The sequence below is a fragment of the Macaca fascicularis genome, chromosome 19 (genome assembly GCF_037993035.2).
Source record: "Macaca fascicularis isolate 582-1 chromosome 19, T2T-MFA8v1.1".
NCBI classification, from domain to species: Eukaryota; Metazoa; Chordata; class Mammalia; order Primates; family Cercopithecidae; genus Macaca; species Macaca fascicularis.
The window spans coordinates 727,477-1,005,000 of NC_088393.1; the positions used below are offsets into that span (position 1 = coordinate 727,477).

The window sequence follows — 277,524 nt, forward strand, 5'->3', positions numbered from 1 at the left end:
TCATTGCAATTGTGCTTTCTACCCCAAGTTAATACAACCAGGTGCTATCATCGAGACTGAATAACCAATATTAGAACAGAAGGTCAGGCCAGCGATGGTGGCTCAGACCTGTAATCCCAGCACTTTGGGAAGCTGAGGTGGGTGGATCACTTGAGGTCAGGAGTTGCAGACCAGCTTGGCCAACATGGCAAAACCCCATCTCTACTAAAAATAATTTATCCAGACATGGTGGCACACACCCTGTAACCCCAGCTACTAGGGAGGCTGAGGCATAAGAATCGCTTGAACCTGTGACGTAGAGGTTGCAGTGAATGGAGATTGTACTCCTGGGCTCCACCCTTCCAGCCTGGGTGACAGAGCAAGATTCTAATAAAACAATAAAAGGTCAAGATGAGAACTGATTGCCAAGGTCCACAGTCCATATACTTAAAACATAAAATTCATTAGCTAGTACTTGATCAAGTTGCTGCTTTCTTCATTACAATCTTGTATATCCTTCTAACACGGCTCAAAATGTTTACATTTGAACACACCTCGAGTATAACAAAAAATAAAGTGCCTGTATTTCACAAACGAGCAATTTCCAGTAAGGCTGCATCCTGCTCTAGTTAATCCTTTGACAATGTAAAACTGAGCCTTCCTGACACAGCACTGACACGTGGTGCAAGAAGAATGACCTCCAATTAAATCGCTAGATTTAGAGAACACGTAAATATAGTTTATCACTAATTCACTAGCCATTAGCAAGATTTTAAAGGAAGAAAAATTATCAGGACTGTAACTAGGAATAAAGGCAAAAATAAACATGAAGAAATTAGTCACGTTTAAATCAATACCCTTTCTGTGAGGCCGTAACAAAGTATACACAGCAGGGGCACAAACTGTCATGCTGAACTGTCACCAAGCTCTCTATGAAGGTGGTAAGAGCGTCCCAAGTCGCAGAGCCTCGTCTTCCTATTTAAACCCTAAACAGCCAACACCACTCAGCATGCAGTGAGAGCTCTGAAAGCTCAGAGGAATGCATGATGGGATGAAGGGCCCTAGCCCTGCCATCACCCTGCTGCTTATTAAAAATATAAAACAAACCCCTGCCTTCAAGGTGCCCAGATCTAACTAGTACAAGGTTTTGCTTTTGACAAGTTAACTACGAATGATGAAGACTCTCAACAGCTGTGTGAAATGTGAGGCAACCTCATAAGAGGAACTTGGCTGAGACTAAACCCAGAGATGGTTTTTTAACTACAGAAGAGGAAAGAACTGAAGAACCTTACAGAAAGTTGACAGCAATTTCTATTTCTCTATGGTAGAACCTGGAATTTACCTTTGAGACAGACTGCCCTTCTGTTCTGAAAAATCAGATTATTCTTGCAATCCTCCATCAGGACTGAAATTTCCAAAGGCATGGAAAACCAAGTACTAATTTTAACCCCCCCCCCCAAAAAAAAACTACCTATGATCTTAGATGTGAGATTTAGTATTCTCAAATTCCAAATTTGGAAATATTTTGCACAAAGTCCTTATTTTCCCTGTTTACTTGAAAGCTCTCTATTCTTTTGTCCTAAACATCTTCCTTCTCATCCTTCCAAACAATATCTGAAGATGAACTTACATATCGTTTTCAATGTTACCAAGAAGATACTACATTTGTCATGAACTGTTTATATTCACAACTCTAGGAGGGATTTTGCTACATCGTGAGGAATAACACGAGGCAGTTAATACGCCACGAATAAAGAACAGTAGAAAGTGGACACATTTCCTGATGAGTGCCGATTTCTCATTGAGCTGCTGACAAAGTTATAATACAGAAAGCTAGACAGCTGCTCTGTTAGTTCTACCTCACTTAAGTGACCGAGTCATTGTTGTTTCGGTTCCCTCTCTCGTCTGGGGATGAGACACACCTCACAGAGCTGTTTATGATTTCAGGAACACACACATCAATGAAGTGACTGTTCCTAAATCGTTGCAAAGGGTAGAGTAACCTGCCAAATTTCAACTAGGTTGTAACAAACAACTGTTTTCATCCTACACGCTCCGGTGCCAGCAAGATGGTGCGTTCTCGGATCCCTGCGGGAGCCCTATTCCTGGTGCCATAGAGCGCACACACACATTTACATCCACATAATGTACGTATATGGCACACTGTAACACGTGTACCTGCATAGAGCGTACACACATCCGAATACGTGGAATGTACATAAGTGCACTACGTGCGTACAGAGTGCACACACATCCAGATCCATGTAGGGTACATGCATAGAGTGTACACACATCCAAATATATATAGTGTACAAACAAGTTCACTACGTGTGTACAAGCATAGATCATACACACATCCATATAGCAAATGTACATAGGTATGCTAACATGTATGTACATGCAGAGCATGTACACACGTCTATATGCATACAGTGTACACAGGTATACTATAACCTGTATGTACATGCATATGGCATACACATGCCCATCCGTATGTACACAGGTATGCTATTTGCTATATGTATACACATGCGTATAACATACATTCTTATCCAATGTACGTAGGTGCACTACAGCATGCATACACATGTGCAGTGTACACATATGCGCATGTATACAATGTACATCAATCAGTACACTAACGTATAAAACGTATACACATATGCAATAGTGTACGTACATATGCAGCATGTATACGTATTATTGTGTACATATCCAGAAGTTTATTCAGTGTGCATAGTGTACATGCATGCTTGTGTGCACATATGTATATATACATCTGCAGAAATAATGTGCACATACCCACATGGTGCACGTACACAGGTATGTATATGGCATTAAATACATGCATGTATGTGCACATGTAGAACAGATAGGTGTCCAACTAGTGTGCATATAATCATCCCCATACACACATATACACATGTACATGCATGCCTACAGCATGCACGTGTGTAGGACACAAATGTAGTGTACATACCTATACACTGTAAATACATGCAGTGGAAATACACGTAGTATGTGTACACCACATACACACATGTACACTTATACAGTACACATACACCGAGACCCAGAACGGGTCATGAGTATTAACACGGCGCAAACGCTTCCAGTTCTACCTAAGTGAATTTTTTTCAAACTATAATAGAACTCATATAAAAAGGGTTTTAAGGAAATCAATACAGCTAGTGACAAAAACAGTGGGAAGGGCACAACCACTTTCCCTCAGAGTTCTGGGCCTGACCGTGGAAGTTCAGACGTTTCCTAATGCAGTACACATCAGAACTGACTCACAATGAAGCACTCCTTAAAAATTAAAAATGTGTCCTCCTCATGTTTTGGCCTTTGAGACAAAGCCTCTTAGTTAATCGATTTCTGACTGAATTTGACTCACAGTACTCTGGCAGATTCTTCATTTTCTGGTGAGACAGACGAATGTCCCAGGGTGAGGGCAATGTCAGCCGTTTCAGGGTCAGCTTTTCGAGGAGCGATGTCTGGCAGAACACAATCCAACACCATAGTAGGATCCCCCACCCAGCCACTTAGACGCTTTCTGGTACTTACTCTGTCTGCTTGTTTCCCTTTCTTGAATTCAGCTGGGGGGAGAAAAAAAACCAAAAAAATCAAAACCAAAAACAAACAGCCCATGTGTTTGTGTGTCTGAAAAGTGAATACATCCACATCCAACTTTCTAAATGATACACGGCAGGTGTTGATGGTCACCAACCAGTGGCCACTGTTGACAAAATACAAAGTCATCTGCAAACATGAACGAGTTTCTAGGAATACAAAAGTCAAGGGAATTTACTTCACATATTAAAGCTCTCAAGGGTGCTCATCAAAAATATATTTAGAGGTTTTCCTTTCAAGTTATTTTTGAAGATTTTTAAGTTGCAATACTTAAAAGCCTCTGGGAAAAGAAAGGATACAGGTATCTGGAAGATTTATACTAAATGATTTTCATGTCTTTTTGATAAAGTTAAATAAGGTCAGCCTTGAAGTAATGGCTTCCACTACTCTGAGGCTGTGGATGGAATCCACACCACCACCAGACAATTGAATAAACAGCAAGGCTGCACACACAGGACACAGGCAGTGAGCCAGCCTGACTAGTTGTCAGCTTCTGGGTCAGTTCTACCCAGTTCTGGCCAGGCCCCACTGGAGATGAAAACCTGCCCTTTAGAAGCCTTCAAACCCCACCTTTCAAAATCTAATCCTCTTCAACTGAGGCCCAAGTCCAAAAATCTACTGACATCTTAGCCCGCGTTAGGCCAGCTGTCCCCCAGCCTTTTTGGCACCAGGGATGGGTTTCATGGAAGACAATTTTTCTGGGGGGTGGTTTTAAATTGCAACTGTTCCACCTCAGGTCAGGCAGCGGATCCTCATAAGGAGCACCTCCGAGATCTCTCACAAGCAGTTTACGATAGGGTCCCAGCGCCTAGCAGAACACACAGCTAATGATAGGGTCACAACACCTAGGAGAACATGCGGCTTATGATAGGGCTCCAGCACCTAGGAGAACAGGCGGCTTAGGAGACGGTCCCAGCACCTAGGAGAACAGGTATTAAATGAGTTGGCAAAGCCAAAATCCACCGGATCTACCCCTCCAAAGCAAACATACACCACTGCCCAATATTGATGTGAGCCAAAAACAGGGAAGTCCTGAGGGCCCACACTGACCACAGCCAGACACCACTTCTGCAAGAAGCAAGCACGCACCTAGAGATCACCAGTGATGACCCAGGAGAGCAGCTTTGAGCAGAGACAAAGGTGAAGGAGAGGCACATGGGCCAGGGTGCTGGGTGTGCCCGTCTTTGTGACCTCACTGAGATTGCTGACCTCTGGCCCTTGGTGTCCTTCCTGTGGAGGTAGCAGCCCCCAAATCCCTGCCTCCCTTCAGCACTGACTGAGGCGGCCCTGAAGTCTCCCCAGGGCTGAGACTGTTTCTAAATCCTGTTAACTGCACACCCACATGAAAAACAAAAAACAAAATATCAAGTATGCAGACAGGAAAAGAAAAATACGTGAATCCTCCCTTATTCAACAGGCATTTAAAAAGTAACAGGAAAATTGTGATAGTCTTTAAACAACCACCAGCTATCACGTCCTCTTGAAATGTTTTAGCTAATCAGGAACATCTTTACCAAGCACTTGTGTGTTCAGGAAATCAGTTGACAGGTCCCAAATAACCTCGGAGCCTGCGACCTGACCCCCACTCATGCACATCACCTCTCCAGAGGAACGTGTCCTGGACACCTTTCAAATGGTGAGGAACAGGAACAAGGGTAGCTTTCCCTCAACACCACAAAACAAGCTCGACCCCGAGGAGCCCGGAGAACAGCGACGTTTGTTTAGATGCTTTCCCACTGTCCTTGTCAGAGCAAACATTCCCATCCCACACCGCCCAGTGTTTAACTCTCCCTGGGATACCAGCAGCCGTCAACCCTCAACAAGCTGGAAACAGAGGCCAAGCTGATAGGAGGCCTCTCTCCATTCCTTACTGAATTCACTCAGGACACGGATGTTCCCAAACACATATGGCCCCGAGTATTCCACACCTGGGGAACATTCAAACAGCAGACTCTGCAAAGACGTTCCCCTAAAGAGAAACTCAGTTTCTAACTTCCCTTAGGGAAAAACAGGAGACCCAGAACTTTCCAGAAAATCAAGTGTGAGAGGAAGCCACTCACCTCTGGCACTTCCTAAACCTGCCTTCCCGCGGGTGCTCAGGGATGTCCCGGCGACAGCCCCGTCCACCCAGGACGGCAGCAGGGCTCAGGCAGCCAGCACCTGGGCAGCTGGCGAAGCAACCCCAGGGTGAAAACGCCATCCCAGGCACCACTTCCCGGAGCCCCTCAGCAAGAAAAACAGAGGTGGGACAGAACCGAGGGCTGACTCGAGGCTGGGGAGCCACAGACCCGCACAGCTCAATCATCGGACATGCTCTTCTGTGGACAGAGCCCAGGGAGAGGCCAGCACAGAGACCCTCGTGCCGGCTCCACAGGCCAGCGTCCTCCAGGGCTGCAAGTTTGTGATCACAGCTTCAGAATTTGGTTCCAGAATCTTCCGGAATCAAAGACGCACCAAACTGTAAAGCTGCCAGGACAGCAGGGCCCAGGAGCAGGCTCAGGGGAGGACCACTTAGAAACCCCCCACACAGCATACACGTGTGCATGCTTACTCCACACATGCCACCGCTTCACCCAATAGTATACACGCAAATGCATGTATGTACTCCATACACACCCTCAAATACACTCACCAAATATGATGCGTGTACACACTCCACACACACCCTCAAATACATACGACACACATGAACATGCTCACTCCACCCACACCTGCTAAATACACTCAACCACACATGCACAAACGTGACACACGTGCACACTCATTCCGGACGTCACACCCCTCACCAAGTACACAGGTGCACACACCTCCAAGTTCAGAACCTGTAGACTCCACAAGCTTTGGTTTCCCCCACTGTTTCTCTCATCACATGAGATCCACACACAGGTGTCATTTACTGACATCTAACACCCGGGGAGGCCCTTAGACAGAACTGCAGTCACAAGTCGGCTTCATTCAGGCATTCATCACCAGCCTCCTGAAGCCACCTCCTGTCCCCAGGGGGAGCGGGGGCCGAGACCGGAGACGTCACTGGGCTTACAGATCCCCAGGCTGGCAACCCAGCGAAATGAGGAGGGCTGGGCCACGGCCCTGGAGGGAGACGGGTACTGGCTCAAGTATGAGGAACATGAGTCCTCATTTCCAGACAGTGTCACCTACGACAGCGTCAGGTGAAAGCCAGTGGTTTGGCATTCCTGGGATAGACAGTTCTGGAAATACAAGGAAAGCTTTTTACTCCTCCCCTCTGAACACATGAGGTCCATGGTCCCCTCACATCTAACACTGGGAATCCGAATCGGTGACTCCTTGTCCACCTGAGGACCACCCAAGAGGATCCACACACCTGCTACAACAGCAGCACCGCACCTGGTCTGCAGGGGAGCAAAGCAAATCCCACCTTTATGACTAAAACTGGATTACCCTGACACTGGCAGCCTGCAGTGTGTGTATCGTCAAGCCCCCACGTCTGTGCCACCTGCAAGAGGAACACAAGCCCTTAGTCCCAGGTTCTCAGGACGGCCTGTGAGGTGGATGCTGGCACCTTCCCATCTCCCAGGGGAGAGGAGAGAAGGCCACGGTCAGGGCTTGCATATCAGGAGGGTCGGGGTTCAAACCCCATCTGCCTCACAAAGCAGCCCTTACCATTCAAGTGACTTCTATCATCAGCCTTAAAATGTACCACAGTTACCAGCAATTCTGAGTGCTGTTCCTTGGGACGTCATAAGCAAACATTTTGTTAGAAAGGTTTTGCCAAATCTGCTCTCAAAATCCTATGGTATGAAATGACTAATGAAAATTTGAGCTATGAAATAAAGCACATAGTTAAATGAATCCCAAAATGACTATCGCGAAGGAAGTTTTAACTTGAAGTGAAAAATATCCTCCAAATGACATCAGCCAGAATTATCTTCAATCATTACTGATCCCATACGCTTCAGGAATTATACAGCATCATCTCAGATATGAGCTTAAAACCATTAGCTGAATGCACATTTCAGCACAATCAAAGTTCTGCTATAATAAGCAGCACAGGCGTCTCTGGAGAGGATTTTAATTGGGACTACAAACGATGTGCACGATCGTGGTAAGAGGTTTCATGCTGGCTGTTCTCCAAGGTGCGACACAGAGAAACACCACTAACCTCAAAGACACCTGCTGCTTTGTAATGAGATGAGAGACGATGTGGACGGACTACTGTAAATATTCGAAAAGGAGAAACAATGCAAGGAAAGAATCATATCAGTTACCCTTTACATTCTTAGAAAAAAACGATTTTTCTTTTGGGATGATTTTAAAAGAAAATGACATTTCTGGATTTTTTTTAACTTTTCTTTCTGAGACAGGGTCTTGGCTCTGTCGCCAAGATTAGAGTACAGTGGAGCAATAGCAGCTCACTGTAGCCTTAAGTGATCTTCCCACCTCAGCCTCCAGAGTACCAGGGACCACAGGCACGCACCATCACACTCAGCTAACTTCTGTTATACAGATGGGGTCTTGCTATGATGTCCAGGCTGGTCTTCAACCCCTTGGCCTCAAGTGATCCTCCTGTCTTGACCTCACAAAGATTTAGCCTAAGCAACCATGTCTTATCGGAAAACAGACATTAGAGCAAATGCATTTCTGTAAGATTTTCTACCTCTTTTCACTGGGGAAAAAGGTAACTTGCCTCCAAGGGTCGGAGACAAAGACGTTACTGCAGACAAGAGCGCTGTGCATCCCGGGAACCACTACACCACGAGGCACGGCCGTGCACACTGGACGCAGGAGTAACAAACGAGGCTAGCACAGGCCGATGCTGGCCCTCTCCAGAAGCAGGCCTATCCTTCCTCCTCTCCTCAGCCCCCTCTCCCTTCAGGCCTCAGTGGCTGCTGACAGCGGAGAGGCCACAACTAGAGGAGGCTCTCAACTCCACCAGGGACAGGAGTCCCGGACGCTGGGGACTCAACTGCTGTCCTCCGAATCCACCTCCTTCTGGTCCAGCCTTCTCACGAGCCAGGCGTGGCCACTTTGACCCTCTTTTCCCTTCTGTGGCTCCTACAAAAAACCAGTTCAGAGATCCCAGGCTGCCTTGCACTCCAGGGATACCTGGCACAGGCCCCCTCCATGTCCTTATCCAAGCTCCTGGGGCCAGAAGGGTCTTGCAATATTTCACTTTCCAGTTGACCATCCCCAGCCTGAAATCCAAAGTGCTCTAAAGAGCATTTCCTTCGAGTGTCATGAGGAAGCTCGGAATGTTTCAGGTTTTGGAGCATTTTGGAGTAGGGACTCTCAGCCTTAATTTGAACCTCTTCAAGGAAGCCACACACTGAAGCCCCCGATGTCCACCCTACACAATCCCAGCACACCATCTGAAGTCCTCAACAACAGATTTTCTTTCTTCAAAAATAACCACAAGTCACAAATTCACACGCAATCACAGAAGGGGGTTGTGGACACCCACACAGATGATGAAATTTAACTGTCACATTTTTACCTAGGTAATTTAAAGTCATTCCTCAAAACACACCTGTTTTACTGATTGCATTTTAAGGTGAACACACACAAATCATTTCAGGGAAACAAACGTCACTTTGGGCTGCGTGTGGTTTCTTGACTCCCGTGAATAACTCAGCGTTCACCCTCACTTCTGGATAAGGGAGATGATGCAAAGAAAACTGTTAAAACAAAGACATGAAAACAAGTTTAAGAAGGGTTTGAAAGGTTCCTCCTGTCCTCCTGGAGGGGAGACGAGGATGCCTGGAAAGCTCACGGGGGACAGGAGCACAGCCTCCTCGGTGTGTCATGGACGCTGCCTCACCAAGGGGAGAGGATGATGCCTGGAAGGCTCACAGGGGTGGGAGCACAGCCTCCTCAGTGCTTTCTACACTCAGCAGCTTCAGAAATTCCTGCAGAAGCAGAACACATCATGAGAACTGAGACTGGAACACCCCAAAGAAAGGGATGAGGGGTCAAAAAAAGCATTCGATCATTACCAAGGAGCGCGGGCATGAAGCCGCTTCAAAGACCGTGTGAGAAGTCACTCATAGGCGTTTCAGAAAATAAGGGTAGTGCGAGATTGCTCGATCAGCTCAAACAGGCTGCCGTCCCTCAGGCCATGAAGTCCCTGAGATGAGCCTGTCACTGAGCAGAAGTCACTCGCATCTCTGCCAGAGAAAGTACTACAAGCTGACACATAACCTCATGAAACCTAGGCTTCAGCCGGTCAACAGTGAGTCTGACATGGTACATCCCTCCAGATAGTTAAAGACCCCAGGGGTTCATCAGACAACCTCGAAGGGCTGTGTCTGTCCAGCTCCTTTTCCAAGTTCTGGATGATTTTTCCTAATGCACTATAAGCAGCATGTTCCAATAGAGATGTAATTAACTGGATGGGTGTCCTCTTAATTTTGAAATTAGAAACACACTTGGCCAGGCACGGTGGCTCATGCCTGTGATCTCAGTACTTTGGGTGGCTGAGACAGCTGGACTGCTTAAGTCCAGGAGTTCAAGTCCAGCCTGGGCAACATTGCAAAACTCCATCTCTACAAAAAATACAAAACTAAGTCAGGCATGGGGACACATGGAACATGTGCCTGTGGGTCCTGGCTACTCAGGAGACTGAGGCAGGAAGATCACTTGAGCCTGGGAGGTTGAGGCTGTAGTAAGCTGTGCTCACACCACTGCCTGGGCAACAAAAAGGTTTTTTTGCCTGTCTCAAAAAAACCAAAGAGAAAAAGAATTATATACCTGACTAGGCCAAAATAAAAGAGGCCTTCGCTGCCTACATAAAGGGCTTTCAGAATTCACTTCCATCCTTAGGAAAGGGGGCCAACACCAGGCTGTGTCCCTTAAGATGCCCTGTCTCATATGGGAAAAAAAATCAAGAGAAATCAAATAAAGGCCATAAAATACATCAGTTTCAACACTGAAATTTGATAGTATGCTTTAAATTGAAGATGAGTTAAGTCACATTTCCAAACCTCTGAAAGCACGGTTACTGGGAGGGAATGGTTTGCAACACACAAACGCAGCTCTGTAAAAGTGCCCAGGCTGGATGAAGGCTCAAACGTCAGTGCGAGGAGAAAGTCTGAACAAACTCTCTCCTGCCCTGCTGCTGTCCTCTTCCAAAACACACTGTTTATCTGTCAGTTTAGAACAAGGCCTAGGGAGGTGGGAGGCAGGCCTGGGAGGGTCACCTAGCATCCAAGCTCCTCACCCACACAACTGCACGAGGCGGAGCTGAGCAGTACACACAAACACAACTAATTCTCCCCAAAAAGAAGACGGAAGGCAGCACACTGCCGTGCCAGGCACCCTGCAGATGAGAAGATTGAGGGGAGCCAGAGGTACCTTTAATCTTGCTTGCATGGTGGAGGGAGAGGAATAATGCCACTCACTTGAGTGTTGCACAATTCTTTCTAGCACTGAGTGGCAGAAAACAAAAATTATAGATGCTTCCTCAGATAAATGTTTCTGAAGAACTGAACATAAATTACGTTCAGGAAATAGCATTATGAATGCCTCAAGTGCTTCTGTTTTCAATAATCCCAGAGTAATTCTATAAACCCGGGAATCAGTCTCACCCAACTCCAGGATCACAGCCCAGGTGACGTGGGCACACATATCCTGAAGCTCCAATACTCAACTAAAGTGGGGCGAGTGAAAATGATCCTGGGTATAATTTACACGGACACAGGAAGGTGGCTGAGCCCCAAACCCCTAAACCAGGAAGACCAGTGTCCTTCAGGGGCCTCACCTCTGTCCTTTCGCAGCCTCTGGGAACCACCACTCTGCTCTCTACTGACACAAATGCCCCTCCCAAGGTACAACACCAGGAAGATCATCATTCAAAACTGAGGAACGTGGCAGAACAAAGCTGTCAGGAGATTTTAATCACCAACACCACTTGTTACATGACCCAAAGATGATTAAAATCCCAGGCCCTTCAAGACTGAATGCTATCTATACTTAAATGCATTTAATCGCCATATTGGGGGGTTATTCCTTTGTTTTGCTGCAAATATATCCAACTGCTGTAAAAGGAAAAGGCAATTTGTTAACGAAGCTTCTTGGAGTGTCTCAACAGGCCTCGAGGTAGGATAAAAGGCAGGACTTCCTGGCAGAAACGCTCAGCTCTGAGGTCAGGTGGAGTTCTTGAGCACCAACCAAGGCAAAATAAGGTCGAAGACCACACCACACTTTCCTCAATCACATCTTCATTCCACCTTTCCTTCTATTTCTCACGACTTCACTGGGAGAAATTGTGCTAAAAGAAAATGGAAACACAGACATACATAGGAGACCCTACAGATGCTGAGAATGGGTGCAGCCATCACAGTCCGAATGTCCTTTCAGGGCCATCTGACCTGGCTGGGATCCAAGTATCCGAGGGCAGGATTGTATGTCAGACCCGTGAAGCCAAGATTACAGCCACTGAACGGCAGTTTTCCATCCCACGGAAACCGGCCTTGCTAGGGGCTTCCTCGGGGACCACCGACCTCAAGCCACCACCCGTCAACTACTTCAACTAACCTACATCATGGCAGAGGCCTCCCTAGGCAGACCAGCCCTGCCCAAGTCCTGCTTCATGGCAAACCCTCCAGACAAACGTCCTTGGCCTCCTCCGGGAGGCTGTGCTCGGAAGGTGCACTCATTTACTTCTGCGGCTCTGAGACATTTAACTAGAGCCCAACACATTTCTTCTTGTTCACATAGTATTGAGTTAAAAGATTTTTATGAGTAAACTTTCACCGGGAAAAATACCATTTCAGGAGCCCCAGTGACCATAATGAAAATGTTTTTACCTTCCCTTACGTGACATCGGCAACGCCAGGTCCAGGAAACGTTCTGGATCTCAGATAATGGCAAATCCACTCATAGTAAGTCTTGGTCTTGTTTCACAAGCTATCAAATGCTGCCCAGAAGCAGGAAAAACCCCACAACGTGGCAGGGAGGGGCGACCAGCGTGAGTTCTAAGGCCAGACCACCCGGGTCTGCCGACAGCGTGGTGAGGGGCAAACAGTGCAGGGTCTAAGGCCAGACCGCCCGAGTCCCGCTGACAGTGTGGCTTCAGGAGTTTCCTAAACCCTCTGCTCTCCAAGTTTCATGTCAGAAAAATGCAGTGATAACCGTGTCCACCTCGTTTAAATATGTATATATATACACACACACATATATATACTCCAAACCTACAGCCCTATAAAGGTCATTAATCCTAGTTATCCTCAATGCATTGAGCGATCAATAATGAGCCATCCCCCTGGCTGCTGACCTGCCACAGCCCCACCCTCCGGAAACCCCGCATCCACACCAGCCACACAGGATGAGGCCAGGGAAGGAGCAGGACTGTGTCTTGGGAACTTAAACTCTGGAAGCTGAGTTAAATCAGTGCCGCTCAAATCTTGTCACCAACTATCTTGTTAAATTGGGAGATTCCATCTCTGGGGATCTTGAAGGAACCTGAGGTTCTACATTGAGTGAGATGAGCACTCGTGCTGCAATGAGACGGCAGGGAAAGCAACCGAATCTGGGGTCGCAGCTGCCTGAGGCTTGGGTCCCACCGGGAAAGTGGCACCAGGGCCCTCAGGACAGTGGCGGAGGTCCCAGGAGGCAAGTCCCGGTGCAGAGACTCATGGACCCAAAGATTGCTCCAGGGCCAGGAGGGGCTGCTGCGCTGACAGCCACGAGGCAGGCAGCCTTCGAGCTCCTCCAGCTGCCATCCTGCAGGCAGGGAGGACAGTGCCCAGACCACCCTGGGGCTCCCCCCAGCCTGCCAGGCTGGTACTGTTACTCCAGCCACTGACAAGAGTCCCCATGTTGCAAGCTAGGTTGAAACAGTGCCTCAGGCCTCGGGGCACATGCACCCCCCTGCAGGGCTGGGATGGCTATTCCCACACATCCCCAACTCACAGCAAAACTTAAAAATGAAAGTTGGAAGATACAGCCAGGAAACCAATGCTCAAGAAGCAACTCCAGGGTGACTCTTCCTAGAGCTATTGCTATTGAACATCTTTAAAAACATTTCCAGGGTGACTTCCTAGAGCAATTGCTGTTGAAAATCTTTAAAATTCTTCATTTCAAAATTAGCTTTTATTACACTGTCTTCCCTATTCTACCAAGACTCTAGAAAACAAAACCATTACAATTTCCAATTCTATCTTATAGCAAGTTAGAAATACACGTTTCCTCAAAGGATTCTACATGTTTCCTTGGCAATATCCTTTCCACACCCCGTACTACTGCCCACAACAGAGAAGGCTTTTCCAACTCAACCCAACACAACCCAACCCAACCCAACCCAACCCAACCCAACCCAACCCAAGGGCCCTGAGACAGGCCCCTAACGAATCGTCTACAAACTATTGAGACAGGCTTGCCCTGACAAATCATCTGCAAACTCCATCTTCCATTAAAAACAGTACCGAAAATGAGCATATTACCACTTTTTAAAAATTACTGTAAAGTGGACAGTGTTCAGTTCTGTGAATTTCGGCAAAAATATTCCCATAATCATCATCACACAAACAGAACAGTCCAACAGCCCCAAACCCACTCACGGGGCCTCATAAGCATACCCTCCCATTCTCAGCAACCACCCTCTCCGTGTCCTCCCATGACTCGGGTCTATCTTTTGCGAGCGTTGTGGCAAAACACTCGCAAAATCACAATTTCCTGGGCATCGTGCTTGGAGGTGCACCCAGGGTGTCCTGTGATCATCAGCCAGGCCTCGGGGCTGCTGGGTATTTATTATTCCACATATGGCTGTGGCACATTGTAACCTGTTTTGGACAACTATAGACAGCGCTATTAACATCTGGGCACAGTTTTTCTTAAACATCAGATTCTGTTTCTCTAGGGTAAATACCCAGGATTGGGGTCACTGGGACCCATGTTTGTGTGAGTTCAGTTTTGTAAGAAACCGCCAAGCTGTCTGCACCGTGCTGAACCCCAGCATCGCACAGGAGTCCCGACTGCCGGTCCTCACCAGCACCTGGGGCTGTCGGAAGACCTTAGTCAGGCGCTCCAGCAGGGGTGTGAACAAATTCACTGCGGCCTCGGTGCACATCTCGGTGCAACCAGTCATGCTGAAGGTCATTTCAGATGCTTTCGGGCCATCCTCCCATCCTTCTCAGCGAAGCATCTGTTCAGGTCTCTTCCGCTTTTAAGTCAGGTGGTTTGTTCTCTGTCATGAGCCGTGGGAGTCCTGTGCATTCTGGATACGAGTCCTTTGCCGGCTGCATGGTTCGTAGACATCTTCTCCCCATCTATCGAAAATGTGTCTCTTCAATTCCCTAGGGGTGTCTTTTATATTAGAAGTTTAATTTTGATGAGTCTTACCTACTTTTTTCTTCCTTGATTATGGATCATGGTATGGCTAAGAGCTCTCACCCTAGGTCTCCACAATTTCCCTTTCTTCTGCAGGTTTTGTAGTTTGGTATTTTACATTCAGGGCTATGATCCACCTTAATTTTCATACAGAAATTTCTCCCTGTTTTCACTCTTTTGCATACGGCTGTCCCATAATTCCAGCACCATTTGTTGAAAAGACTCAAATTCCACTGAACTGCTTTTGCATCTTTGGATCTGTTCTGGACTCCACTCTGTCAGCTGACCCATGTGTGTGCATCCTGAGCATAATTTATGACTTTAGTGGCTGTCTCTGTGAAAAAAAGTAACTCTGTCTGGAAGCAAAAACTATATTAGAAGTGCTCTAAATAAGATTCTTCCTGTTGTCAGGAGAGCAAAGCCACTGCCCTAAGCAGAGGTGAGGCCTCAACAGCTCCCAGGCACAACCTTAACACACAATGGGGAAGGGAATTCATTTCAAGGGCCACAACATGAGACCAGCATAGCCATGAAAACTGCAATAATTTCACAACAGAATGAAATTCATAAAGAACTGCTGAGAAGCGTGTGATAAGTTACATAAATCACTGTTCCTTAAATTCTGATGGTTGACTAGAACAGATATAGCTTCACGGTACAGTTCAAACAGGAGAAAGGTAGGTAGGGGTGGTTTCCACACCACACAGGGCCTGCAGGAAAGGGACACTCTTCCTCTAAACGGGAGATCCCGGGAGTGATGTGATAAGCCATGGTGAGAGGCACAGAACTGTGCAAGCCGGAGTCGCGGCCTTTGCCCCACCACGGAACCTGTGTCCATGAACGACGAGGCTCAAATGTCAGGCCGGGGCAACCGAGGCAGTTATCAGGGGACAAGAAAACGAGCGCACGGTGGAGGCAAAGGTCTGAAATCGCGCGGCAACTTCGAGTCAAGTGGGACAAACTGACTCAAAATACAGGTTCCAAAAACCACCACAGAGAGCTGCTCCTCGGCTCTGGAAAGGCTAAGTGACTAATGCCCACACTGAGCATCTGCTCCCAGAGACGACTCTGGTGACCTAAGGCCCAGCTGCTCCGAACCCGCGCCGAACCTCAGTGAGGAACTTTGTTGGTATCTTACAGCACATTGACATGTTCCCTTAAAATCTGGTATTTCATCAACAATGCAGGCGCCAGCTTGGACTCATACACATTTCGATTAAACAAGATAATGTACACCCTGACCATACCAGGTAAGAGGTTTACTACAATCTTTAAACAGAGCCAGAGGCTACAGTCTGCTCCTACACAACACCATGTCTCTACAAGTTCGATGGGTTTTTACTTTCCATGTCTTCACTTGCCTAGTGCTAGAAAGCAGATTAAAAACAGAAGGAACCCAGAAACACTATTGAATGAGACTCAAATATCTTGCAGTCATCATCGTGATGAGATGCTTATTAAACAGAAATGTTCTCCCCTGTAGAAAGCAGCACACATCAACACGCACTGATAACTGTCGCCAGCATTCCAGATCATCTTCCCTTCCATGGCCACAGTGCAGGGCAATGGACCACGCACACCTGCAGACCCACGGAAAGCGGGGTGACACGGCCGATTCTTGTAGCGAGCAGGCCAGGGTGCACTCAAAGAGCATCTCTTTCCAGAGGTCTGCCATGGAAAGTTACACATTTATTCCACGAGTTAATGGCACTGCACCGAACATTTCTGTAAGATTCTCTAAGCAAGTATTTCCTTCTGCCTACAATGGCCCGACACAAACTGAAAAAGCTCTTGGAGCTGCCAAAGACTTCAATATCCCCTTAACTATTGTCATGCACATCCATGTGAAGAGACCACCAAACAGGGTTTGTGAGCGCAACATGGCTGTTTATTTCACCTGGGTGCAGGCGGGCTGAGTCCAAAGAGTCAGCGAAGGGAGCTAAGTGTGGGGCCGTTTTATAGGATTTGGTTAGGTAAAGGAATATTACAGTCAAATGGGGGTTGTTCTCTGGCGGGCAGGAGTGGGGGTCACAAGGTGCTCAGTGGGGGAGCTTTTTGAGCCAGGATGAGCCTGGAAAAGGAATTTCACACACACACAAAAAATCATCGCTTAAGGCAAGGACTGGCCATTTTCACTTATTTCTGGTAGAATGTTATCAGTTAAGTCCAGGCAGGGCATTTGCACTTTTGTGATTCTTCAGTTACTTCAGGCCATCTGGGCGTATATACGTGCAAGTCACAGGGGACGCGATGGCTTGGCTTGGGCTCAGACGCCTGACAACTACAGTCTTTACTTTTAAGGTGTGGGGTAAGATCATATAATCCCCTACTAAGCTCCTGATGCTGTGTGTGGCATCTAGCAAAAGCACGTTCCATTCCTGGATTACATTTGACTCAAGAGTCCACAGTGAGAACGATTTCTGGTGAATGAAACACCAGGCAGGAGGGTGATTCCGCTGGGCCGCTCTTCACACACAGCCCAGGAGCTGAGGGGAGAGGAAGAGGCCCACGCGCGTCCACCGTGCTCACGCTCCCTTGGAATGCGCCCCACTCCTAGAGACCCGGACCCAAGGGAAATCTGACCTGAAAATGGGCAAACCCTCACTTTGCAGAGGGACAGGGACTCGGGGCCACAACTTGACCTCAGAGCAACACAAGTGCAGACATAGCACCCCAGGACGCCCTCTCCACCCAAATTCAAGGAGGAAAACCAACGCCCCGCACCCTTGCGGAAACCCCCGGCTGCTGGAGCAGACGCCTGCCGGCGTGTGCAGCCTCTCCCGTCCCACGTTCCGGGCTCAACACCTGTGCCTCAGCCCTGGCACTGCTCGCCACACCCACAGGTGTACCAGGAGGGGCAGGTCCTAAGGTCTCCACTGCACCAAAGCCTGCAAGGCAAAGGGGCAGCTCCCTCCAGCAGGAGTCCAGAAGCACACACTGCACCAGCGTCAAGGCGTGAGAATTCTCCCCTCGGTCTCCGAGTCTCCAGTCTGTTGCCCGCCACGGTCTTCTGCCAACGGCGAGGCCCAAGCTGGGCGGCACATTTGGTTCTCACCATTTCCCTTGTCAAATCAATACTGCAAACATATCCAATTCATCCTGTCACTAAAAATGAAATAATCCGCCATCTCCATCACAGATGATGCAATCAGGTTTTCATTACCGGGTTTTTGTTTTGTTTAGTTTTTTGGTTTTTTTCTATTTTGAGATGGAGTTTCTGCTCTGTCGCCCAGGGTGGAGTGCAGTGGTGCGATCTTGGCTCCCTGCAACCTCTGCCTCCCGGGTACAAGTGATTCTCCTGCCTCAGCCTCCCAAGTAGCTGGGATTACAGGTGCCTGCCACCATGCCCGGCTAATTTTCATCTTTTCAGTACAGACGGGGTTTCACCATGTTGACCAGGCTGCTCTCGAACTCCTAACCTCAGGGGATCCACCTGCCTCCTTCTCTCAAAGTGCTGGAATTACAGGCATAAGCCACCACTCCCGACCATTACTGGTGTAATTTCTAAGCCACTCTCTCACACCCACTCCCTTTTTTTTTTTTTTTAAGAACCAGCTTTATGCCTATATTTTTTCCAAGAGAACCAGTTACCCCATTTCAAGTACAAATAAGACACGGTGTTTAAAAACCAAAAATGCCCATTTGCACAGAAGTCTCCAAATACCCAGTCGATTTAAGCCTTGAGAATAAGATCAAGCTGTTGGCTGAATACAACTTCCCTTTCCATCTGTCTGCCTGTGAGTTAGACACAAGGATGAAGCCACGAGCTAGGGACATAAAGGCAGGAACCAAGGTAGCGGAGACTCCAAATAAAAGCTGGAAGACCAACACAAATGCACCACACCCTGCACACCCTCCTCTCCTTCCTTTTCAGAATTTCCAGAGGATGAAACAGGGACCTTCTCAGACGTCCCACGATGCAGGCGGCCAGAGGGGAAGGCGGCGGCAGCCTGAATGAGGCGACCGGGAAATCACATTCCACAAACAGAAATTCTCCATGTGCTTTACATCCTCTGTCTCTGAAGAACTATGCCAGGCTAACAGTCGCTAGAAAACCGCATTCAAGTGTCATTTCCCATTTCAAGCAAAGAAAACAGTGGTGGGGCATGAGGGAAAAACATAGCCATGTGTTCTGGGCTATTAAATAAGGTTTTTTCTGTTATAAACGTATAATTTTACATTCTCAGATTTCTGTATAATTGATATGCTTCCTAATTAGCAGACATAGTAATAAAAAGTGAATTCCAAGTGTAAGATCGGAGGAACCGTTCACATGGCTTCAGGTTCTGCTACTGTGTTTCAACTTAAGAAAATGGTTCTGTGTGTTGGTAACAAGGCCTGAGAGTCTGTGTGAGAGTCAGTGTGGCTGCAATCAGGGTTCGTGTTGGTTCCCTAACAGAGGATGTTACACTGTTACATTATCTTCTACAAAAAATCCTGAAAAAAATGAAGGCTGAATAGACATACACACCCTCCCAAAATAATCCAAATGTCCACCGATATGAAAAACAGATGAATTACGGCTTCCATCGTGGAATATTCTTCAGCAGTGAAAACAAACTATAGCCACAGGTGCCAACTAGGATAAAGACAACCTTTTAAACACGCTTAAAGTGAACTGACTAGGCCGAATTCCTTGATTACAGGCATCTGCTCCAAAAGGGTACTGTTATTAATCCTGTGATGTACAATGATATTTAGCAACCCTGTTTCGGGGCACACCTAGAAAAAAGCAAAATAATGACTACACAATTTTAAATTCTTTGTAAATTATAACTATTACTATGAAAATTCTAAAAATGTGAAAATCTTCCCAACTGTTATTGGACACGCTTCAAAATAAATACCCTGGCATTGCTTGCCACACCCACAGTTGTGCCAAAATAAATGAAAATATAGCCCAAGGTAGTAGAACTGAAACCTGAAGATGTACGAGCCGTCCCTGCCTCGCTATCTATACATCGGGTAGAAATTTAAGAGCAGGTAGTGACACTGCAATGCAAGGCTCAAACCAACTGGGTATTTGGAAACTTCTATGCAAAGTGGCATTTTCGGTTTTTAAACACGGTGTTATTTGTACTTCAAACAGGTAACTGTTTGGTTCCCTTGGAAAAAATATAGCCATAAACTTGGTTTTTTAAAAAAAAAAATACGGGTGTGGGTATGAGAGAGAGTAGCTTAGAAATTTTAAAAGTATCAGCAGGGAGCAGTGGCTCATGCCTGTCATCCCAGCACTTTGAGAGGCAGGCCCAAGGGGCCTTTGAGGACACCGGTCTCCTCTGCTGCCTGCCTGCTGGACTGACCCCAGGACATTCACTGGGTTTCCACCCCGTCTCATTCAACATCCCAAGGGTGGTCTTCATCCTCGTCTGGGGCTCAGCTCTGCCCCAATTTCCTAAATCTCTGCCTTCAGAGCCTGAAAACACCCACGCCCAGGGTCACCCTAAGTCCACGTTTACCCCAGAGAGTCCCCATTTTATGTTTTCCAGGCATCGCCTTAGTGATAATTTATCCTGTAAATTCCAACTGCCTTCACACCTCACCCCTGCTGTCTCCCAGCAGAACCCACTCAGATGCACATGCCCCAGACCCACACCCAGGTCTGTACATGCTGCCCTGCTCTACCCATGTGGGGACCACCTCTCTTTCCTGAGGAATCAGCTGGCGATCATCTCCTTGTGGAGGGCTGCCCTGACTTCCAACTCTCTCCAGCAAAGGCAGAAGCCGTCCTCGGTACTTCCTCAAAACTCAGGCCAAGTATGAAGATGGCGCAGATGCTAGCTGTGCCTGGGATGCCATGGGCACGGTCCCCAGATGCTCTGCACATGGCCCGGGGCACCGCCTGAACATAGCAAGTGCTGAAGAAATAAAACTGACGTGCGCTGACCTCTGATAGGGCCTCCTTCACCATCCACATCTGTCTCCCCACTGGACAGTAAAATCCACAAGACACAGAGGGCTTGTCTCACTCATCTTCAAACTCCCAGGGTCACCCTGGTAGGTAAAGGGGACCCAAATGTCTTCTGAAGGAAGCGACTGGTTAGCTGCCAAGTTAAAGGGCCTCTGAAATTCAGAGCTCTGCATAGGAGTCCAGCACACTTTATTATGAATGACTCCAACCACGGCAGAAGTGGCCGTGGAACCAGTGCTAACCAATTCAGGGTTTGTTCACTGTTTCTCAGTTCATTATCACAACGCATTCTCACAGAGCAGCTGCGCACAGATCCTCAGACGTCTACACAGAGTGGGACCATGGCGCCAAGTCACGTGAACCTCCTGTTGCAGACTGGGAGACACCGGTCAGACACGGACCCAGGCAGAGCACAGACCTCGCGTTAAATCGGCTCCGTGTAAACAGCACTCCCTGCCAGGCCCTTTCCTATCTGCACAGCTTCTACAAATTCAACTCTCGCACCTGACACCTAAGAATACTGCACACCCCCATGTGAATCCCCTACTCACCTCCCAAAATGACCCGGCATGGCCGAGTACAAAACCTTTCAACATAAGGGAACTGGAGGGCATGTGGGGTTTTCTCGACTCCCTGCTGCCTCCTGATGGGAAGACCCAATGCTTCACACCCCTAGTGAAGGGTAGGTCTCTTCGGCCCCCAGGCTTTGACCTGGAGCTTAAATCAGCATTAACTAATTTCACTTTCCAGGACCAACTTCAAAGGCCTGCAAAGCCAGAGAAGGGAGAGGAGATGGAACACGCCCTCACCTCAGATCTGCCGCAAGCACACACTTCTCAGATGCGTCCCAAGGTGCACAGCGTGTCCGATGCCTGTTTCACATCCACCGACCTGCAGGTCTTCTATGTGGCATCAGCCTCCTGGGCACTGGAAACAAGAGGTATAATGGCAAGTCCCCTATGCAGCAAAGGTGAGGCAAAGGGACCCAATGCAATGGAACTGACCTTTTTCTGACAGTCTCAAAACAGAAGGAAAATACTGTACAGCCAACTTCCCCTCACGCAGGTTTATTTACCTGTGACTCAGAGGCCATGACAGACAACTTCAGGTTCTTACCGATTCCTATTTTCCCCATCCAGAAAGCCTTTGTTTTTAATATCGTACGAAGTTGCCATTTTGTAGGCCAAAAACAGCAAATATTGGCAGTTTCCTACAGTTCAACTGAATAAAATATGATCATGGCCTTTTGTGAAACCATGAAGAAAAGGTGGATATCTCAATATGTGTTTCCAGACTGGCTTTGTTCCTGAAGCGGTAACTCTGTTCACTCAGGATTTTAGACACTGAAGAATAAACATCAATATCCCACCAAGAAAACCAAAGGAATGAAATAATTTTGCATCCACCTTGGAGCCTTTTTAGGACAAGGCAGGACACAAACTTCTAAAAAGTTGCAGTTGTCCCTCTGTATACACAGGGTCATGGATTCCAGAACACGCCCCGAGTTTACCCAAATCTACGTATCCACAGGACTCCACAGCCACCCTATGTAACCACATGTAGGAAACGTCGGCCCTCCACAAAGCCAGGTTTTTTCAGTAAGGGTTTGGTTGGAAAAAAAATTAACATAAGTGATCCTTCGAAGCTCAAAATCCATGTTGTTCAGGGTCACCTGCATTTACTACTTGTGTCATATCTGAGGCCTGAAAGCCATCATTCTCGATACCTTAATGTGATGGTTAACAAACTAACTGTTCTGATTAGAAAGAGGAAAAAGCTTATTTTTAAGCTGACAATGAGAGTGGACGCGGCTACGGTGAACGGAGAACAGACCTAAGCAAGCACCAAGGCTGGGGTGACTGCGTGTGCTCAGACCCACCAGGGCCTGTTCCTCCATCTCCCTCTGCTGAAAGGGATAACCCCCTTCTCCCCCACGACTAAAGGGCCTTTTTTAAATACTCACACGAGAAGTGCTATGAAAAGCTGAAAGGTCACAGATAACATTTTTAAAAATAAACATTAACGTAAGCATTGAACAAGCCCATTATGATTTAAAGGGAAAAAAAAAAACGGTATTAGGTTCCTGGGTTCAGGGGCTCATGGCCATAATCCCAGCACTTTGGGTGGCCAAGGTGGGTGCATCACCTGAGATCAAGAGTTTAAGACCAGCCTGGCCAACATGGTGAAACCCTGTCTCTAATGAAAATACGAAAATTAGCCAGGCATGGTGGCAGACGCCTGTAACCCCAGTTACTTGGGAGGCTGAGGGAGGACAATCACTTGAACCCGGGAGGGAGAGTTTGCAATGAGCCGAGATCATGCTATTTCACTTCAGCCTGGGCGTTGAGTGTGAAACTCCATCCCAAAAAGAAAAAAAAAGTATAAAGTTTTCCTTCCAATGAACCTATCATTCAGCCATCGAGGTATCCTATAGCTACTTATTCAGCCATGAGATACACCACAGGAGACATAGGTGAACAGGACACAGTTCTTCCCTGAAAGAAGGCTGCACCCTCAACAGAAGGGAGGCACACACTCCAAATGGAATCGGCATAGGGAACAGATGCTGCTGCAGGTGGAAGTGGCTGCACAGAGCACCCGCTCAAGTGTCTGAGAATTAAGGAGCGGTTGGTGGCATCACCTTCCGTACCTGAGCTGGGGCGGTGGGGAGCCTGTCATCACCACCACTACCCGGGACAAAGACCCCCAGAACCACACAACGAACTTACAAACTCACTGAGGCGATGACCAAGCAATGTGCGTGGAGTGATGCGAACACGCAGACGTCAGGGCCATGCGCGGCATTGGTTTTGTGCATCGACTTGAGCATGCCCGGGATGCCCAGATGGCTGGTTCTGCATTATTTCTGTGTGAGAGGCATGTTTGCCTCTGGACTGAGTGGAGACCCATCCTCGCTGGTGTGGGGGGCACCACCCTATCCACCCAGGGCCCGAGTAAAACAGCAAGGCGGGGGAAACTGGGTTCACTCCACCTGTCTGGCTGATGGGCCAGTGACATCCGTCTTCTGCAGCCCGTGCTCCTGGGTCTCAGCTCCTCAGACCTGGGTGGGATCTGCACCCTCCGCTTCTCAAGTCTTCAAGCCACACCCTCCCAGGACTCTAGCTTGCAGACTGTGGGTCCTGTGGCTTCCTGGACTCTGTAGCCCCTGCAGCAAGCCTCGCCCTGGAGACACACGCACACCCGGCTGGCTGTCTCTCTGGAGAGCCCTGACTAAAAGCCGCCCCTGAAAGTGGTCTTCAGAATTTCTTTCTAGCCCTAAGATCCCAGCGCCCCTCCTACAATTCTAGGTGGAAAGGTGAACGGAGACCAATGGACAGAGTTGTGTGCGAGGACACGCCAGGCAGCGGCACTGGGCAGGAGGGCACTAACGCTCACTAAGCAAAGAATGTTGCTTGCCACAAAAATGAGGACAGTAAAGATTTCTTCAAACAGAAATGAGTTTGTTTCATGATTTGCTCTTAATACATAAGAAAGCATAAAAGTAGGCCTATTAACAATTACATAAGTCTTTAGAGGCCCTTGAACTACTTCTGTCCCTTTGTGTTTTTATACAAAATAAGCCTAAGGTTAAAGAGAGTAACGCCACTGGCCACAGCTGGGGCCACATGAGGACACAGCTTATACCCCTGAGGTCCCTGGGTGCCCCAAGTCCTTCCCTCGCTATTTATGGAAATATGGGAGAAACCAGGAGGTCTGAGGGTGGACCTGGCCGTGCTCCCGGGGGCCGAGGAAAGCACCTATCTGTCCAGTCTTCCCTCCACCCCGCGGTTCCCTCCTACCCAGACTCTTGGGCTGACGCGGCTCATGCACTCAGCAGCGCCATCATTAAACGTTTAGCTTCGCATCACGAGGGCCTCCTCTGGGCTCCTCTGACCACTCCTGAACCTGCAGTCAGCACTAGTCTGCAGGACACGCGTGGACAAAGTTGATGGATCACGGCTTCCAATGAGGAAGGTGCAGGCAAGGAGTCGGAGAGCCGGGGATGGAGCAGCCCTCCCCCAGGGAGGCGAAGGCCAGCAGCGGCCACCACCGAGGACCTCCCTTCCCACCCTGAGGGCAGCTCACCCAGGGAGGCGAAGGCCGACACCGGCCACCACTGAGGGCCTCGAGGGCTCTCCCCACCCTGAAGGCAGCTGCGATCACATTTTCCCATCGCACCAAGAGACCCCTGTATTGAGCACAAACCTTTCCAACCTTCGAATCAATAAGGAATCACAACACAGACATTCCCTCAATCCAAATGGCCAGCCCACAAAACAGACACGCAATCATACACATTTCCTGTGGGAAAATCAGTCAGTCCCTGGGGCCTCGCGCCAGGGGTGGGGGAGCATCATGGGGAGATGCCCCAGCCCCAGCCTGGCTCTTCTCTCTACAGCTCCTTTTCCCTCCTCTTCCCCCCGCCCCTTCCCACCCCCTCCTAGCCTCAGAGGCTCCTTCCTCAAATTCTTTCCCCTTGATGAAGTCATTCATGCCCAAAATACAAGGCAAAGTCATGGGGGCTCAAGAGAAAATCCATACCGTGGCTCGCGTTTTAGATTCTCATAAGTTTGAGAATAACCAAGCAAGAATCTTTGGCATGTGAATGTGGTCTGAAGGCATCTGAGCACAATGCCCGGCACTGGCCCGGAGTGCATCATGGGTGTCTCGGACATCTTCGCAACTCTACACCAGTTATTTTGAAACACACCAGCAGAATAGAACCATGTGAATAGCTGCTTCTCAGTTAAAAGTAGGAAAAGACTCCAAAAGCTGCCCTCAAGGAACATCCTTCCCACCAGGAGTTTTCTGCATCGGGCCCTTCAGGCACAGGCAAGGCCCCTGGGCCCAACTCCCTCATCCCTGCGTCATAAAGCAGCAAAGACGGTGGGGAATAAAGCAAGTGAAGGAGTCTGTCCCGCACAAAACGGGCTCCAGAAGCCACAGCCACTCTCCCAGTGTGGGAGCCAAGTTCAGAGACCTGGAAACACCAGCGTTCCCAGGGAGGAGGGCAGAACAATGCCATTTCCCCCTAGTTTAGGGAGACACCACCCCACGTCCTCTGGCCTTAAAAGAAGAGAGACTTCACATAAATGATTTCAATGACTCCACCACACACAGAAAGTGGGCTGAGGGCTAACACACCCATATAAATGCCTGGCAAAAACACATTAAATGAACACACAGATAAGCAAGGTTCTCCTGTTATCCACCAAATATTCAGAAACAAACCCAGTAAGCAATCTCTTTCCAATCAAAAGACCAATTCAGAGGTGCAGATTAAAAATAAACATACAACTGAACCCTTAATACACCAAGAACCAAATTCCACGGAAGTGTTATCACATCACCACCTCCCAGCTGAAGGAAGCAGCACTGGCCACTGACCAGCTGTTCACTCGTGGGTCAGTGAACGAAAGGCAGTGCTGTCCAGGACAATGATGAGATGTTAACCTGAAAGGGGCAAAACTGCAGAGGCTGGAGGGACCTTCCAGGTAACCCGGCCCCCTCAGTGGACAGAGGACCCCTGTGGGGCCACAGAGCCCAGAGCTCCAGTGTGTTTTGGCAAGGAATCAACTGCAACCCTGATGATGTCCGAACGCCTTCTGCCCTTCTGTGTCTCTGCCCCACTAACGGGGAATCCGTGAATGCTAAGGAAATGTAACGCATTTTACAATACATGTAGATTTTTAGCAAATTAAAGATAAACAGTGACAAACTTTGAGAATTAACCAAAATATAGTTCAGTGAATGCCCAAACTCAAAGCTAGTCTCCAAGAGGTGATAAGCTGTGTGTGGTGGTTAACGCCTGTAAATCCCAGCAGTTGGGGAGGCTGAGGCAAGAGAATCACTTGAGCCTTGGGGTTGCAGTGAGCTGTCATTGTACTACTGCACCCAGCCTGAGAAACAGAGTGAGACTGTCAAAAACAAACAAACAAAAACAAATTAAAGGAGTTCAAATGAACTCGCCCATACCCTTTAAATTTTCAGTTGGGTACATGGGGTGATCTAGTTCTTTTTTCCCTTGCAATACATGAATAATCTAATAATTAAATATAATCTAACAATTACATGGGAAAATTTAATTATTTTCCCATTTCATTATTCCCTGTCTCAGGGAAAAAGTTAAAAGTATTCCCTATTTCAGGGAAAAAGCTAAAAATCATTTTAAACCTTCCTTCCACAAAACAGTATACTCAGTCATCTCTATCTGCTTGATCATGTGGAATTCAGCTTCACATGTCTACAATACGGTTTTTGTTAAACAGCGTTTATGTAGACAGGCAAGAGAAAGAAATACTTGGTCTATGTAGAAGCAGCAGAAGACACGTTTTAACAGAAAAGGGAGAAGATACCACCGTGTGAATCTGGAAATTCTGTTCTCATCTTGTGCACACACACAGAAAACACCCAAGCACGTGCCTAGTGTCCAACAGGAGCATAGAAAGGACAGGGGTCCCTCCAGTTGTTTAATGACCAGCCCCACTTGTCACCGCCACATAACAAAATCCGCACGGCAACTTCAGCACGTTTCCTTCACGATTCCACGGAAATCAGGCTGAAGAACATACAGATGTTTTGCCCACATTTAAAAATCCAAGTGTGGGACTCATAGAAATAAAACACATTATGGGTTCACTTAACTTTTCCAAATTTTTACTTGGAGGAACCTATAAAGTTCTTGTCAGTTACATCCTTAAGTTTTTCAATAATTTTTAAATGCGAAGGTCAGGCAACACTTGTAAAGAGGTACACACATACGGCCCGGCGTGGTGGCTCACACCTATAATCCCAGCACTTTGGGAGGCCGAGGTGGGCAGATCACGAGGTCAGGAAACCGAGACCATCTGGCTAACACGGTGAAACCCCATCTCTACTAAAAATACAAACAATTAGCCAGGCGTGGTGGCGGGTGCCTGTAGTCCCAGCTACTTGGGAGGCTGAGGCTGGAGAATTGCATGAACCCGGGAGGCAGAGCTTGCAGTGACCTGAGATCGCACCACCGCACTCCAGCCTGGGTGACAGAGGGAAACTGTCTCAAAAAAAAAAAACAAAGGAGGTACACACATACGTGCCATGTTCTTCTCTCAAAGAGACTGGCTCTTTTTTAAAATTCCAGAAGTAAATGTGGTTATCACCCTGCTTTTGAGAGGATGGGCTGTGTTTTAAGCATGAACAGACTTTCCTCCATGCACCAAGGATGCACCATGGGGGCAGTGCTGCCGCCGCCTCCCCAGTCTCTGCTCAGGGTGCGGCAAGGGGAGCTCCGTTGTCTCCCGTATACACCGTCAACAGGCCAGGTGCTCAGAAGGAGGCTTCCAGGACTCGCTGTAGGCATTCGTCAGCAGGGCAGGCAGTGCCTCGTGCTGGTGGGCATCCAGCAGTAAGGGGGTCTTGCACTTCACTCCCTGGGCCCAGCCGCAGACAGAGGGGAAAGAGACACCTGTATCGTAACTCATGTGTATTTATAGACACACAGAGACTCTGCAGTGCAAGGTGCAGAACTAGAAGGAATCATGTAAATAAGAGGGAAGACATTTGGTTACGACTGGCAGAGTCACCTCAAGCCTCAGCACTTCCTGCCGGAGCCCTCACTGACCAGACTCCTCCAGGGTCACTGCCACTGCCTTGCCCAGCTCATGACAGGGCAGACAGTGACAGAGCCTCAGAACAACCTCCCACTCCTTCCTCACCAGCCCAGGGGATGAGCTGTTCATGAGTGTCCCAAAGCCTGAATGCGGGAACACAGAGGTGACTGAACAGAAAGGGGGACAGCCACAATGGCCGCGCGTGTGCAGATATTGCGGGGCACCCCAGCAGCCCTTTCCGTCTTAAAGAGGAAGGCCACGGGTGTGCTGATGCTCCCGCGTGACCCAGCCGTCCTTTCCACCTTATAGGGGAATGGCCACGGGTGTGCGGATATTCCCGGGTGCCCCAGAGCCCTTTTCACCTTAAGGAGATTTTCACAGTCTCATATCAGTCTCCAAACTATTCAGTGAGGTTGGAGGAGTATCACTGTGGACCAACACTGATTGGCACCAAGTAAGGGCAATTTTATAACCATGTCTCAACCATGAAACAATCAGGTCTTTGGCCATCTGGTCTAAGCTTTTTCTGTAACAAAGTTGGATAATTTAGTTGAACTTTGGTTTTCCAAAGCTTGTTACAGAAACCACATCTTCCTAGGTGTGGCTCTGTGGTGTCACGTGCACACATCAGTAGCCAGGCTTGCCAAGACTCACGGCACGTTACACGTTCACCTGAGAAGGCTGCTCAATCACTGAGGGCTCTGGCGTGCTCTGAAATGAATTTGCCACTTCAGCCTACACTCTACTCCCTTGTTTGGTTAAAGAAACCCAAAAAGCAGAATTTGTTTTGGCCAATCGCCTGCTGACCCAACTGCAGAGGTTTTAATTAGAGTACTTTCATTGCATCATAGAAAGCAAAGTCATATAGATCAACCCATTATTACCACTCCAAAGGTTTAGTAAATCTTCAGATAATCAGGCAAACATTTTAAGAAGCTACGTTAAGGCTTACAATACTCAAAATTTAAAACTACATCCATGCTTCAAAAAACCACCATTCCCATTTTAGATGGCCAAATGCATATGAGAAAGAAAGAAACGTGCTGAGCGCATTTTTTGGGTAATCTTATGGAGAAACTGCCACTTTAAAAGTGGCTCTAGTTCCTGGCTCCAGATGGGTGTCGTGGGTTGCCTCACTCAATTTCAACTCCACCTAAGCTGGGACACTAGAAATCCATTCCCACACTCCAGGGCACTAGAATTCCCACTTCTGGAAACAGCCAGGAATGCAGACCTGTAGCAGAGAATTCTTTCCTGCCCACCCTAACTGTCCTCTGTGGAAGGCGACAGTCAAAGACAAGTCCATCCCCCTAGGCGCAACTGCACCACGAAGAACCATTTCAAGGTGGGAAGTGATTGATCAGTGGGAACAGGCAGTTTAGCTAATCACTCATAAGGCAGAGAAGGGGGGTTTGAAGGCCTGTATCTGGTCTTGTCCTCGGTAAATGGTCATCCCGCCAGTCAGCCTAAGCCACATGGGAAGGGGCTTCTTGCAGTAAAAGTGGGGGCGCAGTTGTGGGGAGGGGGAATGTCTTAACCACCACTGTTTTACAGGATCACAGGGCTCAGGCAATGTTCAGTATTATCACACACCAAGGTTTTTACAGTCTGAAGAAAACTACAGTCCTAAGGTGTCAGTTCTCAAAGTCCTTAAGTTCCTCCTGCTAAGATTCCTAGAGGGTCTCCACTTCTTGCACCAAACCCCAACTTGCACAGGCACCTGCGTCTTTCTCCTGCAGCAAATGCAGATAAGAAGCTGTGGCTCTGCTGCAGTAATGACGCCATGCAGCCCTAACACCACAGCAGAGCAATGGCTCTGGCCTGAATGTCCCCAAAACCTCATGCTGAAACCATCTCTGACGGGATACATTAAGAGGTGGGGCCTTTGGGAAGTCCTGCTCTCAGGACTAGGGTTGGTGTCCTTGTTGGGAGGCCTGGAGGAGCCCTCCTGCTCCTCCACCATGTGAGTTCTGACGAGACGACCGCTGCCACGCAAGACCCGGCGAGATGCTGCCGTCTGTGAGCCACAGGTCCTGGGGCACCAGATCTGCAGGTGCCTTGACCTTGGACTGCCTTGACCTTGGACTTTCCAGCTTCCAGAGCTGTGAGCAATAAATGTCTCTTTACAAATCACCCAATCGACAGCAGCCGGACAGAGGCAGTAATGTCACAACATGAGTCACTTTCTCAGTGGGCCAGAGGACTCCCCATGAGCCACCACTGTAAAGCAAGAACTCCCTGGAGGATGGAAAGGGGTTCACAAGGAATTCTACCCAGCACCAGGGTGTCTGTCCTTTCTTGCAGGAAGACAGCTGAGCCATGGCAGGAAACTACAGGGTGGGTGGGGCTGGACAGTAATGTGTCACCTGCTCATCTAAGCCTCAGTCTCCTGCCTCTCATCACGACAGTGGGGGTAACACCCCCCTCACCTGAGCTGTTGGGGGAGGTAAGAGTGCTGGGTGATAACAATTGTTAGCTCCACAGAAGTTAGGCAAAGAATCTGCCCCATGTCTTATAAAACCAAACCAGCCCAGGAATTCCACATCACTACTAATTTGCATGGGAAAATGCTGGATTCTCAAAAGTTTTGGCATGTCATTTGTATTAATAAAGTTTGCAGAGTTTTCACATACTAAGTAAATAAAACAGGAAAATAAATCATGCAATTTGGAGGCTGAAGCAGGAGAATCACTTGAGCACAGGCGGCGGAGGTTGCAGTGAGCCGAGGCCTCGCCACTGTACTCCAGTCTGGGAGACAGAACGAGACTCCATCTCAAAAAAAAAAAAATTTGCTGCTTCATACTAGTAAAGTGGGCAGATTCTACATGCCAACTCTTATTCAAAGGTCGCCTAACACTGACTCAGGAACTCTGGCCCTGATGTGCTTGGAGTTTTAATCCTAACGGTGTTAAAGGCCACTCCCCATGGAGCTCTGAACAAGTACTCCAGGTATACGCTGAACAAGACCACACACTCTGACCGAAATCTAACTTCCCAGACCCAAACTACAGAACCACAGAAGACACTGCTTCTGTCCAACTTTTTGGTCTGCCATCGTTTGTGTCCATTATTTCCTACAAACCTTATCTCATTAGAATTTAGGGCACACAAAAGGCCAATACAACAGGGTTACTTTCCAAAGGTTTGGAGGTGAAGAACAGATACAATGCATTAGCTTCCTATTGCTGCTGCAACAAATTACCACATTTGCAAACCTCCTCTCAGCCCTGGAAGTCAGGAGTCCCAGGGCTGAAGCCAAGGGGTCAGTAGCTTGTATTCCTGCCTGGAGTCTCCCAATTCATAGAGGCCACCATGCAGCTTGACTCACAGTCCCACACCCCTCCTACCACTGCCCCGGCCTCAGCCCTGCACCCCTCCGGACCCTGCCCCTGCCCCACACTCGCCCTCAGCCCCACAGCCCTCTGGCCTCTATCTCGTCCTCAGGTCTCCTCCTCTGAGGCAGACCCTCATACTCCCTCTCATCAAGGCACATGTGAAAACACTGCGCCCACCTGGACAACCCAGGGTCCTCTCCCATCTCACTGTCCGTTACACTCACATCTGCAAAGCCTCTTTTGCCATGGAAACTTCATTAGACTAACAATCATTTAACAAGTCCATTATAATGATGTGAAACTTGGCATTGTTTTCCTCCTAATGAACAGATCAGTCACCCATGTAACCTATAAATATTTGACTATTAAATATACAATACTGTAGGAGACAGAGATGAGGAAGACGGTTCCTCCCTGAAAGACGACTGGACCCTAGACGGAGGGATAAACATTCTGAACAGAATCAACATAACTCAACATTTGAGTCGGAGAGGTCAAGCAATGAGACTTTCAAAAAAGCAACCAGAAAGTATGTACTGTGCCCGTAGTTCACATCTGCGCCTGGCGTCATGAGCACGAGCATGCGGACACGCACACAGGGCCCAAGTGTAAGATCAAATATAAGGAGCTTTCCACTGTAGTGTTTAACTAGATCTTATTACAAAATAGCCTCCTGATTTTTATCCAAAAAGTTCTCTGTAATTAAGGAAATTAATTTTCCCCTAAAAGACATTTCTCTATCTCTCATCCCATATAAGCTAAATGGGCATATTAAAGAAAAAAGACAAATGTTTGACTTCGGGGGTTTGCCTACGACTTGGATAAGCATGATTTTCTTCTGGCCAAGCAGGGAGCAGCTGGACCAGACTGGAGGGAAGGAAGAACAAATTTCCACTCTGACCTCAGTTGGGCACCAGAGTCTTCCCTGTCAGAATGTGGGTGTGGTGCTTCCCACACACCAGCCTCTGACGAAACTCAGCCCAAGGGTGTGGGAAAAGGCTGTCTACTTCTGAAAAATCTATAAAGTGCAGACACATCAAAAGCTTCAGAAGACTGTAAAGGGCCAAGGAGACCACTACACCCTTGGAATTTACAGAAAATGGTCAGCATCACACGTGCCTGAGGTCCAGGGTCAGCTCCCAGCTGCCGTGACGCCGTGAGTGCAGCCCTGGCTTCCCCTCTGATGCAGAGAGCTGGTCACTCTGCCGGCAGCACTCAGAGCTCAGAACATTCCAGATGAAAGCAACGTGTTCCTTTTAAAATGTGGAACCAGAGCAGCACAACTGAAGCTCTATGACTGTCTCAACTACTGGGTTTCGGGGTAGCATTAGGAAATCGTGAGAATCCAAATCTCAGTTTCATACAGATTCCAGATTCACTGCAGCTTCCAGAATTTCCTGAAACATTCTTCCAATTTATCACTCATGATTCCCTTGCCAAAGCTAATAAAGTCTACATTCCTTATGGAAAACCCACCATAAGCACCACCACAAATAAGATCAACTGACGCCCGCCCTTCGCACCAAACATAGAAACTGTTACTCACACAAGACTGTGCTGGAGGCAGCTCTCAGCTGAAGCCGAATCCGTGAGAATTCATTATCCCCATTTTGGATTGAGTGTGAAGACTGTCAGCAAACCAGGGCCCCAGTGTGAAGCAGAGAACAGATCCTCTGATGCCTGCCTGAACATTTCCTACCCACCTCTGTCTTGCATATTGAACACCCTCAGAGCTACTGAGTCACCCACATTTGCAGGTCATTTATCCAGCCACCAGGATAACACAATTATGCGATAAAAAAGGTTCTCAGGGCTTTGTCATACTCAACAAGGCAGCTCAGAAGGCTAGGTAAGCGCAAGAAAGGGGGAAGCGTCCTCCAAACAGACAAAAACCAAGGAAAACCGTGCAGAGACTCGAGAGAGAGAGCAGAAACACAGCCCGCTGTAGCCTTTCAGGTCCTGCTAGCCACAGCCCTGCGTTAAGTGGCACCATTTCCACGGATGCATCCTGCTGGGCCCATTTGAAAGGTCCCACTTGCGAGACATTCACCCCCACTTCCAGCTCCTGCAAGACCCGCTGCAGCCCCACTCCATCCTGGGGGCCAACTGTGCAAGTCTTCCCAGCGAGACCCCTCAGAGCCTGCTCAGTGTCTGAGACTGGGAAGCACCAACGATCCAGAAAGGCACAATCCCGTTCTCCTCGTGCTGCTTTCTGGGTTCCAAGTTGTCTAACGAGTCCTGCATAAACCCCGGGCTGTGGAGCCAGCCAGGGCCCAGCAGCACCCAGCTCATGCGCTCCACTCACCCCACAGAGGACCACGGAGGCCCCAGCACGCTCTGTCCGCGGGGCAAGACACCAGAAACAGCCACAGTTCAGGGTTCTGCCACCCGCCCCTCTGCCGTCATTACCTGCTGGGATCTGAATTCTCACTGGTTGGAAAGGTGATCCCACAGCTCCGCTGCCTTAATTACCTGCTGGGATCTGAAATTGCATTGGTTGGAAAGGGGATCTCACTGCTCAAGCACTCCCTGCTGCCTCCTTGCAAACAACATAAAAAAGCCAAACCCCTCGTAAAGAACGTTTACTATAACCTCAAAACAAGACCCATCCCGAGACCAAGGAAGATACACACGCACATCTGACACCTGGTGGACGTCAGTGACCGACGCCACGGCTTCCGTGTGGCGTGTGAAGCAGGAGGCCTGTCACGGTGACTCAGGCTGGGGTCTGAATAGGGGTCTTCCAAGCAACTAGGCAACCAGGACGCACACCCCAAAACCCAAGTCCCCGCACTGATGTACCTGGCAGAAATGCTCCGTGGCCATCGACACCAGTTGTGAACCAAGACCGATCTGTGTCCTGTGGCCCTCACAACGTCCGTACATGCCTGGACCCAGCACAGGCCCGCACGGCACCCTGCTCGCCTCCAGTGGGGCTCTCTCCTGCCAAGGGGGATGGCCCTGAAGTCTGTTGAGATTTCCAAAGCTCTACAAACTCGCCCTTCCTCCTGCTTGTTCAGAAGGCCTAAAGCCCTGAAGACACCAGTGAGTATTGACCTAGCCTCTTAAGGAAGCTCAAAAACACCTAAACACAGGAACGCTGGACCTCTCTGCCCTCGAGAGCAGCCGATAACACACTGGGCTAAGCAGAAGGCACAGATGTCACATCCAGAAGCCAGTGGAGCTCAGGATTGCATTCCAGGAGCCGCCCATGTGAGTCCCTCCAAGGCTTCCAAGTCCCACTTGATTTTTTCATCGTATCTCTGTAACATCAGAGACATTATATCTCACGGTATCTATGAGATCGTCTCTACTTTTATGAGCACATATGCTCCCCGACTTACCACGGGATGAAACTGTTCCAATAAACCCAGCGTAAGCTGAAAATATCCTAAATAGAAAGTACATTTGACATCATAGTTTCAACTTACAACGGGTTCATCCAGAGGCAGCGCATCTTGGGCCAAACAATGCACTGAGTGTGACTAGTTCACACCATCACAAGGTTGAAAAAAAAATTACAAACGTAACCATTGGGAGCCAGGGACCATCTGTATTGGGGCTCCCATCTTCAGAGACAACAGAAACCTCTTCTTAGACAAGAATCACAATTTATAATCCTCAAAATGTTAAACTTAGTTTAACAATCTAGAGGTTCAAACAAAGCCAAAGTAGGCCCCACAAGGCCTTTTGTGCCATTCACTAAGACACACGACTCTGTAATAACCCTCACCACAGCCCCTCAGGGTGGGTCCCAGAGGCGGCTGAGGCTTCTGGCTACGGACACTAATGAAACCAAAATCAGAGTACGCAGGTGCAGTCAAGTCATATGACTTCTCCACTAGCATATGCACAAATGTTCATCAGCAAATCTCATCTTCGCTTTACCTCCCTCCCATGACCTAAAAAGGAGTCCACCACACACACCCACACCACTTCAAAAACATAATTAGTACTTGCATTCAATTCTGGGCATTTGGAATAGACCTAATGGGTGATTAAATCTCTCCTCCAACCCATTGCTTAGTCTTTTTAGAGGATGAAGGATTTTGCATAACACAAGTCAACATATAAAAGATCTGCTATAGAAACAGACTTTCAAGTGGTCCTCATTACAGTGATTCAACTAATATACAAAGGACCCAACACACAGCACAGTGTATATTAGAAGAATGATTAATTTGTTCCCCTAAAAATCCTAATATCTACACAGAAAAAATACCCAATACACATTTTATCATTCTTTACCAGTATAGTCATACAAAGGAGTATCACAAAAGCAAAAGAACACATTTGGTTTGACTCACAGTTCTAAGTTTAATATAAAATTGCTAAAACCACCAAGACAAACATGACTATGAAATATTTAACGATCTTCACCTAAATTCAAGTCACCATTCAACCACCAATACCTCTGCTCTACTTACGGGAACTTTCCAAAAGTAAATTCTGGAATTAACAGGACAAAATTTTCTGGTGATAGAAATTAGGAAGAAATTGGTTGAAGGCCGTTCCTTGGCTGTCAAACTTTTTCTCAATAATATTTTGTAAAATAAAAGCGTCAAACAGATCTTTACATTAACTTACAATCTATCAAGCAATACAGGAGCAAGCTTTAAATATTAGCCACATTCTGTCAGGGCTGACTAACATTAAATCAGTATCAGTCTCATGTCTTGCAGCATCCACAGCTCATCTTCTTAAAACCACTTAAGATTTCATAATTAACTCAATTAAACAATGTAAGTCATCTCCTTGATCTTTGACATGAAGGGGTCATTTTCCCCCAAAATAGTACCTCTTTCCTTGACTTGATTTAATCTGTGGTTAGAGTATTTAACAGGATTTCTTTCCTTCTTAGAAAATAAAATATACACCTTTCCAATATGAAAAACTCTAACTGATAATGCCATAGCTTAACCAGGTCAAAAGCATTTTTTTTTTAAGTTAAATAAAGAACCTAACTGCATCTTTGGACCTTATGTGAGGTAGTGTCCAGGGTCACTGGGACCCCTGCTTGGCCAGTGTAGCTGGGTACCAATTAAAGACAGAAACCCAAGCATTCACTCAAAGCCCCTTCCCAGCTGTTCATCCTAGTGGAAGAAGCCATGGGTACAAACGAATGCGGCATTCTACGGAGGGCTTTGGGGATAGGCTGCTTGAGAACATCAAAGTGGCTCATGTCCCCCGAGTATAAAGCCAGTGACTACTCTCAGCTTCCATCCACAGTAGCCAAGGTCTGGAATCACCTGAGTGCCCGTCAACAGGGGATGAAGGGAACGTGGCCCGAACACACACAGGAGCAATACTCCACCACACAGCGGAGAGCCCTGTCATCCGCGGCAGCATGGATGGAGTTGGAGGACATTACGTTAAGCAAACGAGTCAAGCAAGGAAATGGCGCATGTTCTCACTCATAAGCAGGAGCTGAGAGCAGATCTCATGGAGGCCAAAAGTAGGTGGTCAACAGGGCCCAGCAGAGCCCACTCATAAGCAGGATGGGCAGAGGCTGGTCATGTGCACAAACACACAGCCTAATGGGAACACGAGACCTACCATTGATAAATCAGCAGGGGGATGGCAGTGGGTCATCTACTGTGTATTTCAAAACAGCTAGGAGAGAATAACTTAACATAACCAGCACAAGGAAAAGAAACTATTTAAAGTGAAAGACACCCCAAGTACACAGATTTCATCAATATAGGGGTGAATCAAGGTATCACATGCACTCTGAAAATATGTACATATATTATGTATCAACAGAAACAAAAACCAATGACAGAACCATTTGCGAAACACGTGCAGGAGAAGAATGGGAAGCCTGACATGGTGTGGCTGTGTGTCCCCACCCAAATCTCATGCTGAACTCTAACCCTATGTTGGAGGTGAGCCCTGGTGGGAGGTGATTGACTCATGGGGGTGGTTTCTAATGGTTTAGCAGAATCCCCCGAGTGCTGTCCTCATGACAGTTCTCCTGAGATCTGGTTGTTTGGAGGTGCATGGCACCTTCCCCTTCACTCTCTCTCCCCTTCCAGCCATGTGAAGACATGCCGGCCTCCCCTTCACCTTCCACTCTGATTGTAAGTTTCCCCAGAGGTAGAAGCCTGTACAACCCACAGAACTGTATGCCGATTAAATATTTTTTCCCTTATTACCCAGCCTCAGATAGTTCTTTATAGCAGTGGAACAACAGTACAGTCCTCAGGACCAGCAATGTTTCCCTTCTACCCAGCGGCCAACAAGGTCCTACACCGTAGCTGGTTTTCCAAAGCTTTGCCAGAATGCTGAAGCTGTTTTGGGGATACTAACTTTCCCCATCTCTGGCAAACCAGATGGGGTATCCTATTTGCCTCTTACCACTTTTCTCAGAGAAACCCCACCTCTGAAACAGCCTCCACCAGGGGCCTCCTTCAGCAGCAGAAAAGCTGAGTGTTCCTTGCACTTCCCTTCTTTCTGAACAAGTAAACATCTTAAGCTTGTTTTTCCATCTTCCCAGCTCATTGAAAAAAATATCTTATGCTTTCTATTTTCCTAACACACACACATGGAAGAGAATTGCCGTGAGGGCAGGGGCTCTTGTTTTCCCGGATCTGAGCCTGGCCCTCAAACACTAGCCGAATACTAACACGATATCCAGAGGCAGAAATGCAAATATCCATATGACTTCAAATACCCTAAGGACCTAACAGGCCGAGTGGCCCACGTAACTATGGTGTGCTGGGCCATTCAACTGGTGTCCAAATCCCTCTCCAAGTGAGCTCTTTAATTTCGAGACTTTTGAGATAGCTGTTTTGTTGTTGTTCTGTTTTGTTTTTATTAAAGGGATATGTTACAGTTATAATCAAGAATATCCCAGGCCGAGTGTGGTGGCTCGAGCCTGTAATCCCAGCACTTTGGGAGGCCAAGGTGAGCGAATCACCCGAGGTCAGGAGTTCAAGACCAGCCTGGCCAACATGTTGAAACCCCGTCTCTACTAATACAAAAATGAACCAGCCATGGTGGCAGGCACTTATAATCCCAGCTACTCAGGAGGCTGAGGCAGGAGAATGGCGTGAACCAAGAGGTGAGGCTGCAGTGAGCCAAGATCGTGCCACTGCATTCCAGCCTGGGCAACACAGCAAGACTGTCTCAAAAAAATAAAAATAAACCAATACTCCCAGTTAGTTCTTCACCAATGTCAGATACATCAGTTTAAAGAAAAATATGAAAGCATGTTTTTATATTTCAGTGTTGAATTTAACCATATCTTTTAAGAAGATATGAAGATAGAACTTCCTCAAGGATTGGGGGAGAAAAAAGCAGTTAAGAAAATCTTAAAACCTCAGGAGAAAAACAAGTATGGGTTAAGACCTCAAGGCAAAACTTTTTCTTTGCACTTTGATTTCAAAAGAACAGAGATGCCCAAATTATGAACTCTCTCATCTGCATTTTATATTCGTCTGTGTCCTTTGAAAGGCTGGAGATGGGATCCCAGGTTCCAAAGTGCCTGGCCATGGCTCACATCAGGCAGCATCTTTCACAGCCGTTTACTCCCCTGACTGTGCCTAGAGAGCTCTGTGGTCCAATTTACAAAAAAAAAAAAGGTCCTAATTTACTCACGTTCATCACTTTGAGCAGCGTCTCAAGAAATGAGACAAATATTGAGACTCCACAGAAGGACTCTCTTCCAAAAAGTCAAGTGCCAGGTTCCCATGAGCCAGGCAGCTTGCTTACAGAAAGCACTGGCTGACTTGTTGGTTTAATGTTAAATGCATTTAAAATGTTAAGTGACCAAACCCCCCTCCCAGTGGGTGTGCGAGTTGAGCTGGCTGCAGTAGTGATGCAGACCACGTTCTTTCCTTTGGTTTTGCTTCAAGCAGAGCACCCCACACCCAGGAAGAGGCCGAAGGACAGCATCGAGGTCTAGGACAGATCTAAGGAGAGCTGCAGGCTGACTGCCTCATCTGCAAATAGTCGCTCATTTCAGAGAAAATCACTGAACAGAGTTCATAACACGTGAATTTTTAAAATTCGTATTTCTAATTTCATCCCATTAGAACTTTTGAACCTCCACCTCCCACCTAGAGAACGTCGGCTCAAGCCGATCACAGCGCAGTGCGATTTTCTATAAATAATGTGCACGCCTGCATCTGAGCTGAGATGTGAATGTCTGGAATGTGCCTGCCAGGCCCAGGAGGAACTGCAGCAAGTGTGGGGACACAAACCGCTAAGGAATCTGATTTGGAGGGAACTGGAGGCAACTAAAACTAGGTCCACTGGTTTTTCTTGGTAAGGTTTGACCAGGCAAACTGTTATCACTGTTGCTAATTTATGGTAATTGGGATGGGGACTTAACAGTAAGTAATTAGAGCAATTACAGAATTTGCTACTCAATTACAATGGCACAGATTACTGAGAATGGAAGAACTGTTGCCCAGGAATAGAGTTCAAGAGGTCCTCCCCATGCTCCGAGGAACATGGCATTTCCACGCACCCCTGCTTTGGTCCCTGGCCACCACCATCCTGATCTCGGCCATCTGATGGCATCAGTCCCCAAAGCTGGAAACACCTGACACCTCTTGTCACCCTCCCATCTGCCCTGCCTTCCTCCAGTCCGGGATATTCAGGGATGCCCACATACAGGACCAGGAAACCAGGGTTATCCCCAACCAGTGCCTGCATTCAAAGTCCTCCACGGCAGCACAATCACCAATGGCCAATACTCCCAGAACCTTCCACCTCAAAACGGGAGCACATCTGGATTCAAGCTGACAATGCTGCATTCTCTTTGCCATGTACACATGGAGGCATGTCAGGTTCCACCTAAAGGTATCAGGTTCCACGCTGGTCAGGAGCCCAAACCTAGTCACTCTGCATGATCTCAATTCACCATCCACAGAGAAGCCTGCAGTTTTCCTCTGGTGCACGGTGTGGATGGTGGATGGTGGATGCATTTCCCCTGAAGACTCGGAAACAGAAGCCTGGCCAAGGAGACCAGTCGCCCCATCCCCTGCAAGGCCCGGACTTGACCCTCTGCTGTCTGCACACAGTACCCAAGTCTAGCAGTGCTGGCTCTGTGGTGGGATCCATCTGGGCCTGCAGAGGACCCGGGGCACAGGAACCGTGCAGCCTGGCTGCAGCCGGAGGCCTAAGGGATCCCCACGAGGCTCTCCAGCCAAGGTGCCCTCACCACAGGCAGAGCCATGCAAGACAGTTGCCTGCTGAACTGGAAACGCCCCAATCTGCTCAGCCAACACAGAAAGACAACAGCCACCTACAGCTGCTGAGCCCCGAAACGTGGCCACTGGGCCTGAAGGGTTGAATCGGGAATTTAATCTGTGAAGTTCTTTTCAAATGTGTTTAGCTATGTAATCAAATCTTTATTCTAATTCAATTTAAAGGAGCCTCTGGCTATGGGCTCCCTTGTCGGGCATCACAGCTCCAGGGAGTAAGAATGGGAGAGAGAGGCCCAGAGCCTCTCTGCATTCTCCACGTTAATTCAACAAGTCATCATAAGGAAAGGCACTCCAGCAGGAGAGGTGTACACGGGAAGAACTGGGTTGGCCCTGACAAGCATGACCCCCATGGCATCACAGTTGCCTCAGGCAACAGGCAAAAGACAATGATGCCCACCTGGACAGGCCACCGGATGTGATGATGCACCCCCAAGCCCTAGTCCCACAGCAGCCAGAGACCACCCGCTGCTCATCCCGGCTGAAACAGGCAGAGCTACCCGAGCTATCAAAAGCAGGAAGAATTAAGGAAGCGATTCCCACGACACACGTGACACTCCTTGGAGACAGACACAGGCTTTGCTGTGAAAGTGCAGAGGACAGTGGAGTCCCTAGGCAGGCTGCTTCTTCCAACGATCGGGAAGAAACCAGATCCATTTCCTTGTAGGAGAATCATTTGTACCGTGATTAGACAGAAGACAGTAGGTGGCTGATGTTACCAAATCATCAAGCACCTCACGGCTGCTTCTCCAAGGAAGGCCTGGAAACTTGCAGCCACCCGCGTAGGGGCCGCAGTGTTTACAATGGAGATACGGGTGACCGAGGTCTGGCTTCCTCAGGGAAGCTACATTTGAACTTTCACCACTGAGGAATCGGTCATTTACAGTCACTCACCCTCAATGCAGAAGAGGGCTCAAGACACTGCACCAGACTTCAACACTCAGGGTTGGGGTTAAGGTCAGGGTCAAATTCACAAGTTTTACAAGATGTATTTCCTTGGGATGCCAGAAGAGATGCAGCTTCACACCCCCGACCTCTATGGTTTGCTTAGCCCCTTCACCAGTGGATCTCACCAACAGATGACACATCCACGCCTCATCCATGGCAGCACAGAAAACCACTTGGAAGACAGCCACTCCCACCAAGCTTCCTGACTTTGGTGTTTAAAATCTGCATCATTTAAAATCTGCATCTCATACGTGAGATTACACTCCTCCGAACAACGACATTGCCACTGTCATTTCACCCAAAAGGGCTTTAGGAAATGACACGCGGTCCAGACGCCAGAGGTCGCCGGCCGCCTTACTCTAGCCTAATTCCTTTGTGCCTGTATGGAGGCTTCACAGATACAGCCCATTAATGACTGTATGAGAAGCTCAGGGCATAGACGAACTCAGTGCTGAATTTCTTCCATTTATCACCCTTTGTTTTGTCCAGAAGACAGCTGAGAAAGGCGGGGGCAGATCATCTCCTCGAGTGTAATGACTCTAGCCACTTCTCTTCACCCCAGGTCACCACTCAGTCAACACCCTTTTGAGAAACCAAAGCAATTCTGTTCCCTTCACTCTGGGTTCCAAGCACTAAATTCCTCCGTTTTATCAATTAGATTATCAAGCAGCCGTTTGTAATCTGGACTGCAATCTGATACGAAATTTAAAGCTAATTTAAGTTGCGGTAATAGCTCCTATTTACATTATAGATAAGGCATGAATGAAAACTTTAATCTGTTCATAGGACCAACTTTGTAAACAAACCAATTATTCAAGCAATGATTGTCTTCAGTTAGGTGCAAATTACTTTGCTCATAAAAGATTTTCCAGTAGGAATTTTTAAATCCATGGTCTGTCTTTTCTGAGCCTGTCTCTGCACCTTCCCCTGAGTGCACAGCAGGACTTCTCAGGGCATCCCATCAGCAGACCCACTGAAGAGAATAAGCCCGCAGCCCCCAGCCCCCAGCTCAGGAATCAAGTCCGAGCCCCAGCAGCCCCTCGTCCAGCCGGGGCTTCCTCACCAGCACAGCACCCAGAGGTCTTCCAGGTTTGATGCCACGTGTGCATGGAAAGTAGAGTGCTGGAAGGAACACAATAGACATTCAACAATGCAAATTCCCCCCTGGAACAGCCCAGCAACCCTCTGTACCTTCCCCAAAGTACCCATGCCAGGCAGGCGTAGAGTCCAATGGGGGTGCCTAGGAATCAGCATTTAACACTATTCTGATGAATAAAAGTTTGAGAGGTCGGTCAGCGAGAGGCTGTCGTGGCCTCCACTCATTTGCAGGCTCTGAAGAGACACAGATTCAGGTAACAGGCCAGACAGGACAGGACAAGGATGAGGAGGTGGAGGGCAAATTCCATGGACCACCAACCACCCTGCCATCCCCACTGAGATGCCGTGATTTAAAGAGGGGCAAAGCCAGGGAGAAAAGATGCCCGCACCACACGAGCGACTGAGATTTCACCTAAAGCACGCAGCACGTGGCTGAGGGCCAAGGTTGGGCAAGCCAGGAGCACAGAACGGGGTTCACAGGCCCAGAGGTGTCTCCCACACCCACACCCCGTGCAGACCTCCCAAGCACTGCCCGTGTCTCCTGCGTGGTTTATTTCCTCCCCCCCTTCTACTGTGTTGGTTTCTCAGCCGCCACCCACCACCACACAACCCTCTCTACAAGCTGGGTGGACTGAAAAGAGCGGGGGCGGGTAAGATCTGGGCTCTGGGGCCAACGTCCTGCCGGAGACATTAGTTCCAACCCACCTAGCTGTGATGTGAGCCCCCGAGATTTCTCAAATGTGAGATGGGAAGGTAACTGAACCCACTCACCAGGACGGCTGTGCAGACTGAGATTACATATAGCCACACCTCGGCATCCACCACACGTGGGACCCCAGTCGTGTTGCCCCTGATGGGAATCCCTCTATCTATGCCCCTTCTGCTACCAGAGCCAACTCCCAGCAGCAGCTGTGGAGGGTGCATCCTCTATTCCCACTCCACTCCCCTCCCATCGCTCCACGCAGTGACCTGCCACGCAGCGGCCACCAGCAAATCCGGCCCCACTGGATAACCGACCACCAGCCCCCCCTCACTTTGGGGCGTCTTCCACTTGCAGTTCCAAAGGAGGCCCAGAAACCGCCCTCAAGGGCAGTCACCTGTTCCTTAGTGCATGTAATGACCTGCCACGCAGGACCACCAGCAAACCCAGCTCCACCATCCAGGCTCCTGTGGATAACCGAACCCCCACCCCCCACCTTGGAGCGTCTTCCACTTGCGGTTCTGAAGGGGGCCGAGAAACCGCTCTCAAGGGCACTCACCTGTTTCTTATTGCACGTAATGACCTGCCAAGCAGGGCCACCAGCAAACCCAGCTTCACCGTCCAGGTTCTGGTGGGTAACTGCCCCCGTCCCCCGCTTCCTCCTGGGGTGTCTGGGAGGCTCAGAAACTGCCCTCCAAGGGCACTCATCTGTTCCTTATTGCACGAATACCTCATTTACAGAAATCCACTTTGACTTTCCAGCACTGCAGTTGTGACAATTTAGCAATCCTGCTTGCAAGCTACAAGAGCTTGAGGTCACGTCCACCTCACCAGTATCCCAGAGACCCAGCACTATCCCACTGTGTTTAAAATTCCAAAATACTCCTTCAAAATGCTACTGGCATTTGCTTTGCACATAAAATGCTAACAACCTTCAAGTGAAACAAATATCTTCAACAGTTTGATACAACGACATGTGAGTTACACATCTGCCAAGTTGTAAAGCCTCATGCATTTATAACATTTTATGTACGGTGAAATGGTTCATTAATATAAATTATGAGAATCTCTAAGAAACAGGTTTTTTCTGGCATTAGATGACCAAAGGAAAACTGGGTTCTGGCTGGCTTGCGGGCCTGTAGAGACAGACATATCTGCTGACACAACCAAGCTCCTTCCCACTGATGTGGCCTCATCCCAGGCCCCTCACCCGGATGCCTGCAGGCCCCTGGAGGAGCAAGCTGACCTGTCCACATTTCTCAAATGCACAGCTGTTGCTCACACTGCAGATAGAGTTCAAGGCACGAGCAGGCCACCACGCTAAAAATACCACGCAGCGTCCACGCCAGGTGACGGTGGTTTTCACTCCATCCCAAAGCCCCAGGTATGAGTTTACAGCCATGATTACCACATGGATTTTTAGACCCTCAAGACATACTTTGTTTCCTTTTATGCAACAAAGTTAAAAGACTATCACTCAGGCCGGGCGCGGTGGCTCAAGCCTGTAATCCCAGCACTTTGGGAGGCCGAGACGGGCGGATCACGAGGTCAGGAGATCGAGACCATCCTGGCTAACACAGTGAAACCCCGTCTCTACTAAAAATACAAAAACTTAGCCGGGCGAGGTGGTAGGCGCCTGTAGTCCCAGCTACTCGGGAGGCTGAGGCAGGAGAATGGCGTGAACCCGGGAGGCGGAGCTTGCAGTGAGCTGAGATCCGGCCACTGCACTCCAGCCTGGGTGACACAGCGAGACTCCGTCTCAAAAAAAAAAAAAAAAAAAAAAAAGACTATCACTCAGATATAGGCTCTGAAACTGCGGAATAATTATTTGGGAACAGAGCCTCTGCCAGATCAGGATTAGCACTTGGGACAACACCCCGTGACCTCGGTCCACACAAACCCATCCAGACCAGAAGCCTCCCGCACTGTAATTTCTGTGGATTTCTGTAAACGAGGTATTACTGCAATAAGGAATAGATGAGTGCCCTTGGAGGGCAGTTTCTGAGCCTCCCAACCACACGGCCACGTTCAGGTTGAAGCCGCACCACCTCCAGAAACACCGTCCCTCGCCGAGGTGTGCCTGGCTTCTCCCTTTTTCCAAAACTTAACAAAACCTGAAAAGGACAGGTCTGTGTAGAAAAACACAAACTACTTGCGATTCCTCTTCCCAGTTCAGGCTGTAGGAAGCTCGTCTCGGCCCTCACCGTGTTCTGACTGTGGCTTGGTTCCCATAAGAAATAAAGTCAGAATTCTAGTCCCTGTCTCCTGGGCAGTGTGGCAGGCATACATACCTTCAGTTATATGAGGAAAGGCGTGGCGAGCCCCCTTCCTTCAGTAAAACTGCAGTTCCCAGAACCCTGATGCCATCCCCCTCACACCACTGTGAACACCTGGACAGAGCACATTTCAATGCGTGCACCTTTGTGGGCTAGTTTTCTATTTCTCCACTAAATCACCCCAAATTTAGCGCCCTAAACACTGACTTATTTTCTCATATTTCTGGAAGCTGGAGTCCAAAACAGGTCCCCACCAGCTAACGTCAAAGTGTCGGCAGGGCTGGCTCTGGGGAAGCGACCGTCTCCTTGCCTCCCACAGCCTCTAGAGGCTTCTGCATCCCCTGGTCCATATGGCACCCACTGTCTTCAGGACCCACAGCGGCTCTGACGGCCCCGCAACTGGAAGACGCAGAAATGTCAGGAGACCGGGATCTAGTGCTAGGGCCAAGCCTCCCCACCCTCCCAGCTCCTCACACACTCCCGTGTGAGCTAATATAGATTCCACTTTAACTAGTGTCACCTGTGTAAGGGGTAAGTGCCCAGCTGTGAACTGGTTAACCTCGCCTACACAAACCCCTAGAATAAACTCACAGGCCATGGACCACTCCACAAGCAATAAGTGACCACCTGCTCAGGGACCTCCATGCCCCAGCAGAACCCTCCGGTACCTCCTTGTGAGCTCAGACTGGCGGCAAGGGTCTGCAGCGCCAGAGGGCCCTGGATAAAAAAGACAGCTCCCATGTCGGGAGGCACCCGCCCGCGGTTGGGTTCCCAGTACTTTAATAGCCCAGGTGGACAAGCCGCGCCGCATGCAATCCCATCACCAGAATAACGGCTGCACGTGGAGAGTGCACGGGTGGCCACCACTCAGCCCAGCTGGCCGCGCTAAGCACATCACCACCGTGACGCCCAATCAGACTCAACTGCTGGAACAGTCCCAGCATCGGCCCCCAACAACATTCTGGATCACAATTCAGAGTAGTGATTGCGATCAGGGCCACATGTGGCTGAATGTTTTTACAGGAGGACACCACAGCTGGACTGACGCCACAGCTGGATCTGGCTGGACTGAGAGCATTTCCCACTGTACATTCTTACAACACCATTTTATTTGCGCTTTATTAAACTTCTATGGCTTTTTTCTGCTTATCTACTTTATGGGAGTGTTTCTTGTTCTTATGACTGCGGTGATACTTCAAGCTACAACTATCAATGTGTAAAATTAGTTTGGAAGTCGCCTTATCATTAAACATTTCACAAGCAAGCAGTCAGAGGCACCTAACCCGGAGGCCTCTTTTCTTTTCTGAGCCAAAGCTACCTTGGACTCAAAGAAAACGGCACATGGAGAGGGGCTGGATCTCCAGCACCCATTCCTAGGGAGCCTCCTGGGGAGAAGATATGGAGGGAGAAGCCCTGGGTTATGGCACTGTCGTACTAAAGAAAAGTCTATTTGGGTAATGTAAGCACCAGACTTAAGAGATTAAGCAAACCATGAAAAGAAACCACTAACCACAGCTTCTCCAAAACAGAACTAAACTCCCTTTAGTTTGAATTGGAAAAGCAGAAGTGATGATCAGGATACCAAAAAAAAAAAAAAAAAAAAAAATGACACAGTATCTGAACACAGGAGAATAATCAAGGGCCACTGTCTCTTCCTGTGTCAGTGGGAGCCTCGCATCTAAGCTGGATTTAGAAGGTTGCTACTTTGGACTGAAAGGTATCCCCAACCCTAGTTTGTAAGCAAGTGGAGCAGAATGCTTCAATTATTTCAAGGTTTATCGGTAAAGCTCTGCAACTCTCACAACCATTTTAATTGGTGTGAATTTTAAAGTGACTCAATCTGTTGGCTGGAGTATCTAACGGCTTAACCACGGGGTCACGTTGGAAAATTTTTCCAATTGCTTTTGTTTTTCCTACTGAAGATGCATTTGAACGTTCTTGTAGTTTGCAGTTGGCTGGTTCTGATGTTTGGTCCTGAGGAGGCCCAAGTATCCGTAGAGGAAGAATCTGAAACGTCAAGCCACTCGAGTGCTGTCTGGGCAGATGGAGACCCCAACCCGAGGGCCACTGACGGACTCAGCATGGGCACAGGGCCACCCGACGCAATGGGCCACGTATTTGCCGGTTACAAAACAACATAAGCACACATCCCCAGGTGTGCACACACGCTCTGTACACGCTCACGTCTGTCCATGCCAACAACAGCACACACCCCGAGGTGTGCACACACGCTCTGTACACATCTGTCCCTGCCAATGCCAGCACACATCCCCAAGGTGTGCACACACATTCCATACGCGCTCACATCTGTCCCTGCCAACGCCAGCATACACCGCCAAGGTGTGCACACACGCTCTGTACACACTCACATCCCTCCCTGCCAATATGAGCACACATTCCCAGGGGTGCACACAGGCTCTGCGCATACTCATGTCTGTCCCTGCAGCCTGAGTCAAACAGTCACAGAGAGGCAGAGGAGGAGGAAGAAGGATGCGATGGGTACTAAGGTCCTGGGCCGGTTCCGCTCCCTACCTCGGGAGAGACCCCTCATGTGATCCTGCCATCACTCACCCTTCCGCCTCCATCCTCCATCCTCCCACAGGGATCAGGAGGATGCCCACTGCACAGAGCTGTGAAGAGCATGAACAGAAGATGGCAGGAGCTCACGCCAAGGTGCTGAGCACGGGGCCTACGGAGTGTTTCTTTCTGCTGTGACTGACATCATCAAAGAAGAGACTGACACAGCTTCTGCAGAGAATGTCACTTGCTGAGAAACTGAAACGTGTGACCTAGGAGCCTGTGAAGGTCTAAGAACAAACCAACAAACCAAACGGTTTTGTTTGTTTTTCAAACACCATAGCCTGTTTTTTCTTTTTTTTCATGCTCTACCTTGGGTATCATTTAGTTAAATTTCAAAGTAAGTCCAGTAAATACACAAAATCACAGGACTGAGCATGGAGCATTGTTTCACTTCATGTCCTCCAGCCTTTAGGACACATTAAGGAAAGACATGATTCCAGGATTCCCATTAGAAAGGCTGCCCTGAGGCACCTGCTGGGGCAGCCAAATTGCAGCTGTTGATGCTGCCCCCAAGCTGCTAGGATGAAGCAGAAGATTCCGGAGGTCTCCTCTCTTCTGCCCCTTGTCCAGGAGAGAAGGTGGGGGGAGAAAAGTTAGAGAAGATAGGAAGAAGGAGGGGGGAAGGAGGGAGAGAGGAGGGGGGAAGGAGGGAGAGAGGAGGGGGGAGGGAGGGATGGTGGAGGGAGGGAGGAGGGGCATGTTCCATCCACCAAGGCAGCTACACTGCAGAGAGAATGGAGGGTGTGTTGCCTCTCAGGACAGCAAGTTCAAGCTGTTTATAATTGTTAGCGTAAACAGTGACCAGCTGAGGACAGGGCTGTCATTGGAGTTGACATTTTATTTTCATAGTTGATATTGGGGACCTGGACCTAAAGCACCGTGCCTTGCCCTTTTGCCAGATGGGTCTATGCTTCTCTATACTTGAGTCTATTTGACTAAATACCCGATATTGACTAGGAATTATGACGTGTAGGATACCCCTTACCACAGTAACGTCAAACTCATGTTCTAAATGCAATTTGTTCAGGGACTGGCTTCTAACTCTGGGTGGGAACGTTAAGCTCAGTCCAGTTCAATTCAGTAAGCATTTATCAAGAAACTCCTAGACCAAGAGCTCTGTTAGACACTGGGTATGGGGTGATAGGTATACGAAGATGTGGAATTAGAACTCGAGAAGCTCAAATGCTTCCATTTAATTCCCTAATGCAATTACTAAGCTTCAACCTGATGGCTGTAATGTCTAAATTCACTTTTTCTTTATTCCAGTTCTACATAACAAAGCGTAAATAATCACAGAGGAATGATTCTGTGTTGGACTATTCAGTGGACAGAGAAGAGCATTCTGACCAGCGTGAGACACTGTCTTCCTTCCCAGGGAGCCCGTGAGGTGGCTGCACGGAGCACACCCGTGAAGATTCAGGAGCACGAGCGTCAGGTGGTGGGAGGGGCACGGAGACAGCACCAGAAAGATGCCTGCCCAGGGGCCGCTGCAGCCGGGCTGGCCGGGAAGGTCACGGGAGTGGGCACAGGCATCTCCCTCCAGCCACACTTGGTTTTCAAGAGGACACATGCAGGGAAGGGGATGACACCGAAATGCTGTGGCGCTGAGGGAAGGAGAGGAGGGACACAGGGCCAAGGGCTGGCCACCATCCCTTGCGTCCCTGCCCCTATGAACGCTGCCAAAATCAGCCCCAACGGGAAGAAGTGAGATGGGTGAAAGAGGTGGACAGACTTGGCTTCCATGGAATTCACAGATTCCAGTCATTAAAAATCCCTTCTGAGTTTTCATCTGGAAAACTTTGCAAATGTATTTAGCGACAAGAGGCAGAAGATGAAGCAAACACAGTTGGGCTCAAACCGCCGCCCTTCTCCTCTCTGCATCCAGGACTCGCCCTGAGCCCCTGAGTGCCAGGACCCGGAGCTGCCCAGCCCAAGGGAGCGGCCCCTGACCAGAAGAGGGAGACGCACAGCGGGGCCCCCAGCACGTGGATGGCAGGATCTGTGCTATGTCAGTCCCAGGGCCCCAAGCAGAGAAGGCCTGGGGCTCCCAGCTGAAGTTTTGCTGTCTCCTCTGTCACCAAAGTCGAGAAGGACTGAGTGAGACCAACGTCGGACCTGCTGGCTCCTCGGTGGCTGCCGATGTGGCCCTCAGGCTGCGGGTGAAACCCTCTAGGGAAGCCGAGACTGTGGCTAGAATCACAGCCACGAGTGTTCCAGGGGCCCTAAAACACAAGCGCAGCCTGAGGAAGGCAGCGCCTGCTCAGATCCCCGTCCAGGCTTGTGTGCCACACTCGAGAGGCACACGGCACCAGAACATGGCGCTTTAAGTGACTTTGTGGGGTGTAGGAACACAAAGTGGGGCCTCGAGTGGCTCAGAAGTCACTCCCACCAGCCCACGGGGACCCGGGCGGCCCCTCTGGATGTGGCTGGCGTCTCTCCAGGACGGGCTCCAAAGTCCTATGGAGGAGGTGAGTGTCGGTCTTGCTCTGAGGAAGGCCCCTGACAAGTATCCTGAACATGCAGGCACACAGCTGGCTGACTCATCTGAAGGAACCTGTTGAGCCACTAGCCAGGGAAGGCTGGAAAGAACTCGACTAACACACGATCCCTGCCCAGGCGCCCACCTGAGCCGCCCACGAGAAAACTAGGGAAGCTGTGAAGACGGAGGTGTGCACGGGGCTGGGAGAACCCTGGGAGAAGCCGCACTGGGGACAGGGAGGGACGGAGGGCTGGGCCCCACAAGCAAACGAGGGAGGCGCTCAGTGCCATGAAGACCCTGCTGCACCCACAGCTGCAGGCCTGGCTGGCAGCACGACCGTGGCTTCAGGCGCCGGCCCAGGAGCACGTGTGTTTGGCAGGAGCTGCCCTCCTGGAGCCGCACTACGGGTACCGTCATTTTAGAGGCAGGTACCTGATATCAAGGATGACAATCCACCATGCCACCCTGAATTACAGCCATGTCCTCAGCGGGTCACTATTTACGCTGACAATTACAAAGAGTTTGAACTCGCTGTCCCAAGAGGCAACAAGCCCTTCATTATCACGGCCGCAAGCCTCTGTGCGGCCCTCCTCCCCCTCCGCTTCCCGTCGGGGCAACCTGAAGTCCCATGACAGTGACTCAGAGCCAGCCCAGTAGCTTCAGTGCAGGAAAAATCACAAAAACTCAAACACATCCTAAACATGGGCAGTTGGTAGGAGCTGATTCCTAAATTAAACCTGTTCGGAGGCTTTCTGGGCTAGCACAGCTCTGATAACAAGCTTGCGCTTTTTGCTCCCCTTGAAGGGCGGCGAGGAGGCCGGACTCTGCCATTCTGCAGGCTCCGATACGTGGAGTCTGCCCTGTGGCATCGGTGGCCTGTGCCAGACAGTGTGACCGTCGCCCGCAGTGAACACTCGGCACAGCAGAGCAGGCTTGGGGAAGAACAGAAAGTGACCTCTAAGCCTGCAGAAGACACTAAGCCACACATGGCCTCACGCGCACTGCGTGTCAATCACAGCCGAAGCAGGAATGAGCTCTTAATAGTTCCACTAAATGCAAAGGTCGCCCTGGAAAACCGTGTGAACCTTTCTGACTACTCACAGGTAGGGAGCCACTGCCTGAGACATGAAAGTAAAGAATTCACCTGAAACTGCATATTATAAAACTTATCTTTAAATGATGGCGCTTAATTTGAAAGACTCCCAAAGAATACTGCATTAGAAAGTGACAGAGTGAAACCGTGAGGCTGACCACAGGAGTCTCTGGAAATTTCACCAAATGTTGTGTCAAAACTGGGAAACAGAAGAACCGCACCTGATGAAACATTCGATTAATCACTCGAGTCCTCCCCACATACGAAGCTATGTTAAAAAGTGTTCCAAAGGTGGAGAGGATGTTATTTCTTCCGATTTCGCAGGGGATGTACACCACCCCTGCAATATGGTTCCTAACATCTGGGGGCGAGAGGATGATATTAGTCTCAATATTGCAGGAGGTGTACACTCCCTAGTGACATTGTTCCTAATATCCAGGGAAGTAGAGGAAGATATCACTCCCAATAGAGCAGGGAGTGTACACCCCTTCTGTGACATTGCTCCTAACAGCCAGCGGGGGAGAGGAAGATATTACTCCCAGTATTGCAGGGGATGTACACCCCCTTGTGATATTGTTCCCTATATCCTGGGAGACGATGATACTCGTGGCAATATCGCAGGGGGTGTACATATCCACTGTGATATTGTTCTGAATATCCAGAGGGAGAGAAAATGACGTGACTCCCAATATCACAGGGTATGTACATCCTCCTGTGATATTGTTTCTTATATTCAGGGAGAGAGGATGATATTACTCCCAATATCGCAGTGGTTATACACAACTCCTGCGATATTGTTCCTAATATCCCGAAAGGGAGAGCAACATATTTCTCTCAATATGGCAGGGGGTGTACACCTCCTTTGTAATATTGTTATTAATATCCATGATGGGAGAGGATGATATGACTCCCAATATCGCAAGAAATGTACAGTAGCCTGTGATACAGTTCCTAACATCTAGGTGGGGAGAGGATGATATTACTGCTCATATCGCATGAGTTGTAAATCTCCTTTGATATTTTGCCTACAATCCTGAGGGGAGAGGGTGATATTGCTCCCAATATCGAAGAAGGCATACACCCCCCTGTGACACTACACCCAATATCCACGTTGGAAAACGAAGACATTATGCCCAATATCGCAGGGGATGTACACCCACCCTGGGATATTGTTCCTTATATTGAGAGGGGGAGAAGATGCTATTGCTCCCAATAACGCAGGGGCTGTGGCGGTACACCCCTCCTGTGATATTGTTCTTAATATCCTAGGGAAGCAAGGATGATACTACACCCAATATCACAGGGGGTGTACACCCACCCAGTGATATTGTTCTTAATGTACTCCACCTCCCACCACCAGGGATATCGGTCCTAATATCCAGGGGAAGAGAGGATAACGTTATGCCCTATATCAGAGGGGAGTGTACACACCCTCTGTGATGTTGTTCCTAGTATCCAAAGGTAGAGACGATGATATTACTGGCCATATCGCAGGGGGTGTACACCCTTCTGTGATACTGTTTTTGACATTCAGTAGGGGAGAGGACAACATTAATCCTAATATCACAGAAGGTGTACAGACCCCTGTGATGTAGACCCTAATGTACAGGGGAAAGACAAGACTATTGCTCTCAATATCGCAGGGGCTGTAACCACTCTGCCCCCGGTATATTGTTCCTAATATGCAGCGGGGAGGAGGCTCATAGTACTCCCAATACCCGAGAAGATGCACACACACCTGTGATAGAGTTCCTAATATCCAGCGGGAAAGAGGCTGATTTTACTTTCGATATTGCAGTAGGTGTACACAGCCCCCAACCCTAGGATATCGTTCCTAATATCCAGGCGGGAAGAAGATGACATGGCTGACAATATCGAAGTGGGTGGACACTTCTTCAGTGATATGGTTCCTCTTATTCAGGGGGTGAGTGGATGATACTACTGCCAATAAAGTAGGAATCATACAGCCACCTTGGGATTTTGTCCTTAATAACCACAGGGGAGAGGTGATATTACTACCAGTATTGCAAGGGGTGTACACCCCTCCTGTGATATTGTTTCTTATATCCAGGAAAGGAGAAGATGGTGTTAGTACCAATATTGAAGGGATGGACAGCTGCCATGGGATATTGTTCTAAAGATACAGATTGAAAGAAAATGAGATTCTATCCAATATAACAAGGGGTGTACACCCCGCCTGTGATATGAATCCTAAAACCTAAAAGAAGAGAGAATGACATTGCTTCCAAAAACACACAGGGTGTACACCCACCCTGTGATATTGTTCCTGTCATCTAAAGGAAGAGATGATGATACTACTCCCACTACCGCCAACCAACTACCACTTCTTTAAGCATCTTGACAACTTTTTGCAGGGAAAACAAGTACACAACCAGCAGGATGCAGAAAATGCTTTTCAAGAGTTCATCCAACCCTGAAAGCACAGAATAAACAAGTTTATTTCTCATTGGCAAAAATGTATTCATTGTAATGGTTTCTTTTCTTTTTCTTTGTTTTTTTTTTGTTTTTTTTGTTTTTTTTGTTTTTTTTTTTTTTTTTGACAGAGTCTCACTCTGTCATCCAGGCCAGAGTGCAAAGGTGCAATCTCGGCTCACCGCAACCTCTGCCTCCTGGGTCCAAGAGATTCTCCTGCCTCAGCCTCTTGAGCAGCTGAGATTACAGACACATGCCACCACTCCCGGCTACTTTTTGTCTTTTTAGTAGAGACGGGATTTCACCATGTTGGTCAGGCTAGTCTCAAACTCCTGACCTCCTGATCCGCCTGCCTCAGCCTCCCAAAGTGCTGGGATTACAGGCGTGAGCCACTGTGCCCAGCCCATTGTAATGGGTTCTATTTTGATTAATAAAGATGTGTTGCAACCTAGTTATACAAATTTAAAATTCATGGTCCAAAACCACAATTACTTTTGCACCAACCTAATACTTTAAGAATTAAAAGAAGCCTTTATATCAGAGAGCCCATGGATGATAAAATCATAAAGAATATTACAATCTCCATAACCCACAAACTTGGTAACTTAAGTTACCAATATGATTTTCTAAGTTACCAAGTTTAATTCAACTGGATGAATTAAAAGACACAATCTATTAATACTAAAACACAGGAGAAATAGGTAATCTATACATATTGATATCTATTAATAAAATGGAATCAATACCTAATAACCTTACAGAAAACTTATATATTCCACAAATATGACATTCTGTCATGTTATTCTAACTGGTGGGATTCAGGAATTTCCATTTTGATAAGAACATAGGTGAGTCTCACACACTTAATTTTAGTGCTCATTGGTCAGAAAAGCCATGTCCACTATAGGATACTGCAGAGCGATGCGTTATGGAGAATTTAGGCAAGATAATATGATTTTCAGAGTTAAAGGAAGACAACCTGATTTATGTACAGTAATTCCTCATAATATCATAGGGGATACCATATTTAAACTTTGGGGTATCCCCAGGTATAATTCTTATTTGAGCCACCTGTGAATTTCAGACACGGAGGCTTCCCAACTTTGGTGGCTTTCAATAAATGTGGAAGTTAACTCACAACCTATTTTGTGGAGGCATAAAATTCAATGAGCACTCATTTAACCTTTTATTTTAAATATTATTTTTGTAAACTTGCATTTCCAATTAGTTGAAATTTTAAACCTGTTTCAGTTCTTATCCACTTCCCCCCCCCCCCCGAGACGGAGTCTTGCCCTGTCACCTAGGCTGAAGTGCAGTGGCATTGTCTCAACTCACTGTAACCTCTGCCTCCCAGGTTCAAGCGATTCTCCTGCCTCAGCCTCCCGAGTAGCTGGGATTACAGGTGCCTGCCACCACGCCCAGCTAATTTTTGTATTTTTAGTAGAGATGGGGCTTCCCCATGTTAGTCAGGCTGGTCTTGAACCCCTGACCTTGTGATCTGCCCACCTCGGCCTCCCAAAGTGCTCGGATTACAGGCCTGAGCCACCGCACCCGGCCTCTCCACTCTTTTTAGGTAGAGAGGAGTAAGGGTTTCTTGGAATTAGGAGGAACTCCCATGTACCCAACCCATTTGGGTAAATTTCTTCCTTCAGAGTTTTTCAAATCAGCATCACCATTGTTAAAGGCCTCCCACATGGTAATAATTGTGCTACAGGGTTTTATAAACATGAAGTTTATGTTTGGCTGAATGAACCTCCTTGCTGTGGCACAAGGGGGCCATAGGTGTTTTCACCAATTATGAAGCGGGTTCACTGTGCAATGGCTACCAACTTTTCTGAGTACAATGAGGCCAAATACATTCATAGATAAATTCCATGAAGTGAATTTATTACTTACAAATAGCAAACAAAAGACAACAGAAGTTTAGGATTCAACATGAACCACTACCACAAGATCAGGAAGGCTACCCAGAGCAGATGGATGGAGTTTTGACTATAAATGCTTCACTCGCACTACAACTGAGGGACCCCAGAAAGCAGCCCACATTGGGTTTTCTCCCAGGATGTGATTGCTGGACACAAACATTAAAGGCCATTCTGTTTCGAGCAGGGACTATAACAGAGCCTGGGCTGTTCTGACCAATGTCACTTGATTATCAGGATATTGCCTTCCCAGCATATCATACAGTAATCTTGAGAACTACCAGTAAGAAAGGGAGGAAAATGGCCCTGCACCCTTAAAACTGAAGGATCAGGATATTTGCTGTGACAGAGGCACAGACAGTAGCGACAGAGTGTTCTTGTGAGCCATCTACTAGTTCTCTTAACTGGAGCGTGGCACCAGACCGCTTTTCTATTTCCTTTCAATGGAAACTATTTCAGAATATTTTGAATTTCTACATCTATAGAGTTGTGGCACATGATCACTGGCAGTGTACACTCTCTGCATGGTTAAAGGAAAGAGTTCAGAAGCCCATCAACCCACATTCGAGGAGACCACCTAATCCTCCAGAGAGTGTCACTCCATCTTCCTGGGGTTAGCTCCACATGCAGTAAGGCCACTATAACTAAGGCCGTCAGGACTTGCAGTCCGAAGATGAGACTTTTGACATGCTGATAAGCAGCAGTTATAAGAAAAGCCCACACACTGGTCAGGAATTTTTCAATGAAAGCAGCTGAGACGCTTCTTCATATGCTTCGGTAGGGGCTAATATCAAACTATTTCTTCCCATTTTCTTTACTCAGCAGTGCCTGAACCATGAGGCACCATAGATGTACACCTCATCAGGAGGGTGTATGGTACAGCAGCAAGGGGAACAGCAGCACAAGAAGCAAACAAGGCCACTACTTCTGCTTACATAATAACTATTGTCTTGGAGTGTAAAATAATTAATAATGTTCACATGGCTGCCCTAAGCACACAGAGATGGTGACCAGAGCAGATGCAGGGACTACAGAGATACAGCCTGATTCTTGCTAATTAGGACTTAAGTGTTGGCTTATGTGCTATGCTTTTGTGCATTCATAAGCCAGGGCCTCAAAACTGCCTGCTAAGCACAGGCCAAAGGTCATGCTGGGGTGCAGTTAAACACTGATGTCTAGGAGATGAGAGCATTTTAGTGTGGAAGAAGATGACAACACCTGAAGACCACAAAACACTGTGCAGACCAAAAGGAACGCCCATCGTCAGCTCACGGTTCTGACCCAGGTGACTGCTGATGTGCTACGGAACAGTCAGCCCACAGCAGGTAGGTCAAGTTGAGCTGGTGCCCTGCATGAGGGCTGATCCATTCCATTCGTGTTGCCAATTGTTTCAATAGCGTCTCATGCACCCCACTGGTGAGGAAGGAATTAGCACCCTATGTTTACTGGTACCGTTAAACACATAACATCTATTACTAAACAGATAAGCCAGACATCCGTTATTAATTACATACAGGAGGATGGTGTAAGCTCCCACAGGCCCAAACAGGGATTAACTTGAGCGCAGAGAGTGGTATAACATTAAAAAAGTGAGGTTATTCCTTTTTTTTTTTTTTTTTTTTGACACAGAATCTCGCTCTCTCACCCTTGCTGGAGTGCAGTGGTGTGATCTCAGCGCACTGCAAGCTCCGTCTCCCGGGTAAACTGTATGTACTTAGGAATTAATACCAACTCATTATTAGCAAAAAATAAATATCTTTACATCAAGAGTAGTTTTTCATTTAAGAAAAATAGGTGGGATATGTATAATGGACAAGGGATAATCAAAATTTGCCAAATGAGGCTAGTAAGACAATCCCAAGAATTCACAATCATTATTCACTGGTCCATTAATCACAGGACAACACATACAAATGAAACTTACCTGACCGGGTGCAGTGGCTCATGCCTGTAATCCCAGCACTTTGAGAGGCCGAGGCAGGCAAATCATGAGGTCAGGAGTTCAAGACCAGCCTAGCCAACATGGTGAAACCCTGTCTCTACTAAAAATACAAAGAATTAGCTGGATGTAGTGGCGTTTACCTGTAGTCCCAGCTACTCGGAAGGCTGAGGCAGGAGAATCGCTTAAACCCAGGGGGCGGAGGTTGCAGTGAGCCGAGATCGCACCACTGCACTCCAGCCTGGGCAACAGAGTGAGACTCCATCTCAAAAAGAAATAATAATGAAATAAAAAAATTAAACTTACCTACATATTAGAAAAACGTCCAAATTCAACCATGAATCCAGCACATTATCAAATGAATAGACAAAAATTCTACCAACAGACTTAAGAAAATATCATTATCTATGAAATTCAAGTACTACTGCTTAAAGAACATTTACAGAACTCTCACCTCAAGGTTTCCCTGCAAAACAAGGTGAAATGCATACTCAAGACTCTTTAAGAATGGGCCACTGATAAAAACAATATACTTGTAACTTGTGTAACATTTCAGAGATTTTTTTCAAGCACTGCGCGATAATTAATTTGCATCAGGCTTTCCAAATTAGAAAAGCTTCACTTATAGAACTTCTTTCCAGTGGGAGTTTTCACACGGCTTTTCAAGTAAATGTTAAAACTGAAACTATTCTTGAAGTTTCTAAACTGTTAGTTTTAATCCTGTGTATGTTCTTGTATTTACAAGGTCCAGCCAGCTACAGCGTGCATTTTCAGATGTCCTGGAGTGGGTATGAAAGAAATGAAACACTCAAACATTTTGGACATTCATAGGGTTTTTCTCAGGAATGAACTGATGTCTTCAAATGGAACTAATACAACCGAAGACCTTACCATAAATTTACATTCAAAAGCCTTTTCTACACTCTGAGCCCTCCCAAATCTTCAGGAAAATCTGAAGTCTTGACCACATTTCCTACATTCTTAAGGTTTCTCTGCAGTGTGAGCTCTTTCATGTTTATGAGGGAATGGGAAAGAGTAAATGTTTTACCACATTTCTTACATTCAAGGGGCTTTATTTATTTCTTTATTTTTGAGATGGAGTCTCACTCTGTCGCCAGGCTGGAGTGCAGTGGCACAATCTCGGCTCCCTGCAACCTCCGCCTCCTGGGTTCAAGTGATTCTCCTGCCTCAGCCTCCTGAGTAGCTGGGATTACAAGCATATGCTACCACACCCAGCTATTTTTGTATTTTTAGTAGAGACGAGGTTTCACCATGTTGGCCAGGATGGTCTCGATCTCCTGACCTCATGATCCGCATGCACAGGACTTCCCCCCAACCCCCCGTGGTCTTTTATGTCCTTGAAAAAGAACTAAGACAACTGAAATGTGCCACCATGCCCAGCTAATTATTTTCTGTTTTTGTTTTGAGACGGAGTCTGCCTCTGTCGCCCAAGCTGGAGCGCAGTGGTGCGATCTCGGCTCACTGCAAGCTCCGCCTCCCGGGTTCACGCCATTCTCCTGCCTCAGCCTCCCGAGTAGCTGGCGTAAGCCACCGAGCCCGACATTATTTTATTTTTTGTAGAGACGGTTTCACCACGATGCCCAGGTTGTTTCACATTGTTTTAATCCAGGCTGGTTATGAACTCCTGGGCTCAAGCAATACACACACCTTGGCCTCCCAAAGTGCTGGGATTATAGGCTGAGTCACTGCACCCAGCCTCTATATCATGACTTCTTTAGTGGCGCATAAGGTAACTGGAACGAGTGTGTAGGCTTTACCGCATCTCTTACATTCATAGGGTTTTTCTCCAGTATGAATTCTTTCGTGGAGGTGAAGGGAACTGAGGCGACTGAAGGCTTGGTCACATTGTTTACATTCATAGGGTTTCTCTCCAGTATATGAGTACTTCTATGGTTACAAAGGGAACTCAAATGACTAAAGGCTTTGCCACATTGTTTACATTCATAGGGTCTCTCTCCAGTATGAATGCTTCCATGGTCATGAAGGGAAGTGGAACAGCTGAAGGCTTTATCACATTTGGTACATCTCTCTCCAGTGTGAGTCCTTTCATGCATCTTAAAACAAGAAAATCTCTGTGTTTTCCCACATTCCTTACATTCGTAGGGTTTCTCTCCAGTGTGAGTTCGTCCATGTATTAGACAAGAACCGGAAACAGTGAACGCTTTACCACATTGTTTACATTTATAGGGTTTTTCTCCTGTGTGAGTTCTCTGATGTCTTTCAACTGAATTGAGAAAATGAAAAGCTTTCCCACATATCGTACATTTATAAGCTGGATTTCCACTGTGCATTATCCTGTGTCTTCTAACACCTGGAACAGAAACAGAGTTTCCCACACTGTTCACATTTATATTGCTTCTCTCCATATGGTTTGTATCCTGAGTGAGCTAGGATGTGCCTATTAAGGAGGAAATGATGTACAAAGACTTTTCCACAAATACTGCATTCACATTGTTTTAATCCAGTAGAAATGTTCTCATTCAGATCAAGATTTGGAATGTGGCTGACAACTTGTCCACACTGACTACCTTCTTTGCTTTCACGCAGTCTCTGTGCCATATGATTTATGTAAAAAAAAATGACAAGCACATTATTATTGGTTGGTGTAATAACTTTCTACTCATTCATAGGTCTTCGACTTACACTGCTACCAATACTAGGGAAAATGCATTTTTGTTTTGTTTTGTTTTTGTTTTTGTGCCATGACTGAATTATTTGAAAGTAAATGGGCTACTACTGAAAACACAGCTACCACCTGCATAGCTATGACCAAAATAGTAACATTCATATACACAATTTTGTAATACTATTTTCAAGTAAACTCTTTTCCAAACACTGACTGCTACACTGATGCACGTTACATTTTGGGTGAAATTTTTCTAAAAGGAAATGAATTTCAAGTGACTTTTATTTGCTTTGATTGCTTGTTTTTAAATTCATTACATGCTAAGATTCCATCAGAGGACTTTATTCCCTCTTCTCGGTGCAAATTATCTTGTATCTTTCCCAAGTTCTTTGAAGTGATCTTCAATATTCTGGTCTTTCCATTTTTTCCTAAAATGCAGATGCACAAAATTATCATGAATTATTTCAAACTATAGAAACATTACTAGATTTCATGTTCATTGTACACAGTGCCCGTGCCTGATTTATTCACCAAATCATTCCCTTGCCCCATTCCAAATCACAAATAGCACTGATGATAGGGAAATACTTCTGTAATTAAGTAAAATGTGTTGTCATTCTTACCTACAGAAGCCAGGTTCCTGTAGGTTTCCTGCATCACTTCTCTGTAGAGATTCTTCTGAGAAGAATCTAGCAAAGCCCATTCCTGCTGGGTAAAGTTCACAGCCACATCCTCAAAAGCCACAGAGTCCTAGAACATTCCACACATGTGGATAGAAGGATGAGTGAGACTGAGAGCACTGGGAATGTATACTCAATTCATAAGCTGTTTACATGATTCTAAAATTTCCAAGCATTTATTCTATGACTTGATTGTCACAACTCTTTCTCTGTTCACACATACTCCCTCCCACACAGCAGTACTAACGCTAGAATTGAACTATTCAAAAAGGCAACAGCAAAGTAGAAACACCCATCTCATTAGAGAATCCAGGGAATAAGATTACGATATGCTGCTAGGAGTTACCTTTTAACTTCACTTTGTACATTTCTAGTATCTGTCATACTAAAGTCCTACCTGATGTGCATAAGGTAGTTAATATAATCAGTCCTGAGACTACTTATTCTTAAAAATGCCTGCTCGCAAATTTCAATCTTTGTTTGTATTAGGAACTTACATTTTGAAAGGGATTCCACTAACCCAAGTAATAAGAATGACTCCCTGCATCTAAATGGCTTATGCAGTATATTTTCCAAAACTTCTTCTGCTGAAAGTCTATTATTTTGTGTCACTGCAGTGGTGCTTAGGGAACCAGACACAAAAACACAGTCTGAACACTAAGTGTTCAATGAATTTCCCTGGTAGACAATATTTTACATGTGCTGTCACTTGTTAACTGTGAAAGTGAACCCATTCCACGTGATTACACCAAGAGAGAATAGGCTTATTAAATTTAATTGAGTAGTAAATAAAACCAATAATTGATATTTAACAATACTAATACAACAATTTTTCAAATTTCTATTGCACAATATCAAGGCAGAAAGGAATAAGAGGAAATAGGACACATGCTTTTTAAAATGACATTAATGTCACCACTTCCAGATGCTATTCCTATGAAACCACATAAATTCCCAAATCAGGTGGTTTTTAGGCAAGAAAAGCTACTCTTTCATATGTAGTAAAAATGACCAATGTCTAATCATTTTTAGTCATCTAAAAAAAGAGTGATGGCTTGTCTAATATACTTCTAAGATTTTCAAACAAAAATATTCAGGACAGCACAGTGTTAGCAGAGAGATGAGCAAGCAGACCAAAGGAAAAAAAGTCTTAATGACCCAGCATCTATATGGAAAGTTGAGGAATGATAGAGTAGGCACTATAGAATAGAAAAAGAAATTACATGCACTTTAAAATATGAGGCAAACCAGGCTGGCATCTACTTGGGAAAATGCATTGCATTCTTCTCTATTCCATGAACAATAATCATCTTATTATATATTCAAATACAAAAGATAAAACCAGAATACTTTCAGAAGTCACAGGAAGATTTTTTTTTTTAACGAAGGATTAGGCAGAATTTTTTTTATGTAAGAAAAAAGAGATAAAGGAACAGACAAACTCAAACATATTAAAATTTAGGGAATAAAAAGAAAATAGAGTGGGCCAGGCGTCGTGGCTCACGCCTGTAATCCCAGCACCTTGGGAGGCTGAGGCAGGGGATCACCTGAGGTCAGGAGGTTGAGACCAGCCTGGCCAACATGGCAAAAATCCCGTCTTTTTGTTGTTTGTTTGTTTGTTTATTTGTTTTTGAGACGGAGTCTCGCATTGTCCCTTGGGCTGGGGTGCAGTGGCAAGATCTTGGCTCACTGCAACCTCCACCTCCCGGGTTCAAGCAATTCTCTTGCCTCAGCCTCCCGAGTAGCTGGGATTACAGGTGCCTGCCACCATGCTCAGCTAATTTTTTCGTATTTTTAGTAGAGACAGGGTTTCACCATGTTGGCCAGGCTGCTCTGGAACTCCTGACCTCATGATCCGACCACCTTGGCCTCCCAAAGGGCTGGGATTACAGGCATAAGCCACCGTGCCAGGCCTAAAACCCTGTGTTTACTAAAAATATGAAAATTAGCTGGGTGTGGTGGTGGGTGCCTATAATCCCAGTTACTCAAGAGGCTGACACAGGAGAATCACTTGAACTCGGGAGGCGGAGGTTGCAGTAAGCAGAGATGGCGCCACTGCACTCCAGCCGGGCTACAGAGCAAGACAGCATCTCCAAAAAACAAAAAACAACACTCAGACACCCAGATAAGAGGATACACATGTGGCCACTGTCATAAATTCTTCACCAAGCTACAAGAGGGGAACTGACATTTTGGTGAATCTTTATAAATCATCAATTTATCTATCACACTTTTATTTCACCAGTAGCATTTACAAAGCTAAGTCCTACAATTCCATTTGAAATTACCCTTAAAAAGAACAGAACTTTAAAACTTACTACACTCACTCTGGGGAAGAAATAAATATGAATTTTTAGCAAACGAAATACATCATTTTACCTAGCCTCTTTGGAAATAGTATTTTTATCTTTCAAGCTGTACTGACAAAATGTATCTTACAGTCAGTGAAAACCTGAAACTCAAATAAGCGGACAAGCCTTTTCAAGGTAACAAACTCAGGGAGAGGCAGTGCTGACTCCAACGCAGACCTTTCTAAGTGTCACGGCAGGCCATTCTATCCCTTAGGACACCCATCTTGTTCAGTAAAGTACTCAATGACCACCTAGGAGGCACTGGCACTGCTCTTTGTCCTCCTGTGTGCCTTAAGTGCATTTTAATATTCAGGTTCTTGCACATCCTCTCTGGGGTGGGTTTTCCTTGTCCTTTGGGACGGCTTTTCTCTCTTCACAAGTCTAAGACAAGCTAGAGAGCAGAAATCATTTCTGCCTTTTCCTCTCAATATCAGCATCCAATTGGCAAACCATCAATGTGTCTTCGAGGAATAAAAACTCAGGCTGGAGGAATAATTTTAATGACCTAACATTGTAGGTCATGACATTACATTGTATTGTCCATTAATTTTAACGTCCTAAAATTTTAATGACCCTAAGGGGTCACCATTTTAGATGAAACTATACCAGGAGATTCCTCTAAGGCCAAGAGCATCCAGCTGCTCCCCTGAGAGACTCTACCCCCTACCTCAGGCTGTCCCTGGGGATGAGATGACCCCGGGGCTGATACTCACTAGACCCTCCAATAGACATGGCCACTGTGGGTATCCTGGGTCATCCCCAGACAGTTCTAAAATGCCAGGACTAGGAAAAGACAGGAGAGTGGCTGAGGACACAACACCCTGTCAGGTTTTCACGGGGGGACCTCAACCTAAAGACATTTTGGTAATATGTACACTTAGGAAAGATGAAAAGAAGAGAGGCACAAAGATTTTTTTTACAGTAGAGTGTCAGATGATTTATTCTCCGCTTTCCTCTCATGTAAAATGTTTGGAAACAGAAAAATATTTTGGCCAAGGTGCCTCACGCCTCTAATCCCGGCGCTTTAGGAGGCCGAGGAGGGTGATCAATTAAGGTCAGGAGTTCGAAACCAACCTAGCCAACATGGCAAAACCCTGTCTCTACTAAACATACAAAAATTAGCTGGACCTGGTGGTGGCGCCTATAAGCCCAGCTACTTGGGAGGCTGAGGCAGGAGAATCGCTTGAACCCGGGAGTCAGAGGTTGCAGTGAGCTGAGACTGCACCATTGCACTCCAGCCTGGCGACAGGGTGAGACTCTGTCTCAAAAAAAAAGGAAAAAAAAAAAAAAATATATATATATATATATATGTGTGTATATATATATGTATGGTTTGCTTCCTCATTCACCTTATCAAAGCCTCTCATTTACGCCCCTCCCGTGGACCCCAAACCACAAACCATGACTGCGGTACCCGTTTATGAATCGCGTTTGCTCAAACACGCCGTTTAACGTTTTAACAAAGCCTCAGGTTAATTTTAGGGGGAGAAAGGTGGGACTGGAAGCTCCATGAACCACAGCTTCTCCCACGATGGAAACCCGCTCACCGAGTCGGGGCTCTCCCGGATCACCCTCCCGTGGTCACCGCACTACCTGGGTGGGGGAGGCGCGGGGTTCCGGAGAGGGCTCCGGCCGGCGGAAGTGGCGCCCGCAGGTACAGACAGGACGCGGGGGTCCCGCTGCCCGCGCGGCCCGGCCCTGCACCGAAGGGGACTGAGGCCCGGCTGCGCCCGGCGACTCGGTCCGCAGGTTCCGCAGCCGATGGCTGGCTCCAGCAGGTTTCAACCAGCCCTCTTCCCCACTTCCGGAAGCCAGGCGCAGTCCACTCACCGTTCCTCGGCTTCCCGGGTGTCCCGGCGTCAGCTAGGGATGTCCCAATACCCGCAGGTCACAGGGTGGCCGAGGCTGCTGCAGAGCCACTGGGCCTCCCAGAGCCAGGAAGTAGCAGCGGAGACTCACAGGAAGAGCCTACGGTGGCGAAGGCGAAACAAAGCGCCCGCCAGCCGGATCCCGGAAGCCGCCCTCTCCTTTCCGGCGGCGCGCCTGATTGACGGGTCCCCACCCCAGCTTCCCTGATTGTATGGGGCTTCAGGCCCCGCCTCCTCAGGCCCTGAGTGACAGGAGATTGCGATCTCACGTGAGGCTGGATGTGGCCAGAATGACCGTTTTGGCCTAGCGGTTTATAGGGGGTGCGTCCTTCCTGCGCTGGGATCTGACCACGCAAGGAGCACATTCGCATTTAACCTTGTATACAAGATTATAGCTATTTTGAATAATAAGATATAAAATTGCAAGCAATATAATGGCAATTCTGTAACTGCCCAGTGGGTTCACCTTGCCCGCTACCTCGACGGAGCCGGTTTCTCAAGACGGGGGGAATAGCAATAGAGAAGGAGTAATTCACGCAGAGTCGGCTGTGCGGGAGACCAGAGATTTGATTTTTAATTTATTTTATTTTATTTTATTTTATTTTATTTTATTTTATTTTATTTCTGAAACAGAGTCTTGCTCTGTCGCCCAGGCTGGAGTGCAGCCTCGGAGTTCTATGATTATTCAAATCAGTCTCCCTGAGCATTTGGGGATAAGAGTATTTAGAAAGTCTATTTTGCCAAGGTTGGGGATGCTTGTGCATGACACAGCCTCAGGATGTCCTGATGACAGTTGCCCAAGGTGGTCAGAGCACAGCTTGGTTTTGTTGGAGATAAATGCTCGGTGACGCAAAGTGAAACCAGCACTTAAGCAAAAGTTTTCTCAGCAACGCAATTTACCTCTGCGGAAGCGTGCTGCTCGCATCAATCACAATCGCAAGAGCACACGGAACAAAGGAAAGCAGGGGTTTTTATTCCTAATGCAATCCCTACCTCTGGCATGGGCTGGCGCCAGATCTCAAGATCTAAACTGACCCCGTTGGCTATTTGTGAATACTTTCCCAAATAAGGAAGGGGGAAGGGAGTCGTGAGTTACAACCGTGGGACGTGTGGTTTGGAAGGGAGAAATGGGTGCAGAGCAGGTAACCAAGGGAACAGATGTGAGTTATTGATTAGAACTGACGGGGGGAAGGTTGTTTACAGTAACTAAGGGCAAGGAGGCATGGAGAACAAGAAAGTTGAGTTCGAGAACAAAACACAAGAACGTTAACATGCCAAACCTTGGAAGAGAAACTGTATCTGACAGTTTTACACATTTTAGGGAGACAGGAGACATCAATCAACATATGTAAGATGAACACTGATTTGATCCGGTACAACCTGAAGCAAAAGTGGGTCAACTCGAAGCCAGGAGGGGGCTTCCAGGTCACAGGTAGGTGAGAGAGGAACGGTTGCATTCTTCTGAGTTTCTGATGACCCTTTCCAAAGGAGGCAATAAGATATGCATTCTTCTCAGCGAGCAGCGGATGACTTTGAATAGAATGGGAGGCAGGTTTGCCCTAAGCAGTTCCCAGATTGATTTTTCCCTTTATCTTAGTGATTTGCGGGGCCCAAAATATTTTCCTTTCCAATTTCCCCCTTTCGTTTTAAAAATATTTTGGAGAAAGCATTTTAGAAGAAAATCAGTCTCTGGTGGCAGGTTTTGTCTGACTTCTCATGGAGTAGCTGAGATTACAAGCGAGCGACACCACACCTAGCTAATTTTTTTTTTTTTTTTTTTTGGTAGAAACGGGGGTCTCCCTCGGTTGCCCAGGCTGTCTCTGGTGCCCAACGCAGGGCTCCCCGTAATCTCTACAAATAATCCAGTGAAGGAACACCAGAGCGTGGAAAGTTGAGGACGACCAACAAAGGACTCCCGAGTAGGTTTTCACTTCAAGCTCTAGGGTAAGGAGGGCGCTCGGGGAATTCCAGGGAAACCTCGGGAAAATGTGGGTCGAGCTGAGAGTAAGTTCGCTAATTACTTAGGCCTTGTGCAGCAGTTACTGCGCCGCGGAGGGGTAATTGTCAGTACCCAAAATCTCACATCTTTGTTCCGCCTGGTAGACAAGTATTCTCCTTGGTTCCCGGAATATGGAACCATGAATGTAGAAGATTGGGACAAGGTCGGATCAGACTTAAAACAAGCACAACAAGAGGGCCGCGATATTCCCGTCTCTGCTTGGCCTGTGTGGTCTGCAATTAAAACAGCCCTGGAGCCCTTCCACACTGAGGAGGAGAGGGAGGATTTTCAGGATGACATAGGAAAGTTGAATAATCAGGAGTCTAATTATCAGCTAAGTGAACCATGACAGTCTCGTTTAAAAAAGGGCGAGAAACGGGAAGGTATGTATGTTCATCTCCAGAGACTTATAAAAGAAACTGTGCCACCTACTGCGCCTTTAGGGGAAGGTCTGGAATGGCCACCCCCAGGCCAGCCTCATGAATATTTGGAAGGGGAGCCTGAGACCCGCGCCTTGCGGCTCCCATTGTTGCAGGCCCCGCCAGTAACTATGGCGAAGGGAAGCTTTAGGCTTGTCCAACAGCCAATTAGGATGAGGGAATGATCTAGGCTTGCCCACCTGTTAATTACGGTAGAGGAGTGCTGCGAGCGGGTCCAAATACAAATTATGGCACAGGGGCAATCCAGGCATCCATTCGCCAGGCACAAGAAATGGGGGATTTGAATGCTTGGCAGTTTCTGGTAATTATTTCACCAGCTGAGGAGGCTAGAGAACTTGTTCAAGCATGCTGGGAGCCATTTCCTTTTAAAATATTAAAAGACTTAAAGCAAGCAATTGGACAATATGGGCCAAATTCCCCTTATGTTCATTCCTTGTTACAATGTGTGGCTTATAACAGACGTTGAATACGTGTGGATTGGGAGGCATTAGCCCGATCCACCCAGTCCCCCTCTGAATTTCCCCAATTGAAAACCTGGTGGACGGATGAAGCAACAAATCAGGCAGAAATGCTCAAGCCCAACGTCCTGTTAATATCACACCTGATCAATTGCTTGGAATCGGACAGGCATGGGGTACTCTAAATCAACAGATGGTAATGGGTGATGAGGCTGTTGATCAGCTCAAAACTATATGCCTAAGAGCCTGGGAAAAACTTCACGACCCTGCTACTGCTTATCCTTCTTCTCACACATTTCAACAGGGTCCAAGGGAGCCTTATCCTGATTCTATCGCCCGTTTGCAGGATGTGGCTCAAAAGGCTATTTCCAATTCTCATGCCAAGAAAGTGATCGTTCAGCTGCTTGCTCATGAAAATGCTAATACAGAATATCAGGCAACAATTAGACCTATTAAGGGAATGGCAGATCTAAATGAGGAAAAAACTTTAAGTGAATACATTAAAGCCAGTGATGGCATTGGGGGGCACTTATATAAGGCCAGCCTCCTTATATAAGGCCAGGGGGAGAGAGGGGGATGCTATTATTCCCCATATCGTGGGGGGTTTCTCACCCCCTGCGATGTGGATTGTAACAGTGAGGGGGAGAGAGAGGATCGCTATTACTCCCCTTTACGATGTGGATCTTAATAATTATTCCCCCCTGAAATATGTGTTCATTATTAGCAGTCTCTTTTGTTCACGATATTAGGAACAATTTCACAGGTTATGTGTACACAGCCTGCAATGGGAGAAAGATTACCATCCTCTGCACCTCCCGATATTAGGAACCATATCACACAATAAGTGTACACTTTTTCGGAGATTTGGGGTAATGTCTTCCTATTTTTCCCTGAATATTCGGAGACATATCACAGGGTGGCTGTACACCCACTACTCTCTTGGCAGGAACATCATACTTTACCTACTGGAAATTAGGAGCAATAGCACAGACTGGGTGTGAAGCCACTGTCATACTGGAAGTAATATCATTCTCTTCCCCCAAGTTATGAGGAACAATATCACAGGGGGGTGTGTACCTTCTCCGGTAGGGGTAGTAGTATCATCATCTCTTCCTTTAGATGACAGGAACAATATCACAGGGTGGGTGTACACCCCGTGTGTTTTTGGAAGCAATGTCATTCTCACTTCTTTTAGGTTTTCGGATTCATATCACAGGCAGGGTGTACACCCCTTGTTGTATTGGAGGGAGTCTCATCCTCTTTCAACCTGCATCTTTAGAACAATATCCCATGGGGGCTGTCCATCCCTTCAATATTGGTACTAATACAATCTTCTCCTTTCCTGGATATAAGAAACAATATCACAGGAGGGGTGTACACCCCTTGCAATATTGGTAGTAATATCACCTCTCCCTTGTGGTTATTAAGGACAAAATCCTAGGGTGACTGAACGGTTCTTACTTTATTGGGAATAATATCCACTCACCTCCTGGATATCAGGAACCATATCACTGAAGAAGTGTCCACCCACTTCGATATTGTCAGCCATGTCATCTTCTTCCCGCCTGGATATTAGGAACGATACCCCAGGTTTGGGGGCGCTGTACACCCACTGCGATATCGAAAGTAAAATCAGCCTCTTTCTCGCTGGATATTAGGAACTCTATCACAGGTGTGTGTGCACCTTCTGGGATATTGGGAGTACTATGAGCCTCCACCCCGCTGCATATTAGGAACAATATACAGGGGGGCAGGGTGGTTACAGCCCCTGCGATATTGAGAGCAATATTCTTCTCTTTCCCCTGTACATTAGGGTCTACATCACAGGGGTCTGTATACCTGCGATATTGGGATTAATGTTGTCCTCTCCCCTATTGAATGTCAAAAACAGTATCATAGAAGGGTGTACACCCCCTGCGATATGGCCAGTAATATCATCGTCTCTACCTTTGGATACTAGGAACAACATCACAGAGGGTGTGTACACTCCCCTGCGATATTGGGCATAATGTTATCCTCTCTTCCCCTGGATATTAGGACTGATATCCCTGGTGGTGGGAGGTGGAGTACATTAAGAACAATATCACTGGGTGGGTGTACACCCTGAGATATTGGGTGTAGTATCCTCCTCTCTTCCCTAGGATATTAAGAACAATATCACTGGAGGGGTGTACCTCTGCAGCCCCTGTGTTATTGGGAGCAATAGCATCTTCTCCCCCTCTCAATATAAGGAACAATATCCCAGGGTGGGTGTACATCCCCTGCGATATTGGGCGTAATGTCTTCGTCTTCCAACGTGGATATTGGGCATAGTGTCACAGGGGGGTGTAAGCTTTCTTCGATATTGGGAGCAGTATCACCCTCTCCCCTCAGGATTGTAGGCAAAATATTGAAGTGGTTTTACAACTCGTGTGATATGGGCAGTAATATCCTCTCCCCACCTAGATGTTAGGAACTATATCACAGGCAGCTGTACACTTCTTTTTTTTTTTTTTTTTTTTTTTGAGATGGAGTCTAGCTCTGTCGCCGGGGCTGGAGTGCAGTGGCCGGATCTCAGCTCACTGCAATCTCCGCCTCCCGGGTTTACGCCATTCTCCTGCCTCATCCTCCCGAGTAGCTGGGACTACAGGCGCCCACCACCTCGCCCAGCTAGTTTTTTGTATTTTTAGTAGAGATGGGGTTTCACCGTGTTAGCCAGGATGGTCTCAATCTCCTGACCTCGTGATCCGCCCGTCTTGGCCTCCCAAAGTGCTAGGATGACAGGCATGAGCAACCGCGCCCAGCCTCGACTGTACACTTCTTGTGATATTGGGAGTCATATCATCCTCTCCCATCATGGATATTCAGAACAATATTACAAAGGAAGTGTACACCCCCTGCCATATTGAGAGTAATATTATGCTCTCCCCTTCGGGATACTAAGAACAATACCGCAGGAGGTGTGTACAACCCCCGTGATATTGAGAGTAATATCATCCTCTCCCCCTGAATATAAGAAACAATATCACAGGAGGATGTACACCTCCTGTGATATTGGGAGTCATATCATTTTCTCTTTCTCTGGATATTCGGAACAATATCACAGTGGGTGTGTACACCCCCTGCGATATTGCCAGTAGTATCATCATCTCCCTTCCAGGACATCTCCCTTGTGATATTGGGGGTAATATCTTCCTCTCCCCCGCTGGCTATTAGGAACAATGTCACAGAAGGGGTGTACACCCCCTGCTCTATTGGGAGTGATATAGTCCTTTCTGTCCCTGGATATTAAGAACAATATCACTAGGGAGTGTACACCTCCTGTAATATTGAAACTAATATCATCCTCTCGCCTCCTGGATATTAGGAACCATATCACAGGGGTGGTGTACACCCCCTGTGAAATCAGAAGAAATGTCATCCTTTCGACTTTTGGATGTTAGGGACAATATCACGGGGGAGGTCTACGCCCTCTGCGATATTTGGAGTCCTATCATCCTCTCCCACCCAGGATATAAGGAACGAGATGACCGAAGGGTTGTACACCCACTGCGATAGTTTCAATAATGTCATCCTCTACCACCTGGCTATTAGGAATAACATCATAGAGGGGTGTATACTTTCTTTGATATTGGGAGTAATATCCTCTCCCCGCCGGATATCAGGAACAAGTCTATTAATTATTAATATTAATAAATATAAGAAAAATTAAGAGTAATCATCGATGTTCATAATCACAATAAAGATAGTAAAAATTAATACTGGTTAAAAATGTTAATGATTAGTATTAATAATTAATAGTAATATCACTGTTAATAATAAAATAATGATATCAGCAATAATGTTAAATCAATACTAAGTGATGCTGGTAATAAAATAATAATTAATATTAAGAACTAATAATATTGTTAAACGTGATTAATGTTAATAATTAATTTTAAGTATGCATAATCATATATTTAAAATAATTATCCATAATTAATAAATGGATTCCTATTAATCAATAGTATCATTGATAATTATTAAAATCGATCATTGATGTTTAATAATTAATTATATTATTACTCCTAATACCACAGGGGGGGTACACCTACCTGTGATGCTGTTCCTAATATCCAGGGACGGAGAGCATGATTTTAGTTTTAATACCACAGTACGTGTACACTCACCGCGTGACACTGATCCTAATATAAACGGGGGTAGAGTATGACATGACTCCAAACATAGCAATGAATGGACAGCTACCCGGTAATATTGCTCCTAATATTCATGGAAAGTGTGTATTATATTACTCCCAATATCACAGGGAGGGTACAGCTCTTCTGCGATATTGTTCCTGGTATACGGAGGGGGAGAGGATGATAATAATTCGTAGGCTGTGTTCACCCGCCCAGTGATATTGTAATTAATATCCTGGGAGGGAGAGGATGATATTACTCCCCGTGGAGCAGGAGGTGTACACCCAGCCTGGGATATTGTTCCAAATATCCATGGAGGGGAGCGGTTGATATTACTCCAAATATGGCAGGGGATGTACATCCACCCTGTGACATTCTTCTCAATATCTCAAGGCCGAGAGGCTGATATTACTCCCAGTATCGCAGACACTGTACATCCCTGTGTGATAGTCTTCCTGATATCCTGAAGGGGAGAAGACGGTATTAATCCCCATATTGCAGGAGGTGAACACCCACTCTGTGATATCTTTCCGAATTTGCAGGGGTAGAGAGGATAATATTCCCAATATTGCAGAAGATGTACACGCCCCCTCCCCCTGTGATATTATCCTGAATATTCCAAGGCACAGAAGACGATGTTACTCCCAATATCGCAGAAAGTGTACACCCCCCAGGGATGTTGTTCCCATGATCCAAGAGGGGAGAGGATGATACGACTTTCAATATCGCAGGGGTGTACACGCCCCCAGTGATACTGTTCCTAATTTCCACCTGGGAGAGGATGATATTACTCCCAATATCGCAGGGGTCATAAACACTCCTTTGATATTGTTCCTAATATTCAGGCAGGGAGAGGATGATATTCCTCCCTATATTGCAGAGGGTGTACACCCGTCTTTGATACTGTTCGTAATGTCTAGACGGGGAGATGATATTACTCTCAGAATCGTAAACACACTGTGTGTCCACCGTGGATCCTAATATCCAGGGAGGGAAATTACTCCCCAAGACGTGGGTGGTGTCCACCCCGCCTGTCACATTGTTTCCTATACCCAGGGAGGAGAGGATGATATTGCTACCAATATCGAAGAAGTGTACACGCCCCCTGTGATATGGTCCCTAATATCGTCGTTGGGAGAGGATGATATTACTCTCAGTATCACAGGGGTTGTCCATCCCGCCTGAGATATTTTTCCTACTATCCAGAATAAGAGAGAATGATATTACTCCCAGTAGTGCAGGGGGTGTCCCCCCGCCATGTGATATTGTTCTCAAGAGCTAAAGGAAGAGAAGAGAATATTATTCTTTGTACTGCAGGGAGTGTACAACCAACTGCGATATTGTGAGGCACCCCTTGTGAAAACAAGAAAGACTGGAATTTGATGAGACTCCAGTACCACCTGGGCAGCTCTGCCTTCCCCCAGTCTCTCCAGCTCCCTTTTCTGTCCCGTGGGTGTAGGAGAACAGCTCTCCGCAGCAAGGTCCCACCCAGGGCTTCAGAGGACTTGATGGATTCACTATTTCCTTCTGTTAGCAACACCAGGCATGGCTCTCTGCTGCGGATACTAACAGAACATTTTCTCTGTTTAATTTCTGAAAGGAATTTCTCTGGGATTTCCTGAACCATCAGGAGGGTCCCCGCATAAGAGATCATTTAAGCCACGGGGAGATCAACTTACATGAATTTTCAAAAGAAACAACTAATCAGTTGCTTGCATTTTCTGTTGTACTCTTACTCAGATCTGTTGATGAAGGTCTACTATCAGTTTTTAAGGTAATTTACAGGGAAGAAAATCATTAATTAGATTAACTCATTCAGCTATGAAAGGATATAGTTTATTTTTCAAATGTAATTAACTATTAATCATCTTTTAGTATATCTGAGTTACAGTATCCTCCATCAGAAAAAAAGTGACTGGATTACACATAAGTTTATATTCTCTATCACAGATCAATCAATATTAATCTTAGCTAAAATAATTTAACTTTTTTCTTAAAAACACATTTGCTTTTGTATGTAACAGCAGCTAAGTATTAGAAATCAAAGAGCAAATTATAAAACAGGATTAACCAAATATTAGGAAATTTTTACAGATGTTTGCTGCATCGATGGGGTAGGATATTTGCATCATCAATAAACTAATTCTTTTATTATTTCAAAGTAAATAATTTAGGTTAGAATATTTGTTATTGACATTTTAATTTTTTCAAATTATACATTTGACAGTTATTTTTAAAATGTTTAAATGTTCAAAGAAAAATTACTAGAAATAGAAAAACTAATGTGAAAAGTAACAGCCCTCAAGAATTCCATCTCCCAGAAATAACTACCGTTAATAATTAGGTAGTGTTGCTACCACATTTTTGCTATGAGTGTACCAAAGTGAGTTCATTGGAAGGTACGTTGTGTTTTATAGCTAGCATTTTTCATTAACAGTGTGTTTTTGGCATCTTTGTTCTGCCTTATTCTTTTTGTCAGCTGTTTGATATTCCATTTTATCAATATGTTATTATTTACCTAAGCAGTCCTTCATTGATGGATGAGTTGTAATGTTCCTGATGTAGAAAATTCCTAATTATGCTGAAATGAACATCTTTGTTCATTTGGGCACTTATGTAAATACTCTTAAATAAAAGTAAAGTTCTAAGACAAAAGATATCAATAAGGTTTTTTAAATTCTTTTATTTATTTATTTATTTATTATGAGACAGGGTCTCGCTCTGTCGCCCAGGCTAGAGTACAGTGGTGCAGTCATGGCTTATGATAGCCTCGACCTCCTGGGCTCAAGCCATCCTCTTGCCTCAGCCTCCCGAGTAGCTGGGACCACAGGCGCAAGATTATCCAGCCAAGATTATGTTTTTATTTTCATTCTTTTTTTATGTTTACTAGATGTTTATAATTATTTCATTGCCTATTAATGTATTTTCTCCATTTATTTCAGTTTCATTTTTCCCACTGGTTCATTAGCCTTATTTGTGTACATATTGCTTTGTTATTTGTTCATAGGTTTTGATTTTTTTTCCTTTGGTTTCACGTTTGGAGTCATTCTGAAAAGAATCTTTGCTTTTCAAAATTAAAAATATAGGTATACATTTTCTCTGGTACTTCTATTTTTTCTTTTTCTTTTCTTTTTTTTTTTTTTTTTTTTTTTTTTTTTTTTTTTTTTTTTTTTGAGACAAAGTCTCACTCTGTCACCCAGGCTGGAGTGCAGTAGCACAATCTCAGCTCACTGCAACCTCTGCCTCCTGGGTTCGAGCAGTTCTCTGCCTCAGCCTCCCGAGTAGCTGGGATTACAGGTGTCTGCCACCACGCCCGGCTAGTTTTTTTGTATTTTTAATAGAGGCGGGGTATCATCATGTTGGTCAGACTGGTCTTGAACTCCTGACCTTATGTTCCACCCGCCTCAGCCTCCCAAAGTGTTGGGATTACAGGCATGAGCCAACGTGCCCTACCTATTTTTTCTTTATTTTCCATTTACGTCTTTGGATCCAACTGGAATTTATTTCATCTTGAGAGTAAGGTACAGAGTCTAGCTTTACTTTAAAAAAAATTAATAGTTATTATTCTGTGTAAACTTGGACAAACATAAAACCCCAAAAACAAATAAGAACACCTCATGGGTTGAGTTAGGGATAATTGACATTTTTCACAATATTGAAGCTTATTCAGGGACACAGTGTCTCCCTATCTTCATTCCTCAAGTCCTCCCATCTACGTGGCACCTCCAGCCTCCCAGGTGGCTGCTCAGGTTGGAAGCCTCAGATTCCTCTCCTCTCTTCATACTCCGTCCTTGGAACAGGTTTTAGAAATATGTTCCACAGTCCGGGCACGGTGGCTCATGCCTGTAATCCCAGCACTTTGAGAGGTCAAGGCAGGTGGATCACCTGAGGTCAGAAGTTCGAAACCAGCCTGGCCAACATGGTGAAACCATGTCTCTAATAAAAATACAAAAACTAGCTGGGCATGGTGGTGGGTGCCTGTAGTCCTGAGAATAGCTTGAACACGGAAGGCAGATGTTATAGTGAACCGAGATTGTGCCACTGCTTTCCAGCCTGAATGACAGAGCAAGACTCCATCTCAAAAAAAAGAAAAAGAAAAAAAAAAGAAATATGTTCCACATCTGCTTCTTCCTGTCCCTCCTGTGCCACCACCTGGCCATACCGCCTTGGTCCCTCCCTGGAATGTCGCTGGTACTGACTGGTCTGCCCACCGACTTCTGCGAGCCCTTCCCCTTGTCATAACACAGCAGCCAGACTGATCCTTCCCCAACATGTCTTCCTCTACTCAGAAGCCCACAGATGGGTTCATGTCTTGGAACAGAAACCAGGTGCTCTGCAGTGGCACACATACACTGCTCTGCAGTGGGATATATATGCTGCTCTGCAGTGGCACACATACACTGCTCTGCAGTGGGATATATACGTGGCTCTGCAGTGGCACACATACACTGCTCTGCAGTGGGATATATACGCTGCTCTGCAGTGACACATACACTGCTCTGCAGTGGGATATGTAGGCTGCTCTACAGTGGCACACATACGCCGCTCTGCAGTGGGATACATACGCTGCTCTGCAGTGGCACACATATGCTTCGTGTGGGTCTGCCCTGTGGGGACATCACCCGTGCAGGCACATGTGTGTGCCTCCCGTGTTCTGCCCAGCACACTCCCTAGTGCACTCCAGGCTCTCACACATCTGAGTGAAGGGAAGGCCAGCACATTTCTTCCATAGTTAACATCTAGCTACTTGAGTTGTTTGTTTTGTGCTTTTAAGAATTGTAAGTAGCGGGCCGGGTGCAGTGGCTAACACCTGTAATCCCAGCACTTTGGGAGGCCAAGGCAGGTGGTTCACCTGAGGTCAGGAGTTCAAGACCAGTGTGGCCAAACGTGGTGAAACCCCGTCTCTAATAAAAATACAAAAAAATTAGCCAGACGTGGTGGTGGGTGCCTGTAATCCCAGCTACTCAGGAGGCTGAAGCTGGAGAATCACTTGAACCTGGGAGGCAGAGGTTGCAGTGAGCTGAGATCACACCAGTGCACTCCAGCCTGGGCAAAAAGAGTAAGACTGTGTCTCAAAAACAAAAAGAAAAAAGAAAAGAAAAAAGAATTGTAGGTAGTTACAGATTTTTTAATTTGTCAACTATCAATTCACTGACTTTGTTTCTCATAGGTTTCAGTTGACTGACTTGGATTTTTAAGTTATGTGGTTATATCAGCTTCAAATGATGTAATTTTTATGCTTGTAAAAATATGTATGTGCTTAGCAATTAAATGATTATGTGATTTTTTTTTTTAGTTGTATTGTTTTTTAGTGTTTAAGTAACTATTTCCTAGTTAAATTTCCAATTGTTTGGAATCCTTTTTTTCTTATTCATCTCCAGTTTTGTGCACAGAGGGTGGGTGTGGCATTTGTGATCTATTATTGTTAATGGCCTCCATTTAAAATCATTTTATTGGCTGTGATTTCCTTGCCATGTGAAACTATTTTAGTGAAGCGTTTGCTTTTCTAGCTGCAAAAAATTGTTTGAAGAAAGATAATGAGAAATGGGGACTCTAATTGGCCTACAGTTCAATAGAAGAAAACTAAGTCTACCCAAACACGATAGTAGCCACTGTTTTCTCTAAACTAGGAAAAAGCAGCAGTAGAATTGTTGATTAGTCTTGAAGAAGGCTATAGTTCTCGCTGCCATCCGGTTTTTCAGCCTAAAAAACAGGTATGCCGAATGCAGGGTGCTGGGAGGGGTGTGTACGTCTCTGAAACCACCTGTCTTTTGCAGAGATGCTGGAAGGGTGCAGTCTGCCTGCTGAGTCAGACTTTGAGTTGGGCAGATCCAGCTTTCTAGCCAGCGTGGTGCTTGCTGTGGCCCTGGCCTGGTTGCTTAGTCTTCTGAGCCTCAAGTTCCGTGTCTCGCTTTTGAAAGTAATGCAGTGCTGATGGCACTGAGGTTTTTAGTGTTAAATGGATGAGCACTGGGAAGTGTTTTTGCTGAATCCCCTGCCAGGCTCTTATTGCTGTAGGCAGTAACGCAGAGCTGGGAGCAGTTTTTATTTGTCAGTGGTAAGTAATGTCAGTTTTTCTTCTCCTACACGGACTAGCTTTTGTTAACTTACTGAAACAAACAATTTTTTAAGCATTTCTGCCAGGAAGTTCCAATTTGGCAATCAGTGAAGGTGTTTTATTCTACATACGGGAGGATACAAGGGTAGTGCAAGGGGATGAAAAAGACAGTCCCCAAGAATATAAGCATCGTGACAGCTGTGCAGCTGAAAATTCATAAATGAGACTACCTCTAAAAGGAAGCTGTAAAATCAACATACAGCGGGTCAGGAGAGATTTGCAAAGGCGCTTTAAAGAAATGGTGCCTTGAGAAGTCGGAGGCCTCCTTGAGAATGCCTTAAGGAAAATACTGTTAGAAGGGGGTTGTCAGCAGTGAAGTTGGGAAAACAGCCTCCTGGAGGTGTGGCTTGGAGGCAGAACATTGGGCTGCACTGGTCGGATGCCATTCCCCGTTGGCACCGCAGACCAGCTTTACCAGTAGGGATTGCCATGCTTTCCAAGCGCAAGCCCTTAGGAAGGTAGAGGTGGGCAGGTAGGGAGGAGGGAAGATTTAGGAAGGAAGAGGAGCTTCAAGAAGGCAGCCTTTGTCTTCCAACCAGAGCTGCTGAGGCTCCAGACCATCCTCTCCTGCGCCCCACGGTGGCTATTTGGGTCCTTACCACTTCCTGTCCCCCTCCTGGCATCTCACAGGTATTCAGGCAGCTTTGCATCCTGGGCTTCGGTTATTCCTGCTGTTGAGACCACTCACGCTCCGTGGTGTCAGCAGCCACCGTTTGACTTGCTCATGTGCTAGTGGGTTAGAAATGGGGAGCATCTGCCGAGGGATCTGTCCTGTGGCCTGGCCTGGGTGTGGACGGCTGTGGTCCCCCAGGGCTTCGTGGATGTTGCGTCTGAGAAGACTGGAAGTTGGCCGGAGGCCTCATGGGGGTCCTGCAGGGACAGTCTCAAGGTGACAGCGGCTGCACCCCGAGCACGGCCTGAACTGGAGAGGCACCTGCGCCTCTGACATGGCTTTGCATAACACGCAGCATCTTCATACCTGCTGTGTTCTGCTGGTTCCAGGCCAGTCATCAGAGCTCGTGCAGATTTGGTGGGGTCCTCCCTCTCAATGGCAGGTGTCGAAAGAACCTCTGGACATGGTCATAGCCATCCCAGACGTTCACTCCCTACCAATCCCCTGGTGGTTTCCCCAGCCTTCCCCCACCTGTACTGAAGAACTGACACCCGCCCTCTGGTTTTAAAATGTTTAGAATTTGTAATAATTTTATAGATATGTATTTTCTAGAGAGTGATGTAACATCCATAACAATCTAAAAATAGATTTTCTAGGAAATTACCGTGAAATCTACAAAGTCAATAAAACATTTCATCCCAGGTGCTGAGCTGTGAGGAGAGTATCAGGGTTTGGGCTCTGCTGCCTTTCCCCGAAGAACTCACTTGGGAAGCAGTCAGGTACGTGGCATCCTGGGGCCTGGCTGACCTCAAGCTTGTCTGGTACTGTTAGTGTCAGCAGCATTTCTTCTTTAGCGAGGCTGTTGGAAGATAAAAGGGGAAGGAGGAATTTCTGGGCCTTGGTGGCTGTGAGGAGCTGCAAGTGATGCTGAACGCGATCTTCCAGCTGGCCTGGGGCCCTGGTGGAGACTGAACATGGAACGAGGGGCAGGTTTTGTGGGTAGACAATGGCGTCCATGAGAACTACTGAGTAGGCAGAAAGAAAGATGGGTCTGAAGCTCAGGAGAGAAGTGGGGATGGAGGCATGCATTCTGGAATCATAGACAACAGCAGACATACTTGTTCAGCAGGAGGAATACGCAGGTTGTTCATCGTCTCGTCATCAGTCATCATTGGACTTTGCTTTTCGCATGGGGCATCGTTTCTTTCTCCACTGTCCCATGATGGTGGCTTTTTACATTTTATATTTGGGGAAACTAAGATTCACAGTCAGGTTGCTGCTCAGTGAACCATTAACCATTATTGTGCATGGGCACTAATGTGGGCATTTTAATTGTCATGTATCTTTAAATATTTTCTATGTTTCAGATTAGAAGATAATTCTGAAACAAATGCCAGCCACTCTTTAATTACAAAAGTGACGGATGAGCTGTATCAACATGTGCCTGAGAATCATTGTGTTTTAAAGGAATTGGATCATCTTCCTACTGAGATGTAAGTTCCAGGACATCCTGACAACTGTTAAAACATTGATTCTGCAGATTAGCATAGCAAACTTAGACATTTTCTATGTTTTAGATTTTATAAAGTAGTCTTAGAATCTCACTGTTACTACTCCAAGAGGAATTATGAGATCAGTTTTGATAATCTCTGTGCAAGCGTGGCATATCTGATGAGGCTGTGAATATCAGATTCTGTTTGCCACAATTCAGTGTATTTAATTAACACTTGCCGCATGTCACAGTTGTCCCTGCAGACCCACCAGTGATACGCAGCTAGCCCTGGCTCCCAGAAAGCCGCAGCCTTGCAGGTACAGGAGAGTGAGGTACAGTTGAGGATCACAATGCCTGCTCCAAGTCTGGCTCTGTTTGCAGGTGGCCCCAGCTGCTCCGTGAGCTCTGCAGCACACCCTTTCCTACCCTCTTCTGCCCCAGGATTGTGCTGAAAGTGCTGGTTGTGCTCCAAAGCATCGGCAAGCAGTGTCACCACGTGTCTGGCCAGGTCACCATTGCCTCGGAGTTGAGACACAGGCAGTGGGTGGAGAGGATGCTGCGGTCTCGCCAGCGGCAGAACTACCTGCGTATATGGAGTAGGTGTGCCCTCACTTTCCTGTTTTGGAGGGGCACTGTGGGGCAGGAAGTTGTCACAGATGCAGTTCCAGTCCCCACTGAAGACACACACAGTAGGCCCCTCACTGAACCCATCGACAGGTGTTGATATACTTGGAGTTCACAACTGAGAGTATGAACCCAACGTATCTGAGACAGGTCTCAATCCTTTTAGAAAGTTTACTTTCCCAGGGTTAAGGACGTGCTGTGACAGCCTCAGGAGATCCTGACAGCATGTGCCCCAGGTACTTGGGGCGCAGCTTGCTTTTATACATTTTTATACATTTTAAGGAGACATAAGACATCAGTCAGTAGGTGTAAGGTGTACATTGGTTCCATCTGGAAAGGCAGGAAAACACAAAGGTGGGGGCCTTCCAGGTTATAGGTGGACAAGAGACAAAGGATTGCATTGTTTTGAGTCTTTCATAGGCCTTTCGGTGAATACACAATTGACTTGTGAGTGGGGGTAGAGGAATAGTGACTTACACCTTAGTGTGGCTCAGTGAAGCTGCATTTTACACAGGGTAGAGGAAGCAATCATATAGGTATTTGTCTCAGGTGAGCTGAGGGATGACGCCCTGTCCCACCCCTGGGAAGATCAGCTGGCAACTGCATTGCCAGGGTGAAATTCAGCAGAAGTCTTTCTGAGGGAGGTCTGTCTTTGTGAGGGAGGTCTGTATGTAGCTTTTTTCTCTTGTAGCCACATTATTTAGGAATAAAATGGGAGGCAGGTTTGCCTGAGGCAGTTCCCAGCTTGACTTTTCCCTTTGGCTTAGTGAGTTTGGGGTACTGAGATTTATTTTCCTTGCATGGTGGAAACAAAAGTTAAGTTCCCACAGCATGTTTCTGGTCATAAAAATATTGCCAAACTTCTTAAAAAAGACCCAAAACACTTACAGTGTTAAACACTGAGGCACATATGAGCTCTATGGACATTTAAGAAAGATGAATAAAAACAAGTGAGAACTACTCACTGTTTGGCGAGGCAGTGAATGACGGCAGTCCGGCAGTCCTGTGGTGGTTAAATGAGGCAGTAAATGTTTGCAGAGCGAGACCTCCCCAGGCCCGCCCCTTTCCCCCCACCCACAGCTCCAGCACCAACAGGAACAAATGTGTGGGTCACTGAGCACTTTTGTACCGACATGCACTGTCGAGCACTTGCATGATGATGGTAGACTTTACAAGTTCTTATAATTTGTATTCATTCATTCATTCATTCATTCATTTTCCAACCTGTTCATTCCAGTTCAGAGTTGTGGGTGGCTGGAGCCTATCCAAGCAGCTCTGGGTACAAGGCAGGACCCACCCCGGACAGGACGTGGTTCCTTCGCAGGGCCAGTCACACACCCACACTCACTCTGGGACCATGGAGATACGCCAGTTCACCTAATGTGCACGGCTCTGGGATGTGGGAGGTAACTGGGGGATGGGAGAAAACCCATGCAGAACATGCTTCTCCACACAGACCATGGCCCTCACGGTGTATCGATTTCTTTTCTCACTGATGTTGTGATGAAACGGTGTTGAATGAAATGATGTTATCTGAGGACTGTGAGGACTCCCCATGCTGATTTTCATAGAAAGTTATAGTACATACTATTTTAAATAGTGTTTGTAATTTGGCCTATGGAAATGTGGGTTCTATCTACCTAAATGAATATTTGGATTTAAAGTATAACAGCGGATTAACTGGATTTGGATTTAAAATATAACAACAGATTAACTTAATAGCAGATTAACAGCATTATGGTTCCTTCGCTTACAGTGTATATTTTAGAATGTGCTACATCCTTAAGAAATGACCATTTTGGATACATTTCTAGAACTTTTGGGTTGAGTGGTATCTGTGTTTTTAAAGCTTTAAATAGATATCACTGGATTCCCCTCCAGAAGGGTGCTACTCAATTTACACTCTTACCAGCAGTTTATAAGACAAGGTCATTCTGTTATTACCACTCTCCAAAACCAGAATATTTTTAAATGTCTCAACTAGTTTCACAGGAAAAATAAGATCTTACTTTAGTTGGGATTTCTTTAATCTGGTGGCATTGAGCCTGCTTTTGTATTGAGGCCATTTGTTTTCCTCTAGTGAGAGTCCCTCCCTAGATGTCAGAGGGCAGGGCGCAGGGGGGCTGCTGGGCGCAGACTGGGCCTGCCTGGTGCTCCGTGAGTGTGCAGAGCCCCTGGCAGCCCTGACATAGACCGTCAGATGTCTGAGAGTCTCAGATGATGACTGATGAGCAAGGAATGCGGATGTGCAGGATGGGCCAGGAGCAAGGGCTACACTGGGCACTCCCGCCAGCCACGGGCCTGGGGGCTGGAAGCAGGCATTGGGCTCTGAGGATTAGGAAAATTATTTTTTGAGAAGTTGGGACTTAAGGATGTTGATGAAGTGAAACATCTTTTTCCTGATGAAGGTGGAAAATACCAACATTCCTCACGTTTGAATTTACTTTCATCTGTTTTTAGTATCAGACTACTGTCCCCTGTGCTCAGCCTGATCTGGTTCCTCATTACGCTGGAGTTGGTCAATGGGAAGAATTCTGTTCATGGGAAGAATGCGCGTGAGTATCAGCAGTACCTAAAGTGAGTATGTTCCACTTCTCTGTAGTCGCATTGCATCGTGGGCCAGATTGGGGGTGAGCCTGTAGGAGTGAGACTGGGGCAGCATGAGGGCCACCATCTCCTTGGTGGCCCCACCGCCATCTCAGGCAAGGGTCTGACATCTGGCCTGCAAGAAGAACTCCCACATCCAAATGTCTCAAAACCACATTTTGTTTGTTTGTTTGTTTCTCGAAGACAGAGTTCCATCTGGAAAGGCAGGAAAACACAAAGGTGGGGGCCTTCCAGCATATAGGCGGACAAGAGACAAAAGATTGCATTGTTTTGAGTCTTTCATAAGCGTTTCAGTGAATACACAACTGACTTGTGAGTGGGGGTAGAGGAATAGTGACTTAGACCTTAGTGTGGCTCAGTGAAGCTGCATTTTACACAGGGCAGAGGAAGCAATCATATAGGTATATGTCTCAGGTGAGCTGAGGGACGAAGCCCTGTCCCACCCCTAACACTAACCATAACCCTAACCCTAACCCAAACCCTAACACAAACCCTAACCCTAACCCTAAAATCCTAACCCTAACCCTAAAACCCTAACTCTAACCCCTAACCCTAACCCCTAACCCAAACCCCAACCCCTAACCCCTGACCCTCACTCTCACCCTGACCCTGACCAAGACCCTAACGCCTAACCCCTAACCCAGACCCTAACCCTAACCCCTAACTTTAAACCCTAACCCTGACCCTAACCCCTAACTCTAACCCTAACCCAACCATAACTCTAACCCCTAACCCTAACCCTAAAACCCTTAACCCTTAAACCCAACCCTAACCCTTAACCCTAACCTTAACCCTGTAACCCTAACCACCCTAACCCTATAACCGTAACCCTAACCCTAAAACCTAACCCTAACCCTAAACCCTAACATTAACCCCTAACCCGAACTCGAACTCTAACCCGAACCCAAACTGTAACCCTAACCCTAAGACTTAACTCTAACCCTAACCCTAACCCTACCCCTACCCCAACCCCAACCCAAACCCAAACCCTAGCCCTAGCCCTAACCCCTAACCCTAAAACCCCTAACCCTAACCACTAACCCTAACCCCTAACCCTCACCCTCACCCCTAACCCTAACCCCTAACCCTAACCCAAACCCCTAAGCCCTAACCCTTAACCCTAACCCCAACCCCTAATCCCTAACCCTAACCCCAACCCTAAACCCTAACTCTAACCCTAAACCCTAACTCTAAACCTAACCCAACCCCTAACCCTAACCCCAACCCCTAACCCTACCCCTAAACCCTGACACCTAACCCCTAACCCTAACCCTAGCCCTAAAACCCTAACAATAACCCTAAGCCTAACCCTTAACCCTAACCCTAGCCCTAACCCTAACCCCCAGCCCTAACCCTAACACTAACCCGAACCCCTAACCGTAACCCTAACCCCCTAGCCCTAACCCTAACCCCTAACCCGAACCCTAACCCTAAAACCCTAACCCTAAAACTCTAGCCCTAGCCCTAAACCATAACCCCTATCTCCAACCCCTAACTCTAACCCTAACCCTAACCCTATTGCTACGTTCGCATTGACTATGTCAGTGTTATTATGATCGCTGTCTTAGCACTCCAGGGCAACGTGGGGAATGCAGATCTTGCATTAACTTTTCTATTGAGGCAGTGCATTAGCATTAGAGGTACTTGTTCCGTGAGCACTGGGGGTGTCGTCTTTGGGGTGTCATGTCTGCGTATGCTGCATTTGTGTTCCGGGCCACGGTGTGGACCTCGCACTGAGGCCGCCTAGCCCTGGGTGGGGAGAACCTCGGTGCGCAAGATTGAGAGCGGCTTTTGGTTTCCCGTTTTCCACACTGAACCATTCTAACTAGTCTCTGACCTTCATTACTCAAGGCTACAAACAGAAAGGAGTTTATTCGCCGTGGATACGGCTCCGCGTTGCCCCAAAGCGAGGCTGAGAACGCAGCCCCGCCCTCGCGGTGCACCCCACGTGCTGACCTGGGCTGAGAAGAACGCTGCTCCCCCTTCGCGGTACCCCCGAGGTCTGCGCAAAGGAGAACACAGTTCCGCCCTCGTGATGCTTTCTGGATCTGTGATGAGGACAATACAACTCCGCCCTCGCAGAGGCACAGCGCCGGCGCGGCGCAGGCGCAGAGTCGCGCGCCGGCGCAGCGCAGGCGCACAGTAGCAGGCTGCGGCGGAGAAGGCACAGAGTCGCAGGCCGGCGTGGCGCAGACCCAGAGTTGCAGGCCGGCGCGGCGCAGGCCAGCGCAGGCGCAGAGTCGTAGGCCTGCGCGGCGCAGGCCCAGAGACGCAGGCCAGCGCGGCGCGGGCGCAAAGTCGCAGGCCAGGGCGGGCGCAGAGTCGCGCCCCGGCCCAGAGTCGCAGGCCGGAGCGACGCAGGAGCAGAGTCGCGCGCCGGCGCGGCGCAGGCGAAGACTCGCAGGCGAATAGTCGCGCGCCGCCGTGGTGCACGCCAGCGCGGCGCAGGCCTAGAGTCGCGCGCAGGCGCGGCGCAGGCCGGCACAGACCGGCGCAGTCGCAGAGTCGCGGGCCGGCGCGGCGCATGACAGCACAGGTGCAGAGCCGCGGGCCGGCGCGGCGCAGGCCGGGGGCAGGCGCAGAGTCGCAGGAGAATAGTCGCGGGCCGGCGCAGGCGCAGTGTCGCAGGCGGGCGCGACGCCGGCGCAGAGTCTCGCGCTGGCGCGGCACAGACCCAGAGTCGCGGGCCGGCGCGGCGGAGGCACACAGTCGCGCTTCGGCCCGGTGCAGGCGCAGGCCGGCGCAGGCGCAGAGTTGCAAGCGCAGAGTGGCGCGCCGGCGCCGCGCAGGCCAAGAGTCGCAGGCGCAGAGACGCGCGCCGGCGCGGCGCAGGCCGGCCCAGGCGCAGAGTAGGACGCCCGCGAGTCGGGGCGGTGGGGCGGGGCGGCGCAGGCGCGGAGACGCACGCTGCGTGGGCCTGAGGGGGCGCGGTGCAGGCGCACAGACGCACGCCGCCGGGGGAGCGGCGCAGAGACGGGGGAACATCAGTAATCTGAAAAGCTGGGCTCGGGTGCCCCCTGCTTGCAGCCGCGCACTACAGGGCTGTCTTGCTCACGGTGCTGTGCCACTGCGCCGCCTGCTGGCGTCTAGAGCAACTGCAAGGCCCTCTTTCTTATAGTGGTGGTCAGCGCCCCCTGCTGGCGCTGGGGCACTGCCGGGCCCTCTTGCTCGCAGTATAGTGACGGCGCGCCGCCTGCTGGCAGTTGGGGACGTTGCAGGGCTCTCTTGCTCACAGTGTAGTAGCAGCACTCCCGATGCTGGCAGCTGGGGACACTGCCGGGCCCTCTTGCTTGCCTTGTAGTGGGGGCACGCCCCCTTCTGGCCGCTGGGGGCACTACGGGATCCTCTTGCTCAGTGTGGTGGCAGCACGCCCCCTGCTGCCGACCAGGACACTGCAGGGTCCTCTTGCTCATAGTGTGGTGCCCGTGCGCCACCTGCTGGCAGCTAAGGACACTGCAGGATCCTCTTGCTCACAGTATAGTCGTGGTACGCCCCCTGCTGGAAGCTGGGGACACTGCGGGCCCTCTTGCTGGCAGTGTCGTCGCAGCACAACACCTGCAGGCACATGGGGACTGTGCAGGGCCCTCTTGCTCCAGGTGTGACGGCTGGCGCCCCCTAAAGGCCGCCTCCTGCACCGCTTAAAGTCGGAGCGCCAGTTATTAAGCGCCATCGGTTCTGGAAATTAATGTCCCGGTTCTTGTCTAACTTGGAAGAAAGATTTTCACCAAGAGGCAATGCAAAGAGGGCAGGTAACTTCATTGAAAAAAATACAGTGTGAAGAGCTTACTGTAGAAAAATAGGAGTAGGCTGATCGTGCAGGAAAGCAGCCTGAGAGTCCTGTGCAGGGAATTTTATTTTGGATTTCTTCACATTCCTGCCTCTGTCTCAAGTCTCCGCCTGTTTTCTTTGTCTGCTTTTCCTGCTACTGCCTTAAGTCCCCGACTTGCCCCAGTTAGGCTTGTGGGACCTCCTCACTGCTGGATGAGGCACGTGTGTGGTGATCGATCTGAACTCACTCTGGCACCAGGCTCCTTCCCGCCATCCCAGGCAGGCTGACAGCGGTCACATTTGGACCTACTGCGTCTATCTCTTTTCAATGTGCTTCTCTGCCCTAATCTGTACTTATGGTGCCAGGTTTCTTTGAAGAATGTCCCCTTTGTCCTTATCAGCATGTAGCTAGCAATATTGTGACATTATTACTGCAGAGTGAATGATGACTGGGGCATCTTAAGAGGATTTCTAGGGTGTTTCTTTCTGCTTCTCCCTCCTACCCGCAATTCACAAGTGCCCATCCACTCCAGCATTACGGATGCCACTAAATGTGAATTTTTCGTGGTCCCTCCAGGTGAGCCTTCCCAGACTTTCCCTTTTTCAGGAGCTCCCCCTCCTGTTCATGTCTAGCTATCTATGTGCTCTAACAGAGCCCACTACCCTGTGTCTTTCCCAAAAATAGTGAGGGAACGATTATTGGAAACCATAGGAAATGATATGCGTATAGATGAAAAGTTTACAATGTACACAAATAATCACTCAAAATCATCCTTACACTAAAAATGCAAAACTATACAATTTCTAGAAGAAACTATGGAAGAAAAGCTATGTGCCTTTGGGTTTGGTCATGAATTTTAACAAATGACACACAAGGTTGATACATGCAGAAGAAATGACAATGTGGATTTCTTAATATTTACAGTTTATACTCTGGAAAAGACCTTGTTAAGGAAACAAAAAGACAAGCCACATATTGAAAAAAAATTGGCAAAATACAGATCTGAGAATCTGTATTCAAAATATAGACAAAATTCCTGAAACTAAACAATAAGTTAAACATCTCAATTAAAAATGCACACAGTTCTGAACAGACACCTCACCAAAGACGATCTACGGATGGCAAGTAAACATACAAAAAGATGCTCAACGTACTACAGAACTGAAAACCACAATGAGATAGCACGGCTGGTCTATATCTGTTAGAACTGCTAAACTCTAAAAAAATCACAAATTGCTGGAGGAAAAACAAGAACTCTTTTCATTGCTGGTGGAAGACAGTGTGTAACACCAGAATATGCCACCCCAAAATATGATGGTAAGAAACCAGAATATGCCACCCCAAAATATGTCCCTTTGGCATAAGAATTATTCTGAGCTGATTACTTTGAAAGAAATGCTAAAAAAGGAAGTTCTGCAAACAGAGTAGAAGTTACCCTTGTGTAAGGAAAATTTACATCTATAAAAGAAATCCCCATTTAAAAGATCTCTCTCTCTCTCTCTCTCTCGACACCAACCAAGAAGAGAAGGATGACTAAATCACTAAAGAGTCTTACCAACAGAGAACGCATGGAGTTAAGTCTGTATAAGAAAACTTACCCTTGTCTACTGTGCTTTTGCTTGTTACCTCCCCACTACTGAGCCTCAAATCTTCTTTCTTTAAGTTGAAGATAGCATTTACACTTCATTGAAAGCCACCTGCTGGGGATTTACTCATTTTTCCCTGAGTATCTCCCATGTATCCATAAGGTATACATGTTTTTAAACTTGTCTACTTTTTTCTCATTTTAATCTGTCATTTGTTACAGAGGGTCCCATCTAAGAATTCCATAAAGGTAGAGAGAAAATTATTTTTCCTCCCCTATTACAAGTTGGGCAGTTTTTCCCAAAGTTAAACAAGTCTCACCTTACAATCCAAAAATCACATTCATAAGTATTTTGACAGCTACTTTGATATTATTTCCAAACAAAAGCTACCATGCAATTATGTACAGAAGCCCTATTCATAATGACCAAAGGAAAAAAAGGAATCAGAAAGTCTTATAACAGTTGACTGTGTGGGAACCCACTCAGACATCAAGAGTTGTCATAGGGACCGGGCACGGTGGCTCATGCCTGTAATCCCAGCACTTTGGGAGGCTGAGGCAGGTGGATCACGAGGTCAGGAGATCGAGACCATACTGGCTAACGTGGTGAAACCTCGTCTCTACTAAAAAAAAAAAATACAAAAAAAATTAGCCGGGTGTGGTGGTGAGCACCTGTAGTCCCAGCTACTCAGGAGGCTGAGGCAGGAGAATGGCATAAACCTGGGAGGTGGAGCTTGCAGTGAGCCAAGATCATGCCACTGCACTCCAGCCTGGGCAACAGAGCAAGACTCTGTCTCAAAAAAAAAAAAAAAAAAGTTGTTATAAAGATTATTTAAATGAAAACATTTGAGATACCGAAGATAAAGAAAGAAATCTTACCAGAACTTACTTTGTCTAATTATAGCAGAGCTCCCAGAAAATACAGCTGCCATTAACCCCATCCAAGGAGTTTCTTTCAAATTCAGCTGCCAGGAAGACAGCCTACTCATTCCCATTAGCACTGATAAATGAAAATGAAATCGTCAGCTCCCAACTGACTGAACAGACCCACTCTTGGCTGAACTCAAAACTGAGTTCTCGGATTTACAGAGGATCCCATCTTAGAATTCCGTAAAGGTAGAGAGAAAATTATTTTTCCTCCCCTATTACAAGTTGGGCAGGATGGGATGACAGGGGTCAGATACACCTCGTTGTACCCCCTCCTTTGCTAACCATGGTGAGGCTTTCTTCCCTAAGGCTTTAACGGAAACAAGCCTTTCAAAAGACTCCACTACTGATTTCAACCAACTGCCTGAAGCTGCCTCTCCTCTCTTGCCTGATAAGAGACCACCCATGACGGAGAGGTTCTGGACAGCATACACAGGATGCGCAGAGCGAGTTTTCATATCCTCTGCTTCAACTTTTAATGTTAGAGGGCTGAAAACTCCACCCTGGCATCACACTAACACTGCCGTTTTTTTGTACATTGGACCCATGAAGGAGCAAGAAACTCAATTGCACATGCACGCATTTCTCCTTTCAGAAATATGCATCACTCCTCCTAGAGCTTATTAGATATGTGTATTTGGCCACGCCACTCAGTATAAATTACTATTTCCTTTATCTCTCCCTTGAAGTGTCTGTTTCTGACTTCTGGCTGGAGGCTATGCTTCCTAGCCTGTCAGGACTATCCTGCAGGCTGCAACCCTTTATAGGAAATAAATCTCTCACTGGGTGCAGTGGCTCATGCCTGTAATCAAAGCACTTTGGGAAGCAGGATCACCTGAGACCAAGAGATCGAGACCGTCCTGGCCAACATGGTGAAACCCCGTCTCTACTAAAAATACAAAAATTAGCTGGGCATGGTGGCGCATGCCTGTAGTCCCAGCTACTAGGGAGGATGAGGCGGGATAATCGCTTGAACCTGGGATGTGCAGCCTGCAGTGAGCCAAGATCACTCCACTGCACTCCAGCCTTGGCAACAAGAGTGAAACTCTGACTCAAAAAAAATAATAATAATGAAATCTCTCCTTTCCGAATTTATGAAGCTCATCATTCTTCATTTGACAGCATTAAAAAGTTCAAAAAACCTTCCATACTCTCCCACAGAAGCCCTAGAAATCTTCATTTTGTTAATCATTTTGGATGCCTGAGAACTTGTAATCCAATGAGTAGAAATGTCGGTACCCCATTTATTGCTGTCATCCTGCCAGTTCTCAGGAGTTTGTATAAGTCTAAATCTGCAAGGGTCTCATCCCATAAGGACCCTTGTCTCTTTCTCTGTTGCCTTTGCCCACTGGCTCTGGCAACAGGGGTCTTTCTTTCTCCTTGGCTATCTTTGGATATGGGGACTCCATCTTCTGTGCCACCTTAGGGAATGCCTTTTGCATGCATGGCTAAGTCATTAAAAAGCCTACAGTTTGAGTAACACTTTGAGTGAGTACTCTCTGAAGCTGGGTTGGAATCTCAGGCTTCTTTGTCTGAAAGATAACTCTTGGGCTAGAAGTTTCTTATCCTAGCTTTGGTTTTGAGGCCTCTCTGTTCTCCTCGGGTTGGAAGTTATTCCTGGCTTTTTGTTTCATGGTGTCTCTGTGATCTTGCTCTTGCTCCTTTCATGGGAACTTCTCAGTTGACTAAATTCTCCCTTCTCAAACCTCTGCTGACTGTGTGTTCCACCAATGTGGAACTAATTCTGGCCATCACGAGCATGTCACAGTGCTGCAGAGATTTTGTTTATGGCCAGTTTTGGGGCTAGTTTATGGCCAGATTTGGGGGCTTGTTCCCAACAATTTGGGAAAACAAAGAGTGTGAGAAACGGGTAAAATTTAGATTTTAAAAAATGTTCAGGGCCAGGCATGGTGGCTCATGCCTGTGATCCCAGCACATTGGGAGGCTGAGGCAGGAGGATCAGAAGGTCAGAAGTTCGAGAACAGCCTGGCCAACATGGTGAAACCCTGTCTCTACTAAAAATACAAAATTAGCAGGGTGCGGTGGCAGGTGCCTGTAGTCCCAGCTACTCGGGAGGCTGAGGCAGGAGAATCACTTGAAACCAGGAGGCGGAGGTTGCAGTGAGCCGACATCATATCACTACACTCCAGCCTGGGCAACAAGAGCAAAACTCCATCTAAATAAAAATTCTTCATTCACCATAATAGGAAGTCATTAGATAATATCTGAAAACTCATAAATTTAAAAATTGCATGGGGCAGGGCATGGTGACTCACACCTGTAATCCCAGCACTTTGGAAGGTTGAGGTAGGCAGGTTGCTTGAGTGCAGTAATTCGAGAGCAGCCTGGGCAACATGGTGAAACGCTGTCTCCATTAAAAGAAAAAAATACAAAAAAATTGGCCAGGTATGGTGGCGTGTGACTGTAGTCCCAGCTACTCAGGAGGCTGAGGAGGTAGAATCACCTGAGCCTGGGAGGTGGAGGCTGCAGTAAGCCAAGATTGTGTCACTGCACTTCAGTCTGGGAAACCCCAGTGTCTGGAGACCCTGTCTCAAAAATAAATACATTAAGTAAGTAAGTAAATATTGTATAGTAAGATGTCAATAGACGATGGACTAGAAAGCTACAGCCCCTTCTTTCCTCACAGAGACACCAAGTTAACAACAATATACTGACCAGAATACCTCTGTGAGAATCCTATAAACAAGCTGAGAAATTAGAGTACCTAGGCCATTGTAAAACCAAGAAGGGATTTCAGTGAAAAGGGAAGGACAATTCGTAGCATTTGGTGTGTCCATCAGTGCTGCTCCCCTATGCCGTACAGTACACAGCAATCAGGAGAAAATTCTTCACACTCAAGCTCTCCCCTTGGAACAGAAACAAAAGAGCTGATCTTTCACCAAACATTTGGACTCGTGTGGGGGCTGCCCAGGGGGCTGCTTTCTGTTTCACCTGACTCAAAGCACTGATGGTATTAGCGCCGGAATTTTGGAAGCCACTAAAAACAGAGGGAAGAAGCACACTAGAGCTGCAGTTCTGCAGCCAGATGCCAGGAAGAGCAAGAGATCAAAACAGGTTCAAGAAGTTTTAGAACTCCAGCCAGGCGATTGGTGAAGGTCTTCCTCTGCATAAAGCCAGTATGCAAACACTGTAAGAGGTATTCGTTTTTTAGATATTCAAATCTCGGTTAAAAAAAAAAGTTACAAGGCACACAAACAAACAGAGAAACAAGGCCCAATAAAAGAACAAGATAAAACTCCAAAACTTGACCTCAGCCGGGCGTGGTGGCTCACGCCTGTAATCCCAGCACTTTGGAAGGCCAAGGCGGGTAAATCTCTTGAGGCCAGGAGTTTGAGGCCAGCCAGGCCAACATGGTGAAAGCCCATCTCTACTAAAAATACAAAAGTTAGCTGGGGACTGCATAAAGAAAATGTGGCACATATACACCATGGAATACTATGGAGCGATAGAAAACAATGAGTTCATGTCCTTTGTAGGCAAATGGATGAGGCTGGAAACCATCATCCTCAGCAAACCAACACAGGAACAGAAAACCAAACACCACACGTTCTTACTTATAAGTGGAAGTTGAATAATGAGAACAAATGGACACAGGGAGGGGAACATCACACACCAGGGCCTGTTGTGGGGTTGGGGGCTAGGGGAAGGATAGCATTAGGAGAAATACCTAATTTAGATGATGGGCTGATGGGTGCAACAAACCACCATGGCACGTGTATACCTATGTAACAAACCTGCACATTCTGCACATGTATCCCAGAACTTGAAGTATTTTAAAACATACATATAAAAGTCACAGGATGTTTGTGACAGTATCTATTACACTGATGTTGCCATCACATAGTTGACTATGTGCAGACTCCAAGTGAAATTTCTTGCAGTTGTTAGAGACATGGAAAATCTGTATTTCCAGATAAAAACTCAAAAATTTTAGAAAAACATTCAGGATTTACAGTCTAGAGCTCTGACACTGGAATCTTTTCCAACTTTAAAGTTTAATGATTTACTTAAATCTAAAAATAGTAGGTTGCAGATATATTTAAGCAGTGTGCCTAGGTAGTATGTTTATATATTAAGATTAAAATGGTCTTCTAAAGTTTACTAATTCTAATATAACCTTTATTGTTTCATGTAGACATATCTTTCCGATTCCCAGGATAATTTAAACAATTCAAAGCAACTATTGACTTAGTTCTAGATTGGGATAGCTATTTATGCATTCAAAGCTTTAGATATGTATTTCAAATTAGAAATGTGTGCTGGTTGTGGAAAGTTGACTTAGAGCCTCAGGTAAGTTTTGTTTTTGTTTTTGTTTTATTGAGATGGAGTTTCACTCTTGTTGCCCAGGCTGGAGTGCAGTGGCACAATCTCGGCTCACTGCAATCTCCTCCTCTCAAGTTCAAGCAATTCTCCTGCCTCAGCCTCCTGAGTAGCTGGGATTACAGGTATGCACCACCACGCCCAGCTAATTTTGTATTTTTAGTAGAGATGGAGTTTCTCCATGTTGGTCAGGCTGGTCTCAAACTCCCGATCTCAGGTGATCCACCCGCCTCAGCCTCCCAAAGTGCTGGGATTACAGGCATGAGCCACTGTGCCCAGCCACCTCAGGTAAGTTTTTTTTTCCATGTGAACACGTTGCTTTCAATTGATGTTATGCCCAGAGCAGACAATTAATAAATACCCTTTGAATTAAATGAGTGATTAACTGTAAATATCACAATACATCTTGCTGGGCATAATTAGATATATCTAGTCCTTGCTGTGACCTAAGAAAGGAATTCTTTTCATTAAATATTTAATGTCTCACCCTGTTCATACGGCTGGAGTTACTGATTCAGTTTGATGTGAATTCAGTCTTATAAAAGACCCATCATTATAACCTGCTCTTATGCTTCCTGTAGTATTGGAACTTCCAACTTGTAGGCAAAATAGATATGCTTCATAGTCTTAAAAACCACAAGAGGCCGGGCTCAGTGGCTCACGCCTGTAATCCCAGCACTTTGGGAGGCCAGGGGGGGCGGATCATGATGTCAGGAGATCGAGACCATCTTGGCTAACATGGTGAAACCCATCTCTACTAAAAATACAAAAAAGCCGGGCATGGTGGCAGGCGCCTGTATTCCCAGCTGCTCGGGAGGCTGAGGCAGGAGAATGGCGTGAACCCGGGAGGTGGAGCTTGCCGTAAGCGAGATTGCGCCACTGCACTCCAGCCTGGGCAACAGAGCAAGACTCCGTCTCAAAAAAAAAAAAAAAAAAACCCACAAGAAATCTCCCTTTATTCATAATAAACATAGAATTAGGTATTCTATTAAACTGAACAACAGAACTAACTGGGAGTGACCGCATACGCTCTATCACAAATTGCCTGGATATCTGAAAAGGTCAGTGGGCCATTTCACTCCGTGCTGTGCCACAGGCCAACCACGAGGGCTGTCAGTGACTCACTGCGTGGGTCACCCAAGGCATGTGGTGTTGAGGCTGTCAAAGAGCAAGACGGGGCTGCATCTAAACTCAGGCCTCTGCTAAGTGTGCGAACTCGGGCAAGATGCTAAAGACTTTAGAGACGTTTCCTTTTCTACAGATGGGGTTATAACACTCACCCTGTCAGGTTCTCGTGTGTGTTGACAAGGCCGGCACGTGACACACCAGGGGCAGAGTTGGATGGGAACCATCTTCCTCAGACAACATGGTCCTCATAAGCATCAACAAAATAAGGAGAGCAGGAGAGCAGGGTGTCTCCAGCTGTGTCAGGACTGCAGCAGGGACTCAGCAACAGTCAGTCTCTTTCTCTTGTTTCATCCAAATCATACATTCAAAAAAAAAGGTGGGGTTATCATGGATGTTTATATGGATTCCTGGGATCAGGCAAATACACCTTTCCTTGTCATTCCTTCAAGAGTTATGTCGACACAGAAACTTGCACACAAATGTTCAGAGCTTTACTCGGGATTACCAGAAACTGGAGGCAACCAACATGTCCTTCAGTAGGTGAATGGATAAATAAATTCTGGTACCTACAGACAATGGAATATCATTCAGTGAGAAAATAAATGAGCTATCTAATCACGAAAAGGCACACAGGGACCCAAAATGCATACCACTAAGTGAAAGAAGCCAAAAAGGCTACATACTGTATGATTCCACTTACATGACATTTTGGAAAAGGGAAAATTACAAAGATAGTAAAACAATCAATGGTTGACAGGGGTTGGGGAGAGGAAAGGATGGATAGGCAGAGAGCCCTGGCTGCTTAGGGCAGTGAGACCACTGTGTGCGATTTCACCACAACGGTGGACCCATGACAGCGTGCAGATGCCCACACCCATTGAATTAAGACCACAAAAAGGTATTAATTACATCAACTATGAACTTTCATAATGAAATAAATCATGTTTTTTAAAAGTGGACAGTTTTGTTCAGTTACTGTCTACTTTCTGAAACGGAGACGGTGGAGTGCTTCCATGGTTGTGAGGATAAAAATAGCTTAGAGAATGTAATAACTAAAATAGGTGCGTAAACATTGTTAAACTATTTTATTCTCATTAAAAAGCGTTGCTTACGTATATTTATATTTAAAAATTGAGCAAGGAGTGCAAACACGTTAACATCATTCTCCTCTAGCTCCACTCAGAAGTCAGGACTGCACAGCTCCGCTTGCACCTGCGAAACACAACAACCTTTTTCAGCGTCATTAAAATATTTCAATGGGAGGATTGACTTTAGACTCAACCTGTGTTTTCTCCCCTGGAAAACAAAGGTTTTGTGAAACAAACAAAGCCTTTACCTTCCTCAACCGAAACACTCAGACATCTGTGATGTCTGCTGTAAGTGCCGCCACCAGGCTCTCCTCTGAAATCTCATAATGGGAAAATAGAGACTGTAGATTCTTTTAGAAAGGGGAGAATCAGAACTAATGTTGAAAGGCCACGTCCTCATTCATAAACACCTTCTTTTACAAATTCCACAGGTTTAGTTACTTTGAGATTAATATGGGCCTATTTTAAAGTGCATTTATTAATTTAGCATGAATTGTTCAAATTCATTCTGGATCCTGAGCCGATATCCAGCAATGCCGGGTGTGCGCCTGTGTAAGTCACCAGCCCTGATGAGCCTCAGGTTATTGTATTCATAAAATGAAGGTTAGGCTTGCTCCAATTTTTTTTTTTTTTTTTTTTTTTTTTTTTTTGAGACGGAGTCTTGCTCTGTCGCCCAGGCTGGGGTGCAGTGGCCGGATCTCAGCTCACTGCAAGCTCCGCCTCCCGGGTTCACGCCATTCTCCTGTCTCAGCCTCCCGAGTAGCTGGGACTACAGGCGCCCGCCACCTCGCCCGGCTAGTTTTTTTTTTTTTTTTTGTATTTTTTTTTTTAGTAGAGATGGGGTTTCACCGTGTTAGCCAGGATGGTCTCGATCTCCTGACCTCGTGATCCACCCGTCTCGGCCTCCCAAAGTGCTGGGATTACAGGCTTGAGCCACCGCGCCCGGCCCAATTTTTTTAAAAACATTTTTAATAGTAAAAACTTTTTTTGTTGTTATATAAAAATGTACAAGAAAAACTCCAACATTACCAATGATAATCATTTTATTAATACAAACATTTTTGTGAGCTCAATTTATGACTTAATTATAGAAGAAATAAGCAACATGAGGTGCCATTATAAAATATGGTAACCATACTTTCCTACTTTGTCTATATGTTATTGATAAATCTTGATGTATACATAAAAGGAGTTTCAAAGAATAATAATTTAAAATAATATCTTGACTTGTAATTTCAGGGACTTTAAAAAAATTCCTGCAACTGCTTTTTAAAGGTTCTAGAACAGTTTTCTATGTCTTCCAGCTAAATAACTACAAAGAGCTAACTCTTCTCACATTCTGTATTATAAATATAAGTCAAAAAAGGAACAAAATCATAAAAACACATGCATGAACAAATGGGCCTTGGCTCACATTTAATTGCATCTGCCAATGCACATAGGTTATAGCAGACTTTTTGTGTGTAATTTTACTAGTGGATTGCTGTCAAAATAAAAATTGTCTACTATCTCTATTCAGTGGTATATTTGCACAAATGGTAAACAAATTCATAGAGATAGTGGGAGAAATTAATTTCATGGCTTACAAGAAGACAGGTTAAGTTGGGACACTTAATTGTTTCATTAATGCTACATTTTATAAAGCGCTTATATGGGCAAGGTATTTAAATGTATTATAACAACTTTTAAATGCTCAATGTTACAGATGGAATTACTAGAGAAACTACTAACTGATATTTTCTTTGTGTGTGCTTTGAAGGCACAAGGAAATAATAAAGCAGCCCTTTTCCCTTTTCCCGTCTATTTCCTGAAGGCCAAGCTGTGCTTTTGCAGATTAGGCCTCTCTGTAACACACACACACACACACACACACACATGCATATGGCCTTTATGGTTTTAAAGGAGGAAAAGAAAATTTGCCTGGATAACTGTCACCTAGGTATTTTCAGGGGAGATCTAGAATCATCTAAGGGGTTAAGCTGGACTAGCCAATGGGAAAACAAAATGAAGATACCGGGGAGATATTTCCAGAAGAGAAGCATTCCTAATGGGCTAGGCCCTAGTCACATGCGGTTCCCCAGATGTGGTTGGTGTGGCCAAGGTTCCGGCTTGTGACGGCTGCCTTCCTGGCACTTCCCGTGCTGTGAGGAGCATCCCCTCCCCAGTGCCAGGGGCAGTGGTCCTCTCACCCCCTTCAGAGTAAAGGGCCAGCAGTCAGCAGTCTCAGGAAAAGTAGTGAGACAGGAAGGTGAGGAGCATGAAGTGCCACCATCCCAGCCTCCAGTGTCTGGCACAGAATATGACGAGAAACTTCCGTGAATTGGAATCTTCCATATCTTCACACATGTGAGTTTCTGCTAGGTATAATTTGACTTATAAAAAGAAAGAAATATTGTCTTCTTGTATGTAAATATTGTAGAAGAGTTAATGATTGTAACCTGGATGTTTTACATTCTGAGATGCTATTAAATCAATAATCATCACAAATGTATTGATAATTTTTTAGAATAACAGAAGAGATCTCATCATATTTAATGCAGTGTATCAATTGTAAGATGCATGCTAATTCCAGAAAAAGTAAAGCATAAAAAAAAATCTGTCTTAGAATGGAAAAATACAGTAAACTATTTTTAACTAGAATTTAAATGCAACATTTTAGGATATGAAGCCATCAACTCATTTTGAAAACTACTGGCTCAGATGACCTCCAGCGATAGGAAACCTCTAACAGATCATGAATCTAATAATGAGATAATTTTCTGTGTCTTTGCCTGAGAGTCTGTCTGAAAGTGGTGCAGTTTTTACACAAGAGGAATAACATGTCCCAGACTGAGAGCACTTCACGGGCCACCATTCTGGGCAGTGCTTCAGTGTGGAGTTTTAGCAGTGAGTATTCAGAAACAGTTGAATAATTTGCACTTTTTATAAAAAAGATTATCTTGTCTATTTTTCTTTAAATATGCAGCAGAAGCTTACTATTATACAACTAAATTATGTGGGTTCTCTAACTGCCCACTTATTCTACCTTGATTAACATGTGGTTTATTTCACCTTGATGCTTTTAAAGACACGCATGTGCTGTGTGAGGGTTAGAACATGAGCCATAAACAAGGAGGCTTGAGATGGCAGCGCCTCCCCAAAAATGTGGTACCCCAGGGCCTGCGCAGGGAACACTGCTTTGAACCTTAACACTTCTGAAATGGCTGGACATCTCTGCATGAGCTGTGCTTACCCAGTTGTTCCATTTATTCTTATATTTTACAAGTATTTAGTCAATTCTTGAGCTAGGCCATGTGGTCTACCAAAGGAATAAGATATCTGTTGTTATTATTTTATTTTATTTTATTTTATTTCAATAGTTTTGGGGAACAGGTGGTTTTGGTTAAATGCTAAAGTTCTTTATTGATGGTTTCTGAGATTTTGGTCCACCCATAGCCCAAGCAGAGTACAATGTACCCCATGTGTAGGGTTTTATCCCTCACCTCTCTCTCACCTTTCCCCCTAAGTCCCCAAAGCCCACTGATTATTCTTAGGACTTGGAATCATCATCATAGCTTATGTCCCACTTATAAGTAAGAACACACAGCGTGGAGTTTAGGTCAGCAGAGGGCTCCAGGGGACTGGTGGGGCAGGCCAGGACATGAAAGAGGGCCTAGAGCCAGGGTTACCTGGGAGAGAGTGGACCCATTTTGCCAAGCACCCTAACCCTAAAAGCTGTAATCCTTACCCTTAACCCCAACCCTAACCCTAAACCTTAGCCCTAACCTTTAACACCTTACCATAACCCCAACCCTAACCCCTAACCATAACCCTAAAATGCTAACACTAAAACCCTAACCCCTAACACTAAACCCTAATCATAAAACTAAACACAACCCCAACCCTAGCCACAATCCCAACCCCAGCCCCAAGCCTAACCTTAACCCTAACCCCTACCCCCAGCCTTTCTTACCTTTTACATCTGTCCAGATTCTCCAGTAGAAGCAGGGACCTTTGTTTCCCAGGTGTGCACCACTGCATCTGGCACAGGACTCCGTATCAGTCCCCAAACAAGCACGTGAATGCTCACAGTGCAGCCATGCAGTGGAAGCCCAGGGTGTATTCTCACCTCCAGAACCAGGACCCAGCGCCTGCGTCAGGCTGATCAGGGCTGAAGTGAGCTGTGGCACCCAAGGTCTTCGTAAGACCAAGGCCATGTTGTGCCTCCTATCACAGAGCGAGACATAGCAGCCTTCAAAGTCAGGGGCCCTTCCCAGATGACACTCCGAGCACAAAGTACTGGACTTTCACACAATGAGGCTGCACACATTATTCTGTTTAAATCCCCACCTAGGCCACTGGGAGAAATGGTGATAGAGGGATCCTCGTGTTGCCCTGTGGTATACATGCTCTGGTTCATACGACTGCAAGCCATTTACAAGAAACTCAAGCTGAAACGCTACTTGTTTCCAACTTCTTGTTTGCAGAGGATTTACAATTTACACTCCAAAACAGACAGCCACAGAGCACACTGTTTCCCCTCTGAAGTCGCTCTGAGGGCCTCCGCATCAGTCCTAGAACTGGAAGATTGGTGGACAAGAACTGGGAAGTTGATGGGGCACTGGATACTTGCTGGACACCAACCTCCTCTCACCTAACCTTACAGACGGCCCAGATCTCACCTGCCCAAATCAGACATTTTAACACACACAGCTCTCAACAGCAGGACTTACAGACACAAAACTCCAAGGTAAAGGATTGTCTCAACTCCTTGGTGTCTCAACGAACTAAAACACTGCCTAGCACAGATGCACCATCAACCTTATTCACTAAATAAACCTCTGTATATTTTATTCATCTTTGATTGTGGAAATGATATAATGAACAAAATGATGTTTTATAAATTGGACTGAAGACCTTTGAGGTCTCTTCACAGGATCCTATCTGGTGGACCCCCAAATCTGCCAACACAGAGAAGTCATTCGTAAACACGTGCAGGGCAGAGGCCAGACAAAACCATCTCTCTCAGCCTCAAAGTGGCCTGGCAGTCACAGGAACGGCCATGTGGGGTCCGGCCTGTACGAGGAAGTCAGGCCTTTGGTTTGAGGCGCCCCACTGCACCACAAAACCAAGTTCTGCCTAACAAAGAAAAAACAGCCCACTCACTCTCCCTAATATCCCAGCTGGTAATCTAAGAGCAATATCTGCTTGACACCCCTCCTGCTCCGCCCTCCACATCCAAGCTATCACCAAGGCCCCGGCAATCCTACCTCCTAAATGTCTCTCAAACCCACTTCTCTCCCTTCGGAGTCCAGGCCACCAGCATGACTTCTGCATGTGTGTAGCAGCCTCCTCGCAGGATCTAAAAATGCAAATCTAGTCATAGGCTCTGTGAAAAGAAAATCTTGGGGCCCCAAGATTACTAAGCTAAAGGGAAAAGTCAAGCTGGGAACGGCTCAAGGCAAACCTGCCTCTCATTCTATTCCAAATCTCCTATCTCCTCACTAAGATAGGTGCACATCCGATCGCCTCCTTTGGAGAGACTAACCAGAAACTCAAAACAACGCAACATTTGTCTCTCACTTACCTGTGACCTTGGAAGCCCCCTCCCTGCTTCCAGTTGTCCCCACCTTTCTGGATGGAAGCAAGGTACTTCTGACATGTAGTGACTGATGTCTCATGTCTCCCTTAAACCAAGCTGTGCCCTGACCACCTTGGGCACTTGTCGTCAGGATCTCCTGAGGCTGTCACGGGTGCACATCCTCAACCTCGGCAAAATGAACTTTCTAAATCACCTGAAACCATCTCAGATAGTCAGGGTTCATGGCTCCCTTTCCCGAACCCTCCCAGGAGCTCCTCGTGGGTGCCCAGGTCCTGCGTGCTGTTGTGGCCCAGGCTCACCTGGAGAAACTCGACTCTTCCTTACAGCCTCATGAACCTTTCAGTTCCTAAAGCTGCTTAGCCTGTGAAAGGAAAATGAATCTGAGGGCCCAAAAATCACTAATCTAAAGGGAAAAAAGCTGGGAACTGCTTAGGGCAAACCTGCCTCCCCTCCCCTTCTATTCAAAGTCACCCCTCTACTCACTGAGATAAGTGCATATCTGATATTCTTTCTACGCAGAAACCCAAAAGAATACAAGTTTGTCTCTCACCTACCTGTGACCTGGAAGCCCCCTCCCTGCTTTGACTTGTCCCGCCTTTCCCGACGAAACCAACGTTCATCTTACATATACTGATGTCTCCTGTCTCCCTAACATGTATAAAACCAAGCTGTGTCCCAACCACCTTGGGCACATGTCGTCAAGACCTCCTGAGGCTGTGTCATGGGCGTGCATCCTCAACCTTGGCAAAATAAACTTTCTAAATTGACTGAGACCATCTCAGATATTCCGGGTTCACAAGTCCATGTATGTGGACGTCCCCTGGGGTAGTGCCCCTCCTCCACTGAGCTCACTCGCGTCCTCCTAGTGCGTTTTCTTCAGAAGAAATTTCACAGCTACTTGGTCCACACCTGTCGGCCCTTCAGGAACTGCTGTTCTCCACAGGCACATGGGCGGTGTACCTGCTGGGGTGTGTGGAGAGAACCAGGCTCCTCTCCTAATTCCCGCTCAGTTAATAACAAAGGTCGACAAGTCAAGAAATTTGTTAACCCTAACCCTAACCCCAACCCCAACCCCAAACTTAACCCTAACCCAATCCTAACTCCAACCCCAACCCCAACCCTGACCCTAAACCCTAACCCCAACTCTAACCCTAAACCCTAACCCGAACCCAAACCCGAACCCGGACCCAGACCCGGACCCTGACCCCTGACCCTGACCCTTGACCCTTGACCATGACCCTGACCTTGACCCGGATCCTGACCCTGACCCAGACCCTGACCCGGACCCTGACCCGGACCCTAACCCTAACCCTGACCCCAACCCGAACCCTGACCCCAACCCCAACCCAAACTCAACCCCAACCCGAACCTGAACCCCAACCTCAACCCGAACCCGAACCCAAACCTCAACCCGAACCCGAACCCAAACCCTAACCCTTAACCCCAACCCTAACCTGAACCCTAACCTGAACCCAAACCCGAACCCGAACCCTAACCCAAACCCTAACCCGAATCCGAACCCCGACCCGAACCCTGACCCGGACCCTGACCCGGACCCTGACCCTGACCCTAGCCCTAACCAGGTTGACATAGCAAAACCCCGTCTCCTCTGAGAATACAAAAATTAGCCAAGCATGGTGGCACACACCTGTAGTCCCAGATACTAGGGAGGCTGAGGCCAGAGGACTGCTTGAGACCAGAATGTGGAGGCTGCAGTAAACTGAGATGGTACCACTGCACTCCAGCCTGGGTGACAGTGCATAACCTTTTCTCAAAAATTAAATAAAAATATAAATAAAATAAAATCCCTGATATGGTGGCTCACACCTGTAATCCCAGCACTTTGGGAGGCTGAGGCTGACAGACCACTTGAGGTCAGTAGTTCAAGACCACTCTGGCCAACATAGCAAAAGCTTGTCTGTACTAAGAATACAAAAATTAATGCTGGGCACAGAGGTTCATGCCTGTAATCCCAGCACTTTGGGAGGCCTAGGCAGGCAGATCACCCGAGGTCATAAGTTTGAGACCAGCTTGACCAACATGGAGAAACACTGTCTCTACTAAACATCCAAAATTAGCTGGGCGTGGTGGCTCATGCCTGTAATCACAGCTACTCGGGAGGCTGAGGCAGGAGAATCGATTGAACACATGAGGCTGAGGTTGCAGTGAGCTGAGATTGCACCATTACACTCTAGCTTTGGCAACAAGAGCAAAACTCTGTCACAATAAAAATTTAAAAATTAGCCACCATGGCAGGGCACACCCGTAATCTCAGCTACTCAAGGACGCTAAGGCAGGAGAATTGCTTGAACCCAGAAGGCAAAGGTTGCAGAGAGCCAGTATCAGGCCATTTCACTCCAGCCTGGGGGACAGAGCAAGACTCTGTCTCAAAAAAAAAGAAAAAGAAAATGCCTAGGAGGAGATGGTATGTTCTGAAATGAGGACTTTCCTGCTGGACTAGAGTTTCTGATGAAGGTGACAGTTTATCCTTCAGTCTCCACAGGTCAAGAATTTGCCATCCAGCAGGAGGCAACAGAGGGAGCCCCAAGTTCTGTATCACAGCTGTGACATAATTACATTCCCTCACTCATTTCAATACTTAAAAATTTATAATTCATCTTCTTAAATAGCTATACTTACTTTACCAATTTTCCATTGTATAGATGAAGAGGTTTGCAAATCTTATATAGGTTGCCACGATGTGGACGGGACTTTTGGACAGTTAACTATACCGACTGACTATATAAGTGTTGAAACCTAAAATACCTTGCAACTGCTAACACAGGGCTATAGAATATAGCAAGGTAATAGTCTGTCCAGTAAATGAATCCGAAATTGCTTTTGAAACAGAGTCTCATTCTGTCCCCCAGGCTGGAGTGCAGTGGTACTCAATGCAACCTCCACCTCCCGGGGTCAGGCAATTCTCCTGCCTCAGCCTCCCGAGTACCTGGGACTACAGACATGTGCCACCACACCCAGCTACTTTTTGTATTTTTAGTAGTGACAGGGTTTCACCATCTTGTCTAGGCGGGTCTCTAACTCCTGACCTCAGGTGATCCACCCACCTCGGCCTCCCAAAGTGCTGGGATTACAGGCGTGAGCCACTGCACCCGGCCTTCTTCTGAAATTTCAATAATCAACTGTGCCATTTGCCTTTCCTTCAGCACTAAGATTTTATTTTTCTTTCCTAATTATCTCAAACATGAACTTTGGTTTCAGGGAACTAGTATTTCCTGGATTTATAAACTGAGGGTGGCGCCCCTCACGGCAGTCCTGGGGAATCTCTGGAAATCGGCGTTCGGACGACTCCAGGCCGTGATTTTGGAAACGGCAGCTGACATCGAGGCCACCATCCTGTGCCTTGATGGGAACGGATGGAGATTTTAAAAACTAAAAAACATGGGCCGGGCATGGTGGCTCACGCCTGTAATCCCAGCACTTTGGGACGCCAAGGTGGGCAGATCACCTGAGGTCAGGAGTTTGAGACCAGCCTGACCAACATGGAGAAACCCCGTCTCTACTAAAAATACAAAATTAGCTGGGCGTGGTGGTGCACGCCTGTAATCCCAGCTACTCAGGAGGCTGAGGGGGGAGAATAGCTTGAACCTGGGAGGCGGAGGTTGCAGTGAGCTGAGATCATGCCACTGCACTGCAGGCTCAGTGATGGAGTGAGACCCTGCCTCAAGAAAAAAAAAAAAAAGAAAATATTTGGGAAACACATCCGAAAAAGGACTTGTCTGCAAAATATTTTTTAAAAACACTAAAACTCAACGAGAATTAGATGAACTACCCAACTGAAAATATGTGAAGATCTGAAAAGACGCCTCACCAGAGAAGATGCACAGATGCCAAATAAGCATCCAAATTAATTAATTAATTAACACTCAAGAAACTTGTCATGAGGGGAAGGCAGATTACATGAGATAGTACTGCACATCTATTAAAATGGCTAAAATCTAAAGAACAGTAGCAATTGCAATAGGAGGTCTCATCGATTGCTGGTGGAAGGTATAAGGGTACAGTCACTTCAGCAGTTTTTTCAAAAACCAAACAAGCCTCACCATATGATCCAACAATCTCCCTCTTAGGTATTTAGACAGCTGCCTTGAAAAATCATGTCCAAGCAAAAACCAGCACACACATGTATAGAAGTACTGTTCATAATAGCCAAAAATTAAAGGAATCATAACATCCTTCAGTAGCTGAATGCATAACTAAACCGAAGTATGCAGTGCAATGGAATACTATTCAGCAAACAAAAGGCATGACCTATCCCCCACTCCCCCTGGATGGACCTCACAGGCTCACTGCTCCATAACAGAGACAGAAAGGCATGACCTATCCCCCACGCCACCTGGATGGACCTCACAGGCTCACTGCTTGACGAGAGAGCCAGGATGCAGAGGCTGTATGCCCCACTTACATGACATGCTGGAAAGGCAAAACAACAGAGATAGCAAACTGATCAGTGGTGACGTGGGGTTCATGGCGGTGGGGATTTGAAGTACTCCATGTGATACTTTAACTATGGATACCTGCCCCTGTCCACTTGTCAAAAGTCATAGAATTTTAAAGCCCAAAGAGTAAATCATAATGTATGCAAGTGGAATTTCATTATTTAGTATGTGGGAATCTCCCTGGATGGAACACAGAATGTGACCAAGAATCTAACTGTATCACAACAGATTAAAACAAAATCCCTGCAGGGCAAGACGTACTGACCTGAAAGGTCTCTTTGGAAATCAGTGGAATCTGTAGACTAAAGACAAAGGAGCAATGCATAAAGCATTCTCTTTATTTTACAAAGTTCTTTCCCGCAGGGTCATTCACAACTCTTGAGGGCCGGGCGTGTGGCTCACACCCGCAATCCCAGCACTTCAGGAGGCTGAGGAGGGTGGATCATGAGGTCAAGATCGAGACAATCCCGACCAACATGGTGAAATCCCATCTCTACTAAAAATACAAAAATTAGCCGGGCATAGTGGCGCATGTCTGTAATCTCAGCCACTCGGAAGGCTGAGGCAGGAGAATCACTTGAACCCAGGAGGTGGAGGTTGCAGTGAGCCAAGATTGTGCCCCTGCACTCCAGCCTGGCTGCAGAGCAAACTACGTCTCAAAACGAAAACAAAAACAATTCTTAAACCACTGTACCTCCATCTGGAAAGGAGCAGTGACTTACGTAAGTGGCACACACACACCCCACACACATACACACATATGCATACATATACACACCCCACATGCACACACACACATACACACACACTCACCCCCCACACATACACACACACCACACACAGACACACATCCATACACATACACACATGCACACACACACTCACCCCACACACACACATACACACACACTCACCACAGACAGACACACATACATACACATGCACACATGCACACACACACACGGATTATGACAAAGAAAATCTAGAGCCAACAAGAAAGAGCTCCCAGTGACACAAATGGGAGTGAATAAAGCAACAAAATCCAGCAGTACTGAATTGCAACCAAAACTTGAAATAACTATCCAGGTGTCCACACGGGCATAAGTAAATGATTGCACAGGTAAACAAAAGTGGGTGACAGAAATCTCCTGTGCAGAAAAATCCCAAATAATCGTAGTGGACACTCAGCCGTTAAGGAAGTGGAATTAACTCCCTACTCAAGCATGACCCTGTGCTGGGTGTGCAGTGAGCTGAGATCGCGCCACTGCACTCCAGCCTGGGCGACAGAGCCAGACTCCATCTCAAAAAAAAGAAAATGTGAAGCAGCAAGCTCTGATGTAGACACTGCAAGAAAGTTATCCAGATCCAGCTAAGATGGTTGGTGAACGTGGCTACACTAAACAACAGATATTCTTTCTTTTTTTTTTTCTTTGAGACAGAGTGTTGCTCTGTCGCCCAGGCTGGAGTGTGGTGGCGGGATCTCAGCTCACTGCAACCTCCACCTCCCGAGTTCAAGCGATTCTCCTGCCTCAGCCTCCCAAGTAGCTGGGACTACAGGTGCACGCCACCACACCAGCTAATTTTTGTATTTTTAGTAGAGACGGGGTTTCACCATATTGGTCAGGCTGGTCTCAAACTCCTGACCTCGTGATCCACCTGCCTCAGCCTCCCAAAGTGCTGGGAGTACAGGCGTGAGCCACCGCGCCCGGCCTAAACAACATATTTTCAACACAGACAAACCAGCCTTCTACTGGAAGAAGATGCCAACTAGGACTTTCAAAGCCGGGGAAGAGAAGTCAGTGCCTGGCTTGAAAGCTCTAGAGAACAGGTTGACGCCCTCCCTAGGGGCTAAAGGGACTCAGAGCCAGTGCTCGTTTACCACTCTGACCCAGGGCCCTTCAGAATTATGCAAAATCTACTGTGTCTGTGTTCCGTAAATAGAACAACAAGCCTGGGTGACAGCACATCTGTTTAATGTCTAGTTTATGGAATATTTTAATCTGACTGTTGAGACCTATTGCTCAAAAAAAGATTCCTCTCCAAATATTGAGGCTCATGGACAGTGCACCTGGCCACCCGAGAGCCCTGATGGGGACGTGCAAGCAGACGAACGGTGTTTTGATGCTAACACAACATCCAGTCGGCAGCCCCATGGATCAAGGAGGAACTTCAACTTTCAAGGCTTATCATTTAAGAAATACATCTTTTTGTTTGTTCCTTTGTTTGTTTTGAAACATGGTCTCACTCTCTTGCCCAGGCTGGAGTGCGGTGGCACGATCTCGGCTCACTGCAACCTCCGCCTCCTGGGTTCAAGTGATTCTCTCCTGTTTCAGCCTCAAGAGTAGCTGGGACTCCAGGCACCCGCCGCCACGCCCGGCTAGTTTTTGTATTTTTAGTAGAGACAGGATTTCACCATGTTCAGACGATGGTGAGACCATGGCCAGGCTGGTGTCAAACTCCTGACCTCAGGTGATCCACCCGCTTCCGCCTCCCAAAGTGTTGGGATTCCAGGCATGAGCCACCACACCTGGCCAAGAAATACATCTTGTATCTTGTAAGGCTACAGCTGCTACAGATAGGGACTCCCCTGGTGGATCCGGGCAAAGCAAATTGAAAACCTAGAAAGGGACGCACCTTCTCGATGCCACTAAGAACGTTTATGATTCATTCATGTGAGGAGGTCAAGAACCTCAACATTAACAGGAGTTTAAAGTAAGTGGACTCCAACCCTCAGGAATGACTTTGGAAGATTCAAGACTTCAGTGAAGGGAGGAGCCACAGATGTAGTGGAAATAGCAAGAGAATAAGAAATGGAGGCTGAAGACGTGAGTAAATTGCTACAATCTCATGATAAAATGGAACAGATGAGGGTGTGTTTCTTACGGATGAGCAAAGTAGTTTCTTGAGACGAAATATTCTCTCCTGGTGAAGAAGCTGTGAACATTGTTGAAGTAACAACAAAGGATTTAGATTATTACATAACCTGGCCAGGTGCGGTGGCTCACGCCTGTAATCTCAGCACTTTGGGAGACCGAGGTAGGAGGATTGCTTGAGCCCAGGAGTTCAAAACCAACCTGGGCAACATAGGGAGACCCTGTTTCTACAGAAAATTTTTTTAGATTAGCTGGGTGTGGTGGCTTGCACTGGTGGTCCCGGCTACTTGAGAACCTGAGCCAGGAGGATGGCTTGAGCCCAGGAGGTCAAGGCTGCAGTGAGCTATGATCACACCACTGCACTCCAGCATGAACAACAGAGCAAGACCCTGTCTCAAAAAAAAAAAAAAAAAAAAGGAATATTATGTAAACTGAGCTGATAAGCATCAGCAGGATTTGACAGCATAGACTCCAATTTTGAAGGAGGTTCTCCTGTGTGTAAAATGCTGTCTAACAGTATTTCATGCTATAGAGAACTATCTTCTGGAAGCAGGAGTCAATCGATATGGCAAACTTCAAACTCCAGTGGAGACACTGCTGATTTCATATGCACTGGAAAGACTTTGTTTACCTTGTTGAGACAGAGTCTCACTGTGTCACCCAGGCTGGAGTGCACCACTGCAGCCCCGAACTCCTGGGCTAAGCGATCCTCTTGCCGCAGGCTCCCAAAGCGCTGGGTTTACAGCCATGAGCCAGCATACCCAGGAGGACTTCTTGCTTTTTTTGAGACGGAGTCTCGCTCCAGGCTGGAGTGCAGTGGCGCGATCTCGGCTCACTGCAACCTCTGCCTCCCGGGTTCTAGCAATTCTCCTGCCTCAGCTTCCTGAGTAGCTGGAATTACAGGCGCCCGGCACCACGCCCTGCTAATTTTTGTGTTTTTAGTAGAGATGGGGTTTCACCATGTTGGCCAGGCTGGTCTTGAACTCCTGACCTCAGGTGATCCACCTGCCTCGGCCTCCCAAAGTGTTGTGATTACCGGCGTGAGCCACTGTGTCTGGCCAAGATCTCTTTCTGGACACTCTCCATGGGACGTTTGCTTTTTCACCTCAGAGACGTGGAATTTCCTGTTCTAACAGTTTCTAGTCGGTAAACCCTGTGATTATCCAAGACATGCCACGGCCAACCCCTTCCACGAGACGCTTCTCATGAGAATATATCTGGGATACGGGGGCTGCATCTCTTCCCACAGGTAACCCTTCCGGATGACCCCACTTCAACGCTGCCTCTTGTCCTCAGAATCTATAATTCACTGGCCTTAGTGATTGCAATGATATCATCCTTACGAGGCCCACAAAAGCCCGGGTGACAGGCACTGGTGTCCTTCTCTGGGGTTAAAGGCGCATCTGCATGTCTCCTCGTGGATCAAGGCCTCCGTTTCAACTAGTAGATGTGAGACGTTTGCTCCAGAGGAGGACAGGGCTCCAGGTCACCTTCTCCCTGCACAGGGGCCCTCAGGGCTCCTCCTTTCCCACATGGGCGACTTTCCAGTCTCACAATCGTGAGTGACTCTGGAAAGAAGACAGTTATGGAGCCTCTCCGTGTCCAAGTCATTCTGCTGACAGATCTGCTTAACTCATCTCACTGAAGCCTGGACTGCCTTGGGAAGAATACCTCTGCCTCCTAATTCAGACAGAGAATATGAGGTGCAGAGGCTGTGACCAGGCTCGTGACCCAGCCCTGTCTGCAGTAGCTGGGACTGAAGCTGAGTTCTCACATTCACAGGGTGCCATGAGGGCCTCCTGATCTCAGGCTCCAAAGTGTGGCTGGCATTTCCATTAACCGTGTCAATATTTGTATGTGAATACGTGTATGAGCATTTTCATGTGTAAAATTTTGCCAAGTTCTCACGTATTACCTTTTACCATAGTCACAGAGTTCTGTGTTCCTCAGTATAGATACTTGTCTTTTTAGAGTTGAAAGTTGGGGATGCACGTGATTTTCCATACAGCCAGCAGCTAAAATATTCCAAACCGCTGTTTCATTGTTCGAATTCATGTTCCATTACGTGACAATGCGCCTCTGTCTGCTGCACTCCCACCTGAGCGGCAGCCAGGCTAACAGTTCTGCTGGGAGCACGTCTCCTCGAAGAACAAAACCCCGGGCAGGACGCAACATTGTGAACTGTGAGGACTTTTCGGGGGGACCAAAGTTTCTGAAGGTGGCAGTTTCTGTCTCAGTCTCCATGGGGTCCGGAATTTGCCACACCGCAGAAGGTGACAGGGAGCCACTGGATTGATGGGGGGGCTTTAACGTGGGACAGGTGCTTGCTCTAAGCTCCGACATAAGACGTCACGACCTCCCTGCGTTTCAAGGTCCACACATATCATAAACCACCTGCATAACTGTCTAGGATTTTCAACTCATCGTCCAACGTCTAGAGGAAGGTGCTTTCAAATATTTATAATAGATCAGGTCAGGAGGTGGACTAGGATGTTTTATCAATTAATTGATTACAAAATGTAAGTCTTTTAATCTGAAATAGAGCTGGAGAATTTAGCAGCATGCTATCGATTCCACGTGAGCCCCTAAGACCAGTTGCGCCATCTGCCTCTCGGTAAGCACTGCATGTGGCGTTTCCTTCCTAACACAGAGTTTCATTTCATTTAGCTGCTGTTCCATCGATTCATCATTCGAAAATCATTTTGTCTTTAGAAAAACCATACTACTGGCAGGTGCAGTGGCTCACACTTGTAATTCTAGCACTCTGGGTGGTTGGCAGGAGGACTGCTTGAGACCAGGAATTCGAGACCAACCTGGGCAACATGGCAGAACCCCAGTCTCTATTAAAAAATATAAAAATTAGCCAGGCTTGGTGGCATGCATCGGTACTTCCAGCTACTCGGGAGTCAGGCCGGGGGTCGCTTGAGCCTGGGAGGTCGAGGCTGCAGTGAGCAGTGATTGCACCAGAGCCAGACCCTGTCTCAAAAAAGAGAAACACCCACCCCTCCAAATGCATATTATTCCTTTTCTATTAGATATCTCAACTGCTGTACATACTGCTCAAAGTTAGGACGAAACTCTCTCATGTTATGTTGTGGACTCCCTGAGGTGCAGCCTGCGGCGCGGCCCCGGACTCAGGAAACCCCTGCAGGGAAGCTGCACTGCTTGTCCACGTGGGGGGTTTCCAGACGGGTGAACACCTGCCGTGACACCCTCCCGTCCACACCCACCCTGCCCTGACCCCAGGCGAGGGCCATGGAATCACAGCTAAGTCTTCTTCACTCAGTCATCATCCATTCATTCACTGGGCGAATTCATTCATAAATCCCATTGCTGGAACCGAATAATTCCCAGTAACCTAAGCTTCCACCTGCTGTGCAATGCCCTCACCACACACTTGGCCTCGTCTGCTAATTTTTCCCGGGGATTTCCTATCCTTGCAATGCCATTAAAACGTCTAAACTAGGCTGCTTGCTTACAAAACAGCGATTCAAAGTTAAAACAAACAAAACTAGGCTTAGATCTAACAAATCACAACTGTTCAAAATGAGGATAACAAAATGCTGCAGCTCGTTATGTCTCAGAAATGAGAAGTCAACAGGCGAAGGATGAGACCTGGGAGCTGTCCAGCTCCTGAAAATAGGCGGCGGGAGACAGAAGAAGAGATTCCCTACACTGCAGGACAATGTGCCTCTTCCTGTCCTAGGAGGCGGTCAGCACCTGAGAGCACTGGGGGCAGACAACCAGGCTTGGGGCTCAACAAGCCTCTGGGAAACGCCCAGACTGCACTGCCGAACCACGCCTGGGGGCTCAAAGACCCCAAATCCCCATCACCAACGCGGTCCAGAAGGCTTCAGGCCACACCACTGCCGTGTGAAGTCAAGGAAACACTGCCTTCCTGTATCAAGTTCTAATAACTAACGTTAAAAGTTTAAATAATGTGGCTGGGCGCGGTGGCTCACGTCTATAGTCCCAGCACTCTGGGAGGCCAAGGCGGGTGGATCACGAGGTCAGGAGATGGAGACCATCCTGGCTAACACAGTGAAACCCCGTCTCTACTAAAAATACAAAAAAATTAGCCGGGCGAGGTGGCAGCGCCTGTAGTCCCAGCTACTCGGGAGGCTGAGGCAGGAGAATGGCGTGAACCCGGGGGGCGGAGCTTGCAGTGAGCCGAGATCGTACCACTGCACTCCAGCCTGGGCGACAGAACGAGACTCCGTCTCAAAAAAAATAAATAAATATAAATAAATAAATAAATAAATAAATAAATAAATAAATAAATAATGTGGCCGGGCACGGTGGCTCACGTCTATAGTCCCAGCACTTTGGGAGGCCGAGGCGGGTGGATCACCTGGGATCAGGAGTTCGAGACCAGCCTGGCCAACATGGTGAAACCCCATCTCCACTAAAAATACAAAAACTAGTCAGGCGTGGTGGCGGGCACCTGTACTCCCAGCTACTCAGGAGGCTGAGGCAGGAGAATCGCTTGAACCCGGGAGGTGGAGGTTGCAGTGAGCTGGGATCGTGCCATCCAGGCTGGGCGACAGAGCAAGACCCCTTCTCAAAAATAAATAAATATTGTCCCACTAAAAGTAAAGGTAATGACATTTTGAACTTAGGACTGTTTTCTCAGGCAGAGTTTTCCTTTTGTGACTTAAGATAAAATTTTTCAAAGAGTAGCATCATGATACCCACATGCACAGCACACAGACTTAACAGCCACTAATAGTTTGCCATGTTTGCTTCATGTGTTTGTATTATGAAATATTATAAGTTGCAGACATCACAAAATTTCACTCCTAAATACTTCAGTAGGCACCTATAAAAAAAGTAACCAGGCCAGGCGCGGTGGCTCAAGCCTATAATCCCAGCACTTTGGGAGGCCGAGACGGGCGGATCACGAGGTCAGGAGATCGAGACCATCCTGGCTAACACAGTGAAACCCCGTCTCTACTAAAAAATACAAAAAACTAGCCGGGCGAGGTGGCAGGTGCCTGTAGTCCCAGCTACTCGGGAGGCTGAGGCAGGAGAATGGCGTGAACCCGGGAGGCGGAGCTTGCAGTGAGCTGAGATCCCGCCACTGCACTCCAGCCTGGGCGACAGAGCGAGACTCCGTCTCAAAAAAAAAAAAAAAAAAAGTAACCATGAAAGTGGGTGTGGTGGGCGCCTGTAGTCGCAGCTACTCAGGAGGCCGAGGCAGGAGGATCGCTTGAGCCTGGGAGGTCAAGGCTGCAGTGAGCAGTAACTGCACCACTGCACTCCAGTCTTGGCAACAGAATGAGACCCCATCTCTAAAAAACAAAGTACGTATGATTTCCTACAAAACCACAATCACGTATTGTAGCTCACAAGCTCAAATAATTTCTGCCTCTCATCAAATACTCAGGAGCTTTTCAAAAACCAATTAACCTCGGAAGGTAGGAGGAATGCTGGGCGACGAGGACATCGCCGTGGAAAATGATATTTACATGGCTAAGAATCTGAGTTTCCTGTGAGAATGGCTAAGAATCTGAGTTTCCTGTGAGAAACAACAGAAAAAAAACACCCTCCTTGTACAATGAGAGAAAATACTATTTCTTCCATAAAACCATAAGGGTGTGGGCAGTATAAACCTAAAATTAGGCACGTGAGCTTCCCCATAGCTCCGTGTGGGTGGAGAAATGTGTCCTGACTCCCAGCGTGTCTGCTCTCCTGGTGCTGGGACTCTGTGAGAAGTCCTGTGCCTGACACACTGCGTCCCGGCTTTTCTCATCAGATGCAGACCAGTGCATGCGGGGTCCAGCTGGGCAGCACCCAAACAGCAAGGGGCCACTGGCTCCCATAGCTGGGCCCTTCTGGCCTTTGAGGGCCCTCTGGTCAGCACAGCTCTTTCCTTCTCTGCTCTCACAGGTGTGGTGCCGGCGGTCTTTCTGAAGCATTGAGACTCCCCCGGGCCAAGTCAAGGCCGACAGCTGGACTCAGCTACGTCGTCTCCCTCACGCCGAGCTTCCTCTGCTCCTTCCTCTTCACTGGCTGTCCCTGCACGGCCACCTGCTCCCCAGCAAACCACACGAGTCGTGTGCACTGTAGCTGCGTCCAGAGACTTGCCTCAGTCCTCACTGTGGTCCTGGTCTTCAAGGCCATTGCACCTGGGAGGAGACTGAGGTGCTGGCTGGTGTCGGGGCACCTGGGTCTTTCCCGTTCGCTCCTGATCCAAGTGACTCTGTCTGCGGGGTCAGGCTGGCAACCTCTCCTCCATCCACTGCCAGAGGCTCACATTCTGAGCCCAGATACACCCTCGTAGTCTGCGTCCTGGGATACCTGAGCTCCTTGGCCCTGGGAAGCTTCAGTGTGACTTTCCTGGCCAGGAACTTGTCTGACATCCGCATGGAGCCAACTCCCTGACGTTCAGCTAGAGTTCTGCAGTGTCTGGGTCACCTTCCTTCCTTCCTTCCCGTCCGCCAAGGGCAGGTCTCCCCCATCTTGGCCCCTAGGGTGGGGCCCCCAGGCTGCATCTTTGCCCCCCACCGCCCCCCACCCAAGTGCTACATTACCCTCACCGTAGGCTAAGGCCTGATAGGAACACCCTGCGGGGGCTGGGGACTAAGATAGGTTCCAGGTGCAAATGAAACGCTGGCAGATACTTAAGTCACCCACTGTACAAAAACAAATTTACCCTTTACCCTCCATCGAAAAAGTAAGCTCTGTGTGTTTTGTAATCATTTCAGGGAAACCGGCCCCTGAATTACCCGTTTCAGAAGCGCGGCCCCCAGGTGCACGGGGGTTGACATGAGCGGAGGGGAGGGCTTCGAGCCAGAGAGACCAGCTTTGGGCCTAAAGGACACAGGGCTGGGCGAACCTGTGGAAGGGGCTCAGAAGGGGGCTGAGGCGAAAATCCTGTGTGTGATCCTTCAGGCCTGACAACAGGCTCTACCCAGCGGACCCCCCAGGGATCCTGTCCTCCGCACCCAGACTCGGTGCCCAGCTGGTGCGAGGACCCAGGCCCTGGGTGGGTCCAGCCACGTGCTCACTCACGCCACGCTTAGCCCAAGTGCCTCCGTTCAGACGCCTCTACTAGGAACCTGGGGCAGAGGCCTTCCAGTCCCTCCAGGGAGGCCTCCCCGGGGGAGGCTGGGCCCTTCCACCGGAGAGCCTTTTGTTTAGGGCCCTCTCCGCAGTGAAGTGTCCCCCGTGTGGGCTGATCCACCTGACCCTTGACCCCAGCGCTGTGCTGGAGAAACGCAAGGGCCGGGCTTCCGTCTTCTCCCGTCACAGCAGGTGAGTGTGCTTGGCACCCGAGCGCCGCCCAGCCCAGCAGGGGAGCCCTCTGATGTGAGCAGCGCAGTCCCAGAATGGCCATAAGCAACAGAGGCGCTGAGACCACTTGTCAAACAGGTGTCCTATTTTACTAAAAACCACATGTACATTACATTTTACAAAACAGCAACTATCTGATCTCTCGGTCCCTTCCTTAACCACATAAACAGAAGGGGATATTTGGGGACCGATGGGAACAGGTCCCCCTCCAAATGCTGAGGCAACCCGGCACCCCCAGACCCCTGGTCCAGTGCTGGGCGGGGGCAGCAGAGCCAGCTCACTGCTGCCATCACCCCAGGGTTCCTGGAGCCCGTCCAGAGCCCTCAGTGCCTGACCAGGGCCAGAGGGACCACCCGGGTGGGCCTCAGCTGGACTCACAGCCGCTCCCTGCCTGGACGGGGTCCGGCCTCAGGAGGAGTGCGGGTACCCACAGTGGTTGTGGTCAGTCTCGCCCAGGGTCAACGTCAGTGACAGGCTGGGCTTCCGTTCCAGCTCCTCCTCCTTCAGACAGTGCTGTGGGGGTCGGGCTTTGAAGAAGTCTGAGATGTAGCGGACCTGGCAGAGCAGAGAGAGGTGAGAACGGGCAGAGGGCTGGCCAGGTACCAGGGACATGGGCATGAGCAGGAGGGGGATGAACAGGGTCCCAGGTGGGAGTGAGAGGCCTCGGTGGGCAATGAGAGGAAAAGTGCCTGGGGTGGGAAGGGAGTGCACTTAGTGGAGGACCAGTGGGGAGCACTCGGGAGCTGACAGGCCCAGGGAAGAACTGCAGTAGGGCCAGGGGTCCAGGGAAGGACTGGGGTGCCCGGGAAGGAGACCCAGGGGAGGAATGGGGGATGCAGGGGGGTCCAGGGAAGGACTGGGGTTGGGGGGAAGGGGTCCCGGGGTGAAATGGGGGCAGAAGGAGGGGTCCCAGGGAGGACTGACAGGGACGAGGCCCAGGGAAGGACTTAGTGGGGCAAGGGTGCCCGGGGCAGGATGAGGGTTGAGTGGGGAGGGGTCTCTGGACAACACAGGGGATGGAGTTAGGGTTAGAAGCTCACAGTGAGGCCAGCCACCAGTGCCCCCTGCAGGAGTCCAACAAGGACATCGCTCCAGTGGTGTTTGTAATCAGACACGCGGGTGTAGCCCACGTAGAGGGCAAAGGCCACCAGGAAGAACTGGACTGTGGGCCGCAGCAGCCGTGCCCACTTCCAACAGAGCCGCGCCTGCACATAGAGCTGGGTGGGGAGAGGACACGTTAGCCTGTGCGCCTGGCAGGCGCTCCCCTCCCACCGCACGGACGGCAGCACTGAGGCCTGAGGCAGACACCGGCCAGCCCAGGGCCTCCGGTTTTTTTTTTTTTTTTTTTTTTTTTTTTTTTTTGAGACAGAGTCTGGCTCTGTCGCCCAGGCTGGAGTGCAGTGGCCGGATCTCAGCTCACTGCAAGCTCCGCCTCCCGGGTTCACGCCATTCTCCGGCCTCAGCCTCCCGAGTAGCTGGGACTACAGGCGCCCGCCACCGCGCCCGGCTAGTTTTTCTGTATTTTTTAGTAGAGACAGGGTTTCACCGTGTTAGCCAGGATGGTCTCGATCTCCTGACCTTGTGATCCGCCCGTCTCGGCCTCCCAAAGTGCTGGGATTACAGGCTTGAGCCACCGCGCCCGGCCAAGCCTCCTGTTTTTATAAACAAGTCAGTTAGCCCCCCATCACCACCACTACCCAGCCATTTTACAGCTGGAAAAACTGAGGTCCAGGGAAGGGAGTGACTTAGCCACGGCTCCCCCGACAAGCAAGCCCTGGAAGAACAGACTCACCGCCAAGAACAGCATGCAGTACATCCCAAAGGAAGAGTGTCCCGAGTAGAAAGACAGCCTGAGGAAGGAGAAGGAGCAGGTGGCTCTCAGCATCTTCCAACCTCCCCCTTGTCCCCGCCCCTCCCACAGAAAGGAGGGTTCGACACGGAGGCTGCTGCTGCTAGATGTAGTCAAATCCCAGTAGCAGAAACTGTTCCCCTTTTCTGTTCCAGTTATCTGATAATGGGATAAGAGTCTGACTGGGGCTGTGGCATGAGACGCCTCATCCGTGAAGACCCTGAGGCCTGAACCCAAAACCCAGGGCAGACAATCGTGTCTGGCAAGCAGGCGACACCACAGTTCCGTTCTCACTGTGTTTCTTTTCGGGATTTTCTCCCATCTGCGGACCTGAGGGAAGACTCCTTTCTATATAAATTCAAGATTCAGTGAAAGACATCAACGGAAGACAGAAAATAGAGCAAGAAACTTCAAAAGCGATTTTGAAAAATGGCCAAAAAGTCACCAATCAACTTTCTTGGGACTAATCAAAAGCTTGCAGCGACCAGACGACTTGATCGAGACAAACCGGCCGAATCTCAGAACAAACAGCTCTGTGGCGTCTTAACTCATCCTGGTCCCTCTCCCACTGCCTAGACTGGTGGTGGCCTGAGGATAACAGACTAACAGACCACATGCCCAGCACAGATTCCAAGAACAGACGTTACTTGCAACTGTGGACGGGAGTATGGCTCAAGGGCTGGCCTTGATCTCACCTGACTGGACGTTCTGCGGTGCTGAGGTACGACCTGGGGGACATCTGGAGGAAACATTCACAACACATTTATGATTCTCTGCTGCCTGGGGCCAGCGACAGCAGATGAGGCAAACAACAGACCAACCAAACAGAGCAGGGGAAAGGCCAGGGAATAAAACGCTCTGGGCGATGAGGGCTTGGAACCTAGACCAGAGCTGTGCAGGAGCTCAGGAGAGGTCTGCGAGGGCCCTCAGCGAAGCTCTCGCGTCTGGCTGCCTTCAGGCTCTGCACACACAGGAAGCGAAAGCTAAGAGTTGAAAACATGCTGAACCATGGAAAGGCTGACCCCACATGCACACAGACCCTTCTACAAACTCTGGGAGGGTTTTGTGGGTTTCTTTGGTTCCAGATGTTGAAGGAAATCTCTGTCCTATCACGACCACTAGGCTAAAAGAATAGGAAGAAACGGCCCCGCGGGACAAAAATACAGACTTTGCATTAAACAAATAACCACTGCAACAAACAGCAAGAACAAACGCGGGGAGGGGGTAGGGTCATATTTCCAGAGCTGCTACATTATAATATTCTAACCACCCAATTTAGGACAAAACAAAACAGGTTGGGCATGGTGGCTTATGCCTGCAATCCCAGGACTTTGGGCAGATCACGAGGTCAAGAGATCGAGACCATCCTGGGTAACATGGAGAAACCAGGCGCGGTGGCGGGCGCCTGTAATCCCAACTACTCGGGAGGCTGAGGGAGGAGATTTGCTTAAACCCGGGCAGGCGGAGGTTGCAGTGAGCCGAGATCGCTCCACGGCACTCCAGCCTGGGCGACAGAGCAAGACTCCATCTCCAAAAAAAAAAACAAAAAAAACTACAAGGCATGTAGAAAAACATAGGTGTGGCCAACAATACATAGGAAAAAAAATCAATTAATAGACGTTGTCCCTCAGGACACCCAGATGTTGGACTTACTACGAACTTTCTTTCTTAAGAGAGGGCCTGACTTGAATTTCTGGGCTCCAGCGATCCTCCTGCCTCAGCCTCCCAAATAGCTGTGACAACGGGTGTGTGCCATCGAGCCTGGGTTCTAGACAAACAGTTTTAGTTGGCCATTTAAAATATGTTCAAAGAAAAAAAAGTAAAAATAAATAAATGAATAAAATGCTCAGAGAGCCAAAGGAATATGAGAACATTGTCTCATCCAACAGAGAATATCAAACAGAAGTTATAAAAGGAACGAAATAAAGATTTATCTGACATGGAAAATCACTTGAGAGGGGCTCAGTAGCAGGTCTGAGGAAGCAAAAGAGACAGTGAACTTTAAAATAGGTCGATTGGCCGGGCGCGGTGGCTCACACCTGTCATCCCAGCACTTTGGGAGGCTGAGGCAGGTGGATCATGAGGTCAAGAGTTCGAGACCAGCCTGGCCAACAGAGTGAAACCCCATCTCTACTAAAAATACAAAAATTAGCCGGGCGCAGTGGCGCACGCCTATAATCCCAGCTACTCGGGAGGCTGAGGCAGGAGAATCGCTTGAACCCAGGAGGCGGTGGTTACAGTGAACCAACATCACACCACTGCATTCCAGCCTGGGTGACAGAGCAAGACTCCAACTCAAGCAAACAAAGAAAATAGGTCAATTAACAAAAAAAAGAAGAAAGGAAAAAAAGAAAGAAAACAGGTCAATTAAGATTATTCGGCCAGGCGTGGTGGCTCACACCTGTAATCCCAGCACTTTGGGAGGCCGAGGCAAGTGGATCACCTGAGGTCAAGAGTTTGAGACCAGCCTGGCCAACATGGTGAAACCCTGTCTCTACTTAAAACACAAAAAATTAGCTGGACGTGGTGGTACATACCTGTAATCCCAGTTACTTGGGAGGCTGAGACAGGAGAAGTGCTTGAACCCAGGAGGTGGAGGCTACAGTGAGCCACGATTGCACCACTGCACTCCAGCCTGGGCAACAGAGCCAGACTCTGCCTCAAAAAAAGAGAATAAAAAAAAGAAAAAGATTATTTAGCATGAACAGGCTCGGTGGCTCACACCTGTAATCCCAGCACTTTGGGAGGCTGAGGCGGGAGGACTGCTCGAGCCCAGGCATTCGAGACCAGCCTAGGCAACATGGTGAGACCCTACTTCTTTTTTTTTTTTTTTTTTTTTGAGACGGAGTCTTGCTCTGCCGCCCAGGCTGGGGTGCAGTGGCCGGATCTCAGCTCACTGCAAGCTCCGCCTCCCAGGTTTACGCCATTCTCCTGCCTCAGCCTCCCGAGTAGCTGGGACTACAGGCGCCCGCCACCTCACCCGGCTACTTTTTTGTATTTTTTAGTAGAGACGGGGTTTCACCGTGTTAGCCAGGATGGTCTCGATCTCCTGACCTCGTGATCCGCCCGTCTCGGCCTCCCAAAGTGCTGGGATTACAGGCTTGAGCCACCGCGCCCGGCCGAGACCCTATTTCTATAAAAAAATTTAAAAACCAGCCAGATGTGGTGGTGTATGCCTGTAGTCCCAGCTACTTGGAAGGCAGAGGCGGGAGGATGGTTTGAGCCCAGGAATTCGAGTCCTGGGCAAGATAGCAAGACCTCCATCTGTAAAAGAAAAAAAAAATTAAAAGCAAAACAAAAAAAAGACAGTAATGAGGAATTGAAAAAAGAAGGAATAACCTAAGCAAACCTAAACAAAATGACAGAGGTCCTTCCTTATCAGGAATTACATTGAATATAAATAAACTCTCCAATTAAAAGTCAAAGTTTAATTAAATGCCTTAATTCAATAAAAGATTAATATATAATGAAAAAAACACACACACAAACACACACAAAGTAAAAAGTCAGAGATCTGGCTGGGTGCGGTGGCACACGTTTGTAATCCCGGCACTTTAAGAGGCCAAAGTGGGTGGATCGCTTGAGCTCAGGAGTTCAAGACCAGCCTTGGCAACATGGCAAAACCCCGTTTCTACCAAAAAAAATAAACAGTAGCTGGATGTGGTGGCACATGCCTGTAGTCCCAGCTACTCGGGAGGCTGGGGTGGGAAGATGGCTTGAGCCTGGGAGTCCGAGGCTGCAGTGAGCTGAGATCATTGCACTCCAGCCTGAGCAACAGAGTGAGCCTCTGTCTCAAAAAAAATCAGAGATTGGACAATACATTAAAAAACATGGCCCAATCTTATGCTAGGTATGAGACACTTACTTTAGAGTCAGAGACATAAACAGGTTGAAAGTCCAAGAATGGAAAAAAAAAATATTATAAGCGAACAGTAACAAAAAGAGAACCAGAATAGCTATATTACTATCAGACAAAATAGACATCAAGACAAAATTGAGACAAAACTCATATATATCATTCTATGATGATGAAATGGTCAATCTATCAAAAAGATATAACAATTATAAAAGTAAATATACTAAACAACAGAATCCCAAAATACATAAAGCAAAAACTGACCGAATGTTACAGCATGAATGAACTTCAAAAACATACAAGAATGCACTAACTTATGCAAAAATTAGCCGGGCGTGGTTGCGGGCGCCTGTAGTCCCAGCTACTCGGCAGGCTGAGGCAGGAGAATGGCGTAAACCCAGGAGGCAAAACACATTTTTTTTTTTTTAGTCTCATTCTCTCGCCCAGACTGGAGTGTGATGGCGTAATCTCGACTCACTACAACTTCTGCCTCCCAGTTTCAAGCGATTCTCTCCTTCAGCCTCCCGAGTATCTGGGATTATAGGCATACGCCACCATGCACGGATAATTTTTGTATTTTAAGTAAGAGACTGGGTTTCAGCATGTTGGCCAGGCTGGTCTTTAACACCCGACCTCAGGTGATCCACCCACCTTGGCCTCCCAAAGTGCTGGAATTACAGGTGTGAGCCACCTTGCCTGGCCCCCTTGCCATTTTTTTAATTAGAAAAAGAAAAAGAGGGGCTGGTCGTGGTGGCTCACACCTGTAATCCCAGCACTTTGGGAGGCCAAGGTGGGTGGATCACGAGGTAAGGAGTTCAAGACCACAGTGACCAACGTGGTGAAACCCTGTTTCTACTAAAAATACAGAAAAATTAGCCGGGGATGGTGGCAGGCGCCTGTAATCCCAGCTACTGTGGAGGCTGAGGCAGGAGAATCGCTTGAACTCGGGAGGCGGAGGTTGCAGTGAGCCAAGATCGCACCACGGCACTCCAGCCTGGGCGACAGAGCGAGACTCTGTCTCAAAAAGAAAAAAAAGAAAAGAAAGAAAAAGAAAAAGAGACAAAAGACCACATTAGCGTATGATTCCATTTATATGAAACATTAAGAACAGGCAAATCCGCAGACAGAAAGCAGGATGGTGGTGGTTGCGAGGCGCTGGGGGAGGAGTGACAGCTAATGGGCACAAGGGCTCCTTTTCCTTTCTTTTTTTTTTTTTTTTTTTTTTTGAGACGGAGTCTCGCTCTGTCGCCCAGGCTGGAGTGCAGTGGCCGGATCTCGGCTCACTGCAAGCTCCGCCTCCCGGGTTTTTACGCCATTCTCCTGCCTCAGCCTCCCGAGTAGCTGGGACTACAGGCGCCCGCCACCTCGCCCGGCTAGTTTTTTGTATTTTTTTTAGTAGAGACGGGGTTTCACCGTGTTAGCCAGGATGGTCTCGATCTCCTGACCTCGTGATCCGCCCGTCTCGGCCTCCCAAAGTGCTGGGATTACAGGCTTGAGCCACCGCGCCCGGCCTTCCTTTTCCTTTCTTTTCTCTTCTTTTCTTTCTTTTCTTTTTTTGAGACAAGGTCGCGCTGTGTCTCCCAGGCTGGAATACAGTGGCATGATCTTGGCTCACTGCAGCCTCTGCCTCCCGGGTTCAGGGGATCCTCCTGCCTCAGCCTCCACAGTTGCTGGGAGCGCAGTGCACCCCATCACGGGGCTGGGACTGCAGGTGCACCCCATCGTGGCTGCTAATGTTTTGATTCATTGTAGAGATGGGGTTTTGCCATGTTCCCCAGGCTGTGGGATTTCTTTTTGATGTGACAAAAATATTCTGGAATTAGGGCGAGGAGATGGCTGCACAACATTGTGAATGTACAAAAAATGAATTGTACACATTAAAATGGAAAAAACTGTGAATTTTATCTGACACAAATTTTATTTCAGTTTTTAAAAAGGACAACAATTAGGTGAAAAATTTAAGGACTTATCAGTAGAGATAGTAAGAAGGTAGTACAGAAGGCGGTGCGCGGTGGCTCACGCCTGGAATCCCAGCGCTTTGGGAGGCCGAGGCGGGCAGATCACCAGGTCAAGAGTTCGAGACCAGCCTGGCCAACATGGCGAAACCCTGTCTCTGCTAAAAATACAAAAATCAGCCCGGCACGGTGGTACACGCCTGTAATCCCAGCTACTAGCGGGGCTGAGGCAGGAGAATCTCTTGAACCCAGGAGGCGGAGGTTGCAGTGAGCTGAGATCCAGCCCGGGCAACAGAGCAAGACTCCATCTCAAAAAAAAAAGATAGTGCAGAAAAGGGCAGAGCGTGAAATTTAGGGGAGACGGAGACAGAGCTTGCTCCCCTCTGCCTCCCGTGTCTGCAGGGCCCACGGAACCCTGAGGTCTGGCTCCTGCCCGACCAGCTGCCTGTTGCCTCCCAGTGTCTTCACCTCCCATTCCCCCCAAGAGTGAAGGCTGCTAGCCACACGCACCTGGCCTCGGTGACCTCAGCAGGGTTTCCCCTGCACACCTTCTCCAGCTGCACATAAACCGAGCAGTTCACCCGGCTCCAGTCAGGGTCGCAGACGGCCAGGAAGTTGGGCCGCAGACGCCCGATCATGTACTTGGCCAGGTCTGTCAGAGACTGGCTCACAGCAGCCCCAAACAGGAAGGCCCCCAGCACCTTGTAGACGGCAGCCACGTAGTTGTTGAAGTCGGAGCGAGAATAGAGCCGGTCTGTGTACACCAGGTAAGCTTCCCCAGCCGAGACCTGCAAGTGGGGCAGCTGAAGGGCCTCAGGCCCGGGGGGGGCAGCCGCAGGAACCCTCACTCCTCCCCACGGGCCTCCCCAAAGCTGCCGGAGAGCTGAGGACTCTAAAGGGGGTCCTATTACCCACAAGTACCACTCGGGGCAAGGTTGTGTCCCCCAGCCCCCCACACACCTCCAGGGCAGGGCTGTGCCACCCAGTCAGGCCCCCAGGGTAAAGCTGTGCCCACCCCGTCCCCGTCCCCGCCCCTCTGAGCCCCTCCTGCCTTACAAGGACGACGGTGGCCGTGGTGGTGACCCCAGCCATGACCCCATGGGTGATGGTATCTGGACGGTAGGGGTACCGGATGGAGTCATCCCCGCAGTAAAATCCTCGCTTATACGGGGCGTTCACCAGCGTCAGGATAGCGAAGGGCAGGGAGGCTGGTGGGGAGGAAAAGCCTGGGAGCTGTGAGGTTCTCTCACCAGCGGGGCCTTGGGGCCCCACGCACCTGCCTTGGGGCCTTAGCCTGGAGGCCTCCCACCTCTGCTCCCACCAGACAGCAAGGAAGAGATTTTCCACAGCACGTGGGAGGCCCAAGTAACACTCCGTTTCCCATCCCCCTCAGACAAACACAAACTCCCCAGGCCCTCTCCCCTCACACCCTCACGGCCTCCTTTCTGCTGCTTGAACAAACCCAGCACACACCCACCTCAGGGCCTTTGAACAGGCACTTCTCTCTGCACGAAATATCTTTTTCTTTTTCTTTTTTTTTGAGACGGAGTCTCGCTCTGTCGCCCGGGATGGGGTGCAGTGGCGCGATCTCAGCTCACTGCAAGCTCCACCTCCCAGGTTCACGCCATTCTCCTGCCTCAGCCTCCCGAGTAGCTGGGACTACAGGCGCCGCCACCACGCCCGGCTAATTTTTTTATTTTTTTTAGTAGAGACGGGGTTTCACCATGTTCGCCAGGATGGTCTCGAGCTCCTGACCTCGTGATCCGCCCGTCTCGGCCTCCCAAAGTTCTGGGATGACAGGCGTGAGCCACCGCGCCCGGCCTTTTTTTTAATTTTTAAAAGTAGCGACAGGGGTCTCATGTTGACCAGGCTGGTCAAAAACTCCTGGGCTGGAGTGATCCTCCAGCATCAGCCTCCCAAAGTGCTGAGATTACAGCTGTGAGCCAATGTGCCGGGCCCCAAAGTAGTTCTAACTTATGTGCCAGGCCCCAGAGTAGCTCTGAGTAACTTCCACTCTCAGTTTCATCTCCCCTCCCGACCGTCCACGCCAGCGTCACTCTCACAGAAGGAAAGGTTTGCTCTTTTCCCCTCTTCCACATGCAAATCCCATGTGGAATTACGCAGTCACGGGTGGGACACTGACATTAATTTCCCCCATCCACCCACTGGCACCAGGAGGGGCCTGTCGTGTTCAGGACACCGTCCCCGGACCCTGATCAGGGCCTGGCCAGAGCGGATGTTTAATAAACATCTGTTAAAATCAGGCGGGACTTATTTTAACCTAAAAACTGGCCAGAGAAGTCAGGAAAAAACCAAGGAAGGGGCACAGCTGAGAGGCCTTTGTTCACACACCTGCCCCTTCATCGATCCTCATGACAGGCCACGGGCCAGCCACGTGGTGACCAGGACAGACCCAGCTCTGGCCTCAGGGATCAAAGATACATTTAAGAGCCACTTATGGAAGGTGTTGCCATGGCACTGGGGCTCCTGGGGGCCCTGAGTCAGCGACGGAGGACAGGGGCGGAGGGCAGCTCCCTATTCCATGGGGCAGGTGCACGACAAAGCCCGCATCGGCTACCCCAGAGACAAACCAAGGCAGGGCATCCTTTGGCCCAGCAGGGCAAGTACAAACGGGTGTGGCTTTTCTAAGTTCTGAATGTCAGCGGAGGGGCAGGGAACCACACACTCCTCCCCACATGCCAACGTCAAGGGCCCTAGGACACCGTGCACCTTCCATGCTGGCGAAGTCTGGGGAAATAATCCAGTGAAGAAAACAGAGGTCTGCCTCACAGAGCAAGAACGGTGGAGGGAATGCAGAATAGAATGGGCAGGCAGGGCACGGTGACTCACGCCTGTAATCCCAGCACTGTGGGAGGCCGAGGCGGGCGGATCATGAGGTCAAGAGATCAAGACCATTCTGGCCAACCTGGTGAAACCCCATCTCTCCTAAAAATACACAAATGATCTGGGCGTGGTGGCGTCCCAGCTCCTCGGGAGGCTGAGGCAGGAGAATCGTTTGAAGAGGTTGCAGTGAGCCGAGATCGCGCCGCACTCCAGCCTGGCGACAGAGCGAGATTCGAGGAAAAAAAAAAAAAAAAAAGAATGGGCAGCGCCGGGGCCTGGAGGCGGGACAGTGGCTGAAGAGGCAAGCACTGGGGCAGGACTGCGGAGAGAGCTGGGATTAAGAACCTGCGCAGGAGGGGCTGGAGCTGCTGTAAGGGCGGAGAGAGGCCTTGGAGGAGGCTCCTGCAGTTGCCGGCCGGGTGGAAAGTCAGGATTACAAGATGCTGAGAAGGAGTCCAGCCCCTACCCACAGCTCTCCTGAGGCAGAGGCTCACACAGGTTAGCCTCCGTTTCCGACTTCCTTGCCCCAGCAACTCCAACTAGAGACTCAGATGGACGCCGGGCTTCCCTCTGCCTGGAAAGCTCTCCCTGGGGTCCCCAGGACAGACACCTTCTCTTCGTTTAGCCCCCTGGGAGCCTTCCCGCCCTCACACTGCCCTCATGCCAGCATCTGGAACCTCAGTGTTGACTGAACCGTGATGTGCGCGAGCTTCCAGAACGGAGGTGCACTTGGCCTGGCCACCACCCCTGGCACACAGCAGCTACACCCAACCCCATCTCGGCTGTGCCTCCCGCTGCTGTGTGGCCTCCCGCTGCTGTGTGGCCTCCCCCTGCTGTGTGGCCTCCAGCAGGTGACTCGGCACCTCCCTCACAGGCTGTTGTAAGGGAAATGTTTTCGTTATTTGCATGTTGTTTAGTACCTGGCATACAGAAAGTGCCACCTAAATGTTTAAATAAATAACACCATAGGTGCTCAGGAAATGGCACCCAGGCTGGCAGACACCCCACAGGGACTTATTGCTGTCACCTGGCCCCCCCTAAAAAGGGTCTCCTTTGGGAGTGAGAGGACTTGGCCCTGCTGTGAGATGGCAGAGAAGCAGGAAACACGTTGGTGGGGAGGACACCCCCAGGGATAGAATTCCGGGGCCATTGTCTGTTCAGCCACAGAGCAAACACTCGGCCTTTGTTCCCGGGACCCTGCGGGAGGGGGGCCTTCCCCCCATCTGCCCGCAAACCCGCCGGACAGGTTTGGTTCTCCCGGCACCCCCCCAGCCTGGGACCCAGACTTTATCTCCAAGCGTCTCCCCCGCCTGAGCCGGGAGGGCGGCTGTACCTCCCCGCACTGCAGGGGTTCGAATCCCACCGACGCACTGGGTGCCAGGGTCGAGGGAGCGCCCACCCCAGGGGCGGAGGCGCGGACCCACCTCCCGGGCCCGCCGGGGCCGCCGCCCGCGTGAATCACCGCCCAGGCCGGGCGGGGCGGGAGGGGAGGCAGCGACTTCCTGCTGCGGGGGCGGGGGATGCCGGTCCCGGCTCCCCGGGCCTTTCGCGACCCCCAACCCCCCGGGCCTGGGACGCGGGGACCCCGGGGCCCGGGAGGGCGCGCGCGGTGGGGGGCGCGGAGGGAGGTCTGGGCCTCGGAGGGACCCGGGCGTGCAGCCTCCCCGTTCCCCTGCAAACTTGCGCGGAGCCGGGGGCGTGTCCGTCCCAGGAGGGTCCCCCCCACGCCCGGGTCCCGCGGCTCTTACCGACCAGTAAGCACAGCACGTCGAGCAGCACGAAGACCCACCTCCGCTGCATGGTCCCCACGACCCCCGACGCCGGTCCCAGCGCGTCCCGTCGCGTCCCGGCCCGGCCACGGGGTCACGTGGTGCGGAGCCCGCCCTGCGCTGAGGGGAGGGGAGGGCCGGGGAGGGGAGCGGCGGGGAGGGCAGGGGAGGGGAGGGTCTGGCCGGGGCGGGGAAGGGCAGGTAAGGCAGGGGAGGGGAGGGTCGGGCAGGGGTGGGGAAGGGCAGGTAGGGCGGGGAGGGGAGGGGAGGGTCGGGCAGGGGCGGGGAGGGGAGCGGATGGGAGGGGAGCGGAGGGGAGGGGAGGGGAGCGGAGGGGAGGGGAGCGGAGGGGAGCGGAGGGGAGGGGAGGAGAGCGGAGGGGAGGGGAGGAGAGCGGAGGGGAGGGGAGCGGAGGGGAGCGGAGGGGAGGGGCGGGGAGGGGAGCGGAGGGGAGCGGCGCAGAGGGGAGCGGCGCGGAGGGGAGCGGCGGGGAGGGGCGCGGAGGGGAGCGGCGCGGAGGGGAGCGGAGGGGAGGGGCGCGGAGGGGAGCGGAGGGGAGGGGCGCGGAGGGGAGGGGCGCGGAGGGGAGCGGCGCGGAGGGGAGCGGCGCGGAGGGGAGCGGAGGGGAGGGGAGCGGAGCGGAGGGGAGCGGAGGGGAGTGGAGGGGAGCGGAGCGGAGGGGAGGGGCGCGGAGGGGAGGGGCGCGGAGGGGAGGGGCGCGGAGGGGAGGGGAGTGGAGGGGAGCGGAGCGGAGGGGAGGGGCGCGGAGGGGAGGGGAGCGGAGCGGAGGGGAGGGGCGCGGAGGGGAGCGGCGCGGAGGGGAGGGGCGCGGAGGGGAGGGGCGCGGAGGGGAGCGGCGCGGAGGGGAGCGGCGCGGAGGGGCGCGGAGGGGTGTGGCGGCCCCGGAGCGCGGACTCTGCCCCCGCGTGGCGCCGAAAGGAGCGGGTGGGGGAGCGTTTGGGCGCCACGGGGCCCTCGTCCGCCTGGAGTCCCGGCCCTGACCCGGGTGTGAGGCTGACAGAGGCTGGAGGTTCCCGCGGGTCGGGCCTCGGAGCCCCGGGGGACGTGGAGAAGGAAGACGCGGGACCGGCAGGGCCGCGGGGAGGACGGGTCCCCCCACTTTCCTCCTCAGGAAGTGGCAGCCGCGCTGTGCACCCCGAACCCCCCGAAAGCAGGAAGCACCTTCACGTTGAAGGGGCGACGCAGCTTCATTGGAGGAGTTTCTTTCCTCCTCGCACAGAATCCTGCCCCGACACGTGAGAAGCTGCAGTTCCTCGGGACCCACCTGGCGACGGTGTGGGTGTCCCCGGCGCACCTGCCCTCCCGCCGCACAGAACAGCACAGGGGCGCCAGAAGCAGGGGACCCCACGAAATGGCGCCGGGGTCTGTGCCGCCACCGGGTCCTGGGGAGCCCTGAGCTGAGGGTGCCTGGGGATTGAGGGCACCCACGCCAGGGAAACCGAGGCCCAAGGGGCCCACACTGGGTCCTTTCGGCTGGGACCACCCGGGAGGCCTCAAGAGTGTCAGGCCCACGTTCCCGGAGTCCAGCCTTGACCTCTGCCACTCACGGTCACTTACTGGCAAGTGGCAGGGCTGGGATCAGAAACAAGCTGCTGGGCGCCAGGACCCGCCGCCACCCTGAACCTCCTCTAAAACCTGTTCAGCGCCACCATCAGCCCCTGCCCCAGCAACACCAAAACAGGGTGCATCTCAGCAACTGGACTTCAACTGGGAGCTCCTCGACCCTGCTTCCCGGGTCCTGGGTGGTCAGACACCTGCACGTGGGGGAACTCCATGGGTAAGGGGCTCTTGGGAGACAGCAAAGGCACCCAGTGTGGTGCTGGATGGGAAGACGGTGCAAGCGGACCTGTGGCAGGCGGTTCAGGCTCCCTGCTGCACTCACGGTGAGGCAGGGGCTGTAGCTCCTGCCGGAATGAGGGTCGTGAGGGTTACCGTGGCTCGCATAAATGCTACATAAACGTAGGCTTCAGCATCACCACCGCGCTTCCCCCCGCCCTTCAACCTGTCTGCAAATGACCGCTGCTGTCAGTGTAGTCCTGACAGCCCACCCACCTTTTCTGCTACCATGGAGAGGGTGCAACGTCTACTGGAGTCAAGGAAAGGCAGGGTTCTTTATCGAGCACCTACTGTGTGCTGGGGAGCAGGGAGAGGTCATGTGGAGGGGCTTGCCGAAGTGGGAGGGGGAAAGACAGTGGGGGCTGTGGGATTGGGCCAAGCCAGGAGGAAGAGATCCGGGAGAGGGGTGGGGTCGACCTGGGAGGACAGAGAGCGGAGGTGAGGCTGGAGGCTGTTCCCCCTTCCATCCTTCCCCTTGGGTCGGGATTTGGGTCAGCCCTTAAAATCCCTGGGCAGGATAAGGATTAAAATCTGGTGGGGGAAGCAAGAATTAGCATTAGGGTCAGCATTGGGGTCATCTCCTGCATATGCTGACTGTGGTCCACCACACTTCAAGGAACTTCTTGTCAGAGCTTTCAGAGCTGGATCTGCTGCTGCCCCCAGCTGCCCGGTCTTCCCTTACAGGAAGAACCTGAGGCCGGTGCAGCTCCCAGCAGGGACACAGCCTGACCTGGAGGCCAGGCCTCAGTGGCTTTCTCCTTCACCTGCAGATGGCAGAGCTGGAAGCGGTGGTGGTACAAGGCCCCACGCTGGGTCCCCTAGAGACAAGACCACCCCTGGGGGCCAGGCCGCCACCCCCAGGCAAGCAACCTCACGGGTTCGGCAGCTGCAGCTCCCACCTCTTGCCCAGCACTGGCTCTGCCACCTTGGTGCCTCACTGCAAACTGGATAGCTCCAGGCCGTTTCCAAACGGACTCTGTGGAGACTGACACACCTGTGAAGTGGGCAAAAGGGGGCCTGGCACACAGTAGGTGCCACCTGAGTGCAGCCAGCCACTACACCTGCCGTTGCTTTCTGTGCTTCTCTGGGACTTGAGAGGTGAATTACTTGCTCAAGGTCAGAACAGCAGTTGTCTCCCACGTTTCCGGCCCAGGGCTCTTGGAGTCAAACAGGTGCCCGTCAGTGGGTTTGACGTGCAGGCAGTGGGCAGCAAAGGCTGAGGGGGTGGATGGTGTGGAAAGACATCTAAGGTATCCCTCAGTGTCTGTCTGCATAAAGGGGCAAGACACTAGCTATCACCTGGGATTGTAGAGAAGATTAAACAGTTTGTGAAATGCTTGACCCGGGGCCAAACATTAGGAGACATCATTTGAGGGTTAAACAAAATACAGTGCCAGTAAGTATCATGTGTCTGCCGGGTTAAGATGTAGAAGTCCTTCTTCCTGGGGTCAAGATTTAACAGGGTTGGAAACTGCTGCCTTCGAATTCAGAATCCAGAACCCATGAATTCAGAATCCCACTCAGACTTTGCAATCCCTCAGTGCCTCTTAATTTAGTGTCACCTCACAGTCAGGGACAGGGTAACCCTCCGAGTGTCAGCACTGCGAGTCCGGTGAGCTCCGTGAGGAAGGTCTTCACCGGGTCACAGCAAAGAAAACCGCACAGCAGTAGTCCGGGGTGCAGCCTCCAGAGCCCCTCGTGCAGACAACCTGGGGTGCAGCCTCCAGAGCCCCTCGTGCAGACAACCTGGGGTGCAGCCTCCAGAGCCCCTCGTGCAGACAACCCGGGGTGCAGCCGCCCTGCCAGAGCCCAGATGCCAGAGCCCCTCGTGCAGACAACCCGGGACTTAGCCACCAGAGCCCCTCGTGCAGACAACCCGGGGTGCAGCCTCCAGAGCCCCTCGTGCAGACAACCCAGGGTGCAGCCTCCAGAGCCCCTCGTGCAGACAACCCGGGGTGCAGCCGCCCTGCCAGAGCCCAGATGCCAGAGCCCCTCGTGCAGACAACCCGGGACGTAGCCACCAGAGCCTCTCGCGCAGACAACCCAGGGAGCAGCCGCCCTGCCAGAGCCTCTCGTGCAGAGAACCCGGGGAGCAGCCGCCCTGCCAGAGCCCCTCGCGCAGACAACCCGGGGAGCAGCCGCCCTGCCAGAGCCTCTCGTGCAGAGAACCCGGACCGCACAGCCCCTCCCACCATCTCAGTCTGTACGTTTGCTCACTGTCCTTGTCTCCTCCCCCAAGCTCCAGGAAAGTGGGAGCTGGCACACAGTGGGTGCGCAGGCTGTGCTTACTGGGATGCTGAATCAGTGCCCGGAGCCTGAGGTCAACCAGGGACATGACAACTGCAGGGAGCTCTGACTGGGTCGCAGCAAGGCGAGACACACAAGCAACAGTGGAGGGCAACGGCGTGTTCTCGAGGGGAGAGTTGGATTCCGCCTGCTTCTCGTACAAAACGGGGGCGGAGGTGGCAGGGGCCACCCTGTGAAACACTCGATTAAATCCCCATTCACAAACCTTCTGGTGCATAGTAGCTTCTATCCTTGCCCCCCAAACCAGGAGCCGGTGAAGGCGAGGAGAGTCACCTGGAAGACCTCAACTAGTCTGCAAAGCTGCTGAGACCCCCAGACCCCAAGGACCTGGTTCCGACTCAAGGAAGAACAAGGAACAACATTTGCCCTGCAGTGACCACCATCCCTCCCTCCCCGCCCGCAAGCCACAGGACCAGGGGACGGGGCTGGGCTGCGCTCTGGGCTCCGCGCCGCCTTCGGGGGGCACGGGCGCCCTCTGCCGGACACACGGAGGCGGCGCTCCACGCCAGGGTCTCCGCATCCCCGGGAACGGCCCAGGAACGGAGCAAACAAACGCCAGGGACCCCTAGCTGAGTCCTGGTATCCGAGAAACAAACGGGACACCCAGTTACATCTGAATCCCAGAGGAGCGACAAACCGGTTTTCAGCGTGTGCCCCAAATACCGCATGGGACGTGCTCACCCACTCGTTTATCTGTAATTCGACGCTCACTGGGCAGCCTGCGTTTTATTTGGCCGTCCTACTCGGCAGCTACAAACCGAGGAAACAAGGACCACCGTGGAGAGAGCAGCAGCTGGGCCAGGTCCGTAGGGGCCCAGACAGTGCCACTCTGGGACCATCAGCTCTGAGCAACCTCCACCCCACAGAAATTGTCTCAGGAGCGCCGATCTCCAGGCAGGCCCCTGGCTAAGGCCTCCTGGCACGGCCATGGACTCTGTGCAGAACAGATTTCCATGCTTGGTTAGCAGGCAGGAGGTCACCAAAGACCTTCGCTTCACTGTAAAAGGAAAGCATTAAACAAACTAACACAAATAACTTATTGATGGCCGCCGAAAAGCTGAGGACAACACGTTTGTTCTAGACAGGTTCCAGAGGTTAGACAAGACCAAGCCCGGTGGAGGCCTCATTAGTCCCAGGAGCCTGGTGTGGGAAGAATCCGGAAGAGCCCCAAGGCAGAGCGGGCCCTCCAGGTCCTCCTGCCTGGGTCTGGGCTGCAGGAAGGGCCACGATTCCACCACCGCACAGCTAACCCAGAGGCGAAGCTACGCTACACAGCGGTGACCAGGCCAGCCCAGCTCCTCGAGACGGCACATCAACCCAGCTGCTGACGGGGCGGGGGCAAGGCCTTCCTGGGGCAAAACAGTATCCCTTCTGCCTCTTACTGCCTTACCCACACCTAGTGCACCCTCAGAAACGCAAGACCCCACAGACAAGGAAGAACACTGTTAGTCAACACACGGCATCCCGTGGTCTCTCCCAGCTCCAACCTATCTTAGCTATTCCAATCAAATCGCACATGACCGGAGGGCCCTGTGGGACTGGAGAGACCCGTGACACGTGACCGGAGGGACCTGTGGGACACCCACGGCCGTGACACGTGACTGGAGGGACCTGTGGGACACCCACGGCCGTGACACGTGACCGGAGGGACCTGTGGGACACCCACGGCCGTGACACCAGTGACCGGAGAGACCTGTGGGACACCCACGGCCGTGACACGTGACCGGAGGGCCCTGTGGGACTGGAGAGACCCGTGACACGTGACCGGAGGGACCTGTGGGACAACACCCACGGCTGTGACACGTGACCGGAGAGACCTGTGGGACACCCACGGCCGTGACACGTGACCGGAGGGACCTGTGGGACACCCACGGCCGTGACACCAGTGACCGGAGAGACCTGTGGGACACCCACGGCCGTGACACGTGACCGGAGGGACCTGTGGGACACCCACGGCCGTGACACCAGTGACCGGAGAGACCTGTGGGACACCCACGGCCGTGACACGTGACCGGAGGGACCTGTGGGACAACAGCCACGGCCGTGACACGTGACTGGAGGGACCTGTGGGACACCCACGGCCGTGACACGTGACCGGAGAGACCTGTGGGACACCCACGGCCGTGACACGTGACCAGAGAGACCTGTGGGACACCCACGGCCGTGACACGTGACCGGAGAGACCTGTGGGACACCCACGGCCGTGACACCAGTGACTGGAGGGACCTGTGGGACACCCACGGCCGTGACACGTGACCGGAGGGACCTGTGGGACAACAGCCACGGCCGTGACACGTGACTGGAGGGACCTGTGGGACACCCACGGCCGTGACACGTGACCGGAGGGACCTGTGGGACACCCACGGCCGTGACACGTGACCGGAGGGACCTGTGGGACAACAGCCACGGCCGTGACACGTGACTGGAGGGACCTGTGGGACACCCACGGCCGTGACACGTGACTGGAGAGACCTGTGGGACAACAGCCATGGCCGTGGCACATGACTCCCGACTCTACTTCAGCTAAAAAACACCACTGCGGCTCCCCACTGCCTCCTCACAGTTTCAGATTCCGTGGCCTAAGAGGGAAGTTGTGCCTGCACTGCCCTCCTGACCTTTGTGCTCACCCCACACAAATGGGAGGCTCGTGCCTCTGGGTGTCGGCGCCCGGCCTGCCCACGTCCTCCTCCCTCTTACTGTTCCTCCATAGGGACTGTCCTGCTACCAAAGGGGAACAAGGGACCCAGGCCTGGCCAACCAGGACACCTCTTCTTTTTTTTTTTTTTTTTTTTTGAGACGGAGTCTCGCTCTGTCACCCAGGCTGGGGTGCAGTGGCCGGATCTCAGCTCACTGCAAGCTCCGCCTCCCGGGTTCCCGCCATTCTCCTGCCTCAGCCTCCCCAGTAGCTGGGACTACAGGCGCCGCCACCTCGCCTGGCTAGTTTTTTGTATTTTTTAGTAGAGACGGGGTTTCACCGGGTTAGCCAGGATGGTCTCGATCTCCTGACCTCGTGATCCGCCCGTCTCGGCCTCCCAAAGTGCTGGGATTACAGGCTTGAGCCACCGCGCCCGGCCCAGGACACCCTTTCTGCTCGGCAGTTCCTGATTCAGTTATGGGCGTGACACCCAGGAACAAACTTTACCAGTTTTTTTTTTTTTTTTTTTTTTTTGAGACGGAGTCTTGCTCTGTCGCCCAGGCTGGAGTGCCGTGGCCGGATCTCAGCTCACTGCAAGCTCCGCCTCCCAGGTTCACGCCATTCTCCCGCCTCAGCCTCCCGAGTAGCTGGGACTACAGGCGCCCGCCACTTCGCCCGGCTAGTTTTTTGTATTTTTTAGTGGAGACGGGGTTTCACCGTGTTAGCAAGGATGGTCTCGATCTCCTGACCTCGTGATCCACCCGTCTCGGCCTCCCAAAGTGCTGGGATTACAGGCTTGAGCCACCGCGCCCGGCCAACTTTACCAGTTTTACTGGAACTGTTGGGCAAGACACAGGCTTCCCACAGGAATCACAGATGCAAGGTTGTGGGCCTGCAGCTTCTGGTGCCATCTCAGTCACCACAAAGGGTACTGCCCCTGAGAATAAGGTCAGTGTGGGCAGCAGAGAAATCGAAGCACCGAAATCTCATGATGTGGATGACGACTCCTGGTTCCTGCTGCCGAAGGCCCTGGCATCCCTGGACTGGGTCTTAAGGGTATAACTTCTGGGTCAGGCGCAGTGGGTCAGGCCTGTAATCTCAGCGCTTTGGGAAGCCAAGGCGGGGGGATCACGAGGTCAAGAGTTTGAGACCAGCCGGGCGCGGTGGCTCAAGCCTGTAATCCCAGCACTTTGGGAGGCTGAGACGGGCGGATAACAAGGTCAGGAGATCGAGACCATCCTGGCTAACACGGTGAAACCCCGTCTCTACTAAAAAATACAAAAAAAAAAAACTAGCCGGGCGAGGTGGCGGGCGCCTGTAGTCCCAGCTACTCAGGAGCCTGAGGCAGGAGAATGGCGTGAACCCGGGAGGCGGAGCTTGCAGTGAGCTGAGATCCGGCCACTGCACCCCAGCCCGGGTGACAGAGCGAGACTCCGTCTCAAAAAAAAAAAAAAAAAAAAGAGTTTGAGACCAGCCTGGCCAACATGGTGAAAGCCCATCTCTACTAAGAATACAAAAATTAGCCGGGCGTGGTGGCGGGCACCTGTAGTCCCAGCCACTCCAGAGGCTGAGGCAGGAGAATGGCGTAAACCCGGGAGACAGGGGTTGCAGTGAACCGAGATCACGCCACTGCATTCCAACCTGAGCAACAGAGCAAGACTCCATCTCGGAAAAAAAAGGGCTGGGTTCAGTGGCTCACGCCTGTAATCCCAGCACTTTGGGGGGGTTGAGGCAGGTGGATCACCTGAGGTCAAGAGTTCGAGATCAGCCTGGCCAACATGGTGAAACCCCGTCTCTACTAAAAATATAAAAATTGGTGGCGGGCGCCTGTAGTCCCAGCTACTCGGGAGGCTGAGGCAGGAGAATCACTTGAACCCAGGAGGTGGAGGTTGCAGTGAGCCGACATCGCACCACTGCACTCCAACCTGGGCAACAAAGACTCCGTCTCCAAAAAATTAAAAAAAAAAAAAATTATTCAAACACAAGCACAGAGAAAGAAAAAAATAGAACAAAGAGATTGCTGTGCGGCAACACCCAGGGTTGTAACATGAGTGACTGGAGAGGCCTGTGGGACAAAACCCAGGGCAGTAACACACGACCGGAGAGACCTGCTAGACAACATTTGTGGCCACATGACTAGAGAGACCTGTGGAACAACACCCACGGCCGTGACACATGACCGGAGAGACCTGTGAGACAACACCCACGGCCGTGACACACGACCGGAGAGACCTGTGGGACAACACCCACGGCCGTGACACACGACCGGAGAGACCTGTGGGACAACACCCACGGCCGTGACACATGACTGGAGGGACCTGTGGGACACCCACGGCCGTGACACACGACCGGAGAGACCTGTGAGACAACACCCACGGCCGTGACACATGACCGGAGGGACCTGTGGGACAACACCCACGGCCGTGACACACGACCGGAGGGACCTGTGGGACAACACCCACGGCCGTGACACATGACTGGAGGGACCTGTGGGACAACACCCACGGCCGTGACACACGACCGGAGGGACCTGTGGGACAACACCCACGGCCGTGACACACGACCGGAGGGACCTGTGGGACAACACCCACGGCCGTGACACACGACCGGAGGGACCTGTGGGACAACACCCACGGCCGTGACACATGACCGGAGGGACCTGTGGGACACCCACGGCCGTGACACACGACCGGAGGGACCTGTGGGACAACACCCACGGCCGTGACACACGACCGGAGGGACCTGTGGGACAACACCCACGGCCGTGACACACGACCGGAGAGACCTGTGGGACAACACCCACGGCCGTGACACACGACCGGAGAGACCTGTGGGACAACACCCACGGCCGTGACACATGACCGGAGGGACCTGTGGGACACCCACGGCCGTGACACATGACTGGAGGGACCTGTGGGACAACACCCACGGCCGTGACACACGACCGGAGAGACCTGTGGGACAACACCCACGGCCGTGACACACGACCGGAGAGACCTGTGGGACACCCACGGCCGTGACACATGACCGGAGGGACCTGTGGGACACCCATGGCCGTGACACATGACTGGAGGGACCTGTGAGACAACACCCACGGCCGTGACACATGACTGGAGGGACCTGTGGGACAACACCCACGGCCGTGACACATGACCGGAGGGACCTGTGGGACAACACCCACGGCCGTGACACACGACCGGAGAGACCTGTGGGACACCCACGGCCGTGACACATGACCGGAGGGACCTGTGGGACACCCACGGCCGTGACACATGACTGGAGGGACCTGTGGGACAACACCCAGGACGTGGCACGTGTACCAGAGACCCAAAAGACAGAGTGGGACATCAGAAAAAATTGAGAAATACTCTTCTAGAAATGGAACTCTAAGAAAGAAAAAGAAAACAAATATTTGCAGAAATAACAATCAAGACTTCAAAATCTGTTACAATGCACCCACCCTCAGGTCGAAGTAGCTCAGTTTAGAGAACCAGACCCAGGTACATCACAAACGGCCAAAGTCCAAAAACAAAAGAAAACCATTTATATAGTCAGAGACAAGAGATTTCATATTAAGGAAAACAGAAGAATGAGAAAATTCCTCATCAGAAACAATAGAAAGCAGGCGTGAAGAGGACAACTTTAACGTGCCCAAAGAAAAACACAGTCCACTCAGAATTCTCTATCCTGTAAAAATGCGCTTCAGAAAAGGAGGAGGGGCCAAGCGCGGCGGCTCACGCCTGTAATCCCAGCACTTTGGGAGGCCGAGGCGGGCGGATCACGAGGTCGAGAGATTGAGACCATCCTGGCCAACATGGGGAAACCTTGTCTCCACAGAAAAATACAAAAATTAGCCGGGCGTGGTGGCGGGTTCCTGTGGTCCCAGCCACTCGGGCGGCTGCGGCAGGAGCATTGCTTGAACTCGGGAGGCGGAGGCTGCAGTGAACCAAGATGGCACCGCTGCACTCCAGCCTGGCGAGTGTAAGACTCCGTCTGGAAAAAAAGAATAAAAGAAAAAACACAATGCAGACCTCAAGCGGCTTCCACACCAAGAACAAATCTCAGCCTCATGCCCTACTGTCCCCAACCCGCCCAGCCGCTGCCCTCTGTGCCCTCAGCTTCTCCTGTAGACCCAGGCCTCTGTCCTCTGCATCGGCTGTCACGCCTGCCAGGACCCTGCAAACTTCCAGCAAAGCAGGGCCATTCCCCTTCAGGTTCCAGCTTAACTGTCACTTCTAGGAGGCAGCGCCGACCACCTCTACCCAGACGTGGGCCCTCCTCACATCCCGTCCTCATGGCCACAGTTCCCTCACTGACGTGGACATGGAGCCCACCACGTCATGCCCCCACTGCACCCCCTCGCCTCTGTGGCTCACAACTTATCCCGGATCCTCCAACAGACATGCAGGCCCCCAAGTGAGATGACAGGGACACCTGCCGCCCCCAGCCCCCACCCAACCCACCACCAGGCACCCCGGGCGCCCCCAGCCCCCACCCAACCCACCACCAGGCACCCCGGGCGACCCCAGCCGCCACCCAACCCACCACCAGGCACCCCGGGCTTCAAATCAAGTTTAATAAATAAAACAGCAAGGGGGGGTTCAAGGCAGTTATCACTTCACAGTGTGGTCCTTGGTGGGGTGAGGGATGGTCGAGTCCAACTCAGAAAGGGGCTCGAGCACAGGAGGCTGGACGACGCCCGGGGCAGGGCACGCCGCGGCCCACGGAGGACCCCACGCCAACGTGTAAACAGAAACAGAAACGGACAGGGGTCGGGGAAGAGGGACCAGGACTCCAAGCCATCTTGCTGGGAAGCTTCCCACAGAAGGAAGACCTGCAGGGCTGGGGAAACAGGCTGGAGTCCGGCCCCTGCACGGCCGGCAGGGCCAGCTCCTCTCGAGGCTCCCTGCCTTGGTACCAGGGGAGGACAGCAAAGGGGGTGTAAGTCACCTGTCTCCTCAAACCCACGCCTGGGGTTGCTGAGGGGCCCCCACCCCAACCGCTCAGGATCGGGAACAGGGATGGAGGGGAAGAGGCAGGTGGGGGTGTAAAGTGCGGCTTTTCCTGAAGTGGAGACGACGGGGTGGGAGGGGAGGCCGGGCTGGGGGCCGGACAGCGAGGTATATGGCTCTGTGCCCCACGGGGTTGGCACTGAGTAGCAGCTGCCCACGACCCCCAGGGCTGGGGCAGCCCGCGGCCCTGCCAGGTGTGGAGAGACAGAGCCAAGCAGGGAACGGAGGGTGCCCCGGCGGAGGCTGCTGGTGCGGGGCGGGGCGTCCTGCCCGTCTCCCCGCCGGGGCAGTGACACCTTCCCTCGCCTCTGCGGGCTGGAAGGGACGAGGCGGCCGGCTCTGCCCCGAGTCCCAAAGGCCGGGTCTTTTCTGTCCACGGCTGCCTGACGGATCCCACATGCAGGCAGCAGCCTGGACCCGGGTGGCAGTGCCGGGCGCTGACGGCGTTGTGTGTGGCTCTGGGTCCAGTCTGCATGGCCGGGGCAACGGCGCACGGCCCAGCCACCTCACACCAGTCCTGACGTGTTCAGAAGCAGAGGAGGTGCCACCCCGAGGCCCGGGGCGGGGGAAGGGGTCAGGAAGACTGACAGAGGCGGGCCCAGCGGCAGTGCCAAGTCCAGTCTGGGCCGCATACGCCGCCCGCGGCCAGGAGTCAGCAGGTCATCACATTACAGCTGCAGGGAAGACACGGAGAGAGACGCGGGGCGTCAGGGTGGCCCCACATGCCTGCACAGCCCAGTGCTGAGCGCTGGACTCGAGACTCCCAGCCTTGCCTCCCCGACAACCTACGGCAGCAGGGCCCGGGTGCTCTGGGGGGAGCTTGTGGCTGGAGCAGGGGTGGGAGAGCCTGGCACCTGCCCCTATTTGTGGAGCATGTGGACCACACGAATGTATTCTCCAGTCAGAAAATACATGCAAGTCAAGAATAACCCTAAAGCAGCCCCGAGAGCCGCTCGTGGAGCCGCGCTGTCCTTGGGGCAAACCCTCAGCGCAGCCTGAGGGCTGGGGGACCTCACTGGAGTGTCGGGGAAGCTCCGGGCATGGGGTGGCACTCACTGTGACAGGGGCTCCGAGTGTAGCCCGGGGGCCGGGCACGTGGGGTGGGCGGCCAGGAAGGGGTTCACGTCCCCAATGCCAATGAGTCCAAACTCGGTGACCGACAAAGCCACCTGCGCAGGGGCCACAGTCCCCTCCGGGTCCCCGCTCAGGTCCACACGGCTGGAGATGAGAGGCAGCTCCTCGGGCAGGGCGAAGTCCACAGCCAGCCTTGGGCCGGCGTCTGCCTCCGGAGCGACGACAGCCGGCGGGTACGAGGCCGGGTCGGCCAGGGCCGGAGGCGGACGGGATGGGGGTCCGGCGGGGGGCTCGTCCGGCTGCCGGAAGGAACAGGGCCCCGGCTCCGAGGACGGGAGGCCATCAGAGGCCACCGCAGGCTCACCGAGACCACCGGCCGTGCCATCCACACTCAGTGGGTCTGTGAAGAGAATGCAACAGAGGGTGGGGCCGCCCACAGGCACCAGGCTGCGGCCATGCCACTCCTGTGCCAGCTCCTGCCAACCCTGCTGGGTCCAGCAAAGCCTGTGGATCCCTCCCTAAAAAGCCTCTGTACAAATACAGAAGAACCAGGTACCCGGAAACCTGTGAGCCCCCAGGTTAAAGACCCCAGTTTTAGAAGGTCATAAAATCCACCGAGTGGGTCACAGCCCACATCCGTGACACCAGAGCAGACTACAAGAGACAAGGGTGTGAGCAAGGCCTGGGGCACTGCGAGGGTCGACACAGCGTCTGGGGAAGTTCCGTCCCACACGCAGCCGCACCGTCCCACACGCAGCGCACGGGGCCGCACCGTCCCACACGCAGCACAGGGGCCGCACCGTCCCACACGCAGCACAGGGGCCGCACCGTCCCACGCACAGGGGCCGCACCGTCCCACACGCAGCACAGGGGCCGCACCGTCCCACACGCAGCGCACGGGGCCGCACCGTCCCACATGCAGCCGCACCGTCCCACATGCAGCCGCACCGTCCCACACACAGCACAGGGGCCGCACCGTCCCACGCACAGGGGCCGCACCGTCCCACGCACAGGGGCCGCACCGTCCCACACGCAGCACAGGGGCCGCACCGTCCCACACGCAGCACAGGGGCCGCACCGTCCCACACGCAGCGCACGGGGCCGCACCGTCCCACATGCAGCCGCACCGTCCCACATGCAGCCGCACCGTCCCACACACAGCACAGGGGCCGCACCGTCCCACGCACAGGGGCCGCACCGTCCCACGCACAGGGGCCGCACCGTCCCACACGCAGCACAGGGGCCGCACCGTCCCACACGCAGCCGCACCGTCCCACACGCAGCACACGGGGCCGCACCGTCCCACACGCAGCGCACGGGGCCGCACCGTCCCACACGCAGCGCACCACAGTTCCAGGAAGCAGCAGAGGGGGACGCCCTTGAGCAAACAAACCACGGAGACAACCAGATTCTGGAAACGGGGTGACCCTCCCAGCCTCAACCATCTAAACGCAGAGCCAGCAGCAAAGGACCCTCCCGTGATGGCATCAGACACAGTGGGAAAATCCCACCCGAGGCCCTCGTGTGCTCCGTCACGGCCTCAGGTGCAAGACGCTGGCGACGGCTCCGGACACCCTGCCCTTCCTGAGTGTCCTGATGGCTGGGGCTAAGTCCCCACCCTGGGGCAGGCAGGCCCTCCCAGGAGACTAAGGCCTGATATGTACCCCAACCTCAGCATGCGGGGCACCCCTCCAGCAAGCCCAGAGGGTAAGCACAATCCCTGCCCGCCCTCCCTTCTCCCAGCGAGGTGTGCAGAGCGGCATCCACATCACCTGGCTGGCCCTCCACCACCCAGACGCCCACTCCTGGTGACGGCTGGCCCAGCACAGGGCACCAGCGAGGAGAGGCTCCACCTGGCCTCACTCACAGGCCCCAGACCCACGGCCGCCCCCAGGGCAGGAGACACTCCCCACGCCTCACCTGTGCGCATCCCAGTCAGCGTGTCCTGCTCCGGGCGCGGACGGCCAGGGCCATCGGGGTCGCTGCCATCCAGGTCCTGGTCTGCGTCCCTGTGGGGAGAGGGCACCATGAGGGGCAGCAGAGAGGACGGACGCCCCCACCCAGGAGGTGCTGCCCAGGCGCCCGCGTGCCCACCCCTGGCGGGGTGGCCGCCCATCGTTACTGCCGGGGAGCGCTGCACGCACGTGGTTCCGGACGGGACGTACTTCCTCCGGCCCAGCCGTGTCTGCTGGGCGAAGTAGTCATAGCGCTCCGACTTCTTCCACAGGTAGTAGTACTCAACACACTCACCCACAGACCGTGTGCGCACCTGTGGGGAGGGGTCAGGCGCTATCTGTCCCCCACTGCCCAGCCCCTGCCCCTGCCCCACCATCCCAGGATGACTCCTGGGACTCCGGGACAGCACAGAAGGGGCACAGCACCCACCACTCTCAGATAACGCAAGACCCCCCGACCCATGACCCTACTCAGGCCCACAGGCTACGCCCACCACGGGGAACGGGGGCTTGGAGCACCGTGGCACTGCCTCCTGTTTCAAGCCCCCTCAGAACCCCCCAGCTCCTGGCCGGAGACCCCTCTTTCCCTTCTGTAGCATCAGCCACACACACGGACCCTCCAGGCCGTCTACTGCTCACCCACCCTGTCCCAGACCATGAGCCCCAGGCCGGTCACGTCCACCTCATCCACCTGCTTCTCACAGGCCCGGGGTGGCAGTGGGAGTGACAGTGGGAGTGGGAGTGACAGCCCCGGGTCCACAGACTCCTGGACAGACCCCCGCCCCGGGAGGAAGAGGCACAAGCCCGCAGCGCCTGCTTTCCCGCTGAGCACATCCCTCCAGGCCCAGCAGATGCTTCCCAAGTGCACAGAAACCACCACAGAAGGACACACGGGTTCTGTGAACCCCAGACTCAAAATTCACAACGTAACACATAAAGGCCAAAACCACACGCACGTAAGGCTTCAGGGAGACGAGAAGGAGCACACGGCGAGTGCATTCCGCGTGGCAGGCGGTACAGAGCTGGGCGCACACCTGGCCACACCTCCAGCGTCTCCACCCGGGAGGCTCGTTCCCCAGTGAGCCTGAGGCTGTGGCCACCGCGGGTGATGGCGGAAAAGCCCCCCCTCACCTGGACACGCTCTGGGCCAACAAACCCACGGCCACCCAGAACAAGGGTGCCCCGTGCTCACCGCTGCAAGAACAACATGGGGTCCTGCCTCGGGGTGAGACCGAGACAACCTCTCTGGAGGGCAAACCTCAAATGCACGTCCAGAGGGAGCTGTTCTGCGAAGGGCCAGCCTGAAATACGCACTGGCTCCCTGTCCCGTTCCAGAGAACAGGCTGACCAACGTGTGCTGGCTACACACAGCCCCTCATGGCTGGGCCAGGACCTGCCCGCAGCTCCAGAAACACGGCCCGGAGATATAGAAACATGGTCCGGAGCCATAGAAACACAGCCCGGAGATATAGAAACACGGCCCAGAGCCATAGAAACACGGCCCGGAGATAGAGAAACACGGCCCGGAGATAGAGAAACACGGTCCGGAGCTAGAGAAACACGGCCCGGAGCTCCAGAAACACGGCCTGGAGATATAGAAACACGGCCCGGAGCTCCAGAAACACGGCCCGGAGATACACAAACACGGTCCGGAGCCATAGAAACACGGCCGGGAGCTCCAGAAACACGGCCCGGAGCTCCAGAAACACAGGCTGGAGATATAGAAACACGGCCCGGAGATATAGAAACATGGCCCAGAGCCACAGAAACATGGCCCGGAGCCACAGAAACACGGCCCGGAGCCACAGAAACACGGCCCGGAGATATAGAAACACGGCCCAGAGCCATAGAAACACGGCCCGGAGATATAGAAACACGGCCCGGAGCCATAGAAACACGGCCCGGAGCCATAGAAACACGGCCCGGAGATATAGAAACACGGCCCGGAGATATAGAAACACGGCCCGGAGATACAGAAACACGGCCCGGAGCCATAGAAACACGGCCCGGAGATATAGAAACACGGCCCGGAGATATAGAAACACGGCCCAGAGATACAGAAACACGGCCCGGAGCCACAGAAACACGGCCTGGAGCTCCAGAAACACGGCCTGGAGCTCCAGAAACACGGCCCGGAGATATAGAAACACGGCCCGGAGATATAGAAACACGGCCCGGAGATACAGAAACACGGCCCGGAGCCATAGAAACACGGCCCGGAGATATAGAAACACGGCCCGGAGATATAGAAACACGGCCCAGAGCCATAGAAACATGGCCCAGAGATACAGAAACACGGCCCGGAGCCACAGAAACACGGCCCGGAGCTCCAGAAACACGGCCTGGAGATATAGAAACTGACAGGGGCTCGAGTGTAGCCTGGGAGCACCACACTCCGGCCACACCTCCCCTAGCTGTCTCCAATCAAAACACCACGCGGTGCTGCAGTCTGACAAGGACAGTCCACGGCTCCTGTGCACGGCACCACACAGTCACTCGAGCAACGTCCTGGGCCGTGCCACCAGCCCCGGGCAGGCACCTCCTCACTCCAGCCCTTCAGTGGAAGACATCGGGCCCCAAACAGAGCACGGCCCCAGGACACAAGGCAGACGCAAGGCTCAGCAACGAGCAGGCCCAGCCCACTGGTCCTGAAGGGGCTCAGTGCCCAAGCGGGGCGTGGACAGAGGCGGGGAAGCCACCGCTCAGAGCCACGGGAAGGTTTTCCGCCTCAGATGTCTGACTGCCAAGAGGCTGGCTGGCAAGTTATCGCTCAAGAAGCCGCAGGGCGGCCGGGCGCGGTGGCTCACGCCTGTAATCCCAGCACTTTGGGAGGCCGAGACGGGCGGATCACGAGGTCAGGAGATCGAGACCATCCTGGTGAACACGGTGAAACCTCGTCTCTATTAAAAAATACAAAAAAACTAGCCGGGCGAGGTGGCGGCGCCTGTAGTCCCAGCTACTCGGGAGGCTGAGGCAGGAGAATGGCGGGAACCCGGGAGGCGGAGCTTGCAGTGAGCTGAGATCCGGCCACTGCACTCCAGCCTGGCGACAGAGTGAGACTCCGTCTCAAAAAAAAAAAAAAAAAAAAAAGCCGCAGGGCAGAGGGCGCTGCTGCAGCCACACAGAGACCCAGAGGATGTGGGGAAGGTCTGGGGGGGGCAGAAGGCCCCGGCGCTCGGCAGCACCTGCCTGCTGTGAGGGTGTGTCCCGGGTGGCAAAAGGACCTGGGTCCCTGGAGGAGGGAACAGGAGACCCCTGGTCCCCAGGGGTCAGGGGTTGTGCTGTGGGGTCAGTGCTGGACACTGAGACAGCAGGCTCTGCTCAGAGGACACAGACATGAAGATGAGGTGCCCAGGGCCCCGGGCTGGAATGTGAGGCAGAAACTACTGAGTTCAGCTTTCGCCACATTCTTTCCCAAAACCAGAGCCTTGTTCTTGCGGGGATGGGAAAGGGGCCCCAAGAAGGCAGCAGAGTCAACTACAGAAGACAGCAATGGGCGTGCGGTGAGGAGGCGGACACGGGACACCGGACACGAGGCCTCCAGTCGGCCGTGTGCTGTGTGCCTCCGACCCTGAGCCCCTCCCCAGATCAAGCAGCCCCTGGTGGAGCCTGGCAGCAGGAGGGCAGCGGAGTCCGCACCTTGTTGGCCTGGATCAGGTGAAAGTTCTTTCCGTGCACGCGGAAGCCATGCTCAAAGTTCCTGCACTCCTCTTCACTCCAAGCACAGAGCCCATCTGCAAAAACGGCCGGGGAGACGGGTCAGCAGTGCCCAGGGTAGGGCCGCAGCGGAAGAAGGGCCCAGGCCACTGCTCACCTCGGATCACCTTCACGTTGAACCGCAGCCTTCGCAGGGCCTCCTCCACGTTGAAGTTGCATTTCACCAACTCGTACAGCGCCTGGGGAGAGGATGTGGTGGTTACTCCCATGAGCACAGCCCAGGAACCGACAGCAAGAACTGTCTGTACCATTCAGGGAGTGGCATCAAGGGCCGTCCACACCACCTTCCTGAGCACTGTCAAGGCCACCGATACCTCTATGCAGGGAGTGACATCAGGGGTGTCTACACCCCCCGCAGAGACACCCGGAGGCGTCTACACCTCCTCCCCGATACGTGGTTTTAACTGGTCCCCTCCCAACCTGAGTAGCTGTTCCAGTGCCCAGGCCTCCGCACACCTGACCCCTGCCCTCCCTTCTGCCCTGCCTGGCCCCTGGAGGCACTGGGGTGTGAGCGCTGGCCCACGCCGCTGCAGCCCTCAGCCCCCGTCCCCGGCACGGCAGCCCCCACCTGCTCACTGTCTTTCACGGCTTCTCCCTCCGGGAGCTGGGGCCCAGCCATCTCCTGCCAACGCCGCTTCACCGCCCTGTACAGGAACTCCTCCACCTCCCTCTCGGGGAGGACGCTGGGGTCCCAGAGCAGCTGGTCTTCATTCTCGTAGACTGCACAAGCAGAGGGCAAAGGTCACGTTGCAGGAACCCAATCTGCACCCACACACGCGAGGACACGCGGAGCCGCCAGCTCAGCCCCTGTGACAGGGAGGAGGCACCGTCCCGGCCTCCCTTTCCCCAGCCCCGGCCGCCATCGCTGTGCTCCTCCTGGGCTGGGCGCTGCTGCGCTCGTGGGTCCAGAGCAGGCTCCGGGCGCCGCACACGCCTGAGTCCCAGCGACTGCGTGCAGGGAGCCGCGAGCGGCCAGCAGGGGGCGCGATCCAGCCCCGGGCTCAGAGGAAGCTGCGGGCGCCTAGACCGGGGCAGGGGAATCCGAGCAAGGGCTCCGCAGACGCGGCTGTGAGCAGCGAGCCCAGGGAGGTGAGGCTGGCTTCGGGCTGCACAGCTACACCAGCCACTGAAACGCAGAGGCCTGAGGGAGCGGCCGGGAGACTGAGACTCGGGTCCCATGGACAAGCGGCGGCCCCCACAGACACCGCCGCGCTCTAACCCCGGGGCCTCAGGAGCCATGGCCAGAAGGTGCATCACCGCTGGGGAGACGTCCTGCCCCGGCAGCCGGTGCCGGTGGCAGATGTGCCCACAGAGGGGAGGAAAAGTCCACGACCTCAGATGCAATTGGCTTTCAGCAAAGGGAGGGACGCAGCCTCCAGCTGAGGGGAGGGACGTGACTGGGGACAAAGCAGGGAGAGCTCAGGGCCAGGTCTGGCTGGAGTGCCAGCACCTCTCGATTATCCAGGAAAGAGACACAGGAACCCAAGCAAAGCAAACCAACAGATAAAAAACAAACAAAGTCAGCGCACAGGAAGAGAAGTGAACAACGCACTGGGGAAAACAGCTCCACACGGGAGAGTCTCCACGGCAGGGAGCTGACGCGGTAACTAGCTCCAGGTCGCGGCTGTGCCCCACCAAGCCGGGCCCACGGCCCCCATGAGGACAACGGCAAACACCACAGCCACCCTTCTCCGTCTCCACAAACACCTGAGCCCTGCGTGGACCGAGGTGGTCTCCAAGAAAAGAGCAGACCGTCTCTCACGGCCTACCTCATCACCCACCCTCACGTGAAGGGTGAAACACCGGAGAAAAACATTAACCGGATGTGAGGACTCAGGCCTGATCCCAGCACTTTGGGAGGCTGAAGTAGGAGGATCCGTTGAGGCCAGAGTTTGAGACCAGCACACTCCATCTCTACAAAAAATTTCAGAAGTAGCCAGGCACGTGGCACGTCTAGTCCCAGCTAAGGTGGGATGAGGCTAAGGTGAGACTGAGCCCAGGAGTCGAGGCTGCAATGAGCCATGATTGCGCCACTGCACTTCACCTCGGCAACAGAGCAAGACCCTGTCTCAGAATAAAACAAGAAAACAAGGCCGGGCGCGGTGGCTCACGCCTGTAATACCAGCACTCTGGGAGGCTGAGGCGGGCGATCACCTGAGTTCAGGAGTTCGAGACCAGCCTGGCAAACATGAGGAAACCCCATCTCTACTAAAAATACAAAAATTAGCCGGGCGTGGTGGTGGGCACCTGTAAATTAGTTACTCAGGAGGCTGAGGCAGGAGAACTGCTTAACCCTGGGAGGCGGAGGTTACAGTGAGCCAAGATCGTGCCACTGCACTCCAGCCTGGGCGACAAGAGCGAGACTCCATCTCAAACAAACAAAACAAGAAAACATCAGACAACAAAACAGGTCTACACACAGCTGACGTTAACAGCAGACGAAGACTTCAGTCTAACTAGGATTAACACGTTAAGGAAATGGACAAAAAGCCGAAGGGTCTCAGCAGAAACTTGAAATTTATAGAACAGAATCTCAAGCACCTTCCAGGATTGGAAAATACAATACCCGAACGGACCCACCAAACAGCTTTTTCACCAGCAGCCTGAACACAGCACAAAGCAGAATTAGTGGAATCAAAAGGAAACCAATGTTTAGAAAACCAAAACGAAAGTCTAAAAAGAAAGAACACAGTTTAGGATAAGACAGTTAAGCAACCTCTAAGATACGTGGAAATGAGTCACAGAAAAAGGAAAGAATGAGGCAGCACAAAATCTGAAGAGATAATAGCCAACAATTCTTCAAAACTGATGACTGATACCAACCCACAGAGCCAGGAAACTCAGGATAAACACAAGCACACACAAAGATGTGTGCACAGGCACATCAGCGTCAAACTGGTAAAAAAATAAAATAAAATAAAAGGAAGGGAAAGGAAACAAAATTTAGCAGAGAAAAAGGGCACGATGACTTCAAAGGAAACAGTAAGACAGTCCTCTGACTTCTTAACAGAAACGACGACAGCCAAAAAGCAATGGAATGAAACTGTTCAAGTCTTGAAAGAAAAACACCCTGCAAACCTAGAAAAATATGCCCGTGAAAATATTCTTTAAAGAATGAAAGCAAAAATCCACTTTTCAGACATAGAAATGCGGAAAGAAAGCACAAGGGCTATTACCAAGGAAGTTCTCTGCGCTGAAGGAAACGATCCCAAACGGAAACTGGAGGAAATATGTGGATAAATACAAAGAATGTTCACTGTTCAAAACAACAATGTTATAATCTTGTGATATGTAGTTGGTTTTTTTTTTTGGTTTTTTTTTTTTTGGAGACGGAGTCTTGCTCTGTTGCCCAGGCTGGAGTGCAGTGCTGTGATCTTGGCTCATTGCAACCTCCGTCTCCCAGGTTCACGCCATTCTCCTGCCTCAGCCTCCTCAGTAGCTGGGACTACAGGCGCCGCCACCACGACCGGCTAATTTTTGTATTTTTAGTAGAGACAGGGTTTCACCATGTTGGCCAGGATGGTCTCAAACTCCTGACCTCAGGCAGTCTGCCCACCTCGGCCTCCCAAAGGGTTGGGATTACAGGTGTGAGCCACCGCGCCCGGCCGATATGTAGAATTAATAATAGCACAAAAGTCAGGGGACAGGTAAACTGAGTTAAACTGTTTCGTGCATTGTAGAGGAAATAGAATGTACTTATTTAAAGCTGTGAGACCCGGTGTGGTGGCTCACGCCTGTAATGTCAGCACTTTGGGAGGCTAAGGTCACTGGAGGTCAGGAGTTCAAGATCAGCATGGCCAACACGGTGAAACCTCATCTCTACTAAAAATACAAAAATTAGCTGGGGATAGTGGTATGTGCCTGTAGTCCCAGATACTTGGGAGGCTGAGGCAGGAGAATCACTTGAGCCCAGGAGGCGAAGGTTGCAGTGAGTCGAGACCACACCACTGCACTCCAGCCTGGGCGACAGAGCAAGACTCCACCTCAAAAAAAAAGTAGACTGTGATAAGTCAATAATTCATATTGTAACCTCTAGGATAAGCATTAAAACTAAAACTTATAAGCTGAAACAGGAGGACAAAATAAAGCTATTTAATCCAAAAGAAGATATAAAAAAATTAAGAAACAAAGAACAGGCCAGGTGCAGTGGCTCACGCCCGTAATCCCAGCACATTGGGAGGCCGAGGTGGGCAGGTCACTTGAGGTCTAGAGATTGAGACCAGCCTGGCCAACATGGTGAAACACCATCGCTACTAAAAATAGCGATGTAATGGGCGCCTGTAACCGCAGCTACTTGGGAGGCTGAGGTGGAAGAACTGCTTGAACCAGGGAGGTGGAGGTGGACGCTGCAGTGAGATTACGCCACTGCACTCCACAGACTCCGCCTCAAAAACAAGATCTAAACATGTGCCATTTACAGAAAATACACTTCAAATATAGGAATCTAGAATGGTAAAACAAATGGGAAAAAACCACGCAAACACTAAACGAACAAAAAGCTGCCGTGGTCACACTGAGGGCAGATAAAGCACTTATTTTTGGTAAGTATCACTACAGACACATGTCACAATCGTAAAAGAAACAATTCGACACGAAGACAAAGCAATTTTAATGTGTGTATGCACCTAATAACAAAGCTGCGAAGTGAAGTAACAATGGACAGAATTAAAAAGAGGAAATAGACAATCCACAATCAGAGGTCACTAACAATCTTTCCGTAAATAGAACAAGCAGCCAAAAAAACTAAGTGAGAATACAGACGATGTGAACAACAATTACCCAACGGATCCATGGCAAATACGCGGACACCTGCACCCAACAACTGCACAACGCACATTCCTTTCAGACACGTAAAACATTTTCCAAGATAGATCAAATACTGGTCACAAAGCAAGGTGTAATCAATTTCAAAGACCTGAAATCACAGAGTATGTTTTCTGACCACAGTGCAATTCAATTAAAAATCAGTAAAAGAGCCGGGCGCAGTGGCTCACGCCTGTAATCCCAGCACTTTGGGAGGCCGAGGTGGATGGATCACCTGAGGTCTGGAGTTCGAGACCAGGCTGGCCAACATAGTGAAACCCCATCTCTACTAAAAATACAAAAATTAGCCGGGCGTGGTGGCAGGTGCCTGTAATTCCAGCTACTCAGGAGGCTGTGGCAGGAGAATCGCTTGAATCCGGGAGGCAGAGTTTCCAGTGAGTCAAAATTGCACCACTGCACTCCAGCCTGGGCAACAGAGTGAGACCCTGTCACACAAAAAAAGTAAAAAACAGAAATCCAGCAATAGAGAGACATGAACAAGGCTAAAGTTAGTTCTTTGTAAAGAGTAATACAATTGATAAAACTCTTTTTCTGTTTTTGTTTTTTTCTGAGATGGAATCTCGCTCTGTCGCCCAGGCTGGAGTGCAATGGAGTGATCTCGGCTCACTGCAACCTCCGCCTCCCGGGTTCAAGTGATTCTCCTGCCTCAGCCTCCTGAGTAGCTGGGATTATAGGTGCGCACTGATTTTTGTATTTTTACAATATTTTTACATGCTCAGCTAATTTTTGTATTTTTAGTAGAAACAGGGTTTCACCATGTTGGTCACGCTGTTCTCGAACTCCTGACCTGGTAATCCACCCGCCTCAGCCTCCCAAAGTGCTGGGATTACAGGCGTGGGCCACCACTCCCAGCCGCTTACATCTTAAAGAATAATTCCTCCAGAGGTTAGGAAAAAGGCACACTTCCAAACACATTCATGAAAGCGGCATAACTCTGGTACCAAAACCAGACACGGACAAATAAAAATAAAAGGACAGGCCAGTACCTCCATGAACATACATGCAAAAATCGTAAATGTGAGCACATCACACTGAGGAAGGAAGGCGTTAGATACCCATGTGCTGATTTCCATTAATCCAGGTGCTCACGGCGAGCATGTAATCACTGCCCCAGGGGAAATACAGCATTTTCATCAACCTATGAATAACTTGTTTCCGACGTCCACTCGAAGATGCCTAGTGCAGGCTGGGTGCAGTGGCTCATGAGAGTAACTCCAGCACTCTGGGGGGCCGAGGCGGACAAATCACTTGAGGCCAGGAGTTTGAGACCAGCCTGGGCAACAAGATGAAACCTGGTCTCTACAAAATACACACACACAAACTTTTCTGGTGTGTGGTGGCGCAAATCTGTGGCCCCAGCTCCTCAGGAGACTGCAGCACGAGAATCACTTGAGCCTGGGAACAGAGGCTGCAGTGAGCCAAGATCGCACCAGGGCACTCCAGCCTGGGTGACAGAGCAAGACTCTGTCTAAAAAATAAATAGATAAATAAATAAATAAAATTTAAATTTAAAAAAGATAAATAAAATTTAAATTAAAAAAAGATATATAAATAACATTTAAATTTTAAAAACTGTGTTATTGCAGGGGTTCCCAACCCCCAGACCACAGACCACTACTGGTCCACAGCCTGTTAGGAACTGGCCGCACAGCAGGAGGCGAGCAGCAGGCAAGCAGGTGAGCGGCGGGAGAGCGGGAGGTGAGCGGCGGGCGAGCCAGCGTCACTGCCTGACCTCCACCTCCTGTCAGACCAGTGGTGGCATCAGATCCTCATAGGAGCACAAATCCCACTGTGAACTGCACACGCTAGGGCTGCACGCTGTACACTCCTTACGAGAATCTAATGCCTCATGATCTGAAGTGGAACGGTTTCCTCCTGAAACCACGCCCCCTACTCCACCATCCGTGGAAAAACTGTCTTCCACGAAACCAGCCCCTGGTGCCAAACAAGGATGGGGACCACCGTCTCATTGAATCTACCTTATGGATTCATTCACGCTGAATTCACGGCCAGCAGCACCAGAGCTCACGCCTGAGTGGAGTTTCTCGAATTTTCTCTGAAAGGCACATCATAGCCTTCTTCCACTGAGGAACACCAGACAGAACGTCGGCGCCACATTTAGGCGCCATGTTAAACCGTAAATTCGCCCACAGAAAGCACAACGATGTGGAAAATGGCATTAAGCACACGGCAGGAAAGGCGCTTGCTCGCAGTAAAAGGGCCAAGAGACGAGACAGAGCAGCACCTTGTCCCACCTCAGCTGGAAATACACTCAGGTAACTCACCTTCACTGCCACGCTACACACATCTGCTGGCACCTGACCATAAAAGTGTCGCGAGTTCTGATTTGAGGTTTCAAATACATTTTAGCAAGCAGGCAACTCGCCAGTACAGAATCCACAAATAATGAGGACTGAGTGCACGTGATACACAAACACGACAGAGAACACTTCACGGCCAGGCAGCGCGTTTATTCCACCGTGCAGATAAATTAACGTTTGAAAATCAATGTATGGGCCAGGCACGGTGGCTCACGCCTGTAATCCCAGCGCTTTGGGAGGCCGAGGCGGGTGCATCACCTGAGGTCGGGAGCTTGAGACCAGCTTGGCTAACATGGTGAAACCCCATCTCTGCTAAAAATACAAAAATTAGCCAGGCGTGGTGGCTGGCACCTGTAATTCCAGTTACTCGGGAGGCTGAGGCAGGAGAACTGCTTGAGCCCAGGAGGCACAGGTTGCAGTGAGCTGAGATTACACCACTGCACTCCAGCCCGGGCAACAGAGCAAGACTCCACCTCAAAAAAAAAAAAAAAAAAAGATTAACACTTATCGGTTGCCAAAAACATAAGTTTTAATCTTAAAACTTACACAGATATGTGGCCAGGCGCGGTGGCTCATGCCTGTCATCCCAGCACTTTGGGAGGCCGAGGCAGGAGGATCACCTGAGGTCAGGAGTTCGAGACCAGCCTAACCAACATGGAGAAACTCCGTCTCTGCTAAAAATACAAAATTAGACGAGTGTGGTGGTGCATGCCTGTAATCCCAGCTACTCAGGAGACCGAGGCAGGAGAATCGCTTAAACCTGGGAGACGGAGGTTGCAGTGGGCTCAGATCGCACCATTGCATTCCAGCCGGGGCAACAACAGCGAAACTCCGCCTCAAAAAAAATAAATAAATAAGTAACTGATATAGATATGCAACGAAAACTTACAAAGTTGGAAGACCTGCACCACCTCGGACTTCCCTGTAAACCTGTAATAACTGAGACGATGGTGATGACTCGGGGTGAGACAAGAAACACCTACAGGCACCTTATCACAAACGCATTGCTGCAACTCAGTGGGGGAGGGAATGGGCTTTTGTTGTTTTTATTTTTGAGACGGAGTCTTGCTCTGTCGCTCAAGCTGGAGTTCAGTGGTGTGATCTCAGTTCACTGCAACCTCCGCCTCCCAGGTTCAAGCGATTCTCCTGCCTCAGCTTCCCAAGTAGCTGGGATTACAGGTGGGCGTCACCACTCCCGGCTAATTTTTGTATTTTTAGTAGAGACAAGGTTTTGCCATGTTGGCCAGGCTGGTTTCGAACTCCTGACCTCGGGTGATCCACACGCCTCAGCCTCCGAAAGTGTTGGGATTACAGGCGTGAGCCCCCGTGCCCAGCCATGGTCTTTTCAATATACGGTGCTAGAGCAACCACACAGCCACATAGAAAAAAACACCTAACCCTAACCCATACTTCACACCACCTCACGCTGTAGATGGTGCTGGAGCAACTGCACAGCCACATGGAAAAAAATACCTAACCCTAACCCATACTTCACACCACCTCACGCCGCACGCCAAAATTTATTTACTTTTTATTTTTTTGAGACAGTCTCGCTCTGTGGCCCAGGCTGGAGTGCAGTGGTGCGATCTCAGTTCACTGCAACCACTGCCTCGCGGTTCAAGAAATTCTCCTACCTCAGTCTCCCAATGGGATTACAGGCGCCCGCCACTACGCCCGGCTAATTTTTGTATTTTCAGTAGAGACAGGGTTTCACCATGTTGGCCAGGCTGGTCTCAATCTCCTGACCTCAAGTAATCTTCCCGCCTTGGCCCCCCGAAGTGCTGGAATTACACGTGTGAGCCACCCGCCCGGCCACCATGCACCAAAATTTAAACTAAGTTGGATTACAGCTTTAAATGTGAAAGGAAAAACAATAAATCTTCTAGAAGGAAGCATGGAAAATATCGTCCAGAGCCTGAGGGTAAACAAACACTCCTCAAATAGAACACAAACACATTATTATTCAAATAAAGATTGGTAAGTTGGACTATATTAAAATTAAAGACATCACTGAGAGTCAATGGGCAAGCCCCAAGCCGGAGGACACAGGAGCAGAGCCCACCAAGACTGGTTTCCAGAACATGTGAACGACTACAAACCCGAAAGAGAAAGACACCAAAACGGGGGAAAGCTTTGAGCACGCAAAGAGAGAACATTCAAACGGCCAGGACACCGGCAGGAAATGCCAATTAAAGCCACAATGGAACAAAAGTCCGTATCCACCAGGAGGGTAAGACTCAGGCAAATTCACCCTCGGCGGCAAACACCGAGAATGTGGAGCAACCCCCATAAATCACCAGTGAGAAACTCAAGCGTGGCCCTAAGCACACATCCACCACGCAACTCCCTGCTGTCCATCAACCACCGACCCCCACAAATCACCAGTGAGAAACTCAAGCGTGGCCCTAAGTACACATCCACCACGCAACTCCCTGCTGTCCGTCAACCACCGACCCCACAAATCACCAGTGAGAAACTCAAGCGTGGCCCTAAGTACACATCCACCACACAACTCCCTGCTGTCCATCAACTACCGACCCCCACAAATCACCAGTGAGAAACTCAAGTGCGACCCTAAGCACACATCCACCACGCAACTCCCCGTCGTCCATCAACCACCGACCCCCACAAATCACCAGTGAGAAACTCAGGCGTGGCCCTAAGCACACATCCACCACGCAACTCCCCACTGTCCATCAAGTACCAAGTGCCTATGTCCACTAACAACGCACACGAGGGAGTTCACAGCCCACAACTGAATCAACGGCGACCAAAGCCCACGGCAGAAAGCGTGGGTAGGCCGGGCGCGGTTGCTCAAGCCTGTAATCCCAGCACTTTGGGAGGCCGAGACGGGCGGATCACGAGGTCAGGAGATCGAGACCATCCTGGGTAACACAGTGAAACCCCGTCTCTACTAAAAATACAAAAACTAGCCGGGCGTGGTGGCGGGCGCCTGTAGTCCCAGCTACTCGGGAGGCTGAGGCAGGAGAATGGCGTAAACCTGGGAGGCGGAGCTTGCAATGAGCTGAGATCCGGCCACTGCACTCCAGCCTGGGTGACAGAGCGAGACTCCGTCTCAAAAAAAAAAAAAAAAAAAAGAAAGCGTGGGTACATGTGGTATCCAAACCAAGGACCAGGATGCCACACACAAGACACACACAACCACGGCATCCAAACCAAGGGCCACAGGGCAATACACAAGACACACACAACCACGTAGACGACTCGAATGCCACAGGCGTTATACTGAGGGGGAGGGGCCAGCTGGCATCCCATGGGAAGAAGTTCTGGCTGCTCCGGACAGGGCACCCTCATGGGGGGGTGAGTCAGAGTGGGGAAAGGGCCCTGACAACAGACTCCAAGGCCAGGGACTCTGGGTGAGGGTCCCATGTGTCCCCTCTGACCCTGCCTTCTGGATGTCCCAGCAGCTTGGCTGCGCCGTCCTGGCTCCATCCTCTTCTCACACAGGGCACCTCCCACCAGCCCCAGGAGGATGGCTTCTCTTCACGGAGGGTCCCTGTCTCCCTGGACTCGGCACTCCTGCTACACCTGCCTATCCCTTCCCACCGCCAGTCTCAACCACTGAATCACCCTGGAGAAGGTTCCTGAGCTGGGAGCACCGGCCCAGGGCCTGCGAGGGCTCCAGGGCAAGACACACGAGACCCAAGTCAACGGGCACGTGACTCCATGCCTTGAAGGGGCAAGAGAGGCTCGGTTCTGAACTCTAGCGGGAAAGAGACAAAGATCAGGTCCAGGAAAGGGAGTGCCCTGAAGAGGAGCGGAGAAGGCAGGGGCGCACCACAACACCCGGCAGGTCTCTGGAGAACTGTCTAACCTGGCACAGAGCCATCGAACGCCGCAGCCCTGGCCGGGGGGAGACGGCTGGAGTCAAGGGCGGGGCAGGGCTGGGTCAGGGGCAGGATGGGCTGCTGAGGGTCTGGCTGTGCAGGGTGATGGAAGCAGACTCTGAGGGACCGAGCTGGGCAGGGGCAGGCAGCGACAGGCCCACTGCAGCCAAGAGAGCATCCCACCTCCTCAGCCACAGGCTCAGCTGCCCCAGTGAGCGACGCAGGCAGGGGACCTGACAAGACTGTTCGAGGGTCCGACGTCCAGCCAGGCCACTCCCCAGCAGAACTGGGTTTCGCCTCCTCTCCCCAGGCCCTACTTACTCTTCTCACAGTGCCGGTTCAAGTGCAGGTTGCTGAGATCAGCTTGGAACTGAGGTCCCACCATGATCTCCTGCAAAGCAAGGGCCTGGGAATCAGGACACTGAGGAGCACGCAAGCCGGGCGGGAGGCTGGCTGCAGCGTGCTGTGGCGGGCTCAGGTGGAGGGGCCGCTGCCCAGGCCCCAGACCCATCTGTGCAGTCTACCTGCTGATGTCCAGTTCTGGGGTCTGAGGGTGGGAGGCAGAGGCCTGGGTATGTGAGGGGGCTGTGTCCTGACACCCGGCCTGGCAGAGACCCAGACAGGATGTCGGAGGACAAACACTCTGGGTCAGCAGCAGGGACCCAGGCTCCAGTCCAAAGCACCTGGGGCCGGTCCCAGCCCACCCTGAGGTTGAGCAGCACGTCCTCTGAGAAGAGGCACAAACCCAGGGAGAGGGCTCAGCAGGACCCAGCTTCGGTTACTGTGGCCGGGACGGCAGGCTGGGGAGACGGCAGAGCCACGGCCAGGATGCCAGGCTGGGGACACCGCAGAGCCACGGCCGGGATGCCAGGCTGAAGACACCGCAGAGCCACGGCCGGGATGCCAGGCTGGGGACACCGCAGAGCCACGGCCGGGATGCCAGGCTGGGGACACCGCAGAGCCACGGCCGGGATGCCAGGCTGGGGACACCGCAGAGCCACGGCCGGGATGCCAGGCTGGGGACACCGCAGAGCCACGGCCGGGATGCCAGGCTGGGGACACCGCAGAGCCACGGCCGGGATGCCAGGCTGGGGACACCGCAGAGCCACGGCCGGGATGCCAGGCTGGGGACACCGCAGAGCCACGGCCGGGATGCCAGGCTGGGGACACCGCAGAGCCACGGCCGGGATGCCAGGCTGGGGACAGGGCAGAGCCACGGCCGGGATGCCGGGCTGGGGACAGGGCAGAGCCACGGCCGGGATGCCGGGCTGGGGACAGGGCAGAGCCACGGCCGGGATGCCGGGCTGGGGACAGGGCAGAGCCACGGCCGGGATGCCGGGCTGGGGACACCGCAGAGCCACGGCCGGGATGCCGGGCTGGGGACACGGCAGAGCCACGGCCGGGATGCCGGGCTGGGGACAGGGCAGAGCCACGGCCGGGATGCCGGGCTGGGGACACGGCAGAGCCACGGCCGGGATGCCGGGCTGGGGACACGGCAGAGCCACGGCCGGGATGCCGGGCTGGGGACACGGCAGAGCCACGGCCGGGATGCCGGGCTGGGGACAGGGCAGAGCCACGCACCTTCTTACATTTGTTGGCAGGAAGAGAGTCCTCCTCGGTGTCGGAGGAGGCAGAAGAACCAGGCTCTTTGTCTTCATCAGCCAGGAAATGAGCTTTGGGAAAACAGAGGCAGGTCCCCCAGGGTCCTGCAGCCCGTACAACCCCTCCTCTGGGCAAAGACCCTCCACTCCCACTCTCCATCCGCCTGATCCCCAGGCCGTGACCCTCTCCCTGGCCAGACGCTGGGTACACAGATGGGCCCGGGACCCACGACCCAGGATGCACCTTTGAAGAAAGAGGCCTTCCGTTCTAGGCGGCGGCTGCACCGCGGGGCCCCGAGCCCTCAGCTCCCAGGAAAGCCAGCACAGAGGCTTGTGAGGGAGGACGGTTCTGGGGATGCTGTCCCTGGATCTGCTAGGGGAACCAACACGTTCCCTGCTTGTTTAAACCGAACCGCTCTGAGAGTCCAGGCTCACTGGCCAGCGCAGGGGAGAACAAAGCACCCCCAGGGCTACTGACACTTCCCACCAGGCAGATGCCCTCAACTGTGATGAGCTCTTGGCCTGTGTCAGCCCAAGGACCCTTCGTCAAGCATCACGACTGCCTGGCGGCGGGCCTGGCTGCGGTGGAGGATGGGGACAGAGTCACCTACACCCACTCCGGTTAGGGAAGAGGTCGGAGGCCTCGTGGGAGGTCACGGACGGGGTGAGGTCGTCAGCAGATGACTGTGTCTCTTCCTCTTCTTCCCCTGAAAGCAAATCCTTTGCTATTTGTTCCTTTAAAAAAAAAAAAAGTAAAGAACATTTTACAGTTTAACAATCTCGCAACATCACTAATGACAACAACAATAAAGAACTGGGAGGGCCCTGAGGCTCACGTGGGGCCGCTGTTCCCACTCTGCAGATAAGGAAACGGAGGTGGAGATGCCACTGAGGGTGCACAGCATCGGGGGAGCAGGGATGAGACGGGGACACGTGGGAGCCCACACCCCGTCACCAGAGCTGGAGACAGGGGCACGTGCCCAGAGCGCGTGGCTCTTTCTCTGCCCGTGCATTTGGTTTTAACCTTCTGCAATGCAGCCCTCCCCTGCTCCCAACACCCAACTCTCAACCTGTGACCTCTGGGTATGGAATGGCAGAAAGACTAGTCCTGGGGAGGCCCCGATGTGCCCCTCCACCCACCCAAGCCAGAATGACTTGTGGCCCGGGGTTAAGGCTAGGGTCCAGCCCCATGCCCGTGGCCATTCCAGCCCCGGGGGAGTGGTCACAGGTAGCTACATTCTACTTGTTCTGGGGGCCTTTGTGCCTCTTCTCACTGAACACCCCCTTGCAGAGAGGCAGCCCCAGGCCCCCCCACCTTCTGCTGGGGGCCAGTTCCAGGAAGGGCGCTCACTCACCTTGTCCAGGGTCATGTCCGGGAGGTCAGGGGCCACGTCACCACCCTCACTCTCCCGGTCTGAAATGGGGTCTGATGCCTCGTAGCCATAGAGTGCAAGCAGCTCATCGAAGGGCATGTCGTTGCTCTGAGTTGGGGAAGGGAACAGGGCCCCATCAGGAAGGACTGCTCTGGGGGTTCTTGTCCCCGTCCTCTTGCCTGAGCCTCGTTGGCCACAACCAGGGCCACTCTGTCACACCCACAGCAACTCCCCGCATGGCAGCACTCTCCAGCCAGACCTCAGGCCCAGTCTTTCATCCAAGAGCTCCCTCACAATCCCTCAGAGAGGCACCAGAGCCTAGGGGTAACCGGCCAGGGAAGAGGGCACCACAATGCCTCCTTGCACAGGGTGAATTACAGGAATACAAGGATGGTGCGACACAGGGTGAATTACAAGAATACAAGGATGCTGTGACATCTAGCAATTTACTATTATAATTCCACATCAATATATCAAAGGTGAAAAAAGGTATCTGAAAAAGGCATTTGGTAAAATCCGACATCTATTCCTGATTTAAAAAAAAAAAAAAAAAAAAAAGAACCCTCAGAAAACTACACAAATAAGCCGGACACAGTGGCTCAACACCCGTAATCCCAGTATTTTGGGACGCCAAGGCAGGCGGATCACTTAAGGCCAGGAGTTCGAGACCAGCCTGGGCAACACAGCAAAACCGTCTCTACTAAAAATACAAAAATTAGCTGTGCTTGGTGGCGCCCGCCTGTAGTCTCAGGTACTCGGGAGGCTGAAGCATGAGAATCACTTGTACTCGGGAGATGGAGGGTGTAGTGAGCCAAGATCACACCACTGCACTCCAGCCTGGGTGGCAAAGTGAGAATCTGTCTCAAAATAAAAAAAAAAAAGAAGAAACACTGTTGTGATGCTCTAAGCCAATGCAACATGACAAGAAGTAGCAATAAGGTGTGTAATTCCTGGGAAGGAAGAGATACGAACTATCATTCTCTCCACCGTTGCTTTCAAAGCCTTCTGTCCTCCCTTGTGTGAGCCTCTACTCCACAGAGGCTAGTCCTGCCGGCTCAGACTCTACCCTGACCCCTGCGGGTCACACTTTCAGCTTCCAACTTCCTGAACACTCCCTCTCATTCTCTCAAGATGTCAGCACTGGCCTCCCCTCCACCCCAGCTCCTGCCCAGACTCATCCTGGGGGCTTCAAGTTCACATAGAAATCTCCCAGACTAGCTGGGCGCGGTGGCTCACACCTGTAATCCCAGCACTTTGGGAGGCCGAGACGGGCGGATCACGAGGTCAGGAGATCGAGACCATCCTGGCTAACACAATGAAACCCCGTCTCTACTAAAAATACAAAAAAATTAGCCGGGCGTGGTGGCGGCGCCTGTAGTCCCAGCTACTCGGGAGGCTGAGGCAGGAGAATGGCGGGAACCCGGGAGGCGGAGCTTGCAGTGAGCCGAGATCGCGCCACTGCACTCCACCCCTGGTGACGAGAGCAAGACTCCATCTCAAAAAACAATAAAAGAAGGTGCTGGACAAAATGAGCATTTTGTTAAGTCTCATCCTGCGCAGATGTTTCCATGTGCTGTGAGGGCGTGGGAAGCATGCAGCATGCACCTGCTGCATACCAAAGCGAGGTGGTTCCTTCAAGGAACCACATGCATGGAATGAGTGGTGAGGCGAAGAGGCTGTTCCTGGTCGTTTCACCTCAAAGAATGCTGGCCAACTACAGTCGCTTAGACAGGCACCTGGCAGGCGCTGCCTTGTATGCAAGCCAGGGGGCTGTTACTTCAAAGGAAACAGCTGACCGTAACTGCCACAGGTAAAACCCAAGATTTTGAAAAACTTAGGTTTGACAACATGAACTTGCCAACTTTCCAATATCTAAAAAACTTGTGATAAGGCTGGTGGTGGTATTAACTGTTACAGTCAACCTCAACCCCCAACATGACTATATTTGGAGATAGGGCCTTTACAGAGGTAATTAAGGTTTGACAAGGCCATGAGGGTGGGGCCCTGATCCAACAGGATTAGTGTCCTTTTAACAAAAACACCAGAGGGCTCCCTCTTGTTCTCTGTCCACCCTGCGAGGACACAGCGAGCCAGTGAGAGAGCCAGCACCAGAACCCACTCAGTTGGACCCTGGTCATGGACTTTTCTGCCTCTTGAACAATGAGGTTCACTGATACGGTCTCAGATTCCACAACTACTCTCTACAAAACTCCCACTTGATGAGTTTGGCTGTTAGCATCAAGGAAGATACCCACAATTATCTGAAAAGCTGTTAAATACTTACTTTTTTCAACAACAGATCTGAGGCTATGTTTGTACTTCAACCATAAGAGCCTATCACAAGAGATTAACGTCTCCCTTAAAAGACAGAAACTGGCCGGACATGGCTCCTGCCTGTATTCCAAGCATTTTGGGAGGCTGAGGTGGCAGGATCACTCTGAGGTCAGCAGTTCGAGACCAGCCTGGCCAACATGGTAAAACCTCATCTCTACTAAAACTACAAGTTAGCCAGGCATGGTGGTGGGCGCCTGTAGTCCCAGCTACTCAGGAGGCTAAGGCAGGAGAATCACTTGAACCCAGGAGGTAGAGGTTGCAGTGAGCCGAGATGGCGCCACTGCACTCCAGTCTGGGCAACAGAGCAAGACTCTGTCTCAAATAAAAGAAAAAGACAGAAACTGGGTCAGGTACAGTGGCTCACACCTATAGGCAGAAAAACTGCTTGAGACCAAGAGTTCAAGACCAGCCCTAGCAACATAGCAAGAACTCTACAAAAAATAAAATAAAAAAGTTGGTGAGGCACGGTGGCGTGCGACTATAGTCCCAGCTACTCAGGAGGCTGAGGCAGGAGGATCCCTTGAGCCCAGGAGTTCGAGGCTGCCGTAAACTATGATTGCACCACTGCACTCCAACCTAGGCAACAGAGTGAGATCCTGTCTCAAAAAAAGTAAGTTTTTTAAAGACAGAAGCTTGGCCAGGCGCGGTGGTTCACATCTGTGATTCAGCACTTTGGGAGGCCGAGCTGGGTGGATCACGAGGTCATGAGTTTGGGACCAGCCTGGCCAACATGGTGAAACCCCGTCTCTACTAAAAATACAAAAATTTGCCGAGCGTGGTGGCATACACCTGTGGTCCCAGCCACTCGGGAGGCTGAGGCAGGAGAATCGCTTGAGCCCAGGAGGCGGAGGATGCAGTGAGCCGAGATCGCACCAACTACACTCCAGCCTGCGAAACAGAGCGAGACTCCAACTCATAGAAAAAGGACAGAAGTTGGATTTTCACATTGGCTTCTCCGTTCAAAGATATTTGGAAAACTAAAAATTAATTCTTCTAATTTTTTTCTTTTGGTACAGAATTTTTTCATTTTCATAAAAATATTTATATTAACATGTAACTGATTTATTCATGTCATTTTAAAATGAGTTACTGAATAAGTATTTTTACATGTCAATTTTTTTTTTTTGAGACAGAGTCTTGCTCTTGCACTTCCCCCAGGCTGGAAGTGCAATGGCCCGATCTCGGCTCACTGCCACCTCTGCCTCCCAGGTTCAAGTGATTCTCCTGCCTCAGCCCCTTGACTGGCTGGGATTACAGGCCACCACGGCCACCTAATTTTTGTATTTTTAGTAGAGACGGGGTTTCACCACATTGGTCAGGCTAGTCTTGTACTCCTGACCTCAGGTGATCTACCCGCCTCGGCCTCCCAAAGTGCTGGAATTACAGGCGTGAGCCACTGCACCTGGCCTGTTATTTATTTATTTTTTGGGGGACAAGATCTTGCTATGTTGCCCAGGCTGGCCTCAAACTCCTAGGCTCAAGAGATCCACCCAAAGTGCTGGGATTACAGGTGTGAGATACCACGCCTGAAAATTTTTGTATTTTTAGTAGAGACAGGGTTTCACTATGTTGGCCAGGCTAGGCTCAAACGCCTGACCTGGTGATTTGCCCACCTCGGCCTCCCAAAGTGTTGGGATTACAGGCGTGAGCCACCACGTCCAGCCAATTTATGTCAGTTTTAACTTTTCATATAATAAAAAAGCAATAGATAAAGCACATTAACAAAGCCCCTCGAAGCTCTCCATTTTTTTTTTTTTTTTTTTGAGACAGGATCTCACTCTGTCGCCCAGGCTGGAGTGCAATGGCGTGATCTCAGCTCAATGCAACCTCCACCTCCCAGGTTCAAGTGATTCTCCTGCCTCAGCCTCCCGAGTATCCAGGACTACAGACGTGCACCACCACGCCTGGCTAATTTTGTATTCTTTTTTTTTTTTTTTGAGACGGAGCCTTGCTGTGTGGCCCAGGCTGGAGTGCAGTGGCGCACGATCTCAGCTCACTGCAAGCTCTGCCTCCTGGGGTTCACGTCATTCTCCCGCCTCAGCCTCCCGAGTAGCTGGGAATACAGGTACCCACCACCACACCCGGCTAATTTTGTTTTCGTATTTTTAGTAGAGACGGGGTTTCACCATGTTAGCCAGGATGGTCTCGATCTCCTGACCTCGTGATCTGCCCACCTCGGCCTCCCAAAGTGCTGGAATTACAGGCGTGAGCCACTGCGTTCAGCCTAGTTTTTTTTTTTTTTGTTTTGTTTTGTTTTTTGAGACGGAGTCTCACTCTGTCTCCCAGGCTGGATGGAGTGCAGTGGTGTGATCTTGGCTCACTGCAAGCTCCACCTCCAGGGTTCACGCCATTCTCCTGCCTCAGCCTCCCGAGTAGCTGGGGCTACAGATGCCCCCCAACCACGCCTGGCTAATTCTTTGTATTTTTAGTACAGTCGGGGTTTCACCGATGGTCTTGATCTCCCGCCCTCGTGATCCGTCTGCCTCGGCCTCCCAAAGTGCTGGGATTACAGGCGTGAGCCACCGCGCCCGGCCTGAAACTCTCAATAATTTTTAAGAGTACAAAGTGGGTTCTGAGACCAGAAGATTTGAGAGCAGTTGGCTTAATCCCTGACCAGTGTACTGCTCAGACAGCCCCATGAAAGACCTGGTCTCCACTGAATTTCAGCTCCTAGGACAGCATCTGGCACTCTGCAAAAACATGTACAATTTGGCACTTACCAATGTGGAATCTGAGCCGCACAGAAACTGTGAGGCTTACCCCCGAGGGCTCCACCCAACACAGGGGCGGGATCACCTCGGCCAAGTACCTGGGAGATGAAGTCCTTCTCCAGCTCCTCCTTGGGCTTCTCCGGGCACCTCGAGGCCTCCTCGCACTCTCCCTGAACGCTGTAGTTCTGTGACAGGATCTCTGCGAGGTTGAACTGATGGTCTCCAGAGCCCATGGACACCACTGGGGAGAAGACAGCAGCCCACGTGAGCACCTGCCTCACCCGTCCCAACCATCCTGCCGAGACTACGGACGCCTGGGGTAGGAGGAGCCCGAGGGATGAGGCCCTCTGCACGCTGCCAGGATCAGCCTCCCACGAGGGGACCCGACAGGACACCCCACGGCGGACGCACACAGGAGCAGGGCTGCTGAGCTGCACACACAGTCCAGGATTTTTTGGGGGGCGGGGGTGTCTCTTTCTGAGAGACTGCTTGTCTTCCTGAACAGAGAAGCCTGCGAGGGTTTGGGGAGCGAGTGGACTGGAAAGAGACCGACATCTGTCTCATTAGGGCGGAAGGAGCAGCAGGACTCAGTGGAGCTGGGTTCACACCGGGCTCCACGACTCCTCACACGGGGGGACGCTGAACTCTCACCTGCACAGCTCAGTACAGCATCAAGGAGCATGCAGGGACGGCACCAATGGGGCCTCGACAACGCCAGTCCCTGATGCTCCGTCTGCAGGGCCACATACGGCAGACATGCGAGGTACACGGCCCGACAGACGGCCGCTGTCATCAGATCCAGGGTTTCCCCAAAAGAACAGGGGTGTGTCACCATTCCTCAGCATGTTTAGTCTCCAATTAGGCAAATTTTTAAGTAAACAAAGGAAACAGCTGGGGCTCAATCAATCCAGACAGGGAGCAGTGTAGCCCAAGGCTGCAAGCCTGAGGGCCTGGGAGCCCAGGGCAGGAGGCCTCTAGGGCAGCCGCACAGCCTGCATGGCTGGGCACACAGGTGTGCACCACACACAGCCCATGCACAGAACATGCAGCTGCGGGGCACAGAGGACCCTGGGCGGCAGGCACCTCGCTGGAGTGGGGGAATGACCTGGAACTGCCCGGGGGGGGCCCGGACCCTCAGTGACCACCGCATCCTTGCAGGAGCCATGTGAGGGAAAACGGGGACGGCGCTGCCTTCTTCGAGGACTGGGGTGGGGACCAGTTTGATACCGGAAAGAGATGCAGCCCTACATCTGGCCCGCAGAAGGAGCCCAGCCAGGGGAAGAAAGAACAGTCACAGAGACCCTTGCCCTACAGCGTCACCTCCTCCCCGTGGGCCCAACACAGGTGGCCAGGAGGCGGGCATGGGACCTTGATGCCCACTGGGCAAGCAGCAGCGCGGGAAGGTGCAGGGAACCCGGGGTGCTGCCTGTCGCGCCACCCCCCACCTTCTCAGCCCCGGCTCCCTCAGCAAGCCGCCCCTTCCCGACCCCCTGGCGAGGTAAAGCAGCCTCAGCTCGGTGCAGCTGCGCCTGGGGCCTCCGCTGGGGGTGCGGCCGGGGCTCCCGGCCCCTGCTAAACAACAGGACGACGGAGTCCTGACCACTCCGCCCCACAGCTCCATCTGAACGGGTGGGAGCTGGGACACTCTGGACTCTGGAAGCCAGTGTGCTGGTCCACAGCTCAGCCAGACCCAGCAGGTATTCTGTCTCTCACAGCCACAAAGGCCTCGGCGGACTTGAGCAGGGGGAGGAGGAAGGAAGGTACCTGCTGTTGTCTGCAAGCCAGGCTCCCCGGGGCACAGGCTGTGCTCGAGGCAGGAGACCACGCGAGGACTCTGCCTCCCCAGCGAGGAGGCCTGCGAAGGAAGAGAGGCAGGGTTAGCTCGGCCAGCCGAAAACCTGCTGCTGGACATCACAGTGTGGCAGCCAAGAGCAAGCGCTGGTCAGAGCCCAGTCCCCGGTGACCCAGGGAAGCGGCTTTGTCTCCACCTCTGAGGGCTGGGGGGCACTAAGGGCAGCACACGTGTGTGGCCGCCGCTCGTCCCGCCTCCCACCAAGGACCACGCACGGGGTGGAGGCGTTCTCGCCCAGGGCAGGACATGCATCATATGACACTGAAAACTGCCCTAACACAGGCCACGGTCCTGACCCATGTGGCAACCTGGACGCAGCTCAAGAACAGCATGCGCTGGGAGGGAAGCCAGACACCAACGGCCACAGCGGAGGGTCCACTGATACAAAACATCCAGAACAGGCCAATCCACAGACAGAAAGGAGCCAGGGAGAGAGCCAGTGGGAGCGTGACTGCTAACGGGGACGGGGCTTCTTCTGAGGATGACGGAATGTTTCAGAATTAGATAGAGGGGATGGTTGCGGGGCCATGAATACACTAAAAATCAATGAATTATAAACTTTAAAATGGGTATATTTTATAGTTTGTCAATCACCTCAATTTTTTTTATAAAAAGGCAAACAAAACCAATGTAAGTTACCATTATCACAATGTTCAATATCTTTCTTTTTTTTTTCTTTGAGACAGAGCCTTGCTGTCACCCAGGCTGGAATGCAGTGGCGCCAACCTCCGCCTCCCGGGTTCAAGTGATTCTCTTGTCTCAGCCTCCCGAGTAGCTGAGACTACAGGTGCCCGCCACCACGCCCAGCTAGTGTCTGTATTTTTACTAGAGACGGGGTTTCACCACGTTGCCCAGGCTGGTCTCAAACTCCTGACCTCGTGATCCACCCGCTTCGGCCTCCCAAAGCGCTGAGATGACAGGTGTGAGCCACCACAAGAAGTCACCATATCTCTCATGTACATAAACACAAAAACCCCAACAACATACTAGCAAACTGAACCCTACAGCATCTAAAGAAGATTGTAAGCCATGACCAAGCAAGATGCATCGCAGGGAGGCGAGGTCGATTTAACATCCAAAAGTCAGTTAATTAATACATCACGTCAATAAAATAAAAACCAAAACACAGGATCATCTGAACATACCCAATCCAACAAAACCCAATACACTTCATAACGAAAAATACCCAACAAACTCAGAACAGAAGGGAGCTTCTCAACCTGACAAAGAGCGTCTCGGACAAACCCACACTTATCCACTTATCATCGCCCTCAACGGTCGCAGGCTGCTTTCTCCTTCACACCATGAGCGTAACATGTACTCTCACCTCTCATGCTAAACGGAGTGCCGGAGGGGGCAGTCAGTGTAAGAACATCAAATAAAAAGAATCAAGACTGGTAAGGAAGCCGGGCACGCTGGCTCACGCCTGTAATCCCAGCACTTTGGGAGGCCCAGGCGGGCAGATCACTTGAGGTCAGGAGTTCAAGAACAGCCTGGCCAACATGGTGAAACCGTGTCTCTACTAAAAACACAAAAAAATCAGCCAGACATTGTGGCATGTGCCTCTAATCCCAGCTACTCAGGAGGCTGAGGCAGGAGAATTGCTTGAACCAGGGAGGCAGAGGTTGCAGTGAGCCAAGATGATGCCACTGTACTCCAGCCTGGGCAACAGAGCAAGACTCCATCTCAAAAAAAGAAAAAAAAAAGGCTGGGCGCGGTGGCTCACGCCTGTAATCCCAGCACTTTGGGACGCCGAGGCGGGCAGATCATGAGGTCAACAGATGGAGACCATCCCGGCCAACAAGGTGAAACCCTGTCTCTACTAAAAATATAAAAATTAGCTGGGTGCAGTGGCGAGTGCCTGTCATCACAGTTACTCGGGAGGCTGAGGCAGGAGGATCACTTGAACCCAGCAGGCAGAGGTTGCAGTGAGCCGAAATCGTGCCACTGCACTCCAGCCTGGCGATACAGCAAGACTCCGTCTCAAAAAAAAAAAAAAAAAAAAAAGGATTGGTAAGGAAGAAGTAACACAATCTCTGTGATGGTGCTGGTGACATGATCTGAAAAACTGTTCAAACTAAAGTGAGTTCAGCAAGGATGCAGTACATAAAATTAAAACATATAAATCCATTTTATTTCTATATAAAAGCAACAAATATAAAAAGAACAATGCCATTTACAATAGCATCAAGAGAAGTGTGAAATGTGTAGAATACTCTGAGTGAACAAAGCAGTGTTAGAAGGAGGATCTAAGGGAATGAAAAGGCATCCCATGTTCATGGCTGGGAAGACAACATTAAGACAGCAACGCCCCCCACTGATTGACACATTCAACACCATCTCTATCAGAACCCTAGTTGGCTTCTTTGTAGAAACCCACGAGCCGATTCCAAAAAGCAAATGGAAGCTCAAGGTACCCAAAACAGCCCAAACAATCTTGAAACAATACTTCCCGATTTCAAAATTCACCACAAAGCCACGGCAAAAACAGTGTGGTACTGCCATAAGGACAGCACAAATATCAAAGAACTAGAACTGAGAATCCAGAAATACACGCACACATTCACAGTCAACTGCATTTCAACAAAGGTATCAAAACACTTCCATGGGGAATGAACAGTCTTTAACAAACGGTACTGGGACAGTGGAATATCCACGTGCAAAAGAAAGAAGTTGGACCCCATCTCACACCATATGCAAAAATTACCTCAAAATGGATCGAAGGCCTTAAATATAAGAGCTAAAACCATACAACTTTTAGGAGAAAATATATGGATAAATATTTGCAAGCTTTTGACTGAATCTACAAATGTGGGGGAAAAAAATTGTGACCCTGGATTTGGCAATGGTTTCTTAGATAAGACACCAAAATCTCAAGTGGCCAAAAACAAACTAACAACAAAAACGGATAAACAACTTCACCAAAATTAAAAACTTTTGCGCTTCAAAGGACGCTATCAAGATAGTGAAAGGACAACTCAGAGAATAGGAGAAAATACCTGAAAAATCATCTATCTGATAAGGAACTTGTTCTCAGAATATATAAAAAACTTTTACAACTCAATAAGGAAAAGATAATCCCATTGAAAAATGGGCAAAGGATCTGAACAGATATTTCTCCAAAGAGAACACACAAATGGCCAATAAGCACAGGAAAAGATGCTCAATGTAAATCAGGGAAAAGCAAGCAAAATCCACACTGTGATACCACTTCCTAATCAGAGAATAACTGTGCTCAAAAAGACAGATAATAACAAGTGTTGGCAAGAATGTGGACAAACTGGAACTCTCCTGTGCCCTGAAAATAATGCAGCCACTCTGCAAAACAGTCCAGCAATTCCTCCAAAAGCTAAATAGTATTTAACCATGTGGCCCAGGTCAGGGTCCTAATATCCATCAGCTGACAAAAACAAAACAAAGGTCTAGCAATCGGGCAGAGGAAGGACGCACAGACCGACTACCACGTGGACGTATCTCAAAAGACTCCTGCTCCTGAAAACAGCCAGACACGAAAGGCCACGCATCGTATGACTCATTTTATCCCACATGTCTAGAGCAGGCAAATCCGTGGAGACAGAAAATGGATTCCTGGTGGAAAGGGGCTGGGGGTCGATGTGGGGTTTGGGGAGTGACCACTAAGGGGTGTGGGGTTCCTTTTGGGGTGATGAAAATGTTCTAAAATTGACTGTGATGGTGGCTGCACCACTTGGCGAATACACGAACAACCACGGAACTGGACACATTAAAATGGTGAACTGTATGGTAAACGAATTATACCTCAGTAAAGCTGTTGCCAAAAAGAGTAGATTAAAATATTTAATGAAGTTTAAAAACTTGTGTAGTAAGAATTGCAACGTTTCTTCACAGGTCCTCAGAGGTGGTATAATCATTCCCTTCATAAGAAAAACAAGGAACCAAGCTCAAAGAGATAGAGTCAGTTACCCAAGCTCACACAGCAAGTTGTGTGGTGCAGTTACAAAGTGGAGCTCAGGCCGGCGGCCTGCAAACCCTTTCCCGCCTGTCACACTGGGGAGCACAAAGGGGAGCACAAAGGGGAGCACAATTGACCCTTGAACAATGCGGGGGTTACGGGTGCCAACCCTTCACACGAGTGAAAACCCCCGCATAACTTCTGACCCCCCAAAACTTTATTAATAGCCTCCTGTTGGTCGGGAGCATTACTGATAACATCAACAGTTGATAAATATGTATTTCGTATGTTGTATTATGTACTGTATTCTCACAAAAAAAGGAAACTACAGAAAAAGTTACGAACAAAATTGTCAGGAAGAGAAAGTATACTCCCTATTCACCAAGTGGGAGTGGACCATCCCGAACGTCCTCGTTCTCCTCCTCTTCACACTGAGCAGGCTGAGGAGGAAGACGAGGGGTTGGTCCTGCTGTCTCGGGTGGCACAGGTGGAAGGAAATCCACGTATCAGTGACCCGTGCAGTTCAAGCCCGTGAGGTTCAAGGGTCAACTGTCCAGCAAAGCCACGGAAGGGAGCTGGGGCAGTCACTGGGCCTGGAGTGACTCCGGCAACAAGGCCGGCAAGGACCGAGGAGAAGTGGAGAGTGACACCACCCATCCAACTTCAGAAAGCTGAGCTCTGTGGTGGCAGAGGGCACACAGAAGGCAGAGGGAAGGAAGAGCCAGCAGGGCCCCCAGTGGGAAGGGGCCACGGGGACTTGAAGCAAGTGGCACAGAGCACATGGCAGCTGCAGGGGCAACTCACGCCTCCTGCCTGGGGTTGGTCCGGGTCCCACCGAGATGGCCTCACCTCTCTCAGGACACAGCAGGTGGCCACCAGTCACAACCACTCCGCACAGCCACACGCGGTGTGACGCCATAGTGACAGCATCCTAAGTGACCTCTGCAATCACCCTCGGTCCTCTCTAGCACCCTCTGGGTAGGGGTCGAGGCAGGCTCTCTGGGCAACAGTTCCTGCCTCAGTCAGGGGCTGGCTTTCTACTCCTGCAACCAGGAGCCTAACAAGGGGCAGGCAAGCGACCACATCAAACGAGGCCCCAGTCCGGACGGCGAGTTGACAACAACCCCGCAGGCTCGAGATCCACACCGAGCCCCCGGAGAGGCGGTCTGCAGGGTCTGAGGAGGATCTGGCCCTTATCTGACTTGCCATTTAACAGGAGAGCTAAGGCAGAGGAGGGCAAAGAGGGAAGCGGCTGGGAATGACAAAGGGCCACCAACAGGGAGGCTCTGAGCAGCCTGGGATCCCCAAGTTCATTTCCGGGTGACTCCGAGCTCCTGGAACTTAACACGGAATACGGACTTCATGGATCTTCTTCCTCCTGCTGCCCCTGCCTGGTGTCCAGGTGCAAGTCTACTCTCAAAGCGGGTTCCCAGAGACCCTATTTCACTCACTGAGAACACTCCGCATGCTTCCCTCTGAGTTCACTCCCAGGAAAGACAAAGTCCTCTGTTTTGTCAAAGTGGAAGCAGGAAAAAGATAGGGAGCAGGCCAAGGATATTCCAGGCAACAAAAAAAGCGAAGGAAGCGCAAACAGCATTCTAGAAACAAGGTCCAGAGGACAACAGGCCACAGACCCAGGCATCCACCAGGGTCTTCAGGGAGCAGAAGCAGCAGGCAGCTACTCAGCATAAAGGCTGCACCAGAGGCCTGAGTGCAGAGCACAGACCAGCCCTTCTCCCAGGGCAGCCCCCAAAGGTGGAGACTGCACCAGAAAACACAAGGGGCCACCCTTGTAAGCTTAACCCCACATGACAGGGCGGCATGTTCCACTCGCCAAGATGGCTGCACCTACCCCTCCCATGCCACAAGCTCTCCCCAGTGTGACTGGAACCTCCTCCTCCTAAGACCATGCTTGACCCTCCTCCCCATCCACACCAACTCAAGTGCCAGGCCTTTGCTGGACCGCCCAGCATCCCACTCCTCCGTCTGACCAACGCACCATGGGCGCCCACTCTGGGCTCAGCAAGGCAGTGGCGAGGTGGTTAACCCGAGAAACAAGTTCCACCTGCCTCCACCCACATGGTGTTGCTAGTTTTGGACACAGATAACAAATGAGTGGACATGTATGGCACCGAGAAGAGAAAACAGGGCGCAGGAGCTCTGCAACTGTGGGTCAGGGAAGGCCTGGGGGGCCTGAGTAGCGGTTGAACCATTCGTTGGCAGCACCCAAAGGGGTAGAGTGCACCAGCAAACAGGAGCCCAGGGCCCTAGACTCGGGGGATCAGTGGGGACCACCCCACAGGGCTGCGGGACTCAGCAAGGAGGACCATTTTATCCCAGGGAGCATGAAAAGCCGTGGATGGTTTTAGGCAAGAGCAAAAGACCGTGCTCTTAGGTTTTTTGTTTTTTTTTTTGAGACGGAGTCTCACTCTGTCGCCCAGGCTGGAGTGCAGTGGCCGGATCTCAGCTCACTGCAAGCTCCGCCTCCCGGGTTCACGCCATTCTCCTGCCTCAGCCTCCCGAGTAGCTGGAACTACAGGCGCCCGCCACCTCGCCCGGCGAGTTTTTTGTATTTTTTAGTAGAGACGGGGTTTCACCGTGTTAGCCAGGATGGTCTCGATCTTCTGACCTCGTGATCCACCCGTCTCGGCCTCCCAAAGTGCTGGGATTACAGGCTTGAGCCACCGCGCCCGGCCAGTGCTCTTAGGTTTTTTAAAGATTAATCTAGTAGAGTATGAAGCATTCCCGTCTGCCACTCTGGTGCTTATGATTATTCTGGGATACTGATACATAATAAAGTAACTAGTACTGATTATGTGCTATTAAGTTGCAAATTGCCATTTTTATGGGTTAAAAACAGCGGAATATTGTCAACTTCACAAGGTTCAACTTGTATGTACAAGCCATTGCGGCAGGACCTCATCAGACCTCCTAGCTCTGAAGATCGACCATTAACTTCCCATTTCAGAGATGAGGAAAGGAAGTTCTGCGTCACTGGGCAGCCTGCCCAAGACCACACAGAACAAGTCCGGTGGTCAGAGAGGCTGCCACGGCTCCTCACGCTCAGCGTCCTCACACTAGTTGGTCCGAACCCATCCACCTCTCTCTCTGACCAGACTCTGCATCCCTGTAGCACAGGCCCTGTCGGCTCCATTCACTGCGAGATCCTCAGGCTGAGGACAGAGCAGGACCGCCTTAGAAAAATCAAATTCGGCCGGGCGCGGTGGCTCAAGCCTGTAATCCCAGCACTTTGGGAGGCCGAGACGGGCGGATCACGAGGTCAGGAGATCGAGACCATCCTGGCTAACACGGTGAAACCCCGTCTCTACTAAAAAATACAAAAAAGTAGCCGGGTGAGGTGGCGGGCGCCTGTAGTCCCAGCTACTCGGGAGGCTGAGGCAGGAGAATGGCGTAAACCTGGGAGGCGGAGCTTGCAGTGAGCTGAGATCCGGCCACTGCACCCCAGCCTGGGCGGCAGAGCAAGACTCCGTCTCAAAAAAAAAAAAAAAAAAAAAAAAAAGAAAAATCAAATTCACTCGACAGGGCACCACCCCAAACTGTAAAACAGGGTTACCAGGAGCAGCCAGACCACAAGGAGCTCAGCGCAGGGCGGAACAGCCACACGGCAGGTCTGGGGGAGGCTGGCTTGGGAGTCTGACTTGTGCCATCCCAGACATGGAGCTACCTGCGAGGCCATGTGTGTTGCCCAAATGCCACCCCACTCCCAGCAAAGATGCCAGGAGCACAACTCATTGGACGACCACGTCGCTGCAGGGCCACTGGGAGACGCGGCTTCTGCCTCCGAGCCTGGAGGCCAGCCACCATCCGCATGGGGACTGTCTCTCTAAACGTCTCCTCCAAAAGAACTCACTCTTTTTTTTTTTTTTTTTTTTTGAGACGGAGTCTCGCTCTGTCACCCAGGCTGGAGTGCAGTGGCCAGATCTCAGCTCACTGCAAGCTCCGCCTCCCGGGTTCACGCCATTCTCCTGCCTCAGCCTCCCGAGTAGCTGGGACTACAGGCGCCTGCCACCTCGCCCGGCTAAGTTTTTGTATTTTTAGTAGAGACGGGGTTTCACCGTGTTAGCCAGGATGGTCTCGATCTCCTGACCTCGTGATCCGCCCGTCTCGGCCTCCCAAAGTGCTGGGATTACAGGCTTGAGCCACCGCGCCCGGCCAAGAACTCACTCTTGATGAAGGAGATCTGCCTGGTGAGATCTGGCCTAGCATCGAGACACCTACACTGTCTCTGGCACAAACACAGGGCCTGTTACTGCCCCTGAGGTCGTCACCAGGGGGAGAGAATGGCCAGGCCTGCCTTCCACAACACCCACTCGTATGGTGCCAAGACATAAACACGCAACGTGGCACCAGGGCCAGGCCGCAGTTCCAACCCCGGCTTCCCATGAGGCGGCTGTGCCCGGCTGGGTGGGCACCTTTTCCTACGGGCCCCTGCGGCCCAGACAGGATCCGCTCTTGAGTCTGCCTGCCTGTCTTAACTTCTGCACACACAAGTCATGCACTGAGTCCCACCGACTGACACCTCGCAGCCGCCGCGCCTTCGCCTACATTCTCTCTTTCCGTCTTCACCGGGACCCTCTAGGGTGAAAGTTAAGTCCACACAGGCTCACCCACCACTCCGACATCCAAAAAAGCTCCAAAAGCGGAAGTTTCTTCCTTCCCGGTTTGACCTGACACGAAGCTATCTGTTGTCTTATCCTAGACAGTCCTAGGTGTGTGTGAGCAAACATCACAGTCCAAAATCCCACAGATCCTCAAATCGCAAAAATTCTGGATTCCAAAATACAGCTGGCCCCCGGCTTGTTTCCAGGACGAGGGAGGAGGCTCCAGAAGTAACTTCGTGCCCGGGAGAGGCTGGTCCAACTCTGCTGAGATCAGCCCCGACGCTCTCTAGGCCCCGGCGGACCCACCCACCCTGCGCCCAGTTTGTGCCAGGCGGGTCCGCGTCGGGGGTTCAAATCCCGCCCTGGGTCTGACCCAGCCCCGCCGGGGGGCTCGCGGGCGACGGAGGCGCGGTGGGTCCACCGGGATCCCGACGGGGAGCGCGGGGCGCCTGGCGGCCCCAGCACTTGGGCAAAGTTGGCAAACGCGCGGGAGGGGAGGCCTGCGCGCCGCGGGGCCGGGGCCGGGAACGGGAGTCGGACCCTGGAGCGGGGCCGCGCGCCCACCGGACCCCAGACCCCGGCCCCGCCCCGCGTCCCTCCCCTCCCCCACTCCGGCCCCCGCCCGCCCCGCGCCGCCGCGCATGCGCACTGCAGCCCGCGATGTGGCAGCCGGGGGAGTGGGGGGGGGCCGGGCCGGGGGCGGCCGCCGACGGAGCCCCGCGCCCCTCCGGCCCCGGAAGGGCCAGGCACCCCGGCCGGCCTCAGAGCTCCAGAGCGGGGCTCGCTGTCCCCGGGGCCCACTGCGAGGCAGAGCCACGGCTGCGGGGGGCGCGGACGCGCGGGGGCGGGGGGCCGGCTCCCCCGGCCCGCTCACTCACCTCCGCCATGGCCGTGTGTGCGCGGGAGGCGGCGGCCGCGCCGGGATCCCCGGATGCGGGGCCGCGCACTCATTGGCTGTGGAGCCTGGAGGGCGGGGTCGGGGCGGAGCCTGGAGGGGGCGGAGAGCGGGCCGGGCGCGTAGTAGGTGCGCGGGCGCGGGCGCGCAGCCGAGCGTAGCCGGCGGCTTGTGGCGAGCTTGCGGTGTCTTCCCGGCCGTCTCTGCTGGACCCTGGCCTTGGCCTTGGCGGAGGAGGATGCATTCCATAAAAATACGAATTCCTGATAATCACACCTGCGTGGGGACCACGTGGGCCCGTGTGACCTCTCCAATCCCTTGGGTGCTCACTGTTAATACCCCGCGTTGCAGACTAGGAAACTGAGGCCCAGGGCGACTGGTCACCCAGAGTGTCAGTGATAGAGCCAGAATTGGTGTCCGGCCGGCGTGGTTCTGGAACTTTCTGCACTTTTGCACCCGTGATGAGCAAACTAGCGCGCGGAGGAACCAATTGGGGAGCTTGGGAACATGCACCCGCCGGAGAGCCCAAGGCGGGAGGCAGGGAGGTGGGCTTGACCCCAGGGCCATTTGGCTCTGCAGCCCGTCGTTGTTTCGCAGATTGAACATTTCTGGAACACGTGCACGTTCTGATCCTGTGCTAGGCCGGGGGGTGGGGGGGATTTGATGGAGACAGCCCTAACGCCTGTCTTCAGAGCGTTTAGAGGGGAGGATGGGAAGGCAAGGACTCGCCACACTTTAAATTTGAGATACATAAGTGCCGTGAATCTTCGGGGCGCACGATGCGGAGAGAGGATAGGAAGCGGGGCGTGAAGAGGCAGGGGCCAGGTGGGAGATGTGGGGCCTGGACCAGAGAGACTTGGGAAGGCGGACCCCACAAGACTCGCTGATGGAGCGAAGCTGGACAGAGTGAAGGACGGCCTCCAGATGTGTGGCTTGCACAAATGAGTGGAGGGCGGTTCCTACTGAGACCAGGAAGAAGGGATTTGGGGACCAGGAAGAAGGGAATGAGTCTCATTCATGTTTCCCAGTCATCGGCCAGTGAATGGTGAGAAGTTGACATGCACCACCCTTAATGCCTGATACACAAGCATTACTCAGTCCTCTGAGAATTCGCCAACCACTCTGGAGGGGCCTACCCTCATTCCTTTTTTGATTTACATCATTCAGATTGAGGGTTCTGGCCCTTGTGTTCAAGAGTCCTCACTGATTTGTGCAACAGTTGGTTCCTTATTTTTCATTTATTATTATTAATTCAGCCATTCTGTGAACTAAACATGTATCTTATGCAGTCCTCAACTGGGTGGGTAGCCAGAGGTCCTGTGAAGCAGGGAAAAGCATGAACAGATATGAGTGAGGTGCTGTGCTGAGGGGCCGAACACAAGGGCTTGAGTCCGCCCGGCACAACCAGAGAAGATTCCTAGGAGAGGGCTTGGCAAGAATCATCACAAAGATGTCAAATGAGGACTTGGGTGAAGAGAAGGGTATTGTGGTCTGGTATGGTGACTCATACCCGTAGTCCTAACACTTGGGGAGGCAGAGGTGGGAGGATCACTTGAGTTTGAGACCAGCCTGGGCAACATGGTGAAACCCTGTCTCTATTATCCATGCGTGGTGCAAGTGCCCATCATCCCAGCTACTCTGTGGAGGCTAAGGCAGGAGAATCACTTGAACCCGGGAGGCAGAGGTTGCAGCGAGCTAAGATCACTGCACTCCAGCCTGGGAAAGAGAGTGAGACACTTTTTCTTATTTTTATTTATTTATTTTTTTTTTTTTTGAGATGGAGTCTCGCTCTGTTGCCCAGGCTGGAGTGCAGTGGCACAATCTCGGCTCACTGCAAGCTCCGCCTCCCGGGTTCACGCCATTCTCCTGCCTCAGCCTCCCGAGTAGCTGGGACTACAGGCACCCGCCACCTCGCCCGGCTAAATTTTTTGTATTTTTAGTAGAGATGGGGTTTCACCGTGTTAGCCAGGATGGTCTCGATCTCCTGACCTCGTGATCCGCCCGCCTCGGCCTCCCAAAGTGCTGGGATTACAGGCGTGAGCCACCGCGCCTGGCCTCAGAATGAGACACTGTTAAAAAAAAAAAAAACTTTAAAAATTAGGGGGCATGAAGGTAACGCGCCTGTAGTCCCAGCTACTCCGGAGGCCGAGGTGGGAGGATCTCTTGAGCCCAGGAGGGCGAGGCTGCAGTGAGCAGTGATTGTGCTACTGCATCCCAGCCTGGGCAACAGAGTGAGACCTGTCTCAAAAAAAAAAAAAAAAAAAAAAGTGAAGGATATTTTAAGGTCTGAAAGTCTGTGTCCGTAGACTGTTAGTCGCAGTGGAGAAATGAGGCCACTTGTTGGGCAGGTGATAAAACTCAGCATCCCTGGTAAAGGGCAGGTGCACACCATGTGCACCTGGGTGTGGTTTCCAGAGCAGGACACGGCATCACTGAATCCGGCCAGGAGTGCACAACCCGTATCTACATACGAAGAAATTTCAGACAAACCCAAATAAGGAACACTCTGTTAAACGAGAGGGACTGTATTCTTCAAAAATGTTAATGCCACAGCCGGGCGTGGTAGCGGGTGCCTATAATTCTAGATACTCAGGAGGGCTGAGGCAGGAGAATCACTTGAACCCAGGAGGCAGAGGTTGCAGTGAGCTGAGATCACAACACTACACTCCAGCCTGGGTGACAAGAGCAAAACTCCATCTCAAACAAAACAGGTCGGGTGCGGTGGCCTGTAATCCCAGCACTTTGGGAGGCTGAAGCAGGCAGATCACGAGGTCAGGAGTTCAAGACCAGTCTGACTAGCATGGTGAAACCTCATCTCTACTAAAATAATACAAAAATTAGCCTGGTGTGGTGGTGCACACCCGTAGTCCCAATTACTCGGGAGGCTGAGGCAAGAGAATCGCTTGAACCCGGGAGGCGGAGGTTGCAGTGAGCTGAGATCATGCCACTGCACCCCAGCCTGGGCGACAGAGCAAGACTCTGTCTCAAAAACAACAACAACAACAACAACAAAAACTCACAAAAACAACAAAAATGTTAATGCCAGAAAAAACAAACCTGTGAAAATCTTTTTTTTTTTTTTTTTGAGATGGTGTCTCACTCTGTCGCCCAGGCTGGAGTGCAGGGGCACAATCTCGGCTCATTGCAAGCTCTGCCTCCCGGGTTCACGCCATTCTCCTGCCTCAGCCTCCCGAGTAGCTGGGATTACAGGTGCGTGCCACCACACCTGGCTAATTTTTGTATTTTTAGTAGAGATGGGGTTTCACCATGTTGGCCAGCATGGTCTTGATCTCCTGACCTCATGATCCACCCGCCTCAGCCTCCCAAAGTGCTGGGATTACAGGCGTGAGCCACCATGCCCGGCCTGTGTAAATCTTTTATTAATGTCAAATAACTGATCCTAGATGGATCCAGCAGTGGAGGGGAAAATGCTACAAAGGACATTATCAAGTCAGCTGATGAAGTTGGAGTTCAGATGTAGATTAAAAGATTGCATCAATGTCGAGTTTACTGAAATCAGCAACTGTCCTGTGCTTTCCATAAGACATTCCTCTTATTTGAAAATTCACACTGAAGCCTATAGGGGAAAAGTGCCATGTTATATGCAACTTGCTCTAAAATGGTTCAGAAAACCACCCTGTCTCTACTAAAAAAAATACAAAAAACTAGCCGGGCGAGGTGGCGGGCGCCTGTAGTCCCAGCTACTCGGGAGGCTGAGGCAGGAGAATGGCGTAAACCCGGGAGGCGGAGCTTGCAGTGAGCTGAGATGGCGCCAATGCACTCCAGCCTGGGCGACGGAGCGAGACTCCATCTCAAAAAAAAAAAAAAGTAAACCATTTCATTTTATTTCTACAAAATGCACAGAAAAATGATGAGGTGAACAAGGCAGCGGAGTGTGGAAATGGGTGTGGAGGGTTTTTGTTTTTGTTTCTGTTTTTTTGCGAGACAGGCTCTTGCTCTGTCGCCCAGGCTGGAGTGCAGTGGTGCGAGCTCAGTTCACTGCCACCTCCGCCTCCCGGGTTCAAGTGATTATCCTGCCTCAGCTCCTGAATAGCTGAGATTACAGATGCGCACCACCACGCCCAGCTTACGTGTGTATTTTTAGTGGAGACTGGGTTTTACCATGTTGGCCAAGCTGGTCTCAAAGTCCTGACCTCAAGTGATCCGCCCGCCTCAGCCTCCCAAAGTGCTGGGATTACAGATGTGAGCCACCGTGCCCGGCCAGTACAGAGGGTTTCGACTATAGTCATTCTTGCAATTATTCCATGAGCATAAAATGAAGTAAAACTCAGAAAATAAAGAGCAGTGAATCTTGAGCAGAGACCTTAAGAGAGGCTGGAGAGGGTGCCCCTGGCCGTGGCACAGTGGTCTGGGCGGACACCTCACGTTGGAGGAGATATGCCGGCATGTGCCTCCACACAAGCCTCCCTGTTTCTTCTCTGCCTGGTTTTCATGGTCAGCGGGCAGCTGCCAAGTTTGACAGAGGCGTGGTGTCCCAGGATGAGGGTCCAGGTCACCACATCGCTAGGCCTCTTGGAGCAGACGGAGAATGTGTGGTGGGGCTGAGGGTGATGAATCCATTGCAGCCCCGAGGCAGCAGGGGGCGCTGTAGTTCACCCAAGCAACGTTTTTCCTTCACATTTTCCCCAGAAAAAGAGGCCTCACGGGATCCTGGAGGAGTGGTGAGTAATGTAGTGGATGCTGGGTGCACCATCAAACCCTCCCCTACACAAGCACTCGTCTCCCCCTCTGCTCAGGGTCAAGTGTCCCTCTGGGGAGCTGCCCACATCAGCGACTGGTTGGTACAGATCTATACTCAGGCACCTGTGACCAACTGGGCTCAACCATGAGGCTGCAGAGGTCCTGCAGGATTAGAGGAGGTTCGGTCATCTCAGCTCGCTCCTCCCTCCCTCCAGCCCTGCTTCCTTCACTCTCTGACAGGTTTTGACCCCAAGGGTAACCCCCACAATACTCCTGCACATAATCTGTGTCTCAACGTCTATCTCCTGGAGACCTAACCTGTGCCACAAAACATGAGTCACGTTTTGAAAGGTTTGAAAAAACAAACAAGGCTGGGTACGGTGGCTCACGCCTGTAATCCCAGCACTTTGGAAGGCTGAGGCGGGCGGATCACAAGGTCAAGAGATCGAGACCAGCCTGGCCAACAGGACGAAAATCCATCTCTACTAAAAATACAAAAAGTAGCCAGGCGTGGTGGCAGATGCCTGTAGGCCCAGCTACTCGGAATGCTGAGGCAGGAGAATCGCTTGAACCCGGGAGGCAGAGGTTACAGTGAGCCAAGATCACGCCACTGCACTCCAGCCTGGACGACAGAGCAAGACATCGTCTCAAAAAAAAAAAAAAAAAAAAAATCTTAGTCTATTTATGCTGATAAAGCACCACGGATGAGGTAGTTTATATATATTTTTTAAAAACACATTTATTTATCACAGTTCTGGAGGCTGGAAAGCCTTGATCAAGGCACCAGCATTTTTGTGTCTGGTGAGAGCCTGGTCTTTGCTCCCAAGATGGTGCCTCGTACAGCATTTTCCAAAGGGAGGAATGCCGGACCCTCACATGGCAGAAGGGATGGGCAGAGAGTGCTCCCTTTGACCTTGAGCCCTTTTTTTCTTTTTTTCTTTTTTTTTTGAGACGGAGTTTTGCCTTTGTCACCCAGGCTGTGCAATGGCGCAATCTCGGCGCACTGCAACCTCCACCTCCCAGGTTCAAGCAATTCTCCTGCCTCAGCCTCCCAAGTAGCTGGGGTTACAGGCGTGCACCACCACACCAGGCTAGTTTTTGTATTTTTAGTAGAGACGGGGTTTCACCATGTTGGCCAGGCTGGTCTCGAACTCCTGACCTCAAGTGATCCACCCTCGCCTCGGCCTCCCAAAGTGCTGAGATTACAGGCATGAGTCACTGCCTGGCCGACCTTGAGCCCTTTTATAAGGGTGCTAATCTATTCCTGAGGGCAGAGCCCTGATGACTTAATCACCTGCCAAAGGTCCCACCTTTTAATACAATTGCACCGGGGGAAGCCGGGCGCGGTGGCTCACGCCTGTAATCCCAGCACTTTGGGAGGCCAAGGCGGGCGGATCACAAGGTCAGGAGATCGAGACCACGGTGAAACCCCGTCTCTACTAAAAATACAAAAAATGAGCCGGGCGCAGTGGCGGGCGCCTGTAGTCCCAGCTACTCGGGAGGCTGGGGCAGGAGAATGGCGTGAACCCAGGAGGCGGAGCTTGCAGTGAGCCAGGATCGCGCCACTGCACTCCAGCTTGGGCGACACAGCAAGACTCCGTCTCAAAAAAAAAAAAAAAAAAAAAAATTGCACCGGGGGTTAAGTTTCAACATGAATTTTGGAGGGACACAGTCATTCAAACCAGAGCAAAACAAATTGAAGATGTAATGTAATGAGAGAGAAGATGGCTATAAAAGAAAATGAATAGAAAAAAAAAAAAATAGGGTCAGGTGTGGGCTCATACCTGTAATCCCAGCACTTTGGGAGACCGAGGTGGGGGATCGCTTGAGCCTAGGAATTCAAGACCAGCCTGGGCAACATAATGAGACCCAATCTCTACCGAAAAACAACAACAACGAGAATAACAAATATACACACACACACACACACAGAAATATATACATACACACAAATATACACACACACAAAAATATATATATACACACATACATATACACACACAAATATATACATACACACAAATATACACACACAAAAATATATACACACACAAATATATATACACACACATATATACACACACACAAATATATACACACATATATACACACACATATACACACAAATATACATACCCACAAATACATATACACACACGTATATACACACACATATATACACACACATATACACACACATATACACACACAAATATATACACCCACAAATACATATACACACACATATATACACACACGTGTACATATATATTAAAAAAGAAAAGGAGAAAATATAAAACAAAAGAAAACAAAACAAAATAGTGTAAGAAATATGATGAAAAACAAAGATGAAGCATTTATCCTATCAAGAGACTTAAACAGGCTAAACTCAGAAAGGATCACAGGACAAATCTCAACCTCTTGAGCACACGTAGGGGTAAACCTGAGACACAGTGAGTCAGTGTTCCCGTCCACTAGGCATGGGTGCCTCACTGCCAGCATGCTGGTGGGTGATCTGGCCCCCAGATCCAACTTTAGAATCTGCTTTCTCAAATTCCTTTTGCAGGTCAGAGTCTCCAGGAAGTGAATGCTGAGACGGAGATTTGTATGCGGGAAATTCCGACAGGAGGGCCCTCAGGATGGGCACCTGTGGGGAAGTGAAGGCGGCGGGGCGGAGAGAGAAGGGTCTGCAGCACAGGAGCTATGGAGGCTTCCGGCTGTGGAGCTGGGCTGGCCCCTCAGAGCTGTCCCCTGCGGAGGCACGGGACAAAGGCTTTGTACTCGTGCACTGACCAGTCACTGGGGAGGGAGAGAAGGTGACCATAGGGACCAGTTGTCTTCAGGCAAGGACGGTTCCCAGAGGCTGGAGGACGAGGGCTGAGTTCTGGGGCTGATCTTCTGGCTGGTGTGCCACAGCTCCGCTACATCTCGTTCTGAGAATTTAAATGGCTTGTATTTTTATTCTAGTGATCACCTTTGTTATTTATTTATTTATTTATTTATTTATTTTATTTTTGAGACAGAGTCTGGCTCTGTCGCCCAGGCTGGAGTGCAGTGGCCGGATCTCAGCTCACTGCAAGCTCCGCCTCCCGGGTTCCCGCCATTCTCCTGCCTCAGCCTCCCGAGTAGCTGGGACTACAGGCGCCCGCCACCTCGCCCGGCTAGTTTTTTGTATTTTTTAGTAGAGACGAGGTTTCACCGTGTTAGCCAGGATGGTCTCGATCTCCTGACCTCGTGATCCGCCCGTCTCGGCCTCCCAAAGTGCTGCGATTACAGGCTTGAGCCACCGTACCCGGCCGTGATCACCTTTATAATTACAATTTCATATAATCTACTTAATTCCATTCCTTCAGACCAACACTATTACAAATGTGATACAATTTAAAATTTTCTAGTAACCACATTAAAAAGGTAAAAAGACACAAGTAAAATTAATTGTAATATGTTATTTAATACAAATATCTATATTCTTTCCCACATGTAATCAATATAAAATTATTGAGATATTTACACTCTGTTTTCCACACTGTTTCCAATCTCTGGTGTGTGTTTTACACTTATAGGACACTGCAATTCAAAGTAGCCACATTTTAGTTGCCCGAAAACCACATGTGACTACAAGACTGCACAGTGCAGAATACTTCTAATTTGCCCTATTCCCTCTCCCCTAAATTACAGAATCCTACTTAATTACATTGATTCTCTTCCTGTTTAACATTATGCGCTTTAATATACTTACATTTCTATTACTGGAATAATCCATTTTAAATACCTTTTTTGATGAGAGAATGTCTATACCTGTACCACTTCCTATTCTCTCTGCCCCCCTCACTTTTGGTTAACTATACCCTTTCTAGTTTAAAGATTTATAACATCTACATTTGTAGCCATTCTTCTTAGATTTGATTTAATGCCAATCCTCAAGCCAGACGGACTCAGCGCTCAGCATCAGTTCTCTAGCTGTGGCTTCTCCATTTTCTCTCAGGTGGCTGAAAGTCGTTCTTAAAATAGTTTCTTCAGGAAGTTCCTTAAATTCTTGCATGCTCTAAGACATTTGTCTGATGTTTTTATTTTATTTATTTATTTATTTTGAGATGGAGTCTCACTCTGTCACCCAACTGGAGTGCAGTGGCGCAACCTCGACTCACTGCAACTTCAGCTCACCGCGACCTCTTCCTTCTGGGTTTAAGCAATTCTCCTGCCTCAGTCTCCCGAGTAGCTGGGATTACAGGCGCCCGCCACCACACCCAGCTAATTTTTGTATTTTTAGTAGAGATGGGGTTTCACCACGTTGGCCAGGCTGGTCTCAAACTCCTGACCTCAGGTGATCCGCCCGCCTCAGCTTCCCAAAGTGCTGGGATTACAGGCATGAGCCACCACACTTGGCTGATGTCTTTATTTTTTTAATGACAGTTTGGCTGAGTATAAAATTATTTCTCCAGATCATCATAATTCAAAATTAAGTCCTCCGGAACTTTGTAGACATTTTTCTATTGACTTCTAGCAATGAATGTTGCTGAAATAAAGTCTGGGCTTTTCCCTTTTAAGTCACTTGGTCTTAGTATCTTGATGTGCTCAGGTGTAAGCCATTTAGTGTCATTTTTCCTGGGACATGGTGAGTTATTCCAACCTATAGATGAAAATCTTGTATTTCTGGGGTTTTCTTAAATTATAAATTTAGATATTTGCTGTATTCCATTATTTTCTATCTCTTCTTTGAGAATATCATTTTTATATATGTAGCATGGCCTTTTTCTAGTTTCCAAATCTTCTCTCTGACCCTTTATGATGATCTGTTGTTTTCACGTATTGTGTTAGCTTTTGTCAATCCTGTCTTCCACGTCCTTTTACTATTATGTCTTCTGCAATGTCTGTTCTCCTTAAGGCAATTTAGACTTCATTGTAACTAATTTAGACTTTCATTTGTTTCCCTAAATTCTGCAACCTCATGTTAATCTCCTTCTGTTTCCTTTCCGTATCTTCTATGAACTCCTGTAATTCCTGCTTTATGATAATTTATTTAAATATTTGGTGATTTTTTTTTTTTTTTTTTTTGAGACAGAGTCTCACTCTGTCACCCACGCTGGAGTGCAATGGTGCGATCTTGGTTCACTGCAACCTCCATCTCTTGGGTTCAAGTGATTCTCCTGCCTCAGCCTCCCAAGTAGCTGGGATTACAGGCACCCGCCAACTCACCCAGCTAATTTCTGTATTTTTAGTAGAGAAATTTTCACCATGTTGACCAGGCTGGTCTTGAATTCCTAACCTCAACAAGTGATCTGCCCGCTTCAAGTGATTCTCCTGCCTCAGCCTCCCAAGTAGCTGAGATTACAGGCATGAGTCACTGCACCTGGCCTATACTTGATGATTTTTAAACAATACTTATTTTCTCTGTGACATCTCTATTTCTTTTTTTTTTTTTTGAGACGGAGTCTCGCTCTGCCGCCCAGGCTAGAGTGCAGTGGCCAGATCTCGGCTCACTGCAAGCTCTGCCTCCCGGGTTCACGCCATTCTCCTGCCTCAGCCTCCTGAGTAGCTGGGACTACAGGCGCCCGCCACCTCGCCCGGCTAGTTTTTTTTTTTTTTTGTATTTTTTTAGTAGAGACGGGGTTTCACCGTGTTAGCCAGGATGGTCTCGATCTCCTGACCTCGTGATCCGCCCGTCTCGGCCTCCCAAAGTGCTGGGATTACAGGCTTGAGCCACCGCGCCCGGCCGACATCTCTATTTCAATACTTTTTTTTTTTTTTGAGAGATGGAGTTTCACTCTTGTTGCCCAGGTTGGAGTGCAATGGCTCAATCTTGGCTCGCCACAACCTCCGCCTCCCAAGTTCAAGCGATTCTCCTGCCTCAGCCTCCCAAGTAGCTGGGATCACAGGCACGCACCACCACGCCTGGCTAGTTTTTTACTTTTGTAGAGACGGGGTTTCTCCATGTTGGTCAGGCTGATCTTGAACTCCTGACCTCAGGTGATCTGCTCACCTCAGCCTCCCAAAGTGGGGGGATTATAAGCGTGAGCCACCGCACCCAGCCTCAATCCCATCCTTTACTTTCTCATCTTTGAATAAGGGTGATCTCCCTAAACCAGCCTTTATTTTATTTATTTATTTATTTATTTATTTATTTATTTATTTATTTTATTTTATTTATTTTTGAGACAGAGTCTCGCTCTGTCACCCAGGCTGGATTGCAGTGGCATGAGCTCGGCTCACTGCAAGCTCTGCCTCCTGGGCTCACGCCATTCTCCTGCCTCAGCCTCCCAAGTACCTGGAATTACAGGCATGTGCCACCACACCTGACTAGTTTTTTATTTTTGTAGAGACAGGGTTTCTCCATGTTGGTCAGGCTGGTCTCAAACTCCCGACCTCAGGTGATCCACCCACCTCGGCCTCCCAAAGTCCTGGGATTACACACGTGAGCCACCGCACCCGGCCACCTGCTCCTAACATTCTGAGAAAGAATTATTGGTGGCCAGGCACGGTGGCTCACCTGTGTAATCCCAGCACTTTGGGAGGCCGAGGTGGGAGGATTACGAGGTCAGGAGATCGAGACCATCCTGGCTAACACGGTGAAACTCCGTCTCTACTAAAGAATACAAAAAGTTACCCGGGCGTGGTGGCGGGCGCCCATAGTCCCAGCTACTTGGGAGGCTGAGGCAGGAGAATGACATAAACCCGGGAGGCGGAGCTTGCAGTGAGCCGAGATGGCGCCACTGCACTCCAGCCTGGGCGACACAGCGAGACTTCATCTCAAAAAAAAAAAAGAAAGAAAGAAAGAATTATTGGTGTTGCCTCTGGACTATGTATGTATTTTGGAAAACTGTCCTTGCAGCTTTGTCTGAGATCTGAGCCCATAGACACCCTTTCCCAGCATTTCTGACACCCTTAGTAACCTTCCCTTTATCATTAATTTATTTTATTAGTTCAGGGTCACACGTCACCATGTTTCTGCAAAGGCAGGTGTGGGCATCTCCATTTCTCATTCTCGTGATTTCTTTTGGGTCGGGACACCCCTGTAGGACTACATCACTGTGTTTATTTGTTCCCCTATTGGTGGACATTCTGGCTCCCTCGTTTTCCACAGCAGCTGTCACTATCTCTGTATATCTATATCTGTCTATCTGTCCACTGAGAGAGAGCACACATTTAATCCTTTGGTTAATTTATTTGTTTCCTAAACAAGAGCAAAGCAATGTTTTCCAGTACAAAGCTGACTAATTTTGTTGCCAAAAGTCAAGAAGAGACCAAAAGCATAGAAGCAACATCTGAAGCAGTAGTGCCCATAGTGAAAAGAGGAACAAGATGGTCTATTGAAAAGAAGCCATGAAATCCAACACAAAACTTTCCCTCTCTTCTCTTCTTTTTGAAAGAGAGTCTCACTCTGTCGCCCAGGCTGGAGTGCAGTGATGCGATCTCGGCTCACTGCAACCTCCGCCTCCAGGATTCAAGTGATTCTCCTGCCTCAGCCTCCTGAGTAGCTGAGACTACAGGCGCCCACCACACCTGGCTAATTTTAGTATTTTTAGTAGAGATGGGGTTTCACCATGTTGCCCAGGCTGGTGTTGAACTCCTGACCTCAGGTGATCCACTCACCCTGGCCTCCCAAAGAGATGGGATTACAGGCATGAGCCACTGCGCCCAGCCCTTTAATTTACTTTTACTTTTAATTTTTATTTATTTTTGAGACAGAATCTCACTCCATCACTGAGGTTGGAGTGCAGTGGTGCCATCTTGGCTCGGTGCAACCTCTGCCTCCTAGGCTCAAGCGATTCTCGTGCCTCAGCTTCCCAAGTAGTTGGGATTATAGGTGCCCGCCACCACGCCCAGCTAATTTGTTTTGTATTTTTAGTAGAGACGGAGTTTCACCAGGTTGCCCAGGCTGTTCTCGAACCCCTAACCTCAAGTAATCTGTCCACTTCAGCCTCCCAAAGTGCTAGGATTACAGGTGTGAGCCACCGCTCCTGGCCTGGCAATGATGAGTTTTAAAGAATATGCAGGTTATTTTGTTTTTTTTGTTTTGTTTTGTTTTGAGACGGAGTCTCGCTCTGTCACCAGGCTGGAGTGCAGTGGCGCAACCTCCGCTCACCGCAAGCTCTGCCTCCCGGGTTCAAGTGATTCTCCTGCTTAGCCTCCCAAGTAGCTGGGACTGCAGGCATCTGCCACCACACCTGGCGAATTTTCTGTATTTTTAGCAGAGATGGGGTTTCACCATGTTGGCCAGGCTGGTCTCGAACTCCTGACATCGTGATCCACCCACCTCGACCTCCCAAAGTGCTGGGATTACAGGCGTGAGCCACTGTACCCTGCTGGTTTTGGTGGGCATCACCTATCCTGGGCTCTAATGGAGAGAATGTTGCAGAAATCATGTAGGTGCAGGCACAGATGTAGTTGCAGGCACAGATGTAGGTGTAGATGTAGGTGTATATTTTCTCTTGGAAATAGCAAAGCACCAGCCAGGCATGGTGGCTCACGCCTGTAATCCCAGTACTTTGGGAGGCCGAGGCGGGTGGATCACGAGGTCAGGAAATCGAGACCAGCCTGGCCAACACGGTGAAACCCCACCTCTACTAAAAATATAACAAATTAGCCGGGTGTGGTGGCGGGCGCCTGTAGTCCCAGCTACTCGGGAGGCTGAAGCAGGAAAATGGCGTGAACCCGGGAGGCGGAGCTTGTAGTGAGCTGAGATCGCGCCACTGCACTCCAGCCTGGGCGACACAGCCAGACTCCGTCTCAACAACAAAAACTCGAAGCACCTTGGAACTCTAGTTTCAAACTCAGGATTCATTACCCACTCCCGTATTTTAAAAAAGCTCCTCTCCCAGTGTTCCCTACCTTGGTAAACGGTGATACCACCCCATGAGAAACAGGGTACTCTCTCCTTTCACAAATGCCACAGTACCACCCCATGAGAAACAGGGTACTCTCTCCTTTCACAAATGCCACAGTACCACCCCATGAGAAACAGGGTACTCTCTCCTCCTTTCACAAATGCCACAGTACCACCCCATGAGAAACAGGGTACTCTCTCCTTTCACAAATGCCACAGTCTGATTATTTATTTATTTATTTTGAGGCAGAGTCTTGCTCTGTCGCCCAGGCTGGAGTACAGTGGTGCGATCTCGGCTCACTGCAACCTCCGCCTCCCGGGTTCAAGTAATTCTCCTGCCTCAGCCTCCCAAGTAGCTGCGATTACAGGTGCCCACCACCACGCCTGGCTAATTTTTGTATTTTCAGTAGAGACAGGGTTTCGCCACTTTGGCCAGGCTGGTCTGGGACTCCTGACCTCTGGTGATCCACCCACCTCAGCCTGCCAAAATGCTGAGATTACAGGCGTGAGCCACCACAGCCGGCCCTGATCATTTATTTCACCCAGTCCTGACACTGTACTTCCTGAAGATCTCTCCCACCTCCAGGCTACAGAGAAACTGAGAGTGCCAAGGAAGTCGCCAGACTGTCTGTGGTTGGCAGAATAGCACCCCAAGGACATCCCCAGCCTAGTCCCCAGGCCTCTGAATAGGTCACCTTAAATGACAAGAGAGTTGCGGATGGGATTAAGGATGCTGAGATGAGAGATTATCCTGATGACCCAGGTGGCCCAAGGTCAGTACGGTGTTCTCAAGAGAGGAGGCAGGAGGGTGCGAGTCAGAGAGAAGAGGCTGTGCTGCTGGATTTGAAGATGAAAGACCCAACGCCGCAACCCCACACCAGGGATGCAAGTGCTTCCGGATGCCAGAAAAGGCGGGAAACGGACTCTTCCCTGGGGTCTCTGGAAGCGGCAGCCCTGCTGGTACTTGGACTTCAGCCCAAGTGAGACTGACTTTCGACTCCAATCTCCAGGAGGGTAAGAGTATAAATGCGCATTTTGTTGTTGTTGTTGTTTTTGAGACAGAGTCTCATAGTCTCTCTCTATCGCCCAGGCTAGTGTAGTGGTGCGATCTCAGCTCACTGCAGCCTCAACCTTCCAGGTTCAAGAGACTCTCCTGTCTCGGCCTCCTGAGTCACTGGGATTACGTGCATGCGTCACCACACCCAATTAATTCCTGCCTTTTTAGTAGAGGTGGGGTTTTGCCATGTTGGCCAGGTCTCGAACTCCTGACCTCAAGCGATCCGCCTGCCTCGGCCTCCCAAAGTGCTGGGATTACAGGTGTGAGCCACTGCACCCAGCCCAAATGTGTAGTGTTTTGTCACCCCGTTCGTGGGCGTTTGTTAGAGCAGCAACCAGATGCTAATAATGGGAACTGTCTTGGTCCATCTGCCCTGCTGTAACAAAGTACCATAGGCTGGTGGGTTAGAAGCAATAGTAGTTTATTTCCCACAGTCCTGGAGGGTGCAGGTCTGAGATCAGGGTGCCAGCATGGTCAGGGGCTGGTGATGGGGGTCCTCCTGGTTGCACACTGCCTGCTTCTCAGTGTCTTCACATGGCAGACAGGGGCCACGGGTATCTCTTGGTCCTCTTTGATAAGGACACCAATCCCATGCGTGACAGCTCTGCTCCATGACCTCACTGCCTCCCCGAGGCCTCACCTCCTAATACCATCACCTCGAGGGTGGGAATTTCAACATATGAATTTGGGGGAGACACAGGCATTCAGGCCATAGCAGGGACTGTGGGTCTTTTCCTAACCTATTTGAGCCTCAGTCTCCACATCTGAGGAATGGGGACAATGATAATCCCTCCATCATTAGGTCACTGTAAAGATCCGTAAGTTGTGTAACAGGCGTCAGCTGGTGTGACAGTGGCTGTCATTCCGACTCTGACGGTCCTGTGGGCCCTCAGGAGGAGTGGACGAGCAAGTCTGGATTGAAGAGATTCAGAGGGCACTCGAGATGGTCAATGAAAGTGACTCGGAAAATAAACAGCTAGACAAATCGCAGGTTGGATGAAAAAATAAATATTATTGTCCTCCTCATCCTTCTTTTGGCCTTCTGGCCCGCCCTCCCTTCTCCAGGCCAAAAAGCTCAGAATAATCACATACACAGGTTTAGGGTGCCTGAGGGTGTTTACTGGGAGCGGAGGTCTTAGAGGCCAGGCCTGGGCTGATCACACTTTTCTGGTGATGCTTTTGGGGGTGGCAAGCTCATAGAGGCGAGGGGACGCCTGGGCCACCAGGGAGGCCGGGGAGATGGAATAGGGGTTGTGGCCCTCGTTGAGGCACTTGCGCACTTTGGGCTGGGCCAGGGAGATGATCCGGGGGCTGGCCACCACCTTCTTGGTGACATCCAGCACCGCCCAGCGAGGATCTCGGTCAGGAACACACTTGTCCGACTGAGCTTTGGGCCCTAGAGGGAGCAGAAGAGAAGGACAGCACTGAAGCTCAAACCTCAGAGTTCCACATTCAGGCTGGGCATGGGGGCTCACGCCTGGAATCCCAGCACTGTGGAAGGCTGAGGCCGGCAGATCACCTGAGGTCAGAAGTTTGAGACCAGCCTGGTCAACATGATGAAACCTCACCTCTACTAAAAATACAAAAATTGGCCAAGTGTGGTGGTGCGTCTCTGTAGTCCCAGCTACTCGGGAGGCTGAGGCATGAGGATGGCTTGAACTCAGGAGGCAGAGGTTGCAGTGAGCCCAGATGGTGCCACTGCACTTCAGCCTGGGCGACAGAGCAAGATGTCATCTCAAAAAAAAAAAAGAAAAGAAAGAAAAGAAAAAAAACTCTCATGTTCAGATGGCCTGCTCATCAGCACAGGAATTGAGGATGAAAATGTAGTCCACTCAGAGAGTGGAATATGACTCAGCCAAGAAAAGGAGCACGGCTCTAGCACCGGCTACAGCGTGGCTGAGCCTTGAGGACATCACGTCCTGCGAGAGGCAAGAGACACGAAAGGACACACAGTGTGTGATTCCATTTATACGAATGTCCGGGACAGGCCAATCCAGAGTCTGCAAGTGAACGTGTGGGTGCCAGGGGCTGGGGGATGGGAATGGGGAGTGACAGCTGATAGGGACGGGGCTGCCCTCTGAAGGCATAAAAAAGTTCTAAAATTGACTGTGGTGGTGGTTGCATAACCCTGTGACTGTACTAAAAGCCACTGAAACACATTTTTTATTTTTATTTATTTATTTATGTATTTATTTATTTTGAGACAGAGTCTTGCTCTGTTGTCCAGCCTGGAGTGCAGTGTTGTGATCTCGGCTCACTGCAACCTCCGCCTCCTGGGGTCAAGCAATTCTCCTGCCTCAGCCTCCTGAGTAGCTGGGACTACAGACGTGCACCACCACACCCAGCTAATCTTTCTATTTTTAGTAGAGACGGGGTTTCACCATATTGGCCAGGCTGGTCTTGAACTCCTGACCTCAGGCGATCCGCCCACCTCAGCCTCCCAAAAGGCTAGGATTACAGGTGTGAGCCACTGCGCCTGGCCTATTTTTTTAATTTTGTTTCATCATTTTTTTTACTTTATTTATTTTATTTTGAGACACAGTCTTGCTCTGTCGCCCAGGCTGGAGTACAGTGGTGGGATCTCCACTCACTGCAACCTCCGCTCCCCGGGTTCAAGCGATTCTCCTGCCTCAGCCTCCCGAGTAGCTGGGATCACAGGCACAGGACACCATGCCCAGCTAATTTTTTGTATTTTTAGTAGAGACAGGGTTTCACCATATTGGCCAGGCTGGTCTTGAACTCCTGACCTCAGGCAATCCGCCCACCTCACCCTCCCAAAGTGCTGGGATTACAGGCGTGAGCCACCGCACCTGGCCCCATTTGATTTTATTTTGAGGCAGGGTCTTGCTGTGTCTCCCAGGCTGGAGCAGGATCACAGCTCACTACAGCCTCCACCTGACTTGAACCTTCTGGGTTCCAGCGATCCTCCCGCCTCAGCCTCCCAAGTAGCTGGGGCTACAGTCAGGCACTGCCACACCCAGCTATGAAATCTACACTTAAAAACAGGGTGAATTGTAAAGAAAAAAATATTTCAAATGGCCACAGGCAGCCATGCTCAATGGCACGTGCCTGTCATTCCAGCACTCTTGGAGGCGGAGGCAGGAGAATCACTTGAGCCCTAGAGTTTGAGGCCAGACTGAGCAACACAGCAAGACCCCATCTCTAAAAAAAAAAAAATGGCCACAGGTACCTGAAAGGGGGACTCAGGGGGCCACAGCCAAGAGCGCTCAAGTCTCCTCACTCTGCTGCCAACCCAGGTGACCCTGGTTCCCCCCCTCCCCCCCACCTGCTCATGTCATGGCGGCAGGTGGGTCTGGGCAGGAGGCGTCTCCTCTCCCTGGCTGGTGTCATGTCTTTCCCCCTGGTGGCTGCTCCTCAGGCACTCGTGGTCCCCTCCTCCGGGTACCCCCTCCTCACCATCTCTCCCCCACCCCTTCCTTAACAGCAGGGAGCTGCAGCAGACTGCTTGGAGACTAGGAAGGGATGTGGCCACCAAGTCTGCCATAGCAGCCAGAGCTGTCCTCCACCTTGTCTCTTGGGGCTTCGGGGCCTTTGATTTCCGGGGAAGCTCCCAGCTTCTTTCCAGATCCCTCTTTGCATGGAACCTCTGTGCAAATGGATAAGGGCCACCCACTTCTTGGCAGACCAGCCCTGCCTCTGTGAAGAGGCCCCTGAGGAAAAGAGCGTGGAGTCTCTTCCACTAGGGCAGGCAGAACTCCACGTGACACGCGGCTGGGCAAGGCCGCCTGAGTGGAAACTGCAGATGCAGCACTGCCTCAGACTGTCCTGCACACACCCGCGCTCACCACACACACACATGGTGAATATAAACAACTATACACTGATGCAGGTATGAGTGTTGCTCTGGCCCTTGCTCTGCACCCTAATTGTCTCTTCTGCACCTTCTGGGTGGATGCTGGCTCTGTCTGGCAGATGCCCTTGTGCAAGGTAAGGGGGCCAAGCAGTGAGGCCTTGGTGGCCCTAAAGGGGCTGGGAGAACCATGCCCAGAACCTAGCCTTCTTGGAACTCCTTTGTGAGAATTTAGTAGGCATCTGGGCTTTGAAACTCTGTTGAGTTTCCAGCACTCTCTAGCAGCAGCGACTGAGCCCACATAGCAGGTGTGAGCACACACAGAGAAACAGCACAGCCACACACCCGCTCTTATCCCCACCACATAGCAAGTGTGAGCACACACAAACAGCACAGCCATACACCCGCTCTTATCCCCCACATAGCAGGTGTGAGCACACACAGAGAAACAGCACAGCCACACACCCGCTCTTATCCCCACCACACAGCAGGTGTGAGCACACACAAACAGCACAGCCACACACCCGCTCTTATCCCCACCACACAGCAGGTGTGAGCACACACAAACAGCACAGCCACACACCCGCTCTTATCCCCACCACACAGCAGGTGTGAGCACACACAGAGAAACAGCACAGCCACACACCCGCTCTTATCCCCACCACACAGCAGGTGTGAGCACACACAAACAGCACAGCCACACACCCGCTCTTATCCCCACCACACAGCAGGTGTGAGCACACACAAACAGCACAGCCACACACCCGCTCTTATCCCCACCACACAGCAGGTGTGAGCACACACAGAGAAACAGCACAGCCACACACCCGCTCTTATCCCCACCACATAGCAAGTGTGAGCACACACAAACAGCACAGCCATACACCCGCTCTTATCCCCCACATAGCAGGTGTGAGCACACACAGAGAAACAGCACAGCCACACACCCGCTCTTATCCCCACCACACAGCAGGTGTGAGCACACACAAACAGCACAGCCACACACCCGCTCTTATCCCCACCACACAGCAGGTGTGAGCACACACAAACAGCACAGCCACACACCCGCTCTTATCCCCACCACACAGCAGGTGTGAGCACACACAGAGAAACAGCACAGCCACACACCCGCTCTTATCCCCACCACACAGCAGGTGTGAGCACACACAAACAGCACAGCCACACACCCGCTCTTATCCCCACCACACAGCAGGTGTGAGCACACACAAACAGCACAGCCACACACCCGCTCTTATCCCCACCACACAGCAGGTGTGAGCACACACAGAGAAACAGCACAGCCACACACCCGCTCTTATCCCCACCACATAGCAAGTGTGAGCACACACAAACAGCACAGCCATACACCCGCTCTTATCCCCCACATAGCAGGTGTGAGCACACACAGAGAAACAGCACAGCCACACACCCGCTCTTATCCCCACCACACAGCAGGTGTGAGCACACACAAACAGCACAGCCACACACCCGCTCTTATCCCCACCACACAGCAGGTGTGAGCACACACAAACAGCACAGCCACACACCCGCTCTTATCCCCACCACACAGCAGGTGTGAGCACACACAGAGAAACAGCACAGCCACACACCCGCTCTTATCCCCACCACACAGCAGGTGTGAGCACACACAAACAGCACAGCCACACACCCGCTCTTATCCCCACCACACAGCAGGTGTGAGCACACACAAACAGCACAGCCACACACCCGCTCTTATCCCCACCACACAGCAGGTGTGAGCACACACAGAGAAACAGCACAGCCACACACCCGCTCTTATCCCCACCACATAGCAAGTGTGAGCACACACAAACAGCACAGCCATACACCCGCTCTTATCCCCCACATAGCAGGTGTGAGCACACACAGAGAAACAGCACAGCCACACACCCGCTCTTATCCCCACCACACAGCAGGTGTGAGCACACACAAACAGCACAGCCACACACCCGCTCTTATCCCCACCACACAGCAGGTGTGAGCACACACAAACAGCACAGCCACACACCCGCTCTTACCCCCGCCACACAGCAGGTCTGAGCACACACAGAGAAACAGCACAGCCACACACCCACTCTTATCCCCACCACATAGCAAGTGTGAGCACACACAGAGAACAGCACAGCCACACACCCGCTCTTATCCCCACCACATAGCAAGTGTGAGCACACACAGAGAAACTGCCACACACTCACTCTTACCCCACATAGTTCAGTGCACTTCATTTGCTCGTCTGCTTCACGTTTTAAAAATGCTGGTTCCTGGCCAGGCGTGGTGGCTCATGCCTGTAATCCCAGCACTTTGGGAGGCCAAGGCGGGCGGATCACGAGGTCAGATCGAGACCATCCTGGCCAAGATGGTGAAACCCCGTCTCTACTAAAAATACAAAAATTAGCCGGATGTGGTGTCCTGCACCTGTAGTCCCAGCTACTCGGGAGGCTGAGACAGGAGAATCACTTGAACCCGGGAGGCGGAGGTTGCAGTGAGCCAAGATTGTGCCACTGCACTCCAGCCTGGGCAAGATAGCGAGACTCTATCTCAAAAAAAAAAAAAAAAGCTGGTCCCTTGGCCAGGCGTGGTGGCTCACACCTGTAATCCCAGCACTTTGGGAGGCCAAGGCAGGTGGATCATGAGGTCAGGAGTTCAAGACTAGCCTAGCCAACATGGTGAAACCCCATCTCTACTAAAAATACAAAAATTAGCCAGGAGTGATGGCAGGCGCTTGTAGTCCCAGCTACTTGGGAGGCTGAAGCAGGAGAATTGCTTGAACCCGAGAGGCAGAGGTTGCAGTGAGCCAAGATCTCGCCACTGTACTCCAGCCTGGGTGACAGAGCAAGACTCCATCTCAAAAAAAAAAAAACACGGTGGTCCCAACTATGAGTGGGTAGAAGCCTCAACCCTCCGTCATTCTCACACATGCACACACACGCACATACACACACACATGCACACATGGATATTTATATATACATTTGAAACATGGATGGATGTATACGTGCATATGTGTACCAGTGTATTGATGTCTGTATTCACCGTGTGTGTTTGTGGTAAGCGTAAGTGCGTGCGTGTACCAGTGTATTGATGTTTATACTCACTGTGTGTGTGGTAAGCGCAAGTGTGTGCAGGATGGTGTAAGGCAGTGCTGCATCAACACTCATCTGTTTCCATTCATTTCACTCATCATTTCACAAATATCAAGAGAATGGATAAAAATTCTTTCATGAATGAACAAACAAAGAAAAGGCCACATAAGCGAAGTTAAAACACAAGATACAGACTGGGAAGAAGTCATCGTGCAATGTGTTCAATAAAGGATTAGTAACCATCTTATATAAAGAGCTGCTCCTAATCTACAACCCCAAAACACCAGGCAACAGGAGCCTGGGAAAACGATATAGAAGAGTAAACATAAATGGCCAAGCAACTTCTCTGGCAATTCACACACATTACCCTTGTCGTTGAGGAAAATGGTTATTCAATTTGTTTTAAAGGACAGGAAAGGAGTCAGGCCAACACCCATTTTTTTTTTTTTTTTTTTTTTTTGAGACGGAGTCTCGCTCTTTCCCCCAGGCTGGAGTGCAGTGGCGCGATCTCAGCTCACTGCAAGCTCCGCCTCCCGGGTTCCTGCCATTCTCCTGCCTCAGCCTCCCGAGTAGCTGGGACTACAGGCGCCCGCCACCTCGCCCAGCTAGGTTTTTGTATTTTTTAGTAGAGATGGGGTTTCACCGGGTTAGCCAGGATGGTCTCGATCTCCTGACCTCGTGATCCGCCCGTCTCAGCCTCCAAAAGTGCTGGGATTACAGGCTTGAGCCACCGCGCCCAGCTCAACACCCATTTTAAAGCTGCCTTTGTTCCTTAGCGTGGCTCTCTGGCCCCTGCACTTCACCCTGATTTTCTCTTCTACACCTTCTTTTCCTGCTAGAAAACCCTCTCAGACAACACCCTCTGCTTCCAGACCACACGTCCCTGTGATTTCTGCTTCTCTTTCCTGGGGGAGAGCTTCCCTCTGCCCGCTCTAGGCAGAGGTATAAGGTGTCCCCTGGGATTTGGACAGGACATCAGGAGGCGCCTAGCCTGAGGCACCTACTTACTGGCCAAGTGAAGGAGGCGGTTATAGTCTGACGCATGTGGCTTGGGTTTCGGCATGGGGTCCCACTCTTCCAACAGGGTGGCTGGGGCCTTTGGCTTTGACAACTGGAGGATCCGTGAGCTGGGGACTGCCATTTGGGCTGCCCTGGATACCTGGGACACCTGGAAAGAGAAATAGAAGGATTACATAAAACAGTCCATGATTCCTTCTGGGCCCTGGAGCAAAAGGACCCCAGGAGCAACACTAAGAGACACAAGACAGCCTGGGAAGAAGTTGGTTTTTAATGTATTCATCAAAGGATTAGTAACTATCATGTATAAAGAGCTCCTTCAAATCAATAACCAAAAAAAAAGCCAAAAGGGCTGAACAAATGATATAGGAGATGAACCCTAAATGGTCAATAATCCTGTCTTTTGATCAATGTAATGTCAACAATTGTTGACAAATGTAAATTAAAACAACAAAATATCACTCCATGCTCACAAATTTGACAACAATGAAAAAGTCTGACATTATCAAGCCCTGGTGAGAGACTCTCATGCATTACTGGAGGGAGAGTAAATTAGTACAGGCAGCTCAGGGAGCAATTCGTCTACTAGGTTCAGCCGAACATGCACAGGCTTGGTGACTGCCACATACAGGGACTCCTGCACCTGACCCGAAGAAGTGGGTGCAGGGATGTTCCCTGCAGCTTAGTTACCACGCACACACCCCAGAAAGAGCCCGGCGCCCGACCGCTGGGGGCTGCACAAGCTGACTGCAGCATGTTCTCAAGAGAAGGCAACCCAGCAGTTAGACCATTTTTTCTCCATAAATCGGCACGCATTGCTCTAGAAAACAGTAATGAGGAAGGCAAGACAGAAGTCATTTATGTTCACGAAACCACAAAACACGACCTAGGGGATTGGGTGGGCAGTGGGGCAGCACTGGCCGAGGTAGGAGACCTTGCAGACGTTTCACCCAGAAACCTGGCACACTCGCTCCGCAGATCAAAATTCTCAACAGTGGCCGGCGCAGTGGCAGCACTTTGGGAGGTGGAGGTGGGAGGATCACGTAAGTTCAAGACCAGCCTGGACAACATAGCAAGACTCCATCTCCACACACATTCTTGGCATTTTCCAGAAAACTCACAGTTCACTGAAAGTGTGTTCTTTGATAATTTGCACCAGCCTAGGCAGAGACTGAGTACTGGGCAGCGCTTGGACATCCTTAACCTGGAGCCGGTTTCCCTCCCCTCTCCTCATAGGCATTCTGTTCCCCTTCACCAGCTGGCTCCCGTACACGTGTGTAGGAGTCCGCCTGCAAAATAACTAAGGAGTAGGCAAAGGACCACTTCACACGTCTCCCACTTATGCTTGGCTGGAAGAGAAACTGGCCATTCCTGATGCCTCTGGGGAGGGAGGTAAGGAAGGGGGGCAGCTGCTGAAATGTTTTCTTCCTTAAAAGGGAAGAGGAGGCGTCCGACCCACGCCTGCCTAGATGCTCCTGTCTGTCCGTTCTTGGAGCGCTACCTGAGAGTCTGTGATTGTTGGCTCGTCCTAACCGTCTGGAGCCTGCGTGGAGGCAGAGGATGAAATGAAACCACCCCCAAAGGTCACTGTGAAATTTCAGTCCCTTTCTTCTTGAAATTGCTCCCCCATAAAAATCACAGACACATCTATCAGCAAAGACATCGTGGTGTTTACAATTTAAGCTCCCACGCAATGATCCGTCTCCCTGCTCCCTCCCTCCTCTCTTCCCACCAGCCCAAGGCCTCCGTGCACACAGCTCTGGACCGGCTGCTGAGGTGGAGACTCCGTCCTGCCTTTAAGGAGCTCCAGGGATGGAGGCGCAGCCCCCGATACGTCCAAACCCACCGCAGAAAGCCGTCCTTGAGATCAGTGGGAAAGGGAACGTGAACCGCGCATGTTGGTATCAAGGAATCACTGTTCACTTGTTAGTGTGATCAGCGTTACCAGGATCACGTTTGAAAACGTCCTTGTCTGTTAGAAATCCCTACTGAGGTTTTATGGGGGAGATGGTGTGACTTTAAACATTTCCCAAGTGGGGTGTGACACACCACAGAGGAGAAGACACGACCACACACAGGGAGGGAAATGGAAGTTAACACCACGCCAGAAACGGACAAAATGCTTAGGAATAGTCAGATGAACCAACCAACAAGCAAGCCGGCAACACAGGGTGCTGGCCAGTCGTCTGAGCTCACTCCCGCCTGGAGAACGCAAGACGGCGGCCAGGATGGGGAGCGCCTGACCTGAACTCACACACCGCGGAAGGCAAGATGGCGGCCCGAACGGGGAGCGCCTGAGCTCCCACTCCCCGCCCAGAGAATGCAAGACAGCGGCCAGGACGGAGGGCACCTCAGCTCACTCTCCGCCTGGAGAACGCAAGATGGCGGCAACACGGAGGACGCCTGAGCTCATTCCCTGCCTGGAGAAGACAAGATGGAGGCTAGCACGGGGCGCGCCTGAGCTCACTCACCGCCGGGAGAACACAAGATGGTGACCAGGATGGGGCGCGCCTGAGCTCACTCACCGCTGAAGGCAAGACAGCGACCAGGATGGGGAGCGCCTGAGCTCCCACTCCCCGCCTAGAGAATGCAAGACAGCGGCCAGGATGGAGAGCACCTCAGCTCACTCTCCGCCTGGAGAACGCAAGATGGCGGCAACACGGAGGACGCCTGAGCTCATTCCCTGCCTGGAGAAGACAAGATGGTGGCTAGGACGCGGAGCCCCTGAGCTCACTCACCGCCCGGAGAATGCAAGACGGCGACCAGGATGGCGAGCGCCTGACCCGAGCTCACTCCCCGCCTGGAGAACGCAAGATGGCGGCCCCAATGGAGAGCGCCTGAGCTCATTCCCTGCCTGGAGAAGACAAGATGGCGGCTAGCACGGGGCGCGCCTGAGCTCACTCACCGAGGGGAGAACACAAGATGGCGACCAGGATGGGGCGCGCCTGAGCTCACTCACCGCTGAAGGCAAGACGGCGACCAGGATGGGGAGCGCCTGAGCTCCCACTCCCCACCCACAGAATGCAAGATAGCGGCCAGGATGGAGGGCGCCTGAGCTCATTCCCTGCCCGGAGAAGACAAGATGGCGGCTAGGACGTGGAGCGCCTGAGCTCACCCCCCACCTGGAGAATGCAAGATGGCGGCCAGGATGGGGCGCACCTGAGCTCAATCCTTGCCCAGAGAATGCAAGATGGCGGCCAGGATGGGGGGGTACCAGAGCTCACTCACCGCCGGGAAAAGGCAAGATGGTGGCCAGGATGGGGTGCACCTGAGGTCACTCACCGCTGAGAAAAAGCAAGATGGCAGCCAGGAGTGGGAGCGCCTGAGCTCAATCCTCGCCCAGAGAATGCAAGATGGCGGACAGGATGGAGGGCGCCTGAGCTCATTCCCTGGCCGGAGAAGACAAGATGGTGGCTAGGACGCAGAGCACCTGAGCTCACTCCCCGCCTGGAGAAAGCAAGATGGCAGCCAGGAGGGGGAGCGCCTGAGCTCAGTCCTCGCCCAGAGAATGCAAGATGGCGGACAGGATGGGGCGCACTCACCGCCGGAAAAAGGCAAGATGGCGGCCAGGATGGGGCGCACGTGAGCTCCCGCTCCCCACCGGGGGAATGCAAGATGGCGGCCAGGACGCAGAGTGCCTGAGTGCAATCCCCTCCCACAGATTGCAAGATGGCGGCCAGGATGGGGAGCACTTGGGCTCAATCCTCGCCCGAATAATGCAAGATGGGCGCCAGGATGGGGTGCGCCTGAGCTCCCACTCCCCACCAGAGAAGGCAAGATGGCAACCAAGATGGTGAGCGCCTGAGCTCAATCCCTGTCTGGAAAATGCAAGATGGCGGCCAGGTTGAGACGCACCTGGGCTCAATCTTCACCTGAAGAATGCAAGATGGCGGCCAAGACGGGGCACGCCTGAGCTGCCACTCCGAACCCAGAGAAGGCAAGATGGTGGCCAGGATGGGGCGCGCCTGAGCTCACTCCCAGGCTGAAGAATGCAAGATGGCGGCCAAGACGGGGCACGCCTGAGCTCCCACTCCGAACCCAGAGAAGGCAAGATGGCGACCAGGACGGGGCGCACCTGAGCTCCCACTTCCCGCCCAGAGAAGGCAAGATGGTGGCCAGGATGGGGCGTGCCTGAGCTCACTCCCCACCCAGAGAAAGCAAGATGGCGCCGCCACTTTGGACAACTGTTGGTCAGTTTTTTAAAAAAGTTAGATATGCCCAGTAACTGAGAAATCCCGATTCTTACACTTCCACAAAAAGCTGCATACAGGTGTTCGTGGCAGCTTTATTGTAACAGCTGCAAACTGGAAGCCACCCAAATTCCCTTCAGTGGGCGCCTGGATTGGCAAATTGATGACAAGGAATAAACTACCGACCCACGCAAGAGTCACATGCACAGCGGGGGCGGCAGAAGCCGGGTCAAGTCCGCGGGGTTCCTTTTCTGCCACTTTTCGGAAAAGCAAAAGGTGCAGGGGGAGAGCAGCTCAGTGGCTGCCAGCGGCCGGGTGTCCGGCCTGAGCTGGGGAAGAGATGAGAGTCTCCATGCGAAGTGGACTGAGCGCTTTCTGAACACCTGAGATAAGATTGTTCTAATTCCCGAGTGTGAGCTGGAAGCTCTGGGATCCACCCCGGGCTGAAACGCAGGGAAGGATGACCCCCCGGGCAAATCTGAAGACAGGGAGTGATCCAAGCAAAGCTGCTCCCAAACCAAGGCCGCCGCCTGTGCTGCTTCCCCTCCTCCCCCGACTCCCAGAGGCAAAGCCTCTTTCCTCTGCCCGGTCCCTCCCGCCCGGCGTGGGTGAGTCGCGGGGTCACGGGGCACCCACCTCAGACATGGGCACGCTCCAGATGTTGTTACGAATCTTCGGGGCGGCCAGTTCCTTCAGGCGACTCGTCGCTCGGTATTCCAGGCAGGACCGAGGAATGGGCCAGACAGGAGTAGTCCTGAGGGAGGTCCCCATTTCAGACCAGCAGCTCGGCCCGGGGAGGGGTGTGTGTGTGTGTGTCTGTCTGTCTGTCTTTCCTAGCTCCTCTGTTTCTGGGGTAGTGGTGGGTTTTGAAAGCGTCTCCAAGCAGGGATTCATAGAGTTCTCAAGCACAGAGCTACCGTTTCCCAGGGCTGTCTCTGCTCAGTGTGCAACGTCCACCCTCAGGCCCAGGCCTTCCCCCATTCCCTTCTGGGATGGCAGCTCCTCCCAGGCCTTCTCCACACACCCCCATCATCAAGAGCCTGGGGTGAGGACTTGGACCCAAGGGAAGAAAGTGTTTGTCCTGAGGTTGTCATGCAAAGCTGGGGAAAGCGAAGTACAGCTGAGCTCGCGGGGCTGCGCCTTCTAAAATCAGGTCTCAGCTATGCCTCTGCCCAGAAATAAAGCCACATTTCATTGATTCTAAGGGTCTCCACACTGGAACAGGTCTGAGGTTGGGATGCTGCTTACAAGTGCTGCCAGCCAGATGGCGGAAGTGTCATGGCCACATCTGGCTGCCTCTGTGTGTGCTCAGATGTAGCTGTTCACGTGATGTGCACTGCTGCTTCTACAGGAGTTAAGTTTAATTGCAATTTAAATTGTCTTCAGGTTACAATATGATCTGGCGTTAAAAAGTGCACAGATACCGGTGTGGAACAGCGTGTGCAACACCCACATCATCGTCCCTGTGTCAGAAGTGGTTCAAAACAGTTGGACACACTTCTGCTGTCTCCTTCAGCTGTGCTTTCCTTCATACACTGCATATGTTCTGTCGAAATAACTCAGTATCACTTTTAACAAGCACGGGGGCTCTAAGTGATAAAGAATTTTGTACATAAAATAATATGTCTTACAATTTCTACCTTTTTCGAGTAAACAAAATACAGTCACAGGCCGGGCGCGGTGGCTCAAGCCTGTAATCCCAGCACTTTGGGAGGCCGAGACGGGCGGATCACGAGGTCAGGAGATCGAGACCATCCTGGCTAACGCGGTGAAACCCCGTCTCTACTAAAAAATACAAAAAACTAGCCGGGCGCGGTGGCGGGCGCCTGTAGTCCCAGCTACTCGGGAGGCTGAGGCAGGAGAATGGCGTAAACCCGGGAGGCGGAGCTTGCAGTGAGCTGAGATCCGGCCACTGCACTCCAGCCCGGGCGACAGAGCGAGACTCCGTCTCAAAAAAAAAAAAAAAAAAAAAAAAAAAATACAGTCACAATGGTGATAACAGCATCTGAGCACGCGCTGTGCCAGGCACTGTGTAAAGCCCCTTTCACGGGTGACCTCCACCGCCAGCATTCCACAGCTGGCAATGCGGTTGCAAGAGGCCCAGCAGCCTGCTGGGGACGTGGGCTGGGAAGCGGGCCAGCCCCATCTGAACACAGGCTGCCTAGAGCTAGGACCTGGACCCTTCCCCACGCCGCATCCTGTCAGGGGAGAATAAGGCATTTCTGCCAAACTCTGCCCTCCGAGTAGGCACCCAGTCCTCCTCCCCTCCTTCCCGCACCTGTTGTTGTTGTAATATTCCAGGTAGAATCTCCTGGGCCGAGACAGTTCCTCCACTCGGCGGGACACTGCTGCGCAAAACGGGAAACGGAGTCGGTGAACCCCAGCGTAAACACCCTGCAGTTCCCAGGGGCTCTGCATGCGGAATTCAGCTTTTCACGAGCTTGGGCAGGAGGCCGAATTGGAAAAACTGGGGGCAGAGACAGCTGGGGACCAGACACCCTGCAGAGAGAAGACTTGCTGTCCCTGATTTAGGGACAATGGGCTCAGAGGCCTGAAGGTCCTTGCTCAGACACGGGATGGGAGTGGCAGGGCTGGAATGGCAGCTCAGCCCCGTGGCTCCTCAATGGGGCTCAGTACAGATCTGGGAAAATGGGTTTTGTTCTGAAGTTAGTACAAGCCTGGGGTTTCCGGGGGCCTAGTGATGACTGTGGGTCTAAAGTCAGGAACAGCGCAGGAGAGAACTGGACTATTACTCTCCTCTATGGGGAACTCTCGAAGTGTCTCATTTGAAGGCATCTATGATACCTCAATACCAAATTCCTCTCAAGAAAAGCATGGAAATCATTGTGGAAGGGAAAGCCGGGGGTCTTCTTGTAAATTCTTGCCCCGATTTGGCCCTGTCCTGGAGCGTGTTCCCCACAACCCTCACCCCCAGGACCAGTCTCAGCTCAGGCTCCTCAGGGGACAGACTCCAGTGGAGAGGACAGAGGCTCCCAGGATATGGGGCAAGGGAGGCCAGAAGTATCTGGATGGGGTGGGGCAGGTTCCCTGGAGGCCAGCAGCCGGAGGCAGGGGTCTCAGCAGGCACGGGCTCCACCTACCGGGCACTGTGATGGTGAGGGTGGTGTCCTCAAGGAACCGCTCGGTCCAGTACACAGAGGGCCTGGAATAAGTGAGCAGCTCAGGGCAGGGGAGGCAGAGAGCCCTGGCCCTGCCCGGAAACAAGCCTGGGTCTCTGCCGGGAGGGTGGCCAAGGGCGGGTGTGGAGTTGCTGGAAGAGGGGGTAGGAGGGAGGGGGCCACCGGGACGTGTGGATTGTTGTGAGCAAGGCTGATGTCCAGAGAGGGAGGTAGCTGGGGAAAAGCATAGCTCAGAAGAGGGCCCAGGGCCATCTCCTGGGAGCAGACCCAGGTCCCAGCCGATTGCCCGAGTCCAAAGCACAAGGGTGGAGAGCCCCACATCTGAGGAGCCCTCCCCATCCTCCTCCCTAGAGAGAAGAGGGTGGCTCGAGTGGAGGGGCTCCCCGGAACCTGACACGTGTCCCCCGGCATAGGCAGATGGAGGAGACAGCCTTGGACTTACCAGTAGAGACAGAACCGTAAGCTCATCTTGCATGGGAAAATCCAGGCATAGCCCTTACCACAGCATCCCTTCCTGCGAGGAGACAGGGTCCGAGCCCCCACTGCCTTTTGCCCTGGGTCTCCCGTTTGCTCCCAAACTCCTCACTCTCCTTTGGCCACCGCCCAGAGGGCCACCGAGGGCCGCAGTTCCCTAGCCAGTCCCGGCGTCTGGCCACCTCCTTAACTGGCCAACCCCGTCTACCCTAAGTTTGCTGGATGTGGTGGCGGTTGTGGGAGGGGAGCCGAGCAGTGGGGACAGGAGGAGCCCGGGAAGGGGACAGAGGAAGCCCCAGCGCTGCCCCCACGAGGCCGTGGTTGGTCTGGCCTGTCCTCACCTGTCTCTCAGGACTTGCCAGTTTATCTTGGGCTCTGCCAGCTCCATGAGCCTCCTCCGCCGCCTCTTCCTCCTTGCTTTGGCCATGATGGTGCTGGGGAACTTCTGGCTGATGGACAGCCGGCTTTGGGAGAATTCCATGTTGAAGTTGGAGCTGCTTTCTCGCCCCGACGCGTTTGGGGGCCCAGAGAAGCGTAGGTCTTGCTCGAGCGCCCTGCCCACCCGCCTCTCCTTTCCTGAGAAGGGTCTCTGGGGGAGGACTTTGGCACCACGAAGGCCTGGACCAAACCGCAGCTCCACTGCTGGCTGGATGGAAGACCCTGGCCAGGGCACCCGGCTCCCCAGGCCCTCAGCCGCCTCCTCTGTGAACTGGACATGAGACCAGCTCCCACCTGGTGGGGCTGTTTCAGTGAGTTCTAAGATAATGTTTGCGCATCTCACAAACATTTATCAAGTACCTACTGTATGCCAGGCCCCAGAGGGGCCACCAGCCTCTAAAGAGAGCAGCGCCTGCCTCCCAGAAAGCTCACAGACCGCGGGAGGGACACAGGCAGCAGGCGAAGATGCCAAACGTCAGGACGTCTGCCCTGTCGCAGCTCTTGGCTCCCGTGTCCTCCCCGGGAGCCCCTCACACTACTGCCGTTTTCTCTGCAGGCTAGCACGGCCCCGTGAGGACAGGGCCGCTGCTTTGTTCTTGGGCAGCACGGAGACCACGGTGAGAAGGGAGCACCTGGGTGTGGGCGTGGGCCGGGACCACACTGCAGGGAGGGCGGGAGCCAAGTTCCAGAGGTAGGTAGAGTGCGCGCCTTGCTGCGGACACTCGGGCAACTTGCCCAGAATCACTGCCCCCAGTGCCGATTCGCTGAAGCGTTCGTTCACCCTGAACGTGTTCCTCCCGACCATTTAAAACGTTTTAGCCACCTGTGGTGCTTAGAATTGTTTCAGCTTTTGAGTTGGGAGGCTTTTTTTTCCCATTTCTTTTTCTCGCTGTCTGACTTGAGGTCATCACTTGTTAAACTGTGAACTCTGGGCACCTGAACTCAGTCTGCCTGACTCCAAACTCAGCGCTGTTTACTCCACCTCCTGCCACTGGCTAGGGGAGCGTGTGCTGGTGTTTGCCTCAGGGCCCAGTGAGGGGTGCTGGCCGCCAGCTGACCAGGCCCACACCTAGGCTGACTCGGCAGCCTGGGCCCCTCGGCGAGCCAGGCCAGCGGCCGGGAACAACGCTTTCGCACGCCCAGGGGGCTGCTGCCCTACCCCACCGCGCCCGGGCAGGGCCGCTCCGCGGTGCCCACCTGATTTCAGGAATGTCCTCCTCTAAGTCCTTGTCCAGAACTCTCTCCAACTCAGAAAGAGCCTCTTTGGGATCCAGGGTCTCCGAGAACTCCTCCCCGGCCACCTCCTCGGGGGGAAGCTCCTCTTCTGGGTCCTCCGGTCCCAGCTCCGCATTGTCCGGGTCCTGGTGTTCGGGGTCTGTGACCCGCCGGCTCTCGTACACAGAGCTCTGGAGGCCACGGGGGTCACCGCTGAGCTCCCTTTCCAACCTGCCTGCAGCCTCAGAGCTGGGCTGGTTCCCGAGTGACCTTCGCCTGCTGTCCCCCATGTACAGGTCCCTTCCCAGCCCCCGCGGCCTCACTCCCTCAGCACCCAAATGTGTCTGTGGTGGCCGCGGCAACAGGAGAGTGTCCCCCACATTCTCCACAGTCCACATTCTAACCCCTGCGCTGTCTACAATGCCGGTCACCTGGGCTTGCGCTGGCATCAGGACTCAGTCCTGGCAGTCGTGGCTCACAGGGACCTCCCAGGACTGGTTTAGGAAGGAGGCCTGAGGGGACCCTGCAGGGGTTATCTAGATATGGCTTCCCTCTCTTAAAAGGAGACACAAGGAAAAGACCGCGTTTCCCGTTCCTGTCACTGCTGGGCCCGTCTGTAATGTCCAGAGCCCAGGCAGCCGCCTTGTGACCATGAGGCCTGCCAGCCTGAGGGCAGATGGACTGAAAAGCGGGTCTTTGATGCCCTTGTCGAGCCTCTGAACTTAGCAGCTCTGGAATCCACCCTGTGTCCAGGCTTCTCGTTACTTGAAACAATAAGTGTCCTCAGTACTAAGTGGTTTTGGCGAAGTTTCCAATCCGCAGCAGCTAGAACTGCACCCTCAGGGACACAGACCCTTCCGGCTCCAACCTCTCCTGAGAAATAACTTCAAACTAGGCTGTTCGATTCTCACAACAAAATCATGGTTATAACTGGAGTATTCCCCAGGCTGCAGCCTTCCGGACCTCCTTGCAGCTCGTCAAAGGAGCTGAATTTCCCGCCTCTGCCACACCGTGCCCCACACAGCCTATCCCCCTCCGTGCCCCCCTAGCCTTTCCCCCTCTGTGCTGTGCCCCCACCCAGCCTTTCCCTCTCCGTGCCCCCCTAGCCTTTCCCCCTCTGTGCTGTGCCCCCACCCAGCCTTTCCCTCTCCGTGCCCCCCTAGCCTTTCCCCCTCCGTGCCCCACCCAGCCTTTCCCCCTCCGTGCCCCCCTAGCCTTTCCCCCTCTGTGCTGTGCCCCCACCCAGTCTTTCCCTCTCCGTGCTGTGCCCCCACCCAGCCTTTCCCCCTCCGTGCTGTGCCCCCACCCAGCCTTTCCCTCTCCGTGCCCCCCTAGCCTTTCCCCCTCTGTGCTGTGCCCCCACCCAGCCTTTCCCCCTCCGTGCCCCCACCCAGCCTTTCCCCCTCCGTGCTGTGCCCCCACCCAGCCTTTCCCTCTCCGTGCTGTGCCCCATCCAGCCTTTCCCCTGTGCCTCTGCCCAGCACTTCCCCCTTCTGTGCTTGGTGGTTTTCTACTCATCATTGAAGACTCAAGCCTGTCGGTCCCCCATGCAGGGAGAGTCCCTGACCATCCCTCCCCTTTCTGGGCTCCCAGGCCTAAGACCCCCACCCCCACCCAGTGCTAGCCCACCCCAGAGTCCTGCTGTGTCCCTCACCCCTGCCACCAGTGTGGGGCCAGCCGTCCGGGCATGTGACCACTTGGCACACAAGAGACCCAGTTCATCAACACACGCAAAGCCCTCTCCAGCTCCCCGTCCCATCTCCCGGATGCGCTGCTCCCAGACGCAGCCGCGCCATCACCGCTGTCGGGAAAGGGGTCTCTCGGAGGACTCCAGGCAGAAAGGTCCCTGGGAGGGTCTGGTCCCATCCAGGAGGCCGTGGGAAAACCCCCCTTCTTGGCCTGAAGTTTCCTAAACCCTCACCTTGCACTCAGTGACTTATTTTTCTCTTTTTTTTTTTTTTTTGAGACAGAGTCTGGCTCTGTGGCCCAGGCTGGAGTGCAGTGGCGCGATCTCAGCTCACTGCAAGCTCCGCCTCCCGGGTTCACGCCATTCTCCCGCCTCAGCCTCCGGAGTAGCTGGAACTACAGGCGCCGCCACACCCGGCTAGTTTTTTGTATTTTTAGTAGAGACGGGGTTTCACCGTGTTAGCCAGGATGGTCTCGATCTCCTGACCTCGTGATCCGCCCGTCTCGGCCTCCCAAAGTGCTGGGATGACAGGCCTGAGCCACCGCGCCCGGCTATTTTTCTCTCAAGTTAAACCTGACCAAGATCTGTGGGTGCCTTCCACAAAGAGATGAGTTAGGCATTGCTGCCGCTGGAGGGCCTGTGGCCACTGCGGTTTCCAGGAGACCTCGTTCAGAGCGCCGCACCCAAGGCTGCTCCCTAAACCTGCGCCAGTGACACGGGGTTAAGGATCTGGCAACCTCCAGCCCGCAGCACACCCCAAGCACGCAGGCTACAGCGCGTTTGGCCCTCACGGCAGCCCGTGGTGGAGAAGAGACGCAGATGAGCGCTCCAGGGTCACGGGAAACTCCCGGGGCCACACGGCTGGAGGAGCTGCACCCGGCACCTTCTCGGTGGAGTCAGGGCTGGTGTCTCTACAGCAGGAGCCAGAGGAGCCCAGGAGTGGGTGGGGACAGCAGAACTCCGCCCACCCTCAGGGGAGAGTTGGAGGGTCCCTGTCTGCTCCCATGTCCTGTGGAAAAGCAAAATGTTCACAGCCACAGTACTTGATTTCTGAATGTCCTGTGATGTTGCTTTGAGCAGAAAATAGAGGGGGACGGGGACCAGGCTGTGGGGAGTGTGGGGTTCTGACTGCCCGGACCTGGCGCGTCCGCCTGGCAGAAAATAAACCAGGTCCCTAGTGTGTTCCTCTCTGCTGCGGCCGCCTTAACATATCACAAGCAGAGGCTCCAGCAATACTGAGCGATCACCTGGCCGTCCTGGGCTCAGCAGCCCAACAGGGATCTCACTGGACTCAAGCCACGGTGTGGGCAGGGCTGGCTCCTGGAGCCTCCGGGGGGCTCGTCTCCTGCTCATTTGGTGGCTACAGAAGTCAGTGCCTTGTGGTCGTAGGACTGAGATCTGTGTTCTTGGCGTGTGTGTGAGCTGGGGGCCCTTCCCGGCACTGCCGTGTGTGTGTGAGCTGGGGGCCTTTCCCGGCACTGCCATGTGTGTGAGCTGGGGGCCTTTCCCAGCACCCAGAGGCCACTGCTCTTCTCGGTCCTGGCCCCATGCTCCATTTTCAAAGCCAGCAACGGCCAGTCTAACCCCTCACACGTGGATGCTCCACTGGCACTCATCTCTGAGCAGGGCTGGGAAACCCGCTTGGTTATTACGGAAACAGGTGATTGAAGGAGGTCTGCCTGCATAAGCCGGGTGCTCTGACCCTCCAAGTCTGACCAGGTCTGGAACCCCAGTCCCACCAGCAAAGTCCGTTTTGCCACATGAAATAACGTGCTCCCAGTGTCAAAGTCAAGCAGATAGAGACGCATTTTTACGTAAAACGTTTTGTCTGGAAAAATACATAAAAACAATTGCAATTTGGGGCATGCACACAGGACGGGCGGTCTTTGGTAGATCTGCAGCGCGAACAGGAGGGGCCTTTACTAGAAGGAGCAACGTTGTGTATCATTTCGAAAGAAAGCTCGCTGGAACTGGTGAGGTTTTGGGAGCTGGTGAGCCCTGACTGGGAGGGAGGTGGCAGCAGAAGGCATCTTCATGTCATTGAGGTCACTTCAGCAGCTCCCAGGTCAAACTGGCTTTCAGGTCACAGCAGGCCATTTTGGACGCTGGCCTGTGATGCAATCCTGGGCAGGCGCGTGCGTCCGAGTGCTTTTTCCCTGGTCTCCCGACTGTCGTCGTGTTGGGTAACTCCCATCCATATCATCACTTTCACACCAGGTCCCAGGGACGAGGATGTGGACACCGTTGGGGGTCACTATTCCTTCTGTCACACCTACCTCATACCACACACAGAATCAGTCCTCAGTGGATATGGGATGTGAATGCTGAAACAAAACTTTAAAACTTATGGAAAAAAGTGAACGTGACTGTGCTTTTGCCCTCCAGGTAAAGAAGGATATTTTTAACAAGACGTGTAGAGTGCTAATCATCCATGACCAATAAGTCAGCCATGTAAAACTTAAGCCTGATGTTCAGGACTCCTCAAAAACGTGGAAACAGAAGCCACGAATGGGAGGACAGCATTTGTCATGTCTATAACTGATTAGTACCCGGCATAAATAAATAGCTCTTATAAATCAATAAGAAAATAGATGGATGCTGGGCGAGGTGGCTCAGACCTGTAATCCCAGCACTTTGGGAGGCCAAGGCGGGCGGATCACAAGGCCAAGAGATCGAGACCATCCTAGCCAACATGGTGAACCCCGTCTCTACTAAAAATACGAAAAGTTAGCTGGGTGTGGTGGTGGGCACCTGTAATCTCAGCTACTTAGGAGGCTGAGGTAGGAGAATCGCTTGAACACAGGAGGCGGAGTTTGCAGTGAGCCGAGATCACACCACTGTACTCTAGCCTGGGTGACAGAGTGAGACTCCTCTCCAAAAAAAAAAAAAAAAAAAAAAAAAAGGAAAGAGCAGAACCGCAGTGATAAGCAGATGTAGGAGGTGGAGCAGAACCGCGGTGATGTAGGAGGTGGAGCAGAACCATGGTGATGAGCTGATTTAGGAGGTGGAGGAGAACTGTGGTGATGAGCAGATGTAGGAGGTGGAGCAGAACCGTGGTGATTGATGAGCAGATGTAGGAAGTGGAGCAGAACCACGGTGATGAGCAGATGTAGGAGGTGGAGGGGAACCATTGTGATGAGCAGATGTAGGAGGTGGAGGAGAACCATTGTGATGAGCAGATGTAGGAGGTGGAGCAGAACCATGGTGATTGATGAGCAGATGTAGGAGGTGGAGGAGAACCGTGGTGATGAGCAGATGTAGGAGGTGGAGGAGAACCATGGTGATGAGCAGATGTAGGAGGTGGAGGAGAACCGTGGTGACTGATGAGCAGATGTAGGATGTGGAGCAGAACCATGGTGATGAGCAAATGTAGGAGGTGGAGGAGAACCGCGGTGATTGATGAGCAGATGTAGGAAGTGGAGGAGAACCGCGGTGATGAGCAGATGTAGGAAGTGGAGGAGAACCGCAGTGATGAGCAGATGTAGGAGGTAGAGGAGAACCGCAGTGATGAGCAGATGTAGGAAGTGGAGGAGAACCGCAGTGATGAGCAGATGTAGGAAGTGGAGGAGAACTGCGGTGATTGATGAGCAGATGTGGGAGGTGGAGGAGAACTGTGGTGATAAGCATATGTAGGAGGTGGAGGAGAACTGTGGTGATGAGCAGATGTAGGAGGTGGAGCAGAACCGTGGTGATTGATGAGCAGATGTAAGAGGTGGGGCAGAACCGCGGTGATGAGCCATTGTAGGAGGTGGAGTAGAACTCTAGTAACAAGCTGATGTAGGAGGTGGGGCAGAACCGTGGTGATGAGCAGATGTAGGAGGTGGAGCAGAACCGTGGTGATGAGCAGATGTAGGAGGTGGAGGAGAACCGCGGAGATGAGCAGATGTAGGAGGTGGAGCAGAACCATGGTGATGAGCAGTTGTAGGAGGTGGAGTAGAACTCTAGTGACAAGCAGATGTAGGAGGTGGAGGAGAACCGTGGTGATTGATGAGCAGACGTAGGAGGTGGAGGAGAACCGTGGTGATTGATGAGCAGTTGTAGGAGGTGGAGTAGAACTCTAGTGACAAGCAGTTGTAGGTGGTGGAGCAGAACGGTGGTGCTGAGCAGACAATGAGCTGATGTGGGAGGTGTTGCTGTTGCTGGGGCTGTGGCAGGAAGTCCTTAATCCCATTCTTATTCTCCGGCTGGGGAATGAGCTCATAGTTGTATCTGAATGGGTAATGAATGGATGGATGGAAATAATTATTGTTCACCTAATTTTATGCCCCTAAGGTCCTTGCAAAAGAAAATGGAGGGAGGAGAGAGAGGAGAAACGGGAAGAAGTTGCTGTCAAATTCAGTCTTGCCAGTCTCTAAAACGGCGATTCATTTTGAAACTACTCCAAATTAAGCCTACAGAGGGAAGGCATGGCTGATTCTGCTGAGCTCCTATCACTCCTGTGGCAGCACAGCACGTTTCGGTCCACAACAGTTGTGTATGATTGTGACGGGGCTGACAAAGTCCTATTGCCTAGTGAGGTCATGTCCTACCGCAGAACGCAGAATCACGGGGAGTGAGGAACGCCCGCCGTCAGCTGCTGGCTGGGCTGCCTGTCATGCAGCCACACACAACGGAAGTGCACCCATCTCCTGTTCCCAGTGACCACCCCGTGGTCAGAGCCACCCAGGTGTGGCTGTGGCTGCCAGTGCTTCTACTTCAGAATGGAGACCCCCTGCTGCCTGGCTCCCTCCCCAGGCCGGCCAGGCTGGTCCCCTCCCCTGTCCCTCTCTCACGCCTGCTCTCATAGCCACACCAGTTCAGTGTGGGGCTCAGTAACCCCTCCCAATTCAGGGGCATGACTCCTTCCAGATTCACCTTAAATATCATCCCGTCTGGCCGGGCGCGGTGGCTCAAGCCTGTAATCCCAGCACTTTGGGAGGCTGAGACGGGTGGATCACGAGGTCAGGAGATGGAGACCATCCTGGCTAACGCGGTGAAACCCTATCTCTACTAAAAAATACAAAAAACTAGCCGGGCGAGGTGGTGGCGCCTGTAGTCCCAGCTACTCGGGAGGCTGAGGCAGGTGAATGGTGTGAACCCGGGAGGCGGAGCTTGCAGTGAGCTGAGATCCGGCCACTGCACTCCACCCTGGGCGACAGAGCGAGACTCCGTCTCAAAAAAAACAAAAAAAAAAACAAAAAAAATCATCTCCTCCTAAAAGCCTTCCCCAATCACCTCGTCTACAGCAGGGCTTCCTCATTTTTCTACCTAAATCTATGGGGAGTTTGTTTGCTTAGTCGCATTTATCATGATCTTGCTGTGTTGCCTTTTTACATATTTATTGTCTTTTTTATCTCATTAGCATACGTGCTCCAGTAGGGTGGAGACTGATTATCTTGCTCATGCCTGAACTTCCAGCGGCATCCAGAACAGAACTTATTTCTTTTTTTATTTTTATTTTTGAGATGGAGTTTCGCTCTTGTTGCCCAGGCTGGAGTACAGTGGTGCGATCTCGGCTCGCTGCAACCTCAGCCTCCCAGGTTCAAGCGTGTCTCCTACCTCAGCCTCCGGAGTACCTGGGATTACAGGCATGCACCACCACGCCTGGCTAATTTTGTATTTTCAGTAGAAATGGGGTTTCTCCATGTTGGTCAGGCTGGTCTTGAATTCCCATCCTCAGGTGATCCACCCGCCTCGGCTTCCCAAAGTGTAAAACAGAATTTCAATAAGCCTCGTGAGTGAGTGACGGCCGGCGGTACCCGGGGAGGAGGCAGCAATACCACGTGTGACCACCAGATGCCGTCCCAGTCAAGGGCAGTTGGTCTCTCCTCGCCGGGATTAGCACTGGACCGAGGGCTGAACAGCAAGAATCAAATCATCCCCCGCAGTCTGTCCTTCGAGGCGGCTTTCCCTATTACCACCCTCACTTCACCAAGGAGAAAACGAGCTCAGAGAGGCAGTGCTTTGGCCCGGGACTGCACCGGGTGCGAACCCAGGTCAGCTCCTGCAGAACCCAAAGCATTTGCTGCCTCCTCCCTCTGGGTAGTTCCGTGGTGAGGAACGAGAACAGCCGTGGTCATGGCTGGGGAGAAATCCCACAGATGCCACTGGATGAGGGTGACGAGGGGGCCGGGCTTTCCCCTGGGTGCAGGCACAACTGTCTCGTCCCTCACACAGTGACCCGCGGTGCCGCCCCCAATTCACAGCGTGTTTCCCAAAGGAGGGACTCAGAGCGATGTCTTCAGGGGGCCTTCCAGCGACACGAGGCCCAGACTACAGAACACCAAATGCTGTGATGAGAAATTCCTTCCCTTTTCCTTCAAGGCCAGTCCCGGCTCCCTCAAGAGGAAAGTCCCAGCTTGGTGCTAATAAAAGTTCAACTGTCCCCAGCTTTGTCACTGGTTTCTAACAGAGAGCAGGCCCAAGCCTGGGGCGGAGCACAGAAGCTGGTTAGTCACCTTGTTTTGTTCTCACTGTTGTTTGTTTGCACACCTTTCTGGCTTTGTTTTTGTTGTCCTTGTTTTGAAATAATTGCAAACTTCCAAGAAAAGTTGTATCATTTTTAAAGAAAGCTCGCTGGAACTGGTGAAGTTTTGGAAGCTGGTGAGCTCTGACTGGGAGGGAGGTGGGAAGGCACCTGGTGAGCTGTGACTGGGAGGGAGGTGGGAACAGAAGGCGTCTGGTGAGCTCTGACTGGGAGGGAGGTGGGGACAGAAGGCGTCTGGCGAGCTCTGACTGGGACGGAGGTGGGGGCAGAAGGCATCTGGTGAGCTGTGACTGGGAGGGAGGTGAGAAGGTGTCTGGTGAGCTCTGACTGGGAGGGAGGTGGGGACAGAAGGTGTCTGGTGAGCTCTGACTGGGAGGGAGGTGGGGACAGAAGGTGTCTGGTGAGCTGTGACTGGGAGGGAGGTGGGAAGGTGTCTGGTGAGCTCTGACTGGGAGGGAGGTGGGGACAGAAGGCGTCTGGTGAGTTCTGACTGGGAGGGAGGTGGGGACAGAAGGCGTCTGGTGAGCTCTGACTGGGAGGGAGGTGGGGACAGAAGGTGCCTGGTGAGCTCTGACTGGGAGGGAGGTGGGGACAGAAGGCGCCTGGTGAGCTCTGACTGGGAGGGAGGTGGGGACAGAAGGCGTCTGGTGAGCTCTGACTGGGAGGGAGGTGGGGACAGAAGGTGTCTGGTGAGCTCTGACTGGGAGGGAGGTGGGGAAAGAAGGCGTCTGGTGAGCTCTGACTGGGACGGAGGTGGGGGCAGAAGGCGTCTGGTGAGCTCTGACTGGGAGGGAGGTGGGGGCAGAAGGTGCCTGGTGAGCTCTGACTGGGAGGGAGGTGGGGACAGAAGGCGTCTGGTGAGCTCTGACTGGGAGGAAGGTGGGAAGGCGTCTGGTGAGCTCTGACTGGGAGGGAGGTGGGGACAGAAGGCGTCTGGTGAGCTCTGACTGGGAGGGAGGTGGGGACAGAAGGCGTCTGGTGAGCTCTGACTGGGAGGGAGGTGGGGACAGAAGGCGTCTGGTGAGCTCTGACTGGGAGGGAGGTGGGGACAGAAGGCGCCTGGTGAGCTCTGACTGGGAGGGAGGTGGGGACAGAAGGCGTCTGGTGAGTTCTGACTGGGAGGGAGGTGGGGACAGAAGGCGTCTGGTGAGCTCTGACTGGGAGGGAGGTGGGGACAGAAGGTGTCTGGTGAGCTCTGACTGGGAGGGAGGTGGGGACAGAAGGTACCTGGTGAGCTCTGACTGGGAGGGATGTGGGAAGGCGTATGGTGAGCTCTGACTGGGAGGGAGGTGGGAAGGCGTCTGGTGAGCTCTGACTGGGAGGGAGGTGGGAAGGCGTCTGGTGAGCTCTGACTGGGAGGGAGGTGGGAAGGCGTCTGGTGAGCTCTGACTGGGAGGGAGGTGGGGACAGAAGGTGTCTGGTGAGCTCTGACTGGGAGGGAGGTGGGAAGGCGTCTGGTGAGCTCTGACTGGGAGGGAGGTGGGGACAGAAGGTGCCTGGTGAGCTCTGACTGGGAGGGAGGTGGGGACAGAAGGTGTCTGGTGAGCTGTGACTGGGAGGGAGGTGGGGACAGAAGGCATCTGGTGAGCTCTGACTGGGAGGGAGGTGGGGACAGAAGGTGCCTGGTGAGCTCTGACTGGGAGGGAGGTGGGAAGGCGTCTGGTGAGCTCTGACTGGGAGGGAGGTGGGGACAGAAGGTGCCTGGTGAGCTCTGACTGGGAGGGAGGTGGGAAGGCGTCTGGTGAGCTCTGACTGGGAGGGAGGTGGGGACAGAAGGCGTCTGGTGAGTTCTGACTGGGAGGGAGGTGGGAAGGCGTCTGGTGAGCTCTGACTGGGAGGGAGGTGGGGCAGAAGGCGTCTTCGTGTCTCTTTGGCAGCCCCCAAGTCAAACTGACTTCAGGATCCCACTAAGAACTCTGTGTGCCCGTCACCTGGTCACCAGCTGTGCATGACCTGCCACACTGTGTTATTGTCCTGTCGGTTTTTTCCTGAACATTTGAAGCTAAGGTGTAGACGTCATACCCCTCCACCCCTAAAAATTTCAGTATGTATGTATTTATTATTCATTTTTTGAGGCAGTGTCTTGCTCTGTCACCCAGGCTGGAGTGCAAGAGTGCAATCTCCACTCACTGCTGCCTCGACTTCCTGAGTTCAAGCGATCCTCCCACCTCAGACTCCCGAGTAGCTGGGACCACAGGGGCCCTGAGTCTCAGCCTTGGCCGTGTGTATCTGTGAGTACACAGCAGGGTCTCAGCCTCAGCCTTAATCATGTATACTTGTTATACAATACGCTCACATAAATTAGTAACAGGTTAAAACCCCGACAGGAGGGTGAATGAGAATTTGGATGAGCAAGTTACAAATGGAAGAAATACTGTGGCCAAGATCTTAGGAACACACATCCAGCCAAAAGAAATTCAAGTTAAGGGCCAGGCGTGGTGGCTCACGCCTGTAATTCCAGCACTTTGGGAGGCCAAGGTGGGAGGATCACCTGAGGTCAGGAGTTCAAGACCAGCCTGGCCAACATGGTGAAACCCCGTCTCCACTAAAAATACAAAAATCAGCTAGGCGTGGTGGTGGTGCCTGTAATCCCAACTACTCGGGAGGCTGAGGCAGGAGAATCACTTGAACCCAGGAGGCGGAGTTTGTAGTGAGCCGAGATTGCGCCACTGCACTCCAGCCTGGGTGACACAGCGAGACTCTGTCTCAAAAAAAAAAAAAAAAAAAAAAAGTTCAAGTTAAACTGGTGAGATGCCATCCTGTCCTTGAAAACTGATAAAAAGAGAGAGACGTGCAGGGTTGGCAAGGATGGGCTGGCATGGGGGTGGGCCCCACACCCTCAGCCCTGCATGGGCGTAGCCCCTCAGAAGGGAACTGGGCAGCAGGTGCCTGCGTCACAGATGCTTCATCCTTGGGCCCAGGATGTTCATCCCCAGTCATCTGTCTTATGCAATGTGTCAGCCCGTTTTGTGTCGCATAAAGAGGTACCTGACGCTGGGGCGTTCATAATGAAGAGGGTTCATTTGCTCGCGGTTCTGCGGGCTGTACAGGAAGTGTGACACCAGCCTCCCGGCTGCTTCTGGTGGGGCCAGGGAGCTTTACTCCTGGATAGAGGAAGGTGAAGAGGAAACCGGTGTGTCACGGGTGAGAGGGAGCCAGGGGGAAGGTGCCACACTCCTAAAGGGCTCTCAGGTGAGCAAGAACAAAACGCACATGTCACCAAGGGTGTGGGCCAAGCCCTGCAGGCGGGGTCTGCCCTGTGAGCCAGCACCTCCCACCAGGCCCCACACCAACTCTGGGGATCACATTTCAGCATCAGATTTGGAGGGACACACGTCCAAACGTGTCACAGAGCACGCAGTCAGTGACGTTCACACATAAATATTCATCCCAGATTTACTTCTAATAATGAAACACTAAACACGACAATAGAGTGGGGACACGTTCCTAAGAGCAGGTGTTTTGCAAATGTTCATCTCATTCAAAAACATCCTCACAGACATGCCTAGAATAGTGTTTGACCAAACTTCTGGGGATCCTGTGGCCCAGTCGAGTTCGCACAAAAAATTCATCACCACACTCAGCATTCCGGGGGAAGCTGGGGACACGTGAGGGGCCACCAGGGTGGCTGCAGAGACAGTGTCTGAGCTGTGAGGTCTATTTTCAGTATTTTCAGTCCAAAGAGCCGGCTTCTGGAGAACAGCCCAAGATGCACTTGGAGGAGAGGCTGGGATGAGTCCCCCAATCCCTCTGCAGCCCCAACCCCAACCCAGCCCTTGACAAGCCCCCTCCCCTCCAGACACCGGCGATGCCCCTCTCCATCTCTCTCTCTCTCTCTCGCCCCTCCCTCTTTCTCTCCTCTGTGTGTCTGCCTGTCTTCTGAGTCCACCACTGACCTCTTGCACGTGCCCTGCCCATGGCTCCTGCACTTGCATCTCTACTCACTCCCATGTCCCCCATGAGGACTGGCTTGTTGGGACCCATCCATTTCTCTCCTGGGGCCTGAGCTGGGGTTGGGGTTCTGGAGCAGCGCAGGCCAAGACCCCACAGAAACGGGAGACAGAGGTGGGTAGAGCGTAGTCTCCAAGATGTGATTCTGAACAATACAGACCCAAGGCTGTAACGGATGCAGCCCATATAGCCCGAGAGTAGGGTCACTGTAAAACCACAGACACATCAACAAAACTGCACGTAGCAACGTCCTCACACTCAGTCCTCGAGCAGCCCCGAAGGCACAGCCACCATTGCTCCCCGTCACAGATGGGAACACCGAGACGGCCACCACTGCTCCCCATCACAGACGGGAACACCGAGACGGCCACCACTGCTCCCTGTCACAGACGGGAACACCGAGACGGCCGCCACTGCTCCCTGTCACAGATCCACCACCGCTCCCCGTCACAGACGGGAACACCGAGACGGCCGCCACTGCTCCCCGTCACAGACGGGAACACCGAGACGGCCGCCACTGCTCCCCGTCACAGACGGGAACACCGAGACGGCCGCCACTGCTCCCCGTCACAGACGGGAACACCGAGACGGCCGCCACTGCTCCCCGTCACAGACGGGAACACCAAAACGGCCGCCACTGCTCCCCGTCACAGATCCACTACTGCTCCCCGTCACAGACGGGAACACCGAGACGGCCGCCACTGCTCCCCGTCACAGACGGGAACACCGAGACGGCCGCCACTGCTCCCCGTCACAGATCCACTACTGCTCCCCGTCACAGACGGGAACACCGAGACGGCCACCACTGCTCCCCGTCACAGACGGGAACACCGAGACGGCCGCCACTGCTCCCCGTCACAGACGGGAACACCGAGACGGCCGCCACTGCTCCCCGTCACAGACGGGAACACCGAGACGGCCGCCACTGCTCCCCGTCACAGACGGGAACACCGAGACGGCCGCCATTGCTCCCTGTCACAGATCCACCACTGCTCCCTGTCACAGACGGGAACACCGAGACGGCCGCCACTGCTCCCCATCACAGACAGGAACACCGAGACGGCCGCCACTGCTCCCTGTCACAGATCCACCACCACTCCCCGTCACAGACGGGAACACCGAGACGGCCGCCACTGCTCCCCATCACAGACGGGAACACCGAGACGGCCACCACTGCTCCCTGTCACAGACGGGAACACCGAGACGGCCGCCACTGCTCCCTGTCACAGATCCACCACCACTCCCCGTCACAGACGGGAACACCGAGACGGCCGCCACTGCTCCCCATCACAGACGGGAACACCGAGACGGCCACCACTGCTCCCTGTCACAGACGGGAACACCGAGACGGCCGCCACTGCTCCCTGTCACAGATCCACCACCGCTCCCCGTCACAGACGGGAACACCGAGACGGCCGCCACTGCTCCCCGTCACAGACGGGAACACCGAGACGGCCGCCACTGCTCCCCGTCACAGACGGGAACACCGAGACGGCCGCCACTGCTCCCCGTCACAGACGGGAACACCGAGACGGCCGCCACTGCTCCCCGTCACAGACGGGAACACCAAAACGGCCGCCACTGCTCCCCGTCACAGATCCACTACTGCTCCCCGTCACAGACGGGAACACCGAGACGGCCGCCACTGCTCCCCGTCACAGACGGGAACACCGAGACGGCCGCCACTGCTCCCCGTCACAGATCCACTACTGCTCCCCGTCACAGACGGGAACACCGAGACGGCCGCCACTGCTCCCCGTCACAGACGGGAACACCGAGACGGCCGCCACTGCTCCCTGTCACAGATCCACCACTGCTCCCTGTCACAGACGGGAACACCGAGACGGCCGCCACTGCTCCCCATCACAGACAGGAACACCGAGACGGCCGCCACTGCTCCCCATCACAGACAGGAACACCGAGACGGCCGCCACTGCTCCCCGTCACAGATGGGAACACCGAGACGGCCGCCACTGCTCCCCGTCACAGACGGGAACACCGAGACGGCCGCCATTGCTCCCCGTCACAGACGGGAACACCGAGACGGCCGCCATTGCTCCCTGTCACAGACGGGAACACCGAGACGGCCGCCATTGCTCCCTGTCACAGACGGGAACACCGAGACGGCCGCCATTGCTCCCTGTCACAGACGGGAACACCGAGACGGCCGCCATTGCTCCCTGTCACAGATCCACCACCGCTCCCCGTCACAGACGGGAACACCGAGGTGAGTCCTCGAGCAGCCCCGAAGGCACAGCCACCATTGCTCCCTGTCACAGATGGGAACACAGAGGTGCAGTGACATCAGTGGCTCCCCAGGGCCCGGCTGTGAGCAGCTCTGACGCGGCAGCCCCTTCTCCCCGGCATCTGGATGCGGTCAAGCCCGTGGACCAGGCAACCTGGCTCTGCTTCCTCCACGCTTGCCAGGAGCCTCGGAAGGAGGCCCTTCCTCACCTGTGAACACGAGGGCTGGACACACACACACAGTACGCTGGGCCCACGCATGCGCGGCCTGAGGCAGGCATCCGCAGCCGATTGCCGAGGGCTGGACACAAATATACGGCACGCTGCGCCCACGCCACGCCCACGCCACGCCAGGCCTGAGGCAGGCATCCGCAGCCGATTGCCGAGGGCTGGACACAAATATACGGCACGCTGCGCCCACGCCACGCCCACGCCACGCCAGGCCTGAGGCAGGCATCCGCAGCCGATTGCCGAGGGCTGGACACAAATATACGGCACGCTGCGCCCACGCCACGCCCACGCCACGCCAGGCCTGAGGCAGGCATCCGCAGCCGATTGCCGAGGGCTGGACACAAATATACAGCACGCTGCGCCCACGGCCACGCCCGGCCTGAGGCAGGCATCCGCAGCCGATTGCCGAGGGCTGAACACGAACATACAGCACGCTGCGCCCACGGCCACGCCCGGCCTGAGGCAGGCATCCGCAGCCGATTGCCGAGGGCCACACAGTTTCCCTCTGAGCTCTGGCAAGGCCTCAGAACCCTTCTCAACCCTTAGCCAAGGCCAAGTGGTCTGAGAGGCCCAGGAGCTTTACTCTGTGTGGTCCTCAGGGTGCCATGAACCCGACCCCAGGGCCAGCAGCACCTCCAGGCCTAGCCTTCCTAGCCCCCGCCCCGGCTGGCTCCCAGCCCAGGCTGCTCCACTGCAGGCCCGGCCAGCAGCATCTGTTGCCATGGTACCTGCTGGGGTAGCAAGCCCCCCCCCCCCACAGTGGGACATCACCGCAGCAGCCAGCGAGATTTAAATGCAGGCAGCGGATTAGATCTGAGCATTGTGTGGATGTGGAATTTCCCGACGTTGACAACAGCCCCAGGGTTATAAAAGAGAATCCTGGTTTTTAGAAAAGATACGGTGGCATGTTTAGGAGGAAGTGGGCATCGCACCTCCAGCATAGTCTTAAATGGTTCTGAAAATGCGTATAAATATGAATAGTGTACGGTACGTAGACAGCAGGTGGCTGTAGATACAGATAGAGAGGTACAGACACCGAAGATGACACAGCAAATGGGGAAAATCCAGCCTGCTGGTGACTCTGGGTAGAGTCAGGGGGAGTTCCTGCTGTATGGCAAGTAATCGTGCCATTTTCCTGTAAGGTCAAAATGATATCAAAACTAAAAGATGTGAAAACAATATCCAAAGCGTAGAGTCTTGGGCCAGCCCTCCACCCTGCCTCCTACAGACACCCCAGCTCTGCAGGTCTAGATGGGCTCAGACTTGGATTTAATCAGCATCAAGGAGCGTATGACGGGTTCCGTTGTGTCTCCCCTCAAAATACTGCCCGTCCCTGGAACCCATGGTGGGACCTTATTTGGAAATAAGGTCTTTGCAGATGTGATGAGTTGAGATGAGGCCCTGGAGTCAGGTGGACCCTCAGTCCAATGACCGGAATCCCTCTAAGATGAGGAGTGGGCTCATGACACACTCAGGGGCAGCGGCCGTGCAAGGACAGCGGCAGAGACTGGACTGAGGCATCTACAGGCTGAGGGCTGCCGGCCACCACCACCAGCTGGAGAAGGGCGCAGACACAGTGTCCCTCTGAGCCTCTGGAAGGAGCCAGCCCTGCTGACACCTGGATGGCAAAGCTCTGGCCTCCAGAACCGTGAGGACACATCTCTGCTGTGGGCACACCCAGGCCATGTACCTTTGCTATGGCTGCCCCAGGTGGCGGCTGCTCAGCCCACAGGGAGGGGCAGTGCTGGCCCCATCCAAACGCTTCAGGAAGAGCTGCCAAGGTCCTGCGCAGCCGTTCATTCATTTGCGAGTACATCAACCATACATTGGGCACCGACTGTGTGCCACGCCCACCCCAGCAGAGGCCCTGGGGACCCAGCTGTGAACAAAATTGGCAAAATCCCTGCCCTCCTGGAGCTGGCGTCTTAGTGGGGAAGACAGGCAAGAAACACAACTGGTGAATCAGAGTCTGTCAGCCAGCAGAACGCAGCAGGGAGGAGACGGCAGAGTCTTAGGGAAGATAGGGAGGTCAGGGAGGCCTTCCCAGGAAGGGGACTTTGGCCAAAGACAGAAGTGAAGGAGGTGAGGAAGGGACTGGGAGGTGATGGGGGGAGAGTGCACCAGGAGGAAAGGCCCAGAGGTGGGATGGGGCCAGAGCCCGCAGGGACGGCAGGGAGATACCAATGCACAGTGGGGTGAGCGTGGCTGGGGAGGAGGGCATTGGCATGGACCCCATTCTGTGGGGCCCATGGCTCTACAAGACCAACCATCCCTGAGTTTGGATAGACATCTATGCAGCCCTGTGCCTGGCAGGCACCCCCTCTCTGCAGCAGCTCTCTCTGCTCCTCGGAACACTCACGCCTTGAAGGTCTTCCCTGGCCTTCAGGGCGGGCTATGTGAGGGTCTCCAGGTGAAGGACCACATGGGCAGGCAGTGCTGGCGGCCCTGCCGCATGTGCTGGTGTAATCTGAGGTTTGCTCACCCGTCGCCCACCCTTATTATTGTGCAATTAAACACTTGAGGCGGAGGATGACGTGGTTAAAAATAGCCCTTCCTTTCAGCCACAGAGAGCCCGTGAGGATGAGTGGGTATGAGGAGGGCCTGAAGGCCAGTGGGGATGGTGTCTGCAGCTGCCTGTGAAGGTGGGAAGAGGCCCCAGACCCCCATCCTACTGATTTCTCAGAAAAAAATCTTAGCACCTTGGCCATCACACACATTTATTCAGCTAAAACTTGAACACTTGCTATGTGCCAAGCACGGTTCTGGGCCTGGGAAGAGCCTGGGAGGTGGTCCTGGCCCCCACAGAGAGCCGAGAAGAAAGCAAAGAAGAGTTGGGGGACGGTGGAAGGCAGGGAAGGCCATTGAGGTGAAGGCCATGAGGGTATCTAGGAAGAGTACAGCACGAGTAAAGACTCTGAGACCAACGTGCCTGCTGTGCAGACGGAACCAAAAGGAGGCCCATGCGGCTGCAGCAGACTGAGCAAGGGAGAGAAAGGGAGGAGGTGAGAACAAGGAGGTGGCCAGGCAGGTCATGCAGGGCCTGGTGGGAATCGGAAGGACTTGGGTTTTTACCATGAGGACCAGGGCAGAGGCAACAGAGCTGGTCTAGGGACAAACAATGAAACAGATGATAAGGATGGATGGTGGGGATGGGTGATGATGGGGAAGGATGATGGTGAAGGATGATAGAAAAGGATGATGGAGAAGGATGGTGGGGATAGATGATGACAGTGAAGGATAATGGGGAAGGATGATGGGGGAGGGTGATGATGGAGAAGGATGATGGGAAGGGTGATGGGAAGGATGACGAGAAGGATAATGGGAAGGATGACGAGAAGGATGATGGAGAAGGATGAAGGAGAAGGATGATGGGAAGGATGATGGAGAAGGATAATGGAGAATGATGGAGAAGGGTAATGGGGAAGGATGATAGGGAAGGGTGGTGGGAAGGATGATGGAGAAAGATGATGGGGAAGGATGATGGAGAAGGATGATGGGAGGATGACGGGAAGGATGATGGAGAAGGATGATGGGAAAGATGATAGGAAGGATGATGGAGAAGGATGATGGGAAGGATGATGGGAAGAATGATGGAGAAGGATGATGGGAAGGATGATGGGAAGAATGATGGAGAAGGATGATGGGAAGAATGATGGAGAAGGATGATGGGAAGGATGATGGAGAAGGATGATAGGGAAGGATGATGGAGAAGGATGATGGGAAGGATAATGGAGAAGGATGATGGGAAGGATGATGGAGAAGGATGATGGAGAAGGATGATGGGAAGGATGATGGAGAAGGATGGTGAAGGATGATGGAGAAGGATAATGGAGAAGGATAGTGGAGGATGATGGAGAAGAATGATGGAGAAGGATGGTGGAGGATGATGCAGAAGGATGATGGAGAAGGATGGTGGAGGATGATGGAGAAGGGTAATGGAGAAGGATGATGGGAAGGACGATGAGAAGGATGGTGGGAAGGATGATGGAGAAGGATGATGGGAAGGATGATGGAGAAGGATGATGGGAAGGATGATGGAGAAGGATGGTGGGAAGGATGCTGGGAAGGATGAATGGAATGGAGAAGGATGAATGGAATGGGTTATGAAAGGGATCATAGGGTGGATGATTGGGCACCAAGTGAGAGGATTCTGTGACGCCTTTTTTTTTTTTGGCGGCGGGGATGGAGTCTTGCTCTGTCACCCAGGCTGGAGTGCAGTGGCACAATCTCGGCTCACTGCAACCTCTGCCTCCTGGGTTCAAGCGATTCTCCTGCCTCAGCCTCCCGAGTAGCCGAGATTACAGTCACCTGCCACCACATCCGGCTAATTTTTTTGTGTTTTTAGTAGAGACGGGGTTTCACCATGTTGGCCAGGCTGGTCTCAAACTCCTGACCTCAGATGATCCACCCGCCTCGGCCTCCCGAAGTGCTGGGATGACAGGCGGGAGCCTCTGCACATTAACCACTTTGACACGATCAGTTCAGTGTCTTTTAGCACCTTCACAATGTTATGCAACTGTAACTTCTATTAAGCCCCAAAACATTTTTTTTAAATAAATTGTTGGGATCTTGCTTTTTGGTCCAGGCTGGAGTGCAGTGCATATTCACAGCTCACTGCAGCCTCCAATTCCTGGGCTCAAGGGATCCTCCTGTCTCAGCCTCTCAACGTTGCTAGGATTGTAGGTGCAAGCCACTTTGTCTAGCTCCCCAAAACATTCTTCTTATCTCAAAAAGAAATCCTCTGGATTTACCTGTATTTGACATCTCATATAAATGTAAGCAAACAATATGCGTCCTTTTGTGCCTGAGTTTTTTCACTGAGTGTCATGTTTCAAGGCCATGCTCCATTTTTTGTGTGATTGAGTACTATTCCAGTGTACGAATATGCCACATGGTGGTTAATCTCTCTCTGTCGATGAACATTTGGGCTGTTTCTATGTTTTGAATGATGTAAATAGAGCTGTTACAAACATTAACACACCAGTGTTTGTTTGAATGACAGTTTTCAGTTCTTTCGGGTGCGCTCAGGAGTGGAATTGCTGGGCCATGTGGAACTTCTGCGTTTACGTTTTTGAGGAACTGGCAGACTGTTTGCCATGGCGGCTACACCACGTTACAGCCCTGTCAGCAGTGTGTAGAGGCCCTGTTTCTCCACAGCCTCACCGACACTCATTATTTTCCATATTCTTGATTACAGCTCTCCTAGTAGGTGGGAAGTGGTATCTCATTTTAGTTTCGATTTGCATCTCGGTAATGACAAAGGATGCCTAGCATGTTTTCGTGTGCTTGTTGACCGTTTGTATATCTTCTTCCAATAAATGCCCATTGAAGTCTTTTGCCCATTTTTTTTTTTTTTTTTTTTTTTTTGAGACGGAGTCTTGCTCTGTCGCCCAGGCTGGAGTGCAATGGCCAGATCTCAGTTCACTGCAAGCTCCGCCTCCCAGGTTTATGCCATTCTCCTGCCTCAACCTCCCGAGTAGCTGGGACTACAGGCGCCCGCCACCTCGCCTGGCTAATTTTCTTGTATTTTTTTTAGTAGAGACAGGGTTTCACCGTGTTAGCCAGGATGGTCTCGATCTCCTGACCTCGTGATCCGCCTGTCTTGGCCTCCCAAAGTGCTGGGATTACAGGCTCGAGCCACTGCACCGGGTCTTTTGCCCATTTTTTAATGGGGTTGTTTGTCATTTTGTTGCTGAGTTGTATGAATAGTTTGTGTGTTCTGAATACTTGGTCCTGATGAGCTCAGTGAACATTTATAAATAAACTCACCATAGCAACCCCTGCCCCATGAAAACACCAACCATGACAGCCCCCAGGGGCCCCTCATCCCTCCTGGTGTCTGCCCCGGGGGCCCCATCCTGACTTCCATTGCTGGCAGCAGATAGGCTCATGTTGGCCGCTCTTGAATTCCTCCTGCCTGGGCTGCCCCGTGTGTTCCACCAAGTGTGGCAGAGAGGCGATGTGCTGCCGTGTGCAGCGGCTCCACCTGCTTGCTGAGAAGGTTCCCGGTGCGTTTGGAAGGCAGAGGCTCCTGGGCTGGCTGGTAGGTGAGCGCACTGACAGAGAGGACTCAGCGGGCCCCCCCGCCCCCGTCCACCATCCCAAACATCTAGTCCTCGCACATCCCGGAAGCTTTGCAGCCTCAGTCTCTTCCAAATGTGTCTTGCTCCTCTCCTCACCCTGGTGCCAGGCGTCTGCCTCTCCCATCCAGACCCAGCACCAGTGCCCTGCCCTCCCGTTGGCTTCTGTGCTCCCCGGCCGTGCCCCTTCCTTCCAAACACTTCAAGTCATTCTGAAACATTCATCCAAGCCCTTTGCCCCCAGGATGAAGTCCACACTCCTCTTACAGTCCCCCTCTGTGACCCAGGGCCTCCTGGAAGTTTTAGGGCCAAGACCTTTCCGCTCTGGAGTTTCACAACCCTTTTGTCCTCTGGCCTCCCCTTCCAGGAAGTCCTCCAAGCGCAGGACTCAGACTAGGCGCCCACCTCAACGCCTGTCGACGAGAAACAGCCTCAGCAGGAACTCGGGCAGACCAGGGACGGTGCCTGCTCCACGACACCCGGGAGTCTGCTGTAAGACCAGGAGGCTGGGGCCTGCGGGGGCTGCCAGCTGCACCTGCCTCCCTGGGCCACCTCCTTCTCATGGCCTGGACTTGGAAGCCACCCACGGCCACTTTCTGTCGCTTGGAGCCATCTGGAGGGGATGGGCCCAGAGGCCACTGCCCACGGGGAGAGTCCTGGCTCTGGAGAGCGCGGGGCCGGGAACATTATCTCAGGGACACCCCGGAGCTGTGGTATCCCCGACACGAGCTTGAGGCACACCAGCTCTCAGTCCACATTTGCCAAAGGAGAGAGGAACAGCCAACATGTATGACCCTCACCGTGTGCAGACAGCAGTGTGACCCTCACCGTGTGCAGACAGCAGTGTGACCCTCACCGTGTGCGGCCAACAGTGTGACCCTCACCGTGTGCGGCCAACAGTGTGACCCTCACCGTGTGCGGCCAACAGTGTGACCCTCACCGTGTGCGGCCAACACGTATGACCCTCACCGTGTGCAGCCAACAGTGTGACCCTCACCGTGTGCGGCCAACAGTGTGACCCTCACCGTGTGCAGACAGCAGTGTGACCCTCACCGTGTGCAGACAGCAGTGTGACCCTCACCGTGTGCAGCCAACACGTGTGACCCTCACCGTGTGCAGCCAACAGTGTGACCCTCACGGTGTGCAGCCAACAGTGTGACCCTCACGGTGTGCAGACAACACGTATGACCCTCACCGTGTGCAGCCAACAGTGTGACCCTCACCGTGTGCAGCCAACAGTGTGACCCTCACGGTGTGCAGACAACAGTGTGACCCTCACGGTGTGCAGACAACAGTGTGACCCTCACGGTGTGCAGACAACAGTGTGACCCTCACGGTGTGCAGACAACAGTGTGACCCTCACGGTGTGCAGACAACAGTGTGACCCTCACGGTGTGCAGACAACAGTGTGACCCTCACGGTGTGCAGACAACAGTGTGACCCTCACGGTGTGCAGACAACAGTGTGACCCTCACGGTGTGCAGACAACAGTGTGACCCTCACGGTGTGCAGCCAACACGTATGACCCTCACGGTGTGCAGCCAACAGTGTGACCCTCACCGTGTGCAGCCAACAGTGTGCCCCTCACCGTGTGCAGCCAACAGTGTGCCCCTCACGGTGTGCAGACAACAGTGTGCCCCTCACGGTGTGCAGACAACAGTGTGCCCCTCACGGTGTGCAGACAACAGTGTGCCCCTCACGGTGTGCAGCCAACAGTGTGACCCTCACGGTGTGCAGCCAACAGTGTGACCCTCACGGTGTGCAGCCAACACGTATGACCCTCACGGTGTGCAGCCAACACGTATGACCCTCACGGTGTGCAGCCAACAGTGTGACCCTCACGGTGTGCAGCCAACAGTGTGACCCTCACCGTGTGCAGCCAACAGTGTGACCCTCACCGTGTGCGGCCAACAGTGTGACCCTCACCGTGTGCGGCCAACAGTGTGACCCTCACGGTGTGCGGCCAACAGTGTGACCCTCACGGTGTGCGGCCAACAGTGTGACCCTCACGGTGTGCGGCCAACAGTGTGACCCTCACGGTGTGCGGCCAACAGTGTGACCCTCACGGTGTGCGGCCAACAGTGTGACCCTCACGGTGTGCGGCCAACAGTGTGACCCTCACGGTGTGCGGCCAACAGTGTGACCCTCACGGTGTGCGGCCAACAGTGTGACCCTCACGGTGTGCGGCCAACAGTGTGACCCTCACGGTGTGCGGCCAACAGTGTGACCCTCACGGTGTGCGGACAACAGTGTGACCCTCACGGTGTGCGGACAACAGTGTGACCCTCACGGTGTGCGGACAACAGTGTGACCCTCACGGTGTGCGGACAACAGTGTGACCCTCACGGTGTGCGGACAACAGTGTGACCCTCACGGTGTGCGGACAACAGTGTGACCCTCACGGTGTGCGGACAACAGTGTGACCCTCACCGTGTGCGGACAACAGTGTGACCCTCACGGTGTGCGGACAACAGTGTGACCCTCACGGTGTGCGGCCAACACGTGTGACCCTCACGGTGTGCGGCCAACACGTGTGACCCTCACGGTGTGCAGACAACAGTGTGACCCTCACCGTGTGCAGCCAACACGTGTGACCCTCACCGTGTGCAGACAACAGTGTGACCCTCACCGTGTGCGGCCAACACGTGTGACCCTCACCGTGTGCGGCCAACACGTGTGACCCTCACCGTGTGCGGCCAACACGTGTGACCCTCACCGTGTGCGGCCAACACGTGTGACCCTCACCGTGTGCGGCCAACAGTGTGACCCTCACCGTGTGCGGCCAACAGTGTGACCCTCACCGTGTGCGGCCAACAATGTGACCCTCACGGTGTGCAGACAACACGTATGACCCTCACCGTGTGCAGACAACAGTGTGACCCTCACCGTGTGCAGACAGCAGTGTGACCCTCACCGTGTGCGGCCAACAGTGTGACCCTCACCGTGTGCAGACAGCAGTGTGACCCTCACCGTGTGCAGACAACAGTGTGACCCTCACCGTGTGCGGCCAACAGTGTGACCCTCACCGTGTGCAGACAGCAGTGTGACCCTCACCGTGTGCAGACAACAGTGTGACCCTCACCGTGTGCGGACAACAGTGTGACCCTCACCGTGTGCGGCCAACAGTGTGACCCTCACCGTGTGCAGCCAACACGTATGATCACTCACCGTGTGCAGACAACAGTGTGACCCTCACGGTGTGCAGACAACAGTGTGACCCTCACCGTGTGCGGACAACAGTGTGACCCTCACCGTGTGCGGCCAACAGTGTGACCCTCACCGTGTGCAGACAGCAGTGTGACCCTCACCGTGTGCAGACAGCAGTGTGACCCTCACCGTGTGCGGCCAACAGTGTGACCCTCACCGTGTGCGGTCAACAGTGTGACCCTCACCGTGTGCAGACAACAGTGTGACCCTCACCGTGTGCGGCCAACAGTGTGACCCTCACCGTGTGCAGACAACAGTGTGACCCTCACCGTGTGCAGCCAACACGTATGACCCTCACGGTGTGCAGACAGCAGTGTGACCCTCACCGTGTGCGGACAACACGTATGACCCTCACCGTGTGCAGACAACACGCCCAGAGCTTTACACGACTCCCTCGTAGGGGCTTGATTGAGCGACTGACTGCTTGCCACAGGGTCGCGCTCAAGCTCCAAGGTGTCTGGCGCTGTGGGACCCAAGTCCCACAGTTGGTCTTGCTGCTGTGACCCTCCCTACCCTAGACCAAGACGCTCCTCTCAGGCAGGGCAGAAATCACCTCCCAAAGCCAAGGCAAAGCCCAGACCTCACCCTGCACAAGAGGATTCCTCACCACACGGGGGAAGGTGCGGGTCCCATCCGTGGCGCTGCAGCGGGGCTCACCTGGTGACCAGGACTGGGTGCCACGGGTGCTGGGCCAGCGCTCACCCCAGCCCCACCAGCAGGCAGGGAGGGTACAGGGCACTGCAGAGGGGAAACTGAGTCACAGAGAATGGAGGGACTTGTCAGGATTCTGACCCATGGCTGGCAGAGCACAGGGGCCACGCGGCCCTAGGGCCCTCTCAGGCCTTGTCGCCTTCTCAGCCGGCGGGTAGGGGCCGGCCATGCTACTGGGTGTCCAATCCCACCCGGGAAGGGCAGCGTGGGTCCAGCCCTGGTCCGAATTCCTGTCCTGCCAGCTGGGAGGTGTGCGCAGGCCCCTTTGCCTTCTGTGCCTCAGTGTTTCCATCTGTAGATGGCAGTTGGCAGCGTCTTGGTGAGGATTCGGCGGGTCCTGCCGCCCACCCACCCACGATGGGCTTAATCAACAGGCCCTGGCCAGGCGCGGTGGCTCAAGCCTGTAATCCCAGCACTTTGGGAGGCCGAGACGGGCGGATCACGAGGTCAGGAGATCGAGACCATCCTGGCTAACACGGTGAAACCCCGTCTCTACTAAAAATACAAAAAACTAGCCGGGCGAGGTGGCGGGCGCCTGTAGTCCCAGCTACTCGGGAGGCTGAGGCAGGAGAATGGCGTGAACCCGGGAGGCGGAGCTTGCAGTGAGCTGAGATCCGGCCACTGCACTCCAGCCTGGGCGACAGAGGTGACAAAGCGAGACTCCGTCTCAAAAAAAAAAAAAAAAATCAACAGGCCCTGCCCTGCGTGTGACCCTGGAGGGAGGCTCTGGGACCACGTCACTCTACAGTAGAGTAAACTGAGGCGCAGGCACCGGGTCGCACGCCTGTGGTCGCCCGTGGAGCCAGGGCTCAGTGCCGGCTCTCGGGAATCGCCGCGCTCGTGGGGAGGGGCATGTGCGCGGGTCGCTCACGCCTCCTCCTTTTTATTGAAGTCATTTTTCTCCTCCTGTCGGCGGAACTGGCCGTGGGCAGCCCTCCCTCCTGCCCCCAGGAGCCGAGAAGAAAACAGAAGCTTAATTGAATCCGGCACTGGGGCGGTGGGTGCAGCAGAGAGAGGCCAAGGGAGCCCCCGCCTGGGTGGGTCTGAGGCCGCCAGTAATTACGGCCCTGATGTGATTATATTAATTATCGTCGCTATTTTGTGCCGGCTTCCGTCCGCTGAGCCTGTGGACTGAGCTCTACCACACACGAGCCGCCAGGGCTCATCACAGACGGAGCCTTCGGCCTGGGGAGCCTGAGACCCAGAGAAGCCACGCGGCTGGCCCTGGCCGCACCCCAAGTGGAAGGTGGGGCTTGAAGCTCGCCCTGCTAGCTCCCCACACATGTCAGGGTTTCAAGGCCCCAGAGAGGAGAGGCCACAAGGCAGGGGCCCTGGGAAGGTGTTACTCCTCCTCCTGGGATGGGACACCCACGGCATCAGTGTTCTCTGGCTGTCAACTTAAAAAATGAATCAGCCGGACGTGCTAGCTGACGCCTGTCAACCCAGCACTTGGGGAGGCCGAGGTGGGTGGATCACCTGAGGTCAGGAGTTTGAGACGAGCCTGGCCAACTTGGCGAAACCCTGTCTCTACTAAAAATACAAAAAACTAGCCGAGCATGGTGGCGGGCGCCTGTCATCTCAGCTACTTGGGAGGCTGAGGCAGGAGAATTGCTTGAACCCAGAAGGCGGAGGCTGCAGAGAGCCCACATTGCACCACTGTACTGCAGCCCAGAAAACAGAGCAAAACTCCATCTGCAAAAAACAAACAAACAAAACAAAACAACAAAACAAAACAACCTGAATGAAGCCGGCTTGAGCAAAGAAGGGACTTTACTGGCCCACCCTCTGAGCTGAAGTGGTGCGCTGTAATGAACTTCAGGCATAGCTGGATCCAGGTGTCCACAATGTCTCCAGGCTTCTGACTGCTCATCTCTTGGCTCTGTTGTTCCCTATGATGGCTCCACACTGAAGAAAGGGCATCTTTGTGTAATTTGCACCAAACAGGCTGCCCCCTGCCTGTGGTGCCCATGGCCTTCCTGAGGGTCGGGAGACTCAGGATGGCCGCCACGCTGGAAGGAGAGACTGCTGGCAGGTGTGCCCGCCTCCTTCACTGCACAGCACCCACTGGGCGCCAGGGACGCTGGAGGCCCTGACAGTAGATTCGCTCTGCTCAGGATCAATATCACAAGGCAGCAAACGACCACAGCCAGGAGTGAACAAGGGCATCTGACTCCTCCGGGGTGGGGGCTGACCTGAAGGGCAGTGAGCCAAGACCTGAGGCAGGGCGAGACACCACGCAGGCACGGCATCCCTGGGTGGTGCCCACTTAGAAGTGGAGCGGGGAGGGCACGGGCAGCCGCAGCTCCCAGACATCAGCACACACAGACGCACACACAAGTGCACACCAGCAGTGATGCAGGCACACACAAGTGCACGCAGTTACACATGCATACACAGTTCACATGCTTACACGTGCACACGCCAGCACACACGCGCTGACACAGGCACACACAAGTGCACGCAGTTACACATGCACACACAGCTCACATGCTTACACATGCACATGCCAGCACACACGTGCTGATGCAGGCACACACAAGTGCACACAGTTACACATGCATACACAGCTAATGTGCTTATACATGCACATGCCAGCACACACGCACTGACACAGGCACACACGAGTGCACACAGCTACACATGCATACACAGCTCACATGCTTACACATGCACACGCCAGCACACACGTGCTGATGCAGGCACACACAAGTGCACACAGTTACACATGCATACACAGCTCATGTGCTTATACGTGCACATGCCAGCACACACGCTCTGACACAGGCACACACAAGTGCACGCAGTTACACATGCACACACAGCTCACGTGCTTACACGTGCACACGCCAGCACACAGTGCTGATGCAGGCACACACAAGTGCACACAGTTACGCACATGCATACACAGTTCACATGCTTACACAAGCAGACGCCAGCACACACGCGGTCACGCAGGCACACAAGTGCACAGTTACACACATACATACACAGCTCACGTGCTTACACGTGCACATACCAGCACACAGCCAGCTACACTCGAGTGCTTGCAGGCACTCACCTGGTCACAGGGCCACTGTTACACCAAACAGATGACACAGTAACATGGGCACACGTGCAGTCACACTGCACACACATGCAGAAGCACATGGCTACGTATGTGCACCTACCTGGCACGCACACACACGCAGCCTAGGGATGAGTGGCTGGGACTGAAGAGGGTACCAGGCACCCGTAGCCCTGTCAACCCATCACAGGCCCTGACGGGGACTCCTTAGTGCAGCTCCTCAGGCCACTGTCAGGAGGCGGGACTGCGCCGAACCCCCAATCCCAAAAGCTCCTGGTGGATTTGAGATGGCAGAGACCTCTGGGCCCCGCGGGCAGTGGCAGAGACAAAGCCCAGCCTGGGCTCAGAGCACGGAGACGGGCCCTGTCCTGAGGGATCTGAGGGGGGACAGGGTCCCGTCCTGAGGGATCTGGGGGGGTGGGGTCCCGTCCTAAGGGGTCTTGTGGGGGACGGGATCCCATCCTGAGGGGTCCTGTCCTGAGGGGTCTGGGTGGGGACGGGTTCCCTGCCTGAGGGGTCTGAGGGTGGACGGGTTCCTGTCCTGAGGGGTCTGTGGAGACGGGTTCCTGTCCCGTGGGATCTGGGGGGGGGGGAAGGGGCCCTGTCCTGAGGGGTCTGAGGGGGGATGGGGCCCTGTCCTGAGGGGTCTGAGGGGGGATGGGGCCCTGTCCTGAGGGGTGTCAGGGGAGACGGGTCGGTGTCTGGTGGGGGTAGTGGAGATGGGGTCCTGTCTGAAGGTTCTGGGTGGAGCTGGGACCCACCCTGTAGGCACCGTGTGGGGTCAGAGTCCTGTTTCCTCACATGGGTGCCGTCACCGAGCTGGAATCGTGGAGCGGCACCCAGACCTGCTGCTCCAAGGGAGCGGTGGTTTATCAGGGACTGGGCTCCTGCCCCCTGCCTGCCTCCGCCCAGGGCAGGAGAATGTGGAGGGCATTCTGAACGTCGGTGGAAAGGACCTCACTGATCTGGAACCCTCTCCACCGCCTCCCTGGGGTTCACGGCAGAGCTCTCTCGTTATTAAACAGCCAGGCAAGCCAACCTCCACCCCCGTATTCCCGAAACACCTTTATTGCACTATAAACAGCTTTTATAAACAAACACGCTTGGGGAGTGTCTTACAGATTTACCCACAGTCAACCTCAGACACTAAGATATCAAACAGTGCAGGGGCTATTAAACGGGGGACCCCAGAGAGAACAGGGCCTGGGAGGGGTGAGCATCAGAGAAGGCGGGGAGCGTCTCTCTCCATGCAGGGCACCCTCCCCGCCTCCCCGGCCTGAGGAGCCCCCGCCCTGGGTGCCCTGGCTTCCAGAGAGAGCAGAGCGCCTGCAACACCAGGCTCAGAAGGGGCCCAGCCCCAAGGGCCCTGCACTGTCTCTCTCTGGAGGGCTCACAGGTGTGTCCCACCGAACGTGCAGCAGGGGCCCGGCTGCTCCTCCAGTCCTGGGAAGCAGCTCCTCCACCCTTCCCTGGTCAAGAGGAACAACGTGCAGCAAACGGGCTGATGAGGGACGTCCTGGGATGCCACAGATGCGCCCCGGGATGCCACAGATGTGCCCTGGTTCCCCGTGCCCACCAGCAGCCAGGAGAAGCACAGGCACCGCCCTGGCCTGGCCCCTGCTTTGAGTCTTTTCTGCATCATTCTGAGCTGGAAACCGCCCCCCAAAATCATTCAAGGACCCACATAACCACACAATGGAAGCCTTGCGGCCACCGAGCAGCATGAAAGGCCACAGCCGGGTCCCCCCAGCTGCCTCCTGGGCTCCGACCCACCCGCCGTAGCCGCAGCCTATTTACACACGGCGTCAAAGCCACGGCCGTCAGTCACCGCGTGTCGCTCCCAGCTGCAGACGCTGGACAAAAGGGCGACGGGTGGCAGCCCCCAGCGCGGAGGAATGGGCCACGGGGCTGCTCTCTGGGCATCTCTGAGCAAGACCCTCCAGCGCCACAGTGGAAATGGCCGGACAGGCCTGCACCCAAAAAGCAAGCGTCAACCGTGTCGGAGGAACGCAGGACAGGAGGGCCGTTTCCTCCCAGCGGACCTCTGCCAAGACCTCCTCTGCTCTGGCTGTGGCAGCAGCTGCTCCCTCCGCGCCCACCCTCGGCAAGGCACCCTGGCCCGGTCCCGCTCACCACCGGAACCTGGGAAGCTGGGAGACCCAGAGACAGCCTGGCCCCTGGAGGGAGCGTCTCGGGCAGAGTCTGGGCCTGGACCTGGGCCTGGTGTTGCTGTGAGGCCCTGCTCTCTGCAGGGTGGGAACTGGATGGCGGCAGGCTGCGGGGGAGGAAGACACGCGTGCAGTGGAGGAGACTGTGGGCTCCGGGACTTGTGACCTCCCCGTCCACGGCCCTGCCTTGTCACTTGCACGGATTCCTGGACCCCTGAGAACCTCCTGCTAGAACTCTGCGTGAAAGGGGTGAGGCAATGTGGAGGGGCCTCACGAAGTGGCCCTTTCTGTTCCCCTGAGGCCCCCTCTCCTCCTCCTCCTCCTCCTCCTCCTCCTCCAAAGAAATTAATTCATGAAAAATAATACTCCAGTCAGCATCGGGTGACCCAGCAAACCCACGTCAGCTGCAGCATCAGGGCCCAGCCCAGCCTGAGTGTGAGCCCCTCCCCGCCCAGCCCCAGCCCAAGCCAGGGGACCTGCCCGCCAGGACCCGGTGTGGAGGAGAGACGGGGGTCTGCCCTCTGCACCCGAGCGGGCAGCGAGCAGGTCCCCGCTCTACAGGAAGGGGAGCAAGGAGGTCAGGGGCAGCTCCTTCTCCCCAAGCAGCGTGTCCCGCTTGAGGCTGCTGCCCTTGTTCACCACCTTGATCCTGAGGGCCAGTTTCCGGACGCTGGCCGGCCCCAGGCCGTCGAAGAAGAAATCCTCGTTGAAGACCGGGTGGCGGCTGTTCTTGATGATGGTGCTTCGCTGCTTCTGCAGCTTGCCGGGCACCAGGCACAGGCCCACGCAGCAGTTGATGCTGCGGGCATCGTACAGGCGGTCGTAGAGGCCCTCGGCGGCCAGCAGGCGCACCCGCAGGCGGGCCTGGCCTGCCTCGTACTCCGCCAGCAGCCGCACGCTGCCCCGAGGGCCCACGTGGACTGTGTGCTCTCCACGCGCCTGGCCCGACTCGGGGCCAGGTTCCGGGGGTGCCCGGCGGGTCAGGCGGCGCCGGCTGCCGGGGCTGGTGTCTGGAGTGCTGTCGTCAGCCGACAGGGAGCCGTGGCGGCCCACCGAGTGCCGGAGCTGGCTCACCTTGGCCTGGCTGTCCTGGGCGAAGCCTTTGAGCAGTGACACCGAGCGGGAGAGCAGAGGGGATCCGAAGGGAGAGGACTCGGCCGAGGACCCCGTGTCGCTCTCCCCGCCACTGAAGTAGCGGCCGGGGCTCATGAGGGCCCCGCCAGCCTCCCTGGGGCCCCCATCACCCCCGTTGGCCTTGGCAGCTGCCCGGCGGCGCCCGGCACCCAGGGAGCCCACCTGGGCCAGGGCCCCGTGCTCACTGTGGAACAGAGACTCCCTGCGTCTAGTGTGGGGGCTCTCGGCCAGCGTGGCGAAGCCGTAGGACGTCTGGGCCTTGGGGACCGAGGGCAAGGACATGGCGCCCTGGGCCTGGGGGTCTGGGTCAGTGGCCTCCTCAGGCGGCCACTCCTCAGCACTCTCGATCTGGATCACGTGCCGGGTGGCTGCCTTCAGCAGGCTCTTGCTCTCGGCTGCCAGCTTGGCAGGCAGCCGGGGGCTCCGTGGGGTCTGGCGGGGGGCCGCGGAGGCCAGGTTCTGTTCCGACGTGGACGGGCCCAGCGCGGCCTGTCCGTCACCCTCCACGGGGCCCGAGGGCAGCTTCGGGGGGATGAAAAAGTCGGGGATCTTGTCGGGCGTCAGCACATTGCTGTATAGGGGCCCCTTGGAGGCCTTGTCCCCGGCCTCACTCCCCGCGCCCCGGGCAGCACCATTCTCCCCAGACCCCCGAAGCCGCTCCAAGAACCACATGTTGGTTTTTCTCATGGGGGCGGCAGGCAAGAGGCCAGGACAGGGGCTGCAGCGTCTGGGAAGAGAAGCAGGGGTCAGGAGCAGCGGGGGGCGGCTGGCAGAGGGCCCTGGGCACCTGTTCCCTGTGAGGCCACCTGGCCGGGCCCTGCGGGTGGGGTGGGGGTGCAGGGGTCCTCTGGGGGCGTCCCGCCCGGCCGCTGCGGCCCAAGACAGGAGTGAGGCGGGTCCCCCCTCCCTTTTCCGGAGGGGTCCCGCTTAACTCCCAAGCACCCAAGCCCGGGGAGGTGGGGGCCGCGCTGACTCTGGGGCGCTCCCAGAGGAGACTGGCCCCCCTCCCGCCCCTGCTCCGGTTTGGAGCCTCTCAGCGCTGGTTCTAAGGGGTTCCGCGCTCAGTCCTAAGGGAAGACGCGGATGTGGGTGGGCCCCCGGGGTGTCCCAGCTCCGCCCCCCCGGCTCCCTCCCACCTGTGGCTTCTCCCCGGACCGCAGGGCCAGGCGTTCGGGTGGGGGGAGGGAGGGGCCGCGGGTCTGGGGCCGAGAGCGCAGCGAGCGACTCCCCGTGTCCCCCCCACCCTCCCGCGACTCAGCCTGGGGTGGGGGTGGGGTCCTGGCGGCGCCCGCAGGCCGGGCGGGGTCGCGGGACTCACCTGCCCGGGGTGACGGCCCGAGGCTGGAGGTCTGTTCGCAGACACGCAGGGGTCTCGGGCGCAGGCTCCCGGGGCTGGCGCGGGGGACGCGGCCGGAGCCTCGATGCGGGCGGCGGCGGCAGCGCAGTCGGACTCATTCACCCGCGGCGGGAAACCGCCCAGCCCCGCCGCCGCCGCCGCCGTATTCCTCCTAGTACGAGCGCCCGCGCCCCCGCCTCGCTCCGCCCTCCAGGGACGGCGTGGGGGGCCGTCTCCCCGCAGCCCCCGGAGGCCGGTGGCAGGGAGGAGCCTCGCCAGGACTCGGGGGCTGACGGGGGGCCGGTGGGCGACCAGCAGGTGGTCGCGGTTGGCTGATGGCCACTCCTGGCGCTCACGCCCGCAGATTCCGGGAAGCCGGACTCCCAACCCCAAGCCCCCGCCTCCCTACATCTGAAGAGGACCCCAGACCCCCTACTCGCTGCCGGCGAGGAGCTTTCCCGACCGACGACGACGAATTAAATGACGGCAACAGTAATAAATGCAGCTGGGTTTTTGATGGAGCGTTTTCTCCCTGGCGGGTCTCTGACTCTCACACAACCCAGTACGCAGGTCCTACTGCAATTCCCAATTTGTAGATGAGGAAGCGGTGGGGGGGGGGGTTTCCTTCCAGAAACAAGGACCGAGCAGCTGGAACAGCTGGTCTCACTAAACGGGCAACCTCTCAGAAGCCCCCCAAGAAGCCTGGGAGGTAGCTGCTCCTTCATTTCACAGACAAACGTTTACTGAGCACCCGCTTGATGCTGGACAGTGACCCGGCCCCCCGGGGACACAGCTGGGACGGAGGGAGGTGGCCCCGGCCCTGGTGATGCAGGGGCAGGAGGCCCACAGAGCACACAGGTGCAGCTCGGAACTGTAGGGGTGGTGACTCCTGGATCAGGAACACAGCAGGGAAGTGTGAGGCACGGGGCGAAGGGAAAAGGCATATCCGTGTGATTCACGGATGGAAAAACCCAGAGGGGGCAAGACCAGGTCCCGGGTTTCCTGGCCGTTCCTGAGACCACAGGGTCCCCCTTCCTGAGGCCCCGACCCCCCTCCTGCCAGTTGCTGATGTGATCTACCAGTCCCAGCCTTCACTGCTTCCTTCTTTCCCTCCCTTCCCGCCTCAGTTTCCTCTTCTGGCACCAACCTGAGCAGTTCCCAGCCTCCATGTGTATGGAGCCAGCAAGATAACATCACCAGGACCAACCAGGAGCCGGCGGACGCCTGGCGCTTTATTGGATTATTGATTGTCCAGGAGCCTCCTGCGTTCTGGGAATGTCCCCAAGTCTGGACGTGGCCCAAGCTGGGACGAGCGGCTGCTGCCACAGCGGTACAAGAGGGGTCCAGGAGGGCGAGGGAGCTGGGCTGAGGCCTCCCCACTCTCCACGTAGCCTTGAAGTGAGGGGTTAGAGTCCTGCCATCCAGAGGAGTAAAGTGAAACCCAGGGGAGCTGTGACCCCATCTCAGCTTTGTTCACCCAGCAAGCGTTGATGAGTCCCCACTTCTGTTCACCCAGCAAACGGGGATGAGCCCCCACTTTGTGCTGGGGCAACCACGACACAGCCCTGAACTCTGACAGGGAGGCAGACACCGAGAAATTCTCCCCTTCACCGCAGCCTGGCAGGGCCCCCGAACCCCAGCTCGAGCTGCCGGGAGGAGGGTCCTGGGGGTCTGTCCACCACCCCCTTCTGGACCTGAACTGGGAGGAGGGTCCTGGGGGTCTGTCCACCACCCCTGCTGGGCCCCGATCCTGGGGGTCTGTCCACCGGCCCTGCTGGGCCCGAGCCGGGAGGAGGGTCCTGGGGGTTTGTTCACCGCCCCTGCTGGGCCTGAGCCAGAAGGAGGGTCCTGGGGGTCTGCCCACCGCCCCTGCTGGGCCCCGATCCTGGAGGTCTGTCCACCACCCCTGCTGGGCCCAAGCCAGGAGGAGGGTCCTGGGGGTCTGTCCCTGTGGTGTCCCCAAAGCCCAGGCCAGCCAAGTCTCCAATAAACATTTGCCAAACAAATGAGCGAATAGCATCACCACAATGGCCCGGGAACAGCGCGCCTTCGGCCCTAGGGGAGGGGCCTCAGGAGCCACAGAGTCACCCTCCTCAACTGCAGACAAAGACAGCAGGGCCTGGGGAGGGAAGGGGACAGCGTGGGCCCGAGGAAGTGGCAGTGACCGGTCTCCTGACATCAGGCCAGCCCCAAGTATTGGGGGTTCGCTCTCCAGCACCCCTGCCCAGCCCAGGTGGGGGCAGACTCTGTCCTCCCAGCTGGGTTGGGGGATGAGGCACTGAGTTTCCACTACGCTTGTTTCTGTGCTAAGGACACAAATGCAGAGCTGGTCAATCAGGGCTTGAATCCTGGCGCCAACACCTCCCCCTGTGTGACGCTGACAAGCATCCAGACCTCCGCCTCTTCAGCAGCCCAGGGCATCACAGCCTTGGAGGGAGGGTTCAACAGATCACGATGTGCCCACAGCCGCCCCACCAAGTGTGCGAGGCAGGTGTCAGTCACCATCCTCCCCAGACGCTTCTGCAGGTGAGGAAAGGGTCTCAGCTAGGGGGAGCTGGCCCAGACCTCACGGTGCACCCCAGAGCTCTGACCCTCCCACAGCCTGGCTCGACCAGAAGCCCACCCCATCCCATGTGGGGGCTGCGGAAACAGAGGCCGGAAAAGTACCTGGGATGGGTCCTAACACCTGCCCTGTGGACGATGCAGGCCCCACCCTGGGTGGGGCAGGGGCAGGCAGGCCGGGGCCTTCCGGCTGCTCAGCTCTGCGCAATCGCTGAGTAAACAGGACTCTCCTGGTCAACAGAACCTTCTGCCTCCATCTACAGCAGCCTCGCTGCAGCCCTCCAGGAATCGGAGACCGGGAGGCTCAAGCTGGAGGAGGGGGCCCAGGTGGTATCGCCCAGCCCCTCTCGGCCCTGAGTCGTGGCACCTCATGCAGCATGACTTTGGCCCTCCATCCCCACAGGTGGGGGCCCCAGCAGGGACCTGGGGCTTCCCAGAGCCAGGCCTGAATCCAAGGCTGTCCCACAGTGGCCTCCAGGATAACAGGCTTGGAGGATGTACGGGGGGGGTGGTTTAAAAAAAAAAAGGGGGGGCCTACGATCCAAGCTCCAATGCTGAGGAGGCCACTGGGTACCTGTGCAGCTTGAAGACTTATCCTGGGAGCGTCAGGAAAGGGAGGGGACGGTGTAATAATAAAGCAATCCCAGGAACAGGACTGTCTGTGAGCTCCCAGGAGGGACCCGGCTGCTTCGTGCATCACAGGTTAGCCCAGTCAAGGGGCCCTGGAGGCCATCATCACCAGTTTCCAGATAGGGACACTGAGGCACAGCAGAGTAGCCCGATGCCTCGGGGAGCACACGGAACCGGCTGACCTCCAGGCCTGCCACGGGCAGGGGGGTGCTCAGTTAATACTAGCTGATACCCGGGGCATCCTGGCCCCTCCACGGCAAGTCCTCCTGTCTCCTCGTGCAGGGGATTGAGTGCGACTCGGGGAAGGAAATGACTCATCCAGGCTCGCACTATTCAGAGGTTGAATGTGACCCAGGGTTCTCCTGCCTCCCACTCCAGGCTCAGCCTCCCGAGGAGTGGATTATTGACCTAATTATTCCAATTATTGGAAGTACAAAGGTAGGAAGGGGTAGGAGACAGGTGTGGGGACCCAGCTGGAGCCAGGCGTCTGGGCACCCAGACTCTTCCAGCCCAGAGCACAGGATTGGGAAATGGGGGCCCCCCAAAACCAGCTTCACCACCTCCCGGTGGGATGGTCTCGGAGGTCACCTCACCTCTCCAAGCCTCCGTCTCCTCATCTCTAAAGCGGGGAGAGTTTCAGCACCCAGAGTTCATGCCGCTCTTGGCTCATGTCCCAGCAGGTGCCAGTTTCTATTTACACAGGGACTTGGAAGAGGACAGACGGAGGCGGGGCGTGGATGGGCAACCGGGGCCCGGGGCCCAGGGCGATGAATGAATGAATGAATGAATGAATGAATGAATGAATGAATGGCATTTAGACCCTCTCTGTCCTATGCATCTCAGGAATCGGACACTCCTTAGTCCCCAACACTCCTCTGGTCCAGGGCCTCCTCCTTGCCGTCCCCTCCATTCCTGTCCTGTTCCCAACAGTGTACTTCCTGCTGGGAAATCTCATGGGGAATGTTATCGCCCCTGTGCTTCAAAGACCCCGGGCAGCTCTTCCGGGCACCAGGCCTCCCCCAAGCTCCGTGTCCTCACCCTGCTTCTGACCTCACCCGGCCACACTGGCCACGCTTCTGCTCCCTGAATGTGCTGACTGAACACACCACAGGGCCTTTGCACACGCCGTCTCCTCTGCCCAGAGCTCTACTTTATTCACCCTCCAATCACCGTCCTTGTGTTGTTCCCACAGAGATACCCTCCTGGATTTCCTGGGATCTCTAAGCTCCAGGACGCGCTCCTTTCCACAGTTGTTTGCTTGTTTGGTTTGAGATGGAGTCTTGCTCTGTCCTCCAAGCTGGAGTGCAGTGGTGCGATCTCAACTCACCGCAACCTCCGCCTCCCAGATGCAAGTGATTCTCCTGCCTCAACCTCCCAAGTAGCTGGGACTATAGGCGCCCGCCACCACGCCCAGCTAAGTTTTGTATTTCCAGTAGACGTGGGGTTTTGACATGTTGGCCAGGCTGGTCTCAAACTCCTGACCTCAGGTGATCCACCTGCCTCAGCCTCCCAAAGTGCTGGGATTACAGACGTGAGCCACCATGCCCATTCCACAGTTGTTTTTGTATGTTGAGTGTTGATTTGCTGATTGTCACTTGGCCATTATCTCCATGAGGGTAGATCTGTCTTGGTCACTATTGCATCCTGTTTGCCTACCAGAGCTCCTGGCAGAGAAAAGATGCTCAATGCAAGCATGCTGAAAGATGGTGGGTGGGTGGATGGATGGAGCAGTGAAGGGAATGAACAAGGAATAGACGATGGATGAGCAATAGAGAGACAGGTGGATGGATGGATGATGAATAGATGAACATATGAAAAATGGATGGATGGAATAATGACGGAGGCTTAGGCAGATGGATGGGGGACCAGGTGGGTGAACAGATAGATGGATGGCTGGGTTACTGACGGGTGTAGATGGGGGGATGAATGGGTGACTGGATGGATGATTGAATATGTAGATGGATGGTTGGATGGATGAATGGGTGACTGATGGATGTGTAGATGGTGGATGGATGGGTGGATTACTGATGGATGTGTAGATGGTGCATGGATGAGTGGATTACTGATGGATGTGTAGATGGTGGATGGATGGGTGGATTACTGATGGATGTGTAGATGGTGGATGGATGAGTGGATTACTGATGGATGTGTAGATGGTGGATGGATGAGTGGATTACTGATGGATGTGTAGATGGGGGACAAGTGGATTCTGATGGATGTGTAGATGGTGGATGGATGAGTGGATTACTGATGGATGTGTAGATGGGGGATAAATGGATTACTGATGGATGTGTAGATGGTGGATGGATGAGTGGGTTACTGATGGATGTGTAGATGGTGGATGGATGGGTGGATTATTGATGGAGGTGTAGATGGTGGATGGATGGGTGGATTACTGATGGATGTGTAGATGGTGCATGGATGAGTGGATTACTGATGGATGTGTAGATGGTGGATGGATGAGTGGATTACTGATGGATGTGTAGATGGGGGATGGATGAGTGGATTACTGATGGATGTGTAGATGGTGGATGGATGAGTGGATTACTGATGGATGTGTAGATGGTGGATGGATGAGTGGATTACTGATGGATGTGTAGATGGTGCATGGATGAGTGGATTACTGATGGATGTGTAGATGGGGGATAAGTGGATTACTGATGGATGTGTAGATGAGGGATGGATGAGTGGATTACTGATGGATGAGTTGATTACTGATGGATGTGTAGATGAGGGATAGATGAGTGGGTTAATGATGGATGTGTAGATGGATGGATGGATGTGTAGATGGGGGATGAGTGGATTACTGATGGATGCATAGATGGATGGATGAGTGGATTACTGATGGATGTGCAGATGGATGGATGGATGGACGGATTACTGATGGATTTACAGATGGATGATGTATGATGAATGGAGGGATGGATGAGTGGGTTACTGATGGATGTGCAGATGGGGGATGGATGCGTGGATTACGGATAGATGTGTAGATTGAGGATGAATGGGTTACTGATGGATGTGTAGATGGGGGATGGATGAATGGGTTGCTGATGGATTTATCGATGGATGATATATGATGGATGGATGGATGGATGGTAGATGAGTGGGTTACTGATGGATGTGTAGATGGGGGATGGATGAATGGGTTGCTGATGGATTTATAGATGGATGATATACGATGGATGGATGGATGGATGGACGGATGGATGGATGGATGGATGAATGGGTTACTGATGGATGTGTAAATGGGGGATGGATGAATGGGTTGCTGATGGATTTATCGATGGATGATATATGATGGATGGATGGATGGATGGATGGATGGATAGTAGATGAGTGGGTTACTGATGAATGTGTAGATGGGGAATGGATGAATGGGTTGCTGATGGATTTATCGATGGATGATATATGATGGATGGATGGATGGATGGATAGATGGTAGATGAGTGGGTTACTGATGGATGTGTAGATGGGGGATGGATGAATGGGTTGCTGATGGATTTATAGATGGATGATATACGATGGATGGATGGATGGACGGACGGATAGATGGATGGATGGATGGATGAATGGGTTACTGATGGATTTATAGATGGATGATATATGATGGATGATATATGATGGGTGACACTGGATGGATGGATGGATGGATGGATGGTAGATGAGTGGGTTACTGATAGACGCGTAGATGGGAGGATGGATGCATGGCTCTGTTTCCACATCTCTGAAATAAGAAACGTGTCATCGAAGCCCCTTTTGGGCTTGCCTTTGGAGAGCTCCAGTCCCAGTTAAGAACAAACCGGAGTGGCTTTTTCTCCCCACACACACCCTTACTAGACCTGTCCCCCAGGGCAGGGGTAGGGCCTGCCGCCTGCAGAGAAAGCAGCCAGAGATCTCGGCCAGGACAGACGTGGGCCTGCAGGGATGTGGCCAGGCTGGGAACCTCTCCCCTGGGAAGATGCTGTGTTGGTGGGAGGAGGAGTTGGGGGGGTCTCTTGGAGCCAGAGGCTCAGATATGACAGCAGGTCTAAGGAATGGAGCTGGGGTGCTTGAGCATGATGCGGGGCATCGGGGAAGAGCAGGGGCATTGACGGGGTGTCTTGGAGAGAAGCTAGGACAACAGAAGAGCCCGGCCATCTACAGCTACACTGGGGCATCTCGGAGAAGAAAACAAACAGCTCTTGTCTGATGTCCTGGCCTATCTTGAAAGACAGGTTTGGCATTCGGGTGATAAACTAGGGTGTCTCCAAGGCGGTGAGAGAAGTGTTTAATGGAGAAGCTGAAGTGTGTTTTATCGTGGATAAAATAGAGGTAACTGAGAGAGATGCGGGGGCTGCTGGGCACAGGGTCACCCCACAGTCTGCCAGGTATGGGCACACGCGTAGCCCCGCCTCCCTTCTCTCCAAGTCCAGGCCCTCAGGGAGGCCACATGTGGACCCTCTGAGCCTTCTCAGCTCTCCACCTGGGTGACTCGTCCCAGCCCCAGCCCCAGCCCCGCAAGGGCCCCCAGATATGCAGGCGGGCTCATGCTCTTGTGGCCGTTCCCAGGTTTAATGACAAACCGATCCGAACATCTGGTCTAGATCCACAGCTGGGAGGGCGGGGTTGGGCGGAAGCTGGTGGGCACAGCCCAGGCCGGGCAGCCACATCCTTCCCCTGCTCCCAAGTGTCGGGGCCTCACAGTATCCACTGTCTTGGAGCCGCCTGGCTGCCCCGGAATCCCAGGTCACCTCAAGGCTGCCTCCACTCCCAACGCCAGCATGTGTCCTGGCCTGAGAACCCCAAAGCACCTTAACTGTCCCCCATCAAAGACAACCGTGCACCCAGTTCCTCAAGTGGGAAAAGTAAGCCCAGCCAGGCCCGGGATCCGCCTCCTCCCCAGGGTCCTGGGAGCCCTGACTCTCCCGGGCGTGAGACCGAACCAGCCGGGCGAGAGGGGGACCCACAGGCCAGGGCTCCCAGGCAGCGGCGGCCTCTGGATATATTTTCTTTAAAGGCGAAATGGTTCTGTCTTTGGTATGAACACCCCCACTCCAGGCAGGGGTCCCGGCAGGAGGAGGCTCTGCCCAGCCCGGGCCGGCTGCAGGGAGGACCGTGCCAGAGGCTCATGCGAAGGAAGGAGAGGCAGCGGAGGTTCGGCCTGACCAGGATCCAGGAGGAGGGCTGAGCGCCCCAAGGCCACGACAGGCAGGAGCCGGGGCTGAGCACGGTCACCTGCGGGCAGAAAGAGAAGGCGAGGTCAGGGCTGAGACGGTGGCTGCAGACCCGGGCTCTGCCTGACCATCATCTCCACGAGTGCCACACTCAGGGCCAGCCCGCAGCTCCTCAGCTCGCACGGCTGGGGCGCCCGTGCGGGTGACCCGAGTCCTTGCCGTGGACCTAGGGAGTGCCCTGACCTCTGCGGTTTCCTCGCCTGCCGGCGAGAATGCCGATCCCGGTGCCCGTCTCAGAACCGAGGGGTTGAGCACATTCCTGGGACAGGCCAGCGGCCTCCTGAGCAGGACTCATTCCGCCTTCGGGGTTATTTCTGGGGTCACCAACGCCTTTCGGAGAGGACGCAGGCAGGGACCGGTGGGAACGGAACACAGGAGCCCGCAGGCCGTTTCCGGTGCCTCACGGGAGCCCCTTCTCGGTCCCCAAAGCCCCTCCCAGACCCGGAACCCCCTCTGTCTGCAGCCCGAGGCCTGGCTGGGGGCGGGGTGGAGGCCGCGGCCGCGTGGGGGAGGTGCCACCCAGGAAAGAGGAGGCAGGAAGGAGACTGTTGTCATGGGGACAGGAGAGCAGCCCGACCTGGCCCAGAAGCGCGGCCCTTGGGGAAATTCCACGGCCCCCTCCCCCTGCTGGCCCTCCCTCCTCCCCCGCCGCTCTCTTAGCCTCCACTCCCTCCAGCCCCACAGCTGCACCCTCTCCTGCCCTGACCTCACCCCAGAGGAGTGACCCTGAAATCACCCAGACCTGCCTGTCCCTCCCCCGTCGATGCCCCGCCACGGGTTCCCCCCAGCCCCGCACCAAAAGTAGAGGCCCAGGGCTCTGCGGCCCGGCCTGAGGTGTGGGCTTCTCACTGCCTGGGTTCACACACCAGCCCCTGCCTGTCCCAGCCCACCGTCCTCTCCGGGAAGGAGGCCTGGACGCCCAGCACGCAGCAGGGGTCCATAAAGACCAGGTGACATCCATCCCAGCCAATCACAGCTGCACAGTTACCATCATGGCTGCACAGGGCCACTCTGGGGCACGTGCCCACCACGGCCAGTGACGCGTGTCCACACACAACCTGCACACAAAGGCTCACGGTGGCCAAAACGTCCATCAGCGGACGAACAAACACAATGTGGCCCCGTCACACAGTGGGACATTACCCAGCCGTGAACAGGAGCCAGGCTCTGACCCAGGCCACAGCACCAGGCACCTTGAGGACGTCACGCTCCGTGAGAGACGCCAGACCCAGAAGGCCACACCGTGTGATCCCATTTCTAGGAAATGTCCGGGACAGGCCCATCCACGGAGACAGGAGGCAGATGTATGGGGGTTGGGGCTGGGGAGGGGACAGGGAGCGATGGCTGGTGGGAACAGGGCACCTTTCGGGGCTGATAGAATGTTCTGGAACTCGACAGAGATGGTTGCACAGCTTGGATGCTGAACACCCCTGAGTCGTGCCCTCTAGAGGGAAAGGCACGGCGTGTGAACCGGGTCTCAAATTTCAAATTAGAAAAGAATCGGGTAAAGGGGACGAGGCCGGCGGCCCACGGCGGCAGCCACACACCTGGCTCAGGGCTCCCGTGAGACGACGCCGCGCAGGTGCAGCTCGCTCTCGGCGGCCACGATGGGCTGCCCGTTCTGCAGGTGGTGGTCGATCAGGTGGCTGATGCTCTCAAACAGCACGTCCTTCGTCCGCACCTGCAGGACAGACCTCGGTATCAGCTCCTGGGAGCCGGCCTGGACCCGTGGAGTCGGAGATCGGCGATCTGGGGTCCTGTCGGGGAGCCCCTAGGGTGCCTGCGTGGATGAGTGTCCGGGCCAGGGAATTCTGGGACGCCAGCCACAGGATCGGCCTCAGAATCCCAGAACCACACGTGGGCACGGGCTCTGAAACCGCCGGGTTCTGGGGCCACGCGTCCTGTTGGGGGCTGAAGGGTGACCCCATGAGAGATTGGAGCCGTGTGTCCGCAAACCCGGCAGCACCCGGGAGCGGCCACCAGCGGGCGCCGGGAGGGGCCTGGGACCGAGCAGCACCCAGGAGGTGACGTGTCCCCGGCTGCTCTGAGATCATGGGTGACGTGTCCCCGGCTGCTCTGAGTTCGTGGGTGAGGCTGGGGGCCCTGTGCACATTTCACGTGGGGAACAGGGGCAAATGCACATTCCTAGGCCTGCGGCAAAATTATCTCCTTCCATGGCACTGGGAATAGGAGCTGGGAATCTGCCTTTCGACAAGGTACTGGTAGACGTTCTGAAGCTTCCCCAGGTCTAGGGGCTGCCAGTCTGACCCCAGGGATCCATTTAACAGAGGGAATCTGGCCTGGGAAAGAGCAGAGGCATCACCCACCAGGCTAGAGGCTAGGCGGCGGCGGGGGGACCGGAAACAGTCTGAGGGGGCTCGGGAACTGGGAGAATAGGCGCCTCTCGCCCAAGCCCTGCCCCTCTCCAGCTTTGTCCCAGGCTGGGGTGCACAAGTGCCACCCCTGCCCCCCACAGTGTGCTTCACACGGAGACCAGGCTCGCACCAGCCCAAGAGCCACTCTGAGGGTTCGGCCGGACGGCTGAAAATGCCTCCTGCACTCTGAGAGGCCTCCGAACCCTCCAGCACCTCCTCACCTGAGAAATAACCTGTGTAGCCCTCAGACGCTCAAAATGCTTCATAAACCCTAGAACTCCTTGTAAATCGGAAAATGCTTTGTAAACCCTAAAACGCTTTAGAAGCTGGAGATTACTAAATCCCACTGGCCCAGAGCAACTGTAAGATGCACCACGATTTCAGGTACCAGGAGCAGAGAGAGGAGAAAAACCTCGCTGTTAAATAATGATGCAGTGGCCGGGCGCCGTGGCTCAAGCCTGTAATCCCAGCACTTTGGGAGGCCGAGACGGGCGGATCACGAGGTCAGGAGATCGAGACCATCCTGGCTAACACGGTGAAACCCCGTCTCTACTAAAAAATACAAAAAACTAGCCGGGCGAGGTGGCGGGCGCCTGTAGTCCCAGCTACTCGGGAGGCTGAGGCAGGAGAATGGTCTAAACCCGGGAGGCGGAGCTTGCAGTGAGCTGAGATCCGGCCACTGCACCCCAGCCTGGGCGACAGAGCAAGACTCTGTCTCAAAAAAAAAAAAAATAATAATGATGCAGTTCAAGTATGCAATCGATGGTTTTAAAACAAAATCCAGACTCCAGAGACGTCAAAACTGGGGCGGGGAGAGTGTCTCTCTTAGAATTGAAGCAATTAGGCCGGGCGCGGTGGCTCACGCCTGTAATCCCAGCACTTTGGGAGGCCGAGGCGGGCGGATCACGAGGTCAGGAGTTCGAGACCAGCCTGGCCAACGTGAAACCCCGTCTTTACTAAAAAAATACGAAAAATTAGCCAGGTGTGGTGGTGGGAGCCTTTAATCCCGGCTACTCAGGAGGCTGAGGCGGGAGAATCGCTTGAACCCGGGAGGCGGAGGTTGCAATGAGCTGAGATTGTGCCACTACACTCCAGCCAGGGCAACAGTGTGAGACTCCATCAAAAAAAAAAAAAAAAAAAAAAAAACAAAGAAAAAGAGAGAGAAAGAAAGGGAGGGAAGAATTGAAGTAATTCAGTAACTTGATCCCAAAATTCCTTGTAAATTGAGACGTGCTTTGTACACCCTCAAATAAATTAGAACCTGAAAATACCATATTTATCCCTCAAATACATCACCATTTGTAAGGTGCGTACGTCCTGATAAATGGGGGGGGCATCTTATGATGGATGAAATCGTACGATTGGGATTACGATTGGGAGAACAAGTCGGGAGGATCACGTGAGGCCAGTAGCTCGGGACCAGCCTGGGCAACACAGCAAGGCCCCATCTCCACACAGACTTAGCTGGGGACGGTGGCTCCCACCTGTAGTCCCGGCTACTCAGGAGGCTGAGCCAGGGGGACCGCCTGAGCCCAGGAGTTCGAGGCTGCAGAGAGCCATGATCCTGCCACTACACACAAGCCTGGGTGACAGAGCCAGACTCTGTCTCAAAAATACACGGGAAGATACTTTGCAATTCTATGGTAGCTGGTCAAACGCAACATCTGCAACAATCTGGAAAAGCTTCATAAACACGGATGGCCCCTGGATGCCCCCGGGCCCGAGACCCTCCCACCTGAGCCCAGCTAAGCCCCTGGATGCCCCCAGACCCTCCCACCTGGGCCCAGCTAAGCCCCTGGATGCCCCCAGACCCTCCCACCTGTGCCCAGCTAAGCCCCTGGATGCCCCCAGACCCTCCCATCTGTGCCCAGCTTGCCACCCCCTCGGCCCCCAGACCCTCCCACCTGTGCCCAGCTTACCACACCCTCAGGCCCGAGACCCTCCCACCCGTGCCCAGCTTACCACACCCTCAGGCCCGAGACCCTCCCACCCGTGCCCAGCTTACCACACCCTCGGGCCCGAGACCCTCCCACCTGGGCCCAGCTTGCCACCCCCTCGGCCCCCAGACCCTCCCACCCGTGCCCAGCTTACCACACCCTCGGGCCCGAGACCCTCCCACCTGGGCCCAGCTAAGCCCCCGGATGCCCCCAGACCCTCCCACCCGTGCCCAGCTTACCACACCCTAGGGCCCAAGACCCTCCCACCTGGGCCCAGCTAAGCCCCCGGATGCCCCCAGACCCTCCCACCCATGCCCAACTTACCACACCCTTGGCCCCGAGACCCTCCCACCCGTGCCCAGCTTACCACACCCTCGGGCCCGAGACCCTCCCACCCGTGCCCAGCTTACCACGCCCTCAGGGTCCACCAGCAGCAGGTGCTTGGGCTGCCCGGCGTGCATGCCGGTGAGGACGTACTGCCCGGGGTTGGTGACGCTGTCTCGCACGAGGAAGTCCCCGTCAGCTCGAAGCATCCTCTCTGCCGCCCGACGGCTCATCCGGCCGTGGTACCAGGGCTCCTGGCGCAGCTGTTCCTCCGTGGGGGCCACAGGGGCCCGGCGGGTAGGGGGGCTGGGCCACTGGTCCTCCAAGGGAAGGGGGGCTGCTGTCATACCTGCGGCCACTGAGCACTCATGCAGCTTCAGGGCATCCTCGAAGGGTCCTGCAGGCCGGGGACAGCAGTGCTGGGCAGGCGGGGGCCGGGACCAGAGCTGGGAGGAACGGGTTCCCCGGGGAGCCCCCCGTGAACTGGTCGGCCTGCACTGACCGAGCACCCAGTGTATCGGACTCACGCTCCGCCCAGCCCCGTGCGTGCGGCGGGCTCACGTGCGGCCACCCGGACCCCCAGGTTGGGTTTTGTAAGCCTGTACGAAGGATGGCAGCAGCTCTTTCTTTCAGAGGTTAACTCCTATTTCTTTTTCTTGCCTTGTTAGGTGGGTTTCCTTCCCATAGTACACGCCTCTTCTTTCCTTATCTGGCCTTACCGCACTGGCCAGGGCCTCCAACGTACCCTAAATACTCACGATGAAAACCGATGAAAACCGGCTTCCCTCTGCTGCCTCTAGTGTTAAAATATTCTGCCCTGGGTTTTCTAACGGCTTCCAACAGGGCCGACATCCGACAGGCCACTCAAGGCTCTCCTCTGAGTCTCAGTCCCCTCATTGTCAAACAGGTGTGGGCTTCCCCAGGCAGAAAGCAGCATGGTTCAGAAACCACAACGCTGGCGCCCCAGCCCCAACAGAGACGCATCTACCTGTGGCTTGAGCGGCCTCAAATTCCTCCAGCTCCTGGTCCTGGGGGGTCCTCCCGCCCTGACCCTCACTCCTCCAGCTCCTGGTCCTGGGTGGTCCTCCCGCCCTGACCCTCACTCCCTAGTGTACCTGTGGCTGGGCCAGCCCCGCACCCCTCCAGCTCCTGGTCCTGGGATCCTCCCGCCCTGACCCTCACTCCCTGATCTCCCTGTGGCTGGGCCAGCCCCGCACCCCTCCAGCTTCTGGTCCTGGGGAGTCCTCCCGCCCTGACCCTGACTCCCTGGTCTGCCTGTGGCTGGGCCAGCTCCACACTCCTCCAGCTCCTGGTCCTGGGATCCTCCCGCCCTGACCCTCACTCCCTAGTGTACCTGTGGCTGGGCCAGCCCCGCACCCCTCCAGCTCCTGGTCCTGGGATCCTCCCGCCCTGACCCTCACTCCCTGATCTCCCTGTGGCTGGGCCAGCCCCGCACCCCTCCAGCTTCTGGTCCTGGGGAGTCCTCCCGCCCTGACCCTGACTCCCTGGTCTGCCTGTGGCTGGGCCAGCTCCACACTCCTCCAGCTCCTGGTCCTGGGATCCTCCCGCCCTGACCCTCACTCCCTAGTGTACCTGTGGCTGGGCCAGCCCCGCACCCCTCCAGCTCCTGGTCCTGAGGGGTCCTCCCGCCCTGACCCTCACTCCTCCAGCTCCTGGTCCTGGGGATCCTCCCGCCCTGACCCTCACTCCTCCAGCTCCTGGTCCTGGGGATCCTCCCGCCCTGACCCTCACTCCTCCAGCTCCTGGTCCTGGGGATCCTCCCGCCCTGACCCTCACCCCTCCAGCTCCTGGTCCTGGGTGGTCCTCCCGCCCTGACCCTGGGGCTGAACCAGCTCCAACTCCGAGCCTGGCCAGTCGGCATGTTCACTCTCCCAGCCGGCGACTGGTTCGGGGAGGAGCACGTGGCGAACCAGAGGCTGCACCAGGACTTTTCATCACCTTTCCTCAACCAGGGCTGTCTGGCAGTCCGGTCGCCCTGAGGGACAGCCTGCCTCAGAAGGAAGCTCACAGCCCCAAGCCCCTCCTTTCCCAGCTGAGGGTGGCCGTGAGGAGCGAAGAGGGCCGAGGGTAGTGCTTGGGACCCAGCAGGTGCCCACGAGGGGCCAGATGGTGTCATTACTGTGATGCTAAGGAGAAGCCGCATTGTCAGCCGGTGGAGAGAAGGAAGACATTTGCGGCTAGCTTGGCATGCGTCCTGAGCTCGGGCAAGGACCCCATCTGGCAGCTCAGAGCCAACACCGCTCCGAGCTCGAGGAGGGCAGAGCCGAGGCTGCGGGAAATCAGGAGAATTCTGGACACCTCAGGCAAGGAAGGACAAGCCTCCTCCCTTGGGCTAGGTCATCCCATGGGGAATGGGTTCACCATCAGACTAGCCACTTTGTCCAGGGGTGCACTAAGCCTCCCTCGTTGGACTGGGCGTTCCTTCAAGCAGGAAGCTGTGCCTCCCCCATCAGGCTGGGGTTTCCGTAGGAAGAATCCTCAGAGCCCGGGGTCTGAGGCCCGAGGAAACTTAAATTCCCTCCTCAGACCAGGCAGACCCAGAGGCAGCGTGGAAGACCAGCGGGCCAGGTAGTTGCAGAGGCCAGGAGTCCCACAGAGAAAAGACGGGGCCTCCCCTCTCAGACTGAGGAGTCCCACGGGGCAAGGGTCTGGCCTCCCCTGTTACCAGAGCGTCCCACGGAGGGGGCCGCAGCCTCCCCCGACACTGGTCATTCTTTGAAGGCATGACAAAGCCCCTCGCTTCGGACTGGGGGTTCCGACAGAGGCAGGTGGGCCACCCCCGAGAGTGGAGCTTCTCGCAGAGGGGGGCCAGCGGCCTTCCCCATGAGACAGGGAGTTCAGCAGGGAGGCCCCAGGAGACGGGGTCCTGTGGGAGGGTCTGGGCCTCACCCATCACATCGATGGGCCTCCCCTGTCAGATTGGCCCCTCTGAAGGCAGAGTCCAGGCCACCCCCATCAGACAAGGCCTCCGACAGGAGACAGACTGGGCTTCCCCGCCCCACCCCTGTCGACTTGAAGGATCTCGTGGGGAGAGCGGAGCCGCCCCCATCAAACCAGGGATCCCCTAGGGAGTGGGGGTAGGGGTGGGGGTGGGGTTGAGCCTCCCCCATCAGACAACAGGCCGCCCCCCAGGCTGCCCACATACGCATGTCAAACAGATCCTTCTTGGGACTGTCCTCCGGCTCGGGGGCGTCCAGACCCTGCGTGTTGACATAGAGGTGCTCCTCCAGGTCCGGGGGGCCCCGGGCGTCCGCCTGCACGTAGCCGTCCCCTGGCGGAGCTGGGGAGTGTGAGGAGAGGCAGGGGGTCGGCTGGGAGCCAGGCCCTGGACACCGGGCAGGGTCCCACCAGGAGCCTCCCCCCCGACCTGTGCTGCTGGCTGCAGGGCAGACGCTGCTCTGGCCTCCCCATGGTAACCCGCCCGTCTGCAGGCATCACAGGGAGCGTCTTACAGCAGCAGTGGGGCTGTAGCCAGGGACACGAGTGGGACAGCGAGCGGCGGGGGCTGTGGGCACCAGACATCCATGCCCAGGGAGAGGGCAGCCGCTGCCCCACCCAGCCCCTCCCCGGCTCAGGGAGCAGAGCTTCCCAGTGTGTATGTTCAGTCCCCACGTTTAAAAATAATCACAATGACTCTGCTTCCCTGTAATTATGCTATCAACATGGCACACGTGGGTCACTTGTTCTGACTCGGTTCTATTTTGAGATTTTCCTTCCTTTCTTTTTTTAATTGTATTTTGAACATGTAAAGTATTTACACGGGGCCAGGCGTGGCGGCTCACGCCTGTAATCCCAGCACTTTTGGGAGGCGGAGGCAGGGGAATCATTTGAGGTCAGGAGTTCGAGACCAGCCTGGCCAACGTGGCGAAGCCCCGTCTCTACTAAAAATACAAAAATTAGCGGGGCGTGGTGGTGGGCGCCCATAATCCCAACTAATCGGGAGGCAGAGGCATGAGAACCGCTTGAACCTGGGAGGCAGAGATTGCAGTGAGCTGAGATTGTGCCATTGCACTCCAGCCTGGGCAACAGAATGAGACTCAGTCTCTAAAAAAAAAAAAAAAAAAAGGATCTACATGGTTCAAAAGCCGGACTGGCATTGCAGGCGTCCTCAGGGCATTCCCTCGGGCCCTGCCTGGACACCCCCTGCATCATTCCGCCGGGTCCTGACCGGGCTGCCTTTGCCTCCGAACAGGGTCTGGCTGTGACGCCCCGTGAATGGGAGGCCGCACTAGCCCTTGCTGGGTGATGAGAGCAGGGGCTTCCCTCCGGCCTTCCCAGTCTACCAAGAGCGGGCACAGATTCCCTCAGCTTCTCACGGTCAGGGTGGGCAAGAAGGAGGAAACCCAGTGGCAAGAGTCCAGAGAGGGGAGGACGGCACGGCGGGAGGGAGAGTCCGGGGAGGGAGGACACACCGCGGGAGGGAGGGAGAGTCTGGGGAGGGGAGGACACACCGCGGGAGGGAGGGTCCGGGGAGGGGAGGACACACCGCGGGAGGGAGATTCCGGGGAGGGAGGACACACCGCGGGAGGGAGGGAGGGAGAGTCCGGGGAGGGGAGGACACACCGCGGGAGGGAGGGAGATTCCGGGGAGGGGAGGACACACTGCGGGAGGGAGGGAGGGAGAGTCCGGGGAGGGGAGGACACACCGCGGGAGGGAGGGAGGGAGAGTCCGGGGAGGGGAGGACACACCGCGGGAGGGAGGGAGGGAGGGTCCGGGGAGGGGAGGACACACCGCGGGAGGGAGGGAGGGAGAGTCCGGGGAGGGGAGGACACACCGCGGGAGGGAGGGTCCGGGGAGGGAGGACACACCGCGGGAGGGAGGGAGGGAGGGTCCGGGGAGGGGAGGACACACCGCGGGAGGGAGGGAGGGAGGGTCCGGGGAGGGAGGACACACCGCGGGAGGGAGGGAGGGAGAGTCCGGGGAGGGGAGGATACACCGCGGGAGGGAGGGAGGGAGAGTCCGGGGAGGGAGGACACACCGCGGGAGGGAGGGAGAGTCCGGGGAGGGGAGGACACACCGCGGGAGGGAGGGAGGGAGAGTCCGGGGAGGGAGGACACACCGCGGGAGGGAGGGAGAGTCCGGGGAGGGGAGGACACACCGCGGGAGGGAGGGTCCGGGGAGGGGAGGACACACCGCGGGAGGGAGAGTCCGGGGAGGGGAGGACACACCGCGGGAGGGAGAGTCCGGGGAGGGGAGGACACACCGCGGGAGGGAGGGAGGGAGAGTCCGGGGAGGGAGGACACACCGCGGGAGGGAGGGAGGGAGAGTCCGGGGAGGGGAGGACACACCGCGGGAGGGAGGGAGGGAGAGTCCGGGGAGGGGAGGACACACCGCGGGAGGGAGGGAGGGAGGGTCCGGGGAGGGGAGGACACACCGCGGGAGGGAGGGAGGGAGGGTCCGGGGAGGGAGGACACACCGCGGGAGGGAGGGAGGGAGAGTCCGGGGAGGGGAGGACACACCGCGGGAGGGAGGGAGGGAGAGTCCGGGGAGGGGAGGACACACCGCGGGAGGGAGGGAGGGAGGGTCCGGGGAGGGGAGGACACACCGCGGGAGGGAGGGAGGGAGGGTCCGGGGAGGGAGGACACACCGCGGGAGGGAGGGAGGGAGAGTCCGGGGAGGGGAGGACACACCGCGGGAGGGAGGGAGGGAGGGTCCGGGGAGGGGAGGACACACCGCGGGAGGGAGGGAGGGAGAGTCCGGGGAGGGAGGACACACCGCGGGAGGGAGGGAGAGTCCGGGGAGGGGAGGACACACCGCGGGAGGGAGAGTCCGGGGAGAGGAGGACACACCGCGGGAGGGAGGGTCCGGGGAGGGGAGGACACACCGCGGGAGGGAGGGTCCGGGGAGGGAGGACACACCGCGGGAGGGAGAGTCCGGGGAGGGGAGGACACACCGCGGGAGGGAGAGTCCGGGGAGGGAGGACACACCGCGGGAGGGAGGGAGGGAGGGTCCGGGGAGGGGAGGACACACCGCGGGAGGGAGGGAGGGAGAGTCCGGGGAGGGAGGACACACCGCGGGAGGGAGGGAGAGTCCGGGGAGGGGAGGACACACCGCGGGAGGGAGAGTCCGGGGAGAGGAGGACACACCGCGGGAGGGAGGGTCCGGGGAGGGAGGACACACCGCGGGAGGGAGAGTCCGGGGAGGGAGGACACACCGCGGGAGGGAGGGAGAGTCCGGGGAGGGGAGGACACACCGCGGGAGGGAGGGAGAGTCCGGGGAGGGGAGGACACACCGCGGGAGGGAGAGTCCGGGGAGGGAGGACACACCGCGGGAGGGAGGGAGAGTCCGGGGAGGGGAGGACACACCGCGGGAGGGAGGGAGAGTCCGGGGAGGGGAGGACACACCGCGGGAGGGAGAGTCCGGGGAGGGAGGACACACCGCGGGAGGGATGGAGAGTCCGGGGAGGGGAGGACACACCGCGGGAGCGATGGAGAGTCCGGGGAGGGGAGGACACACCGCGGGAGGGAGGGAGAGAGAGTCCGGGGAGGGGAGGACACACCGCGGGAGGGAGGGTCCGGGGAGGGAGGACACACCGCGGGAGGGAGAGTCCGGGGAGGGGAGGACACACCGCGGGAGGGAGAGTCCGGGGAGGGGAGGACACACCGCGGGAGGGAGAGTCCGGGGAGGGGAGGACACACCGCGGGAGGGAGAGTCCGGGGAGGGGAGGACACACCGCGGGAGGGAGAGTCCGGGGAGGGAGGACACACCGCGGGAGGGAGAGTCCGGGGAGGGGAGGACGGCACCGCGGGAGGGAGAGTCCGGGGAGGGGAGGACACACCGCGGGAGGCAGATGGGTGGAGGAATCCGTGCACCCTGGAACTCGGTTTGTAGGAGTTCTTGGGCAGAGAATCCCGAAGGGCACGACAAGCAGTGAGAACAGCCTGGGTGTGGGCACGGGGGCCGGGAACCCTGGCGAGCCCCTCGGCAGGGGTGAGCTGCCAGCCTCGCAGAGGAACGTGGGCCAGGACCAGCTCACAGCTGGGCACCGGGTGGTTCCCGATGGCTCAAGCTTCTCCAACCTGCTCGAGGGCTCTGACGCTTGGCAGCGAAATGCCAGATTGTTTAGGAAGATCTAAAAAAGCTCAGCACAGATGTTAGCCAGGCTGTGAGGACACAGCAGCCGCAGGCGGGGCCCCGGGCGAGCCGACTGCACAGCCGCCTCCAGTACCGCACCGCGGGTAATGTGAGTAAGGCCGGCGCTCCGTGACCGGGCAGTTCCCAGCTCAGCAGGCACCGGAGAAAAGGGCTCCTGGGAACAAGGGGCGCCTGCCGCGGAGCTACCTGAGGGAGCAGGAGGGTCACTCGATGCCCATTAGGAATGGCCTCGGTAAGAGGGAATTGCACACGGCACAGGGAAGGGGGAATTGCACAGGGAAGGGGGAACTGCACAGGGAAGGGGGAATTGCACAGGGAAGGGGGAATTGCACCGGGAAGGGGGAATTGCACAGGGAAGGGGGAATTGCACAGGGAAGGGGGAATTGCCCGCGGCACAGGGAAGGGGGAATTGCACACGGCACAGGGAAGGGGGAATTGCACAGGGAAGGGGGAATTGCACGCGGCACAGGTAAGGGGGAATTGCCCGCGGCACAGGGAAGGGGGAATTGCACACGGCACAGGGAAGGGGGAATTGCACACGGCACAGGGAAGGGGGAATTGCACACGGCACAGGGAAGAGGGAACTGCACACGGCACAGGGAAGGGGGAATTGCACACGGCACAGGGAAGGGGGAATTGCACACGGCACAGGGAAGGGGGAATTGCACAGGGAAGGGGGAATTGCACACGGCACAGGGAAGGGGGAATTGCACGCGGCACAGGGAAGGGGGAATTGCACAGGGAAGGGGGAATTGCACAGGGAAGGGGGAATTGCACACGGCACAGGGAAGGGGAATTGCACAGGGAAGAGGGAACTGCACACAGCACAGGGAAGGGGGAATTGCACGCGGCACAGGGAAGGGGGAATTGCACAGGGAAGGGGAATTGCACACGGCACAGGGAAGGGGAATTGCACACGGCACAGGGAAGGGGGAATTGCACGCGGCACAGGGAAGGGGGAATTGCACGCGGCACAGGGAAGGGGAATTGCACACGGCACAGGGAAGGGGAATTGCACACGGCACAGAGAAGGGGAATTGCACACGGCACAGGGAAGGGGAATTGCACACGGCACAGGGAAGGGGGAATTGCACGCGGCACAGGGAAGGGGGAATTGCACGCGGCACAGGGAAGGGGAATTGCACGCGGCACAGGGAAGGGGAATTGCACGAGGCACAGGGAAGGGGAATTGCACACGGCAGAGGGAAGAGGGAATTGCACAGGGAAGAGGGAATTGCACACGGAAGGGGAAACTGCACACGGCACAGGGAAGGGGGAATTGCACAGGGAAGGGGGAATTGCACAGGGAAGAGGGAATTGCACACGGAAGGGGAAATTGCACACGGCACAGGGAAGGGGGAATTGCACACGGCACAGGGAAGGGGGAATTGCACAGGGAAGGGGAATTGCACACGGCACAGGGAAGGGGGAATGGCACACGGCACACGGAAGGGGAAATTGCACACGGCACAGGGAAGGGGGAATTGCACACGGAAGGGGAAATTGCACACGGCACAGGGAAGGGGGAATTGCACAGGGAAGAGGGAATTGCACAGGGAAGAGGGAATTGCACAGGGAAGGGGGAATTGCACACGGAAGGGGAAATTGCACACGGCACAGGGAAGGGGGAATTGCACACGGCACAGGGAAGGGGAATTGCACACGGCACAGGGAAGGGGGAATTGCACAGTGAAGGGGAATTGCACACGGCACAGGGAAGGGGGAATTGCACAGGGAAGGGGAATTGCACACGGCACAGGGAAGGGGGAATTGCACAGGGAAGGGGAATTGCACACGGCACAGGGAAGGGGGAATTGCACAGGGAAGAGGGAACTGCACACAGCACAGGGGAGGGAAAATTGCACACGGCACAGGGAAGGGGGAATTGCACAGGGAAGGGGGAATTGCATACGGCACAGGGAAGAGGGAATCGCACACGGCACAGAGAAGGGGAATAGCACACGGCACAGGGAAGGGGAATTGCACACGGCACAGGGAACGGGAATTGCACACGGCACAGGGAAGGGGAATTGCACACGGCACAGGGAAGGGGAATTGCACACGGCACAGGGAAGGGGAATTGCACACGGCACAGGGAAGGGGGAATTGCACACGGCACAGGGAAGGGGAATTGCACACGGCACAGGGAAAGGGGAATTGCACACGGCACAGGGAAGGGGAAATTGCACACGGCACAGGGAAGGGGAATTGCACGCAGCACAGGGAAGGGGAATTGCACGCGGCACAGGGAAGGTGGAATTGCACGCGGCACAGGGAAGGGGGAACTGCACGCGGCACAGGGAAGGGGGAACTGCACGTGGCACAGGGAAGGGGGAATTGCACACGGCACAGGGAAGAGGGAATTGCACAGGGAAGAGGGAATTGCACACGGCACAGGGAAGGGGGAATTGCACAGGGAAGGGGGAATTGCACAGGGAAGGGGGAATTGCACAGGGAAGAGGGAATTGCACACGGCACAGGGAAGGGGAATTGCACACAGCACAGGGAAGGGGGGCTCTCTTGAGCCCAGGGCTTTGAGACCAGCCTGGGCAACACAGTGAGACCTCACCTCCACAAAATTTAAGAACTTGCTGGGTGCAGTGGCGCACGCCTGTGGTTCCAGCTACTCTGGAGAGTTAGGAGGAGGAACTGCTGGAGCCTGGGAGGTGGAGGCTTCTGTGAGCCGTGATCACGCCACTGCACTCCAACCTGGGCGGCAGAGCAAGATGCTGTCTCAAAAACAAAAAGCCAAAGCTTGAAGTGCCCGGTGGGAATGTCGGTTGAGCGGGCAATTACTGATTCCTACTGAAATGGCATGATGCCCCTCCGTGGGACGTGTGTGTTGAGTCCTGGCACACAAGCGGACCGTATAAGGTCACCGCACCACTGTCTGTCACGGCAAAGGCCTGGAATTGACGCAGATGTCCAGGAGCCGGGTGTGGGAGGAAGAAGTGACGTGACAATGAGGAAGTCTGGCGTGCACGGTGTGGGAAGAACCCGCGATGCTTGCCCCGTGGACACAGCAAGGCGGAAGACACATGGGTGGCACACCCCATCTGCAAAAACGGGGGCGTGATGCACGTTTGAACCGGCTTGAGTATCCGTGCAAAAGCTAGGAAAACAACTCAGGAGCCACTGATGGCTAACAGTGGCTGCCTGATCAGGGAGGCAGAGAAGAGATGCAGACAGGGATGAAGAGATCACTCCACTAAACGGCTTCTTTTTTTTTTTTTTTTTTTTGAGACGGAGTCTCGCTCTGTCGCCCAGGCTGGAGTGCAGTGGCCGGATCTCAGCTCACTGCAAGCTCCGCCTCCCAGGTTCACGCCATTCTCCTGCCTCAGCCTCCCGAGTAGCTGGGACTACAGGCGCCCGCCACCTCGCCCGGCTAGTTTTTTGTATTTTTTTAGTAGAGACGGGGTTTCACCGTGTTAGCCAGGATGGTCTCGATCTCCCGACCTCGTGATCCGCCCGTCTCAGCCTCCCAAAGTGCTGGGATTACAGGCTTGAGCCACCGCGCCCGGCACTAAATGGCTTTTAAAACTCCGTGATGTTTTGAATCATGTGGACGAATGCAGTACCTACATCCAACATACAAGGAAGCCTAACACTGTGTGGATGACGCGGTACGTATATCCAACACACACGGAAACCCGATACCGTGTGGATGACGCAGCACCTACATCCAACACGCACGGAAACCCGATACCGTGTGGATGACGCAGCACCTACATCCGACAAGCACGGAAACCCGATACCGTGTGGATGACGCAGCACCTACATCCAACACGCACGGAAACCCGATACCGTGTGGATGCACACAGGACCTACATCCGACACGCACGGAAACCCGATACCGTGTGGATGCACACAGCACCCACATCCGACACGCATGGAAACCTGATACCATGTGGATGCACACAGGACCTACATCCGACACGCACGGAAAACCGATACCGTGTGGATGCACACAGCACCTACATCCTACACGCACGGAAACCCGATACCGTGTGGATGCACACAGCACCTACATCCGACACGCATGGAAACCCGATACCGTGTGGATGCACACAGGACCTACATCCGACACGCATGGAAACCCGATACCGTGTGGATGCACACAGCACCTACATCCAACACGCACGGAAACCTGACACCGTGTGGATGACGCAGCACCTACATCCGACATGGACAGAAACCCGATACCGTGTGGATGCACACAGCACCTACATCCGACACGCACGGAAACCCGACACCGTGTGGATGCACACAGCACCTACATCCGACACGCACGGAAACCCGACACCGTGTGGATGCACACAGGACCTACATCCGACACGCACGGAAACCCGATACCGTGTGGATGCACACAGCACCTACATCCGACACGCACGGAAACCCGATACCGTGTGGATGACGCAGCACCTACATCCGACACGCACGGAAACCCGATACCGTGTGGATGCACACAGCACCTACATCCGACACGCACGGAAACCCGATACCGTGTGGATGCACACAGCACCTACATCCGACACGCACGGAAACCCGATACCGTGTGGATGCACACAGCACCTACATCCGACACGCACGGAAACCCGATACCGTGTGGATGCACACAGCACCTACATCCGACACGCACGGAAACCCGATACCGTGTGGATGCACACAGCACCTACATCCGACACGCACGGAAACCCGATACCGTGTGGATGCACACAGCACCTACATCCGACACGCACGGAAACCCGATACCGTGTGGATGCACACAGCACCTACATCCGACACGCACGGAAACCCGATACCGTGTGGATGCACACAGCACCTACATCCGACACGCACGGAAACCCGATACCGTGTGGATGCACACAGCACCTACATCCGACACGCACGGAAACCTGATACCGTGTGGATGACGCAGCACCTACATCCAACACGCATGGAAACCTGATACCGTGTGGATGCACACAGCACCCACATCCAACACGCACGGAAACCCGATACCGTGTGGATGATGCGGCACCGACATCCAACACGCACGGAAACCTGATACTGTGTGGATGACGCAGCACCTACATCCAACACGCATGGAAACCTGATACCGTGTGGATGCACACAGCACCCACATCCAACACGCACGGAATCCAGTCTGTGCAGGAGAAACAGACACTGATGATGAAAATCTCAGCAGACTGTGAGGAGCAAGACGACATCGTAGGTGAATGTGAAATAAGCAGAGAGGAGAAAGACTGAGGGGGAGGCAGCGCGGGACGGGGCTGAGGTGCCCCAGCATCCTCGTGGGCACCCCTTGCAGCCCGAGCCCATCCTACCTGCACCCGTGGACCCCACGTCCCATGGCAGGCTGCGGGCATCTCTTAGAGAAGCAGATGGACCCTGGAAACAGAGCAGCGAGAGGTTCCGCGGTGTGTGCAAGCCCCTCTTCCTGGTTCAGGACCTGGTTTAGGATCCTCAGTCTCCCCACCCGGCCCTCCTAGACAGCTGGAGACTTAGGGGTGGGGAGGCCAGCCCTGGCCCTCCCCTGGCTCCCTCGCTCTGTGACTGAGCCCCCTGGGTCTGCTGCTCACCTCTGCCATGCCCTTCCCCGCCTTCTCTCCACCTCGGAAGGTGGTCAGCCCATCCTGCCACCTTGCAATGGCTGTTCCCCCTGCCTGGATGCCCTTCCCCGCACTGTTGTCCCAGGCAGCTCCTATTCACCAGTCAGGGCCCCGCCCAAACGCCGCTTCCTCAGGGAAGCCCTCTGACCTCCCTACAGAGTCCAGGTCCCTGTGGACATCCTCAGTGCCTCCCTGGTGGCCTTATCAATGCTGTGATTAAATCATCAGCGTATTTATTCAGTGTCTGAGGGTAGAAGTCATGTCTGAAATGCCACCTCGTCTGATGTGTCCAGAGTAGGCTGGGCAGATAGACGGCGCCTCATCGTGAATGAGATAGTGAGAGAGAGAGAGAGTCTGTGAACGAGTCTATGAGTGAGTGAGATCGTGAGTGAGATCGTGAGTGAGACAGTGAGTTGGTGAGTGAGTGAGTGAGAGTAGGCCCAGCAGATACATGGTGCCCCATCATGAGTCTGTGAATGAGTCTGAGTGAGTCTGTGAGTGAGACTGTGAGTCTGAGTGAGATCGTGAGATTGTGAGTGAATGAGATCATGAGTGAGTGAGATCATAAGTGAATGAGTGATGAGTGAGTGAGATCGTGAGTGAGATCGTGAGTGAGATCGTGAGTGAGATCGTGAGTCTGAGTGAGTCTGTGAGTGAGACCGTGAGTGAGTCTGAGTGAGATCATAAGTGAATGAGTGAGCGAGATCGTGAGTGAGTGAGATCGTGAGATCGTGAGATGGTGGGTGAGATCGTGAGTGAGATCGTGACAGATTGTGAGTGAGATCGTGAATGAGTCTGAGATCATAAGTGAATGAGTGAGCGAGATCGTGAGTGAGTGAGATCGTGAGATCGTGAGTGAGATGGTGAGTGAGATCGTGAGATCGTGAGATCGTGACAGATTGTGAGTGAGATCGTGAGTGAGATCACAAGTCTGTGAGGGAGTGAACGAGTGAGTGAGTCTGAGTGAGATCGTAAGAGAGATCATGAGTGAGATCATGAGTGAGATCGTGAGTGAGTGAGATCGTGAGTGAGTGAGATCACAAGTCTGTGAGGGAGGGAACGAGTGAGTGAGTCTGAGTGAGAGAGAGACCCTCCTCTAGGATCAAGGAGAACAGGAGCAGAAAGAAGAGCTGGAGGAAGGCCCAGGAGACCAGCAGCTTGGGCATCCCTGCCCCAGTCCCCACGAGGCAGAGGCTGACCTGGCCGAGGGCTGTGAGGGCGCAGGGCTGTGTCAGGGCCAGCCGGGAGTCCACCAGCCCGCCCGGCGGCGGCTCCTTCCCCGGGACGCTGTTGTAGTAACTGTGCTCCACAGCCTCCTCCTCGTCCCCCCAGGCCGACTCCTCTGGCCCCGCCAGCCTGGGGGACAGACAGCAATGGCCGTGGCACAGGCAGGGCCCAAGGGGGCTAAACCCCCACAGCTTGAGCTTCTGGGGGAGCAGGAAGGCCTGAGTTCGAATCCCAGCCCCCCGCCTGTCGCTGAGGGTTCCCACCAGGAAACGCTTCGAGAGCGAGTGACCAGGCCCACTACGTCCTCGTCTCTGAAATGGAAAGTTGCACACATTTCCAAGCTGCAGCACAAAAGGCAGGACGTGGGCAAACCCGGTCTCCACTCCTTTCTGCCCATCTCCGGTGCTGCCCGGCAGCAGAGGGCAGGAGCCAAGTTTATACCCAGAACCAGGACATCGCCGGTCAGGGTGGTAACTCTGGGATCAGAGTGCCCCCGCCCTCCGGCCCCAAAGGCGCTGGCGGGCTCCTCAGCAAGCACGGCCCGAGAGCCAGAGGGGCACACGCCGCCTGGCCCACAATCGCTGCCGGGAGAAATCACAGGGCAGCCTACGGAAGGCAGGGGCAGCTCCAGAGGCAGGCGAGGAACCCGTCCCAGCGTCGGAGCACGCCAAGCAATGTGCGTGGAGCACGCCGTCCCTGTGCACAAAGGGGTGAGCGTGAGCACGCGTGACCAGCAGGGCTGGGAGCTCACGGGCCTGCACCTGCCCTCCCACTGCTGGAGGAACGTGACTTTCTAATGATGAATAGACTTAAATGCCTCCTTCTCCAAGGCCGGCTGGCAAACCCCAGCCCAGGGCCAAATCCAGCTCACTGCCTAGATCTGTGTGTCCCACGAGCTAAGAATGGGCGTTCAGCCTCTAAATCATCAAAGTTAAGTGTTTGAGAAAACATCCAGAGAATCATATTTTGCGACACGTGACATTCACACTTCAATGTCTATGAATAACGTTACCAGCACACAGACACGCCCCCCCTCTACACATCTTCTGCGGTGAGACAGAGGCCGTTGAGCCGGCCGTGCGTCTGGAGGAGGGATGTTGGTTATAGCGGCAGGGCTGACAGCCTCGGGCACACCGGGGAGTCAGCTCGCTCAGTCTCCCCCAGTCCTGGGGGCGGGGATGCGTTCACCCGGGTGTTACAGCCGAGGAAACAGGATTCTCTGGCCGAGCCACATTCTCAGGGGACAGGGAGGGAGGGACAAGGGCAGGACGGAGGCCGAGGCCTGCAGGAGGTGGAGCCGGCTCTACACCCGGGCAGGTCGCTGGGGGCGTCCCCAGGGCATGGGAGAGGCGGGTCTGTTACCTTTCTGGGGGCAGTGCCACCTTGGGTGGGCTGTGCAGGTACTGCTTGAAGCGCAGCTCGAAGGCTTGGCCGACGGTGCTGATGACGCTCTGGGCCAGGCCTTCACAGCACTCCAGGATGTGGCAGGCTGTGGGGGCATTGGTCATGCGGCCTCCAAGCCACACGGCCATGCCCCCCGGCCACGGGACCCCCACCAGCCTCCCCGGGGAGCCTCACCTCTCTGGTTGATGGGGTCCTTGGCGACGTAGGCCACGTAATCCGTCATGTCCTGGGGGCAGGGAGGGGCCAGCTGGACCTGCCTGGGCCCCCCACCGGGATTCCCAGCCACCCACCCCAGCAATGCAGACAGATGGGGCAGTGGATGTGGGCACAGGGTACGTGAGGCGGGCTCTGGGGAAGGGCGAGAGGGTCTCGCGGCTGCAGGGGGCGGCGGGGCTGCAGGTCCACCCCTATCCCTGGCCTCACCGTGTCTCCGCCCGATGCAAAGGAGATGGACGGCATGTGGTGGTTGGCGATGACCTGTGGGGGCAGGAGGCACACGTGGTCATGGGGGCCCCACTACGAGGGCAGGGGGCCCGGCAACTGTACCAGGGCCACAGCGAGGAAGGGGGCAGGGGCAGGGATGTGGGGATGGAGACGTCCCCTGGACAGGCACCCACTGCAGCCGGGTCCTGGGTCAGCCTAGACGACCGAGGCTGGGATGTGGAGGCCCCAGCAGGACGGGACTAGGGCCCTAAGGGGTGTGTGGGGTCCGCAGGTCACACGGGAATGTGAGTGACAGACCACCCCCACTGCAACACCACACAGGCACCTGCCCAGACGCTCACGCACACACATCCCATGCCCCACACATGTGCACACACACACACACCCCCACACACCCGAAGCAGCCGTGGGAGGGCTGGACCCACATTCCTGACTCCCTTGTCTATGTGCAAGAGCACCTGTGAGTGCATTTGCATGCTCATCTGAATGCTCATTTGCATGCTTGTGTGCTTATTTGCATGCTCATTTGCATGTTCATCTGCATGCTCATTTGTGTGCTCATTTGCATGCTTGTGTGCTCATTTGCATGCTTCTTTAATGCTCATTTGCACGCTCATCTGCATGCTTGTGTGCTCATTTGCATGCTCATTTACATGTTTGTGTGCTCATTTGCGTGCTTCTTTGCATGTTCATTTGCACACTCATCTGCATGCTTGTTTGTGTGCTCATTTGCATGCTTGTGTGCTCATTTGCATGCTTTAATGCTCATTTGCACGCTCATCTGCATGCTTGTGTGCTCATTTGCATGCTCATTTACATGCTTGTGTGCTCATTTGCGTGCTTCTTTGCATGCTCATTTGCGCACTCATCTGCATGCTTGTTTGTTGCTCATTTGCATGCTCATTTACATGCTTGTATGCTCGTTTGCATGCTTCTATGCATGCTCATTTGCATGGTTCTGCTTCACTTGCTTCCCGTCACTCAGATCTCTCTAGGCCCCAGTGAACCCCCACTACCAGCCACGTCCTGAGTTCTCCCTACAGAACATCCACTCCTCAGCCCCCACAGGGACCCTGGAGGCTCTCCCCTGGCCAACCCCGGCCCAGCCAGGAGGGTCCGCTCGGAGCCTCAGCGTCCTGTCCGTATGGTGGTCAGGGGTCCGTGCCTCGCAGGGTCGGGGCGGAGATGGAAACTGCGTGGAAACAGCCCTCAGCCACCCCCGGCCAGCTCCATCCTTCTCTAACCTCCTCCCTGAAGCCCCAGCTGACCCTCGCCGCCACCCGCCGCCCCAACGCCAGCCCAGGGACGCTGCCTCGCCCCCAGCCCCTCACGATGGCCCATGCGAACTTCTCCGACAGGGAGACGCCTCCTCTCTCAGCCAGACCTCCCTGAGACCCCCTCCTCACCACCCCCCAGAGCCCTCCAGGAAGTGTCTCCCAGCACACACAGCCCAGCACACGCTCAGGACGCCCCTCGCCTGGCCGCGCAATGCCTCCTAGAATCTAGTATTTCCTTCATTTCTGCAATCATGTTTTTTTGTTTTTCTGGTGTTTTGAGATGCTCTGTCGCCCAGGCTGGAGTGCAGTGGTGCAATCTCGGCTCACTGCAACCTCCGCCTCCCGGGTTCACGCGATTCTCCTGCCTCAGCCTCCCAAGTAGCTGGGATTACAGGCGCCCGCCACCACGCCCGGCTAATCTTTGTATTTTTGGTAGAGTCGGGGTTTCTCCATGTTGGCCAGGCTGGTCTCAAACTCCTGACCTCAAGTGATCCGCCCACCTCGGCCTCACAGTGCTGGGATTAGGGCCGCCGAGCCCGGCCTGCAGCGATGATACTTCTGCTGTTTGTTTCCCCCTGAGGACTGGTAGCCGGGTTTATCCCCCTCCCCCAGGCACCGTGGACGTTGGGATGGACTACTCTCTGGGGTGGGGCGTCCTGGCCACTGCGGGGTGCTGAGCAGCGTCCCTGCCCCCACCCACTCCATGCCAGGAGCACCCCGGTGTTGGGACAGCTTGCCCAGGCGGGAGCCCCTGAGCTGAGCCTCGTGAAGGCAGCGGCTGCACCCCCAGCTCCCGCTCAGCAGGGCCTCGGCTCATCTTTCCGGATAAATGCCACCTGCTGCCCACCCCCAGCGCCCAGCCTGCCTTTGCCTCGGTGGTCCTAGGACTCCTGGCCCCTCTGGGGGTCTGGGGACGCCGGGGAGGAGGGCAGACCCACCTGGCGCGTGGCGGGCACGGAGAGGCTGAGGCCGTCGGTGGAGATGTGGATGGAGATGCTCATGCCGGCGAAGCGAAGGTTGCTCTTGCCCAGGACAGACGCCAGGGCCTTGTTGGGGGCCTGAGTTGGGGGCGGAGCACAGCGAGGGCGGCCATGGGTGGGGGCCGCCGAGGGGCTCCCAGGATGGCCACAGCGTCCCCGCGGCTCCCAAGTGCCCCACCGGCCCCACGAGAGACCACAAGCCTCACTCACCTTTTTCTTCCAGGATCCCCGGACGCCAGGCACGGCCTCGTGGAGCCGGTTGATGGCTTCCCTGGGGATGGGAGGAGGGGGCTTAGAGAGTGTGGTGGGGGTGGTCAGGGGGAGAGCTGGGGAGGAAGGAGTCAGAGAGGGCGGGGGTCTGGGGAGGGGGCAGGAGCTCAGAGAAGGGCGGAGTCAGAGAGGGGAGAGGAAGGCAGAGCGGCAGGGGATGGGAGAGGGTGGGGGCTGGGGAACCTGGGGGATGAGTGCCCAGCAGGACAGGTCCAGCCCACCCCGTCTGCATCCTTGCATCCGGCAGATGCCCGGCCCCCAGCTCCAGCCCCTCTACCACCATCTCTTTCCCGGGGACCAGCGTGTCCCTGGCCTCGGCCCAATAGGAAGGCGTGGGGTCAGATCTGGGGGTTGGACCAGCGAGCAGGAGGCCCTGAGCCTGACCCCAGTCCCGTGTCCTGATCCTGTCTGCAGTGCCGGAGGAGTGACCGCTGCTCTGGAGGGCCCCTGAGTGGTGGCAGAAGCTGACCCCGAACGAGAGCGCCTCAAACCACTGGTCCCCAGGAGAAGTCAGAAAGTCTACGGGGTCCTGCAGGGGCCTCGGAAATGGCGTCGTGGAGAAACCAGACTCCCCCGACCCAGGGCGCATGGGAATTTCCACGGCACGGCCGCTGTGGAAAACAGCCTGTGGACTCCTCAAAAGCTTAAAAATTGTCCGGGCGCGGCGGCTCCCACCTGGCATCCCAGCACTTTGGGAGGCCGAGGCGGACGGATCACCTGAGGTCAGGAGTTCGAGACCAGACTGACCAACATGGAGAAACCCCGTCTCTACTAAAAATATAACAACTAGCTGGGCGTGGTGGCGGCGCTTGTAATCCCAGCTACTCAGGAAGGCTGAGGCAGGAGAATTGCTTGAACCTGGAGACAGAGGTCGCAGTGAGCCAAGATCTCACCATTGCACACTCCAGCCTGGGTGACAGAGTGAGACTCCGTCTCAAGAAAAAAAAAAAAACACAAAAGAATAGAAAAGAAAAAGAGAAAGAAAAGGAGCGAGGCTCTGACCCAGGCCACTGTGGATGCAGCTTGGGAAAGTCACGCCCAGTGAGAGACGCCAGACACAGGAGGCCACGCAGCGCCTGATCCTATTGCTATGAAATGTCCAGGACAGGCCGATCCACAGAGACAGGGAGGGGATGGCTGGTGGGTGCCGGGGCTGGGGAGGGGACGGGGAGTGGCTGTGAGGGGGACGGGGTGTTTCGGGGTAACGAGGATGTTCGGAACCAGACAGTGGTGGTGACTGTGAAGATCCTAAAAAGCCCAGGTGAATCGTTTGATGTGGGAATTACATCTCACATACGCACGTGTAAACTACCCCACATAGGTTTATTTAAGTCTATATGAATGGAATCAACCAGTTTTCACAGAAAAAAAGGGTGTCGCTCTCCTCCCTGCTTAAGCCCTGGTCATATCCACAACCCCTGAGATTCCTTTCCAGACACCGCACAGCATCCTGAGGTCACCGTGTGGAGAACAGAGCAGGGACACAGAGAAGCCGTTGGGCCCTGGTCCCAGAGGGAACCCGCCAGGCCCTGCACCCCCCGCCGTGCGGAGACGTGCCCAGCACCCTGCGAGCAACCGGCGTTCTTTCCCTCTTAGAGGAGGACCGAGGCCTGCAGGGCCCAGTGATCGATGCCTGGCATGGGGACAGGGCGGAGACGTGGTGTGAAGCGGGAGGGAGGTAGGAGGGCGCCGAGGCTGTGTCCTGGGGTCCCAGCATGGCTGTCGTGGAGCCCATCACTGCCGCCCTCCAGCGCCTCACACAGCCCTATGTGGCCAGGGCAGGGTTGGAGGCTCACCTGGTCACCTGCGTGCGTGTGTTAAAGTCCAGGGAGCGCATGGAGCGGAGGACCTCGATGCAGCCCATGTACTGAGGGGAGAGAACAGGTGTCAGACGCCATCGGAAACCCCGCAGTGGAGCCACGTCCCTTTTCCCCACAGCCCTTCGCCTCCTCAGCCACCCCTGGGGTCGAGCCCTTTCCTCTGCCCCTGGTGGCTCCGGGGCCTTCCTGCCTCCCCCACCTCAAGGCCTGGACACTGTCCCGAGAGCCACCCCCTCGAACTCCAGGCATGTTTTTCTCTGTTGCTGTTTCTCAGGGGCCTGGCGGTTCCCCCCAAGGCTCTATGGTGCTTGGCCCCTTAACCGTCTTGCCCTTGTCGGTCTCTTTCTGTTCAGCCAGCACCTAAGCCGAGGAGTGTGAGGACGGTGCGATCCCGAGCACTTCTCTATCTCCAGCGCCCAGCTCAGGGTCTGGCAAACAGTGGGGCGGACGTCCTGGCAGCCACAGATGCACACACTGCTGGCCTCGCCCTCCACAGGAAGTTTGCGGGCTCCCGGCCAAGACAGCCGTTTCCGTGAAACGGGAATTCACCGTCTCAACGACTCTGATGATACCGACGGACAAGAGGGGCAGAGGCGTCCCGCCGAGTCCCTGGCCTGTTTCAGTGCCGTGAAGGGTGGGGAGCAGGGCCAGGAGGTGAAGGCCACAGCGTCCTTCCATCCCTGGCCCTTGCTGGTGGGAGGGGAAGGGGCACAGCCCACATCATCTCTATGAAATGTCCTACAGAGGCAGCGAGAGGACGTGTGGGTGCCAGGGATCGGGGAGTGAAGGCTGACGGAAACACATTTCCTACTGGGGTCATGAGCAATTCTGGAGTTAGACAAAACGGGTGGTTGCACAATATTATGAATGTACTAAATGCTACTGAATTGTGAAAAATGCAACAAGCAAAATGATTAATAATGTTATGTGAAGTTCACCTCAGTTTTTTAAATGACCAACAAACACTTTGACCCTGAAACTCCATTTTTAGGACTTTACCCCACAGATACACCAGCCTGAGGGCTTCTGAGGTGTGTATAGGTCACTGTGTGGGTTGGCCCAGGCGCTGCCCCTCTCCACGGCTCCATGTGCCTGGAGCAGGGCAAGCAAGGAGCAGAGACAGACGCGAGAATGCAGGCAGGAAGCAGAGGCCACAGGACCTGGGCTGTGATGAGGGGCAGGGGTTCATCCTGGGCCAGCTGGGGAGCCAGAAAGCACTTCAACAGGGCATGGACTGAGAGGCCTCACCTCCTGTTGAATGGATGGATGATGGGTGGATGGACTGACAGACAGAGGATGGATGGATGAATGAAAGAATGGATGGAGGATGAATAGATGGCTGGGTGAGTGAATGGATGGATGGATGATGGGTGAGTGGATGGATAGATGGGTAGATGGATGGACAGGAATA

At 52.9% G+C, this 277,524-nt stretch overlaps 6 protein-coding genes, 3 long non-coding RNA genes and 1 pseudogene across 28 annotated transcripts in view; 3 read left to right on the forward strand and 7 right to left on the reverse strand.

Annotated features, from left to right (window-relative positions):
* Positions 1 to 50,513: 50,513 nt before the first annotated feature.
* Positions 50,514 to 51,809, reverse strand: LOC135968448 (uncharacterized; annotated as a pseudogene).
* A 65,788-nt stretch (positions 51,810 to 117,597) lies between these two features.
* Positions 117,598 to 129,891, reverse strand: PLPP2 (phospholipid phosphatase 2). 7 transcript variants are annotated; one of them, XM_005587311.4, is made up of 6 exons: positions 129,824 to 129,891; positions 126,247 to 126,398; positions 125,701 to 125,978; positions 119,323 to 119,380; positions 118,571 to 118,747; positions 117,598 to 118,085 (listed from the first exon to the last, which is right to left on the reverse strand). In XM_005587311.4, exons 2-6 carry the CDS (start codon positions 126,280 to 126,282, stop codon positions 117,939 to 117,941), a joined length of 696 nt encoding a protein of 231 aa, XP_005587368.3. In that variant the 5' UTR covers positions 126,283 to 126,398; positions 129,824 to 129,891; the 3' UTR covers positions 117,598 to 117,938. The 7 variants fall into 7 exon arrangements, with proteins under 7 accessions (XP_005587368.3, XP_005587366.3, XP_045234748.2 ...); XM_005587309.5 differs by having other exon boundaries at positions 129,783 to 129,891; XM_045378813.3 differs by lacking the exon at positions 119,323 to 119,380 and having other exon boundaries at positions 129,783 to 129,891.
* Positions 123,789 to 124,849, forward strand: LOC135968641 (uncharacterized). The gene is made up of 2 exons (XR_010583547.2): positions 123,789 to 123,915; positions 124,726 to 124,849. It is a non-coding gene; the product is annotated as an uncharacterized lncRNA (long non-coding RNA).
* Positions 129,892 to 138,606: 8,715 nt separating the features above from the next.
* LOC123570201 (uncharacterized) lies at positions 138,607 to 140,009 on the reverse strand. Its single transcript, XM_065536098.2, has 2 exons — positions 139,849 to 140,009; positions 138,607 to 139,808 (listed from the first exon to the last, which is right to left on the reverse strand). The coding sequence occupies exons 1-2, from the start codon at positions 139,874 to 139,876 to the stop codon at positions 138,739 to 138,741; spliced, it is 1,098 nt and encodes a 365-aa protein (XP_065392170.1). The 5' UTR covers positions 139,877 to 140,009; the 3' UTR covers positions 138,607 to 138,738.
* Positions 140,010 to 141,160: 1,151 nt separating this feature from the next.
* Positions 141,161 to 178,697, reverse strand: MIER2 (MIER family member 2). Of its 6 annotated transcripts, none has more exons than XM_045378406.3 (14): positions 178,656 to 178,697; positions 169,137 to 169,227; positions 167,471 to 167,613; positions 162,310 to 162,435; positions 161,566 to 161,689; positions 160,935 to 161,026; positions 159,675 to 159,744; positions 148,929 to 149,080; positions 148,458 to 148,539; positions 148,283 to 148,377; positions 144,854 to 144,957; positions 144,609 to 144,697; positions 142,671 to 143,088; positions 141,161 to 142,288 (listed from the first exon to the last, which is right to left on the reverse strand). In XM_045378406.3, the coding sequence occupies exons 1-14, from the start codon at positions 178,662 to 178,664 to the stop codon at positions 142,267 to 142,269; spliced, it is 1,617 nt and encodes a 538-aa protein (XP_045234341.1). In that variant the 5' UTR covers positions 178,665 to 178,697; the 3' UTR covers positions 141,161 to 142,266. The 6 variants fall into 6 exon arrangements, with proteins under 6 accessions (XP_045234341.1, XP_005587365.1, XP_045234342.1 ...); XM_005587308.5 differs by having other exon boundaries at positions 144,833 to 144,957; XM_045378407.3 differs by lacking the exon at positions 178,656 to 178,697 and adding an exon at positions 177,788 to 178,406 and having other exon boundaries at positions 144,833 to 144,957.
* Positions 178,698 to 192,973: 14,276 nt separating this feature from the next.
* On the forward strand, positions 192,974 to 218,859 carry LOC123570253 (uncharacterized). Of its 3 annotated transcripts, none has more exons than XR_010583557.2 (3): positions 192,974 to 193,211; positions 208,868 to 208,974; positions 218,487 to 218,859. It is a non-coding gene; the product is annotated as an uncharacterized lncRNA (long non-coding RNA). The 3 variants fall into 3 exon arrangements; XR_010583558.1 differs by lacking the exons at positions 192,974 to 193,211; positions 208,868 to 208,974 and adding exons at positions 210,039 to 210,119; positions 217,990 to 218,305; XR_012428127.1 differs by lacking the exon at positions 208,868 to 208,974.
* On the reverse strand, positions 193,659 to 211,625 carry SPMAP2 (sperm microtubule associated protein 2). The gene is made up of 9 exons (XM_005587303.4): positions 210,626 to 211,625; positions 209,332 to 209,454; positions 208,959 to 209,030; positions 208,478 to 208,539; positions 207,655 to 207,724; positions 206,013 to 206,130; positions 201,178 to 201,337; positions 194,506 to 194,650; positions 193,659 to 194,471 (listed from the first exon to the last, which is right to left on the reverse strand). Exons 1-9 carry the CDS (start codon positions 211,090 to 211,092, stop codon positions 194,390 to 194,392), a joined length of 1,299 nt encoding a protein of 432 aa, XP_005587360.3. The 5' UTR covers positions 211,093 to 211,625; the 3' UTR covers positions 193,659 to 194,389.
* A 20,475-nt stretch (positions 218,860 to 239,334) lies between the features above and the next one.
* On the reverse strand, positions 239,335 to 243,043 carry C2CD4C (C2 calcium dependent domain containing 4C). Its single transcript, XM_005587300.5, has 2 exons — positions 242,905 to 243,043; positions 239,335 to 242,313 (listed from the first exon to the last, which is right to left on the reverse strand). The coding sequence occupies exons 1-2, from the start codon at positions 243,039 to 243,041 to the stop codon at positions 241,008 to 241,010; spliced, it is 1,443 nt and encodes a 480-aa protein (XP_005587357.3). The 5' UTR covers positions 243,042 to 243,043; the 3' UTR covers positions 239,335 to 241,007.
* A 7,603-nt stretch (positions 243,044 to 250,646) lies between these two features.
* Positions 250,647 to 277,524, reverse strand: part of SHC2 (SHC adaptor protein 2) — a 42,888-nt gene continuing 16,010 nt past the window's right edge. The window contains exons 1-13 of one of the 7 annotated variants that reach the window (XM_074025099.1): positions 276,474 to 276,543; positions 276,090 to 276,160; positions 274,234 to 274,294; positions 273,982 to 274,101; positions 271,746 to 271,799; positions 271,497 to 271,548; positions 271,281 to 271,407; positions 269,891 to 270,047; positions 268,407 to 268,470; positions 259,130 to 259,264; positions 256,050 to 256,360; positions 252,875 to 253,008; positions 250,647 to 251,328 (exon numbers count right to left, since the gene is read on the reverse strand). In XM_074025099.1, the coding sequence (XP_073881200.1) occupies positions 252,880 to 253,008; positions 256,050 to 256,360; positions 259,130 to 259,264; positions 268,407 to 268,470; positions 269,891 to 270,047; positions 271,281 to 271,407; positions 271,497 to 271,548; positions 271,746 to 271,799; positions 273,982 to 274,101; positions 274,234 to 274,294; positions 276,090 to 276,157 (1,278 nt within the window). In that variant the 5' untranslated portion in view covers positions 276,158 to 276,160; positions 276,474 to 276,543 and the 3' untranslated portion in view covers positions 250,647 to 251,328; positions 252,875 to 252,879. Of the gene's footprint in view, positions 251,329 to 252,874; positions 253,009 to 256,049; positions 256,410 to 259,129; positions 259,265 to 268,406; positions 268,471 to 269,890; positions 270,230 to 271,280; positions 271,408 to 271,496; positions 271,549 to 271,745; positions 271,800 to 273,981; positions 274,102 to 274,233; positions 274,295 to 276,089; positions 276,161 to 276,473; positions 276,544 to 277,524 lie in introns of those variants that run through there. The other 6 variants (XR_012428128.1, XR_012428129.1, XR_012428130.1 and 3 more) reach the window with 6 other exon arrangements.
* On the forward strand, positions 263,154 to 275,279 carry LOC135968436 (uncharacterized). Its single transcript, XR_010583240.2, has 2 exons — positions 263,154 to 263,311; positions 274,708 to 275,279. It is a non-coding gene; the product is annotated as an uncharacterized lncRNA (long non-coding RNA).

Excerpts from the sequence above, each read along its gene's own strand:
- PLPP2 (XM_005587309.5), bottom strand. The coding sequence starts at position 129,834 with ATGCAGCGGAGGTGGGTCTTCGTGCTGCTCGACGTGCTGTGCTTACTG. Across the intron at positions 125,979-126,246 it reads CCACGGCCACCGTCGTCCTT|GTCTCGGCTGGGGAAGCTTA; the intron begins GTAAGGCAGGAG and ends CCCCACTTGCAG. Across the intron at positions 119,381-125,700 it reads GCTGAGGTCACCGAGGCCAG|GCTGTCTTTCTACTCGGGAC; the intron begins GTGCGTGTGGCT and ends CTCCTTCCTCAG.
- LOC123570201 (XM_065536098.2), bottom strand. The coding sequence starts at position 139,876 with ATGTGTCACGGCCGTGGGTGTCCCACAG. Across the intron at positions 139,809-139,848 it reads CGGCCGTGGGTGTCCCACAG|GTCTCTCCGGTCGTGTGTCA; the intron begins GTCCCTCCGGTC and ends GGTGTCCCACAG.
- MIER2 (XM_045378404.3), bottom strand. The coding sequence starts at position 177,903 with ATGTTTGCTCACACACACCTAGGACTGTCTAGGATAAGACAACAGATA. Across the intron at positions 149,081-159,674 it reads GAACCGGCACTGTGAGAAGA|TCTACGAGAATGAAGACCAG; the intron begins GTAAGTAGGGCC and ends CTGCTTGTGCAG. Across the intron at positions 142,289-142,670 it reads CACTCGGAGCCCCTGTCACA|CTGTAATGTGATGACCTGCT; the intron begins GTGAGTGCCACC and ends TCTTCCCTGCAG.
- SPMAP2 (XM_005587303.4), bottom strand. The coding sequence starts at position 211,092 with ATGCCAGCGCAAGCCCAGGTGACCGGCATTGTAGACAGCGCAGGGGTT. Across the intron at positions 206,131-207,654 it reads GAATATTACAACAACAACAG|GACTACTCCTGTCTGGCCCA; the intron begins GTGCGGGAAGGA and ends GACCTCCCTCAG. Across the intron at positions 201,338-206,012 it reads GGAGCGTGCCCATGTCTGAG|GTGTCCCAGGTATCCAGGGC; the intron begins GTGGGTGCCCCG and ends TTCTCTTTCCAG.
- C2CD4C (XM_005587300.5), bottom strand. The coding sequence starts at position 243,041 with ATGAGTCCGACTGCGCTGCCGCCGCCGCCCGCATCGAGGCTCCGGCCG. Across the intron at positions 242,314-242,904 it reads CGGGCCGTCACCCCGGGCAG|ACGCTGCAGCCCCTGTCCTG; the intron begins GTGAGTCCCGCG and ends TTCTCTTCCCAG.